Below are 238349 nucleotides of genomic sequence, written 5' to 3'. Positions count from 1 at the left end.
CTGTGCACCTCCCATGGTCTGTTCTGGACATGGGGATTGTAAAAAGACCTCTGGTGGCATGTCTTGTGGGAGTGTCTGAGCTGTGTGCTAGTAGTTTAAACAGACACCTCGGTGCATTCAGCTTGTCAACACCTCTAACAAAAACTAGTAGTGACGAAGTCAATCTCTCCTCTTTTTCTCCCCAGTTTTGTGGTATCCAATTGGTAATTACAGTCTTGTCTCGTCGCTGCAAGTCCCGTACAGACCCGGGAGAGGCGAAGGTCGAGAGCCGCGCGTCCTCCGAAACATAACCCAACCAAGCCGCACTGCTTCTTGACACAATGCCCACTTAACCCGGAAGCCAGTGTGTCGGAGAAAACATCGTACAGCTGGCAACTGTGTACTGTGTCCAGTCCGCCACAGGAGTCGCTATTGCGCGATGGGACAAGGACATCCCTGCCGGCCATACCCTCCCTTAACCAGGACGACACTGGGCCAATTGTACACCGCCCCATGGATCTCCCGGTCGCGGCCAGCTGTGACAGAGCCTGGACTCGAACCCAGAATCCCGAGTGGCACAGACCACTGTGCCACTCGGGAGGCCCTCTCCTCCACTTTGAGCCATGAGAGATTGACATGCATATCATTAATGTTAGCTCTCCATGTACATTTAAGGGCCAGCCGCGCTGCCCTGTTCTGAGACAATTGCTTTTTCCTAAGTCCCTCTTTATGGCACCTGACCACATGACTGAACAGTAGTCCAGGTGTGACAAAACTAGGGGCTGTAGGACCTGCCTTGTTGACAGTGTTTTAAAAAAAGTAGAGTAGCGCTTTATTAAGGACAGACTTCTCCCCATTTTAGCTACTGTTGTATCAACATGTTTTGACCATGACAGTTACAATCCAGGGTTGCTCCATGCAGTTTAATCTCTTCAACTTGCTCAATTTCCACATTATTCATTACAAGATTTAGTGGAGGTTTAGGGTTTATTGAATGATTTATCCCAAATACAATGCCTTTAGTTTTTGAAATATTTAAGATGAACTTATTTCTTGCCACCCATTCTGAAACTAACTGCAGCTCTTTGTTGAGTGTTGCAGTAATTTCAGTCGTTGTCGTAGCTGACATGTCCTTTCCTTGAGTCATCAAATTAAGGGGCCTAAATAGCTGCCCTGGGGAATTCCTGATTCTACCTGGATGTTGGAGAGGCTTCCAAGAACACCCTATCTGTTCTGTTAGACAGGCAACTCTTTCTTGACAACATAGCAGGGGGTGTAAAGCCAAAACACATATGTGTTTCCTGCAGCAGACTATGATCAATAATGTCAAAAACTGTCCCCACAATCTTTTCATCATCAATATCTCTCAGCCATCAGTCATTTGTGTAAGTGCTGTGCTTGTTGATTGTCCTTCCCTTTTAGTGCACTGAAAGTCTGTTGTCAATTTGTTTACTATAAAATAGCATTGTATCTCGTCAAACACAATTTTTTCCAAAAGTTTACTACGGGTTGGTAACAGGCTGATTGGTCTGCTATTTCAGCCAGTAAAGGGGGCTTTACTATTATTATTATTTTTTAATTTTCTTTATTGTACCTTTATTTAACAAGGCAAGTCAGTTATGAAAATTTTTTTTTATTTACAATGACGGCCTACCCCGGCCAAACCCTAACGACACAGGGCTCTATGGAACTCCCAATCACGGGCCGGTTGTGATGCAGCCTGGAATCGAACCAGCGTCTGTAGTGACACCTCTACCACTGAGATGCAGTGCCTTAGACCACTGCACCACTCTGGAGCAAAAACTGTTCTTAAGTAGCGGAATTACTTTTGCTTCCCTTCCGGCCTGAGGGCACACACTTTCTAGTTGGCTAAATTGAAGACATGGCAAGTAGGAGTGGCAATATCAACCACTATTATCCTCATTACTTTTGCTTCCCTCCAGACTTGGCACATTAACTAATGGACAATATCTGAACAGGATTTCCTATCACAGCTGTGAGAGATAGACACCAATAGAAACTATTCTATTTTCATCACTAAGATACAATGAAAGACAATGTCTGATAGCCTAAGGAATTTGCTGTTATTGATCCACTGCTAACGGACTGGGGATCCATACAGGTGATGAGCACTTGCAGGTCTAGACAAAGACCAAAATGATACATGGCATCTACAGTATGTGTACTTGGACAGTCGCTGTTGCCCTCCCAGCTACCCTACTATCTCGGTATAAAGATCTGTGTGCAAACACACTCTCCCATGGACCAGCTCTTAGATATCTCTATTTGCAGAGCACACAGAGACAGATATCTCAAATGTATGCCCATACATCCTGTACTTAATATCAGTGTGTTGAGAGATAAATAGTAGTTCTTTGAAGAAACATATTAACTAGATAACCATCTAAAACTACAGCCTGACAGACGCTCCCTCCCTCAGCCCCTTCTTAGTGTGCACTGACTGGACCATTTTTCCCGGCCTTAAATTGGAATGTTTGTTGTGTGGATAGATCTTGTTTAGACTACCAGGCGCATTATCGGGCCAATCCGTTACACAGTCAGTCACAATATGTACCAAGACCCCAGACAGGAAGCCACACTAGGGAGGAGAAGAGATAAGATAGGAGAGAAAAGTAGAGAAGAGAAGAGAGAAGAGGGGAGATAAAATGAGAGAAGAGAAGAGAGAAGATAGGAGAGAAAAGAAGACATATCAGGTCATTTCCTTGCCCTAACTGTGGTCTGACAGGTGGAGCTGTTCAAAGAGACAGTGGTGTGTGATGAAAAGCCTTAAAACGCACAGCCACTGAGAGTAACTGTTCTTAAAAAAGTATATCTGTTCCGTTTGGCTGAGTAAGCAAACCTGGGAGGGGAGAGTGAAGGCTCATACTAACCCTGACCATTGGAGAGAGGACCCCAACCAGCACATTCCTCTACACAGATTACATTCAAAGGACAAGACGTATGTGTGTGTATGTGGTTACAGTATATGTAAGAGATGGATATATCAACACTGCCCTACCATGCAAAAAGGCAGTAACTGCTAATTTGTTAAAAAATGAGTTAATATCATTTTTGCAACATTAAATACATCCTTAATCATGTGGACAAGTATCCTGCCTCCATTGTATTATTTTGGAGAAAATGGGGGTCATGTTAGCAGTAACTGCATAAAGTTACTGTGAAACCAAGGTAAATAAAAGCCATTTTTCTCAGTTCCACACTATGAGCAGTTACTGCCTTTTTGCTTGGTAAGGCAATACATGCTTCCCAGTTTGCAGGTTCATTCCACAGGTCTTGTCTTACGATAGCATTTCAACTCAATAAAGGATTCAGCTTCTCCCTTGTGGACAACATGTAAGTGTTTACCAGGGCCTGGTAAACCATTCTTCCACAAAAATGAAATGAGACGTTATTAAATGTACTTGCAAGCACAAAGCATATAGTAATTCTCCATTAGCCCATCAAACAACCCACAGACTGGCCAAGGGGCAATGAAGTCAATTGACCCTCAGAGAGAGCATCCTAATTTATAGTGAGGATGAGCATGTGATGATTATACTCCCTCCCATATGGTTGCATTTCACCTAGCAACCTTGTGACGGTCACCAGCCAATGTGTCCTATCTACACAAGGCTTTCCTGTTGTCTGTAATATGCGTGTAATAAGCACATGTTAGTCACTTTCCCTTGGCCTTCTTTGCTTAGTTGCTCATACTGGAGGGCAGTGCATTGCTCTGACTGTAACACATAACCCTGGGGAAGTGAGGATGAAAGTACACTGCTGCATGGTCCTCTGTCCTTGTTCAACTCTCTCCCTACATCATCCTCTGCTAGGCCCCTGGCCAACACGAAAAATGTCATGCCACATCTCTGGCATATGGACTTACCAGAGTTAGCATGTTATGGCCAGGGGAGTTGTCCCTGGCTTTATGCATTAGTTGGCCAAGGCTTGGTCGACCTTGTATCATTGACCTGATAGCCCACGGGTGACCACAGTTCCCATGTGACGCAAAAGTAGAGTCAACAGTCACAGACAGTCTACAAACAGAACACTGTCAGTAGTCTGCAGGTCTCTGCAACAGTAGCTTCAGTGGCTGTGGAATGGACTGTTTTCAGTTGCAGTGTTGTTAATGCTGGTCCTCTGGAAACAAACTGACCTCGCACCTCCTCACTATTTTTGACTTGAAAATCCATTGAATGAATGGCATGTAAGAACCAAACACTTATCTAAAGCAACTAACACCTCATTATCATTCTATAAAGCAGTTAACATAGGAGACAAAATGCCTTGAATAAGCAATCAGTGTCTAAATAATTACAACGGAGGCCTAATAAGGAAACTCAAAGCACTTTAACATGAACACTTGTTTCACTATGACAGATATGACGAGTGAGAAAAATAGACTCAATGGGAGAGGTCTATTTTAGCAGTAATCTAACAGGCTGTGTGAGCCTCTGACCCGACATCCTAGGCTGAACCCTGACCCTGTCATCGTAAATCACCCTCCTGTTTGTATTTGTTTCAAACTGTCTGGCCTTAAAAGCAGCTGCATCCCTTTTTTAAGATCTCACATAGCTGTGCGTGAACTTCCTTTTTTTCTGAGGCATCAAGAGTAAACCGCCGGGGGAAAAAAACTCAAGAGACCACAAAATAACTCTAGATGACAATAAATTACAAAACTGATGAGTAGGAATGTAACGATAGTGAGTTACAAGAAAGTTTAGATGTGGTCAGTACTGAGGTAAAGGGAGGCATTAGGCAATTTTCACTCACAACATCCAGCTGAAATGCCTAATATAACGTCCTTTTATCTAAGCAGGGGTTACTGGTGGATGAAGACTCCATGTTGCATTAGAGGACAATTCACCTCAGGGTAACCTTGAGTCGTCAGTGTCTGTCCTTCAGGCTAATTCACACGGAGCCTTGTCCTTGACTCATACATGTTCTCCAGAGTATCTCTAAAGATGCCCTCTCTACTATTAATCACCCATAGACAAGCCAATCTCATTTTAACTGGAGAATCTGTTGGTGATAAGCCATCACTTTGACCCCAACCCACCTCATACCCTGAAACTAAATCTAATATGACCCTTTTCATGGATAATATAGACTGCCAAGCCTACTGGTGGTCTCTTCCCCGCGCACATTCAGTCTGGCTCTCCCAGCATGTTCTCCCTGGAGCCTGCCAGGGACAAGTCTACTCCCTGACTCACACAGGCCCCTCCACCTCCTCCACTCCTCCTTTCCACCGCAGCTCCCCCATAGCTGTTCTCCTCCTTTTCTATTAGAACGATTGGACTGAAAGTGTGCAGCTGCTTAAACAACACAACGGCTGAATGTCTTGCTGCTGCTGGGATGCACTCCTTGGGTCCTTATTTATAACCTGCTGCACAGGGGCAGTCCTAGTGGAGAGATACAGACAGCAACAGCTGGCAAGGAACAGAGAAAGTGGTATAGTGGGATATTGGGAAACACTGGAGGGAAGGAAGAAATAGAAAGAAAATGGAAAGGAAGAATTGAATCATATTTCAACTCACTAATTGTCTCATACCTGAAAAGTTCTGGTGTTAGTTGTAATGGATTATAGGGAAATTGTAGCTCCCTCTACTGGGCTTCTGATGAATATAAGACCTAGTATTACTCGATATTCTGGTGGGGGATAGCAAGAGATTCAATTATACATTATTTATGTAAATAATGATTAAAAAGGATCGAGTGACCAACAAATGGTGTGAATAGTATAGTGTTAAATACCAATGCCAGAGGGTCCCCACTGGGCACACACTGGTTGAATCAAGGTTGTCATTTCAATGGAATTACGTTAAACCAACGTGGAATAGACGTTGACGTTGAGCACCAACATGTTCATAGGAGCATGTCAAATTGGGTGTCAAATGAAAGCTAAGAGTCTATATTTTTTAGATATGAAGGCATATATAGATTTTTAAATCATTTTCTGTAAAGAAAATGTGGAATAAGCAAAGGCTTTGATAACCGGTCAAACAGATGGAAAGGGGGGATTCAACAATATCTATCAGAAAAGTCTTAAAAGGTAGAAATACATCAAAACACAACAATGCTGAAGTAAAGACCCCTGCCAACTAATATCAATGCATATTTAGTTGTTGGGAAATGATTTGCCTTCTGTAAGTTTAAGTAACATTACCTTGGGCCTTGAAATTCTGTTATCAAAATTCTACATATCTTTAAGATAATTAATAATAATAATAATGAAAGTTCACAGAAGTAACAAGTATAGGTAGACCTATCAATTAGTTATAGTGTTTTTACTGATATAAAGTTTGTTTATGAATTATTAAGTGATTAAAACGAACAGAATTTCTGAAAAATCGGTAACGGAATTTCTGCAATTGAATTGACTACAGTGGGAAATCATAGTATTCACAAACCATAGCTGGGTCCACAAATTTGGAAAGCACAGTACAGTACAGAAAAGTTTAGTTCAGTACACAGTAGAGCACACTGTAATGTATTGTACTGCGCTGCACTCTACAGTACTGAACTACACTATACTGTTACATGCTGTGCTGTGCTCTAGTTTTCTGTACTTTGATGTTCAAACATGTGAAACATAGATGTCTATGATTGGTTCAGATAATTAAATAGTGTTTGTTCATTTCTACAGTAATCATTATTAAACATGTCCTAACCTGAAATATGAACTCACAACCTCTTTATTAATGGCATTCAGATGTCTGTGTCAGTTATCAGTTAATTACTATTCTCTCATCATAAATTTGATTGACTTATTTCAGTAATTTGGGGGGCTTCTGTATAGTTGTCTTATGCTGGTGGGGCATATTACTGTTTTAATGTTATTCCTTAATCACTATGATCAATGAAATAGTTTTTCTTGAGTGCACTTCTAACAGAGCTGAGTTTTCCTTTGTGTAAAGTGTAGCAATAGTGGCATAGCAGGAAGATTGGAATGCTGTGAACCAAGAGGTTGTGAGGTCAAATCTCAGGTGAGGACATGTTGAATACTAATTACTGTATGCATGCACAATGTAATCATGTTTGTGAGATATGTTACTTTAAAACATTGTATGTTAAAAGCACTGTGTAACTTGATCTAATGCCTTTTTTTCTGTGTAAAATAATAATTTGTAATTGAATGAACTTATGAAACAAATTGAGCAAACGCGTAATTTTTTTATTGACTGCATTTTGTCCTAGATTTTCTCATGTTGGAGCCAGTTTGGGCCAACTAAAAATATTAAATTAAGGTAACACTTTGACCAAACAGTTGAGTAAACAAACAAAAAAAGCAGTGGAACCAGTTACTTAATAATAGTTAGTTGCAACATCTAGCCTTTTTTACAGTGCACAATGAAAAGTGTGTGGGCAAGACCAAGACACATGGGATGGACTAACATAATATTCTATGTACCATAGCCTATTCCATAGGCCAATGTAAAGGTGATGATCATTAATATGCTTTAGTCTTGAGACATGGATGTGATGCTGAATGTGTCTAGAAAACGAAATGATGGCCATTTCTGTACCCTTTTACAAAGGAGACATGGGATTTGTAGAGTAGACTATTTGTACACGAGTCAATTTTAAACCTGAGAAAATTAAATAAGGGTCCTTGTGTTCAATGTAACTCCTTTACGTGACAAGCAAACATGCCTTTATTCGCCGCTGTGCGAATCTCAAACAGTAAACATTGAAGTCAGCAGACTCTGTCCCGAGTAGGCTATATCCTACAGCTCCTGCTTGCAACTGATCTTCATTCTCACAAAAACTTTGCCAAACAAAATTCAACCACATACAAAACCTTTTCTGGACCAGTAGCCTGCAATAGGTTTGAGTAATTTAGTCCTATAATAGCACATTAGCACAGTATTTATAAACCCTACACTGATATATGATTTTATTGACCTGACTAACGTTTTGAATGAATGCATGATCAATTCTGAAGAAAATTGTGTAAGCAAAATGTCAAGAGTGAAACACTTACCAGCCCTTAACGTGTCTATGTCGCTCTTCATTTCATATTCATCAAGTTCCATGAGCGGTCGACAGACGAATAATCAATCCCAGAGGCTTGATTTGGAAGATAACCTTGCTGCAACCTAATCGACAGGTAGACAAATCTCTGTTGCTGCTCAGTAGGCTACAGACCCGAAGTAGCCCTGTGTGCCTCCATCTGCGCCGCGGGAATGCTTGCAGTCACAGCAGCAAGTGTGAAAGGTCATCGAGGCTCTTCAATTATGTCTGGCTGACAGGCCCTGTTGTTCAGGTCACGATTGGTGCCCAGCCGTCTGGTGCCATGGTGTCTCCGTCTTTTTCGAGGTGCATGGAACGGTTTTGTGAGATCATCGTACTAGAGCTGATCTGTTGAAACGTACAGCTGTTGAATGTGACTTGTGTCCTTCTGCTGAATTTACAGCTTTTCAAATATAACTGAAAATGCTTATAGTCATGGCAACGTGCATAGCATGAGTGAGTCTAAGTTATTAATGGAACAGGATATGAGTGTGGGAATTGAGTGGTTCAGAATGTTGCAGTTTTTTCTTCAAAAAGATTATGTTTCTGAACACAGGTCACTCCATTCCAAACAAGGGCATTCTGTTCTGTCTCTCCCCTAAATAAACAATGCACTGCCAAACATGGATCGGTTAGTATTCCTAATTAACTATACATTATCTCTCTTCTCTTGAAGCTCTCCCTTCCTTTGCCTGGCTTTATTGGTTCAGTTTGTATTGGTCTACAATGTTCTAAAATATGTTATTGTAACGACGTTCGTCTGTAGAAGGAGAAGCGGACCAAAAAGCAGCGTGGTGGTTACTCATGTTTCTTTAATGGAAAATTAACGATACATGAAATAACTTAAATCTACAAAACAACAAACGGAACGTGAAAAACCTATACAGCCTATCCTGTGACAACAAACACAGGGACAGGACCAATCACCCACAAACACACAGTGAAACCCAGGCTACCTAAGTATGATTCTCAATCAGAGACAACCAATGACACCTGCCTCTGATTGAGAACCATACTAGGCCGAAACATAGAAAAGCCCCAAAACATAGAAAAACAAACATAGACTGCCCACCCAACTCACGCCCTGACCATACTAAATAAATACAAAACAACGGAAAGGTCAGAACGTGACAGTTATCATCTTATACAAAACATAGGATATGATTAAGGACAATGACAGATTATCTCAGATCCGTGAAGGATCCCAAAAATGACATTTTTTTCTGTAGATCAGCATGTCCAAAGCTTAAGCAAACATGATTTGTTGATTTCATAATTTCTATTGCCTTTGTGTATTATTTTAAGTTACATGCAGCATAGTTTCCCCTCATGTACAGTATGATGATGCTTCACATTCCAACACTGTTTATATCAGTCAAGCCTTTCTCGTGGGAACAAAAACATTTGATTAGAGATAACATTTTCTCATAACATAGGTTAGTCATCAACATACAGTAACTGAGGGAGATCTATTACGCTGGCCCGGGTTGAATCGGCCAATGGCCCGTCACGTCATAGGGAGATAGCGGGGAGGGAAGAGCACCCTTCTCAAATCAAACAGTCATCTGCGACGCTCGGTCATGTTGTCAACAGGGCAACATGGTTGATCGTCCAGAAACATAAAACGTCTCTTTTCCATAAAATAAAGGTTAGAATTTACTAACTACTTTTCATTGGGAAGGCAGATAAAGTGTTTTTATCAAAAGCAATCACTTTTGCATGCAAACCGTTTTTACCTGCAGACCTGCTCATTCAAGGGTTTTTCTTTATTTGTACTACATTTCTACATTGTAGAATAATAGTGAAGACGTCAAAACTATGAAATAACACAAAAAAGTGACTTGATACAGCTTTGTACACTTTTGGCATTTTCTCAACCAGCTTCACCTGGAATGCTTTTCCGACAGTCTTGAAAGAGTTCCTACATATGCTGAGCACTTTTTTGGCAGATTTTCCTTCTCTCTGCAGTCCAACTCATCCCAAATCATCTCAATTGGGTTGAGGTTGGGTGATTGTGGAACTATCATTTGTTTTTCAACAGGACAATGACCCAACACACCTCCAGGCTGTGTAAGGGCTATTTGACCAAGAAGTAGAGTGATGGAGAGCTGCATCAGATGACCTGGCCTCCACAATACCCCGACCTCAACTAAACTAAGATGGTTTGGGATGAGTCGGACTGCAGAGTGAAGGAAAAGCAGCCAACAAGTGCTCAGCATATTTGGGAACTCCTTCAAGCATTCCAGGTGAAGCTTGTTGAGAGAATGCCAAGAGTGTGCAAAGCTGTCATCAAGGCAAAGCACACAAAATGGAAAGTGCATTGTTGTGTGGCAACAATAAAAATACTTTTCTGTAATCTTTGATTTTGTTCTTGCCGGACATCCCTGTGGTCCTTCACACATCCCTGAATCAGTACATAGTGTTTAGTAGAGGTCATCCAGACCTTTTCCATTTTTCAGTAACCTTTAAATTATTGGATTTGCCAGTTAAATTATTTCTCTAAATTAAAATATCTACATTGCCCTAAAGTACAGGTATAATGATCTGGTCTTATAGATTAAAAATGATACCTGCTGCAAACCCCAATATAATACAATATAATACTGCAATTTATTTATCCCAATGTCCCTCAAATTGTCCCAAATATAACTGTTTCTCAAACTGTGTGTTGCAGTCCTATATAAAAACAGCAGATGGCAATATAAGGTTGTATGTCTGGTCTAAATTGAATGAAATACACAGACTATGCTGCAATTGTTGGTTACTTTGGTTACCCAATAAAATGTGGAATGAGCTTTTTTTAAGAGATGACAATGCAGTTTGGCTATCTTCCTTCCTGCACCTGCATGAAGGGGAGAAGACAGGTTAAATGAGGATTGTTAAGTCTTGAGACAATTGAGACATGGATTGTGTGTGTGTGCAATTAAGTGGGGCAAGACAAAAGACTGAAGCGCCTTTGAACGGGTTATGGAAGTAGGTGCCAGGCGCACTGATATGAGTGTCAAGAACTGCAACACAGTTTTCCGTGTCTATCAAGAATGGTCCACCACCCAAAGGACATCCAACTTGACACAACTGTGGGAAGCATTGGCGTCAACATGGGCCAGAATCCCTGTGGAACGCTTTCGACCTCTTGTAGAGTCCATGACCCCAACGAATTGAGGCTGTTCTGACGGCAAAAGAGGGAGCAATAATTAGTAGTATAAACATCCCTCGGCCTAACAGGTGTGTAGGCCAAACTGAGGGACCTTATCGCAGGTCTTGAATGCTTTTATGACAGTTGTATTACATAGTCACTGATCCTGCAAAACTTTTGTAAACCTGTTATGGATGCTACAGTTTTTCCTCACCTTGACTTTCTGTGACTACAGTCTAAAAAATGGACAATTATTGAATCCTTGGCTTTGTGACATTTATCCTGTGACTCAACTCATGACTGTGTTGTCAAACTTTCACCTCTGGCCTGAGACAGACACACATACAGCATTCTTCTTCATCCTCCAATTCTAAAGAATGACCAAGAGATAAAGAAGAAAGATAGTAGAGAGCTGACAGAACTATGATTTGCTGTGTAGAGGCAACAGCCAATATTGAGGCCAGCATGTAGCCATGTGGTAAATTTCTCCATACCGTGTCTGTAGATTGATTGAAAACGATAAAAACATAAAATGAGAGCATAATATGTCCATTTGTGAAATTTTTCATCCAAAATGTATTTTAAGCGGAAGAGCAGTATGGTGATGTTTCTGGCAATAGCAAACTCACTAGATGTCATTTTACTGAGTTAGAATTCACAACTATCCAATTAATAAATTGATAGACTGGATGCAGTCTATCACAGTGCCATCCGTTTTGTCACCAAAGCCCCATACACTACCCACTATTGCGACCTGTACGCTCTCGTTGGTTGGCCCTCGCTTCATACTTGTCGCCAAACCCACTGGCTACAGGTTATCTACAAGTCTCTGATAGGTAAAGCCCCGCCTTATCTCAGCTCACTGGTCACCATTGCAGCACCCACTCGTAGCACGCGCTCCAGCAGGTATATCTCACTGGTCATCCCCAAAGCCAATTCCTCCTTTGGTCGTCTTTCCTTCCAGTTCTCTGCCGCCAGTGACTGGAACAAACTGCAAAAATCTCTGAAGCTGGAGACTCATATCTCCCTCACCAGCGTTAAGCACCAGTTGTCAGAGCAGCTCACAGTTCACTGCACCTGTACGTAGCCCGTCTGTAAACAGCCCATCTATCTACCTACCTCATCCCCATACAGTATTTATCTTGCTCCTTTGCACCCCAGTATCTCTACTTGCACATTCATCTTCTGCACATCTACCGTTCCAGTGTTTAATTGCTATATTTTAATTACTTCGCCACCATGGCCTATTTATTTCCTTAACTTACCTCATTTGCACTCACTGTATATAGACTTTTTGTTTTCTTTTGTTCTACTGTATTATTGACTGTATGTTTTGTTTATTCCATGTGTAACTCTGTGTTGTTGTACGTGTCGAATTGCTATGCTTTATCTTGGCCAGGGCGCAGTTGCAAATGAGAACTTGTTCTCAACTAGCCTACCTGGATAAATAAAGGTGAAATATTTTTTTTTTAAATTGACCAATCATCCAACAGAGTATTGCAATCATTTCTGTGTGACATGTTCCAGAATATTTTGCTGAAAAGGAATGTTTTCTTCATGCAGCAGAGCTTGAAAATGAGAAAAATCTGTCTCCCTATGACAACTGACATTTACAGTATATCGTCAACGTTTGGCCTCGAAATATGGATACAAAAGTTTTCACAGAAAACACACACTACACTAATCACAACATAACTCAATCAAACACAATTCATTAAAAATAGCTTTTTCAGGACATCATTGAAAGAGAACTTGATATTACAGTTTTTCTCAATTGCTAAAACACTAAAACCCATTGGCTGAACAAATTTCTCAGTTGCCTGGACTCATTTAGCTAATTATGCAGTCTGTTGTCAATACCTTAAACCATTTCACATGGTAAAACACAATTTGCAGATCTCACTTAGACTTTTCAGAAAAACTCTAAACACATTCTCATTCTCAAAACACATTCTGCACTCTAATGCACATGTCATCCATACTGGTAAACACAAGTGGCAACAATCAAATACAAATAGAGAACATATGTCATTGATTGAACCCAACCACTCAACATTGATTTAACCTGTTTCAAATGATGCGACACAACCAATATAAGCCAGTTCAGAGAGCAAACAGGTTGTTGAAGGTGGGAAGGAGAAAGTTTGAGAATGGATACTGTAGTACAGTGCATTGTAGGCTGTATACTGTACAATGGACACATTGTATGGCCCTGAACATTGTGCTTTCCATTTATTACAGTTTTTCTCAGTCGCTTTGGTGCATTTTTCACATCATCCCTAACATCTGCAAAATAATAAGTGCATTTCTCAGAACAATTTGTACAAACTGCAATATACAATAGATATGTTTCTAAAGCTAGGCAGTCAGTAAAAATAGTACATCTCTCAAAAGTAAATATTCATGCCAATGATCATGTCAGTGTCATCAGAATGATAAGTCATTGTTCACGAAGAAGGTTGTCAAAATATTTAGGCATGTTGTCAATGTAACTGTGTACTTTGACAGTATTACCTGATGCAAACTTAGGCTACAGTTTGGATGACAGTTACTGTATTGAAAATGCACAAGGCTGCACTTCTATGGCATATATCAATTTTAACAGTACTATTTACATATTACTGTATGTGTGTTATTGATTGAAAGAGACTGGACAACCCAAGGGGCACAAATGAAAAAAAACTAAATTAGAAAGAAACACAGGAAACCTCCCCTAAGGCACAACTTTGCCCGCAGCGCTGTTGTGCTGTCTCTACACATCCAGACGTTCCTGTCTGTCGGCCCACATATTCTCATCCACATCACACCGGATATTTTCCCTTCCAATGCAACGTGGAAAGAATCTTTTGGAATGCCTTATCCATCCTCTGCAGGCGTCTACTGTGATGTCCTCACATGCTGCATCCATTGCAGCCAGCAGGGTCATCTGTGTGTGTGGCTGACGATCGTACACCTTCCACCTCCATGCTGAAAAGAACTCCTCAATTGGTTTAAGGAATGGTGAATAAGGTGGGAGGAATTCTATGAGCATCTTCGAGTGGGTCACAAACCATTTCCTTATGATGTTTGATCTCACATTATCACAAATGACCACATACTTTGGCAAATCCTCTCTAAACAGACTCCTCTCATCATCAGGGATGAGAGCCCTGTAGAGTTTAAAAAGTTGAGTAGATGCTGGGTGTTGTATGGCCCTATAAGGGGGATATGGGTTAGGACACCATGCTCCGAAATAGCAGCACACATGGTGATATTTCCTCCCCGTTGGCCTGGCAAATCCACAGTAGCTCTGTGACCGATGATATTCCGACCCCGCCTTCTGCATTTGGTCAGGTTGAAGCCAGCCTCATCCACATATACAAAGTTGTGAGAGGGTTCACTTGATTCCAACTCCATTATACTCTATATCCCAGAACACACAGTTGAATTTGTTTTGGTAAGAAAGAGTGACATAAAATGTACATATATTGCATGTTCCTTCCACAGCAATGGAAATGTGTGCAGTTTATGCTTACTGTACTATGTATCACTATAAAATGTTGCTGTAAAGTAGTTACATAGATATATGTTTTACCTGTACATACTGGTACCGTAGCTCCTTAACTCTGTCCTCATTCCTTTGGAATGGTACACGGTACAGCTGTTTCATACTCATCTGGTTTCTATGCAGCACCCTGTCGATGGTTGAGATGCTAACCGTATGGATGTTTTCAAAGACATTGTTGTCTTCTATAATGGTCCTTTGTATTTCCCTGTCTCATGGCATTGTTTGCTCGAACCATGGTGCAAATAGCCTCCTCCTGTTGAGGTGTGAAAAGGCGTCCTCTGCCACCGGTTTGAGGTAATCTTGCAGTCCTATGTGGGGAAAAATGCAGTGATGCATTGCACACTTTCACATAGACAAAAACTATGCGAACACACATTTTACTGTAAAACATACAGGTGGGTGCATGTAAGGTGCAGTATGTATCTGTATAGAGTATATTTCTGTATACTGTGAAATACAAGTGGACTACTGTAATATGAAGCATTGTAGGAAGTATACAGTATACTGCTTATATACAGTAACAGTGCACTGTACATTGGTGGACATACCTGTTCTCTCTTGGAAACGTTTGAACTATTGAGGACACGGTTGATCTCCCAATATTCGGCTGCACCCTTCGACCCGCCTCAGCCATTGTAAGGCCATGATTGACAAAATGGTCTACAATAGCGGACCTTATGTCATCAGATATGCGCCTATGTCCTCTTCTGCCTCTTCCTCTGTTTTGCCTTCCACCACGCATCCTTGCTCCTCTTCTTCCTCCTCTTGGCTGTTGACCCTGTTCGTTTCCTGGTCCATCCATTATTGGAAAATTGCAACTCTGTGTTGTGGTCTGTCTACATACAGTATGCTTGCCAATTGATTCTTCATGAGATGCACCTTTGAGCAATTTAGACAACTGGTTGATTATTGGTTGAACTAACACTTTACATTCCTTCATGAGTGAGGGTCAATTTCACCTGCACGATTCATCAATTCACGTTTTTGCACAAAAGGTCTAATAGAAACTAATGCCTAGATGTTTTGAGGGGTAAGACTATTCAACAGAGAACCATCTACTATATTTTGATCAACATGACATGAGCAATTGATAATGTGGAAAAAGCTGACACTTGTACATTATCAATTGCAATTTGTTCAAAGGAATAAGAAATTGCTTTAATGATGTGCACAAGTGACTAGACGATTTGGAAGTTGTTCAAGTAGTATCAATAATTGTACTTTTGCTCTAAGAAATGCACCAAAGCGACTGAGAAACTGTAGCAGTACTGACTGCTCAATAGATTTTGACTGGTTGCAAGTTCATATCAACAAAGAACAAGAATTACAGTATCACAGAGACAAAGGACACGTTTGTGAGATGCAGGGTACAGTACTGTAAAAATAGGGGTACAAGGAGGAGGAAGAACAAAAAATAAAATTGCAAAGAGCAAAGCAGAGTAGAATTTTCTGATCAATTTTGAGCTACTATGATAGAACATGTTTTCGTTCATCAAAGACAATTACGGAAAAATATGAATATTTTTTTAGATAAAAAATGTACTTCTCCCTGAGAATTGTATGTTCTGAACAATGTGTTTTCTATTTTTCGGTGTATTGTTTACTGACCGCTTGAGAGTGTATATCATTTTGATCACTTTGTTTATGATTTGAGAGCAGTGTTTGATTTTGAACACAGGTAAAACTGTTTTGAGGCAAATGTTTCATTTTGCAAGAGGAGTCAGAGGTTATGTAAATAGTGCTTGAAGATGAGGTTTTGTGTTTAATGTTTTCAGGAAATGGAGCAAGGTTTCAGAAATTGTGTTTTAGCAATTGAGAAAAACTGTGAAAGGCCGTTTTAAACACTGCTCAGTTCTGCATGTACAGTTGAAGTCGGAAGTTAACAGACACTTACGTTGGAGTCATTAAAACTTGTTTTTCAAGTACACCACCAATTTCTTGTTAACAAACTATAGTTTTGGCAAGTCGGTTAGGACATCTACGTTGTGCATGAAACAAGTAATTTTTCCAACAATTTTTTACAGACATATTATTTCACTTATAATTCACTGTATCACAATTCCAGTGGGTCAGAAGTTTACATACACTAAGTTGACTGTGTCTTTAAACAGCTTGGAAAATTCCAGAAAATTATGTTATGGCTTTAGAAGCTTCTGATAGGCTAATTGACATCATTTGAGTCAATTGGAGGTGTACCTGTGGATGTATTTCAAGGCCTACCTTCAAATTCAGTGCCTCTTTGCTTGACATCATGGGAAAATCAAAAGAAATCAGCCAAGATCTCAGAAAAATAATTGTAGACCTCCAAAATGCTGGTTCATCCTTGGGAGCAATTTCCAAACGCCTGTAGGAACCACATTCATCTGTAAAAACAATAGTACGCAAGTAAAAACACCATGGGACCACGCAGCCATCATACCGCTCAGGAAGGAGACGCATTCTGTCTCCTAGAGATGAACGTACTTTGGTGAGAAAAGTGCAAATCAATCCCAGAACAACAGCAAAGGACATAGTGAAGATGCTGGAGGAAACAAGTACAAAAGTATCTATAGCCACAGTAAAACGAGTCCTATATCAACATAACCTGAAAGGCCGCTCAGCAAGGAAGAAGCCACTGCTCCAAAACTGCCATTAAAAAGCCAGACTATGGTTTGTAACAGCACATGGGGACAAAGATCGTACTTTTTGGAGAAATGTCCTCTGGTCTGATGATTCAAAAATAGAACTGTTTGGCCATAATGAACATTGTTATGTTTGGACGAAAAAAGAGGATGCTTGCAAGCCGAAGAACACCATCCCAACCGTGAAGCACGGGGGTGACAGCATCATGTTGTGGGGGTGCTTGCTGCAGGAAGGACTGGTGTACTTCCCAAAAATAGATGGCATCATGAGGTAGGAAAATTCTGTGGATATTTTGAAGCAACATCTCAAGACATCAGTCAGGAAGTGAAAGCTCGATCGCAAATGGGTCTTCCAAATGGACAATGACCCCAAGCATAGTTCCAAATTTGTGGCAAAATGGCTTAAGGACAACAAAGTCAAGGTATTGGAGTGGCCATCACAAAGCCCTGACCTCAATCCCATAGAAGATTTGTGGGCAGAACTGAAAAAGCGTGTGCGAGCAAGGATACCTACGAACCTGACTCAGTTACACCAGCTCTGTCAGGAGGAATGGGCCAAAATTCACCCAACTTATTATGGGAAGCTTGTGGAAGGCTACCCGAAACGTTTGACACAAGTTAAACAATTTAAAGGCAATGCTACCAAATACTAATTGAGTGTATGTAAACTTCTGACCCACTGGGAGTCTGATGAAAGAAAGAAAAGCTGAAATAAATCATTCTCTCTACTATTATTCGGACATTTCACATTCTCAAAGTAAAGTGGTGATTCTAACTGACCTAAGACAGGGAATTTTTACTTGAATTATATGTCAGGAATTGTGAAAAAAGGAGTTTGAATATCTTTGGCTGAGGTGTATGTAAACTTACAACTTCAACTGTATGTGTAATATTAACCTATGACATGTTACGTTAGCAATATAATGCCATTACATGTATTACGTGAGGAATTACAATTATATAGTATTAAACAATGTTATGTAATGCATGTACTGTAGCTAGTGAGTATGGTGCATGAGCCAAATATTTCCAGATGTTTTCACCATTAAACTCAGCCAATGGATTATGCAGGGAGCAGGCTCAGTGAAATGACAGTTGATTAACAGCCAATGAAGGTAATTGTCAGAGAAACGGATGAGAATATCTGTGTATGCACACACACGCATGCACACACACAAATGCGAGCACACACACACATCCAATGCATTCTGCAGGACAGCCTTATGATAACTACTAAAACCAGAACGGGCGACTGCACGTAATGCTGCATTTCAATAATGAGGTTCTCTGCAGTAATGTGTCCTTCTCTGAAATGGGCACCATTAAATTCCATTTCTCACCCATTGTCTATATCTTCCTGCTCCCAATGGGCACAAATAGGTGCAAAGAACCACAAGAGGAAGAAATAAGGCAAGGGATCGGAAATTCAGCGCTTCTTCCCCGCTGTCTCGACAGGAGCTAGCATCACTCGAAGATCAGGCCCACCCACCACGGCTGTGATGTCTCTCCCAGGGGAGCCGGTTGGTTGGGCTGCGATTGCTCAGCAATCCTCTCCTCCCCTTTCCTAACCTCTCCTTTCCCGTGTTAGGTACTGTAGCTGCAGGTTAACTGTTTGTGGTTATCTACAGTATACACAGTATGAAGGGCTCAAAGAAGAGAGAGGAGAATGGGAGATTGAGTCATATCACTACCAAATAACAAAGCACAGAATATTGTTAACTGGGACAAGACTAGAGAATCATCTTGCAGTCCTGCTGAGCTACTGTACACATTTTGCTATAGATTTTCCTCTCTCAATACATGGGAATCAATGTTCAAATGATTTGACTCTGCCTCCCGAGTGGCGCAGATGTCTAAGGCACTGCATCGCAGTGCTGAAGGCATCATTACAGACCCGGGTTTGATCCCAGGCTGTGTCGCAGCTGGCTACGCCCGGGAAATCCATGAGGCGGCACACATTTGGCCCAGCGTCGTCCGGGGTAGGGAAGGGTTTGACCAGCCGGGATGTCCTTGTCCCATCGCGCTCTAGAAACGCCTGTCCGGAGTCCGTACGGGAGTTGCAGCGATGGGAAAAGACTGTACTACCAATTGGATATCACAAAATTGGGGTGAAAAAAGGGCAAAAACTACCAACAATTTTACTCTCAATATATGGGATCGAACGTTGAAATGCATTGAAACGTCAGTCACATACATTTAAATAGTGTAGAACAGATTAAGGGGTTGAGTAATGAGGTATATTTCTATCTATATCCTGCCTTTTATATGGTGAGGATAGAGAGCCTCTTCAGAGGCTGCCTTTGATGGCAATAGTCTTTAGGGAAGATTTAGCCCATTGATTTAGCCCATCATGCCAATAGGCAAAATGAAACAATTGGTTGGGGTTTAATTGACAAAAGCTTGCCTGACAAAGACCAGCTATGATTGACATTGTGAAGAAAATTCAACTTCACCATTGTTAGGAACATCAATAAGTGTGTGTGTTCTTTCCAGTGTTTCGGTACCCTGTGTCCTTTTCACCAAGCAAGGCTGGAAACAATGGGAGGTTTGGACAACAAACTAGACACAGGAAAATACATGTATATCTAATCCAAACTAAAAAGTTTCCACAATGAGGTCAATACTTGACCTCCTGATGCAAAATGAACCAACTCCAGTCCCCTCACTTAGACGGAATAATCATAAAAGGCTACCGTCTCGGTCACTCACTATCTGATTGATGACTTTACTTTTTACGATGGATTACTTTGTTTTTTGTTTAGGCTGTTGATGTTGAGCTGTTTGGTCAGATGATTGATGCGGTAATTAATGTAATGAATTGTGTGTAAAGTTTTGTATATCAGGTAGGATTAAGGGTGATGTGAATGAGGAGAGAACATAAATAACAACAAAGCAAAACCCAACTCTGACCTCCCCCACCACATGCTCATTAGCCTACTCTGATACACATCATATTGCAGAGCAACCATTATATTAGCTAACAGACAGAGTAGCCTTTTCTGCATTTTTCTGTATCTGGTACAAGATAAACTCTAAAATAAACATGCTAAAGCCATAGCTAATCTTGCACATGCCTAATCTGTAGAAAAGGTGCTGGTCAGAAATACAACAGTCCATGAAGGACTAGCTAGGTGTCTCAGAAAGACTCATGTCTGGATCATGATCTAAAAGCTGTTTCATGGATCTAAAACCCCTCAATTCAATTATGATTTAATATCATCTTGTTATAGCGTTTCTTTCCCTTTATTTTTTTCAACATGAATTAGATATTGGAGCTGGCTTCACAGAGCTATCTGTGTTACTGGCTCAGTGGTGCCAGGATAACAGAACTGATGTTGTTTTTGAGACAGAACCATTGGCTGCTGCGTCAACCCCAAACTGAAACAGACCAGCTCTAGGTACTTATTGTAACTACTGAGAGCACACAGGTCAGCCCCAACATAAAGGAGTCCATAAGGACAGATGGAAAAGAGGTGGAAAAAGGAATTTCTGAGAAAAAAATGAAAATGCACTATAGTATTTTTTTTTATTTTAAACACTGATCCTTGCAGACATAGCAAGACTATATTTCTAGGGCTAAGTGTGGTAAGTTGAGCCACTTTTTACATTCAGCATCACTCTGTCAAGGGAAATAGCCTTATTTCTGAGATATCTACATATATCTCAGGATGTTGTGTATCCCTGGAAATAATCAGAATCCATGTAAACAGTACAGCTTTGAAAATATTGCTTGTCCAAAGAAAGTGGTATCTTGGCACAATTTACACCTGGTATGGGGTAAGTTGAGCCGCAGGACAGGGTAAGTTAAGCCACCTACACATTTCTGTACTAAATGAAACATTAGCACTACTGTAACGGCTGTCGTCAGTGGAAAAAGGAGAGGACCAAAGCGCAGCGTGGTTAGTGTTCATCTTTTAAATAAGAAACTAAACACTTCAAAAATTCAAAACAACAAAGTGACAACCGAAACAGTTCTATCTGGTGCAGACACACAAAGACTGAAAATAACCACCCACAAAACACAAAGGAAACCAGGCTACCTAAATATGGTTCTCAATCAGGGACAACAATAGACAGCTGCCTCTGATTGAGAACCATATCAGGCCAAACACAGAAATAGAAAATATAGAAAAACTAACATAGACTGCCCACCCCAACTCACGCCCTGACCATACTAAATAAAGACAAAACAAAGAAATAAAGATCAGAAAGTGACAGTACCCCCTCCCCCCCCAAAGGTGAGGACTCCGGCCGCAAAACCTGAACCTATAGGGGAGGGTCTGGGTGGGTGTCTGTCCGCGGTGGCGGCTCTGGCGCGGGACGTGGGCCACACTTCACCTCAGTTTTTGTCCGCCTCCTCAACTGCCCCCGTGGCCTCTTACGAGCGGCGACCCTCGCCGCCGACCTCCGACTGGGGACCCTAGCCATGGGTCCCGAATGGACGGGAGACTCCGTCAGCGCCGGACAGGTGGGAGACTCCGGCAGCACCGGAGTGAAGAACGACTCCAGCAGCGCCGGACAGGCGGGAGACTCCGGCAGCGCCGGACAGGCGGTAGGCTCTGGCAGCGCCGGACAGGCGGGAAACTCCGGCAGCTCCGGAGTGAAGGGCGATTCCGGCATCGCCGGCGTGACAGGTGGCTCTGGCGGCTCCTGGCTGCCTGACGGCTCTGGCGGGTCCTGGCTGACTGGCGGCTCTGGCGGCTCAGGACAGACTGGCGACTCTGGCGGCTCAGGACAGACTGGCGACTCTGGCGGCTCAGGACAGACTGGCGACTCTGGCGGCTCAGGACAGACTGGCGACTCTGGCGGCTCAGGACAGACTGGCGACTCTGGCGGCTCAGGACAGACTGGCGACTCTGGCGGCTCAGGACAGACTGGCGACTCTGGCGGCTCAGGACAGACTGGCGACTCTGGCGGCTCAGGACAGACTGGCGACTCTGGCGACTCAGGACAGACTGGCGACTCTGGCGGCTCAGGACAGACTGGCGACTCTGGCGGCTCAGGACAGACTGGCGACTCTGGCGGCTCAGGACAGACTGGCGACTCTGGCGGCTCAGGACAGACTGGCGACTCTGGCGGCTCAGGACAGACTGGCGACTCTGGCGGCTCAGGACAGACTGGCGACTCTGGCGGCTCAGGACATACTGGCGACTCTGGCGGCTCAGGACAGACGGGAGACTCTGGCGGCTCAGGACTGACGGGAGACTCTGGCGGCTTCTGGGTTCTGTAAGGCATTCCTCCTCCTCTTCTGAGGAGGAGAAGCGAGAAGGATCGGAGGACCAATGCGCAGCGTGGTAAGTGTCCATAACTTTTGTTTTAAGAAATAAACTGAACACTATGAAAATACACAACAATAACCGTGAACATGAACGAAACCGAAACAGTACCGTGTGGCAACAAACACACACACGGAAAACAAACACCCACAACTCAAAAGTGAAACCCAGGCTACCTAAGTATGATTCTCAATCAGAGACAACTAACGACACCTGCCTCTGATTGAGAACCATACTAGGCTGAACTCAAAACCCCAACATAGAAAAACACAACATAGAAAAACTGCCCACCCCAACTTACGCCCTGACCATACTAAATAAAGACAAAAGGCCAGAACGTGACAACTACCTTTTAAAATCATGTCTATCTTTCTTTCCCAAACACAATTTGACACAATCACAATCACTTTTTGTATTGTAATAATATACTGTATATATTTTTTAACACAGGTTTAACACCTAACACACTTGTTAAACACATTTAACATTTATGGCCCTGTTGTTACCTAATATCCCAGTAATAATGCCTTGCCTTATGCCTGGGAAGAAAACACTTTGCTCAACTTGCTATTGGCTCAACTTACCCCATGTTTAACCCACAAAGCTGCAAGGATGAACATTCATGGTAGGTTTAGGACCTCCTGTTGAAGCTGATAGAGAACCCAACTGATGTACAGAACAATGTTAAAACAATCTACTTTGGTTTAGATACAAGCATCATCAAACCTCTAACACAAATGAATTTGACATGGTCAAATTTTTACCTAACTTGCTTACCACTTTTCCCATGTGGTTTCTTTCTTCACAGACCTTTTCCTAAATATCTGGTCAAATGGTTCATTTTGTTTCTTTCTTGTGACCTTTTCCTAAATATCTGGTCAAGTGGTTCATTTTGTTTTCCTAGAAACAAGGGTGTCTCAATTTACCCCTTTGGCTCAACTTTACCCACTCTTCCCTATCGTAGTTCCTTGGAAGGATTGTTCATTTTTTGTGGATACTCATTATCTCTTTATGACCGTCAAAGACGGAATAACTTGTACTTTTGTGAGCTGGAAAGTGTGTCTGTCTATCTCAGTTACAATGCCTTACTACCCATGACTGTCCCTGGTGGTCATCATGAAACATGAGGCCTGTTTAATTAGGTTAAAATAGTCCCACTCTGATATGAAGAGTAATCAGTGAAAGCCAGATTATAGAGTCGGTCAGGACCTGTATGTTGTGTGCTCCGGGCTCCCCAGCCTGGCCAAATGCTCAATGGCCTCTTTCCCTCTATTATTTGTGTCTCCTCCTGTCGACCAATCTTTTACATAATCATCTGTTCACTTTAATCTCTTTCCCTTTCTCCCTAGGATTCTGGCTCCCCTATCCACTGCACTCTTTCCCCTGCAGCCTTCTCTAGTTTCCTTTCTTCTCCTTCACTGCTTTTCTCTGACACGCCAACTGACTCTCTCACTCCTCTCCAGTCCTCTTGTCCTTGTCTTTCCTTCACCGTTGAGAGGTCATTACATTGGAATCCATGGAAAAATGTAACTTGCCTACCTAACATCCTCGTCAGCTGCTCCTGGCATACCACTGCTTCCCATTTCTACCTATTAGTCAAGCATTTTACTTTGTCTAATGTTCCGGTGGGTTGTATAATCTAGCTGTGACCCTGTTACCCATCTTAGTATGCTCCTGTCTTAAAGTTGAATTTAGGGGATCATATATTGTGGCAAGTGTAACATAAACTATCGTGCTATCAACCATAAAACCGCAGCTTTCATAGTTTGGGGTTAATGAGCTACTCCAGGTCTCAGGTAAAGGGATGTCACTGTGGAAGGGTACAGAATGTTGCTACGACATGCTTAGCTCCAGTACAGGTACAGTCAACTGAGGAAATGTCAAATTTGCCCACTGGCAGAGGAGTGGGAGGCTTGATATTTGGCAGAGCCTTGAGTAGGTGGTAAAAGATCTCTGAGACTGGCCTAAATGGAGCAGCAGTGAAGCTCACAACCACGGTGTGACTGATGTAGGACTCTGCAGGGGTGAGAATGGAAGAAATAAGTTGTGGTTCACGTGGGCTGTGATGTCACAATGACCATGCTATGGATCTGGTACGCTGACCCTGCATGACCCACAGCGACAGGTGACACGTGGCCCGCCTATCTGTCCACTCAGGAGCAGGAGAGAATACTTCCTGTGACTTCCTGCTTTTATTTTAAGAAAAGCTTGTACAAATAGGCTGCTCCCACAGAGACAAATAATTGGCGTGACATCTTGGGGGCACTTGCATGAGGAGCATTCTGCATTTTAATGCCAACCCTCCACAGGAAAAACTGAGTTATACACGCCAACAGGCACACTCTCAGGACTGTGTTTAGAGAAACACTAACTTGAGTCAGGACTGAACTCAAAATAATGGGCAGTAGGCTGGAATCAATGTTTCAGATTTACAGGAATATATTTGGACTAATAATTGAACAAGAAAATATTTGGCTGTTCATTTTTCACACAAAGCCGACAAACTGGTCTAATATTTAAGTGTACACCGTACTAGCTTCAGTATCGTATGTCAACCCTGAAAACAAATTGCAAATCTGTAGACAAACATAATTCGACAAATCTCTATATTGCCTGGAAAATTCTGACTGCATGTGGATTTTCCAGGTGACAGTACAACCTGCAGCCATGAGAATGGAGCCATGTATATTTCATCACAATAAAAACATTCTCAACTATCAAAACTGGCATGGCAAGCTCCTCGCGTCTGTTGTAAATCCGAGTGCTTCACATCTAGCTGAATCAAGGCTCTGATGTACATTTTTAAACATGACAACCATGGAACTATAATTGAGTGTTGGGTTAGCTATTAAAGAAAAACTGAGCAACAGTGTTATCATATTTCCAGGATAGAGTGATAAATATCTATATGTCTTACTGTGGACTGATGAACATCAAGGCTTTTAGAGATACTTTTGTAACCCTTTCCAGCTTTATGCAAGTCAACAATTCTTAATCTTAGGTCTTCTGAGATCTCTTCTTTTCGAGGCATGGTTCACAACAGGCAATGCTTCTTGTGAATAGCAAACTCAAATTTTGTGAGTGTTTTTATATTGCAGGGCAGCTCTAACCAACATCTCCAATCTCGTCTCATTGATTGGACTCTGGGTTAGCCGACTCCTGACTCCAATTAGCTTTTGGAGAAGTCATTAGCTTAGAGGTTCACATACTTTTTCCAACCTACACTGTGAATGTTTAAATTAAGTATTCAATATAGACAAGAAAAATACAATAATTTGTGTTATTAGTTGAAGCACACTGTGTTTGTCTATTGTTGTGATTTAGAGGAAGATCCGATCACATTTTCTTAACCAATTTAGGTAGAAATCAAGGTAATTCCAAAGGGTTCACATACTTTTTCTTGCTACTGTATGCCTAGTGTGGGTGCCCATATGGAAAAGTAATAAATGGCAATAGATATATTACTTAAAGATATATTACTTATATGGGCCTATATTGTATGGTGGAAACATATGTGCCCATATATGCTTATACAGTGCCTTCGGAAAGTATTCAGAACCCTTGACTTTTTCCACATTTTGTTACGGCTTATTCTAAAATGGATCTAATTTTTTTATCCTCCTCAGCAAACTACACACAATACTCCATAATCACAAAGTGAAAAAAAACAAATACCTTATTTACATAAGTATGCAGACCATTTGCTATGAAACTCGAAATTGAGCTCAGTGTGCATCCTTTTCCCGTTGATCATCCTTGAGGTGTTAATACAACTTGATTGTAGTCCACCTGTGGTAAATTCAATAGATTGGACATGATTTGGAAAGGCACACACCTGTCTATATAAGGTCCCACAGTTGACAATGCATGTCAGAGCAAAAAACAAGGCATGAGATCGAAGGAATTGTCCGTAGAGCTCCAAGACAGAATTGTGTTGAGGCACAGATCTGGGGAAGGGTACCAACACGTTTCTGGTGCATTGAAAGTGGTCTAAGGCACTGCATCGCAGTACTAGCTGTGCCAACAGAGAATCTGGGTTTGAGCCCAGGCTCTGTCGCAGCCGGCCGCGACCGGGAGGTCCATTGGGCGACGCGCAATTATCCCAGCGTTGTCTGGATTAGTGAGGGTTTGGCCGGCAGGGATATCCTTGTCTCATCGCGCACTAGTGACTCCTGTGGCGGGCCAGGCGCAGTGCACGCTGACCAGGTCGCCAGGTGTACAGTGTTTCCTCCGACACATTGGTGCGTCTGGCTTCCGGGTTGGATGTGCATTGTGTCAAGAAGCCGTGTGGTTAGGTTGGGTTGTGTTTCGGAGGACGCATGGCTCTCGACCTTCGCCTCTCCCGAGTCCGTACGGGAGTTGCAGCGATGAGACAAGACTGTAACTACTACCAATTGGATACCACGAAATGGTGGAGAAAAAAAGGGGTAAAAAAAGGAAAGTCCCCAAGAACACTGTGGCCTCTAACATTCTTTAATTGAAGAAGATTGGAAACACCAAGACTCTTCTAGAACTGAACAATCGGGGGAGAAGGACCTTGGTCAGGGAGGTGGCCAAGAACCCGATGGTCACTCTGACAGAGCTCCAGAGTTCCTCTGTGGAGATGGGAGAACCTTCCAGACGGATAACCATCTCTGTACTACTCTACCAATCAGGCCTTTATGGGGCGGCAGGGTAGCCTAGTGGTTAGAGCGTTGGACTAGAAACCGGAAGGTTGCAAGTTCAAACCCCCAAGCTGACAAGGTACAAATCTGTCGTTCTGCCCCTGAACAGTTAACCCACTGTTCCTAGGCCGTCATTGAAAATAAGAATTTGTTCTTAACTGACTTGCCTAGTTAAATAAAGGTAAAAAAAAAAAAAAAAAAAAAAAAAATGGTAGAGTAGCCAGACGGAAGCCACTCCTCAGTAAAAGGTACTTGACAGCCCACTAGGAGTTTGCCAAAAGGCACCTAAAGACTCTCAGACCATGAGAAACAAGATTCTCTGGTCTGATGAAACCAAGATGGAACTCTTTGGCCTGAACGCCAAGCGTAACATCTGGAGGAAACCTGGCACCATCCCTACGGTGAAGCATGGTGGCAGCATCATGCTGGGGGGATGCTTTTCAGCGACAGGGACTGGGAGACTAGTCAGGATCGAAGGAAAGATGAACAGAGCAAAGTACATAGAGATCCTGCTCCAGAGCGCTCAGGACCTCAGTCTGGGGCAAACCTTCCAACTGGAGCAGGTTTTCATCAAGGATCTCTATGTACTTTGCTCCGTTCATCTTTCCTTCGATCCTGACTAGTCTCCCAGTCCCTGTCGCTGAAAAGCATCCCCCCAGCATGATGCTAAGCAAACAGCCTAGACATCGCAGGAGTGGCTTTGGGACAAGTCTCCAGCCAGACTCCGGACTTTAACCCAATCGAACATCTCCTGGAGAGACCTGAAATATTTTGTTTTACACTCACCGGACAGTTTATTAGGTACACCTTTCTAGTACGGGGTCGGACCCCCCTTTGCCTCCAGAACAGCATTAATTATTCTGGGCATTATTCAAGATGTCAGAAACGTTCCACAGGGACGTCCATGCTGACATGATGGCATCATGCATTTGCTGCATATTGGATGGTGGTACATTCATTCTGTGAACAGCCCATTCCATCTCATCCCAAAGATGCTCTAAATCCCAGGATGGCAGCCATTTCTAAGATACACCTGGCACCGACGATCATGCTCAAGTTGCTTAGGTCACTCGTTTTGCCCAAATTAAAGTTCAATCAAACAGTAACTGAATGATTTTATGCCTGTCTGCCTGCTTTCTATAGCAAGTCACAGCCAGGTGACTCGTTGTCTGTAGGAGCGATCCATTTTGGTGAACGGGGTGGTGTACCTAATAAACCTCCGCGTGAGTGTATGTTACAGGAGCGTTATTTCAGTGATACTTGTAGCCATGGTAATAAAACATCAGAATTAAAATGACATAACACAAAAAACACAATTTTCTTTTTTTTGCTTCTCAATTTGGCCATTTTACTCTTTTATGCCATTCCTACTTGTCCCTTTGTTGCAACCGGGAAGTGCTATTGATGGCATCTGTGGGGTGAAAGCAACAAATAGAAGACAAGGGGCACATAGAACAGTTTGGGGTTGGGGTAAATTCATGCAATTCATGAATTTATTTAATAAAGTAAATAAACTTTTTACATCATTTAAAAAAAATCTGATTCAGTTTAATAAGAACTTTGTCTCATTGCCCACCTCACTCCCATAGTTTTGTCTAATTGCCCCTATCACACCCGTGTGTCAATCTAAGTAACATATTAAAAGAAATCCACGCCAAAATCTGTCAGTTTAAGCTAGAGATATCTTGTTTTTGCATGGGTTGCATCGCAATTCGACTCATCCGTCGATGTCGGCCTAGGCTGTAGGCTGTGTAAGGGCTATTTTACCAAGACGGAGAGTGATGGAGTGCTGCATCAGATGACCTGGCCTGCACAATCCAGCGACCCTAACCAAATTGAAGTGGTTTGGGATGAGTTGGACCGCAGAGTGAGGGAAAAGCAGCCAACAAGTACTCAGCATATGTGGGAAATCCTTCAAGATTGTTGGAAAAGCCTTCCAGGTGAAGCTGGTTGAGAATGCCAAGAGTGTGCAAAGCTGTCATCGAAGTAAAGGTTGGCTATTTAAAGAATGTAAAATATGTTAAAATATTTTGGGATTTGTTTAACAATTATTTGCTTACTACAGTAAATTATGCCGTGTGTTATTTCATAGTTTTGATGTTTTCACTATTATTCTACATCTAGAAATAAGTAGAAATAGAGAAAAACCCTTGAATGAGAAGGTGTTCTAAAACTTTTGACTGGTAGTGTACGTATATATATATTTAGTACTGTGCAAAAGTTTTAGGTAGGTGTGAAAAAATGCTGTAAAGTAAGAATGCCTTCAAAAATAGACATGTTAATAGATTATATTTATCAATTAACTAAATGCAAAGTGAGTGAACAGAAGAAACATCTAAATCAAATCCATATTTGGTGTGACCACACTTTGCCTTCAAAACAGCATCAATTCTTGTAGGTACACTTGCACAAAGTCAGGGATTTTGCAGGCTGTCACGTTCTGACCATAGTTCTTGTGTGTTTTCCTTGTTTTAGTGATGGTCAGGACGTGAGCTGGGTGGGCGTTCTATGTTGTGTGTCTAGTTTGTCTGTTTCCTTGTTTGGCCTGATATGGTTCTCAATCAGAGACAGGTGTTAGTCATTGTCTCTGATTGGGAACCATATTTAGGTAGCCTGTTTTGTGTTGGGTTTTGGTGGGTGATTATTTCCGTGTCTGTGTTTGTTTCACCACACAGGACTGTTTTCGGTTTTCACATTTATTGTTTTGTATATTTGTAGTGTTTTCTCGGTATTCGTCTTTATTAAAGATGTTTAACCCTAACCACGCTGCGTTTTGGTCTGCCTCTCTTTCTCAGGAAGAAAGCCGCTACACAGGCATAGTCAGGTGTATGATTAAACAATTATTCCAAACAGGTGCTAATGATCATCAATTCAATGTGTAGGTTGAAACACAATCATAAACTGAAACAGAAACAGCTGTGTAGGAGGAATAAAACTGGTTGAGGAACAGCCAAACTCAGCTAACCAGGTTATTTTGCTGAAGACAGTTTACTGTCAAAAGTCATACACCATGGCAAGACTGAGCCCAGCAACAAGACACAAGGTAGTTATACTGCATCAGCAAGGTCTCTCCCTGGCAGACATTTCAAGGCAAACAGGGGTTTCCAGATGTGCTGTCAAAGCGCTTTTGAAGATGCACAAAGAAACGGGCAGCATTGAGGACCGTAGACGCAGTGGTCGGCCAAGAAAACTAACTGCAGCAGATGAAAGACACATCGTGCTTACTTCCCTTCACAATCAGAAGATGTCCAGCAGTGCCATCAGCTCAGAATTGGCAGAAAGGAGTGGGACCCTGGTATACCCATCTACTGTCTGGAGAAGTCTGGTCAGATGTGGCCTTCATGGAAGACTTGTGGCCAAAAAGCCATACCTCCGACTTGGAAACAAGGCCAAGCGACTCAGCTATGCACTAAAATACAGGAACTGGGTGCAGAAAAATGGCAGTAGGTGCTCTGGACTGATGAGTCATAATATTTGAAATATTTGGGTGTAGCAGAAGACAGTTTGTTTGCCGAAGGGCTGGAGGGCGGTACACGAATGAGTGTCTGCAGGCAACAGTGAAGCATTGTGGAGGTTCCTTGCAAGTTTGGGGCTGCATTTCTGCAAATTGAGTTGGGGATTTGGTCAGAAGGAATGGTCTCCTCAATGCTGAGAAGTACAGGCAGATGCTTATCCATCATGCAGTACCATCAGGGAGGCATCTGATTGGCCCCAAAGGTATTCTGCAGCATGACAATGACCCCAAACATACAGCGAAAGTCCTTAAGAACTGCCTTCCGTGTAAAGAAGAACAAAGAGTCCTGGAAGTGATGGTATGGCCCCCACAGAGCCCTGATCTCAACATCATTGAGTCTAATCTGGGATTACATGAAGAGAGAGAAGCACATGAGGCTGCCTAAATCTGCAGAAGAACTGTGGTTAGTTCTCCAAGATGTTTGGGCCAACCTACCATCTGAGTTCCTTCAAAAAGTGTACCGAGAAGAATTTATGCTGTTTTGAAGACAAATCTTGGTCACACCAAATATGGATTTGATGTAGATTTTTCTTCTGTTCACTCACTTTGCATGTTGTTAAATGATAAATATAAACTATTAACATGTCCATTTTTGAAAGCATTATTACTTTACAGCATTTTTCCACACCTGCCTAAAGCTTTTGCACAGTACTGTATTTCCTGAGATTTCTTAAAAAAAAAGGGGTAAAATATGTGTCCATTTAAAAAATACATTTTCTGAGCTTTCTTATATTTCCTAGATATATGATAGACACTTCAAAACCTTATTCCTTATGCTGTATTTTGGACTGTCTTTTTTGCCATTTATGAATGTGTTATTCAATGTGATTCTATGGACTATAGTAGTAAAGGCCAAATTCAATATTTGATCAATTATAAAACATACAATTAAAATTAGGCCTAAAAGGGTCCTAAAATTTAAAATCAAGTAGCTAAATGATGCATGGTATGACCATCTTAAAACAATTCCATGTGTTAGCTTAGTAGAATTGTGTTGCCATTGTAAAGAAGTGCAGCATTTTTTCCAGTTCAAAATAGTTTAACTAAATTCTTTACTCGTCAGATTGTGCTGCTTTCCCCTCTTCTTGTAATAATTGCTGAATGAGTCTGTGAATTTTTTGGGTTGTACCCAATGCTGGAATTGCAATGAATTACTATACTTCCTTACCCATCCATGAACATAATTATGCTGAACTGCAAAGATTTATGTACAATTACTGAGCAAATGTGTTAGTAAGGCCTGGCAAGAAAAACACAATGACTCATTTACTTTGCAAATACCTGAGTCTACCAAAGTATGACTATATTTTGACATACACAGGCTGTTGGCACTAAACTAATTAGCCAAGGTCTGCTTGTCTCTTGATAGGCATGTCAGGACCACACTGGCTGCATACAGCAGTACAACTCCTACTGGAAGGAGAGCTTCCTGGAATCAGTGCAAAAAACGATTTCTCTATTTCCTTTCACAATATCTCACTCAAATGCGTTGAGTTTTGTGCTCAACGTAAGGTCTTTATAAAGCAGCCTAGCAGTCTTGCTTCCGTGTGTGAACCATTGTGATAACTGTAGGTGATTTACCACTAAGGTTAGTTCATCTTTAGTCGGTATTTGGAGGTAGGTAGCCGACAGTTGTACGCTGCTAATGATGTCATACACTGCGGCATATAACAATTTAATTCCACATGAATTGTGGATGTGTGTCATGCCAGTGTTCAGTGAACCAGTGCCACAGCAGTCAGAGGAGAAACAGTATCAGCTAACAGATAAACAGCACAGCCTTGGATAAAAAATCAATACGATCCTTTGCAAAGCCAACTACCTATTTGTATATCCACTAGAATAGATTGTGAAAGGGAATTGGTCTATCTCACAAGTCCAAGGTATCAAAATCAGGGTTTCTGCACATGCCCCAGTGCACACAAATTGGGAAAATAAAGAAGTGGAGAGAAATGGGGAAGACAAGTCTGATTACCCGATATCTTGTCAATTGTCAACCATTTTTTTGTTTCCAATCCAATCAGCACAGAGCAATGATGTTTGTACTAGATGCTGAAACCTTACAGAGCACCGTCTCTCCCTCCCTTCCGACCCTACTCTGTAATCCTTGCAGCACTTTGAAATGTTAACTGCATTACTGTACAGCAGAGATGGGCAGCTGGGGGCCCACCTTCTGTAGGCTGTGGATAAATATCCCCCCTCCCCCCAATAAAAAACAACAACATTTGTTGAGTTTTTAGGAACTCAGTCAGGGTCTCAACTTACTGTTGAGAGAAAGAATAGTACATTACACAAGGTGCAATTTGAAATGTGGTTGTGTATCAGCAGTTTTTCTCTTGTTATGTCAGTCACTGACAGTCACTCAATTATCCCATGTCAGCTAAAACATTTTGGATTGGTAAATTAGTATAGACAACTATCTAAACTTAATCATGGTTGAATTACCGACTGGGGGCCCCCCATTGATTTTGTGAGTCACTCTCACTCAGATATCATACTAAAAACTGCAAACATTTCTCTCCACTTTATGGCAAAAAATGTATGACATTATTTTGCTTATGGTCCCCAAAAGGCTAGAGCCTTCAGATTTTCTGTGGCCCCCACCCCATCAAAGTTGCCCATCCCTGCTGTACTGTATGATGTACAGGCTGTACATCTACATTTTCTGGACTCAAGCCGAGACTATGTAGCAATAACCAGATCTGTGACCAGAGACATGATGTGGCTGACACAATCATGCATCCTGCTACAGCTGTGCTTGTGTGTGTCTACCTCTCCACCTCTCTGCAACAATTCTTCTTCAGCTAAGCTGAAAGGGAGAACTAATTTTGTGTCTTTGTAAGGGACGTGACAAAACATTGTCTAATCACCCTTTAGTTTATAACTCACCGATTGGCTGCTACTTGGTCAATTTACATATTTACCCTCAGACTAGATGCCAAGATGTTAGTCATGGTCTTATCAAATCAAGCATCCTTAATGGTCCGCCGATAGGGCATTTATCAGGAGAGGATAGATCGTCGTTGTTTGTCAGTTCAATTTCAAACTGGGAATGAATCACACTGCAGGCGAATGGTGCAAGCTAACACTGTCCAACCGTGTGTGTCAGGATTTGGATTGTGTCAGGATTCATAAATAAAGTTAAAATCGTAGAAAATTCAATCACATAAAGAACCATGAGATAGTATTTCACCGACACAGTATTTTTTACATTGCATTCCCCAGGGTTACAAAAAAGCAAGATGCCTGACAAAAACGACACAAACTACCTGCTTATACAAGTAAATAAGTATTTGTATACAGGCCATTGGAAGGTAAAGTTTATAGACTTAGAATAGAGGGCAAATAAAAAGTTATTATGGTAAAAAGAATGGCCCATTGTGTAAGGGAGTGCGTAACTGGCGGCAGGGAAGTCAGGTGCAGGAGAGCAAACTGGGTAATCAACAGAGCAGTTTCATTCATAAAACCACCGGAAACCAGAACAACAAACAAATGGGTACAAAACCCGCACCAGAGAAAACGTGCACATGCACTTACAATAAAAAATCCCACACGAAGACATGGGGGGGGGAACAGAGGGTTAAATATACAACAAGTAATTGAGGGAATTGAAACCAGGTGTGAGGAAAAACAAGACAAAACATATGGAAAATGAAAAGTGGATCGATGATGGCTTGAAGACCGGTGACGCCGAGCGCCGAGCGCCGCCCGAACAAGGAGAGGACCCGACTTCGGCGGAAGTCGTGACACATAGAGACGGTCATTGAGTTGGAAACGACAACAAATGTTTGTATGACTAGGGTTAGCGTTGAGGCTAGTGTTAGGGTTGAACGTGGATGTGGACATGAAGCCAGGGTTAGAGTTATGGTTGAGGGTTAGGGTGAAATCGGGATGTGAAAATGAAGCTAGGATTAGGGTTAAGGCAAGCCTGCTGTTGCTCTTTGAAATTAGCCATTTAAATGATCACCACATAATCAAATCAATATTTAATCATTTTAAGCCCTTCATCTCGCAAAGTCTATATTTGCTGCTGCTTCAAGGAGAAATTACATTATTGCTGAGCTATACACTATATATACAAAAGTATGTGGACACCCCTTGCAATCAGTGACTTTCAACGTGGCACCATCATAGGATGCCACCTTTCCAACAAGTGAGTTTGTAAAATTTCTGCCCTGCTAGAGCTGCCCCAGTCAACTGTAAGTGCTGTTATTGTGAAGTGGAAATGTCTAGGACCAAGAACAGCTCAGCAGCAAAGTGGTAGGCCACACAAGCTCATAGAACGGGACCTGCGAGTGCTGAAGCGCATAAAAATAGTCTGTCCTCGGTTACAACACTCACTACCGAGTTCCAAACGGCGCTGGAAGCAACGTCAGCACAATAACTGTTCATCGGGAGCTTCATGAAATGGGTTTCCATGACCAAGCAGCCGCACACACGCATATGATCACCATGAGAAATGCCAAGCGTCGGCTGGAGTGGTGTAAAGCTCATCACTATTGGCCTCCGGAGCAGTGGAAATGCATTATCTGGAGTGAGGAATCACGCTTCACCATCTGGCAATCCGATGGACGAATCTGGGTTTGGCATTTTCTTTTAAATGTTTTACATTTTATTTCACCTTTTTTAACCAGGTAGGCTAGTTGAGAACAAGTTCTCATTTGCAACTGCGACCTGGCCAAGATAAAGCAAAGCAGTTCAACACATACAACAACACAGAGTTACACATGGAATAAACAAACAGACAATCAATAATAAATACAGTAGAAAAATCTATATACAGCATGTGCAAATGAGGTAGGATAAGAGAGGTAAGGCAATAAATAGGCCATTGTGGCAAAGTAATTACAATATAGCAATTAAACACTGGAACGGTAGGATGTGCAGAAGATGAATGTGCAAGTTGAGATACTGGGGTACAAAGGAGCAAGATAAATAAATAAATAAATACAGTATAGGGATGAGGTAGATTGGATGGGCTGTTTACAGATGAGCTATGTATTTTATGGTAATGCAACATGATGAAAGTGGTTAGACCAGGGCAAACACCGTTTATGATTTTTTTTAATGGATATGTGACTTGAGGATGGTATTAAAGAACTAGTAGTAATAAATATAAAATATGGTTTATCTTTCAGGACCTGGAATGCCCCTGCCCATCCAAAATGTATCATCACTGAATATTTATAATGTTTTTAGTAAGTAAAACCAAACACACACACATGCACATACTTCTAAGTGTGCTTTTGCTCAAATAAACCCTAACAAGGCAGATCATTTTAATCTAAGGGTCATACCTTCTATTCACATTATAAATTGAGAATGTTCAGAAAATGACATCCACCTCACTATATTTTATGTTGTTGTACATGCTAAGTAAACATATATGCAGTATTTTGTTTCACGATTGATTGCCATGACTGTCGTGTCAAATGCAGATTCTTGTTGTAAAGGACAGCTTGCTATTAACTGAGCTGATAGTGATTCTTTAAATGCTCTGTTTCAGGGCCCTGTGTTGCCCACTGCCCCCACCCCCACCTCTAATCCCATGTCTGCACGGACCAAACGACCAGCGCAGCAGCAGCATCACCAACTGCCACAGAACTGCATCTCCAATGCAAACGTCAATGAGCCTCTGTGCTGCATTTACCACCGTGAGCCGGCGAGCTCCAATTTAGCGTCGTTTATCCTTCGACACGCAGTGGGGCAATACGGCGGGCACCAGAAAACATTGTTGATTCGATTCGAATGAGAAGGACCGCCAATCTAACCTGCGTGATATTTTAGACCAGTACCTTTTTCCTTCTCATCACTCATATTGCAGATAAAACGGAATTACAGAATATCAAATCTTGTGCGACCGACACCCATCTAACAGTCAACGATGAAATAAGGTAGGCTATTGAGTGTTTGGCCGACTCTGTGAGGAATGTTGTGAGATATCCGAATTGTGTTACAATTTTGCAGTCGAGATACAGGGATAGGCTGACAGACTGCGGGTGATCTCATGTTAAATTAAGTTGGCTACATTTCACATAACTTTACGTACGGTGATCGAATAATGTATGTAACAATAATATATGTACAATAAAGTAGCCTATGGATATTTGCACGTCTCTACAGTATGTGCAGTTAATTAGTATTGTAGCTAATACCATCCAATTTAACAGTGACGTTTTGATTATTGATATTGGACAAAGTATAATTAAGCAATAAGGCCCGAGGGGTTGTGGTATACGGCCAATAAATCACAGCTCTGGGCTGTTTTTAGTCACAACACAATGCAGAATGACTGGATACAGCGCTTAGCCGTGGTATATTGGCCATATACCACAACCCCCGAGGTGCTTTATTGCTATTATAAACTGGTTACCAACATTATTAGAACAGTAAAAGTATTGTTTAGCCATTCCCCTGGTATACGCCGTTGAGCCAATCAACATTCAGGGCTCAAACCACCTGTTTTATAATGCGCATTAATAGAGGTGATTGAGACTTGGATGGTGATGGTATTCACCTTTGATTTAAATGTATGGTGCTTGTACTGTATAGTGTATATACCACACCATCTTGTCAAACTCAAGAGCATCATTTACTCAGGGAAATCAATAGAATGTCCAAATTTGTGTGGATATAGGGAATGTATCCCTATGTACCCAGAAGTTTTCCATGATGTCAGTTTGTCTCTAAGCCTATAGCCTGTTCATTATGCTATAATTTCCCCTAATTACTGTCAGGTAATCCAAATCCTCAAAAGCAATGTAAATAGGTTCAGTAATACTCCAATTGATCGAGTAGTTGAATTGGTTCTGTTTTTATAAGAGACAAATCCTTGCACTCCAGCTCAATTACCTGAGGTTTACTGTTATTGACATTTTGCAAATGGAATAACACAAAAGCTTTCGGGCAAATCCCAATTGTGGGTGAAGCATGGCATAACATTCGAGAAACAGTAGCAGTAGCCTGTATGAGATCTAACACGACAACACACAGACCTATTGAGACAGTATAGAAGGACTGCAGGACAGCCTTCCCCTTGGTAGATGTCTTAATGTAATCTGGCTCACTCACCTCAGTCAGAGGAGGCCAGGGGAAGTCAGGGTAGATCGATGGGATGAGTTTGCGTTGGTCGAGGCCTGAGCCATTGTTGTTGCCCGACAGGACTTCCCGAATTAAAAGCCCATTTTGTCATTGAAAGAATGAATAATAAGTCATCCGCAAATCGAGTCGGCAACAAATCCTCACAGAGCATATTGAGGGATGTCACAGTGTGGCAGCTTGGTGGTGCTCTACTCTGATGCCCACCACAGCTGCTGCTGCAGGCAGGCCTTCAGTGAGCTCTGGGCAGCTGTGCAGAGGTGTAGGCAGAAATTCCCGTGTGGCTGGGAATGAGTTAAAGTTACTGGGCCAACCATTTCCAGAAAAAGACAGCAAACATACCCAGACATATTAAAGTGAAAATTTGTGCGATCACATTGCATCATTTAACACATAACACAAGATAACTGTGACTAAGAAACACCACAATTTTTCCTTGGCAAACAAGCCGTTACTAGGCCGGTTGTTAAGTAGCAACTACACAAGTTACAACCGCTTACAACAACACCGCTGACAAAACAGGAAGACTGTAAACAAACATAATGAAATACACATCATAGGTGGGGAAGCAGCTCAGCCCCAGCTAGAGGAACATTGTTTAGGAGGATCTGGGGAAAAAATGTGCCTTTTATAAACACATTTTGTGCAATTCTATGACACTTTACATTTCTGGAGATATTATCAGAATCTTTAATAATAGGCTATATGCATACTTCAAAAATGAAACTGTAGACCTACTCTGCCGACACTGACAACCTGAGATCAATAAAAACAACCTTGTCTTGAATGCAACCATGCAATCTAGGCCTACGAAAAGGGGAAATAAATATTGTACAATATTATTTGTATTTTTTTATTTTATTTTAGTATTTTTCTCCCCAATTTCAATCTTGTCTCATCGCTGCAACTCCTCAACTGGCTCGGGAGGCAAAGTTCGGGTCATGCATCCTCCAAAACCTGATCTGCCTAACCACGCTTCGTAATGTGTCGGAGGAAATACTGTTCAACTGATGACCAAGGTCAGCCTGCAGGCATCCAGCCCACCACAAGGAGTCGCTAGAGCGTGATGAGCCAAGTAAATTCCCCCGGCTAAACCCTCCCCTAACCCAGAACGACACGGGGCCAATTGTGCGGCCACTCTATGGGACTCCCGATCAAGACCGGTTGTGATACAGCCCGGGATCAAATCCGGGTCTATAGTGACGCCGCTAGCACTGCAGTGCCTTAGACCACTGTGCCACTCGGGAGGCTCAAAATATTTAATTTAAAAAATGTTGTTACATATATTAAGCCAGCCTGATTGCGTGGGCCAGTGTTCAATTTGGCAAGGCCCTGCCGTGGCGTCACCTCTGCAGCTGTGAACTGTGATAGCCCTGCGACTGCTAAGCGGATGTCCGCTCTATGACATTTCAGAAGGAATCGCTGCTTATGCATGTTTTAACCCTGTGAAATATTGCTGCCATCCTCGCAGATTTATGTTTGAATAAATTGTTGTGTTGAATTTGCTGTGAATAGGTCATAGCATGTCTGTATGTTAGACCTTTTTCTGTAAAAATGCTATCTAAATTACTTAAACATAAATAAAAAATGTGCTGAACATTTCCATTCAAATTTTATACCTGCGGGTTCAGGCAAATGTAACATACAAGCTCCCCCCACCATGCACATACAGTACAATACTGTACGTTGAGGAGCCACTCTGGAGGTTTGATGGCTTCTACTCCATCAGGCTGAAGTGACTAATTAAAACACCCCTCTCTGCTGAAGGTTCTCTCGCTGCTTAGTCACTGGGTTGCCAATGTTCTACAGCATCTACTGACAGCAGGGCATCAACAGCAATGATGCTACTGCTAGTGAGCTTTAACTAAGGAAAATGGAGCTAGCTTAAGTCCAGAATGGTGGTTGTTTTGCAAGCAGTTGTCTTAGTCAAGCTGAGTACAGCGAAACACAGTCATTCCATATCATGACTTCAGGGACCAATGTTTTATTAGTAATTGCTCGAAGTGACAATATTTTCTTCTGCGATATGAGATCCATGGGCTTTGTTTTGACTCTCCCCCTTTCCATGGTTATAGAGTGTTCATTGTAAGATGCATTTAATCAGGTTTCATGAGCCTCAGTGGCGTGTAACCTCTGATTGGCCCTTATGTAGAAATGGCAAGACATCTCAGTAAGGACACTATACAATTATGAATAATAATTGATGGCATTTCTATAGTTCTTTTCATAGAATCTCAAAGCGCTTCATGAGCAAAACAACTAAAGCAATAGGCCTATATCATGACAGGTCAACCAACAGAGGCTTAGTCTTTGGAAGCTGCATCCTCTGAAGATAGAGAGGGTCAGTTCATGGCTTGAGCGAAGGGAGCTGGACAGGGGATGGTAGATGATGGTGATGATCTTGAAGAGTCTTATAGCCACTGGACTTCTCCTCTTCCACTCTGTGTAGCAGCCACTTGGGTGGTTCCTCAGCAGCACCAGAAAGCTCACCACACAAAGTTTATCATAGTAGCCAGTCGTCCTCATTACGAGCCCTCTGCCTCGGCATTGCTGTATTCCTCTATATCCCATTCCTCTCACGCTTCAGGCGACTCCTCAAATTATGTTCTCAAAAGATCTGGAATTGGCAGATGAAACTAAATAGATGGTACTGTGACCAGATGCATTTTTTTAAACTAGCTATCCAAGCCACAAAGTGTTAACCTGTCAGTCAATCTGCAAATTCATGGCTCAAAAACGGCAGATATATACAATAACAACCAGATGTTATCAAAACAAAAGAGCTGATTAAAAAACAACAATTGAAAACACCTAAAAATAACTAAATATGTACAAATTTACAGGAGCTCTGTGCTTAGGCTGCTACCAGGGCGCTATGGCAACTGGTTGATGTACCAGGATTTCATCACATTTGAAGAGAAGAGACAAAAACATTGCTGCGATGGACTATTGCTATCAATTTTCCAAGATGAACCGCCAAGTAAAGTCAGTCAATGGTAAGGTGAAAAACACTTGTGTAAGCAAATTATGCATGAAAAGATGGCTTGGCTGATTTAGGTTCCACTGTGCTGCTCATAGGGGGAGGAGGAAAACAGAATATGAATAATTGACATTCACCAACCTCAGTCTCACCAATGCAAAGACTAAGTCCCAGTTGCATAAAACATCTTAAGTTAATTTCCCCCTCATCTTTTCCCTTAAAGCTTCCTTAATTTTTCCTCCCAAGTGGCACAGCACTTGAGGCGTCACTACAGACCTCGGTTCGATCCCAGGCTGTGCCACAACTGGCTGTGACCAGGAGTCTCACAATTGGCCCCGTGTCATTCGGGTTAGAACAGGTATTTTCTACTTGGATCATCACACTCTAGCGACTCCTTGTGGCGGCCGGGCGCCTGCAGGCTGACTTCGGTCGTCAGTTGAAGGGTATTTCCTCCGACACATTGGTGCAGCTGGCTTCTGGGTTAAGCGGACGGGTGTTAAGGAGCGCGGACTGGTGGGTCATGTTTCGGAGGATGCATGACTCGACCTTCGCCTTTCCAGAGCCCGTTGGGGAGTTGCAGAAAGTAGGAATAGAAACAAATTGAGAAAAAAATGTAAAAATTTGTTTTATTATATTATGAATCAATTTGTTTCTCCTGTCTTGAATGTAGAAGTTCTATTTTGCGATCTCCCCAAATAAGTGCAATCTCTTTGACTAGAAGTTCAGTCAGTGAATTGGGTAATCTCCATGGTAACCATTTTTCTCACCCTAGCAGAGCTAGTTAGGCTTTTTTCATGTTATCCAGAGCGTTGGTGACTGTAACTGTGCTGCTGGCAACAATTTAATTATACTTTTTTCCTCAGATGAGAGTGCTCTGAAATCAGAGTAGATAGCCAGAGCGAATTTACGAATGTTATTGTCATCTCTCTCTGTGACATAATCAGTGACTGTTACTGATAAGCTGCTGGGAAACCTAATGCGGACTTTGCACATTCCAAGCTCGAACGTTTCAAGTCCTCTTCATATCCAAGTCCTCTTCGTATCGTGGGAGCCGTTTCCGATGCGTTGTCAGGCATTGGCAACAGGGAGGAGATGTTAAATGTGAATTCAATTGTTTAAAATTACAAAATTAAATTCACAGAATTTAAAAGCTACAGCAATGCGTGTGTTAGCAACATTTAAGAACATTTGAAAATGATTGTTTCAACATAGTAGAACCACTACAAAGATGATGCTACTGTAGCTAGCTAGTCTCTTCCATAGACTTGACTGGTTATCTAGCTAACATCAGAGCCTTCTGGCTAATATCGTAGACTCGATCTAACATTGTATTTACAGAGAAATAGGTCTATGTACTTGCCATATTAGTTGAAGCCAATATTAGTTTACAAAAGTATTGTTTGCTAAGGTGTATATTTGGTTGGCTTTGCTATCTAGCAAGCTGAGAACTCATTGCTCAAGTTGATCCAATGTTTTGAAAACAGCTTGCTAGCTCTGTCCAGTACATAGCATATGTATCTACTATCTAATGTTATCCAAATAATTGTTATTTCTCTGCACCACTTTTGTCATTGATAGGCTCTACATTTACCTGCTTATTCCCTGACGTTGGCCATGTCTTTTACAGATGCCCTCTGTTTGTACATCCATTAACAGATTACTCATTTATTCTCCCTTCCTCCAATGTATTCCATATTGCCTACTTCCTCACCAGACAGTAGCAAAAATTGAATAGAAACAGTGAAATTAGAAATTAAGCTATTGATTATAGACCTAATTAAGTTCAGGTTTCCTCTCTCCTCCATTTCCTAGACAATAAGGCAAGGGCTGTTTTCTCATCTCCTCATTCTGCTGCTGCCTCCGTGGCATTGTTCTCAACACCAATATCCTGGTTAACTTTGCTATTGCGCACATAGCAACATAGCAAGTCTAGGAAAAGGCACCAATTCAACAGCGCACTGATGTGTTTCAGAACCTTGGCCAGCGAAAGCTATCCGACGAGGGAGAAAGCACATTTGTTATAAAATAATAAATTGTTTATTAGTGTTGCACCATTGTTCTTATGTAATATAACCATATATACTTTCAGTAGCACATGTCTTAGACTTATAGACTGTGACATCCCCACTGCCTCCACAATGGATCAGTCCAATCCGCGTGAATCAGACGGGTCTTGGGTACATCATGATATATATATATATATATATATATATATATATATATATATATATATATATATATATATATATATATATATATGCTACTGCTCGACTAAAGAAATCTCAGTCGACCAACAGCGTATCAACCAAACTATCGACCAGTTGACTAAATGGGGTCATCCCTACTGTACACTCTACTGCATGATTGTAGTGGGTTTACTAACACGTTAGTTATAGTAGCTATGTTGACTATGACGTTAGCTAATATGGTGACAATAATGTAGGCTGTGTGTAACGGTTAGCGATTATGGTAGGTTTGGCTTGGAAAAGTCCATAAGCGAAGGGAAAAGGTCAGAGGTGGAGAGATGTACATGCAAGAAGGAATTATACAACGAGTGATCATGCTGTTTGTATGTGGCTGCTATTAAAGTGAACTGTGTGTGCGGGTGATCAGGGGTGTATACATTCTGCCAATTCTGTTGAAAAACGTTTCTTAAGCCGAATAAAACGAGAAATAAACTACTGAATTTGTAACTGTTTAGACTAATTATTTCACCTTAAATCAGTTAGATGCAGGCAAGTGTATGCAAGGCGGTATTGAATGTGTCACTGTCTGAATGTGTCACTGTCTATGCTGTAATAGAAATAAGACCATTGCCTGCCCCCTCCCCCCCCCCCCCCCCCCCCCCCCCAAAAAAGCGACCTCCCTAATTTTAAACGCCACCGATTGCCACTGTACTGGTGGTAGAGCTGATGGCAGAGCTGCATGTTGCATCCACCTGCTTCAGGATGTCTTTCTCTCTGTGGTGTCTGGCCAGAAGCCCATCAACAGCAGCTCTCATGGGCACTGTCCATCATGGTCAGCACAGGGAGAACCTGTCAGAAGCAGAGATGTGCTTGGCAGATCTGAAAGAGAGGCACAATGTTATTTTAATGAGAGTTTAGTACACTTGACAATTCAAGATCAATCAAATTTCAACCAAATGTATTTATAAAGCCCTTTTTACATCAGCCGATGTCACAAAGTGCTAAGAGAATTCAATAGTCATGCTGATGATCTGTACAACATGAGACAGACAGCAATACAGTACAAATAGTTTAAAACATAATATGGAATATAATACAGATACAGATCATGTGCATGTGGTGGTTTCAAATAACAATGTTACTTCTACTAGCTTGCTCTATCCCTTCTTTTCCTGAAAATGTCTCTGATATATAACGGGGGCACAACGGGAGCCTAGCGGTTAAGAGCTTGGACCAATAACCAAAAAGTCGCTGGTTTGAATCTCCGAGCTGAATAGGCAATAAATCTGATGTGCCCTTGAGCAAGGCACTCAACCCTATTTCCTCTCAATAAGAGCGTCTGCTAAATGACTAAAATGTCAATGTAACATGTTCTATAGCAGTGGTCCCCAACCTTTTTTGAGTCAAGATCACTTTTGCAGTCAAAAAACAAGCTGAGATCTATTGCTCAGATTTTTTTTTACATGACTTAAAAAATGTAACATTAACCTAACAAAAACAATTCTGTAGGAATGAGTAGTAGGTAGTAGGCCAATACATTATCACAGCATATTGGCTATATGCCTGGCCTGCCAATATTGTTATTCTCAGACCATATTATACCGAACAAAAACATAAGCACAACATGCAACAATTTCATAGATTTTACTTAGTTACAGTTCATATGAGGAAAACAGTCAATTGAAATACATTTATTTGGCCCTGATCTATTGATTTCACAAGACTGGGAATACAGATGTTGGTCACAGATACCTTAGAAAAATAGGCCTCACAAAGGGCCTTAGGATCTGTTTACGGGAGTTTTGTGCATTCAATTTGCCATCGATAAAATGCAATTGTGTTCGTTGTCTGTAGTTTAATCCTGCCCATACCATAACCCCACCCCCACCATAGCGCACTCTGTTCATAATATCAGCAAACCTCTCTCCCACACGACACCATACACATGGTCTGCAGTTGTGAGGCAGGTTGGACGTACTGCCACATTCTCTAAAACAACATTGGAGGTGGCTTATGGTAGAGAAATTAACACTCATGTCTCTGGCAACAGCTCTGGTGGACTTTCCTGCAGTCAACATTCCAATTTCACGCTCCCTCAAAACTTGAGACATCGGTGGCATTGTGTCGTGTGAGAAAACTGCACATTTTAGAGTATACTTTTATTATCCCCAGCACATCCACCTGTCTAATGATCATGCTGTTTAATTAGCTTCTTCATATGCCACACCTGTCAGGTGGATGAATTATTTTGGTAAAGGAGAGATGCTCACTAGCAGGGATGAAAGCAGATTTGTGCACCAAATCTGAGAAAAGTATGCTTTTTATGCGTATACATTTTTGGGGGATCTTTTATTTCAGGTCATGAAACATGTTGCATTTATATTTTTGTTCATTGTATATAAAATTCTAATAAAAAGACTGCATGGGGGCTTTAAATTACCTGACCATTAAAGAGACACAACAATTATGACGGTGACACACACAAACACACACTCCACTCCGGACAGCCATTGTCAGCGGTGGGTCATTTCACAAGGCTAAGTGTTACTCTTGACTCAAAATTAGCCAGTATCAAGTGTGCTTGGCTCACTCTCCTTATCAACCCCAGTGCCATTGTATTATATTTTTAAAAGGAACAAAAACAACCTAGTAGGTATTCAGAGATCTCCTATGTAAGTATATCCCATACTTTCCATTGCCTTAGCAGGCCCAGCTTGTTCCACTCTCAAGCAGCAGGACCTGCAGAGAAGCAGCTTCAGTGACAGCCTATGAATATAATCTCCCAGTCTCCCAGAGGTATCCCACCTATAACTCAAAAAATGTACATGAATCAAAGGCCCATAAACCAGTGAGATGTAAATGCACCCGGGAACACTTTGCTGAGCTGCCGTCACTATTCCGAACAGCTCATTCTGCCACTTCCTTCCTGCCTTCCATCAAAGTTATGATGTTCATGGAAATGTTATAACTTTTGCATTGACTTTCAGTTCACTACGTAAGACCCTGGCATTATTCAAAGGCAGGATTAAGTCAGATTGAAGCCTTGGTGTGATTTTCAAACCTCGAATTTAGCTTAATTTAATCTAGTGGTTCAGATAGGGGAAGAGGATTCCTTGACTCCTAGTCAGAAAATCCTCCACTGGGTTCAACCCTTACGCTTCTCTAACTGAGCTGTGTGTGTGTAAAATAGGCTTTTCCTTCCATTTTTAATTACACTAGGAATCTGTGCAAAGCAGCTTCCAGTTCGATGGACTTTGGGATTAGGGATGAGAAGAGAAAATCAAAGAGAAACCATACCCATGTTCCCTAGCAGGTTATTAAAGTGATCTCTGTTGAGTATAATTATTGTAACATATAATGTGTTATCAGTAGAACCAATAACATATTAGAGTATATGTTAAATTAAATAGGCAACCAACATAAAGAATGGCCATGGAAACCAATCTTCTCATTATTAATTGCACTAGTGTCACTTCTGACTGTAGTCTAACGAGCCTAAAGCTAATCGAACAGTATCCCTGTTAGAGATTGTGTGTTTGACAACATGAGGTTGCTACTTGGCACTGATGTCAGCCCTAAAGGTGCAATCTGGTGTTATCTGAGCACGGAGCCACAAGGTTGGCATCCCGCAGTGTTCATCTGACATCAGAGGACTCATCTCTGCTCACTGACATTCAATATGTCCCTGCCACTGTCTGTAAAAAGTATTTGTGATGAGACACCTACAGAGTACTATCTCAGGTGACAAATCAAGCCAAATCTTTAAAATGTCACATGAAGTAATCGTTTGTGGTGGCATTTGGAATATTCCAAATCAATTTAAATGTTTATGTGTAGGTGAGTCATCACACATCACATTCACACATCAAATTCTGCTTGACTCCCATTGACATCTTGATCTCATATTGTTGTCCAATGAAATGAGAGAACTGGCTTGGTGGTTTCTGCTTACAGTTTCTAAAGATGACCTTGCTGCTTGAACAGTAGCCACTGAGTGGGATATTCTTCTATGATGAACAGAAGAAATCTCACAGAAATATGTTGGGGGAGCATATGGCTCGTCCTCTTGACATTTTCCACATTTTGTTACGTTACAGCTTTATTCTAAATTTGATTAAATCGTTTTTTTCCCTCATCAATACACACACAATACCTCAAAATGACAAAGCAAAAACTTTTTGGGGGGGAATTTGACCAAATCTATTTAAAAAAAGAATGAAATATCACATTTACATAATTATTCAGACCCTTTACTCAGTACTTTGTTGAAGCACCTTTGGCAGCGATTACAGCCTTGAGTGTTCTTGGGTTTGACGCTAGAAGCTTAGCACACCAGTTTCTCCCATTCTTCTCGATATATCCTCTTAAGCTCTGTCAGATTGGATGGGGATTGTTGCTGCACAGCTATTTTCAGGTCTCTCCAGAGATGTTTGATCGGGTTCAATTCTGAGCTCTGGTTGGGCCACTCAAGGACATTCTGAGATTTCACTCCTGAACTCACTCCTGCATTGTCTTGGCTTCGCCCAAGTCTGAAGTCCTGAGGGCTTTGGAACAGGTTTTCATCAAGGATCTGTACTTTGCTCCGTCTGGTTTCCCCACGATCCTGACTAATATCCCAGTTCCTGCCGCTAAAAAACATCCCCACAGAATGATGCTGCAACCACCATGCTTCACCGTAGGGATGGTGCCAGGTTTCTTGCAGACGCTTGGTTCAATCTTGGTTTCATCAGACCAGAGAATCTTGTTTCTCATGGTCTGAGAGTCCTTTAGCTGCCTTTTGGCAAACTCCAAGCGGGCTGTCATGTGCCTTTTTACTGAGGAGTGGCTTCTGTCTGGCCACTCTACCATAAAGGCCTGATTGGTGGAGTGCTGCAGAGATGGTTGTCCTTCTGGAAGGTTCTCTCATCTCCACAGAGGAACTCTGGAGCTCTGTAAAAGTGTAAAATGGTATAGAATCAGCTTGATCCCCTCTGTCAAAGACAATTTGATCTTCTTTTTTAAAATATTTTCAGTGGTATTGTTAACAAACACGCCCCGATAAAGAAAATTAGAATTAAAAACAGCCCCTTCAGCCCCTGGTTTGACCGTGATCTTGCGGAGTTACTCCACCTCAAGAATTGCATTTGGCGAAAGGCTCGGCACACGCATACTCAGGCTGACTGGCTATCGTTTAGGCAAATGAGAAATAAGTTCCGGATATCCGGAAGGCCAAAGTTACTTACTTTAAGGAGCAGTTCTCTCTCTGTGGGTCTAACCCCAAGAAGTTCTGGAAAATGGTTAAAGACCTGGAGAATAAACCATCCTCCTCACAACTGCCCATGTTCCTTAATGTTGATGTGATTCCTATTTGACTCAGCCATGCCTCCTTATCTCCCACCCCTTCTAATGCGACTATCCCCGATGCTTCTCCTTCTTTTTCCCCTGCCCCGCTGCAAAGTTTCTCCCTGCAGGCCGTCACTGAGTCCAAGGTGCTAAAGGAGCACACACTTGAACCCCAAAAACCATCTGGGTCAGATAGTTTAGACCCTTTCTTCTTTAAGGGTGCTCACCCTATCATTGCCAAGCCTACCTCCAGCCTGTCTCTCCTTTCTGGGGAGGTTCCCATTGCTTGGAAGGCAGCCAAGTTCGTCCTTTATTTAAAGGGGGAGATCAAGCTGATCCTAACTGTTATAGGTCTATTTCTTTTTTGCCCTGTTTATCTAAAGTGTTGGAAAAACTTGTCAATAATCAACTGACTGGCTTTCTTGATGTCTATAGTATACTCTTGGGTATGTAATCTGGTTTCCGCTCAGGTTATGGATGTGTCACTGCAACCTTAAAGGTCCTAAATGATGTCACCATTGCCCTTGATTCTAAGCAATATTGTGCTGCTATTTTTATTGACTTGGCCAAAGCTTTTGATACGGTAGACCATTCCATTCTTGTGGGTCGGCTAAGGAGTATTGATGTCTCTGAGGGGTCTTTGGGCTGGTTTGTTACCTACCTCTCTCAAAGAGTGCAGTGTATAAAGTCAGAAAATATGCTGTCTCAGCCACTGACTGTCACCAAGGGAGTACACCAAGGCTCGATCCTAGGTCCCACGCTCTTCTCAATTTACATCAACAACATAGCTTAGGCAGTAGGAAGCTCTCTCATCCATTTATATGCAGATGATAAGGTCTTACACTCAGCTGGCCTCTCCCCGGATTTTGTGTTAAATGCTCTACAACAAAGCTTTCTTAGTGTCCAACAAACTTTCTCTGTCCTTAACCTTGTTCTGAACACCTCCAAAAAAAGCTAATGTGGTTTGATAAGAAGAATGGCCCTCTCCCCACTGGTGTGATTACTACCTATGAGGGTTTAGAGCTTGAGGTAGTCACCTCATACAAGTAATTAGGGGTATGGCTTGATGGTGCACTGTCCTTCTCTCAGCACATATCAAAGCTGCAAGCTGAAGTTAAATCTAGACTTGGTTTCCTATATCGTAATCTTTTCTCTTTCACCCCAGCTGCTAAACTAACCCTGATTCAGATGACCATCCTACCCATGCTAGATTACTGAGACATAATTTATAGATTGGCAGGTTAAGATTCTCTCGAGCGGCAAGATGTTCTTTACCATTCAGCCTTCAGATTTGCCACCAATGCTCCTTATAGGACACATCACTGCACTTTATACTCCTCTGTAAACTGGTCATCAATGTATACCCGTCGCAAGACCCACTGGTTGATACTTATTTATAAAACCCTCTTATTGTTGTCTCTACCTTCTTGCCCTTTGTGCTGTTATCTATAACTCTAGCCCAATAATGTTTGTACCATGTTTTATGCTTCTACCATGTTGTGTTGCTACCATGTTGTTATGTTGTGTTGCTACCATGCTGTCATGTGTTGCTGCCTTGCTATGCTGTTGTCTTAGGTCTCTCTTTATGTAGTGTTGTGTTGTCTCTCATGTTGTGATGTATTTTGTCCTATATTTATATTATATATATTTTTTAAATAATCCCAGGCCCCTATCCCCGCAGGAGGCCTTTTTCCTTTTGGTTGGCCGTCATTGTAAATAGGAATTTGTTCTTAACTGACTTGCCTAGTTAAATAAAGGTTAAATAAAACATGTAATCAAATAAAAGTGACCATCGGGTTCTTTGTCACTTCCCTGACCAAGGCCATTGTCCCCCGATGGCTCAGTCTGGCCGGGTGGCCAGCTCTAGAAAGAGTCTTGGTGGTTCTAAACTTCTTCCATTTAAGAATGAAAGAATGATGGAGGCCACTGTGTTCTTGGGGACATTCAATGCTGCAGACATTTTTTGGTAACCTTCCCCACATCTGTGCCTTGACACAATCCTGTCTCGGAGCTCTACAGACAATTCCTTCAACCTCATGGCTTGGTTTTTGCTCTGACATACACTGTCAACTGTGGGACCTTATATTGACAGGTGTGTGCCTTTCCAAATCATGTCCAATCAATTGAATTTACCACAGGTGGACTCCAATCAAGTTGAAGAAACATCTCAAGGATAATCAATGGAAGCAGGATGCACCTGAGATCAATTTCAAGTCTCATAGCAAAGGCTCTGAATACTTATGTAAATAAGGTATTTTTGTTTTGTTTCTTTAGTAAATTAGCAAACATTTCTAAAAACCTGTTTTTGCTTTGTCATTATGGGGTATTATGTGTAGATTGATGAGGAAAAAAATGTAATCGAGGAGTATGAATACTTGCTGAGACACGCTTACTTGCCGAGACACGCTTATAAGATTCTGACAAGTTATAACAAGTTACATATCTTCCTCAGATTCTCATCACATCGTCCGAGAATCCTCCAAGGTAACTAACTAGCTAGCTTGTAATCCTGGAAGTTTACCTAAAGTACAGTAACGTTACGCTAGCTAAATCTGGCTGGGGATGTCATTGAGGTCAAGAGAGAACATTTAGGTGTCCTCGCATGCTAAACTCCCTGCCAATGCTTGTGTTGTTGCTCCTCCAGGTTCAATAATAATGTCTCTCTCCTACCCTTGAGCCCACTCTCTCAAACATCTGGATAGAGTGGACTCAAAATGGCCCAAATAAACGTTGTCATTTCATCTCGGAGAGGACTGCCATCCTCATTCTATGTAGTTTCCTCTGCGATATGATAATATATGCCATTTAGCATATGATGACCTTCCTCTCCATACATCCCCTATTAGAGCTGATGAAGTGGATGGAGGTGGTTGCTAAGTGCTGGGCTGCTGGCTTCATTGACACTGAAGCACCATGTCATTGACTCAGCAGAAAACAGCACAGCTCCTGCCAGCATGTTAGTGGATTGTACAACAATCGTCTTGTCCCTCTGCGTTCTGTTCTCTCTCCAGTGATCTCTCCATAAAAATAAATGTTGGAAATAGCTGTCCTATGTTCCTGATGGACTGTGTGTTAGCTGTTATCTCCGACCACGCGTGTCGTGTCTGTTTCCAGTATGTCCCTGCCTCCCCACTCTCACTGAAAGGATCCTCTGACACAGATTAGCATGTTAAATTGAACGTCACTCACAAGGGACGATTAATGAGCAGCACAGCAGTTAATGAGTGTGTCCCTAGGTGATTAATTTACATTTCCTGCGTCCAACACAGGGAAGAAGCTGGACCAGCTGTTTGTTCCATTTAGTGAGCTTTTTTTCTGGCGTTCTGTTATAATGAATGAATTAAGGGAAAAAATGATGTCTAATCGCCAGTTGGCAACCCATCCCTTATGGGATTAATTGACACATAAACAAACATTACAATAATTCACTGTGATAAATCAGTGGTAATTCTTATTCCGGTGTTCTCTGCAGTGCACATAAAGAGTGAAACAATTATAGATAAAAATAAATACATATTATTAAATAAGCTTTTATTATATTTGTATTTACTCAACTTTGAGGAGAAAAATTGTCTGTAATTGTGGCATGAGTTATGGTGCGTTCTGAGGCAATTCCATCATAAAAGTGTAGCTTCAAGCAGGCTCTTTTTTTATTTAACTGAAAATGAAACAGCCAGTTATTTGTGCTCTGGTACTGAAAAATGTCCTACCCTGTTATAGTTAACTTACAGGGAGACATAACAGAAAGTCTTCAGGGTAAATAATATACAGTTACAGCACTGTTAAGGAAAGAAAAAGAATCGGAGAGAAAGCCCTCTAAGCAGTTAATTACATTAGCAAGAAGATAAGTTGTTTGTTAGGAAGAGGAGGCTGCGATGGTGGGAGAAAAATGCATGTATACTGCAGTGGAATACTGCAGGGCTGTACACTACATTCAATGCAGAGAGACACTTTGTTTGGTGACTACAAAGCAATTTCTGTTATTCTCTTTGCCGTTTCAGGGGCATTGCTGGGTGATTTTGTGTCTGTGGGTGTTCTGCATATACAATGTATTTGTTGAAGGCTGAGACACACACACAGACATACACACACACATACTTGTGCACACACATAATGACCACACCAATGTTTCCCTACGTTTTTTTGTTCAGCGGTGGTGGCAGAGAAAGTCACTTTTTTAAAGGAAATTCTACTTGAAAATTGATTAATTTAATTATGTTATCTTCCTTTGAAAGTCATCTGAAAATTGAGGACACCTAAATGTTCTCTCTTGACCTCAACACAAGCATTGGCAGGGAGTTTAGCATGGCCAAGGATTTGTGATATCTGGTGTACAGTAAATTGAGTTTCCCACTAGGATATCGACTCAAACAAACCATAAAATCAAGTGAATGAAATGCACAAATGGAATTAAGTAAGATACTGGGTTAACACTGGCATACATCTAAATAAAGACAGGATCTTAGTTGAGTATGTCCTGATCATCTGCTCCCTCCCTCCACACTGTGGTGCATATATCAGCCTAATACATGGCCATCAACAGGGAGCTTTTCACACTCTGCCTCTCGCTGATCTCCTCTCTGCATTCTCTCAATCTGCCTCAAATCCAAGCCTTGTTTCTATGGAGAATAAAACGGATATGAAAATAAGCTGTCGGTCAAGAGTCTACAAATACACCCCCACTCAATGACAAAATTTGACGCATTTCAGAATGTCCTCTCCTTCCTTGCTGAATATATTTTGTTACCTACAGTACTATGAATTGTGAGAGCAAAATTACAAGATTATGTTATAATACTGTTATTGCATCAAATGGTTGTTTTATGGAATAGAATAGGGTTCTTAGAGCACTCTCATCTGTGTGTGTTCTTCTGAATTGGGCCTTTGGGGCTTAATTCTGACAGTGGATTTACGATGCCTTTGGTGATAAAACCTAAAGGCCGCATTCCATAGCATGAGTTGGTGTTTGTGTACTGCGGGGTACCAGGGAGGAGATGGCTCAGGTATGGATAATGATGAGAGGAAACTCGTTTTGGGGGCCAAACCCTGGTTTCCACACAATAAGAACAGTTGTTTACAGCAGATACTGTCTTCTGTGAATTATTCATTTCTTTCATACAAATCCTAACCTTGTGACCCATTCCACACATCTGTTGTTTGTCATGTAGACTAAGGGGATGTATCTTTGCTATAAAATATCTTTGTATCCTTTGTGTCGGGGCGCTCAATGAATCATCTAAGGGTGGTTCGTCGACCAGCCATCGTTATTGCAGAGCACTCACATCATTCAATTGTGTGCATGTGTGTGTGACATGCTTTCCTTATTTATAAGTGAATAAAGATTTAGTTTAAGTATAACTCTGACTTGTGTGATACGTTTGTCTCTCCTCATTTGATAATACAGAAATTAACCCCACAGAATACATTATATTATACAGGGCCACTCTGAGCTGCATGTGTTCTGGACTAGGGATTCATATTTTCCTGAAAGTCTACTAAATTTCCATACCGCAAAAATTGGAAGTACCCATTTAAAGTGTTTAAAACCATGATATGGTCAATAGGCCAGAGTTCTCCCCAAATAAAAGTGGAGTTGCGCCAGCTTATCTGCTTGGCTGCACCACTATGTAAAGATTTCAGAGCAAATTGAACTGATATTTAGGGCTCTATTCAATCTGCATCATGGAAGTTCAGCTTTACAGAGTGATTGAAATTTAAAGGCAATGTTCCCGCTTTAGCGGAGACTGCATTCACGGCAAACGCTGCATATGTCGGCTCAATCTGAAATTACTGTTAAATGTATACTGCTTCAGCGTTACAGATTGAATAGTGCCCTCTGTAATGATAGTTACTCTGTAATGATAGTTATCTTTGATTGCCAATGACTTTGTTGTGAATGGTGAAACAGGCCATTCATAAATTCAGAGCGTTGTCATGTTCCTCAGTGCATTTTAGCAGTAGGCTATCTCAACACAAGAGCCGCTTAGGATGCACAGAGACACCCCGAGTAGGGCCATAGCATTGTTGAATCATTGTTGAACCTGGTCTCAGACTAGATGTTTTCATAGTAAATTCGGGACACTCCAATTAGCATGATATGTTACATTTGGTATGGTTACATAAGACAGATGGTTACTTAAGGCAAAAACTAAAGTAAGGTTGGTGGTTGGGGTGGATGTATAACGCGAACGTCTAGCAACCCAAAGGTTGCGAGTTTGAATCTCATCACAGACAACTTTAGCATTTGAGCTAATTAGCTACTTTTCAGTGACTTACTACTTTTTAGCTACTTTGGAACTACTTAGCATGCTAGCTAACCCAAACCCAAACCGTTTTAGCTAACCCTTCCACTAACCCTAACCTTAACCATTTTAGCTAATCCTTCCCCTAACCCTAACCCTGTTACCTAACTCCTAAACTTAACCCTAACCCCTAGCTAACGTTAGCCAGCTAGCTAACGTTAGCCAGCTAGCTAATGGGGCGGCAAGGTAGCCTAGTGGTTAGAGCATTGGACTAGTAACCGGAAGGTTGCAAGTTCAAACCCCCCAGCTGACAAGGTACAAATCTGTCGTTCTGCCCCTGAACAGGCAGTTAACTCTCTGTTTCTAGGCCGTCATTGAAAATAAGAATTTGTTCTTAACTGACTTGCCTAGTTAAATAAAGGTAACCTAATAATATTGTACGTTTAGCAAGTTCGTAACATATCATACGAAATGGGTGAAGGACATCCACAAATTAATACATAACATACGAATTGTAACATATCATACTAAATGGAGTGTCACGGATTTACATACAGAATAATACAAAATGCTCTGAGACCAGTTGGCAGCCAAATTAAAGTCAAATGACAAATGACAAATGACAAAATATAACCAATATTTTGCTAAATAGAGTTGATGATTATGCAGATTTTAATTTGTTTTAATTGAACCTTTATTTAACTAGACAAGTCAGTGAAGAACAAATTCTTATTTACAATCACGGCCTACACAGGCCAAACCTGGGCGACTCTGGGCAAATTGTGCGCCACCCTATGGGACTCCCAATCCCGGCCGGTTGTGATACAGCCTGAAATGCACTGAGATGCAGGGACAGGGACCAACTCTGTTTTAAAAATATCCATATCTATCTCTCATACAGTTTGTTGATCACACATTCTCTACCGAAGCTTTCATATCGGCAGAAAGTACAAAACCATGCAGAAAAACAGGGGAAATATTATAGAGAGCTGTATTTTGTATAGGCGAGAGCGTAGGCAAGAGAGACGTGCTTTGATAATGCAACCTATGGATTACAGAATAAAGTTAGTCATTTTCATGCGAGACAGGAGTCAGGATTTTTGGGGGTGGTCAGTGGGATTGGGACTGGATAGGAAAATAGCCTATGTTTATGACAGGAGTGTAACGGCCGTTGGTGGAAGAAGGTGAGGACCAAAGCACAGCGTGGTAATTGTTTGTCATGTTTATTCGAAACTGAACACTAAAATACAAAACAATAGAAGAACAACCGAAACAGCTCTGTCAGGTGCAACACACAGTAAACCGAAATGAACTACCCACACCACACAGGTGGGAAAAGGCTACCTAAGTATGGTTCTCAATCAGAGACAACGATAGACAGCTGCCTCTGATTGAGAACCACACCCGGCCAAACACAGAAATCCAAAACATAGAAAATTAACATAGAATGCCCACCCTAGTCACACCCTGGCCTAACCAAAATATAGAATAAAAACCTCTCTATGGCCAGGGCGTGACAAGGAGAGGACAACATTTTCCCTCGTGCCTCTCTGAATTGTTAACAGACTTCATGTCTGTAATAGAGATGCTTATATAGAGAATTGTGCATATGCATGTCAAATATGTGACTGTATGAAGAGTCACAATGACAGCTCAAAGAGGCGCACGTTCTTTTATAAACTATAGTGTAGGGGTTTCCTGTAGGGTTTATTAACTACATTCAGGTTGTGTGTGCAGTCCAGCAGTGTCAATCATGTGTGTGCTTTGAATTTATGGTGACTTTGTGTGAAGTAAATACGCTAGGCTAAAGGCTTCCATGTGATAATGTGATGTTGATAATGTGCTATTTTATTTTTTGCTAATCTGATGCTGCTCATGTTATGTATTTTGTGGAATTGCATTGTTGCTGACATTGAACAATTTTGTTCCGGGAGCCCAGTTACTCATGTTAATCCCTATTCTGGACATGGTACACTAGACAAGGCAGACATGAATAGGCACTTTGATTTTTATGTCATCTTTTCACCTCCAAATGCACCCAAAATGTTAGAAATTGTGGTGGCGCAATGACACAGGCTAGCGTGGGTTTTTGACAAAGTGAGCTTTATGCTTCAGTGTGCATAACACGCAGGCAATTTGGCAATCTGTGTCCTCACAAGTGTCACACAACATGGTTACTACGGTGCACTCCAACGCAGTGTAATGTAGCCAGTGGTGCATGGGGCTGGCTGGTGGAGAGAGCCACTGTAATGTAATTGCCTTGCAGTGTACCACCATCTGACCTACACCCACTACTGTACTGTAATGCGGAGAGCAGTCAGAAAGGTAGCTAGGGAGAGGGAAAGAATACAAAAAGTATTCAATTCAATGTGAACAAATTCAGTGCTTGAAGACACAAGGTTTATACAGTATTTGCTGCAAATTCCATCTGTTTTTACTTAGATGTTTAGAATAATGGTAGCCGCTTGCTTATACATATGTAGCTAATAGTCTTGGTTATAGGAGAAATAAGAGAAGTGTAGAGAAGAGATGGAATGGGGAAAGATGACCATATAAAATCTACTAGATGACCATTTACAGCTCAAGGCAAAATGCATCGTCGTGACATCGTTGCTCTGTCTCCCGTCATAATACAATACGGTCAATGCATTCTAAGCACCTCCCACATTCCATTCCTCTTCATACCAGGGGTTTAATTTCCGTTTGACTTTGGTTTGACTTCCAGCCCGTCGCGATGCTTTGCTAACTCAGGGAAGAAGGCGATGTTGCTAAATATGGATCAAATTAGTTGAAATTACTAAATGACATTCACAGAATTTGTAAGCTACAGCAAGGCGTTGGTGAGAAATTGAAGTATTTTTTTTAATGAGTGTTTCCACAGCATTGTCGCTACAAAGATTATTTTTAATTTAAATAACATGGCTGGTTAGCTAGCTAGCATTTGAGCCTCCTGGCTAGCCTGTAACATATGGTTGTTATTATGTTGTGTAACAGAGCAAAAGGTCTATCTATGTACAGTACTTGTCATTTGGTTGAAGTTGGCAAGCTAGCGTAAACTCACCCCATTCCGTACAAATGTGCGCAACCACAACATTCAAAAGAGGCTACAAAGAAAACTAATGGGACTGTAGCGACTGTGTCAAAATCGGGGGTGTGAACTAGGTTTCTATTCAAGCGTTGATCGACATGGTAATGGCTCTATAGTATTGGAGAAAAGTTGAAAAACTGACCCTCCGTTACTTCTAGACGTGTTATGTCGTAACGTACAGCACGCATAAAGCTACTATTTCTGTCTTACTATCTCTCTCCACCAGGTGTAGCACTTCTATCATCCTTTAAAAACAAGAAATGGACAGTGACGGGGTAAGAGGGGATACCTAGTCATTTTTTTCATCATCATTGCATGTGATCATCATTCTCAAAGCTGCTGTTTACTTCAAAGATCACTTTTGCACAATTCGACACTTCAAATAGGTATGTAATGACACATTATATAAACTCTTTATAGTATTTTATCTTAATTTTAGGGGCGATAAGTTGGACAGATCGAGTGAAAAAAACAACACACAACATCTCTCCTTCTCACTATCACGCATTAGTTTCGCTTCCCCACCCGCCATTTAAAAAAATAATGGTAATGGTTTGAGGAGAACAAGTTAAATGAGCTGCTTTTCCAATAAATGTCTATGATAAATCTAGCTAGTTGTTGTTCTAATGCAATGACCATGAAATGTTACAGCCACAACATCACAATCAAGTATCAAGCATCTGCAGACCAGTGAGGAGGAAAGACCTATAGAACAGTGGTCGCCATCACTGTACGTCTAATATATATTTACAATAATTTTTTTCTTTGAGCCACCTTTTGTCATTGAAATGCTTATCCTGATCGTGTTGTCATGTTGATACACATTTTTATATATTTAGATGCACAGCCCTGATTGTTGGATATAATCATCTAGCCTCTAGAGCAGTGGCCACCAACCGGTCGATCTTCAAGGTATTCCTAGTCGATCACCAAATATTTCTGTCGAAAAGCCAATGTTAAAGGCTAAATCGAGTGCACCTACTGCGTTGGCCAATCGGATTGCTCAAAACGCTGTGCCTACAGAGCTTCCACAACCCCGGCCAAAACTAAATTTGATACTAGCCTATGTAAGATTTATTAACTTTTAAAACCATGACCACAGAGAGACCGTCAAAGAATACAGCAAATAACTGCTCTTTTTAGGAGTGAGTTAATGTTTAAAGTTTTTATTCAGCACTGTCAACACTGTTTTTATTCAACACTATTACGAAACATAAAACGCGCTTCTCCATACTTCCACTCATGCTGCATCTGCAATGAATGAGTAGCCAAGTGTATCTATATCCCTTTGTTTTTATTATTATTAGCAGCAACTCGTCATATATATTTTCATATCAAGGAATATTTCACTTTCTCTGGTCATAGGAACAACATTTGTGTATGAGGCAGATGCGGTGCGACTTGAGTTTCGCCATCGGAAGACAGTGTCCCCTCTCTCTGGTCAGTGTCCCCTCTCTCTGGTCAGTGTCCCCTCTCTCTGGTCAGTGTCCCCTCTCTCTGGTCAGTGTCACCAGAGGAAAGGAAGGAGAAAGCAGGGACCTCGAGAGGTGGATCGTCTGCTGCTCTCGACCCCCCTCCGCTGAGACTAATGCCGTGTTCAAAACAACTGGGAACTTGGAAATTTCTGACTTCAGTGTGTTCAAGCCAACTGGGGGGGTTGGAAAAAATGAGATCCGATTGGGAAAAATGGTTTTAAACGTTCTTCCAAGTCGGATTTCCAAGTTGGAAACTGGCATCTTTCTACAGCTCCGACTTTCTGACCTGAAGATCACTGATGTCATGATTTGACCTAGTTTATTTTTTAAAGAAAGTTCCCAGTTTTATTGACAGCATCATGACCATCAAATCAAATCAAATTTTATTTGTCACATACACATGGTTAGCAGATGTTAATGCGAGTGTAGCGAAATGCTTGTGCTTCTAGTTCCGACAATGCAGTAATAATCAACAAGTAATCTAGCTAACAATTCCAAAACTACTACCTTATAGACACAAGTGTAAGGGGATAAAGAATATGTACATAAAGATATATGAATGAGTGATGGTACAGAGCGGCATAGGCAAGATACAGTAGATGGTATTGAGTGCAGTATATACATATGAGATGAGTATGTAAACAAAGTGGCATAGTTAAAGTGGCTAGTGATACATGTATTACATAAAGATGCAGTAGATGATATAGAGTACAGTATATACATATACATATGAGATTAATAATGTAGGGTATGTAAACATTATATTAGGTAGCATTGTTTAAAGTGGCTAGTGATATATTTTACATCATTTCCCATCAATTCCCATTATTAAAGTGGCTGGAGTTGAGTCAGTGTGTTGGCAGCAGCCACTCAATGTTAGTGGTGGCTGTTTAACAGTCTGATGGCCTTGAGATAGAAGCTGTTTTTCAGTCTCTCGGTCCCAGCTTTGATGCACCTGTACTGACCTCGCCTTCTGGATGATAGCGGGGTGAACAGGCAGTGGCTCGGGTGGTTGTTGTCCTTGATGATCTTTATGGCCTTCCTGTGACATCGGGTGGTGTAGGTGTCCTGGAGGGCAGGTAGTTTGCCCCCGGTGATGCGTTGTGCAGACCTCACTACCCTCTGGAGAGCCTTACGGTTGTGGGCGGAGCAGTTGCCGTACCAGGCGGTGATACAGCCCGACAGGATGCTCTCGATTGTGCATCTGTAGAAGTTTGAGTGCTTTTGGTGACAAGCCAAATTTCTTCAGCCTCCTGAGGTTGAAGAGGCGCTGCTGCGCCTTCTTCACGATGCTGTCTGTGTGGGTGGACCAATTCAGTTTGTCTGTGATGTGTACGCCGAGGAACTTAAAACTTACTACCCTTTCCACTACTGTTCCATCAATGTGGATAGGGGGGTGTTCCCTCTGCTGTTTCCTGAAGTCCACAATCATCTCCTTAGTTTTGTTGACGTTGAGTGTGAGGTTATTTTCCTGACACCACACTCCGAGGGCCCTCACCTCCTCCCTGTAGGCCGTCTCGTCGTTGTTGGTAATCAAGCCTACCACTGTTGTGTCATCCGCAAACTTGATGATTGAGTTGGAGGCGTGCCACGCAGTTGTGGGTGAACAGGGAGTACAGGAGAGGGCTCAGAACGCACCCTTGTGGGGCCCCAGTGTTGAGGATCAGCGGGGTGGAAATGTTGTTGCCTACTCTCACCACCTGGGGGCGGCCCGTCAGGAAGTCCAGTACCCAGTTGCACAGGGCGGGGTCGAGACCCAGGGTCTCGAGCTTGATGATGAGCTTGGAGGGCACTATGGTGTTAAATGCCGAGCTGTAGTCGATGAACAGCATTCTCACATAGGTATTCCTCTTGTCCAGATGGGTTAGGGCAGTGTGCAGTGTGGTTGAGATTGCATCGTCTGTGGACCTATTTGGGCGGTAAGCAAATTGGAGTGGGTCTAGGGTGTCAGGTAGGGTGGAGGTGATATGGTCCTTGACTAGTCTCTCAAAGCACTTCATGATGACGGAAGTGAGTGCTACGGGGCGGTAGTCGTTTAGCTCAGTTACCTTAGCTTTCTTGGGAACAGGAACAATGGTGGCCCTCTTGAAGCATGTGGGAACAACAGACTGGGATAGGGATTGATTGAATATGTCCGTAAACACACCAGCCAGCTGGTCTGCGCATGCTCTGAGGGTGCGGCTGGGGATGCCGTCTGGGCCTGCAGCCTTGCGAGGGTTGACACGTTTAAATGTTTTCCTCACGTCGGCTGCAGTGAAGGAGAGTCCGCATGTTTCAGTTGCGGTCCGTGTCAGTGGCACTGTATTGTCCTCAAAGCGGGCACAAAAGTTATTTAGTCTGCCTGTGAGCAAGACATCCTGGTCCGTGACGGGGCCGGTTTTCTTTTTGTAATCCGTGATTGACTGTAGACCCTGCCACATACCTCTTGTGTCTGAGCCGTTGAATTGAGATTCTACTTTGTCTCTATACTGACGCTTAGCTTGTTTGATTGCCTTGCGGAGGGAATAGCTTCACTGTTTGTATTCGGTCATGTTTCCGGTCACCTTGCCCTGATTAAAATCAGTGGTTCGGGCTTTCAGTTTCACGCGAATGCTGCCATCAATCCACGGTTTCTGGTTTGGGAATGTTTTAATCGTTGCTATGGGAACGACATCTTCAACGCACGTTCTAATGAACTCACTCACCGAATCAGCGTATTCGTCAATGTTGTTGTCTGACGCAATACGAAACATATCCCAGTCCACGTGATGGAAGCAGTCTTGGAGTGTGGAGTCAGATTGGTCGGACCAGCGTTGAACAGACCTCAGCGCGGGAGCTTCTTGTTTTAGTTTCTGTCTGTAGGCAGGGATCAACAAAATGGAGTCGTGGTCAGCTTTTCCGAAAGGAGGGCGGGGCAGGGCCTTATATGCGTCGCGGAAGTTCGAATAGCAGTGATCCAAGGTTTTTCCAGCCCTGGTTGCGCAATCGATATGCTGATAAAATTTAGGGAGTCTTGTTTTCAGATTAGCCTTGTTAAAATCCCCAGCTACAATGAATGCAGCCTCCGAATAAATGGATTCCAGTTTGCACAGAGTCAAATAAAGTTTGTTCAGAGCCATCGATGTGTCTGCTTGGTTAGGAATATATACGGCTGTGATTATAATCGAAGAGAATTCCCTTGGTAGATAATGCGGTCGACATTTGATTGTGAGGAATTCTAAATCAGGTGAACAGAAGGACTTGAGTACCTGTATGTTGTTATGATCACACCACGTCACGTTAACCATGAAGCATACGCCCCCGCCCCTCTTCTTACCAGAAAGATGTTTGTTTCTGTCTGCGCGATGCGTGGAGAAACCAGCTGGCTGCACCGACTCCGATAGCATCTCTCCAGTGAGCCATGTTTCCGTGAAGCAAAGAACGTTACAGTCTCTGATGTCCCTCTGGAATGCTACCCTTGCTCGGATTTCATCAACCTTGTTGTCAAGAGACTGGACATTGGCGAGAAGAATGCTAGGGAGTGGTGCACGATGTGCCCGTCTCCGGAGTCTGACCAGAAGACCGCTCCGTTTCCCCCTTTTACGAAGTCGTTTTTTTGGGTCGCCGGCTGGGATCCATTCCGTTGTCCTGGGTGAAAGGCAGAACACAGGATCCGCTTCGGGAAAGTCATATTCTTGGTCGTACTGATGGTGAGTTGACGCTGCTCTTATATTCAGTAGTTCTTCTCGACTGTATGTAATGAAACCCAAGATGACCTGGGGTACCAATGTAAGAAATAACACGTAAACTGCATAGTTTCCTAGGAACGCGAAGCGAGGCGGCCATCTCTGTCGGCGCCGGAAGTACAGGCACCATCAGTCCAGTAAAATAAAAAAGCAAATTATTTACCTTTTTGCTCCGCAGTACCTCGCAAGTGTTGAACCAACTAATCTATTTTGTTATCAAAGCTTGAGTTTTGAAATATAATATGGTCTATAATATGGTCTGAGAAGAACAATATTGGCAGGCCAGACATATAGCCAATATGCTGTGATAATGTTTTACTACTGCCCAACCTCATTCGTACATAACTGTTTTTGTTAGGTTAATGTTACATTTTTTAAAGTGATTTTAAAAGAAATATCTGAGGGATAGATCTCGGCTTGCTTTTTGACTGCGAAAGGTTGGTGACCACTGCTGTAGAACAATTTCAACTAGCTAGTTATTATTTTATATTGACATTTTAGTAATTTAGCAGACGCTCTTATCCAGAGAAAATAGGGTTGAGTGCCTTGCTCAAGGGCACATCAGATTTATCGCCTATTCAGCTCGGATATTCAAACCAGCGACCTTTTGGTTATTGGTCCAAGTTCTTAACCGCTAGGCTCCCGTTGTGCACCCGTTATATATCAGAGACATTTTCAGGAAAAGCAGGGATAGAGCAAGCTAGTAGAAGTAACATTGTTATTTGAAACCACCACATGATCTGTATCTGCATTATATTCCATATTATGTTTTAAACTATTTGTACTGTATTGCTGTCTGTCTCATGTTGTACAGATCATCAGCATGAATATTAAAGTCTCAAGTGGACTAAACTCTCATTAAAATAACATTGTGCCTCTGTTTCTTGGTGACCACTCTGTAGCCTACCCCGTGTACCCCTTCAAAGTAGAAGGATATAGTACATATGCAAATAAAAGGGGACTGGTCATTGGTCAGAATAATGAGATCAGATTGTGATGTCATGCTGTGGATCAAAAACTCCATCCCACCTGAACAGACTGACATTCCAGGCGTAAAAAAAAGGAAAAAACGTGCATTATCATCCTTTTCACAATTTCAGAGTGTTATTTCAACCTTAGTGTGGAAAATAACTTTTTTTGACTGCACTGCCCCTTTAAAGGCTGTCTCTTTTCTCACAGAGAGAACTGTGTGTGTGTATGTGTATGTATGTGTACACTTAGAAAGTGCTATCTAGAACAAAAAAGGGTTCTTCGGCTGTCCCCATGGCAGAACCCTTTTATTAACCATTTTTGGGTCCATGTAGAACCATTTTGATTACAGGTAGAACCCTTTCCAAAGATGGTTCTACATGGAACGGAAAATAGTTAACCCTGGAACTAAAACGGGTTCTCCTATGGGGATAGCCAAATTACCCTTTTGGAACCATTTTTTCTAAGAGTGTATGTGTGTGCCTATGCACACAAGTGTGTGTGTGTGTGTGCGTTAAATGTCTCCCAGGACTCCTAGCACAATCACTTTGTGTCCATCCCCTGTTGTGACCTTGATATAAGACGTATTACAATCCCCCTTCGGGCATGTTCCAAATCCACGCTGCTGTTTTTTCAATTGGCATTATAATGGTGGGGTTTCCTTTTTCCCCTGTCATCCTCAGGACACAGGGTCCCTCTCAACAGCTCTTCCTGCTGATTCGATCATTGCAGGAACTTTTAGTTGCAGCCAAAGTGACTTTTATATAGGATGATTATAATACATAGCCTAAAGAGGAATTACAGTAGACCACAACTAACATTGATGTCTAATAATTGAAACCATAAAATGCTGTAGAAGTAGGAAGTTATGTGATATATGATAATGCTGGATAATGTGAATAGACTGCGCAACATTTTAAAAACAGTTTAGCTCACAATACATGAATCGTGTAGATAGTTTATCATTTAGTAGCACTTACAAACTCTCCCCGAGGATACCCCGAAATGTCTATTCTCCTCTCAGTTATCTCTGTTGTTGTTATCACTTTAGTATTCTGTGAAAATGCCCCACTAGGGGCTGAAAAATAGTAGGCCTTTCTCTGATCATGTACACAGGCAGCTCTGTTTGGGAGAAGTTATTCTCCTTCCTGGAAGCTGTCAAATCCCTGAGGTAGAAATCTTCATGAAACGAAGCAGACGGTCACAGCCCCAGCCTAGCCCCTCTCGCCTCATTAATCGAGTCTAAGGATTCAGAGTTATTTGCATGACAATATGGCTCTGTCTTCACACTCATAATGTTAATAACGGCATTAGTGCATATACGGTAATTGCTCCCCCTGCTTTAATGATATGCTACTCCACATTCATTGTCTGTTCTGCCTTTATAAAAATATGTACGAGTGCACACACGTACTCATGCATGCAGTATTGAAACACAAAGAAGCACTCAAAGTCATACAAGGCATACCAGGCACAGGCTTCTGAACAACTCATCTGAACAATTCATACGATTGTGCGCAGTCTATCATTTAGCACCATTGCAAAGATAGACTGTTTGGAGATGGGATGGAATAACTCTGTAAATTTTTTTAGACTTCACTAAAAGCTAAGTAAGCCATTCTCTTTGAATACATACACTACACACACATATACATATATACACATATACATATATATATATATATATATATATATATATATACACAGTATGAAGTCGGAAGTTTACATACACATAGGTTGGAGTCATTAAAACTCGTTTTTCAACCACTCCACAAATTTCTTGTTAACAACTATAGTTTTGGCAAGTCGGTTAGGACATCTACTTTGTGCATGACACAAGTAATTTTTCCAACAATTGTTTACAGACAGATTATTTCACTTATAAATCAGGTTTTGCAACAGCACATGGGGACAAAGATTGTACTTTTTGTAGAAATGTCCTCTGGTCTGATGAAACAAATATAGAACTGTTTGGCCATAATGACCATCGTTATGTTTGGAGGTAAAATGGGGAGGCTTGCAAGCCGAAGAACACCATCCCAACCGTGAAGCACGGGGGTGGCAGCATCATGTTGTGGGGGTGCTTTGCTGCAGGAGGGACTGGTGCACTTCACAAAATAGATGGCATCATGAGGTAGGAAAATGATGTTGATATATTGAAGCAACATCTCAAGACATCAGTCATGAAGTTAAAGCTTGGTCGCAAATGGGTCTTCCAAATGGACAATGACCCCAAGCACACTTCCAAAGTTATGGCAAAATGGCTTAAGGACAACAAAGTCAAGGTATTGGGCCATCACAAAGCCCTGACCTCAATCCCATAGAACATTTGTGGGCAGAACTGAAAAAGGGTGTGCGAGAAAGGAGGCCTACTAACTTGACTCAATTACACCAGCTCTGTCAGGAGGAATGGGCCAGAATTCACCCAACTTATTGTGGGAAGCTTGTGGAAGGCTACCTGAAACGTTTTAGCCAAGTTAAACAATTTAAAGGCAATGCTACCAAATACTAATTGAGTGTATGTAAACTTCTGACCCACTGGGAATGTGATGAAAGAAATAAAAGCTGAAATAAATCATTCTCTCTACTATTATTCTATTATTCTGACATTTCACATTCTTAAAAAAAGTGGTGATCCTAACTAACCTAAGACAAGGATTTTTTACTAAGATTAAATGTTAGGAATTGTGAAAAACTGAGTTTAAATGTATTTGGCTGAGGTGTATGTAAACTTCAGACTTCAACTCTATACACACACACACACACACAACAGTATGTGGACTCCTCTTCAAATTAGTACATTTGGCTATTTCAACCACACCCGTTGCTGACAGGTATATAAAATTGTGCACATAGCCATGCAATCTCCATAAAACATTGTCAGTAGAATGGCCTTACAGAAGAGCTCAGTGACTTTCACTGACTCTGTCTTAGGATGCCACCTTTTCAACAAGTTTCTGCCCTGCTAGAGCTGCCCCGGTCAACTGTAAGTGCAGTTATTGTGAAGTGGAAACATCTTGAAGCAAATATGGCTCAGCTGTGAAGTGGTAGGCCACACAAGCTCACAGAGTGGGACCACCGACTACTGAAGCGAATAGTGTGTAAAAATCATCTGTCCTTGCATCTGTCCTTGCAACACTCACTATCGAGTTTTAAATTGCGTCTGGAAGCAACGTCTGTTCATTGGGAGCTGGAGTGGTGTAAAGCTTGCCACCATTGGACTGAATGGAAACGCGTTCTCTAGGGGGATGAGTCCCGCTTCACCATCTGGCAGAGCAATGGACAAATCTGGGTTTGGCAGTAGCCAGGAGAACTTTACCTGCCCGAAAGCATAGTGCCAACTGTAAAGTTTGGTGAAGTAGGAATAATGGCCTGGGGCTATTTTTCATGGTTCGGCCTAGGCCCCTTAGTTCCAGTGAAGGGAAATCTTAAAGCTACAGCATACAATGACATTCTAGACGATTCTGTGCTTCCAACTTTGTGGCAACAGTTTGGGGAAGGACCTTTCCTGTTTCAGCATGACAATGCCCCCGTGCACAGAGCGAGGTCTATACAGAAATGGTTTGTTGAGATCAGGATTGAAGAACTTGACTAGCCTGCACAGAGCCCTGACCTTAACCCCATCATACACCTTTGGGATGAATTGTAACGCTGACAGCGAGCCAGGCCTAATCTCCCAACATCAGTACCTGACCTCACTAATGCTCTTCTAGCTGAATGGAATCAAGTCCCCATAGTAATGTTCCAACATCTAGTGGAAAGCCTTCCCAGAAGAGTGGAGGCTGTTTACGCAGCAAAGGGGGGACCCACTCCATATTAATGCCCATAATTTTGGAATGAAATTTTCGGCGAGCACATACATACATACTTTTGGTCATGTAGTGTAACTTACAGGTGGGGATCACTAATTCACTTATGGTGTTATGCTATTCGCCATTCATTAGCATGTGGTAACTGTAACACAACTGTTTGTGGGATTTATAGAGAAGGGAATGATGTAATACACCAACTCATCTACGACAAGGAATTCTGTTCTCCTCTTGCTACAGAAGGATGGTTTGGATTGGCACTGATAGACATGCACGTACACACATACAAATACACACACACACACCCACACACACCATCTTGTCTTGTCCTGATGTGTCCTCCTCAGACCTCCTCTTGTGGCTTTGTGACTTTAAGGTCAGTGTGAGTTGTCTGTTTGACATCCCTACCTATGGCAGAACAAGACAGCCCAGACCCAGCCTTCCTTCGGGGTTAGGTGTCTTTGTTTGTGTTTACCCAAGCACTGCACTTGTATTGTGAACAGAAACATTGCTGTTGCATAATTCACATTAGGAAGGTAGCTGCTGCCTCAAGAGAGGCAGGTAATGGGGCAGCATAATGGGGCTCTCGCCAGCAGCATAGCACAGTTTATTATTTTTTGGGTAGAGAGGACAACTGCAGTTTTATAGCTAATGTCCTGCTATTCTACACATTTTGCCATGAGGCTGAGCGAAAATGTTGCAGTTTTAAAGCCCATTTCCTGTAGTAATAATAATAATAACATGTATGGCTGATGACGTGTTCATATGCTATCTGGGGGGCCGACCTCCGGGGGTGTTTGCTACGCCAGTGGCTTTCGCTGCACTGGAGCCCGGGAGGCAGACTGACGGTTTGGCTTGGAGCATGCAGTGCAAAAAGTACACAGTCGACACACCCACCCCATGCCAGTGTCGTCAAATGTATTTCCTTTTTTTGCTGGCCCTTGTACTGGAGCTACTGCCTTTCTGCTATAAGATGATACAATATATAAAACTGTCCCAGACTCTTTATGCATAGGTCTTCAAATGTATTTTTACCCGGGGGAGGCACAGACTAGAATCAGGAGTTGACATTAATAAGTGAGCCAATGTCAGTCGATCATTGGCTGCCTCCCTGAATGGAAAGCATCTGTCTGTCATCATAAGGCAATGCTGCTCTTTATGAAACCGTTGGGGTTTGTAAGGAATTTCTTCTGGAGGTTTTCAAGGGCTCTCGAAGGTTGCTGACTGACTCACCTATTTGCATTTGTCAATCACACACGCGCGCACGTACACACAGACACACACACACGCTGATAATTAATCAACTGCCCAAATGAGGACATAGTCAGTTCTGTCAGTGCTAGTCACTCAGGATATTGTCATTAAGGTTCAGGCATAAGCCAGATACAGTAGCTAGCTATAAGAGGATCCAGTTTCAAACACATTACCTTTGGATCTCTGCGTCAGTGTGAACATCAATGAGGTTTAGGGGCATGCTTTTATGAAAGCTCGGAGCACAGTAGTAGATCTATGGAAATGTGTCAATACAGTTGTAGGATCTTACTTTGATTACTCTTTTGTTGCTAAGAATGTTCCTGCACGGCAGGTAGTGTTAGGGCGGTATCAAGATATCCATATCGTCAAACCGTCCTTCTCTCACCTCAAGATATACGGTATTACCGATTTAGTACACAAGGGGGTGCCAAATAAACACAAAAAAGCCCATTGGGCGTCAATTACCAGAATGCTAACATCATTTAAAAAAAAATATGAATTGCAAAGACAGGCTATCCAGCTCATAAAGTTAAACATATATAGGTAGGAGCTACCAAATGTTATTTTCAACATTTACAAGCGAATGTGAATGAGTGGCATTGTGCAAATGAAAAGCATGCAGTATTGGAGCTTCAGCAGTGTACACCCTGTGTCTGTGTGGAGTCTGTAGTCGCTAGGGCAATGGGCCTGTCCGCTCTGCTTGGAGAAGAAGGGGGAGGAGCAAGGAAATCAAGATGGAAGTGGCAGCTGTGCAAATAACTCATCCAAAGGGCTTTGCATTCTCAAACACAGCAGAAAGCTAACACAATATGATGCCCAGTCACCTTATTAATTCAACCACTTACTTAGATGGCAAGTTAAACTAGGGGTTGTGTTAAAGGCATATTTCTGATTTTTTTATGCAGGAAAAATAGATAAAACGCTTAAGAATGATCTTACAGTGTTTTGTAAACACAGATCTGAAAGGCTTCTTATTGTAATTTCTGCTCAGCACCAGACTAATTTTATGCTTCAGTTGCACTTCTAAACTTTGATGAGAATTCACCAACGGGCATTCTATCAGCAGACAGCGCTCTGACTAATGTGTAGCTACTTTTCTCTGGTTCTTGTCTCAGGAGTAGCAAGCCTATTTTTCTCTGGTAAAATGCAAGATTAACTTTAAGCAAAACATTATGAAATGTTGCCGGCTACATTATTTCCATAATAGGCGTAAACATCAGAACTTTGATGGCCATGCATCGTTTTTGCCTTTTCATTGTAAGCTCATTTACTTGTGTGGCTGCCAGCCAAATAGCGTTGCATTTCTGTTATCATCTGATGAAAATGAAGCTATTTTCTGCCGAATGTGTTGCACTAATGTATGTTCTGGTCACTCTACGTCCCTGATCACTCTATTCAAGAAAAAAAACACTTGACTTTCAATACAAAAACGACCCCTGTCAATACACAGCTGGACTCACCTGCTTCGACTTTCTCGTGTTGTGCCATTTACTATCAAACACGTGACTGGCTCAACTGTGCTGGGGAACCAAATAAGCTTCATAATGTAAAATAATGTGACAGGTGAAATAAGAACACAATCTGCTTTATCTCCTAACGTTATTGCACAAGTTGACTGTAGGTATTATAAAAATGTATTGAAAAACTTGAAATAAATCGTTTTAAACGGTATTTACGGAATTGAAAAAACATTCCTGGTTATTTCCAAATACCCCGGTATACGGTATATATGGTATACCGCCCAAGTCTAACAGCAGGAAGTGTACACTTGTCGTGTATTCAATGTTTAAAAGGGCTTCTAAGGTTAGTCATTTCCACTTTAAAATATCATACTTGATTTGCCCTGACAAAAATGGGTCAACCCCTAATTATAATCCACATAATAATTCACATGTCCTTTTACTGCAGGATTATTTTCCTGCTGTAGCAAACTGGCTCAAATGAAGATCCTACATCTGTACAGTGGTTTAAGAAACTGATAGAAGTAGCAGAGAAACTAGCTTTTTCTGAATGGGTACAAGGGGGGACTCCATTGTGAGATAATAGCTTTCTCGTGGAGATGTGATTGTCTCTGCTGTTGTTTCCTCCTGCATGCTAGGCGGTCGTTCAGTGACTGCTTAGTGTAGTCTCATTAATATGGGTGTCACTGCCTTCCCTCTCTTTCAGCTAAACCTGCCTGCCATGCCAGACCCTGTTACTGTAATGGAGCTGCTGCTGCTATTGCCGCATTGTCCCCGGATGGCCGAAGTGCAGATCCCCTGTTTGTCATTTCCCAAGGATACGATCATTTGAGAATGTGTGTGTGTGCATGTATTGAGTGTGGAGAGATACAAGTTTAAATCTCCTTTCCTTCCTCCAGCTGGTGATGAAATGCTTCAATATTTAAAGGAGCTCATTAAGCTTTGTGGCATTAGTTAATAACATAATATGTGTGGCACCATGTTCCTAATGTTGATCCCTCTGTCCGTCTACCAGCAATTAGTGTGTTTGACTAGAAGTGACAGACCACCATCTGGTACATCTGTTATATAGACTGTGGACTGGTAGGCATCTTCTTTCGGGGGTCTTTGTATGCATCCCAAATGGCACCCTATTTACCCTATTTCTTACGGGTCCTGGTCAAAAGTAGTGCACTAAATAGGGAATACTACTTTGTGAAGTACAGTGAAACATTGTGCAGCCATTCAGACTTCAGTGCCATGGTCAGACACCTGGCAGTGTGGTACCAGGACAACAACCTCTCCCTCAACGTCAGCAAGACAATGCTTTGTAAGTAGGAAAACCTGCAAACCGGCAGTGTATCAAATACTTGTTCTCTCCACTGTATGTACATATTCACCTCAATTACCTCATACCTCTGCACATCGACTCAATGCTGGTACCCCTTATATACAGTGGTGGAAAAAGTACCCAATTGTCATACTTGAGTAAAAGTAAAGATACCTTCATAGAAAATGACTCAAGCAAAAGTCACCCAGAAAAATACTACTTGAGTGAAAGTCTAGAAGCATTTGGTTTGAAATATACTTAAGTATCAAAAGTAAAAGGATAAATCATTTCAAATTGCTTATAGTAAGCAAATAGGACAGCACCATTTTCATTATTGTTATGGATCGCCAGGGGCACACTACAACACGCATACATCATTTACAAACGAAGCATTCGTGTTTAGTGAGTCCACCAGATCAAAGGCAGTAGGGATGACCAGGGATGTTCTCTTGATAAGTGAGTGAAATGGACCATTTTCCTGTCCTGCTAAGCATTGACAATGTAATGAGTAATTTTGGGTGTCAGAGAAAATGTATGGAGTAAAAAGTACACCAATTCTTAAGGAATATAGTAAAGGTAAAGTAGTGCAAAATATAAATAGCCAAGTAAATTAAAGATACTTAAAAAAAAACTACTTAAGTAGTACTTAAGTATTTTTACTTAAGTACTTTACACCACTGCTTGTAAATAACCAAGTCATCGTTACTCATTGTGTATTTATTATTACGTGCTCTACTTTTCTATTATTTCTCTATTTCCTTTCTCTGCATTGTTGGGAAGGGCCCGTAAGCATTTCGCTGTTCGTAAAACAACAGGTGTGGACTAAGCATGTTACGAATAAAAAATATTTGATTTGATTTGCTACCTCTGTTGGCAGTGGATCAAGCCCCAGGGTAGAGGGAGTTTGCCAGTGATTTTACTGTAATGCACAATATAACTGCTTTTGGGAGGAGGAAGGGAGGTGCACTGCACACAATTCTCATAACATAAAGCAACCAAATCTGAGGGCAAACTGCCAATGGTCACTGAGTGATTTGTGAGTGTGCGTGTGTAGTTCTGCAATCATTCTTAGATTTCAACTCATTTCTTGCTGTGTTACTGTATATGTTGCCTTCCTCCAGGATTTGTTGCATAAGATACAGAAATAGAAAAGCTTCAACATGACAATAAGACAGCTGGCACGTCTTTGATCATGCTCTTCATTGACACCTCGGTATCAGACATGATGACATAGTCCTTCTGCTTAAATCTAATTGCCTTTCAAGCACTTCTTGTTTGTGGACCCATTACTTTCACATTCCTAAAGGTATTCGCAGCACAGTAGGTCATCTAATGAAAGAAAATATATGAATGGATGGATGAATCACCTGGGTAAAGTTAGTGAGTGAAAAAAGTATGGTGTGTTCCATCTTTGTGAGCAGCCTGATCATCTCTCTGTGTCTTGCCAAGGCTAGAGGATAACTCTCTCTCCATCCATCCCTCCTTCTCTCTCCGTCTTTCCCTCCCTCTCTCTCGCTGCCTATTTCCTCATACATGGCATCGCTTCAATCAGCTTTTGTCTCCATGACGATCGGATGAGGTTCCACTGTATTTACAATGTCACCTCAGTACAGCAGCAGTGTCTAATGTAAGCAGTTTTTAACAGTGGTGGATATTAATGTTTTGGCCTATGCATAAATAATAAACAGAGAGTAGCAGCAGCACAAAAGAGGGGTCTGGGTAGCCCTTTTATTAGTCTTAGGCTTGGGGGTAGAAGCTGCTAAGAAGCCTTTTGGACCTACACTTGACGCTCCGGTACCGCTTGCCGTGCGATAGCAGGGAGAACAGTCCATGACTAGGGTGGCTGGAGTCTATGACAATTTGTAGGGCCTTCCTCTGACACCGCCTGGTATAGAGGTCCTGGATGGCAGGAAGCTTGGCTCCAGTGATGTACTGGGCCGTACGCACTACCCTCTGTAGTGCCTTGCAGTCGGAGGCCGAGCAGTTGCAGTGATGCAACTCGTCAGAATGCTCTCAATGGTGCAGCTATAGAACCCTTTGAGGATCTGAGGACCCACCCCAAATCTTTTCAGTCTCCTGAGGGGGAATAGGCTTTGTCGTGCCCTATTCACGTCTGTCTTGGTGTGCTTGGACCATGTTAGTTTGTTGGTGATGTGGACACCAAGGAACTTGAAGCTCTCAACCAGCTCCACTTGCAGCCCAGTCGATGAGAATGGGGCATGCTCGGTCTTTTCCTGTAGTCCACAATCATCTCCTTTGTCTTGACCACGTTGAGGGAGAGGTCGTTGTCCTGGCACCACAAAGCCAGGTCTCTGACCACCTCCCTGTTAGCTGTCTCATCGTTGTTGGTGATCAGGCCTACCACTGTAGTGTCATCTGCAAACATAATGATGGTGTTGGAGTCGTGCCTGACCATGCAGTCATGAGTGAACAGGGAGTACAGGATGGGACTGAGGACGTACCCGAGGGGCCCCCGTGTTGAGGATCAGCATGGCAGATGTTTAGTTACCCTCCCTTACCAGCTGGGGGTGGCCCGTCAGGTAGTCCAGGATCCAGTTGCAGAGGGAGGTGTCCCAGGGTCCTTAGCTTAGTGATGAGCTTTGAGGGCACTATGGTGTTGAACGCTGAGCTGTAGTCAATGAATAGCATTCTCACATAGCTTTTCCTTTTGTCCTGGTGGGAAAGGGCAGTGTTGAGTGCAATAGAGATTGCATCATCTGTGGGTATGCAAATTGGAGTGAGTCTAGAGTTTCTGGGATAATGGTGTTCATGTGAGCCATGACCAGCCTTTCAAAGCACTTCATGGCTACAGACGTGAGTGCTACAGGTCGGGTCGTTAGTCATTTAGGTTACTTTAGTGTTCTTGGGCACAGGGACTATGTTGGTCTGCTTGAAACATGTTGGTATTACAGACTATTTCAGGGACAGGTTGAAAATGTCAGTGAAGACACTTGCCAGTTGGACAGCGCATGCTCGGAGTACACGTCCTGGTAATCCTGCGGCCTTGTGAATGTTGACCTGTTTAAAGGTCTAACTCACATCGGCTACGGAGAGCGTGATCACATAGTCGTCCAGAACAGCTGATTCTCTCATGCATGCTTCAGTGTTACTTGCCTCGAAGCGAGCATAGAAGTTATTTAGCTCATCTGGTAGGCTCGTGTCACTGGGCAGATTGCCGTGCTTCCCTTTGTAGTCTGTAATAGTGTGCAAGCCCTGCCACATCCGACGAGCGTCGGAGCCGGTGTAGTACGATTCAATCTTAGTCCTGTATTGACGCTTTGCCTGTTTGATGGTTCGTCAGAGGGCATAGCGGGATTTCTTATAAGCTTCTGTGTTAGAGTCCCGTTCCTTCAAAGCGGCATCTCTACCCTTTAGCTCAGTGCGGATGTTGCCTGTAATGCATGGATTCTGGTTGGGGTATGTAGGGCTCCTGAGTGGTGCAGCGGTCTAAGGCACAGAATCTCAGTGCTCGAATCCAGGCTGTATCACAACTGGCCGTGATTGGGAGTCCCACAGGGTGGCGCACAATTGGCCCAGCGCAGTCCGAGTTTGGCTGGTGTAGACCGTCATTGTAAATAAGAATTTGTTCTTAACTGACTTGCCTAGATAAATGAAGGTTAAATAATGTTTTATTAAATGTATGTACAGTCACTGTGTGGATGATGTCATCGATGCACTTAATGATGAAGCCAGTGACGGATGTGGTGTACTCCTCAATGCCTTTGGAAGAATCCCTGAACATATTCCAGTCTACACTAGCGAAAAGCAGTACTGTAGCTTATCATCTGCTTCATCTGACCACTTTCTTATTAAGAGGGAATAAGCAGGAAATGCAGAATCCCTCATTGTCATGCTTTCATTTCTATCTCACTATATAACATGCACAATGAAGGTGTTTGCCGAGAACGTCACGAAAACGATGCACCCTTCAATGGGGCAGAAGGCCGTGTCTTGTTATGATTGTGGATGGACAGATAGCTAGCAACAATGACAAGAAAATGCCATGTGGTGAATTGTAAGTGGCCTGTTTCAGCTACTTGTATCCTGTTCTTGATACCATGTTTTGTTTTGAGGTGTTTTAACTGATTTCACATCGATGCTAACATGGCTAAAATTAGGTATCTAACCAACCAACAACTGTAATGTGCAACAAGTGCTCATTGTGCAACTTTATTTGTGTTCAATAAACATTGGAGACCAAATATAGTTTACATGAAGTCAACAATCTATGCCAACCATGTCCGTTTTGCCCCATAGTTGCGCACTCGTTGGTTTTGTTGCTAAACAACCAATCCGTCTTCAGTCACTGGAGCGAGGGCAAAACAGCCACCACAAGGCAAGCATCACTAACCATGACTAAGGGAGACACCATCACACCATCACTATTTATCATGTCCCCACCATAAGATGCATTGACACACTGTCTTGGTGTTTTTTATCATGCTTTTGGTCTTCTGAGATAAGATGGCTGGCTATACATCACCAGCTGACAGGTCTGTGGAACAAGGCCCTCACCTCATCACACTTTCGTTCATCGTGCACCACTGTCTCTGTCTATCTCTCCTTCTCGGTTTGCCCTCTCTGTCTCTCCTTCTTCTCAGTCCATTTTCTACGGTCTCTTCTGGTTTCTCTTTCTCTCACATTCTTCTATTCTATTATGTCTCTCTCCTTGTCTGTCTATTACTGTCTACTTCTCTTTCTCTGATACACTATTACTATAGTCTACTCTCTGTCTCTCTCTCTCAATTCAATGTCAGGGTTTTATTGGCATGGGAAACATATGTTTACATTGCCAAAGCAAGTGAAACAGATAATAAACAAAAAATGAACTGTAAACATTACACTTACAAAAATTGCAAAAGACATTTCAAATGTCATATTGTTGTAATGATGTGCAAATAGTTCAAGTACAAAAGGGAAAATAAATGAACATAAATATAGGTTGTATTTACAATGGTGTTTGTTCTTCACTGGTTGCTCTTTTCTTGTGGCAACAGGTCACACATATTGCTGCTATGATTGCACACTGTGGTATTTCACCCAATAGATATGGGAGTATATCAAAATTGGATATGTTTTTCGAATTCTTTGTGGGTCTGTGTAATCTGAGGGATATATATATATATACAGTATAAAGTCGGAAGTTTACATACACTTAAGTTGGAGTCATTAAAACTCGTTTTTCAACCACTCCACAAATTTCTTGTTAACAAACTATAGTTTTGGCAAGTTGGTTAGGACATCTACTTTGTGCATGACACAAGTAATTTTTCCAACAATTGTTAACAGACAGATTATTTCACTTATAATTCACTGTATCACAATTCCAGTGGGTCAGAAGTTTACATACACTAAGTTGACTGTGCCTTTAAACAGCTTGGAAAATTGCAGAAAATGATGTCATGGCTCTAGAAGCTTCTGATAGGCTAATTGACATAATTTGTGTCAATTAGAGGTGTACCTGTGGATGTATTTCAAGGCCTACTTTCAAACTCAATTTGCTTGACGTCATGGGAAAATCAAAAGAAATCAGCCAAGAAAATGTGTAGACCTCCACAAGTCTCGTTCATCCTTGGGAGCAATTTCCAAACGCCTGAAGGTACCACGTTCACCTGTACAAACAATAGTATGCAAGTATTAACACCATAGGATGACACAGCTGTCATACCACTCAGGAAGGAGACGCGTTCTGTCTCCTAGAGACAGTACTTTGTTATGAAAAGTGCAAATCAGTCCCAGAACAACAGCAAAGGACCTTGTAAAGATTCTGAAGGAAACGGGTACAAAAGTATCTATATCCAGAGTAAAACGAGTCCTCTGTCAACATAACCTGAAAGGCCGCTCAGCAAGGAAGAAGCCCCTGCTTCAAAACTGCCATAAAAAAGCCAGACTTTGTTTGCAACTGCATATGGGGACAAAGATCGTAAAAGATTGTCCTCTGGTCTGATGAGATTGTCATCAGACCAGATTGTCCTCTGGTCTGATGAAACAAAAATAGAACGGTTTGGCCATAATGACCATCGTTATGTTTGGAGGAAAAAGGGGGAGGCTTGCAAGCCGAAGAACACCATCCCAACCATGAAGCACGGGGGTGGCAGCATCATGTTGTGGGGGTGCTTTGCTGCAGGAGGGACTGGGGCACTTCACAAAATAGATGACATCATGAGGTAGGAAAATGATGTGGATATATTGAAGCAAGAACTCAAGACATCAGTCAGGAAGTTAAAGCTTGGTTGCAAATGACTCCAAACATACTTCCAAAGTTGTGGCAAAATGGCTTAAGGACATCAAAGTCAAGGTAAGCCCTGATGTCAATCCTATAGAAACTTTGTGGGCAGAACTGAAAAAGCGTGTGCGAGCAAGGAGGCCTACAAAGCTGACTCAGTTACTCCAGCTCTGTCAGGAGGAATGGGCCAGAATTCACCCAACTTATGGTGGGAAGCTTGTGGAAGGCTACCCGAAATGTTTGACCCAAGTTAAACAATATAAAGGCAATGCTACCAAATACTAATTGAGTGTATGTTAACTTCTGACCCACTGGGAATGTGATGAAAGAAACAAAAGCTGAAATAAATGATTCTCTACTATTATTCTGACATTGCACATTCTTACAATAAAGTGGTGATCCTAACTGACCTAAGACAGGGAATTTTTACGACGATTAAATGTCAGGAATTGTGAAAAACTGAGTTAAAATGTAATTGGTGAAGGTGTATGTAAACTTCCGACTTCAACTGTATGCCTCTCTAATATGGTCATACATTTGGCAGGAGGTTAGGAAGTGCAGCTCAGTTTCCACCTCATTTTGTGGGCAGTGTGCACATAGCCTGTATTCTCTTGAGAGCCAGGTCTGCCTTCGGCGGCCTTTCTCAATAGCAATGCTATGCACACTGAGTCTGTACATAGTACAAGATTTCCTTAACTTTGGGTCAGTCACTGTGGTCAGGTATTCTGCCACTGTGTACTCTGTGTAGGGCCAAATAGCATCTTAGTTTGCTCTGTTGTTTGGTCAATTCTTTCAATGTGTCAAGTAATTATCTTTTTGTTTTCTCATGATTTGGTTCTCTCTCTCAACTTTGTTGAGACCAACATGTCCTTCTGCTCAATCCTTCCTTGTTCCCCCTCGCTGCTGTTGCATGGTACCCAGGGAGGGATTAGAATGTATGGTTCAGTTAGTTGGTGGGGACAGTCTCCTCTCCAGGGGCCAGGCTTGGCAACAACGGCGCAAGAGTCAGGTGCTCGGGTCCTGGGAGGCAGGCAAATAGAATGGGGGAGGATGATATAGTGGAGCTGGACAGGGATGGAGGAGGAGATAGTGAAGGAGGAAAATTAGGAGGAGGGCAGACTGCAGAGTATGGCAGACCACAGAGGAAGCCTCTGTGGGAGTCATCATGATGAGGATGGAGAATCAGGCCTGTGCAAGGTTATTTCAGGCCAAGTTTATTCTGCTCTTGTCTTGTACTGACTTAAACCGGTCTACTCTGAGACGTTTACTTACTTCACTTAATTAATCCACGTCATCTAATTTGGGCCATAAGGCAACAACGAGATCCCTTCACTTTTTCTTGTCCTTCTACTACTAGGTTATTCTATCACATTGTTGTACAAAGTTTGAAGCGCATAAAGGGAGGTGAGAAAAGGTGAGAGGAGATTGATGTATTGGACTGTAACTCATTAGCCACAGTTCTTTTCCTGGCGTTTGATCCACGGACATGGACACCACTATTGACTGTACCTGGCCACTTTGTTCCACTGATCAAGGCCTGGCACTCAACTTGTGGTCAGAATTGACATACCCTGTTCCATTATCAAAGCCTTTTGAAGGGCGAGGGCACACTGGCACCAAAAAGTGCTGATCTCTCCCTCTGACTGATCTAGACTTGAAAGAGGAAGTGTAACCTCTACATTATTTATGTGCTCAGGCCCCGATTCCGACCCGAGTTAAAATCCTCAAGAGTTTATTGACGTACCCATGCGTCAATCTAAGTAAAATAATTTAAAAATCCCCATCAAAATCTGTCAGTTTAACGAGACATATCTCGTTTTTGCATGGGCTGCGTCTCAACAGCATCTGCCTATGTCGGCCTTCCGCAGGCTACAGACAATCTACAGTGGTGTTTGTCAGACCATGAGACCTCACGAAAACGTCTGTAACAGCCCGAACAGTTTGGCCTAGAAACTAATATGTCCACTCTATGGGGAGATTTTCACGAACACAATGGTGTTTGCGGTTTGGCTCTAAGACCCCCATAAGTGTCACGGGACTCGTCTGATGGTAACCAATATAAAATAAAGGAGATATGGAGGTAGTGTTGTGCCAACAAAAATAAGGGGTTAAATATGCCTAAAAAAGAAAATGTCTTAACCAATCATAGATATAGGACAGACACTTCAAAACCTTACTCCTAATTATACATTTTTTGACTGTCTTTTTGCCATTTATGAATGTGTTATTCAATACATTTCTATGGACTCTAGTAGTAAAGGCCGAATTCAATATTTTATCAAAAAATTTTGAATATATTTTTTTATATCCATGGTATGACCATCCTAAAACAATTCCAACAACAATATGTTAGCCAAACCCTCCCCTAACCTGGGCAACACTGGGCCAATAGTGCGCCGCCTCATGGGTCTCCCAGTCACAGCTGGCTGCGACACAGCCCGGGCAAGAACCCGGATCTATAGTAATGCCTCTAGCACTGCGATACAGTGCCTTAGACCGCTGCGCCACTCAGGAGGCTCAAACCTGGGTTCATTGCCTGAAAGCTCTTTATTGTCTACATGGATCAATGGAGGTTATGTCAGCAGCTTATGAATTTGCTGCTTATTTCATTCAATTGTCTGAGTGACCATTACTTATTACAGCCAACTCTATTTTAATGTATCACATCACTCTATCTGAACTGATTATGCTCGATTTACAAAAGATGACAATTCAAACACGCAAAGAAAACTGATCCCTATACTCAATGCACCATTATGTTGTTGCAGGATATCCTTTTAAGGACATGATCACAACTCCTCCAGAATCTACCTGTGCCATTCCATCTCTGTGTGTAGCATTGGCCCATGACATGTAAAGAACATCTTGAGGTAGGTTGAGGGCAATTCCACAGTATCTGTATTGCGGTGGCTCAGATTTTTACTTAAAATGTATGCCAAACCATATACTTCTATCCACAATAACCAATCTTAACAATTTACACAACATTTTTCAGAAGCATATTTACTGGAAGAACTGTGCTGACAATTATTTTTATGTGACCACGTTTTCAAAAATTTTTGTAAAATATCTGGTCTAAATTAAGATTCAACAATGTCTGCAAAAAGAATGGGGTGTCAGCTATGACATGACACCTTGAGTTTGAAAATATCTATTTTGGTTATTGAACTACAGTAAGTGAAGTGGATTTATCTCCTGTAACAGAATTGCATCATGGGTCCCTGATCTGTACTATACAGAAATGCATAATTATCTTAACCAATCATAGATGTCTATATTTCAAAAGTATGGACATCAAAGTACAGAATGGCAGAGTAGAATATAGTCAAGTTGAGTACAGTTTAGTACAATACAGTGCAGCAGAGTTCAGTACAGTACATTATCGTGTACTCAACTCTAGTGTGCTCTACTGTGTACTGTACTGAACTTTACTCCACTTCATGCTACTCCACTGTACAGTACTGCACTCTACTCTGCTCTACTGCACTGTCATTTACTATAGGCCTACTGTACTGAACTATACTCTACTTTCCTTTACTGTACTGTGCTCTAATGCAGTGGTTCCCAAACTGTGGGAGAGTAAGTTTCCAAACTTACTCTTGAAAGTTGTAATAGTAGAATGGACAAGGTGAAATGTCTAAATTGGGTAGTGCATCATCAGCTCCTCTTGTCATGTTAGTCATTACATACCTTAGAGAACTATTTATAACTTGTCAGAAATGTCCAGATCAACTAGCCCATGTCAGCTAACATTTTTTTAATTGAGTTTTTTTAGCCCATAGATAGTTGTCCTTTTTTTGTCATTCATATCACATGACTACACATTAGACATGGCAAAATGTATAGAATTGCAAGAAAATGTGCTTTAAAACGGCACAATTTTCTTTTCACCCCATGACAAAATGTGTAGAATTGTAGGAAATAAGCTTTAAACCTGCAAAATCCTCTGCACCAACGAGGGGTGTGAACAGTGTGTTCAGGGGTGCTCAGTGGGTGAAGATGCTGGTTACAGTAAATAGAAAGAGAGGGGGCTCATGGGTACAGATCTAGGATCTTCATGTGATCATTCTTTCTATTCTGGTTAGAGACAGTTTGTGCTGTTCTGTGACGGGAGTAGTGCACAGTGTTGTACGAGATCTTCAGTTTCTTGGCAATTTCTCGCATGGAATAGCCCTCATTTCTTAGAGCAATAATAGAGGATAGTTTCAGAGGAAATATCTTTGTTTCTTGCCATTTTGAGCCTGTAATTGAACCAACAAATGTTGATGCTCCAAATACTCAACTAGTCTAAAGAAGGCCAGTTTTATTGCTTCTTTAAATCAGCACAACAGTTTTCAGCTGTGCTAACATAATTGCAAAAGGGTTTTCTAATGATCAATTAGCCTTTTAAAATGATAAACTTGGATTAGCTAACACAATGTGCCATTGAAACACAGGAGTGATGGTTGCTGATAATGGGCCTCTGTACGCCTGTGTAGATATTCCATTAAAAAATGGCTGTTTCCAGCTACAATAGTCAATTACAACATTAACAATGTCTAAACTGTATTTCTGATAAATTTGATGTTTTAATTGACAAAAAAGTAGCTTTTCTTTCAACAACAAGGACATTTCTAAGTGATCCCAAACTTTTGAACTGTAGTGTGTGTTTTTCATATACTGTAGATGAATGGGTGTGTCATTGTAATGATATATGTTCCTCTATAGCTCTCTCTCTCAGGTTGATATGCATTATGAAAAGCAGTGTAAGTCTGGAAGTGTGGGGTGGGATGTGACGTGTGTCCTTGTGGAGATGTGTGTCATGGTGCAAGTTGACATTGGTTTGATGGCTGTGTGTGATGGAGTGCTGGCAGGCAGCAGCAGCCTGACCAGAGTAATGAGAAGGGCACAGCAGCAGTTGATACTCCTGGGTTGCGTTCCAAATGGCACCCTATTCCCTATATAGTGCACTACTTTTGCCCAAAGTAGTACACTATCTACGGTACGTGTAGGGAATAGGGTGCCATTTGGGACACACATAGACATGACGTCTCTTTGTTTCCTCCTACATACAATAAAGTAAGGGATTTGAAGGGTGCACCCGTAACATTTCATGTATCAAGCTTCTTTGAAAACCATGTCACAGTGAATAAGATTTATTGTGTGATGTGTTATGGTCGAATGACACAAACCGCTTTTATTGTCAACAATATTGACCAATGTTTCAGAAAACAGGGAGCAGTAACAAATTCACGATTTTAAGATGATTGCACATACAAGTGATATTGTATATTCCCCCCGTTGTCTCTCTGTCTATTGGTCTACTGTTGACTGCTTGAGGTTGTAAAGGACATGGGGTCCTATCCTCACACTGGCTCTGAGGTCCATACAATTAGGCGTTTTACCTTGGGGTCTGGGAGTACTAAGGTCTTGATCTAGCTGTCACATCAATAGGGAAGACAAGTCTTAATTCCAAGATATTTAATTGAGAGTCCCCTGAGTGGTATTTCTTTGAAACCCTTGTGGAAGACATTTTGTTCAGATGCATCTGTCTTCGTTACAATCCCAGATACTAGTAGCAAAAAATATCTGAGATTGGGATCCAGCTGAACTAGTGTAAAAGAATAGCCATATCAAGGTTTAGATTTCCTGATAGTCATCTTTCAAACCATGACATCTTATGTGTCCTGGACCAGATTTTTTCTGAGTTCAACTGATTTAATTCAATGATATTGACTCCATATTATCAAAATATGTTATTAACTCCACAGCACTGGAAATGCTGCTGCATTGCGGCCCTATACCGCCTACTCAGATGATAGACGCCTTACGCCTTAACCACACCGACAGCGTCATTGTGCAAAATAGGATGCAGCATCATCTGGATTCAACTTCTGCTACCATTTCTGTCAAGCCGTCTACGCAATGCAGTTTGATGCATACGTTTGATGTATGCACCACACAGAATGCACTGCAACTACCTCTGCAACGCAATGCTGCAAGACAAACGCAGCTTTCCATTGTAAATGAATGTACTTCTGGTGTACCGAAATTAAATGATGCTTTTGGTGTGATCGAGGCTTAAGAAAGCTTTCATGTTTCATGCAATTAAAATAGAAAAAAAATGTATGGTTGTTATTGTGGTTAACCTTTCTTTGATTCTCACACACACACACACACACACACCGACTGAGGTGAGCATGAGGTTTAAACACCCTCCTTACCTCAGCGGGCTGCTTGGTTTCCTTGACAACATGCGAGGCAAACAGTTGTGCTCAGTTCCTTGGGAGCATTGGGATCATGTTCGATTCAATCACCAATAAACTCGATTTATCCCTGTTTTCTCTGCGGTGCTGGAAACTCACTGCATTACAAATTCCACTAGCAAAATTCTAGCATCCCTTCCAAGGCCTGGAGGGCATGCAGGTTTCAGAAATTCATTATTTTACTCTCCTAAATATCCTGTTTGTTGATTGATTGGTGGTCTTAAGAGCATCATCCAGTATTATAGTATTCTTATAAGAGGCATTATCAGGCAAAGCTGGCTGTATAATTATGTGATGATTGTAATGACATCATTCAAGCAGTAACTTAGGTCTAGAACAAAGTGTCTATTTCATGATCTAATTTCTTCCATTTTAGGATGAAGAAAAATATCAACAATATTGCGCTACAGAACCTATGTGAAAGGGTCTTAACCGAAGTCCTGCAGTGCGCTATTATAGACGCAATGATAGTCACGTCTATTATACAGTGCATTCGGAAAGTATTCAAAACCCTTGACTTTGTCCACATTTTGTTACGTTACAGCTTATTCTAAAATGGATTAAATAGTTTTCCCCCCTCATCAATCGACACACAATTACCCACAATGACAAAGCAACATTCTGAAAATATATACAGGACCAGTCAAAAGTTTGGACACACCTACTCATTCCAGGGTTTTTCTTTATTTCTACTATTTTCTGCATTGTAGAATAATAGTGAAGACATCAAAACTATGAAATCACATATGGAATCATGTAGTAACCAAAAAAGTGTTAAACAAATCTAAATGTATTTTAAATGTGAGATTCTTCAAAGTAGCCCCCTTTGCCTTGATGACAGCTTTGCACACTCATGTGTGAACTGCTGATCTAGACACGTGTAATCGAAGCCCAAACAAATATGCATACATAAACTAGCAAACTTTCTTGGCTGCTATGATAGCCAATTAACTTTAGCTAGCTAAGTAACCTTACTTAATGTAAGACTAACATTAGCTAATGTGTATGGCTAGTTCATACACAATATATCATACTTTCTTAGTTACTTTAAGAAAAAAAACACCACATTTTGGGGAAACGGCCACACTAATCAGTGTGGCCGTTTTAAAGACATATTATTTCACTTATAATTCACTGTATCACAATTCCATTGGGTCAGAAGTTTACATACACTAAGTTGACTGTGCCTTTAAACAGCTAGGAAAATTCCAGAAAATTATGTCATGGCTTTAGAAGCTTCTGATAGGCTAATTGACGTAATTTGAGTCAATTGTAGGTGTACCTGTGGATGTATTTCAAGGCCTCCCTTCAAACTCAGTGCCTTTGCTTGACATCATGGGAAAATCAAAAGAAATCAGCCAAGACCTCAGAAAAACAATTGTAGACCTCCACAAGTCTGGTTCATCCTTGGGAGCAATTTCCAAATGCCTGAAGGTACCACGTTCATCTGTACAAACAATAGTACGCAAGTATAAAAGCCATGGGACCACGCAGCCATCATACCGCTCAGGAAGGAGATGCATTCTTCTGTCTGCTAGAGATGAACGTACTTTGGTGTGAAAAGTGCAAATCAATCCCAGAACAACAGCAAAGGACCTTGTAAAGATGCTGGAAGAAACAGTAAAACAAGTCCTATATCGACATCACCTAAAAGGCCCACTCAGCAAGGAAGATGCCACTGCTCCAAACCGCCATAAAAAAGCCAGACTACGGTTTGCAACTGCACATGGGGACAAATATCGTACTTTTTGGAGAAATGTCCTCTGGTCTGATGATTCAAAAATAGAACTGTTTGGCCATAATGACCATCGTTATGTTTGGAGGAAAAAGGAGGAGGCTTGCAAGCCGAAGAACACCATCCCAACCGTGAAGCACGGGGGTGGCAGCATCATGTTGTGGTGGTGCTTTGCTGCAGGAGGGACTTGTGCACTTCACAAAATAGATGGCATCATGAGGAGGGAAAATTATGTGGATATATTGAAGCAACATCTCAAGACATCAGCCAGGAAGTTAAAGCTTTCAAATGGACAATCCCAAGTACACTTCCAAAGTTGTGGCAAAATGGCTTAAGGGCAACAAAGTCAAGGTATTGGAGTGGCCATTACAAAGCCCTGACCACAATCCTATAGAAAATGTGTGGGCAGAACTGAAAAAGTGTGTGTGAGCAACCTTCCTGCTAGCCATGATTGGCTGAGATAATGAGTGGGCTGAACATGCCGAGAGATGAGTTCGGATTGGTCTGCCATATAGCACGCTTCTGTGTATTTGAGCTAGTCAGTATCTATAGATAATCCTGTATAACGCAGCTTTTTTATTTGCTGCGTAGTAGAACTGTATAAGTGTTGCTCTCCACTTTCTGGAGGACTGAATTTTGAAATAAGTGGAATTCGACTATGATAGCTAAGGAGATGGAGAAAACACCTGTCTCCGGATTACATCTTCAAACTAAGGAAAACCATGGCATCTGTGACAGGGAGAAGCATCCATCTATGATGTATACAGGTAAGATAGTCTATCTAGCTACATTTTCAGATGTTACACATTTAAAAATAAAAAAAATTATGAATTTGTTTTTGTATTTTTCTCCCCTTTTTTCTCCCCAATTTCATGGTATCTTTACAGTCTTGTCTCATCACTGCAACTCCTGTACGGACTCAAGAGAGGCGAAGGTCGAGAGCCATGCGTCCTCCGAAACACAACCCAACCGCACTGGTTCTTGACACAATGCCCATCCAACCCGGAAGCCAGCCGCACCAATGTGTCGGTGGAAACACCGTACACCTGGCGACCGTGTCAGCGTGCACTGCACCCGGCCCGCCACAAGAGTCCCTAGTGCACGATGAGACAAGGATATATCCCTGCCGGCCAAACCCTCCCTAACCCGGACGACGCTGGGCCAATTGTACGCCGCCCTATGTGCCTCTCGGTCGCGGCCGGCTGCGACAGAGCACATTTCAAATTTTGACAGAAAATGTTTTCACTTGAAGTTAAAGTGTACTGTTAGCTAGCTAATGTTAGCTGGCTGGCTTGCTAACTGATGTTACAAATAATAAGATTATACACGTATCTCAGAGCCATTTGCTTTGCTAGTTATAGCCTAATGTTAGCTAGCTAACATGAACCTGGTTGGTTACCTACCTGCCGATTCATGCAGGGTAGTAACGTCATGAGTTGGGATTATGATTCATTGTTTACCTAGTTAGCTAGCTGAATGTTTTAACAAAATACTCCACTATGCAAGTAACCATTTCAATAGAATGTCACTGCGACAACTGTTGATACACGTAGCTGGTAAGTTAGCTCTATCTACTCCGAATTCAGAGCACTCTCGTCTGAGTGAGCCAGAGCTCAGAATAACTGACGAATTTACGAACACTCAACACCTTTTGAATATGGCCGGTGTCAGTAAACATTGGCAAAAAAGTGTAAATTGTTGCCAGCAGCACAGTTGCAGTCACCAACTCTCTGGATAACATAAAAACAGCCGAAACCAGCTTTGCTAGGGCGGGTAAAATGGTCAGTGAGCTGTTCTCTCATTTGTGTCTGGAAGTAGCTAGCAAGCTAGCTAATGTTAGCCAGTTAGCTTGGGTGCTTGACTGTTGTTGTTAGGACAGAACGCTCGGATCAACCCTTATTAAAGAGATGGGTTGGGCTAAAGCTTAAGAGGATGTGAACAAGGCTGAATCGGTGTAGACAAAGAAGAGCTCTCCAGTTGGTACCATAACATTCAAAGGCCATTTTATCAAAAGGTAGGTTACAGGTTTATCAACTTTCAGAATTACTTTCCCATTGTTTCTCATATGCAGTGTATGACATACCATTTCTTAGCTCTGTGTCTCTGCTTTTATCCAATCTAAAAAACACCATTGGAAAAGTTGCTACTTAAGACCGAACCAAAGCGGTCGGTCACATTTATAATCCAAATATGTGCTGACTGATCAACACAGTGTCAAATTACTTTTTTTTCTACTTTTTTTTTTTTCCATAAAATCTGAAATCGCCATCCACAAGTAACAACATAGTCAGGGGGCTCCACACGCTGCTCCAGGTTAAAACCACATCAGAATCATTGCTTGTTCATGCAACTTGCTGTGAGCCTGCCTGGTTTCATAGACTAGACATAACATAGTAAATATAAATGAGTATGAGATGGTACGTTTGGTATGGTTACATAAGACAGAAGGTTACTTAAAGGAGAATTTTCTTAAAGTAAATCTAACTGTTTATGTAAATAGAATGTTATAGAAGGGTCCAGACACTTTTTTGTGAAGAAACTTACCACTGCTGCGAATCACTTCCTCATTGCTTGTTGTGCAGTATCAGGGCACACAGAAGATGTAAACAAAAGCTCCAAAAAACACCCAAATATGTATTTTTAGAAACAGACACGCTGTCAGTATAGCAATGTAAGTCTTTAGATGTTTTACACGTGTTTCTGTCGGCCGAGAGTTAGCTAAATAGAGTTAGCTTTTGTTACATCAAGTTTGGAAAACCCTGCCCTACGTTACTGCCCAGGGACACAGTGATTTATGGCAGAGTGGCGGATTGTGGGAATGCACCTGTCATGAAGAAATGCAAACACCAGATGGTTGACAGAGAGCCGGGCCATCTCTATGTGGTTGTTGATGTCTTCCTCCCACTGTAACATCCAACTCCTCCACTGTGTGATGTCAGAGTAGTCCACCGTCCCGGGGAACATTCGGATGACTACCTCCAAATCAGCTCGCATCTGACGCACCAGGGCTGTCCCCTTTCTATTTCCCAAGTTGTTTCCACCGAGGTGTGTAGGCAGGTTGCTTAGGATTCAAACCTTCTCAAACAGCCTATGTTATACTCTGAGGGATAATGGACTTTACAGTGTCCTGTTATTACAATTATGTATACAAGATAGATAGTTAGATATAGTACCAGCCAAAAGTTTGGACACACCCACTCATTCAAGGGTTTTAAATCTTTTATATTTTCTATATTGTAGAATAACAGTGAAGACATCAAAACTATGAAATAACACATGGAATCATGTAGTAACCAAAAAAAAGTGTAAAACATATTTTACATTCTTCAAAGTAGCCACCCTTTGCATTGACAGCTTTGTAAACTTTGCAATCTCTTGACAGCTTTGCACACTTTGCAATCTCTCAACCAGCTTCACCTGGATTGCTTTTCCAACTGTCTTGAAGGAGTTCTCACATATACTGAGAACTTGTTGGCTGTTTTTCCTTCCCTCTGCGGTCCAACTCATCCCAAACCATGTCAATTGGGTTGAGGTCGGGTGATTGTGGAGGCTAAGTCATCTGATGCAGCACTCCATCACTCTCCTTCTTGGTCAAATAGCCCTTACACAGCCTGGAGGTGTGTTGGGTCATTGTCCTGTTGAAGAACAAATGATAGTCCCACTAAGTGCAAACCAGATGGGATGGTGTACCGCTGCAGAATGCTGATGTAGCCATGCTGGTTAAGTGTATCTAGAATATAGCAAAGCACTCCCACACCATCACACCACCTCCTCCATGCATCACGGTGGGAACCACACATACGGGGATAATCCATTCACCTACTGTGCGTCTCACAAAGACACGGCGCTTGTAACCAAAAATCGCAAATTTGGCCTCATCAGACTAAAGGACAGATTTGCACCGGTCTAATGTCCATTGCTCAAGTCTCTTCTTATTGGTGTCCTTTAGTAGTGGTTTCTTTACAGCAATTCAACCATGAAGGCCTGATTTACTCAGTCTCCTCTGAACAGTTGATGTGGAAATGTCTGTTACTTGAACTCTGTGAAGCATTTACTTGGCCTGCAATCTGAGGTGCAATTAACAATAATAAACTTATCCTCTGCAGTAGAGGTAATTCTGTGTCTTCCTTTCTTGTGGTGGCCCTCGTGAGAGCCAGTTTCATCATAGCGCTTGATGGTTTTTGCAACTGCATTTGAAGAAACTTTCAAAGTTCTTTAAATGTTCTGTATTTTCTGACCTTCATGTCTTAAAGTAATGATGGACTGTCTTTTCTCTTTGCTTATTTGAGCTGTTCTTGCCATAGTATATCATTTTGCCATATGTAGCAAAATGTTAAATAGTGTTTTTAACATTTGATAAATGCAGACACACAGAGCTACAAAATGGTATATCATGCACACATGGAAAAAAGTGTTAAACAAATCAAAATATATTTTAGATTTTAGATTATTCAAAGTAGTCACCCTTTGCCCTTGATGACAGCTTTGCACACTCTGCAATCTCTCAACCAGCTTCACCTGGATTACGTTTAACATCTTAAAATGTAGCTCGACTATCTTACCTTTATACATCATGGATGGATGCGTCCCCCTGTCACGGATGCCATGGTTGCCCTTTGAAGACATCCAGAGAAAGGTGTTTTCTCCATCTCCTTAGCTATCATACTCTAATTCCACTGATTTCAAAACTCTTTCTGGAGGACCGAGTGTCGCTTCGACAACTGGCATTTTGATAAAACATTTATTTTTTATTTTTTATGTTTACGTTCAAACTGCTCTCCTGTGAGGTAGTGACCAGCGGCATATGCCTAGTTTCCTGAAACAAGTCACATATGGACTTGATATTATACCTACTAGGGCTATCTTCTGTATACCACCCCTACCTTGCCCCAACGCAACTGATTGGCTCAAACGCATTAAGAAGAAAATATATTCCACAAATGTACTTTTAACAAGGCACACCTGTTAATTGAAATGGGTTCCAGGTAACTACCTCATGAAGCTGGTTGAGAGAATGTCAAGAGTGTGCAAAGCTGTCATCAATGCAAAGGGTGGCTACTTTGAAGAACCTGAAATATATTTTGATTTGTTTAACACTTTTGGTTACTACATGATTCCATGTTTCATAGTTTTGATGTCTTCACTATTATTCTACAATGTAGAAAATAGTGAAAATAGATAACCCTTGAATGAGTAGGTGTGTCCAAACCTTTGACTGGTACTGTACATCAAATTCCTCAAAGAAATTGTCAATTGATCCCAAAATCAACATTTTGCAATGGCCATCTCAGTCCCCGGACTTGAATCGCATTGAAAACCTGTGTTCTGAATTGAAGGCGATCCCTATCTTCTTGAGAATTGTTTTTTATCACATTAAACAAAATATATTGCTCTGAGCAATTGTATTAGTACAAATATATATATATATATATATATATAAATAAAATATTATTCAGTATTTGAATGATTAATTTTATACAGTCAAGTGTGTCAATTTCAGACCTGGCTTTATGTCCTGCCTGATTTAGAGATTTAAAAATAATAGAAGCAGGGACATAACACATGAGGCTGTGTCATAGTCAAATGTGTTTACAATACAAGCTTCCAATAACACTAAATATTCATCACAGACTTATTTACTATAAAGAGATGCATTTTTAAGATGCTTTTGACAGTTGGGTATTGTCATCCATATTTACTGCACATTAAACACTTATCACAAAACATTAGGCAAAATTTCTCTGTACACCTCCAACCCCAAGCCCTCTCCAGCACTACAGCTCTGTAGCTCTTCTCACGTCTCCAACCAAGAATGAATGATTTATATCAGTTGTGATAAGGGATTTTGTAAAAGAAGCAGAACACAAATCTCTAAGCAAAGCCTATGAATAGTTCAACATAAAGCTAAGGGAGAGAGGAGGAGATGGGGCTATAACTATAGCCTACTTCTGTGTATTAAAAGTAGCTTTTCAGTATTGCAGTAAAATGAGCACAGCCACTGGCGTACCACACTCCCCCGCAGCTCCCGCAGGAATTAAGAATTAGAATGGACATGAACCTACATATGATTGGATAAAGGTTGGCCACTTTTGGTCAGGGAGTTGGTCAATCATGGTTTGCCAGTGCTGTGATAAATTGTGTCAAATAATGAATTTGAAGAATTTATCTGCACTGTATGTTTGTTAGCTAATGTAGCTAGCCAGTTTTATAGTTATGATTCCATAAATCTTTCAAATGAACTGCCAAGATGGCAATATCCCATTCAAACAATGCAGTCAATCCACAGCCATATACTGGCTGAAATCAGTTGATGATAGGAATTAGACAAGTTGTAAATGCAACAGGTACTGATATTTTAGCACTCTTTTATATTTTAGCACTCTCAGCTTTCCAATATATATTTTTTAGACATTTATGGTCTGTTTACACATATTTTAGAGGCTATTTATACAGAAAATTGGTATAAAACCTGTATAAAGTGTATTTATGATTATATGACAATATTTTAGGTTGACCATAATTCTATTACACCATTTCTGATATATCATCTGCCTTTGTTTAATTTCCTGCATAAATCAAATCAGGATTATGCCTCTGTCATGCCTCTAGCTAAAAAGTAGTAAATTGTTGCTAATTAGTTAAAATGCTTAAGTTGTCCATGATGAGATTCGAACTGGCAATATGTGTAGACTTGCAGGAAATTTGCTTTAAATGTGCCAAATTCTCTACGCCTCATTGCAAACTGTATAGAACAACATGATATTAACTAATACAACTGCACATTTTCCTTTCTGCCCTATGGCAATATGTGTAAAATTGCAGGAAATTAGCGTTAATGCTAGAACTGCCAAGATGGTCAATCTGACCATTTTAAATTTTGTAATTTCAATAACTTAATTTAAATAAAAACCTAGAACCCAGCTGTCCCTGACTTTTCCTAAACTGGTATTTATTTATCCATTATTTTACCAGGTAAGTTGATTGAGAACACTTTCTCATTTGCAGCAACAACCTGGGGAATAGTTACAGGGGAGAGGAGGGGGATGAATGAGCCAATTGTAAACTGGGGATTATTAGGTGACCGTGATGGTTTGAGGTCCAGATTAGGAATTTAGCCAGGACACTGGGGTTAACACCCTTACTCTTACGATAAGTGCCATGGGATCTTTAATGACCTCAGAGAGTCAGGATACCCGTTTAACATCCCCCTACACAGGGCAGTGTCCCCAATCACTGCCCTGGGGCATTGGGATATTTTTTTAGACCAGAGGAAAGAGTGCCTCCTACTGGCGCTCCAACACCACTTCCAGCAGCATCTGGTCTCCCATCCAGGAACTGACCAGGACCAACCCTGCTTAGCTTCAAAGCAAGCCAGCAGTGGTATGCAGGGTGATATGCTGCTGGTATATTTTACACGCTAGCAATACTTTCAGACAAATATTATAAAAGACAAAAACTTTTGGAGCATTTCATGCTCAAATCAAATTGACATTATGCATATTTATCAGTAGAATAGCCAGGCCTCGCCGAGTACCAATAGCCACCATTTAACTAGAAAAGTCTGGCCTAATTGGACACGATGACATGTCATTTGGTTGTGTTTATGAAGGTGTTAGGTAACATTAGAATAGGCCTAGAAAATGTACATATTTGAAAGAAAATAAATGTTCATTAGTTTGTTACTGTAGGATATGTAAAATGAAAAACCACAAAAAACAGAATTTCAAGTGTAAATATATATTGTATTAGAGGAGTGCCTTTTTTACAACTATGGAACAAAATGCGTGTGCTTCGAACAGTAAACACATATTTTTATAATGACAAAGCAAATACTCAAACTGCAAGACAGACAGTCAATAAAGAAAATATCAGTAGCCTAAACATCATTGTATAGGTGCCAAGCATGCTTGTGAATAGTGAAAATCAGAGCAAAAGCAATAATGGCATCACAATTAATGTAAGTGTTGATATGACAGTTATTGGACACGTTATTTGTGGCTTCGCTCGTGTTTACAGTCTACACGCAACAGTTGGATCGCATTTAGCTGTTATCCTAACAGTCATCACAAATCTTGGTCACTTTCACTTGATTGCAACACTTCCCACTAACAAGTAGCTTACATCTGGCGCAATGGCTCGTGTGGAATCTTTGCTGCTGCCTTGGATATCGTATGTCTCTCACGTAGCTTGTGTGCCAGACTCATGACGAAGTCTCTGCTGCTCATCAACCTGGTTTCAGAGTATTTCATATTATTCTGTATGTTAATCCGAGACACTCCATTTATTATGATACAGTGCCTTGCGAAAGTATTTGGCCCCCTTGAACTTTGCGACCTTTTGCCACATTTCAGGCTTCAAACATAAAGATATAAAACTGTATTTTTTTGTGAAGAATCAACAACAAGTGGGACACAATCATAAAGTGGAACGACATTTATTGGATATTTCAAACTTTTTTAACAAATCAAAAACTGAAAAATTGGGTGTGCAAAATTATTCAGCCCCCTTAAGTTAATACTTTGTAGCGCCACCTTTTGCTGCGATTACAGCTGTAAGTCGCTTGGGGTAAGTCTCTATCAGTTTTGCACATCGAGAGACTGAAATTTTTTCCCATTCCTCCTTGCAAAACAGCTCGAGCTCAGTGAGGTTGGATGGAGAGCATTTGTGAACAGCAGTTTTCAGTTCTTTCCACAGATTCTCGATTGGATTCAGGTCTGGACTTTGACTTGGCCATTCTAACACCTGGATATGTTTATTTTTGAACCATTCCATTGTATATTTTGTTTTATGTTTTGGATCATTGTCTTGTTGGAAGACAAATCTCCGTCCCAGTCTCAGGTCTTTTGCAGACTCCATCAGGTTTTCTTCCAGAATGGTCCTGTATTTGGCTCCATCCACCTTCCCATCAATTTTAACCATCTTCCCTGTCCCTGCTGAAGAAAAGCAGGCCCAAACCATGATGCTGCCACCACCATGTTTGACAGTGGGGATGGTGTGTTCAGGGTGATGAGCTGTGTTGCTTTTACGCCAAACATGTTTTGCATTGTTGCCAAAAAGTTCAATTTTGGTTTCATCTGACCAGAGCACCTTCTTCCACATGTTTGGTGTGTCTCCCAGGTGGCTTGTGGCAAACTTTAAACAACACTTTTTATGGATATCTTTAAGAAATGGCTTTCTTCTTGCCACTCTTCCATAAAGGCCAGATTTGTGCAATATACGACTGATTGTTGTCCTATGGACAGAGTCTCCCACCTCAGCTGTAGATCTCTGCAGTTCATCCAGAGTGATCATGGGCCTCTTGGCTGCATCTCTGATCAGTCTTCTCCTTGTATGAGCTGAAAGTTTAGAGGGACGGCCAGGTCTTGGTAGATTTGCAGTGGTCTGATACTCCTTCCATTTCAATATTATCGCTTGCACAGTGCTCCTTGGGATGTTTAAAGCTTGGGAAATATTTTTGTATCCAAATCCGGCTTTAAACTTCTTCACAACAGTATCTCGGACCTGCCTGGTGTGTTCCTTGTTCTTCATGATGCTCTCTGCGCTTTTAACGGACCTCTGAGACTATCACAGTGCAGGTGCATTTATACGGAGACTTGATTACACACAGGTGGATTGTATTTATCATCATTAGTCATTTAGGTCAACATTGGATCATTCAGAGATCCTCACTGAACTTCTGGAGAGAGTTTGCTGCACTTGAAGTAAAGGGGCTGAATAATTTTGCACGCCCAATTTTTCAGTATTTGATTTGTTAAAAAAGTTTGAAATATCCAATAAATGTCGTTCCACTTCATGATTGTGTCCCACTTGTTGTTTATTCTTCACAAAAAAATACAGTTTTATATCTTTATGTTTGAAGCCTGAAATGTGGCAAAAGGTCTCAAAGTTCAAGGGGGCCGAATACTTTCGCAAGGCACTGTATGTTACGTTTCGTATGGTGAGTGAGAGATCTTCAAAGGCCTGAATGAAATGAAGGCCATTCTCATTTGAGAAGTTTTTAAAGAACCGATCTGGGCAACTCATGAAGGGTATTTAAACTACCAGCTCTCACACTCTCATGTCAGAATTAGACGTTCATACATGTTTCTCAAACGTCAAATTTCAATGTGTTTAAGTTTGACTCCACATTGTTAAGGTTCGGGTTAAGTTCAGGTATTAACTCCAAAATCTTAAATTTAGGCATTAACTCAGAATGGTTAAGGTAAGGGTTAATCTTTCTTATAGGCTTAAAACAAAAATATAAAAACAACTTTCTATCACTGGATTCAAACATGCAACCTTTTGAATCAGAGGCAGATGCTTACTCCCCTCCACCATCCCCGTTGACAATGCCCTAGCAAAACCGAAACCCCCCTGAAGGTAGCAGCACTCACTGTTGCCCCTAGTGGCAGCTTTCCACGTCATCTCCCGACATCCTCAGGCATGGATGGACGTCAAATACTGACTTGTATCACAGGTGACCTGGTTGGATTTAAAAGTGACTTTTTCTCTAGAATTGAGTAAAGTTAAAATGATCAATTTCATGGACAGGTGGAGGGAAGAACCTGGAAAAATAACAGATTGTGACTAATATAGCAGGTCAGTGGGGTCACACCATAAAAGCAGCTCAGTAACTGCAGCAGTTAGCCTAATCATAAAGGATCATTGTTGCAAGGAAGAGACAGTAGGTTAAACCATCATGTCTCAGAGTTTGGTGATAATAAGGTAAGGCACCCAATAACAGAAAAACGTGGGAGGAGAACCGACAGACAAAAGAAGCATGATTGCATTGAATCATAACTGATCAGTGAGTGGGATGGTGATGCAATCTGTTGGTTATGCATGAGTCTGCAAAACCCAAATAAATGATCTATAAACACTAGGGAGCCTTGTCAGAAACAAATATCAAATCATTTGTTTCCATCCAACCTGTATTTTATTTAGCCTTTACAATAGTTTCAGTACAGGTCAGAGGAACTGATGCTATTATCCTGCATAATCATTTATTTTAACAATCACTCAGTCTATCTGACATACAGTAACCAGGTGAACACTGACCCAGGGTGACCAGTTAACTAGAGCATGGCAGGTGTTGAAGTGTCAGTGCATACATCAAATCTTAAAGAGTGTGAGTGCTGCTGAGCCAGAGAAAGCTTGCTTTCCAAATCCCCCACCACCTCCTCTATGCTCTGTGAGTGGCACACTGACAGAGAAAGTGGTAGTGGTAGGAACTGTGGGTAATTGAATGACAGTACGGCTGGCTGGGTAAAAAGCAGAGTACAGACATCTGGGAAACGTTGCGCTGCTCTCTTGCCTGTTAGAGACTCAACTCAGCACTGTCGTACATGCCGTCATGTGTCCTCTCTTGACATTGATCAACCACTACTGCTGGTACTACCAACATTGATACAGCTGCTACAGTTATAAGTAGGATGGTGGTAATAATAATATGATTTTTTTGTAATCTTCATACAGCATGACCACCACTGTCTAGTTAGAGTTCCAGAACCCTGATGGCAACCCCGTGTGTTGCATGGCCAGAGGTCACTGTCAAACAGCCCAGGCTGACCGCTAGTGAGAGGTGGAGGATCTGTGTGAATGGAGATCTGGCCTGACATACTGGCCCTGATGTATGGTGGGCATGAGGTGGCTGGGCTGTGTGGACATGGTGTGGACAGTGTCAGGCCTGGCAGGTCAGAGCCAGAGATGGGCCTCATCAATTAGATCCTATTATAATTATAGGGCCAGGGGCAGTGGTGCCAGATCCCTCTGTTATGACATGTGTGCTGTAGCAGAGGGCACACTGAACACCGCTGTACAGATTGACATCGTTAATCTGACCCAGTGTGCACAGAAAACAGCAACAGAGAGGGAGAAACATTGTAGTAAAATATGCTGTGATAATCCCTTGCTCCATGGACTTTTCAGCCTAGCAATGTTGAGACTATTTCTGTTGTCTGGCAAACTAAGCCATCCTCAGTCTGTAATCCATAATTCAGTGGATGGGCTTTCTCGTTACGTTATGTTTGTTTCCATGAATGATGGCAGTCTGGAAGATTGGCCTGAGAGGAAAACTGAATCAGAGTGGTGAGAGTCACAACACAGGGCACAGCACACATCACTGAGGTACATTTGGCCTCAGAGTGCCTTTCCATGGGCTTTGCATCATTATTGTTTTATCTTGGCCTGCTGAAAAGGGACATCTTTGAACTTCCAAAAAGGGTCTGCTTTAGTCTCCCAAAATTCCCCAAGGGGTAACATCTAGTCTACAGGACAATGAATATGGTTCCAAAAAGGCCACAATGTTCACTTAAATTGTCAGCATCCAGAAATATATTAGTTTTGACTAGGGAGTGGACCATGTAAGGGCTGGTGGGTAAGACTCCCACGTGACTGGGGACCATGTAAGGGCTGCTGGGTAAGACTCCCACGTGACTGGGGACCATGTAAGGGCTGGTGGGTAAGACTCCCACGTGACTGGGGACCATGTAAGGGCTGGTGGGTTAGACTCCCACGTGACTTGGGACCATGTAAGGGCTGGTGGGTAAGACTCTCACGTGACTGGGGACCATGTAAGGGCTGGTGGGTTAGACTCCAGCGTGACTGGGGACCATGTAAGGGCTGGTGGGTAGACTCTCACGTGACTGGGGACCATGAAAGGGCTGGTGGGTTAGTTTCTCACGTGACTGGGGACCATGTAAGGGCTGGTGGGTTAGATTCCCGCGTGACTGGGGACCATGTAAGGGCTGATGGGTAGACCCTCATGTGACTGGTGTTGTGTCTTTGGCTATGCCGGATTAAGTGATATGACATGCTATTCTATAAAATTGTTTCTCTGTAATTAATATTACCTGATTGAGCTAATCATGTAAATGTAATTAACTAGAAAGTCGGGGCATGTAACGCTCTGGGCGTGTGGGTGCGAAGTCAGGCGCAGGAAGCAGAGAGTACAGGGAAGTGCTTTTAATTGCACACACGGCGAACATAAGCCACCCCACGAAACACAGGGTGCACACAAAACAAATGCCCCAAACACGGGGACTCAAACAGTCCGGAGAAAAGCCCACGGACGAAAACAAGTCAACCTCAAACGTGCACAGTAGCAACACAAAACAATCCCGCACAAAGAGCAGGTGGGCCTACTGGCTAACATAGCCCGACTAATCAGCCTACATACAAAACAGGTGAAACCAATAAACAGAAAGGGGAAAAGGGATCAGTGGCAGCTAGTAGGCCGGTGACGACGACCGCCGAGCGCCATCCGAACAGGAAGGGGAGCCACCTTCGGTAGGAGTCACCACAAAATAATATTAATAGAGCAGTTATCTTCCGAATAAACTCTTAAAGACCTAGTAATATTTTGTATCAATAGCAGTCAATATTAATCGTGACCTTATTTCAGTCTCATATGAAAGTTGTAAATTCTTCACGAACCTTAGCTAACAAGTTGAATCAGCAATACAAAATTGGGTTTAATTATGTATTTACTAAATACCTAACTAATCACACAGAATTACATATACACAGAATGAATCATACCTTGATTACAAATTACGTCATAAAGGAAAACTTCCCTAGCGGGAGGAACAGATATGACAGCTGGTTACACAAAGAAAAGGGGATGGGTTTGAGCGAAAGAGCGGGAAGACTGTGGAACAAAGGGAGAAGCGATGTCTCTATCGTAAATACAGTGTCTTATGCATTCTAAATTACTACCCATTTGGAAAAGGAAAATGCAATAAATATTTGCTCTGGGCTGCGCTTCGGTAGGTTGGTGGTAGATGGAAGGCCGTGTTGCCCAATCGAGTCCTTTGAAGAATGTCTCTGGTGGTAAATTGGATACGTTAGGATACTCTGTCTGTTCTTTCCTAGCCCACGTTTGCAGCTGCTGTTGCTAACTCAACGGCTAGGAGGTATCACTTCTGTAGTGAATAAGAGTTCAAAGTTCAAACCATTCGCAACTAAAGCTCACGCTGAGGTTGGCTTCGTTCTGTAGTTATTATCTGAACCATTCTGACATCGGACCATCGTCCTCACATCCTCGGAACAGGAGGTTACATTTTCGTCATGGCTTTATATAGTGGAGCGAGAAGGGTGTGTTTGAAAAGTTGTATAACCCATGTCTCTTCACAGGGGCGGGCCACTGATTGAGCAGAGCCAAAACCTTATGAAAACCCAAATCTCTTATTTGGAAGCTAAAATTAAATTTAGTATTTTCACCAATAATTTTATATTCAAACATTTAAATTGAACAACAATTCCATGTGAATCCGATAACTACAATGTCTGCACATGTCTGCACAATGTCTGCACTTTCCACTGTAGAGTTTATGTCATCCTATCATTGATGAGAATGTCTCAGATGACAACCGAACTGACATCATATTCATTAAGTACCACCTCATATGTTCAATTGGTCGGGTTACCAGAATATAGTTCATTTCCCCCACCTTCTGATGTTCCCAGAATCTCTGTTAACCAAAGGATTTTCAAATGTCACATCAGTAGGGTAGAGAGAGGAAAAAGGGGGGAGAGGTATTTATGACTGTCATAAACCAACGTCATGACACTGGGGACCATGTAAGGGCTGGTGGGTTAGTCTCCCACATTTTTGTGGGACTCATAGCAAAGATGACCTGCCTTCTTGAATGTTGTGAGTAAACAAACAACCCACCTGCTGGAATAATGGATGCATCAGTAACTCAGGACCATCAGTGTGATCATGGTGAATTAACACTGCAGAAACCAGCCCCAACATCTACTGGGCTGATGCATAGATACGGTAGGCAGAGAGGGAGCTGTGTTTCTGGGTAATTGGAGCTTTGAGGTTGAGATGTGTGTCCTGCAGTGTGAGTTGAATGCTCACAGGAGTGGAAGTCCTCCCTCCACTGTCTGTCTGACTCTTATATAGTTCTACTGTTTGGCCTGCCCCATCTGTCGCTTTGATGCTCAACCTGTTCTGCTCGTAAGCACCGAATCAAATGTCACTTCCCTTTAGATTTCTATCAATCTTAGAACATCCCACTTCGAGAGTTTCTAAGAGAAACACTAGCATTATACGGTGCCTTCGTAAACTATTCAGACCCCTTGACTTTTTCCACATTTTGTTACAATACAGCTTTATTCTAGAATTGATTCAATATATTTTTTCCACTCATCAATCTACACACAGTACCCCATAATGACAAAGGAAAAAAAGGTTTTTAGAAATGTATGATCTTTTTTTTTTTTTTATGTAAAAAAATGAAATATCACATTTACATAAGTATTCAGACCCTTTACTTAGTACTTTGTTGAAGCATCTTTGGCAGCGATTACAGCATAGAGTCTTTTTTTATATGACGCTACAAGCTTGGCACACCTGTATTTGGAGAGTTTCTCCCATTCTTCTCTGCAGATCCTCTCAGGCTCTGTCAGGTTGGATGGGGAGCGTTGCTGCACAGTTATTTTCAGGTCTCTCCAGAGATGTGAGATCGGGTTCAAGTCTGGGCTTAGGTGCCTTTAGGCAAACTCCAAGCGGGCTGTCATGTGCCTTTTACTGAGGAGTGGCTTCCGTCTGGCCACTCTACCATAAAGGCCTGATTGGTGGAGTGCTGCAGAGATGGTTGTCCTTCTGGAAGGTTCTCCTATCTCCACAGAGGAACTCTGGAGCTCTCTCAGAGTGACCATCGGGTTCTTGGTCACCTTCCTGACCAAGGCCCTTCTCCACCCAATTGCTCAGTTTGGCCGGGAGGCCAGCTCTAGTTAGAGTGGTTTTGGTTTGGTGGTTCCAAACTTCTTCCATTTAAGAATGATGGAGGCCACTGTGTTCTTGGGGCCCTTCAATGCTGCAGAAATGTTGTGGTACCCTTCCCGAGATCTGTGCCTAGACACAATCCTGTCTCGGAGCTCTGCAGTCAATTCCTTCGACCTCATGGCTTGGTTTTTGCTCTGACATTCAATGTCAACTGTGGGACCTTACATAGAGAGGTACGTGCCTTTCCAAATAATGTCCAATCAATTGAATTTACCACAGGTGGACTCCAATCAAGTTGTAGAAACATCTCAAGGATGATCAATGTTAATATCAATATTATTATTATTTTTTTAATCCATTTTAGAATAAGGCTGTAACGTAACAAAATGTTGAAAAAGTCAAGGGGTCAGAAAACTTTCCGAAGGCACTGTATGAAACAATAACAGCTTAGGTATCTCTCTCAAATAGGTTCAAACCAGTCAAAGTGAACTGTTCAAACTGAACAGATGTAAATAATGGTTTCATTGAGGGGGGGTGACCATATAAATGACACTGCAACATGGGGGTCCAGAGATGAGGAGGAAAGTAGATGTGATTAGATGTAATCACGTACAATGAGGAATGTGGAGATTGCAGCAGCGGTTTCATGTGGGGAAAATGTTTTCTGTCAGCTTTTGCCACACTTCTACGTGTTTGTTTGCATGCTACTGATGCTAGTGAGAGAGACGTGTTAGGATGATCTGCATGAGTAGAAATAAAGAGGGCTGCAACACACATTAACACTGCTACACACACACACACACACACACATTAACACTGCTACACACACACACACACACACACACACACACACATTACCACTGCTACACACACACACACATACATTAACACTGCTACACACACACACACACATACATTAACACTGCCACACACACACACACACTGCCACACTGCCACACACACACACACTAACACTGCTACACACACACACACACACATTAACACTGCTACACACACACACATTAACACTGCTACACACACACACGCATTAACACTGCCACACACACACATTAACACTGCCACACACACACACACACACACACACACACACACACACACATTAACACTGCCACACACACACACACACATTAACACTGCTACACACACACACACATTAACACTGCTACACACACACACATTAACACTGCTACACACACACACATTAACACTGCTACACACACACACACATTAACACTGCTACACACACACACACACGCACACATTAACACTGCTACACACACACACACACGCATTAACACTGCCACACACACACACACACACACACATTAACACTGCTACACACACACACACACATTAACACTGCTACACACACACATTAACACTGCTACACACACACACACACACTAACACTGCTACACACACACACACACACACACACATTAACACTGCTACACACACACACACACACATTAACACTGCTACACACACACAAACATTACCACTGCTACACACACACACACACACACACACACACACATCAACACTGCTACACACACACACACACACACACATCAACACTGCTACACACACACACATTAACACTGCTACACACACACATTAACACTGCTACACACACACACACAAACATTACCACTGCTACACACACACACACACACACATTAACACTGCTACACACACATACACACACACATTAACACTGCTACACACACACACACATTAACACTGCCACACACACACACACACACACATTAACACTGCTACACACACACACACACACACATTAACACTGCTACACACACACACATTAACACTGCTACACACACACACACACACACACACACACACTAACACTGCTACACACACACATTAACACTGCTACACACACACAAACACATACACACACACATTAACACTGCTACACACACACACACACATTAACACTGCCACACACACACACACACACACACACATTAACACTGCTACACACACACACACACACACATTAACACTGCTACACACACACACATTAACACTGCTACACACACACACACACACACACACACACACACACTAACACTGCTACACACACACACACATCAACACTGCTACACACACACACACACACATCAACACTGCTACACACACACACACACACACACACACACACATTAACACTGCTACACACACACATTAACACTGCTACACACACACACACAAACATTACCACTGCTACACACACACACACATTAACACTGCTACACACACACACACATTAACACTGCTACACACACACACACACACATTAACACTGCTACACACACACACACACACACACACACACACATTAACATTGCTACACACACACACGCATTAACACTGCCACATACACACACACACACACATTAACACTGCTACACACACACACACAAACATTACCACTGCTACACACACACAACTGAATTGGTCCACCCACACAGACAGCGTGGTGAAGAAGGCGCAGCAGCTTCTCTTCAAGCTCAGGAGGCTGAAGAAATTCGGCTTGTCACCAAAAACACTCAAACTTTTACAGATGTACAATCAAGAGCATCCTGTCGGGCTGTGTCACCATCTGGTACGGCAACTGCTCCGCCCACAACCGTAAGTCTCTCCAGAGGGTAGTGAGGTCTGCACAACGTATCACCAGGGGCAAACTACCTGCCCTCCAGGACACCTACACCACCCGATGTCACAGGAAGGTCATAAAGATCATCAAGGACAACAACCACCCGAGCCACTGCCTGTTCACCCCGCTATCATCCAGAAGGCAAGGTCAGTACAGGTGCATCAAAGCAGGGACAGAGAGACTGAAAAACAGCTTCTTTCTCAAGACCATCAGACTGTTAAACAGCCACCACTAACATTGAGTGGCTGCTGCCAACATACTGACTCAACTCCAGCCACTTTAATAATGTAAAAATGTATGTAAAAAATGTATCACTAGCCACTTTAAACAATGCCACTTCATATGTTTACATACCCTACATTACATTACATATGTGTATACTGTACTCTATACCATCTACTGCATCTTGCCTATGCCATTCTGTACCATCACTCCTTCATATATTTTTATGTACATATTCTTCATCCCTTTACACTTGTGTGTGTATAAGGTAGTTTTTGTGAAATTGTTAGGTTAGATTACTCGTACACACACACATTAACACTGCTACACACACACACGTTAACACTGCTACACACACACGATAACACTGCTACACACACACACACACACACTGCTACACACACACACACTGCTACACACACACATTAACACTGCTACACAGACACGCACATTAACACTGCTACACACACACACACACATTAACACTGCTACACACACACACACACACACACACATTAACACTGCTACACACACACACACACACACACACACAGCTACACACACACACACACACACACACTTTAACACACACATTAACACTTCCACACACACACACAAATTAACACTGCTACACACACACACACACACACATTAACACTGCTACACACACTGCTGCAGACACACACACACACTGCTACACACACACAGACACACAGCTACACAAACACACACACACAAACACAGCTACACACACACACACAAACACAGCTACACACACACAGACACTGCTACACACACACATACACACATTAACACTGCTACACACAGCTACACACACACACACACACACACTGCTACACACACACACACACTCACTCATACACTCTTTCTTTCTTCCTATCTCTCTCGTTTGCTTTCCCTCGCTGCCTTTCTTTCTAAGTCAATCGCAAAATGAAAGAAATTGCTGACTGAGAAAGGGAGGACATAGTGAGAAAAGCTGATCTATCTAAATTAAAAGTAGTCTTGTGTATCGTCTGAATAATTCATGAAGCGGGTAAATTGTAGCTCTGCTTGTTGCTGCTTAGGCAGGAATACAGCTCTCTGCATTTTGTACTACAGACAGCTTCATTTCACTTGCTAAGTTGTTCACTCATAACTACTGAAATATAGGCCACTCATAAACACATCTTAGATTGGATTAAATGTGATGTTGTGGTTACGTGAGACATAGGCTAATGTAAGCTTTGCCAAAAATATCACAGAATTAGACAAGATGTACGCATTGTGTCATATTTTGTTGTTGTTGCAAATGCCAGAAAATTAAGACCAAGACCTCAATATACAAGCAAGCTAGGACAGGTTACATTAAAGACATTATGTTAATACATTTTAGACAGCTTCTCCACAAATGGCATATGTCATATTCTGTTAATAGACTCCTTGAAATGGGTCACTGAACTTATATCCTCTCATACATTGTAGATGTAAAGGTTACATATTACAGGCACTGTGTCAGAAATCACATGCTTAAAGCTAGCAAGAACCTCCCTCTTTTTACGCAGCCGCTACTCTCTGTTTATCATATATGCATAGTCATTTTAACCATACATTCATGTACATACTACCTCAATTGGGCAGACCAACCAGTGCTCCCGCACATTGGCTAACCGGGCTGTATGCATTGTGTCCCACCCACCACCCGCCAACCCCTCTTTTACGCTACTGCTACTCTCTGTTCATCATATATGCATAGTCACTTTAACCATATCTACATGTACATACTACCTCAAACAGCCTGACTAACCGGTGTCTGTATGTAGCCTCACTACTTTTATAGCCTCGCTACTGTATATAGCCTGTCTTTATACTGTTGTTTTATTTACTTACCTATTATTCACCTAATACCCTTTTTGCACTATTGGTTAGAGCCTGTAAGTAAACATTTCACTGTAAGGTGTACCTGTTGTATTCAGTGCACGTGACAAATAAACTCTGATTTGATTTGATTTGCATAAGTAGTGAGTGGCAAGAGAGAGAGAAGGAGAGCAGAGAGATACACTTCTGCACCTGACACAATGATGCATTTCCTTCACCTCTGAGTTACAATGTGAAAGACTGAGTGCTGTGCCGCAGTTTGAATGTGGGGGCCGTATTTTTATCAGTCCTCCTGCTGAGCCTCATCCACTTCATGAGAGTCACGTCTTCACTTAGATAATGAATTATGGATCCCAGCCTGCCTAGTGATATTCAATATTAGATGAACTGCACATTCCCATTTGGTGACAGCACTTCTGCTGCCATGAGGGACAATCCTCTTCCTCTTCTCAACAGTAGCCCATGTACCCAGTGATACAGAGGAAAAGCTCATTACCATCTATATTCATGGTGGGGACGTGTGTAGCGCATGTGGGTGTGTGTGTGCGTGTGTGCGTGTGTGCGTGTGTGTGTGTGTGAGTACTTAAATGTGCTGCTTAGTGTGCATTAATAAGTCAGCCACTCTGCAGCGTGCATGTCTGCCATTAGATTTATTGATGTGTGCATGAATATGTGTATTTTCTTAAGCGTGCGTGTGTGTATGAGCTGTATGTGTGTGACATGAATGCATGTGTGTGTGTCTGCATTCATGATGAATTGTTGATTTGGCTCCTCTGTGGACAGGCCTGTTAATACTGCATAGTATTTATAAATGGAGAGAGAAGGATTAAAGTCACTACAGTACATAACGCACTAGGCTGGCGTTCCTTCTGCCTGAATACACTTGAGTGGCGAGACTGATCTTTCCCCTGGTCTCCCTGCGGTGTAAGAAAAGACCGACAGTACACACACGCTACACACAAACAAGCGTAAAGTAGTCCACTTAAAACAGCATGGACCGACAGACCATCTCAAAGTTCAGTGGTGCGTTACATTAGACAAGTACAGACAAATGCATAGTGACGGTCCAATCTCTTTAAACCAATGACAGTCTGGGAAAAAGCTCATCCTGTCAGTAGAGGCTGGTTGCTCTTTAAAAGTGCTTTCCTCGCCGTCTTAAATAAGCACGTCCCATTCAAAAAATGTAGAACAGATTGTTTCACCCCAGGCTTGACTCCCGTACGGACTCGAGAGAGGCGAAGCTCGAGAGCTATGCGTACTCTGAAACACAACCCAACCAAGCCGCACTGCTTCTTGACACAACTCACATCCAACCCCGAAGCCAGCCGCACCAATGTGTCGGAGGAAACACCATACACCTAGAGACCTGGTCAGCGTGCACTGCGCCCGGCCCGCCACAGGAGTCGCTAGTTTGTGATGAGACATGGCCCGGCCAAACCCAAACGACACTGGGCCAATTGTGCACCACCCCATGGGCCTCCTGGTCACGGCCGGCTGCGGCAGAGCCTGGGCTCGAACCCAGAATCTCTGGTGGCACAGCCAGACTTAGACCACTGCGCCACCCGGGAGGCCCCAAGGCTAACTGTTTCAAACAGAAATTTGCATCCTGTCAAGTCCATGAAGAATAAGAACACCTCCTCCCAGCTGCCCACTGCACTGAGGATAGGAAACATTGTCACCACCGTTAAACGATCATAAATAAACAATCATTTCAAAAAGCATTTTTCTACGGCTAGCCATGCTTTCTACCTGGCTACCCCTACCCCGGCCAACATCTCAGCACCCCCTGCAGCAACTTGCCCAAGCCCCCCCTGCTTCTCCTCCACCCAAATCCAGATAGCTTATGTTTTGTAAGAGCTGCAAAATCTGGACCCCTACTAATTAACTGGGCTAGACAATCTGGACCTTCTCTTTCTAAAATTATCTGCCAAAATTGTTGCAACCCCTATTACTAGCCTATTTAACCTCTCTTTCGTATTGTCTGATATCCCTAAAGATTGGAAAGCCGCCGCGGTCATCCCCCTCTTCAAAGGGGGTGACACTCTAGACCCAAACTGTTACAGACCTACTGTATATCCATCCTGCCCTGCCTTTCTAAAGTCTTCGAAAGCCAAGTTAACAAACAGATCACCGACCAGTTCGAATCCCACCGTACCTTCTCCACTATGCAATCTGTTTTCCGAGCTGGTCATGGGTGCACCTCAGCCACGCTCAAGGTCCTAAACAATATCATAACCGCCATTGATAAAAGACAGTACTGTGCAGCCGTCTTCATCGATCTGACCAAGGCTTTCGACTCTGTCAATCACTGCATTCTTATCGGCAGACTCAATAGCCTTGGCTTCTCAAATGACTGCCTCGCCTGGCTCACCAACTACATCTCAGATAGAGTTCAGTGTGTCAAATTGGAGGGCCTGTTGTCCAGACGTCTGGCAGTCTCTACGGGGGTGCCACAGGGTTCAATTCTCGGGCCGACTCCGTTCTCTTTATATATCAATGATGTTGCTCTTGCTGCTGGTGATTCTCTGATCCAACTCTACGCAAACGACACCATTCTGTATACATCTGGCCATTCTTTGGAACCTGTGCTAACAAACCTCCAAGCGAGCTTCAATGTCATACAACACTCCTTCTGAGGCCTCCAACTGCTCTTAAATGCTAGTAAAACTAAGTGCATGCTCTTCAACTGATTGCTGCCCGCACCCTCCTGTCCGACTAGCATCACTACTCTGGACAGTTCTGACTTAGAATATGTGGACAACTACAAATACCTAGGTGACTGGTTAAACTGTAAACTCTCCTTCCAGACTCAGAGCCAAACATACCTTCGTAAAACTGACTATCCTACTGAACCTTGACTTTGGCGATGTCTTTTACAAAATAGCCTCCAACACTCAAACTCCAACACGCAAACTGGATGTAGTCTATCACAGTGCCATCCATTTTGTCACCAAAGCCCCATATACTACCCACCACTGCAACCTGCATGCTCTCGTTGGCTGGCCCTCACTACATATTCGTCGCCGAACCCACTGGCTCCAGGTCACCTATAAGTCTATGCTAGGTAAAGCCCCGCCTTACCTCAGCTCACTGGTCACCATAGCAACACCCACCCATAGCACGCACTCCAGCAGGTATATTTCACTGGTCATCCCCAAAGCCAACACTTCCTTTGGCAGCCTTTCCTTCCAGTTGTCTGCTGCCGATGACTGGAACAAATTGCAAAAATTGCTGAAGCTGGAGTCTTATATCTACCTCTCTAATTGTAAGCATCAGCTGTCAGAGCAGTTTACCGATTACTGTACCTGTACACAATCTGTAAATAGCACACCCAACTACCTCATTTCCATATTGTTATTTATCCTCTTGCTCTTTTGTACCCCAGTATCTCTACTTACACATCATCATCTGCACATCTATCACTACAGTGTTAATGCTAAATTGTAATTATTTCACCTCTATGGCCTATTTATTGCCTTACCTCCCTACTCTTCTACATTTGCACACACTGTACATAGATTTTTCTATTGTGTTATTGACTGTACGTTTGTTTATGTGTAACTTTGTGTTGTTTTTGTCGCATTGCTTTGCTTTATCTTGGCCAGGTTGCAGTTGTAAATGAGAACTTGTTCTCAACTGGCCTACTTGGTTGGTGAAATAAAAATAAAAAAATAAAACAATCTCAACTCAGGCAAATCATAATTTTAGCTAATAATGGTATTTTTCATTTTGTAGTTGAAAATACCAATGGTACCTTCCATAAGCAGCATCATTTGCTTGCTGAACTGTAAAATGTTGCTCTGAAAATAAAATTGTCCAATCTTGAAGATGCGACTAAAAAATATTCATATCAGGTGATCAAAGCTACACAAAATAAGCTTCATAATTCGCTTAGTAAGACGGGAACTTTGAAAACTCCAGTTGGACAAATCAGAGAAACTAACCGAACGTAACAGGTGTAAAAGAAACGCCCTGAAACTAGGTCTCCTACATACTAGTCTTGCCGAGAAGAAAATTAAATGTTGGGTGAGGTTCTCTTCTGCACTGTTCAAGTAATCCAGTAAATGTTGAGGAGTTGTGGCTTTTGGTTTCTCTCCCTAAAAAAACAGAAATAAATTATTCTAAATAACAAACAGGCTTTATTTACAAATTAGTGAGAATGTCTCACCCCATGTTCAAGAATGGCCTTTTACTTGCTGACTCTATGTTAAATGAAAACTACATATCCAAAATATTGTTTTTTTTAACAAAGCAATTATTATTACTATTATTATTATAGAATTATATAAAAGCCCCTTAGATATTCTCACAGATCAGATTTGCCCTAACGAAACATTTTGAATCCTCCAATCCTCTTATGCTCTTAGTACTGTAGCTTACAGCTCACCTTGTACAGTGCCATATTTTCCGTTCCATCCTAATGGAAACCCTGAGGGTTTAGTTTTTCTTGGAATAGAAACACCATAATAATAATCAGACTAACTAAACTAAAGTTCTTTAAAGCAATCCCGTATACTATGGTCTTACAAAAAAGGTTTTAAATTCTCTAGTAATGCCAATATTGAAGACTATCAAATGCTTCTCAAAGATGCCCTTCTGGGGGTCAAACTAGCACTAACTCGCATTAATGGTAAGAATGGCTGACAATTAAACAACGTGCCATAGAATTCTGCAGCAGCCCGCAAGGTGTGCTGCAGTATGACAACTTTTAAAGGAGGAACCACTAAGATGGAGTGTCGCTTTGTTAATATCAGAAAGTGGACGTCATGTCACAGGCTCTTTCCATTTCCCCAGAAAACCGGAGCATCCGGTTATTGGGGACTCGGCAGAGGCTAGGGAAAAAAATAAACCCTGGCTTTGAGAAGAATGTGCAGTCATCTAGAAGTGAATTATTGCACTGCTTTGCATTTAATAATTAAAAGGCCCAGTGCAGTCAAAGACGTGATAAAAATATATATTTCCACATTATGAGGTTGGAATAATACTGTGAAATTAGGAAAATTATGACAATGCCCTTTCAGTGTTAGCGCTATTTGAAAAGTAAAAATGTCTGCCTGTTGTGGTGGAAGGGAATTAATAGACCAATAAAAAAGTGAGTTCAAAACCTCTTTGTCCATAGCAGCTAGTTTTCCTCTCCTGTTAGGTGTGTATATGGGAGGCGAAGTCAAGTGCAGGAGAGCGGATTATAGTAAACAGGCGCAATTTTATACCGGTCAACAACTACAGCACATAAAACATACTAGTGCCAAAAACACGGTACATAACAAAAGTACAGCGCCTGACAAAAATCCACATAACAATAAACAATTACACACAAAAACATGGAGGGGAACATAGGACTTAATACAAGCAGGTTGATTATGGAATGAAAACCAGGTGTGTATGAAACAAGACAAAACAAATGGATATATGAGAAATGGAGTGGCGATGGCTAGAAAGCCGGGGACGTCGATCGCCGGACAAGGAGAGGAGCGGAAGTTGTGACACCTCCCCACTCAGACCACTCCCAGACAGGCCTAATAAAATTATTGCTTGAGAAAAGACTGGAGACATTTTCCTGTCATTAGTCATGATTTTGTGTGTCCAGTTGTTCACTTATTAAGTTAATAGCATAAAAATAACATAATAAAGACAAAACGTCCTTCTAGTTGCTTCAAGGGGTATGGCATGGCAAAGCTTGTCCAGGCATGATGTCCCAGGACTGAAAGTGTGGGTTGATAGTTTTGTTATGATCTTACAGTCTCGTTGGGCCTGAAAGATTTGATCAATGTTATCAAATTCCTCTTGCGTGCTGCTTGTGCTTGAAGGACAGTAATGTGTCCTACAGTCAGAGAAAGAGAAACTGCTGAACTCCTATGTGGATTTAGTAGTTAAGGAATCAGGGTATGTACTGCTAAATGCCAAATGAAGATTTTGAACAACCAGCTATAACTATATGCATATTCACTTTAAACGTGATGGGAGGTCCAGATTAAGCACACTGTCTTTCCGTAAGAAATTCCTGAGGCTGAAGAGACCATCTTTGAGACCTACTTTTACAGTATATCTAAGGACTTCATATCACTATGTAATGCTGTACAGGCTCACAGTATAGATTCGATCCAGTAACAAAGCATTGCATGGTCAGGCAAACAGTACTTTGCCGCAATGGATTTCCAAAGAACAGCCTTGCTGTCATACTGCAGCAGCAAGGACTGCTCAGCTCGTTATCTTGTGTCATGTGGCAGCAGCAGCATCTCTGAATCATTTGGCCCTAGGAGCTGAACAGAGAGGGTGAGACACATAGCCAGGCACCACTAAACGCAGACGACAGGGAGAGGGAGATGAAAATGTCCTTGTCCTTTGTGGATTGCGCAAGAAATGTCACTGGTGTCAATCATGTAATAATAGACGATGGGGTTGAAACCCTGCCAATGTAATAACCTTAGAAATGTAAGTGCATTTGTTTGTTTGTACTCTTGGTGTGTGTGCGCGTGGGCGCCATTCATTAAGTCTCCATTTGAATTCAACTGTAGCACGGCAGAAGCACTGTCATGTTTTCTCTCTTTTGGCTGATAGCTCCAGTGAAATACTCTCAAAATGTAGGTTTTTCCAAAAGTATGAATCAAACAGAGTCTTGATGCGTCAGTATAGGGAGAGAATCTCAGCAAACTCTCTTGGCATGGACTACAGAAGCAACTACGCAGCTTGTGTCCACACACAAGTCTACCGCTCCTGAAGATAATGCTGGGTGATCAAACTAAGTTATACAAATCAATCCACTGGTAAAAATGTAAATTCTTGCAACAGTTCAATGACTTTTCATCTTTCTCTCTCCTTGACGTAGTAGTCAGCCTGAGGCAGGGTTGAGTCACAGATTGTGGTGTGGCATAGAGATCTGCGAGTCTCTCTGTGTCAGACAGCAGCCAGAGAAACAGGAGCACATGACAGCAGACTCCAGACAGCTTAGGAACATCAAGGCTCTTCACACATCTAATGCAGCATTCACGTCTGGACACTAATGCAAGGCTTGAACTTACAGCAAACCATGTTACAGACAGACAGAATCAGGAAACACTGACTACAGCTGCTGAATGTCTGGCATGAATTCATAATCTCAAATAATATATGTACTAGCAGGCTATACAGTGAATCAGCAAATACCATTACTTCAAAGAACACAAACTTAGTTACAGTCTGTGTTATTAGAGGTCATCATGACGCATGAGGGTTAGAAATACAGCCATTAGTAAAATTACATTTGAATTATTAATAACAACAAAAAGTTTTAAGTGAGAATAGGCATTGGTCTCAAGCCGAAAAATAAAGGAAATTCACAAACACCACAATGCAAATTACACCTATGCTTTCCCAAGGTTTTCCAGACCTACCACAGTAGCTATGTTGGTATAGTACTTCAAAGTACTCAACAGTATGTGGAGACCCCTTCAAATTAGTGGATTCGGCTATTTCAGCCACACCCATTGTTGACAGGTGTATAAAATCAAGCACACAGCCATGTAATCTCCATAAACAAACATTGTCAGTAGAATGATCTTACTGAAGAGCTCAGTCACTTTCAACGTGGCACCGTCATAGGATGCCACCTTTCCAACAAGTCAGTTCGTTATATTTATGCCCTGCTAGAGCTGCCCCGGTCAACTGTAAGTGCCTTTATTGTGAAGTGGAAACGTCTAGGAGCAACAACTGCTCAGCCGTGAAGTGGTAGGCAACACAAGCTCACAGAACGGGATCGCGGGGTGCTGAGAAATTGTCTGTTCTAACAATCACTAAAGAGTACCAAACTGCCTCTGGAAGCAACATCAACACAATAACTGTTCGTTGGGAGCTTCATTAAATTGGTTTCCATGACCGAGCAAGCCTAAGATCACCATGCATAATGCCAAGTGGCGGCTGGAACTCGCCACCATTGGACTCTGGGGCAGTGGAAACACATTCTCTGGAGTGATGAATCACGCTTCCCCATCTGTCAGTCCAACAGAGAAATCTGGGTTTGGTGGATGCCAGAAGAACGCTACCTGCACCAATGCATAGTGCCAACTGTAAAGTTTGGTGGAGGAGGAATAATGGTCTGGGGCTATTTTTCATGGTTTGGGCTAGGCACCTTAGTTTCAGTGAAGGGAAATCGTAACGCTACAGCATATAATGGCATTCCAGAGGATTCTGTGCTTCCAACTTTGTGGCAACAGTTTGGAGAAGGCCCCTTCCTGTTTCAGCATGACAATGCCCCCGTGCACAAAGCAAGGTCCTTACAGAAATGGTCTGCACAGAATACTGACCTCTATGAATTAACACATATGGAATCATGTATTAACCAAAAAAGTGTTAAACAGAGATTCTTCAAAGTAGCCAGCCTTTGCCTTGATGACAGCTTTGCACACTTTTGGCATTCTCTCAACCAGCTTCATGAGGTGTGCCTTGTTAAAAAGGTTAAATTCTGGAATATCTTTTCTTCTAAATGCGTTTGAGCCAATCAGTTGTAGGTATGGTATACAGAAGATAGCCCTATTTGGTAAAAGACCAAGTCCATATTATGGCAAGAACAGCTCAAATAAGCAAAGAGAAACGACAGTCCATCATTACTTAAAGACATGAAGGTCAGTCAAGTCGAAAAACTTTCTAGAACTTTGAACGTTTCTTCAAGTGCTGCAAAAACCATCAAGAGTTATGATGAAACTGGCTCTCATGAGAACCGGCACAGGAAAGGAAGACCCAGTGTTACCTCTGCTGCAGAGGATAAGTTCATTAGAGTTACCAGCCTCGGTAATTGCAGCTCAAGTAAATGCTTTACAGAGTTCAAGTAACAGACAAGTCAACATCAACTGTTCAGAGGAGACTGCGTGAATCAGGCCTTCATGGTTGAATTGCTGCAAAGAAACCACAACTAAAGGACACCAATAAGAAGAAGAGACTTGCTTGGGCCAAGAAACAAGAGCAATGGACATTAGACCGGTGGAAATCTGTCCTTTGGTCTGATGAGTCCAAATTTGAGATTTGTGGTTCCAACTGCCGTGTCGTTGTGAGACGCAGAGTAGGTGAACGGATTATTTCTACATGTGTAGTTCCCACCGTGATGCTTTGCTGGTGACACTGTCAGCGATTTATTTAGAATTCAAGACACACTTAACCAGCATGGCTACCACAGCATTCTGCAGCGATACGCCATCCCATCTGGTTTGCACTTAGTGGGACTATCATTTGTTTTTCATCAAGTCAATGACCCAACACGCTTCTAGGCTGTGGAAAAGGCAATTTGACTAAGAAGGAGAGTAATGAGTGCTGTATCAGGTGACCTGGCCTCCACAATCCCCTGATCTCAAACAAATGTAGATGGTTTGTGATGAGTTGGACCGCAGAGGGATGGAAAAACAGCCAACAAGTGCTCAGCATATGTGGGAACTCCTTCAAGACTGTTGGAAAAGCATTCCAGGTGAAGCTGGTTGAGAGAATGCAAAGAGTGTGCAGGGCTGTCATCAAGTCAAAGGGTGGCTAATTTGAAGAACCTGAAATATATTTTGATTTGCTTAACAATTTTTTGGTTACTACATGATTACGTAAGTCTTTCATAGGTTTGATGTCTTCACTATTATTCTATAATGTAGAAAATAGTAAAAAAAATAAAGAAAAACCCTTGAATGAGTAGGTGTGTCCAAAATCTTGACTAGTACTGTATGCTTTGGGTTTTAGTCTTGCTGGGATACCCAGTTGCAACCAAGTGGGGCGGCAGGTAGCCTAGTGGTTAGAGTGTTGGGCCAGTAACTGAAAGGTTGCTAGATCAAATCCCTGAGCTGACAAGGTAAAAATCTGTTGTTCTGCCCCTGAACAAGGCAGTTAACCACCTGTTCCTAGGCTGTCATTGTAAATAAGAATGTGTTCTTAGCTGACTTGCCAAGAAAAAAGAAAAGGGTTAGCTTCCTTGCAGAGGCAACCAGGTTTTTAGCTAAAATGTCATGGTAGAGTTAATTATGCCATTGACCTTAAAAAAAAGGCTCCGGGACCAGTGGAAGCGAAATAGCCACATACTATAACATCAAAGATCCACAACCATATTTTACAGTAGGCATGGGGTTGTTTTCTACTTATCACATTCTTCTTTCAACGCCACACCCACCACTGGTATGTGTGGCCAAAGAGCTATATTTTCATGTCATCTGATCATAGCACCGCTTCCAAGTGCCTATGCCATTTAGCAAACTCCAGGAGTTTACATTTGTTGGATGACCTGAAAATAGAGCTTTTTGGTCAAGCCCACCAGTGGTGAGTTTGACGTTGAAAGAAGAATGTTTGGCCAGGTCAAGTTGGCTACATGGCTGACGAGAAGGAACCATGTCAGAGGTAGGGTGGCACCTGACCCTGTTTTAGTGTTTGGAGGGATGGTCTCTGGTTTCAGGGAGGCTGTCTGTACAGCTGTGCTGGACGGGTGGAATGTACACATGGATTGTGTATTACATTGTACTGTGTTGTTGTGTACTGTGTAATGTGATTGTGTTGAGGTTGGGGTGTTTTTAGTATAGTACGGATGTCTAATTAAAGTAAGACAACAAGTCGAAGCCTCTCTCACCTCTCTGTTGTCTTGAAGATAATCATTCCACACCATACTGAGATCTTTTGGCATTAAAGTAAGAGTGGCGATGGGGTCCTTTGTGGAGTTATTTATGAGGTGTTAATGACAGGATGTCCACGGTGACCAATAACCTCCATTTTTTGATCAATGTCTGTTGGTTTGAAAACCATTAAACTGAAGAGTCATATGATCAATATATGGTACACTGTATGTCTTACAGTACAGTATATCTTACAGTAAGGAACCACAATAAACAGCCAAGCTTGTACTATACACTCTACTGTATATCATATATATCGCTCTGGATAACTGTTGTGGAAGTATACAGATGTAGAATCTTCCTTTGAGCCGGTTTGCTACAGCAGGAAAATTCACATTTCCTGCAGCAACAGGAAATGTGAATTATTATGTGGATTATAATTAATGGGCATTTTTGGAGGGGTTGATACATTTTTCGTAAGGGGAAAATAAAGTCTGAAATTTCAAAGTGGAAATTACAAACTTCAAAAGTCTTTTTACATCTGAAATACACTGCACATTTAAAATGTCCTGCATTGCAGAACATTTCTCCTGCAACAGGGTGATCAAATTAAGATCCTGCATCTGTAGAAATACAACAAGAGGTGCTTACCATGCCAGTCATTTTATCTGGTGAACAATCATTTCAAGAGCTGCGCAAGGATTTATCACCGACCCCTAACTGTTGTTACAACAAATATGGCAATTCAGAGCACAAATCTCATCACAAGGAAAGCTTGTTGTTTATCACATAGAGTAGTATCATAAGGAGCGTGGCCCTCATTATTGAATGCCTTTTCTGTGCAGTATAAGGATCCCATTAGTTCATTAGCCAAATCAATAAACTTATTATGCATTAGTGAATCTATTTAAATAGATAATGGACTCTGAGTGGACACAATGTACTTCCCTTGTTGGTCCTCTGGATCTGATAGTCTAAGGCAGATTCAGATTGAGCAGTAGTCTATTCAGAGCACTGTCCAATAGACAGCTGCTCAATAGACAGCTGGGATCTCTTTGTTCTCTCTGTGCTGCTTACAGCCTGGTGTTATGGTTCTAGGTCAATGGCTCGGCTCGAACTACTTCTCTTTTTTGGGCTCAAAGTATTTCTGGAAATGAAAATTCATTTGAGGCGGGGGGTAAAGGAAAGGAAGAGCGAGTAAGTCATGGAAGAGGGGAGATGCTGTGCTACAGTACAGATAGAGAGGAGAGAATGGGAAAAGAGAGGGGAGGAGAAGAGAGGAGATCTCCTCCCTGGAGAGCAAGCAATCTATTAATCAGAAAGCCATTTGTGATGCTGCATTAAACCCGAGTATGTCTAAAACTTGATAAATTATGATTACCAGGGAAAAATCGATGACGATCGCCTCACTATTAATGGTCACACTGCAGCAGGAGCATCCGTTGACATACAGGTCTGGCAAGATAGCCTCACCGGTGGGATACTAGGGCTAATTTAGGGCTAACCTAGCGTCCGATGATTCACTTACAATTGAAGTCTAAAGTTTTTCACAATTCCTGACACTTAATCCTAGTAAAAGTTCCCTGTTTTAGGTCAGTTAGGATCACCACTTTATTATAAGAATGTGAAATGTCAGAAAAATAGTAGAGAGAATGACTTAGTTCAGCTTTTTTTTTATTTCATCACATTCCCAGTAGGTCAGAAGTTTGCATACACTCAATTTGTATTTAGTAACATTGCCTTTAAAATGTTTAACTTGGGTCAAACGTTTCGGGTAACCTTCCCACAATAAGTTGGGTGAATTTTGGCCCATTCCTCCTGACAGTGCTGGTGTAACTGAGTCAGGTTTGTAGGCCTCCTTGCTCTCACACGCTTTTTCAGTTCACACATTTTCTAGAGGATTGAGGTCAGGGCTTTGTGATGGCCACTCTAATACCTTGACTTTGTTGTCCTTAAGCCATTTTGCCACAACTGGAAGTATGCTTGGGGTCATTGTCCATTTGGAAGACCCATTTGCGAGCCAAGCTTTAACTGATGTCTTGAGATGTTGCTTCAATATATCCACATAATTTTCCACCCTTATGATGCCATCTATTTTATGAAATGCACCAGTCCCTACTGCAGCAAAGCACCCCCACTACATGATGCTGCCACCCCGTGCTTCACGGTTGGGATGGTGTTCTTCGGCTTGCAAGCCTCCCCCTTTTTCCTCCAAACATAACGATGGTCATTACGGCCAAACAGATCTCTTTTTGTTTCATCAGACCAGAGGATATTTCTCCAAAAAGTACAATATTTGTCCCCATGTGCAGTTGCAAACCGTAGTCTGGCTTTTTTTATGGCGGTTTTAGAGCATTGGCATCTTCCTTGCTGAGCAACCTTTCAGGTTACAGTGGGGCAAAAAAGTATTTAGTCAGCCACCAATTGTGCAAGTTCTCCCACTTAAAAAGATGAGAGAGGCCTGTAATTTTCATCATAGGTACACTTCAACTATGACAGACAAAATGAGAAAAAAAATCCAGAAAATCACATTGTAGGATTTTTAATGAATTTATTTGCAAATTATGGTGGAAAATAAGTATTTGGTCAATAACAAAAGTTTATCTCAATACTTTGTTATATACCCTTTGTTGGCAATGACAGAGGTCAAACGTTTTCTGTAAGTCTTCACAAGGTTTTCACACACTGTTGCTGGTATTTTGGCCCATTCCTCCATTCAGATCTTCTCTAGAGCAGTGATGTTTTGAGGCTGTTGCTGGGCAACAAGGACTTTCAACTCCCTCCAAAGATTTTCTATGGGTTTGAGATCTGGAGACTGGCTAGGCCACTCCAGGACCTTGAAATGCTTCTTACGAAGCCACTCCTTCGTTGCCCGGGCGGTGTGTTTGGGATAATTGTCATGCTGAAAGACCTAGCCACGTTTCATCTTCAATGCCAATGCTGATGGAAGGAGGTTTTCACTCAAAATCTCACAATACATGTCCCCATTCATTCTTTCCTTTACACAAATCAGTCGTCCTGGTCCCTTTGCAGAAAAACAGCCCCAAAGCATGATGTTTCCACCCCCATGCTTCACAGTAGGTATGGTGTTCTTTGGATGCAACTCAGCATTCTTTGTCCTCCAAACACGACGAGTTGAGTTTTTACCAAATGTTCTATTTTGGTTTCATCTGATCATATGACATTCTACCAATCTTCTTCTGGATCATCCAAATGCTCTCTAGCAAACTTCAGACGGGCCTGGACATGTACTGGGTTAAGCAGGGGGACACGTCTGGCACTGCAGGATTTGAGTCCCTGGTGGCGTAGTGTGTTACTGATGGTAGGCTTTGTTACTTTGGTCCCAGCTCTCTGCAGGTCATTCACTAGGTCCCCCCATGTGGTTCTGGGATTTTTGCTCACCGTTCTTGTGATCATTTTGACCCCACGGGGTGAGATCTTGCGTGGAGCCCCAGATCGAGGGAGATTATCAGTGGTCTTGTATGTCTTCCATTTCCTAATAATTGCTCCCACAGTTGAATTCTTCAAACCAAGCTGCTTACCTATTGCAGATTCAGTCTTACCAGCCTGGTGCAGGTCTACAATTTTGTTTCTGGTGTCCTTTGACAACTCTTTGGTCTTGGCCATAGTGGAGTTTGGAGTGTGACTGTTTGAGGTTGTGGACAGGTGTCTTTTATACTGATAACAAGTTCAAACAGGTGCCATTAATACAGGTAACGAGTGGAGGACAGAGGAGCCTCTTAAAGAAGAAGTTACAGGTCTGTGAGAGCCAGAAATATTGCTTGTTTGTAGGTGACCAAATACTTATTTTCCACCATAATTTGCAAATAAATTAATTAAAAATCCTACAATGTGATTTTCTGGATTTTTCCCCCTCATTTTGTCTGTCATAGTTGAAGTGTACCTATGATGAAAATTACAGGCCTCTCTCATCTTTTTACGTGGGAGAACTTGCACAATTGGTGGCTGACTAATACTTTTTTGCCTCACTGTATGTTGATATAGGCCTCATTTTACTGTGGATATACAGTGCCTTGCAAAAGTATTCGGCCCCCTTGAACTTTGCGACCTTTTGCCACATTTCAGGCTTCAAACATAAAGATATAAAACTGTATTTTTTTGTGAAAAATCAACAACAAGTGGGACACAATCATGAAGTGGAACGACATTTATTGGATATTTCAAACTTTTTTAACAAATCAAAAACTGAAAAATTGGGCGTGCAAAATTATTCAGCCCCCTTAAGTTAATAATTTGTAGCGCCACCTTTTGCTGCGATTACAGCTGTAAGTCGCTTGGGGTATGTCTCTATCAGTTTTGCACATCGAGAGACTGACATTTTTTCCCATTCCTCCTTGCAAAACAGCTCGAGCTCAGTGAGGTTGGATGGAGAGCATTTGTGAACAGCAGTTTTCAGTTCTTTCCACAGATTCTTGATTGGATTCAGGTCTGGACTTTAACTTGGCCATTATAACACCTGGATATGTTTATTTTTGAACCATTCCATTGTAGATTTTGCTTTATGTTTTGGATCATTGTCTTGTTGGAAGACAAATCTCCGTCCCAGTCTCAGGTCTTTTGCAGACTCCATCAGGTTTTCTTCCAGAATGGTCCTGTATTTGGCTCCATCCATCTTCCCATCAATTTTAACCATCTTCCCTGTCCCTGCTGAAGAAAAGCAGGCCCAAACCATGATGCTGCCACCACCATGTTTGACAGTGGGGATGGTGTGTTCAGGGTGATGAGCTGTGTTGCTTTTACGCCAAACATAACGTTTTGCATTGTTGCCAAAAAGTTCAATTTTGGTTTCATCTGACCAGAGCACCTTCTTCCACATGTTTGGTGTGTCTCCCAGGTGGCTTGTGGCAAACTTTAAACAACACTTTTTTATGGATATCTTTAGGAAATGGCTTTCTTCTTGCCACTCTTCCATAAAGGCCAGATTTGTGCAATATACGACTGATTGTTGTCCTATGGACAGAGTCTCCCACCTCAGCTGTAGATCTCTGCAGTTCATCCAGAGTGATCATGGGCCTCTTGGCTGCTTCTCTGATCAGTCTTCTCCTTGTATGAGCTGAAAGTTTAGAGGGACGGCCAGGTCTTGGTAGATTTGCAGTGGTCTGATACTCCTTCCATTTCAATATTATCGCTTGCACAGTGCTCCTTGGGATGTTTAAAGCTTGGGAAATCTTTTTGTATCCAAATCCGGCTTTAAACTTCTTCACAACAGTATCTCGGACCTGCCTGGTGTGTTCCTTGTTCTTCATGATGCTCTCTGCGCTTTTAACGGACCTCTGAGACTATCACAGTGCAGGTGCATTTATACGGAGACTTGATTACACACAGGTGGATTGTATTTATCCTCATTAGTCATTTAGGTCAACATTGGATCATTCAGAGATCCTCACTGAACTTCTGGAGAGAGTTTGCTGCACTGAAAGTAAAGGGGCTGAATAATTTTGCACGCCCAATTTTTCAGTATTTGATTTGTTAAAAAAGTTTGAAATATCCAATAAATGTCGTTCCACTTCATGATTGTGTCCCACTTGTTGTTGATTCTTCACAAAAAAATACAGTTTTATATCTTTATGTTTGAAGCCTGAAATGTGGCAAAAGGTTGCAAAGTTCAAGGGGGCCGAATACTTTCGCAAGGCACTCTAGATACTTTTGTACCCGTTTCCTCCAGAATCTTCACACGGTCCTTTGCTGTTGTTCTGGGATTGATTTGCATTTTTCGCACCAAAGTACGTTTATCTCTAGGAGACAGAACACATCTCCTTTCTGAGCGGTATGACGGCTGCATGGTCCCATGGTGTTTATACTTGTGTACTATTGTTTGTACAGATGAACGTGGTACCTTCAGGCATTTGGAAATTGCTCCCAAGGATGAACCAGACTTGTGGAGGTCTACAATTGTTTTTCTGAGATCTTGGCTGATCTCTTTAGATTTTCCCATGATATCAATCAAAGAGGCACTGAGTTTGAAGGTAGGCCTTGAAATACATCCACAGGTACACCTCCAATTGACACAAATTATGTCAATTAGCATATCAGAAGCTTCTAAAGCCATGACATAATTTTCTGGAATTTTCCAAGCTGTTTAAAGGCACAGTCAACTTAGTGTATGTAAACTTCTGACCCACTGGAATTGTGATAGTGAATTATAAGTGAAATAATCTGTCTGTAAACAATTGTTGGAAAAAATGACTTGTGTCATGCACAAAGTAGATGGCCTAACCGACTTGCCAAAACTATAGTTTGTTAACAAGAAATTTGTGGAGTGGTTGAAAAAGTAGTTTTAATGACTCCAACCTAAGTGTATGTAAACTTACGACTTCAACTGTACATTTAATCACCAGGGAGGGGAAAAAGTTCAAAGCAGCCTTTTTATAATTGTTTATTTGGCATGACGCTCCTGTCTGTTCCGTTTTGTATGTCAGACACGACAATACTGTAACTGACATTAACAAGCAGCTAGTCCAATCATACATTATTGCATCATACAGTGTGAGTGGTTGATGAGTCAACCTGCCCTACATACAGTGCTCTAGAGAGAGACCTACATATTACATTACATGTAATTATACTACATGGATACTGTATGAGACCCAGCCCATGAGGTCAACATTATATTCGTCTGTCACCTCTCACTCTTAGCCCTGACACCCCCAAAAGGTCGAGGCAATGAGCTCCATGGCATTGACTGCCAACTCACTGGCAGCCATGTGCTTTCTCGCCTCTCACCACTTACATCTCCTGGGGATTAAAAGCATATGTCACTGTCAATTTACTGTATGTTCAGTTGCTGGTGGCATTCCCACATGAATAAGTCATCGTGTGTGTGCACACTGCTTAGTGTGTGTGTGTGTGTGTGTGTGTGTGTGTGTGTGTGTGTGTGTGTGTGTGTGTGTGAGAGAGAGATCAGGTGCCGCAGCACAACACCCAGAAGGTGGTCTTTAATTATGCATGGGGTGACAAAATTCCAGCTGATCTCTGTTTTGATTTTCGCTGCAGAGAGCGTTCTCACTGCCTGATGAAAGGGCTGTTTGAATTGAAAACATTTGTATGCATGAATTTACAGTTGAAGTCGGAAGTTTACATACACTTAGGTTGAAGTCATTAAAACTCGTTTTTCAACCACTCCACACATTTCTTGTTAACAAACTATAGTTTTGGCAAGTCGGTTAGGACATCTACTTTGTGAATGACACAAGTAATTTTTCCAATAATTGTTCACAGACAGATTATTTCACTTATAATTCACTGCATCACAATTCCAGTGGGTCAGAAGTTTACATACACTAAGTTGACTGTGCCTTTAAAAAGCTTGGAAAATTACCGAAAATCCACAGATGCACCTCCAATTGACTCAAATGATGTCAATTGGCTTTAGAAGCTTCTGATAGGTAATGACATCATTTGAGTCAATTGGAGGTGCACCTGTGGATGTATCTCAAGGCCTACCTTCAAACTCACTGCCTCTTTGCTTGACATCATGGGAAAATCAAAAGATATCAGCCAATACCTCAGAAAAACAATTGTAGACCTCCACAAGTCTGGTTCATCCTTGGGAGCAATTTCCAAATGCCTGAAGGTACCACGTTCATCTGTACAAACGATAGTACACAAGTATAAACACCATGGGACCACGCAGCCATCATACCGCTCAGGAAGGAAATGTGTTCTCTCCTAGAGATGAATGTACTTTGGTGTGAAAAGTGCAAATCAATCCCAGAACAACAGCAAAGGACTTTGTGAAGATGCTGGAGGAAACAAATTATCTAGATCCACAGTCAAACGAGTCCTATATCGACATAACCTGAAAGGCCGCTCAGCAAAGAAGAAACCACAGCGAAGCGAAGCTTTGGAACCTTGTTAGTTTTTCAATCATTTTTTCTTCATGACATAGTCAAATAGCTCAAGCATAGATTGTTTGGCACACAAAAACTAGAGGCCATGAGTAACTTGATCCCCAAAAAATTGCAACGATTAGCCTATAGGTGGCAATGTTATAAGTATTCTCACTTAACCTCTAAAAGTCTACGCTAACATATGGACTGTTTTTAGATGGTCATACTTGTCACGCCCTGACTTTAGAGAGCCTTTTTATGTCTCTATTTTGGTCTGGTCAGGGTGTGATTTGGGTGGGCATTCTATGTTCTTTATTTCTTTGTTTCTGGCCGAGTGTGGTTCCCAATCAGAGGCAGCTGTCTATCATTGTCTCTGATTGGGGATCATACTTAGGCAGCCCTTTCCCTCTTTCTGTGTGGGATCTTGTTCTTTGTTTGTGTGCAGGTAGTTTGCACAACGAAGCTGTTCGGTCGTTGTATTCGTTATTGTTTTGTCTTTTCTAAAGTTTCACTTCGTTATTAAATTATGCGGAACTCAAAGAACGCTGTGCCCTGGTCTCATCCTTCCAACGACACCCGTTACAATACTATGGATCAATTAGCTATTTGATTTAGAATTGTAGGACCCTTTTAGGTATACAAAAATATATATACACAAAAATATATATACACATCATTTATCTGATTAAATATTGAATTTGGCCTTTACTACTATAGCCCATAGAAACACATTGAATAAAACATTCATAAATGGCAAAAAAAGACAGTAAAAAAATAAATCATAAGGAATAAGGTTTTGAAGTGTCTATCATATATCTAGGAGATGCACTATATATACACACAAAGGTATTTGGACACCCCTTCAAATGAGTGGATTTAGCTATTTCAGGCACACCCATTGCTGACAGGTGTATAAAATCCAGCACACAGTCACGCAATCTCCATAGACAAACATTGGCAGTAGAATGGCCTTATTGAAGAGCACAGTGATTTTCAAAGTGGCACAGTCATAGGATGCTGCCACCTTTCCAACGAGTCAGTTAGTCAAATTTCTCCCCTGCCAGAGCTGCCCCAGTCAACTGTAAGTTATGTTATTGTGAAGTGGAAATCGTCTGTCCTCAGTTGCAACACTCACTACTGAGTTCCAAACTGCCTCCGGAAGCAACCTCAGCACAATAACTATTAGTCGGGAGAGCAGCCACACCATCAAGGCTAAGATCACCATGCGTATTGCCAAGCGCCGGCTGGAGTGGTGTTAAGCTCACCGCAATTGGACTCTGGAGCAGTGGAAACGCATTCTCTGGAGTGATTAATCATGCTTCACCTTCTGGCAGTCCGACGGACTAATCTGGGTTTGGCGGATGCCAGGAGAATGCTACTTGCCCGAATGCATAGTGCCAACTGTAAAGTTTTGTGGAGGAGGAATAATGGTCTGGGGCTGTTTTTCATTGTTTGGGCTAGGTTTCTTAGTTCCAGTGAAGGGAAATCTTAACGCTATAGCATACAGTGACATTCTAGACGATTCTGAGCTTCCAACTTTGTGGCAACAGTTTGGGGAAGGCCCTTTCCTGTTTCAGCATGACAATGCCCCGTGCACAAAGCAAGGTCCATACACAAATGGTTGGTCGAGATCAGTGTGGAAGAACTTGACTGGCCTGCACAGAGCCCTGACCTCAACTCCATCGAATACCTTTGGGATGAATTGGAACGCCGTCTGCTAGCCAGGCCTAATCACCCAACATCAGTGCACGACCTCACTAATGCTCTTCTGGCTGAATGGGGTCCCGCAGCAATCTAGTGGAAAGGCTCCCCAGAAGAGTGGAGGCTGTTATAGCATATTAATGGCTATGATTTTGGAATGAGATGTCCACATAGTGTCCACATACTTTTGGTCATGTAGTATATCAAATCAAATCAAATTTTATTGGTCACAAACACATGCTCAGCAGAAGTTAATGCGAGTGTAGCAAAAAATGTGCTTCTAGTTCCGACCATGCAGTAATATCTAACAAGTAATCTAACAATTTCACAACAACTACCTTATACACAAGTGTAAAGGAATAGATAAGAATATGTACATGTAAATATATGAATGAGCGATGGCCGTGCAGCATAGGCAAGATGCAGTAGATGGTCTAGAGTACAGTATATACATATGAGATGAGTAATGTAGGGTATACGTTATATAAAGTGGCACTGTTTAAAGTTACATTTATTACATCCAGTTTTTTATTATTAAAGTGGCTAGAGATTGAGTCAGTATGTTGGCAGCAGCCACTCAATGTTAGTGATGGCTGTTTAACAGTCTGATGGAGATAGAAGCTGTTTTTCAGTCTCTGTCCCAGCTTTGATGCACCTGTACTGACCTCGCCTTCTGGATGATAGCAGGGTGAACAGGCAGTGGCTCAGGTGGTTGTTGTCCTTGATGATCTTTTTGGCCTTCCTGTGACATCGGGTGGTGTAGGTGTCGGTAGGTGCAGGTAGTTTGCCCCCGGTGATGTGTTGTGGAGACCTCACTACTCTCTGGAGAGCCTTACGGTTGCGGGCGGAGCAGTTGCCGTACTAGGCGGTGATACAGCCCGACAGAATGCTCTCGATTGTGCATCTGTAAAAGTTTGTGAACGTTTTCAGTGACATGCCAAATTTCTTCAGCCTCCTGAGGCTCCGTTGCGCCTTCTTCACCACACTGTCTGTGTGGTTGGACCATTTCAGTTTGTCTGTGATGTGTACGCCGAGGAACTTAAAACTTTCCACCTTCTCCAATATTGAGATGGTCGCTTTGCGACTCCGACAACATATCCTGAAAGAGCCATGTTTCCATGAAACAGAGAATGTTACAATCTAGGCAACCCTTGCTCTAATTTCGTCAAGAGACTGGTGAGTAGTATACTCGGAAGCGGTGGGTGGTGTACACGCCTACAGAGCCTGACCAGGAGACCACACCATCTGCCTCTTCTGCGGCGACGTTGTTTTGGGTTGGCTTCTGGGATTAGATCCACTGTCCTGGGTGGTGGTCCGAAAAAAGGATCCGCTTCGGGAAAGTCATATTCCTGGTCGTAATGTTGGTAAGTTGACGTTGCTCTTATATCCAATAGTTCTTCCCAGCTGTATGTAATAACACTTAAGATTTTCTGGGGTAACAAAGTAAGAAATAATACATCAAAAATAAATTAAATACTGCATGGTTTCCAAAGGACTCGAAGCGAGGCGACCATCTCCACTACTGTCCCTTCAATGTGGATAGGGGGGCGAACATCTCTGTCAGCGCCATCTTAATCTCGCGATCTTACCTCATGAAGCTGGTTGAGAGAATGCCAAGAGTGTGCGAAACGGTCATCAAGGCAAAGTGTGGCTATTTTGAAAAATCTCAAATATATTTAGATTTTTTTCATACTTTTTTGGTTACTACATGACTCCATGTGTTATTTCATAGTTTTGATGTCTTCACCATGTAGAAAATAGTAAAAAAAAATAAAGAAAAACCCTTGAATGAGTAGGTGTGTCCAAATGTTTGATGGCTACTGTATTTCTCCCCTTTCATCTTACTGGCTAGCTAGATCTTCAGTCAGCATGGGGGAAAAAGGGGGGGGGGGGTGGTTGGGTCGCTAAAACTGACATAGTTTTATGACAACACATCCATCAGTGCTGCTGTGAACCGCGTCACAAGTGACATGTCAAACGGGAGATTTATAAAAAAATTACACGTGATGTTTCCATTCACAGTTTTTATGCGAGTAAAGTACATTTTATAAATGCCAACAGATAATTTAATCGTTCGACATGGTGGGATCTTTTTGTGCTGGTAAAATAAATTGTGCAAGAAATGGCAGTGGAAACGCTTATATGCAAATATGAATACAATAACAATTATATCGAAGTAAACTTGGAGTCACGGTGGGTGGAAACCATGCAATTTATTAGGCTACAGATTAAATAAGTTCTGATGAACTTCACAGGGTGGTGAAAGTGCAGTGTGATCTTGATGCTCCTTTCCAATAAATATTGAGGCTCTTATTCTGGTGACATGATGATCGATGCCGTTTGACAAATAAAAATATTTTCACTCTTATCCATAACAATCTCATGTAGACCAGGAGTATTCGACACTTACCCTTCGAGGTCCAGAGCCTGCTGGTTTTCTGTTCCACCTGATCATTAATGGCACCCACCTGGTGTCCCTGATTAGAGGAGGAACAATGAAAAAAATGCAGTGGTTTCGAGGGTCCAAAGTTGAGTTTGAGGGATGTAAACTATACCCGCACAGCCCATCTGCACTGTATCTGCGAGCTGTTGGCTAGAGTGCACTTGTCAAAACCAGAGTAGGCACATTTGCTATTCAATGCAACAGTTTGTGTGCATGAAATTTTTATTTGGTACATGAAAACAAAAAACAGTGCATGTTTTGTGCACTACGTCATCACACACAATTATGTGGAAATGCACATATTTCTTTATGTAGATTATAGAGTATTCAAATGAAAATCTGTTACCAATTGGATGGAAACTTAGCTAGTGATGCAATTTCAATGTTGTTTGAGTTGCTTTGTGTTTCACCAAATTAGCTTGAGATGATTTTACTGCAACACTGCATCAAAGTTTCTTGACATAGGCATTTCAAAAGAGCTGTCAGTCAAGGCGAGCTCATGAATATAAGCTCCCTGCCTATTCAGCCTGTCTTTTCAAACTTCCTGGTAGTTAGCTATGAGAGAAAATGTACATTTCTTTATGCATTTCTATCCCCCCAAAATATTATGGGTGATATTTTAGTCACTCAAAAGGCTATTTTACTTCGGAATCAGAATAACTGTTCGGGACCTTTTAAAATTCTTCTTCTCATGAACCATAAGTTAGATTGACTGAATATTTGGTATATAGACTCAATGAATTTGAATTTGAGACTGATTATTTGCTGGATTCAAAGTTGGCCACACTACACCACTAGATGGCATCAGATCACTCCAGGGCTAGAAGAACTGAACTGACGGACATGGGACCATAACATTTGGTATGTAAACCTTATATGTATGTCCTTAAAAGCTGTTTGCATATGAAGTCACTGCAACTGTAGATGGCTGCACCAGACCAGTTGGTGGCACCAGTAGCACAATAGGATACTAGAGCAATAATTATTGATCAAGCGGACTTTGTCTCATGCAAATTAATGCTAATTTAAATATATGCAGATGACCAATATGAAAGTGAAAATACAGCAAAAAAAATATTTCACAAATCTTAACATAAACAGTTAGTTTAATTGATGCTATAATTTGTATATTAACTCAATACATTAAGTAATAACGATTACAAAACCTGCTGCATTCGAAGATAATAAACCTACAGCACTAGACTGAAATTCACTTGCGTCATCTTTGTGGTATTGAGAGATAAACATGGTAATGCTTTCACTGATTCCACATAAAAGAAGATAGTTCCTACACGATAGAGTGCTTGCTTTGTTATCCAACTGATCTTGCATCCTTTGTCATCCTGTGAACCCCGTTCATTGCTGTTTTTTTTTCAATTATATTTGAAATGTCTAACTGCCCCTAGCAGTGGTGTGCATGTCCCATCTTGAGATGGTTTGCTTGCTTGCTGATGAGCAAGGCTCAGTGCCTGTGCCTAAACATGAGGGGGATGGGTGCAGGGCCAACCGTGCATTTGAAAGCAATCACAAGCCTTACCTCATGGGAGAGAGAGAAGAGACAGTCAGAGAGAGAAGAGACAGTCAGAGAGAAAGAGAGGAGACAGAAGGGGTGGCAGGCTATAAAGCGCCCCATCAATCTGGTAAATGAGTGTCCTTTTCTAGCAGAGGGTACTCTGGGAAACGCTTCATGCTCCACATTCATCATCGAGGGTTCTGTTGTACTCATCCGGTCTGTCCATCTCCTCTTCCCTTCACTTCGTTATCCCAGGATGGAGTTAGACATTTACTGTAGGTCCTTCTGTCAATTAGTCCCACTTTACTTATTCAAAGTGCTGGTTCACATTACACTTTGTGAATAATTATGTTTCTATATGAGGCTGAAAGATAGATCTTTTGCAGAACCAGTCAAATGTGGTTTTGAGGAAAACAATGGTTTGGGATTTGAAAATCTTTGAAAAGGAAAAAACACGTTTATATTTCTTGTGTGATAATGTCAAAGCGAAGTGAGCCTAGAGATTTATTTGTTGTGATAAAGTATTACGGCTTTGTTACACTAACACAATCACATTGTTATTAAGTGGTTGGGTTTGGATAACAATTGACATTGAATTTATTAAATTAATGTGCCTTGCTTCACCCTGTCAATCCGCACAATAGATGCTCAATGACAGGATAATGGATATGTGGATATTTGTTCACCATGGATGGGAGCTATCAGTCTCATGTCAGCAGGTGCCCCAAAACAATTTCTCATTAAACAGGAGATGGAATAGTACTAACATTATGGCAGTTAGTACTGATTGACAACGCCTAACCCTTTATGGACTTCAGTATAATAATATGTTAGCTTGGGTAAGAGGTGATCAGCGTGTATGATGGAATGCTGCAATGTTGAAGAGCTGATGTGACAGTTTACGCTGTGACCTTTTCGAAGACATGTTTTGGGATGACTGGTCATGGTGAGCAATCACATGGTGTTCTTTGTCTAAAATAGATGGTACAGTGATAGTGCTTGCTCTTTGGGTGAGCGAGGGGGGGGGGGCAGAGAGAGATGCTCTACACATAGCTGTTGTACTAAAGTGTCCGGGTTTGAAAAGAAAGAACACTCGACACTGTAAAATCTTGAAAATATCTTACATTTCCTTTCGTAGAACCATGAGCAGTTATTTGTGGCCATTCAGAGTTGTGTTATTGATTATTGTGCCATAAAATGAAATCGTTTTTGACATCACTGTCTACCGTACAGAAGTCAATGTAATTTCCCCCTCATATATCAGCAGTCATGGCAGTTTCCTCGTTACATTTCACCAATTAGATACAGTAGGCTGAAAATATGGTGCTCTCTCTGCCCCAAAGGGCAATATGGCCATGTCAGATTGAGGAAAGGAAGTCAATTTTAAAGAAAATCCTTGAATGTGATACACATGTAGTTCACATCTATTCCTTCCTTCCCATTACCAGTATTCTTACTGTAGTCATTAGCAGCAGAAGAAATTCTGCTTTGTGATGTTGCCACAAGTCAGCTCTATGCTATAACAGACGCTGCACTGCCACAGATGAAGCAGTTCTCTGCCAGTGTGTGTAGTCTACCTAGCTACTGTATAATGTCTCTGTAGCTTACCGTTGCAATCAGGATGGCAAGTCAGATAAGCGTCTCTGCGACCGGCTTAACTTTGCGACGTGTGTAACTACAGTGTAATGTACAGCACCACGGGGACTGCCTCTCTTTCGCTCTCTCTCTCTCTCTGAGCTGTGTTCCTCGAAAGTCTGGCTGGCCAGACGGAAGGAGGACAAAGTACACGTTCCCCTCTGAGGTCACGTCAGAGTTCCTACAGTGTCTGTTGGAGAGAACAGAAGTTGTCATTAGCAGCCAGTAGCACCATAGTGACTCTTAGTTCCCCAAGTGACTAATGCGCTCTCAAGTGCAAGGGAGACCTCAGTAGGAGATAGATATCAACTTTATTATTCATTACATTTTGACAGAGCTGAACTATAATAGGGCTGTTTCAGGTCATTTAAAAGATTTGCTAAGTGTTTCAGATGCCTCAACATTAAACATCACACAGTATTGGTAGATTGAATCGTTGTTTGCCGTTTATTTACAGAGGTCCCCCCTCTTGTGAAAAATGATGCAAATCCTCTACTGTACCCTAAGTGTGCTATGTTGGCAGACACATTGTGACTTTAATGGGGATAGAAGAGGAGTCAATCTGCTGTATTATTAGGGAATGCTTTGGTACAGTAGAACGAAGCATGTTAATTGTGTGTGTGGGAATTACTAGTGGTGAGGATTATGTTTGCAGGCAGGCTCTGCTCACTGCTGGTGCTGCATGTCTGCATGTCTCATCTTATATCTAACGAGAGTAAGAAGTTGTCATACTGTAGTCATAGCCACATGAAGTAGGGGTGCCAAAATTATTTATATTACTCCAGTCTGAACAGACAAATAAAATCATTCAATTTACTGCACCAGAGAGCATAATTTAGCCACAAAGGAACATTAGCTTCTAAAAAATGTCTGTGGATAAGTTATCACAAGAACGTACAGTCGTGAAATATAGAAGGACTTGTTGCAAAAAGTACCAGTCAAACTTTTGAATGGTACTGCATGTATGTATGTATGTATGTATACACACACACACACACACACACACACACACACACACACACACACACACACCCCTATTCCAGGGTTTTTCTTTATATTTACTATTTTCTACATTGTTCAAAACTATGAATTAACACATGGAATCATGTAGTTACCAAAAAAGTATTAAACAAATAAAAAAAATATATATTTGAGATTCTTCAAAGTAGCCACACTTTTGGCATTCTCTCAACCAGCTTCATAAGATATTCACCTGGAATGCATTTAAATTAACAGATGTGCCTTGATAAAAGTACATTTTTAAGTACATTAGAGTTACCAGCCTCAGAAATAAGCAATTAACTGCACCTCAGATTGCAACTCACAGAGTTCAAGTAAGACACATCAACATCAACTGTTCAGAGGAGACTGTGTGAATCAGGCCTTCATGGTCGAATTGCTGCAAAGAAACCACTACTAAAGGACACTTAAAAGAAGAAGAGACTTGCTTGGGTCAAGAAACACGACCAATGGACGTTAGACCTGTGAAAATCTGTCCTTTGGTCTGATGAGTCCAAATATGAGATTTTTGGTTCTAACCGCTCTCTTTGTGAGATGCAGAGTAGGTGAACGGATGATCTCCGCATGCATGGTTCCCACCGTGAAGCATGGAGGAGGAGATGTGATGGTGTGGAGGTGCTTTGCTGGTGACACTGTCTGTGATTTATTGAGAATTCAAGGCACACTTAACCAGCATGGCTACCACAGCATTCTGCAGCGATACGCCATCCCATCTGGTTTGCGCTTAGTTAGTTTTGGTGTCTTCACTATTATTCCACAATGTAGAAAATAGTAAAAAATTATGAAAAACGCTTAAATGAGTAAGTGTGTCCAAACTTTTGACTGGTACTGTACACATGCACCAATTTAATTCCACTAAATGATGCAAATTAACCCATAGATCGCATTCCCGGTCAAATCTTTACATCAACCAATGAATAGGTTCAAAATAATTATTTCGTAATGGGATTTTTTTTTTTTTCCAGACAATTGGCCGGTGCCAATTTTATTTATCAGTTTTATTTTTATTTGGCCAAAAGCCAGCTATTCGCGGCTAACGGAAACCCTGCATTGGACAAGTGATCAGGAAATGTTTTATTTATTGGACATTTGAGAATTTACCAGTTGGTGGTTACCATTCTGCATTGACCAAAACGAAAGCTTCAAATAGCTGCAAAAATATATTTTTTGTTTGTTATTGAAAATATATTTCACAGCAATTCAAATGGTATGATGATTTCCTACACTATTCAGGGCTTGTTTTATCACAAACTGAAATTGAGCAAAGTGTAGAATTTTAGCATCCAGAAAATGTGTTATTTCCACTTGATAACACAGCCAAAGTCAGAATGTGTAGCACCTTTAAAAAATGCAATATAAAAGGAAGAGAAGCTTAGGCCTAGCCCCAGAGAGAGAGAGAGATACCGGTGGGAAGCTATGACACCAACATGCATTTATTTATCCTTGTCAGATGGGCTACTGCGTTTGCTATACAGATATAGGCGTACAGATCGAGGCTAATTTGTTAATTTTCGATCCAAATATAATTTATAAAGATAAGCATTGTATTGTTTGATTGTAGGAGTAACTCTGATAGGCCTGAAACATTCTTCCTCACCTCAAGTTCAACTGTCGGAATCAGTTGGCGCACCGGTGCGTACTGTCTTCATATAATAGGCCTACAGTATAATAGACTAATAGCCAAACCATACCAAACCTTCACAAACGTTTTTAAACTTTATTAAGGTAATATCAAAGTCAAGACATTGTTTATTATGTCACAGCAAACACAACATTACAGTTGGAACTTCATTGTAGCCGGGGATTTTAACAAGGCTAATCTGAAAACAAGACTCCCTAAATTGTATTAGCATAACAATTGCGCAACCAGGGCTGGTAAAACCTTGGATCATTGGGCCCTCCCCGCCCTCCTTTTGGAAAAGCTGACCACGACTCCATTTTGTTGCTTCCAACCTACAGACAGAAGCTAAAACAAGAGGCTCCCGCGCTCAGGTCTGTTCAACGCTGGTCCGACGAATCTGATTCCACGCTTCAAGACTGCTTCGATCACGCGGACTGGGATATGTTCCACATTGCGTCCAACAACAACATTGACGAATACGCTGATTCGGTGAGTGAGTTCATTAGAAAGTGCATTGATGATGCCGTTCCCATAGCAACGATTAAAACATTCCCAAACAGAAACTGTGGATTGATGGCAGCATTCGCTTGAAACTGAAAGCGCGAACCACTGCTTTTAACCAGGGAAAGGTGACCGGAAACATGACCGAATACAAACAGTGTAGCTATTCCCTTCGCAAGGCAATCAAACAAGCTAAGCATCAGTATAGAGACAAAGTAGAGTCACAATTCAATGGCTCAGACACAAGAGGTGGCAGGGTCTACAGTCAATCACGGATTACAAAAAGAAAACCAGCCCCGTCACGGACCAGGATGTCTTGCTCCCAGGCAGACGAAATAACTTTTTTGCCCGCTTTGAGGACAATATAGTGCTACTGACACGGCCAGCAACCAAAACCTGAGGACTCTCCTTCACTGCAGCTGACGTGAGGAAAACATTTAAACGTGTTAACCCTTGCAAGGCTGCAGGCCCAGACGGCATCCCCAGCCGCGTCCTAAGAGCATGCGCAGACCAGGGTCTCGACCCCGCCCTGTGCAACTGGGTACTGGACTTCCTGACGGGCCACCCCCAGGTGGTGAGGGTAGGGAACAACATCTCCACCCCGCTGATCCTCAACACTGGGGCCCCACAAGGGTGCGTTCTGAGCCCTCTCCTGTACTCCCTGTTCACCCATGACTGCGTGGCCATGCACGCCTCCAACTCAATCAGCAAGTTTGCGGACGACACTACAGTGGCAGGCTTGATTGCCAACAACAAGGAGACGGCCTACAGGGAGGAGGTGAGGGCCCTCGGAGTGTGGTGTCAGGAAAATAACCTCACACTCAACGTCAACAAAACAAAGGAGATGATTGTGGACTTCAGGAAACAGCAGAGGGAGCACCCCCCTATCCACATCGACGGGACAGTAGTGGAGAGGGTAGTAAGTTTTAAGTTCCTCGGCGTACACATCACGGACAAACTAAATTGGTCCACCCACACAGACAGCGTCGTGAAGAAGGCGCAGCAGCGCCTCTTCAACCTCAGGAGGCTGAAGAAATTTGGCTTGTCACCAAAAGCACTCACAAACTTCTACAGATGCACAATCGAGAGCATACTGTCGGGCTGAATCACCGCCTGGTACGGCAACTGCTCCGCCCACAACCGTAAGGCTCTCCAGAGGGTAGTGAGGTCTGCACAACGCATCACCGGGGGCAAACTACCTGCCTTCCAGGATACCTACACCACCCGATGTCACAGGAAGGCCATAAAGATCATCAAGGACAACAACCACCCGAGCCACTGCCTGTTCACCCCGCTATCATCCAGAAGGCGAGGTCAGTACAGGTGCATCAAAGCAGGGGCCGAGAAACTGAAAAACAGCTTCTATCTCAAGGTCATCAGACTGTTAAACAGCCACCACTAACATTGAGTGGCTGCTGCCAACACACTGACTCAACTCCAGCCACTTTAATAATGGGAATTGATGGAAATTGATCAAGAATATATCACTAGCCACTTTAAACAATGCTATTTAATATAATGTTTACATACCCTACATTACTCATCTCATATATATATGTATATACTGTACTCGATACCATCTACTGCATCTTGCCTATGCCGTTCTGTACCATCACTCATTCATATATCTTTATGTAAATGTTCTTTATCCCTTTACACTTGTGTGTATAAGGTAGTAGTTTTGGAATTGTTAGGTTAGATTACTCGTTGGTTATTACTGTATTGTCGGAACTAGAAGCACAAGCATTTCGCTACACTTGCATTAACATCTGCTAACATCTGCATACCATGTGTATGTGACAAATAAATTTGATTTGATTTGGCCAAAGAAAATAGCTCAACAGAATGAAACAAAACACAAATTTGTTTAAAGTAAACCTTCAAAAAAGTTTTGAGCAGGCTATATTGCAGCTATTACCAAGAAAGTGCCTATCACAACCAGCAAAAGACAGCAATAGGCTAATTATGTTTATTTTACAACAGGCCTACCTACAGTATAACCTTACTAAATACAGAACACACAATTTAAAAGACAGATCCAACTTAATTTAGCCAATGAAGATATCTTAACAGAATGAAACAAAACACGTTTTGCATCGGCTATTTTGCATAGGCTACTGGTTTAGGCCTACAGTAATAACAATGATATACAATAATAATAATAATATAATAAAACTAATTATTTTAAATAAGAACAAAATAATTAAGTTCCAAAATTGCATCCTACCCGAATAGCGTGTTGCACAGTAGCCTGCAAGGATTTGTGCTGTCTTCTATCACGTAAATTACATAGAATTGTCACGACTTCCGCCGAAGTCGGATCCTCTCCTTGTTCGGGCGGCGTTCGGCGGTCGACGTCACCGGCTTTCTAGCCATTGCCGATCCACCTTTTCATTTTTCCATTTGTCTTGTCTTGTTTTCCTACACATCTGGTTTCAATTCCCTCAGTATTAGACCTGGTTATAACCCCCTGTTCCCCCCCAATCAGGTCAGCGAAGAAGTACCCTAAATTGTTTGGCAAAATGGGTTAGGGATGCAGAGGGATAGGGCATTGTGTCAGGGCATGGTGACAGAGTTAGACAACAGCAGATGAAACCAAACCTATTGTTAGAGAAAACATTTTTGCTTTGCCCTTTGCTTCCTCTGGGTACTGTTCTATGTCCTGCTTACTCCTTTTTCATCCTCCCTTTTCTTCTACTGTGTGGAATTGTTTGTTGTTTCGTGTCCACGCTAGACAGGTTTGCGCTGGGTTATGTCAACCCATATTGTGTTTAGTGTTCTTAGTGCCGTGGGTTTTGTTCTCCGAAATAAAAGGCTCCTTTGTCTCCCCAACTTCTGCTCTCCTGCGCCTGACTCCCTTACAGCCAGTTACGCATACCTAACATGAATGCACGAAATGTGTTTATAAAAAGGCACAACAAAAAATCTACACCTTGCTAGAAAATGTCCCCTATGTGTGAAAATCCTGAAAATGCGTCTGCTCAACTGTACGCATACAGCACCCCCAACTCAAAACATCTTCACTCAGCTAAGACCGAAAACCATGGGACACCAGTACTGTCATATATGCTGGGTTACAACAATCTCTGAATCCAGGCTCTGAAACCCAGCAAAGTGCTTTCAGTTACCAGTCCTTTTCACTGCATCATGTTCTGTATAGAAAGGCTTCTGGTGGCCTCTAAAGGCTATTCTCTTCCTTTCAGCCCAGCTGCTCTTTTCATCCCTGCCTGCTCCAGCTCCATCATTGATCTAAATCTCTGAGCTTTATTTACACTCAAGTCTGCTGTGAGCTCACACCACTCGTGTTTCACCAGCTGTGTACAATTTCTACTAACAGACTGTTAAATTCAGGTGTTGAAACATTCTGGTCCCCCTGCTTTGGTATACAGTGATGTGCCTGTGCACTTTGCCATGCAGCTTTTGTTTCATTGTCACTAAGCAGCAGCAAGTAATCTCTTCATTACAGACAGGATATGAAATTGGTCAATTACAGACACTGTATGTGGTGCAATGTAATTTGGTATTATACATCATGTTACAAATACTTTCGGTGTGTAATCATCTCAGAGCGTCTTCAAGGTTCTGTCACAACAAGAGGCTTAGACTGAACACACAGACAGGCAAGACAACCACCACACCACCCTGTTGATGCTGCCCCTCTGTCTGACCAGCTTCTACTGATGGGCATTTCTGTCAGAGTGGACCCTGCCCCCTCCCTGCCTGGATACACATATGAGACTATAATCTATTTACAAAAGGGGGAAGCAAAATGCCTTATTCATTTAATCTGGTTTCTGACCTGTGTTCCTCTGGGATTTACAGAGGGCTCGTCAGGCTGCTACTGCTGCTACTGCTGGGAAATCACTTAATATGAGACCCTTGACAAAGAAAGCTCGGTTATTACGCTGTACAGAGCTCCCTCAGGATGGAAAGCCTTTAATTAGCAATAGCATAGAGGTGCTTATTGGTTGGACTTGGACCTAAGGGCTAATTATCCTATTTCAGTCTTCTAAGTAAATGGTGTGCCAATGGTCATATTCACCTTGCTAATGAGACAGAGGGATAGAATAGGGACAATGAACCAGGTTGATTGGGATTTGTGTTTGCGGTGCAGTGCGTGTGTGGTGGGCCATCTGATTACAGAACTGAAGGTCATTGCTTTCTTCCAACTTGGAGGAAGTCTAATCCAGAGAGAAGGGTCAGAATTGGACGAGATAAGACAGGAATAGCATCACAATCAAATGGACAAATTTAAAATCAGGTCAGCGAAGAAGTACCCTAAATTGTTTGGCAAAATGGGTTAGGGATGCAGAGGGATAGGGCATTGTTGTGTCAGGGCATGGTGACAGAGTTAGACAACAGCAGATGAAACCAAACCTATTGTTAGAGAAAACATTTTTGCTTTGCCCTTTGCTTCCTCTGTGTACTGTTCTATGTCCTGCTTACTCCTTTTTCATCCTCCCTTTTCTTCTACTTCCAGAGGCAAATGAACCTTTTCTTCACTGTAAGCTCCAGCCCCAGGGACTCTTAAACTCCAAAGCTCTGACAGCATTTTAAATGGATGCTGGAGGAGGATTTGCCTTGCCAGCTACTAGCCAATAGCATTGAATAGCTCCCCTGGGCTCACAGGCCAGGCAGGCATCACCATAAGGCTATTGTTTCCGAGCTGAAGACAGTTAGCAGTGTTGCTTAACATGCCTCTCACACCACAGCAGCATATGACTCCATGGGTTAATGCTTGTGGCTTTTTCATTCAACAATGTGAGTCTCGTTTTGTCTTGAGACCATTACAGTGTCAAAAGTAATTTAGCCACAAAGTGGTGTTCCTTGTTCAAAGCTCTGGTTTTCTTTCAACAATCTTAGTCAATGTTGCCTTGTCTGCTCTGCTGTTGGTCCACACCATGACAGATCAAATCTATCTGTTAGTACTGTAAACTTTGATCTCTGGTGATTGATTGATTGATACAATCTTTGTCCCTGCATGGCATTCATATCGTTGTAATATGAAGCCTCGGTACTCGGCCTGGCCTCAAGCCTTAAAGATTCCCATCTCGTTCTGGTCCTCTTTTCTTTTTTCCCCATAATTCATGTAATAGTACAGTATGTGCAAATGCAATCTCAAGATTGGATCTTTGTTGTCAGGCAATGTTCAGAAGCTGGAATGAGACATTACAGAATTAAAACAGTAATGAAAAAGAAGCCAGAACCAGTATACTTGAGGATTTTGCAAGTAAATTGCCAAGGGGGAATTTTCAGCCTTTCCCCTAATTATACTTCAGAGCCTGCAGTGCTAAATGAGGGAGAGGGGAGAGCTGCATGGGGATTGCTTTAATGGGCAAAGCGTTGATGAGCGTTCTATAAACACCAAATGTTACTCGCTCTGAATATTTCAACAGGGCTTAGCATTTTAGAACGTCTCCCAAGCTGTAACAATGAGAGCCGTTGGCCCTGGAGAGAGACGTGCGTGCCACCACACAGTCCCAACAGATCCTGTGCAGGCAACTCAAAGCCAGGGTTGAATGACTATAGTGCTTGCTATAACCCATACCATGAGTAGTTTGCCCTGGCTGGCTATCTTTAAACCAGGCCTTCTGTCATTCTCTAACTGCCTCTCTATCTATCCATGATGCCCAATCAAAATGGGCCCTGAAACCTTTTAACACTCACTTTATACAATACATTAACTGCCATTGTCTTCATGGAACATCTGTACCATATGGTTAATGTTCTGATCTACCCGCCTTACAGGGGAAATCATTATATTTATAGAAGTTTCCATTAGGCTATGTTGTATGTACCATCTTAAATAAGCATGCTCCATTCAACAAATGTAGAACTAGGAATAGATATAGCCCTTGTTTCACTCCAGACCTGTCTGCCCTTGACCAGCACAAAAACATCCTGTGGCGTTCTGCATTAGCATCGAATAGCCCCCGTGATATGCACTTTTTCAGGGAAGATAGGAACCAATATACACAGGCAGTTAGGAAAGCTAAGGCTAGCTTTTTCAAACAGAAATTTGCATCCTGTAATACTAACTCAAAAAAGTTATCAGACACTGTAAAGTCCATGGAGAATAAGAGCACCTCCTCCCAGTTGCCCACTGCACTGAGGCTAGGAAACACTGTCACTACCAATAAATCCACAATAATTGAGATCTTCAATAAGCATTTTTCTACGGCTGGCCATGCTTTCCACCTGGCTACCCCTACCCCGGTCAACAGCCCTGCGCTCCCCACAGCAACTCGCCCAAACCTCCCCCACTTCTCCTTCACCCAAATCCAGATAGCTGATGTTCTGAAAGAGCTGCAAAATCTGGACCCCTACAAATCAGCCGGGCTAGACAATCTGGACCCTCTCTAAATTTATCTGCCGAAATTATTGCAACCCCTATTACTAGCCTGTTTAACCTCTCTTTATTATCGTCTGAGATTCCCATAGATTGGAAAGCTGCCGCGGTCATCCCCCTATTCAAAGGGGGAGACACTCGACCCAAACTGCTATAGACCTATATCTATTCTAACCTGCCTTTCTAAGGTATTTGATAGCCAAGTTAACAAACAGATTAACGACCATTTTAAATCTCACCGTACCTTCTCCGCTACGCAATCCCCTCTCGCTGCTGATGATTCTTTGATCCACCTCTACGCAGACGACACCATTCTGTATAACTCTGGCCCTACTTTGGACACTGTGTAAACTAACCTTCAATGCCGTACAACTCTCCTTTTGTGGCCTCCAACTGCAAGTAAAACTAAATGCATGCTCTTCAACCGATCGCTGCCCGCACCTGCCAGCCCATACAGCATCACTACTCTGGACGGTTCTGACTTAGAATATGTGGACAACTACAAATACCTAGGTGTCTGGCTAGACTGTAAACTCTCCTTCCAGACTGACATTAAGCATCTCCAATACAAAATGACATCTAGAATCAGCTTCCTATTTCACAACAAAGCATCCTTCACTCGTGCTGCCAACATACCCTCGTAAAACTGACTATCCTACCGATCCTCGACTTCGGCGATGTCATTTACAAAATAGCCTCCAACACTCTACTCAACAAATTGGATGCAGTCTATCACAGTGCCATCCGTTTTGTTACCAATGCCCCATATACTACCTACCACTGCGTCCTGTATGCTCTCGTTGGCTGGCTTCATACTCGTCGCCAAACCCACTGGCTCAAGGTCATCTACAAGTCTCTGCTAGGTAAAGCCCCGCCTTATCTCAGCTCACTGGTCACCATAGCAGCACCCACCCGTAGCACGCGGTCCAGAAGGTATTTCTCACTGGTCACCCCCAAAGCCAATTATTCCTTTGGCCGCCTCTCCTTCCAGTTCTCTGCTGCCAATGACTGGAACGAACTGCAAAAATCTCTGAAGCTGGAGTCTCTTACCTCCCTCACTAGCTTTAAGCACCAGCTGTCAGAGCAGCTCACAGATCACTGCACCTGTACATAGCTCATCTGTAAATAGCCCATCCAATCTACCTCATCCCCATACTGTATTTATTTATTTATTTTGCTCCTTTGCACCCCAGTATCTCAACATGCACATTAATCTTCTGCATATCCTACCATTCCAGTGTTTAATTGCTATATTGTAATTCATTTGCCACCATAGCCTATTTATTGCCTTTACCTCTCTTATCCTACCTCATTTGCACATGCTGTTTATAGATTTTACTACTGTATTATTGATTGTATGTTTTTTTATTCCATGTGTAACTCTGTGTTGTTGTTGTGTGTGTCGAACTGCTTTGCTTTATCTTGGCCAGGTCGCAGTTGCAAATGAGAACTTGTTCTCAACTAGCCTACCTGGTTAAAAAAGGTGAAATAAAATTAAATAAATAAAGATAAATGTTTGGGCAATAGAGTGCTATGCTGGGTAAGGCAGGCATGCAGCATTAGGCTGTCATACAACGATGCTCTCACTACAATCACCTTGTCAGAGCCAGACTGCGTCAACTTTGTGACCCTTTTTATTTTCGATTAGTCACTTCAACCTGTACATAGCTCTCTCTCAGTGGTGGTTAAGATGTCGGTGAAACACAACACAATGCTTGTTTAGGACACAATGCTTCCTGAGGGTGGAAACGGGATGTTGTTATATAACTCAGTGTCGTTATGTGCCATTTCCATCACCAGCAGCAGCCAGCGACCCTCCCCACGGCCCATTCTGTGACACACAAACAAAAAGAGGCAGACCCTGTGGAATATAGTCTAATCTTGCTTGTTTACAACTTCAATCTCAGATTTGTCCTTTTCTAACCCTAATCATATATGAGCTAGAAATGGGGCTCTTGGATTAAGAACACAATGTTAATGGTTCGCCTCTTATTAGCCCTGTCATCCTCAGCCTTATCTGGGTCTCTGCCAGTCCCAGTGCATACAGCTGGGACTGGCTCTAGCAAAAGGAGGCAGTTGTGACATAATGTTTTTACAGAAACAAGTGACTGGTAGCTAATTGCCTAACAATGGGACTAATGGCGTGTGTGCTCATATGTAAAGTGTCAATCCTGTGTGAATCGGGGTTTAGTTCATTTTGGAAGGATTATGGATTTTGAGGTGAAATGTGAATGTGTTAATATATTAATGTGTGAATGTGTTAATCCTTCTGATTTTCTTTCTTAGAGATCTAAACCTTGCCAAGAATCTTACAATCTATTACTGATTCACTTGACATTAACAACAATTAGACCTCACAATCACAATCCATTAGACCACACGTGACACAATTCCAAAGCATCTGGGTGATTTATATACAAACTTGAAGCCAAGGTCTGAGTGAGAGGGAGCGGACAAGAGTGAGAGAAGGAAAGAGAAAGGGAGGTGATTATTTTGGGAGTGTTTTCTAAAGCTGATGCCCAGCAGGCAGCTGTATATTCACCTCTGAACAAGGAGCTGTTGCTGGATCAATACCTCTGTCCTCACCAAAGACTGAAAGGGAAGTGCACTGCCACTGAGCAAATTCATTAAAGGCCTGGTTAGTGGCACAGCACAGTGGGGTTTGGCTGGGTAGCCAGTCTCCCCTGGCTGACAGGTTCAGGTCTGGAAAATGAAGTTCCCTTTAGACAAATATACTGCTTTGAAAGGATTTGTGTAGATTGAACTGTGTACTGTATGAATTTGAATAAAACTTGAGCAAGATTACATCTTCTCAATGATTAATAAGATAAAAATTCCATGATCCTTTTAGTCTGTCACGAGATGTAAGGACCCAATAAGAACTCCAAGGAGAGCAGTCTCCACACAGTCAAAACCAGTCCAATGGCCAGTTAGCAGTCTGCTAACCCTGAAGAGCTGGTTCTGTTGTTCAATGCCTACCTTTTATTAGCATCTCGCTAATAGGCCTAGTTAGTGTGCCTTTTTTACAGAGGTAAACTAAGCAGGCTGCTCTGCTGCTGGAAGAATAAACCCACTCTGACTCTTTTGTACTTCTCAGATCAGACGCTTTATCAAACAAGTCCTACGCTTAGTTTGTTCATTTTTCGCCAACCGGTTCCCGTTCTTTCATCTTATTTGCACCTACTGAACTCAGTGTGATGCATATTAAAGCTCTTTAAGGCCACGCAGAGAGGCAGTCGGCAAAAAATGTGCTTCCAAACTAAGCCTTTACAGAATATATGTTGTGTGCTGCAAAGCTTGAATTGTGTAGTGATCAGGCTCAGATTGGGTTTGAAAAGACAGTGTTTGTGTGTGTGTGAGTGTGTGTGTGTGTGTGTGTGTGTGTGTGTGTGTGTGTGTGTGATGCGTCAATGCGTGTGTCAATGTGTGCTTGTGGCCTTCTCTTAAAATAATCTCCTCCATTGGCTGTCTGTCTATGATTAGTAACAGTCACACTGTTCTCAGCCTGCTGAAGGACTAAAGTCACTTGAAATCCAGTGGTCAGAGTTAGAATCTTTTGGACAAAGGAAATCATTTTAAATCTTGTGTGCCTCTGCCTCGTGATCATTAGACTCTAAAATTGCAATGTTGGAATCCATATCAATTCCTATGGACTACATTTCTACCAGATTATAATTGTTCATCAAAGAGTAAATAATAATAATGAAAATCCTGATCAGTAACAGGTTTCCTACCTTCTCATGTGTGCAACGTGATTCTGTCAGAGATGGTGGTGGGCAGACTATCAAAGGCCCCTCTGATTGAACTGTCACTTTGACCTGGTTCAATAATTATCGAGCACGGTGCGTCAATGTCCAACTTCAAACAGTGTTAGGCTATATGCAGGAATGTGAATAAAAAGAGATCTCTGTCTCTTTGATTTCATATGTCTCTGTCGATGACGTGGGAGCACACTGCACAGCAGTAATATCATGTCTGAACGCTTTCTACAGTACATCATATCAATTTGTTATGCCCTTGGCTTACACCACACACTAGTAGTTCACAAACCTGCTGAATTTCAGTCTCCAAACAACCATAAATGAACCATTACACAATGCATCGACTCCGTGTTATACACCAAGAGAAAATATTACATTCTCAGGTGTATCCACTGATGCCGCATAGTACTACAGCATGTAGAAGCTTAGTTCAAACTCTTGTCATGACACCATAGAAGGTAGACATAAGCAGAAGTGTGATGTTCTCTCAGGGTAGAATGGTAAAAACAGTGGCTGACACTGGGGGTTCACTAACGAAAATAAATGTCAGCCAGGTGTAGGTAAAAGGCTGCTGATTACGCTTTGTACTGTCTCTGTGCTCTATTCATCATTGGAAACCGCACCAATGAATAGGGCTACATAGGGCTGTATACTGACTGAATAGTGATACTTCCCCTACCAATCATTTTCCTCCTCACACACAAGCAGATCACGTAGTACACTAACAAATATACATGTTTACATATGCACACACACACACACACACACACACACACACACACACACACACACACACACACACACACACACACACACACACACACACACACACACAGGTGAACAGCTTGCTGCTGAAATAGACCCAGCAGTCCTGTCACTCAGGGGAAGTGTTACATCTCTTTTACCGTTGCAGGCAGGCCACAGCTCCCATGACACTTTCGCTAAGCCTGTGCTTCCCCACTGTGTGTGAGAACTGGTGATGGGCGTTTAAAGCAGCCTGAGCCCAGGGGGATCTTCCATCTACTTGATAATTATCTCTGTGCCTGTGGTCCAGGTTCCATACACAGCCAGCCTGACCCTGGGACGGAGATGCACGGGGCTGCAGCACTTCTCACCATCTTTCCATAGAGCCTAGAGTGCTGTGATGCGTGCACATGCTTGTGTGGGTCTGTGTGTGTGTGCCTGTGCATCCGCGTGGCTAAGGCAGATGAATTACAGCAGCCTACAGTATATTGCTGTGAAGCCGGCTGTATTTGTCTCGCCGTTGTTCTGCTTCAGCCAATGAGACAGACTGAGATAAGTGAGAGCTCTCATACAGCAGAGGGGGTATGAGGTTAGATAAAGGAAACAAACCCCAAACTAATGTTGTGGTAATTAAATGTGAGCGGTACATGCTCAACTCCCAGGCAGGATTTCCAACTGTGCTGTCAGAGGGAGATGCTGAATGACCATGCAGTGAAGCTGTGTTCAATGACACAATTCCCACTGGGCACACACTGGTTGAATCAATGTTTCAACATCATTTCAATGAAATTACGCTGAACTAACTTGGAATAGACGTTGAATTGATGTCTGTGCCCAGTGGGTTCCTACTCCTCCACGCAGCAGCTTGCTTGATAAGCATTAATCTCACATAAATATGGTATTTTTATACTTTTTAATGTCATGTTTACAGATCGTGAAGAATGAACAGGTTAATCTGAGCTACTAGAAAAAAATGACACCAAAAGCTCAGGCTACAACTAGTTTTCCTGTGCCCACAAAACAGTTCCATCATCAATTTCCTCAGCATGATTTAGGCTTCCAGCTGCATGCGCGTGAGTCATTATGCCAGAGCCTTGTTTGCCAGGTAGATCTGTGACGTCAGACGCATCAGGAAGAGAGAACCAATAAACAGACAGACTTGTCTAGACCGACTAGCCTAGCCAGCACTGACTGTTGCTGTGGAAACCGCTATCCGTATTGACAGACAATTCCATGGCAGGAGAATACGGCCATCATTCATCAGAGCTTTAGGATCCCCTGTCTCCTGTCTCAGAGAGGTGATGTCACAACAGCCAACCAGCAGAGAGAGAGGATCCATCAGCTCTGCTTTACACTAATCCCTGATTCCCTGAGCGCTCTACTATCACCTCTGTCTATGGTCAGGTTACGACAGCCAGAAGAGATGACTGAGGTCAGGATACAGAATATCACATCTGCTCCTCAGTTCGTCCCCATTTAAGACACTGTAATAGCTTTGAAGTACTTCAATGGGGTGACAACCTGTCTCTGCCTTATGTCAGTGTTTGTTCTATTCCCCATGTTAACCTCTGTGAGTCTCTGATTCTACTTGTAGTTCACCTTAAATTAGTATAAGGTGCTTGTGGCAGCAGAGGCCTATGCACCAAACCCAGTACATCTGGGTAGACAGCCTACATAGTGGAATACAGGGTTGCACTCTCTGCAGTAAAATGCACAGTTTATATTTGCATTGCTAAATAACCTTAATAAAATCATAAGTTAATAGCCTTTAAAGTTCAATCAGACAGTCCTTTGGTGCTTTAATATGCAGTGACCTTTAAAAGACATACAAGATTAAGCACAGATGGTCAATTTACATTTCTCACTTCATTTAGTCATATAAAGAGAATCATGTAATTTTGATGAGCAGAGCATATACCAGTGTGTACTAAATAATTCTACACCCTGAGCTCAGTTGGGAAGCACTGATGCTTTCAAATCTCTGGCCTAGCCTGTATGCCATTGGCCTGTTCTGTAGCTCTCCCTGGTGGTTAGTTGGAAAACCGTGCGGACATGGTGATGTGGGTTACAGGAGAAGATCAGTTATGGTGCCCTTCATCTGCTGGTAGAGGGCAACTCCTCTGTCTTTTGCAGTGCAGTTTGGTCTAGCTATATCAATAACGTCGCTGTAGAAGTGCTGTGTGACACACAATGTATTTTTAGTTAGTGCTTCACAACAGTACTTAAAAGATCTAAGGACACATTGAAAATACTTGATGAGCTCCAGCTCTGTGTTCATTTGCTTACAGTGCCTTCAGAAAGTATTCACACTCCTAGACTTTTTCCACATTTTGTTGTTTTACAAGGTGGAATTAAGATGGATTTAACTGTTGTTGTTTTTGTCAACGATCTACACAAAACTCTGTACTGTGAAAGTGGAAGAAATATTCTAAAATTTGTAAAAAATATATTGAAAAATAAAGCACTAATATATCTTTATTAGATAAGTATTCATTCCCCTGAGTCAATACAAGTGGCGGTCGGTTCCAGATGAGGGAGGACAAGAAAATGTTTTAATAGCATGGCCTTATTTCCATTACAGGATATTGGATGACTGTCATTCATATTCCATTCACCCAGCTCAATGTAACGGTGATAGGTTTAGGCTACTTACTACATGATACTCAAATTTTCCCTATACCCAACATGAGGTTGCTGCAACCTAGCCTATGAATGAAAGTTTACAACGTAGGTGCACAGGTCGAGATACATTTCAGTAATCAAGGTGACAGACATTGATTGACACGTTCCACCTTGCACAATCTTGCCTGCATCTAGCTCATCTAGGGTGCAATCATTAGTCCAACAGTTGCAAAGGATAGTTTCTATTGGACAAATTCAGGCATGTTTGTTTTTCAACAGAATCAGTGGAACGAATACACCCCTATCACATGCAAACAGTTCACTTTCATAGCAGCCAGATCGTTGTATAATTCCTTCTTGCATCTACGTGCATCTTACCTTTTTCCCTTCGCTTGTGGACAGTGCACAACACATCAGCAGTCAGTGTCCAGGCAAAATAACCTTTCCAAGCCAAACACACAGCCTACATCATTGTCACCATATTATCTAATGTCAAGTCAACAACATAGCTAATAGAACTAACGCGTTAGTAAACCCACTACAATCATGCAGTACAGTTAGCAAGCAGTTTAGCAGTTACGGTGGCAATAAATTAATCAAATGCTTACCTTGACTTGGAAGAGTTCCAGTGTTGAATAGCCAGAGCCAGCTAGGTAACATAGCATCCCTCTCTGTTTGAGCCGGGTGTTTGAGTAATCTAAACTAGCTAGCTAGCTGCATTTGCTAGCTAAGTAAGTGAAACAAAACATTTTTTTTACGAAATATAGCTAGCACTCTCTCTCTCGCGCGCGCGTCTCCTTCATTTTTGAAGAAATTAATTTGTTCAAAACGGTTCAACTATTGTCTCTCTCTCTTTGAGTTAACTACACACCTCATTTTATGCACTGCAGTGCTAGCTAGCTGTAGCTTATGCTTTCAGTACTAGATTAATTTTCTTATCCTTTGATTGGGTGGACAACATATTAGTTCATGCTGCAATAGCTCTGATTGGTTGGAGGATGTTCTCCAGAACTTGCCATAATTACTATGTAAGTCTATGGAAGGGAGTGAGATCCACGAGTCAATGTGCCCAGAGGAAGATGTAAACAAGCTGCTGATGCTACTGTAGACCTTCATTGCAAAACAACGTGTTTTAATCAATTATTTGGTGACGTGAATATATTTAATATAGTTTTATCTAAAAATAGACACAATTAATGTTTCACTATTTTTATGAAATTCACCAAGGAGGATGGTCCTCGCCTGCCTCCTCTGGGGAGGAGTTAGAATCACCTTCGGCAGCGATTACAGCTGTGAGTAATGCCACACCTGGAGCTTTCCACACCTGGATTGTGCAACATTTGCCCATTATTCTTTTCAAAATTCAAAAGCTCTGTCAAATTGGTTGTTGATCACTACTTGACAACCATTTTGTGGTTTTGCCATATATTTTAAAGCAGATTTAAGTCAAAATTGTAACTCGGCCACTCAGGAACATTCACTGTCTTCTTGGTAACCAACTCCAGTGTAGATTTGGCCGTGTGTTATTGTTTGGTGAAAAGCAGACTGAACCAGTTTTTCTTACCTTATAGATAATTGTATTTTATGGAGGTACAGAGATGAGGTAGTCATTTAAAAATCATGTTAAACACTATTATTGCAGAGTCCATGCAACATATGTGACTTGTTAAGCACAGTTCTACTCCTGAGGCTTGCCATAAAAATGGGGTTGAATACTTATTGACTCAACACATTTCAACTTTTCATTTTGTATTAATTTGTAAATAAAAAATAAAAATACATAATTCCACTTTGACATTATGGGGGTTTTGTGTGTAGGCCAGTGACAAAACATCTCAATTTAATCCATTTTAAAGAGAAGCAATAAAACTCTTATAAAACTCTTACGTTAACTATCGCCTCCTCTTTCTCATACTGTATATTCTAAAATATATCATATTCTCTGTTCCAGGATGAGCCCTCCAGGGCTGTAGACGCGCCCCAGCTGGAGACATGTTCTAAGGGCAGCAGGAGACCTGCGCTGTGACAACCATGAAAGGGTTAGGAGCCAATCGCAGCCGTCACCTGTCGGACTCCTGTGAGCCATCGGGGGCCCCAAAGAAGCCCCTGTACCCCTTGACCTCTGACGCCCACGGCCCCTTCCTTCTGAGCCCCACCATGAACCACTACGGCACCCTGGACCCCCACCAACTCTACCAGGGCCCCAACCCCCAATCCCTGCCTTCGGAGTGCCTGCTGCCCCTCAACCAGATGTCCAACAGCAGCACCTTCCCCCGCCTCAAATTCACCTCCCAACAAGAGCAGGCTGACTACTCCCCGGACTACTCCCAGGGCTACATGGTCCCTGCCGGGGGTGGGCCTGTGGGCAGCCGGGCGGGCACCCTGTCCACCTCCATGTCCATGGGCCTGGGTCTTAGAGGGGCTCCCATGATCACCAGTGGATCAGTTACCATCTCCTCTGCAGCAGCAGCCAAGATGAACCGGCTGCCATCTAACCTGTTGGACCAGCTGGAGAAGCACCTACCTCTGCAAAGGGATGGCTTCAGTACCCTCCAGTTCCACCGGGGCAGGGTGGCCAAGCAGCGCAGCGAGAGTCCCGGACGCATCCGTCACATCATGCACTCTGTCCAGAAGCTCTTCAACAAGTCCCAGTCGCTGGAGGGCTCGGTGGTCAAGGGCATCATGAACAGCACTACAGGGGGAGGTGAGGAGGGGACTAGGCAGACCCGCAGGAGTAAGAGTAAAGACAGGGCTAAGACTGAGACGCTGAAGCAGCAACCTAGCAGGCAGAATGCACTGGGGCTCTGGCGCTCAGACAATGCCCTGGACAGTGACACAACCGCCAAAGCTGGCACTATCGCTGTGGGCTACCGTAACCCACTTAGCATGATGACACTGGGCAGGGCGGTGTCAGACAGCCAGGCTCCTCCCAGGCACCTCCCACAGGGCTACAACACCATCTCTGCTCACACACTCAAGGCCTCCAAGAGCAGCAGCGACCTCAAGTACCTGGCCTGCCCGCAAGCGCTGGTAGGGACCAGGGGAGGGGAGCTGGTGGGAGGAGGAGGCAGGGAGAGCACCCTGGTGAAGAGAGGCTCCTGGTCCACACTGACCCTCAGCCAGGCCAGGCAGGTGCTCCAGAAGGGCTCAGCCACAGTCAACAGGAAGCTGCTCAAAACCAAGTCGTGTCACCAGGACCTGACCTGTCAGTACCTCCAGGTAGGAGGCCCAGTGAGTATTATTCAGGCACTAGCATCCACTGCACCCCCTAATTCCCCTCACAGCTTTACTGTTCCCTGAAATGAGGAGATTTGTTTTCAAACCTAATTCATTTGAATCATTTTTTAACTACTGCAGCAGTATCTTCACATTTACAGTCTATAATCCCATTATTCAAATACTTTCATTTCAAATACACACACAGTACATTCACATGAAATGACCCATTCAAGGTCTCTCTCATTAAGCTAGTTAAAAGATTGTCTGATTTAGTGGAGTTGAAGGTTTGGTGACTCATTGTGGCCCAATGCTGTCTGTAGATTCCCCTGGGGGACTGGAGCGCTACGCTGGGGGGCCGGGGCCGGCCCGGGGGTCTGGAGATCCCCTGCCGGAGGATGCGTAGTGGCAGCTACGTCAAGGCCATGGGGGACGTGGACCAGGACAGCGAGGAGTCGGAGGGAAGCCCCAAACCCTCACCCAAAACAGCTGCCCGCCGCCAGAGCTACTTGAAGGCCACCCATCAGTCCCTGAGCGAGCAGCAGCCTCCACCACCACTGCACAAGTGAGTGAAACAGCCTCAAGAGGAAATATGCATATAGATCATACTGTAGTTAATACTGTTTAGAAATGTCTCAGAAGAGGGGCTTGTTTCTCATTATCAATCTATGTCATGACAGAACAAATAACATGGGATGTCCGAGGGAACGTATTATTTTATAGAGAAGTAGCTACAGACACCCTGCATGGAAACCTGCCTGCTCTAAAAGAGAGTTGAATATAGCAATGCAATTCAATTAAAGTGGCCACCACAAATGGACAGCAGGGGGCAGAATCCTGACACTGATGTGGAACAGTTTCTACACTATATGCAAGGTAAAACCTGCAGGCTGCAACAGACCCTTGTTCATTAGGAGTACATATCAGCTTAACATGTTCTTAGGGGATGTTCATTTATAGGAAAAGGAAATCACCTACCAGCAACAGGTAACCAAAAGTTTCCATTTGAGGTCAAAAAGGTGAAATGTTTTGTCATGTTCCCCACCACCCAAACCGGCAGGCCTCGCTGCTACGCTCTCATGCTGAAGGATAATGGGGTACTGTGGTCTCCGCTACAGAGTGCATGCTCAATGCAGCATTTGGCCAGGTCAGTGTCTTATGGAGGGGGGCAGCACGGCCCTCCATTCACACATGCCCACCGCTGCTGCCGCTTCTCTCTAACCACCACAGTGCTTTGTGTCGTGCTCCTTCCCACACCCCATCTATTACCAAGTGCTCCGAGTGGTGTGTTAGTATCCCAGCCACAGCCAATCCAGTCATGTCTCTCATTATAAACCACTGATTCCCCATACAAACCCCTTCCACCCTCACCCCGGCACACACATTCCCACTAACAGGTGCCTTCTTGACAGACAAGTCAGAACAGAGGAAACAATCTATCCGTCTCAGCAGATTCCATTAATGATTACAAAGCAAAAAAATAACTCACATTTCCTCCCTTTTGTTTTGATGTTTACTGATGACTCAATGTTTCCTCTGTGCTGTCATTTTGATACCCAGCTACACCCCAATATCCTCTCATGTCACTGGTATTTAATCTCACAAAATCACAAGAGGTTTGGGGAAGGTTCAAGCATCCACTGAAAATGGATGCTCCAGCACCAGCGGTTCTCATCAACCCAAGACGTCACGTTTCCTCCCCACCCTTCATCCAAGTTTTTTCCTTACTGTTGAGGGGTAATTTCAGCAGCTAATTCTCCCCCCTTTCCCTGTAGCTGTCTCCCCTCCCTGAGAGAGCTCTCCACCAATCGGAGCCTGGACAACCTGGACTGCTTGGTGAGCCCAGGAGAGCCCCCGATGGCCATGCGGCACTGGGATGATGGCAAAGACTTCCACCAGAGCTACTCTACCCTGGGCAGGGGCATGATGAGCAGTGGGCAGGTATGTAAGTCCACTCTCTCTATTACTCAGGACCCTCTTCATCAGGGTCTAAAACAGGCCTATCAGTTTGTGTGGGAATAATACCCCCATACAACAAATACAACAGAAGTGTGACAGATGTAGGTACTACTGAATGAAATGAATTATTCATGCCCTCAGTCAGTGCAAAGACCTTCAGTGTGGACAAGCCTCAAGCCTGAAACAACAACCAGAAATTAATAGGATGTTGACAGCATGGTCAGCTTGCGTGCTAAAATTATAGACCGTAAAGATGGTTTCAAGATGGTAATAATCATTCCAAAACCATGGTTAAAAGTATTGCAAGATTCTAATGGATCAAATAACAGATAAGCAGCAACCAAGGAAAAAGCTCTTATTTGTAAATATCATGAAATGGTGTGAAGTTTCATCATTTGATTTGAATGAAGTTTTAAAATGTATTTTGAATACTGAGCATCCCTGTTACATCTCCTTTCTTTCTTGGGGGATACAATGATGACCATGAGCCAACTCTGGCACCAGCATCCTCCTCACACTGCAATGAAAAGCAGGACGAACAAGCAGAGACTCCACCTGCTACCAACATCATTAAAACCTTGAACATCACAGCAGCCTGGTATAGAAGACTGGGCGTAATAGGCTATCATTGTTCCTCCTCCTCTACTCTGGCACTATTTGAACAGTGAAACGAGCCCTTATCGCAGGGTGGACAGGTGAAGTTGACTCAGCTGGCCGGTCTCTCTACAATACTTACTTCCTGTCCATCCTATACAGTTGTATTATGATATATTTCTGCTGGTGAATCTGCTGTTGTGGAAAAGTGTCATGTTGTCAACACCAGAGCCTGTAAATGTGCTACACCAATAAACAAGTCCTGTAGATCAATAGAGTCGCTGAGCTGAGCAAAATCAGACACCACCACAACCACTACGACTATGATGTGGAGAGAGTGGACAGCTTGTAGTGGGAGGCTGTTGATGCCTCAGTCACAGTGATTGCATTAGCTCCAGGGATGAGGAAAGGGAAATCTGACACCACTGGCTTGTCATCACTGATTAAACATTCTATGTGGTATTTCACAGATAGAATCTGTGTACTCACTGTATTGTATCAGTGAACACAAAGCTCAAACAGAATATTGATATAATGAGATATCTTCAACATGGTTATTGAAGTAGCTTACTTTTAATCAATCCGTTACATTAAGTACAATTTGGACTGTGCATGATAACTCCTGTACCCATTTTCCTCAGTGCATGAGATTCTTTGGTAAATCTAACAGTCCTTTTGATTGGGCTCTTGTGACCTGAGGGAAACAGGATCCTTCCCACACTCTCACCATACACCACTACCTTACTCCAGAAGCATGCCCTGCCACCCGAGACTTGCACTGCTTTCGCCTCACAGGCGGTGGCGGGCTAGCTGTCGCCTAAGTCCCCGCCCCCAACGTGTCAACCTGCACGTGTCCTTTCAGGTGTGTGGGCAGGGCTGCGGGCGCTCGCTGTACTGCGAGGGGGAGTCCCAGGCAGTGGAGGCTCTGAACCTGCCCACACCGACGTGCTTTCGCTCCCGCAGCCACAGCTACCTGCGGGCCATCCAGGCCGGCTGCTCCCAGGATGAGGACACCGCCTCAGTGGACTCTGATTCACCTCCACCCACCACCACCGGCTGCACCTACACCTCCAGCCCCAGTGAGTGTACTGTAATGCTTAGTATGGGGGGAGGGGGGGGGGGGGGGGGGGGGGGGGGGGGGGGGGGCTGGGCCCTGGGCTCAGGAAAGAGGTGGGCTGGGCCCTGGGCGTAGGAGGGGGATGGGCCCTGGGCTCAATTCATTAATAATTTAGTATCTGCAAGATAAGGACTATTATGTAAGATTCCCACATGCATTGATGTATATTTTCAAATCCAGCAGAAGGGAAATTAATATGAAGGGTGTGAGGGACTGTACTTCTTCCGTTGTAAAGTGTATGTACTCAGTGACGCATGCACTTACACACAAACAGGGTGAGACAGATTCGGTCTCTGGCTGGTGGCTCTGAATGGCCTACCAGCACAGTGTGGAAGTAGACTGCAGCAAGACTGAACTGGTGCCAACTAACTCATCCATACCCATTACACAACAGTGAGCAGGGGAGATATGATGTCTGGTGATCATGGTGGGTTTGATGACCTGGGTCACACACACATATAGTACACACTACACACGCACTGGCGCTGCTGCTGTCTTCCATGCATGAGCACAACATTTCTCCTCTCTAGCCATCCTTATCAAAAGATCACTCCACATCAAGCCAATTCAAAGTTTTAGAGGAATTACTTACATGACATGAAGCAATTCATCCAGTGCAGCTGTGGATGGTCTCAGATAGGGGTCTGTCGACTGCTGGAGCCTGTAAACATAAGAACAGATCAAAACATTATTTGATCTCTCAAAAACATGAAGCCCAAAGCACGACAATCATGTGTTGAGTATGAATAAAAACACATCAAGGTCTACTTTTCATTGCAATTGTTTCCTCCAAACAATTTCTGTTTACATTCCTGAATCTGATGTATTTCTGTGGCTCAGCTCAGGGCCTTTGATGTATGTTACCACATCAAGGCCTATGAAAAGGGCACTCAGACAGAGCTTACAGGGGGTGAAAAGTTTATCGGGGTAGAGTCTGAACAGCATGGAAATCAATGTGCCATGTGAATGCAGTCTCTTTGCAGCACAACAGCGACGCTTGCCCAGATGAACTTTGCCTCAGGGCAGACTGTAGTGGGCTTAGAGCAGGGACAGTAAAGTCTGTCTAGCTAGGCCTGCTTTGTGCTCTCTTGCTGAATCATCTTGGGTATTTGAAACAGATGCCGAAGCAAGGCCTTTACAAGGGCAGGGCACCCCATAATTGACATGTTAGAGACTATTGCTGTTTCCATTACATTTTTGGGGTACAGACTTAGCTATAGCCCAATTTGAAAATGCAAAAGTGTCAATCTGAACATTTAGACCATAGTGTATAATTTGACTCATAGTTTTCAGCCAATCGAAGTAACATGTTCCATCAAACATACTGTATCTTGCACTCTTGACACATTTGTCTTTTCTTACAAGCACTGATTTGACTGATTTATTGAGGAAAGTTTTACTTGCAATGACCGTGTGAAATGTGGTTGTCTTACCTAAACACTGAGGCTGCATTCACACAGCCAGCCCAATTCTGATCTTTTTTCCACTAGTTGGTCATTTTGACCAGTCACATCTTTTTCACAGAGACGATTGGTCAAAAGACCAATTAGTGAAAAAAAAGATCCGAATTGGTCTACCTGTCTATGGCTGCACAGGCAGACAAATTCTGATATTTTTACACAGGCAGCCAAAATATCTGATATGATTATTCAAAAGACCAATTAGTGGGGAAAAGATCAGAATTGCGCAGCCTAAATGCAGCCTGACTGCCCTGGATATTGCTGCATTCATAACCAAGTGTGAAGGTGGCAATTATCAGTTGTGAAGTTGTAAATATCAGTTGAATGCATGCATTCATTCACATGCTTTGAACTCATTGAGAAACCCCGATTGGCCAATGGCCAACAATCTGCTTCAACCATAAACTAAAAGTACAGATATTCTGCCTGTAAACAAATTATAGTAATAAAAAAACATATTAATATATAGATTGCTTTTAATAAATAATGTTTTGTTACGTTTAACTGCTTAAAATGCTGTTGTTGAGGTCATTTCCTTAGTAGGTGACATCAGAGGTCAGCATGTGGGAGAAGTCAGAGCTCAGGGATTATAGATGAGTTGAGTTTTCCACTAGTAATTACCAGTTGCAAATACCATTTCCGTAAATAACAAGTGTAGACTAAGAGTGAAATGCTTACTTAGAGTTTTTTTCCCCCAACAAAGCAATGTCAAGGATGAAGATAAAAAATAAACATACAAAAAATAAACATAAAAATAGTGACACAAGGAATAAATACACAAAGAATAACGAATAACAATAAAGAGTAAAAAATAATATGGCTATATACTGGGAGTACTAGTAATTGAGGTAGCTGTCTACATATAGCAGGGCCGGGGGTAAAGTGAGTAGGCAACATGATCGATAATAGTCAGTAGCAGCGTTTGTGTGTTTGGCGTCAGTATGCATGTGTGTATGGACGTATTGTGTACGTGTGTTTGGGTGACTGTGAATGTGTGGGTAGAGTCCAGTGTGTGTGCATAGGGACTTTCAAGTCGATTTTTCCCAGTCATATGTGGTAAATATAACATCTTCCCAATTGGTTATGAATGCAGGGCAGTTTTTCATTCACCTGATGATAAGTAAGACAAGATGTGAAAAATCGTTTTTTTTTTTTTTTTTGTTAAAGTATGATTGGGGTCCATGGGAGGGGGTCCATGGGCAAGAAAAGCTTGCCTGTGCGAAAAAATGATAAAAATGTACATTTAGAGGCAGGAACCTACGCTACCAGGGCGGGGAAAAAACGTACCCACAAAAATAGACAGAGATGATCTAATGGGCGTTTAGAAATCATCTGTCGTATACCAAAACGTTGGAAAAACGTGACGCACTTACTGAACCAATCCTGTTCGTCTACGCTAAGATTGATGACCATCGACATCCAATGGTGTTGTAGTGTGTTTGTCTTAAAAAGTGGACTCCAAGCCCCATCTTCAAGGGCGTGTCTTATTCGATTCCCTTCTTTAAGGAAAGTACGTTGTGAACAATCAAATGCTACGGTAGCGTATGCCTCTCTCACTATTAAAACAACTATGAATGAATGAACAGAAAATACGGATTTATTGACTCACCTTTATCAAAGTAAGAATCTGTATTTTATAACGTACTCCTGCATGCACAGAGTTTTGAACCGATTGGTATTAAACGTCGTTAGCTAGTTTGAAGCCTAGCTAGCTAACGTTACCTTGCTGGTTAACGTGGATGAATCGCCCTGATTCTGGTAACCACGTAGCTAGCCAGCTTGCTAGTAATGGTAGCAAGGCAGCTACATCGCACGAGTCGTACAGATGCTTGTTTCATTCCACTGCTAACGTAACTGGCAGTCATTTGTCACGCTAATACGTGAGCTATTATTAATAGGTGACAGTTTGGGGCGAATATTGTCTAGCTAGCTAGCAGCAATGCATTTATTGTTCTTTAGCTCGTGTAGCTAGCCAATGTTAGCGATGCCTGCGAAAGCAACCGTATTGTTAACCAGCTAGCTGCCAGCACGCCATCGGTAACTAGCTAACGTTAGCTATCAACGCTGACAACCACTGGTTGAATTATGAAATTATCAAACCAGTTAACCAGATTCCTATTTTGGTGAGTTTGAAGTGAGACTGGTAAAATTCAATGACTAGTTCCATGTCATACATTTTCCCACCATGACATTGACCATATGATCCAGCTAACGTTAGATCCCGTTGCTAGATCATCCAGCCAAGTTAGGTAAAAAGCTTGTTTGACATTCTTGTGTTATTGTGTATTCTGCTTAGTCTTAGTTGCACATTAAAAGGTGTGCGTGTGGTAAGTTAGGTAGTAAGGCTACCTCCTTGCCAAATGCTTTAATAATGCATTCATTTGTTTGGTTTTACTGCTATGATCAAAGAGCAAATGGCTAGCTGACGATTTGTGAACTAAACAGAAATTAAGCAAGTATGGATTGCTGACTATACTTTACTATTTCAAAACATTCTGTTATGAATTTATCACTCCGGTCAACTGATTTTCGTAGGAGTTTATCTTGCTTAAGTCAGTTGAAGGCCAGTAACTATTTCAGTAGCAATGCCCTGTCGCTTGCCTTTGTATTGCCTTATAGCCAAAGGCCTTTAATAGTCTGATTAGAGAGTACTGCATATACAATCAATAATTGAGCAGCTTCTGGCACCGTGCTCACTGAAGTGCTTTGCAGTTAGACAGCTGGGCCTTTTCAGAGGGGATTTGATCAGTGCTCTGTGTACCAGGGACCAGCGTAGAATCCTTGACTCAAAGTTTTAGCCTGAAAGTTGTTGTAGGGCTGGGATCAGATGGCCATTCATTCATAGGCTTCAGATAACATGAATACACAGACATTGAGTTGCATGCTCTGGCTATACAGCTACACGGACTACAGACATACTCATTGGTGAGTCAGTGGGTGGTGTGAGGAGTCACTTTTGTTGCCTGAAATATGGTACATTTCAGATCAACCCAATGGGTAGAGTAGTAAAATTACTCATTGGTGGGTTGTGCTAGAGAAATGACTCAAAGTAGCACAATGATGCAATCCCGGCCAGGGAGTCTGCAAGCCTCTCCTATTAGGTTTGTCTGAATCCCTGTCCAATTGAAGTGACCAATCTGTCAGAATTGGGTCACAAGGAGGATTTCCTGCATCCATGGTGTCATAATTCAATCTCAAAGGCTCAGTCTGAGGAAGTGGGACGGTGTACTGCTTGTGTAGCTGGTCACTACACACACTGCTCTAAAAAGAGGGTCGCCCAATCCTACATCCCTGTCCAGCTTGTCTGCCGTTTTCTCTCATCAGCCCTTTCCGTCCCCTCTGGGTTTGGGCAACCAGCCTAGTTCTCCAGCAGACAGCCAGTCTGCATGTCCCCCTGCCACTATAATGCCGTTAATCTGGGGCTAATCCAACCTCCGGCCGTGCCTTGTGCAGATTGGGAACACTCACAGGAGCACCAATTAAAGGTTTCCCAGGCAGCACTAGTCCAACACACAGTGGGGGCATGGATGTTTAGTGTTGCAGACAGGAAGGATTGCAGGAATCAGCTCTGGAGTCACCAGACCACCAAGGTCCCATCCAATGGGTTGCAATGGCAGACATGTTGTAGAATGTTCAGAGAGAACATACATTCTGCTTTTTCTATCTGCAGCGTTTAGAACTGTGTTCCCTCAAGGTTAGGAAAACAACTAAATCAGCACTGTCTCCATCTCTCCCAGCTGAGGCTAGTTTGAGTAATTAAAACACATCTCAATTGGCAGGATGAGGAGTGCACAAAAATAAGCCCAACAGTAATTAAACCGTCAAAATCCCACAGCAATCTCCAGACACTTGACACCCTAAGAGAGCAGAGAACTAGGGCTGTCCCCGACAATAATTATTGGTTGACTAGGAGTCAGTCGTCCTTAGTTCTTTCGACTAATCTATTGGTATAAATGTTCAATGTGTATTTTTCCATATATAGTCAAGCTATGCGTCCCACCTCGCCAACAGCCAGTGAAAGTGCAGGGCGACAAATTTAAAAAATAAATCTCATAATTAAAATTCCTCAACCATAGAAGTATTTTACACCATTTTAAAGATACACTTCTCGTTAATCCAACCATAGTGTCCGATTTCAAAAAGGCTTTTCGTCGAAAGCAGAACATATCATTATGTTAGGTCAGCAACTAGTCACACAAAGCATTCAGCCATTTTCCAACCAAAGAGAGGTGTCACAAAAAGCAGAAATATAGATAAAATGAATCACTACCCTTTGACGATCTTCATCAGATGACACTCCCAGGACTCAATGTTACACAATACATGTAGGTTTTGTTCGATCAAGTTCATATTTATATCCAAAAACCTCAGTACATTGGCGATATGTTCAGAAATGCCTCAAACATCCGGAGAAATTGCAGAGAGCCACATCAAATAACATAAATAACTCATCATAAACTTTGATGTAAGATACATGTTTTACATAGAATTAAAGATAAACTTGTTCTTAATGCAACCACTGTGTCAGATAGCGTATTCATTACAGAGGAAAAAGAAGGCACGGCGTGACCACGCAGTAAACAACTGATTGGCCACAGCCAAGTCCACTTGTTGAAACATCTCTTATTCGATCCCCTTCCACAATAGAGCCTCACAACTTTCTAATGACTGTTGACATCTGCTGGAAGCCTTGAAGTGCAATCTGGCCCCATAGACACAGCATATTGGATAGGCAATCACTTAAATGAAATACACACAGGCATCATTCAAACTGTTTTAGAAACTTGAGTGTTTTCTATCCAATACTACTAATAATATGCAAATATTAGCATCTGGGACATAGTAGTAGGCAGTTTACTCTGGGCACCTTATTCATCTAAGCTACTCAATACTGCCGCCCTGTCACCAAGAAGTTAAGCACACTGTTTGATGGAATAATTAAGACACAAATGGTTAGAGGCAGTCGGATTGCAATTGATTTGATTGTGCCAGACTGGCTTAGACTTATTGCGCGGTGTTTAAAAAAATGACAGTGACACTGACTTGCACCCGTTGTCTCTCTCCTCCCTGCTGCAGCGACCACCATAGAACATGTTTATCACGCTGTCCGTGTTGCTGAAGCTGCAATATAATTACAGCCATTTCTGACCAAAAAAGTTATCAAAATCCCTAATTTGTTTAGGAAAAACATTCCCTATTCCCTCAACCCTTGCTCTCTTTACGTATGCATCGCATGCATGTGACCAATAGGGCCTGCCCTATAGCATATCATAATCACGTCAATAAATTGGCTATAACAAACTCTGAACACAATAACAGCTAAATGGATGCAGAGGACATGGTAAACTCGAAATGGGAATGTTTACTGGTTGCTCAGGAGGTAAAGGGGATGTCAGATGTGTGGAATAAATTTGACTAGTTGCGGAAAATCCTGGAGATCGAGAAAAAGGTAAAGGAGCAAGCGCTGCATGTACATTATGTCTGCCAAGCAGGTGCTGTTAGGTGCTGATAGCAAAATATGACTGTTTGGAATAATGTAAACAACACTAAATAAGTGTACCAGAAAGTGTTGTAATGTTTTATTACGCCTTTATTACAGCAAAGACTAAAAACAGTCACAGTCATTGGTGAATGCAATTTCCAAAATTGAATGGTTTTATTGTTTTTGCTAATTATTCAAGATACGCTTTATTTTAAAACTAAAATGCTTGATTGCGTTCCAAATCATGAATGACTCCTATACTGTGTGGTGACATGAATAAATGATTGACTGACACAGTAGCCTTTATAAGTATTGAAATATAATTATGGTTAGTTATGGTATTAAGAGTAAACAGCATGCGCTCTTAGGCCTACAGCTCAATGGTGGTTATACAAGGCTGCTATACGAAGCCTTCTACTGATAAAGACATTACTTATTATTATGATGATAATGAGATCAAGAAAAAGAGGGGTTATGATTTTTCGGACAATTTGGAACAGTGTAAACAACAGTAAATTAATAATATATAATACGAGATACCTAATTAAGTTGGTTTCCTCTCACTTTTCTTAGACAAGTCAAGGGCTGTTTTCTCGTCTCATTCTGCTGCTGCCTCCGCCGCATTGTTCTCAACACCATTATGCTGACTAACTTTGCTATTATGCACATAGCAACATGGTCTAGGGAAAGGCGCCAATTCAACACCGCACTGATGTGTTTCAGAACTGCGGATAGCGACCACTATCCAATGAGGAAGAAAGTGCATTTTTATTAATGTTGCACCATTGTTCTTACATTATAGAATTTCAGTAGCACGTCTCAGAGTGATGGACTGTGCCATCCCCACGGCCTCCACAATGGATTAGTCCACTCAGACAGGCGTGAATCAGATGGTTGTCTTATGGTGTCTTGCTACTGCTCGACTAAAGAAATCTTGGTCGACCAAAAGCCTATCGACTAAACAATCGATCGGTCGACTAAATGGGGTCAGCCCTACAGAGAACAGAACGGATTTTAAATCTACGATGAGTACAGAGGGCGAAATGACTGGGTCATGTCAGTGTCATTTATCTGGTCTTAGTTTAACTGTCTGCCGGTCCGTTACTGGATATCAGATACGTCTCTCACACGTGCTGGTAGAGATAGTATTTCCTGGAGCCTTAACTGCAGTGCTTTTAACAAGCAATCCAATTTCGGTTAACTAAAATCACCAATTTGTGATGATCACCAACATGTTGACAGTGCTGTTATGGATGTTAAGTGCTTTCCGAGCAGGAGAAACCCCATGAGCCCCACAGAGAAACAGCCTTTTGCCTACTCTCCTAACACCTTTCCCTTTGATCAGTGCATGATAGACCGCTCCCCATCAGATCAAATTCCAGTTCTGTAATCAACTCATGCCTTGTGTATGAGCATACAGTAGCTTGGGCAAGACAGGTTTAGCCTTGAATGCAAAGTAAAGGTGTGATTCGCCGACGCATTCGCTACTCATGTTATCAGATATCCAAGTGCTCTGTGTTTTTGGAGGTGAACAGGGTACATGTTTTTCCCTACTAGTATCAGATACTTAGGGCTGGCATTATCTGTGGAACCAGTGGTTGAGTAGTAACTTAACTGGTTGGCACTGCCCCCACAGGAGCAGAGGTTCAAGGCAGCTTAGTTTATCTACCCCATAATCACCTCTGGGCGGACAGCCCATGATCATGGAGTAGAAGAGGGCAGGGCAAGTGTTGTACAAATCACAGCAGGACTGGCCAGAGAGCATTTCTGTCATCAGTAATATGTTGTACTACAGCTTTAGTGAGTGCTTATTTCTGTCATTATTGTTACTCATGTCATAGGAAGAAAGTAATATTCCATTTGTTTGAGGGTGTAGGCTCTCTGTCAGTCTGGGCATTGTACTGTGTATGGTCCACACTAGCCTCAGACATGGGTATCAAGAGGCTTGTGGTACTTAGAACGTGACAACACGGAACACGTTCCATTAATTCACCCGTTTTAGTCTTGTGGGTCTATGCTGGGCATTTGAGGAATGTGTCTCGTTCTCAGGGAGTAAATGTCCCTTTGTCCTCGACTGGCGCTGGGCCCAGAGCCGAGGCTGTTGCTGCTATTACAGCAATGTGTCAGACAGCGTTTCTCTCTGTGGCCACTGGATTCCACAGCCCTGTTTGTGTGCATTGGTGACATTTTAATGAGGGATTAAATGGAGCAGGCTGGCGTTTGTTGATGACAGATCTCATGTCTACACTACCCTGTTGATTTAAACAAAGGATATTGAAGGAAGTTTGGTCACAGCCTATATAGGACAGGCGTTTCCCTTTGTAACAGTGAATCGACTGTGAAACAGGACTAGGCAAACCCATTTAATTACCCTGCCCTTGTTTAATAATTTTTTTAACCTTTATTTAACTACGCAAGTCAGTTCAGAACAAATTCAGGCCAAACCCTAATCCGGACAACGCTGGGCCAATTGTGCGCCTCCCTATGGCACTCCCAATCACGACTGGTTGTGATACAGCCTGGAATCGAACCTGGGTCTGTAGTGATGCCTCTAGCACTGAGATGCAGTGCCTTAGACCACTGTACCACTCGGGAGCCCTTGTAGTAGTCAAGTATGTAGGTTATTCCCTACCGTTACCGGTAATAGTGCTACCAACTTTGTTTTCATTCAGCCTGTGACTGTGTATGTGTGGGAGTAGACTTGGAGCCCATATGACTTGGTGAATGTGGTAACTGGACTAGAGGTCAACCGATTATGATTTTTCAACACCGATAGCGATTTATTGCAGGACCAAAAAAAAGCCGATAACGATTAATCATCTTTTTTTCTTTCTTTTTTATACAGTTGAAGTCGGAAGTTTACATACACTTAGGTTGGAGTCATTAACTTGTTTTTCAACCACTCCACACATTTCTTGTTAACAAACTGTAGTTTTTGCAAGTTGGTTAGGACATACTTTGACAATGACCCCAAGCATACTTCCAAAATTGTGGCAAAATGGCTTAAAGACAACAAGGTCAAGGTATTGAAGTGGCCATCACAAAGTCCTGACATCAATCCTATAGAAAATTTGTGGGCAGAACTGAAAAAGTGTGTGAGCAAGGAGACCTACAAACCTGACTCGGGTTCACCAGCTCTGTCAGGAGGAATGGGACAAAATTCACACAACTTATCGTGGGAAGCTTGTTAAAGGCTACCCGACGCGTTTGACCCAAGTTAAACAATTTAAAGGCAATGCTACCAAATACTAATTGAGTGTATGTAAACTTCTGACCCACTGGGAATGTGATGAAAGAAATAAAATCTGAATTAAATAGTTCTCTCTACTATTATTCTGACATTTCACGTTCTTAAAATAAAGTGGTGATCCTAACTGACCTAAGACAGGGAGTTTTTACTCTGATTAAATGTCAGGAATTGTGAAACTAAGTTTAAATGTAGTTGGCCAAGGTGTATGTAAACTTCTGAATTCAAATGTATATTGTAATAATGACAATTAACACAATACTGAATGAACAATGAACACTTTTAACTTAATATAATACATAAATCTATTTAGTCTCAAATAAAGAATGAAATATGCTCAATTTGGTTTAAATAATGCGAAACAGTGTTGGAGAAAAAAGTTAAAGTGCAATATGTGCCATGTTAAAAAGCTAACGTTTAATTTCCTTGCTCAGAACATATGAAAGCTGGTGGTTCAATATTCCCAGTTAAGATGTTTTAGTTTGTAGTTATTTTAGGAATTATGACACGTCAGAGTGTTTTCTATACAAATATACTAATCATATGCATATATTAGCAACTGGGACTGAGTAGCAGGCAGTTTACTCTGGGCACCTTATTCATCCAACTACTCAATACTGCCCCCAGCCATAAGAAGTTAATATTGCCTGCCAACATGAATTTCTTAACTAAATATGCAGGTTTAAAAATATATACTACTGTGTATTGATTTTAAGAAAGGCATTGATGTTTATGGTTAGGTACATTTGTGCAAAGATTGTGCTTTTTTTCAGCAATGTGCTTTTGTTAAATCATCACCCGTTTGGCGAAGTTGACGTAGGCTGTGATTCGATGATAAATTAACTTTGATTATATGCAATGCAGGACAAGCTAGTTAACCTAGTAATATCATAAACCATGTGTAGTTAACTAGTGATTATGTGAAGATTGTTTTTTTTACAAGATAAGTTTAATGCTAGCTAGCAACTTACCTTGGCTCCTTGCTGCACTCGCGTAACAGGTGGTCAGCCTGCCACGCAGTTTCCTCGTGGATTGCGATGTAATCGGCCATAATCGCTGTCCAAAAACTTGAAATCGGCCCTATTTAATCGGCCTTGCCGATTAATCAGATCCCACTCAAACAGGTGTTTAAATAGCTAGCCACCTTTTGGTGAACATTTTATTATTATTTTTTAACAGCATGATCATTACACAGGTGCACCTTTTGCTGGGGACAACAAGAGGCCACTCTAAAATGTGCAGGTGTGTCACGCAACACAATGCCAGAGATGTCTCAGGTCTTTGAAGGAGTGTGCAATTGGCAAGCTGACTGTAGGAATACCAACCAGCACTGTTTCCAGATAATCAAATGTTCAATTCAGTACTAAAAGCCACCTCCAATGTCATTTTAGAGAATTTGGCCATTTGTCCAACTGGCCTCACAACAGCAGACCACGTGTAACCATGTCATCCCAGGACCTCCACATCCGGCTTCTTCACCTGTGGGATTGTCAGAAGGGGGAGGGCGGGGTGCTGAGAAGTATTTGTCTGTAATAAAGGCCTTTTGTGGGGAAAAACTCATTTAGATTGGCTGGGCCTGGCTCCCCAGTGGGTGGGCCTATGCCCTCAAAGGCTCATCTATGGCTGCGCTCCTGCACAGTAATGTGAAATACATATATTTAGGGCCAACTGAATTTATTTAAATTGACTGATTTTTCAGTAAAATCTTAGAAATTGTTACATGTTGCGTTCTACTTTTTGTTCAGTGTAGTAAAATACAGTATATCGCCCAGCCCTAAATGCTCATTGTTCATATGTATTTATTTTCAAAAAACATTTTGATAAAAAATATGGTTTACATGTAAGCCAACCCTGTCTGTTTTGTTGCTAAACAACCACCCCGTCTATACTCCCATGAGAATTAACATTATTTGGTAACTAGGCAGGTAAGGGACTCCCATAGGTATAGACTGACGTCAATGGAACTGAAACCGCAGGATGACAGGAAACATGGAGGTGTGTGTGTTAGGCATAGGAAAATATGTTTAGGAAAATTGGGAATGTTTTTTAGTGTTTTTTTATAACTTTTGAGCGTGCTGCTCTTTTTGCAGTGATTTGATTTCAGCGACAATCCTCTACTCAGGACGCCTTTCTTTTACAGCTCCATTTAGCTGGTGTGGTGGCTCAGTTGGCACTACTGGAACTTCCTGCTTTGTCCTGGTTCAGGTTTCACAGAATGGTCCTTCTGTCCCTTCTCTTCCCAGCACTGCCGACGTGTGTAAACAGCTCCTGTAAGAAGGCTCCCCCGCCGGTCCCTCCGCGCACTACCTCCAAGCCCTACATCTCTGTGACCGTGCAGAGCAGCACTGAGTCGGCCCAGGACACATACCTGGACCAACAGGACCACCGTGGCGAGGCCAACAGCCAATCAGGACGCAGCAGCAACTCTTCCGACAGCCTCTGCAGCCTGCGTACAGGCAGCCTGGCCAAGGGCTCAAAGCCCCCAGCCCCCGTCGCTGCCCCTGTCCCTGCCCCGAGGGACTCCCACCCACCACCCTCCTCCACCACCACCCCGTCTTTGCCCCAGGTCCAGCCCCAGAATGACACCCTAAACCCAGGCCCCAGCCTCACCCCAGACCAGTCCCTGACCTTACCAGAGCCTGTTCCCACCAAAAGGAAGCTCTCGTCTATCGGCATCCAGGTGAGCCCAGGAATCAATTTTCTAAATTGGCAAGACCGGGGTGTTCGGTTTGAATGTCTGACTTACATGTAATGTGCTGCTACACAGAGGATGTGTAGAATGACTCATTCATTGTAGTGGTTGACTTGTAGGTGGATTGCGTTCAGCCAATCCAGAGAGAGGATCAACCGCCTCCCTCGACCAAGTTCCAGTCTATTGGAGTGCAGGTGGAGAACGGCAGGCCGTAAGTCAAAACCTTATCAACACAAGATTGTTGCTGTTTAGCTATTATCTCAATCTGCTGTTCAGAGCCACTTGTGTAGTCATCTTAATTTTCTCACGTGCTCTCTCTCACACGTCTTGCCGTTTCTGCGTTTACTGGAAAGGCAAAGAGACGGGCAATGTGCTTTCAGCTCCTCTCATTTTTATTTAGTTTATTTAACTAGGCAAGTCAGTTAAGAACAAATTCATATTTACAATGACAACCCACTGTTCCCCGGTAGGCCAGGGGCAGAACAACAGCTCGGGGATTCCTTCGGTTACTGGCCCAACGCTCTAACCACTAGGCTACCTGTTGCCCCTCATGTCCTATACCTGTCAGTCAAACTCCCCTTCATAATGATGGCTTACTGTGTATGCCTGTCATTGGGAGAGGAAGTCTGACCTAGGTATTGGCTTCATAACTGTCCTTTGTCTATTTATTTGGGATACAGAGTAGAGGTCGGCCGATTATGATTTTTCAACGCCGATACCGATTATTGGAGGACCATAAAAGCCGATACCGATTGATCGGACGATTTTTTTACATTTTATTTATTTATTTGTAATAATGACAATTACAACAATACTGAATGAACAGTTACTTTAACTTAATATAATACATCAATAAAATCAATTTAGCCTCAAGTAAATAATGAAACATGTTCAATTTGGTTTAAATAATGCAAAAATAAAGTGTTGGAGAAGAAAGTAAAAGTGCAATATGTGCCATGTAAGAAAGCTAACGTTTCAGTTCCTTGCTCAGAACATGAGAACATATGAAAGCTGGTGGTTCCTTTTATTAACATGAGTCTTCAATATTCCCAGGTAAGAAGTTTTAGGTTGTAGTTATTATAGGACTATTTCCCTCTATACCATTTGTATTTCATTAACCTTTGACTATTGGATGTTCTTATAGGCACTTTAGTATTGCCAGTGTAACAGTATAGCTTCCGTCCCTCTCCTCGCTCCTCCCTGGGCTCGAACCAGGAACACATCGACAATTAGTGCGCGCTAACTAGCTAGCCATTTCACTTCAGTTACACAAGCCTCATCTCGGGAGTTGATAGGCTTGAAGTCATAAACAAAGCAATGCTTGACGCACAACGAAGAGCTGCTGGCAAAACGCACAAAGGTGCTGTTTGAATGAATGTTTACGCGCCTGCTTCTGCCTACCACCGCTCAGTCAGATTATATGTAATGCAGGACACGCCAGATAATATCTAGTAATATCATCAACCATGTGTAGTTAACTAGTGATTATGACGGATGTTTTTTTATAAGATAAGTTTAATGCTAGCTAGCAACTTACCTTGGCTTACTGTATTCGCGTAACTCCTTGTGGAATGCAACTAGAGAGAGGCAGGTCGTTATTGCGTTGGACTAGTTAAGGTTGCAAGATTGGATCCCCCGAGCTGACAAGGTGAAAATCTGTCAATCTGCCCCTGAACAAGGCAGTTAACCCACTGTTCCTAAGCCATCATTGAAAAGAAGAATGTTCTTAACTGACTTGCTTAGTTAAATAAAGATTAAATAAAGGTGTAAAAAAAACGGCAAATCGGCGCCCAAAAATACAGATTTCCGATTATTATGAAAACTTGAAATCGGCCCTAATTAAGCCATTGCGATTAATCGGTCGACCTCTAATACAGAGGAACAGCCTGTTAAATTGTGTGCGTGTGTGACTGAGACCTAGATTCAATGACATCAAGCATTAACAGGCGATAGCCGGCACCCGCATGGCTGATGTTTTGGCGTTGTCGGAGGTGTAACTCTCAATTCAACGGCTCAGACACAAGAGGCATGTGGCAGGGTCTACAGTCAATCACGGACTACAGGAAGAAATCCAGCCCAGTCACGGACCAGGATGTCTTGCTCCCAGGCAGACTAAATAACTTTTTTGCCCGCTTTGAGGACAATACAGTGCCACTGACACGGCCTGCAACGAAAACATGCGGGACTCTCCTTCACTGCAGCCGAGGTGAGTAAGACATTTAAACGTGTTAACCCTCGCAGGGCTGCAGGCCCAGGCGGCATCCCCAGCCGCGCCCTCAGAGCATGCGCAGACCAGCTGGCCGGTGTGTTTACGGACATATTCAATCAATCCCTATACCAGTCTGCTGTTCCCACATGCTTCAAGAGGGCCACCATTGTTCCTGTTCCCAAGAAAGCTAAGGTAACTGAGCTAAACGACTACCGCCCCGTAGCACTCACATCCGTCATCATGAAGTGCTTTGAGAGACTAGTCAAGGACCATATCACCTCCACCCTACCTGACACCCTAGACCCACTCCAATTTGCTTACCGCCCAAATAGGTCCATAGACGATGCAATCTCAACCACACTGCACACTGCCCTAACCCATCTGGACAAGAGGAATACCTATGTGAGAATGCTGTTCATCGACTACAGCTCGGCATTCAACACCATAGTACCCTCCAAGCTCGTCATCAAGCTCGAGACCCTGGGTCTCGACCCCGCCCTGTGCAACTGGGTACTGGACTTCCTGACGGGCCGCCCCCAGGTGGTGAGGGTAGGCAACAACATCTCCTCCCCGCTGATCCTCAACACTGGGGCCCCACAAGGGTGCGTTCTGAGCCCTCTCCTGTACTCCCTGTTCACCCACAACTGCGTGGCCACGCACGCCTCCAACTCAATCATCAAGTTTGCGGACGACACAACAGTGGTAGGCTTGATTACCAACAACGACGAGACGGCCTACAGGGAGGAGGTGAGGGCCCTCGGAGTGTGGTGTCAGGAAAATAACCTCACACTCAACGTCAACAAAACTAAGGAGATGATTGTGGACTTCAGGAAACAGCAGAGGGAACACCCCCCTATCCACATCGATGGAACAGTAGTGGAGAGGGCAGTAAGTTTTAAGTTCCTCGGCATACACATCACAGACAAACTGAATTGGTCCACTCACACAGACAGCATCGTGAAGAAGGCGCAGCAGCGCCTCTTCAACCTCAGGAGGCTGAAGAAATTTGGCTTGTCACCAAAAGCACTCACAAACTTCTACAGATGCACAATCGAGAGCATCCTGGCGGGCTGTATCACCGCCTGGTATGGCAACTGCACCGCCCTCAACCGTAAGGCTCTCCAGAGGGTAGTGAGGTCTGCACAACGCATCACCGGGGGCAAACTACCTGCCCTCCAGGACACCTACACCACCCGATGTCACAGGAAGGCCATAAAGATCATCAAGGACATCAACCACCCGAGCCACTGCCTGTTCACCCCGCTATCATCCAGAAGGCGAGGTCAGTACAGGTGCATCAAAGCTGGGACCGAGAGACTGAAAAACAGCTTCTATCTCAAGGCCATCAGACTGTTAAACAGCCACCACTAACACTGAGTGGCTGCTGCCAACACACTGACACTGACTCAACTCCAGCCACTTTAATAATGGGAATTGATGGGAAATGATGTAAATATATCACTAGCCACTTTAAACAATGCTACCTTATATAATGTTACTTACCCTACATTATTCATCTCATATGCATACGTATATACTGTACTCTATATCATCGACTGTATCCTTATGTAATACATGTATCACTAGCCACTTTAAACTATGCCACTTTGTTTACATACTCATCTCATTTGTACATACTGTACTCGATACCATCTACTGTATCTTGCCTATGCTGCTCTGTACCATCACTCATTCATATATCCTTATGTACATATTCTTTATCCCCTTACACTGTGTACAAGACAGTAGTTTTGGAATTGTTAGTTAGATTACTTGTTATTACTGCATTGTCGGAACTAGAAGCACAAGCATTTCGCTACACTCGCATTAACATCTGCTAACCATGTGTATGTGACAAATAAAATTTGATTTGATTGGAGCTGTCAAATTGACGAGCAGCTGCTCTTGTGATCATTGTCACGAAGCCACGCCCAGTAAGAAGTTCAGAAGCAGAAAGTGTAGGCTACATAGAAATATAGTTCCACCTCAGACACCAGCAAAACAACCACTATGCCAATGTCGGCTAGTGCGGATCTAGTAGAATCAAGCCCTCAGTGTTCCTGTATTCTCTGGAACACCGTGCGGTCGGAGGTGCCGCAGTGATGTGTTGGTCGTCAGTCCCCAAGGTGGACCTTTTCTACATCCACAGTAAATGATCTCCGACTTGCACCAATACTAATCCGTGTGTGTCCGTCCAGACTCAGCCGGGCCAGCAGCATGGCCTCCAGACAGGAGACCGAGACAGAGCATCAAGACTCTGAACAAGATGTCCCTACCTCAGAAAACAACAGTACAGTCCACTGCAACAGCCAGCCACTAGACCCCGACCCCACTGCTTCCAACGGTAAGGAGTACGCGGTGGTGCGGCAGCCCCCTAAACATCCCCCTTTCCCGGCTAGAGCATCCGCCTCCCTCCCAGAGAGCCTGGACCCGACCTTGGATCCCTCCTTCCTGCCTCCTCCAGACCCCAGCTTGGTGGGTGGAAACGGCAGTGCCCAGGGAGATGCAGCGGCACCCAGCACCTGCCTCCGGGACGGCAACTGGTTTCTCAAACTTCTACAGGCTGAGACGGCACGCATGGAAGGCTGGTGTCAACAGATGGAGCAGGAGACCAAAGACAAGGACATCTCAGAGGAGGGTACGAAACACACAGTACACCATACTCTTAACTAGCTAAAGGTATGAGACACATACTATACTCACTCTGATAGGAATACATGGGCTTTCAGAGTAAGAGACAGTCAATCATACACACTGTATACAGTAGACCAAATCAGTTCAATAGTAGTATTTGACTAAACAAAATTAGAGAATCTATCAGTTCTCTAACATGGATTTGGCATTGAAAATATGTCCTCCTCGTCTCTGAAACCCTAAGACAACAGACAGTCCTTATCAGCTCCTGTCTGCTGTTAGCGATTGGAGATGCCAGAGCAGGGCATGCTAATGGTTAGCAGCTACCGCTGCTCATTATCTAGTGGATCGGAGCTTCCCTTCAGTCTTCTAGAGCTACTGTAGACATGAATTGAATCTCTTTGATCTTCCTATGATCTGTCTCAGGCAGGCAGATAATATTCCTCCACCTGTATTGCGTGTATTTAATGATTGTGTAATGAACACGATTGACTCCCACATCAGATTGTTCATCAGCTATTTTCTCACTGGACCTGTACTGTATAGTCGTGGCCAAATGTTTTGAGAATGACGCATATTAATTTTCACAAAGTCTGCTGCCTCAGTGTCTTTAGATTTTTTTTGTCAGATGTTACTATGGAATACTGACGTATAATTACAAGCATTTCATAAGTGTCAAAGGCTTTTATTGACAATTACATGAAGTTGATGCAGAGTCAATATTTGCAGTGTTGACCCTTCTTTTTCAAGATCTCTGCAATCCGCCCTGGAATGCTGTCAATTAACTTCTGGGCCACATCCTGACTTATGGCAACCCATTCTTGCATAATCAATGCTTGGAGTTTGTCAGAATTTGTGGGTTTTTGTTTGTCCACACGCCTCTTGAGGATTGACCACAAGTTCTCAATGTCTGGGGAGTTTCCTGACCATGTACCAAAAATATTTATGTTTTGTTCCCCGAGCCACTTAGTTATCACTTTTGCCTCATGGCAAGGTGCTCCATCATGCTGGAAAAGGCATTGTTCGTCACCAAACTGTTCCTGGATGGTTGGGAGAAGTTGCTCTCGGAGGATGTGTTGGTACCATTCTTTATTCATGGCTGTGTTCTTAGGAAACATTGTGAGTGAGCCCACTCCCTTGGCTGAGAAGCAACCCCACACATGAATGGTCTCAGGACGCTTTACTGTTGGCATGACACAGGACTGATGGTAGCGCTCACCTTGTCTTCTCCGGACAAGCTTTTTTCCGGATGCCCCAAACAATAGGAGAGGGGATTCATCAGAGAATTACTTTACCCCAGTCCTCAGCAGTCCAATCCCTGTACCTTTTGCAGAATATCATTCTGTCCCTGATGTTTTTCCTGGAGAGAAGTGGCTTCTTTGCTGCCCTTCTTGACACCAGGCTATCCTCCAAAAGTCTTCTCACTGTGCGTGCAGCTGCACTCACACCTGCCTGCTGCCGTTCCTGAGCAAGCTCTGTACTGGTGGTGCCCTGAATCAATTTTAGAAGGCGGTCCAGGCGCTTGCTGGACTTTCTTGGGCGTCCTAAAGCATTCTTCACAACAATTGAACCGCTCTCCTTGAAGTTCTTGATGATCCGATAAATGGTTGATTTCGTTGCTATCCTACTGGCAGCAATATCCGTGCCTTTTTGTGCAAAGCAATGATGACGGCACGTGTTTCCTTGCAGGCAACCATGATTGACAGAGGAAGAACAATGATTCCAAGCACCACCCTCCTTTTCAAGCTTCCAGTTTGTTATTTGAACTCAATCAGCTTAACAGAGTGATCTCCAGCCTTGTCCTCGTCAACACTCACACCTATGTTAACGAGAGAATCACTGACATGATGTCAGCTGGTCCTTTTGTGGCAGGGCTGAAATGCAGTGGAAATGTTTTTTGGGGATTCAGTTCATTTGCATGGCAAACAGGGACTTTGCAACATTCTGGAGTATATGCAAATTGCCATCATACAAACTGAGGCAGCAGACTTTGTGAAAATTAATATTTGTGTCATTCTCAAAACTTTTACGACTGTATAGACTTACTTTATTATGCAAATGTTAAGAATGAAGTTTAACAGTGTATAAGGTCCTTTAAAAAAGGATAATGTCACCAGCAATGTAAATTCCACACTGAATTGAAAACGGTAGCTGAGGACCAGTATTCATGTCAAATGAAGGTCACATAACCATACCATTTTCCTTATCCTCATAAACTAGATGAATTCACTAAATATTGGTGTCTGTGCCCATTTGAATAATGTTTAACTAACTGCATGTTGTTGAGGTTGTGATTGCTGACTGGCTGTTATCTGTGTAGTGATGGGCACGGTCCGCAGTGCAGTGGGCAGTGCCCAACTCCTCATAGCCCAGAAGTTCCAGCAGTTCAGAGGACTCTGTGACGAGAACCTTGTGAGTGGCACTAACCCTTTCAAAATCCCTGTTAATCTGGTATATTTCAATACGCTGTTTTGAGTCTCGGCATGCAGAGGTTGAGTTTAATAGCTCCCCCTGGCAATGAGGCAACACACCCATCTCTGTAACAAATTACTCATTGGTGCTAAATCTTCCAGAAAGTGAATAATGTTATAATTCATTTTATATGATTTATTTAAGTGTCATACACCTACTGGTGCCGAGCCCACGTGCTTGCAAGACACTACTAAACAACATACCATTTTCCTTGTACTCAAAATATATATTTTTACAAATGATAAGCACATACAATAATTATGGAAAGTACAGGTACCATCTAGCCACACTACACCAGCTGTACATTTATCCTGTTATGTAATGTCACTGTGTCTAGACAAGCCAATCAGCCCTTCAAATCAAATCAAATTTATTTATATAGCCCTTCGTACATCAGCTGATATCTCAAAGTGCTGTACAGAAACCCAGCCTAAAACCCCAAACAGCAAGCAATGCAGGTGTAGAAGCACGGTGGCTAGGAAAAACTCCCTAGAAAGGCCAAAACCTAGGAAGAAACCTAGAGAGGAACCAGGCTATGTGGGGTGGCCAGTCCTCTTCTGGCTGTGCCGGGTGGAGATTATAACAAAACATGGTCAAGATGTTCAAATGTTCATAAATGACCAGCATGGTTGAATAATAATAAGGCAGAATAGTTGAAACTGGAGCAGCAGCACAGTCAGGTGGACTGGGGACAGCAAGGAGTCATCATGTCAGGTATTCCTGGGGCATGGTCCTAGGGCTCAGGTCCTCCGAGAGAGAGAAAGAAAGAGAGAATTAGAGAGAGCATATGTGGGATGGCCAGTCCTCTTCTGGCTGTGCCGGGTGGAGATTATAACAGAACATGGCCAAGACATTTCACATTTTAAACCTGTGCTGTTCTTCTTCCTGTCGGTTAGAATGTGAATGCCAACCCTCAGCCCACAGCTCAGGACCTGGCAGGGTTCTGGGACCTCCTGCAGCTCTCTGTAGAGGACATCAGTGTCAAGTTTGATGAGCTCTGGCAACTCAAGGCCAACAACTGGCAGCTGCCGGAGAAGGTATTGGAATCACACAACATATCACCTCAATAGATCCTGTTTACATCCTAACAGATATTCTTAATGGGTTTGCTTTGCAACATCTCTTCATCCTAATCTCTCTCGTCGTCAGGAAGAGAAGAAGCCTGCACCCCCCGTTGTGCCAAAGAAGACATCCAAGCCCAAGCTGAGCCCTGGGAAGGACCGGAGCATAGATTCGGTGGTGGACAAGCAGCGGCAGGAGGCCAGGAAACGCCTGATGGCGGCCAAACGTGCGGCGTCCGTACGACAGAACTCTGCCACGGAAAGCTCAGACAGCATTGAGATCTACGTCCCCGAGGCCCAGACACGCCTCTGAGAACGGACCACCATTGGCACCCTGCTCCCCCCACATTAAGGAACAGCCACATATACACACACACACTAGTGAACACACACACACCTTGCTCCCCATGAAGGAACAGCCTCAAACACAGTAGAGAAACACCCAGAGGCGCAGAGGTTGGTCCCCTAATTGCAGCGCAGCGTCCGATAGGACGAGAGCACAGGACCGCAAAAAATGCAGAACAATGCAAAACTTTTTCCTTCCTGGCTGCCATGGAGACAGAGACCTGAACAGACATTTAGTACTATTGTTATTAATATTATATTAAATATTGTTTTCTCCTAAAATATATAAAGAAGAATCTTGGATAAAAGGACATTCTTGTTCCTTGTGAGCTTAAGAATCTTGGTATCCCAGAAGTTTACTCTCTTCTCACCCCCTCACTGCTTCTGAGTCTGCGAGCTGGGCTGGGCTCTCTCGTTTACGAGCTACGGACCACCACACTCAGGATACACACAGGTGTACTCACTCACGGTCCACACACAGTCTTCCTCTTCTCACTTTGTATTAGGCTGCCACTGCATTGGTTGTGGACGGTAAGCTTTACTGTGTATGGAATCAAATCTATATGAGATGATGGGGTTGTCGTGTACAGAGTTAGAACACAGTCAGAAGACCAGAGGAAGACCGTAGCATTAGATCTATCTCACACTCTGGCTATTAGTAGGATGGGTCTTTTTTTAAATGTTCTTTACCAGATTGTTTGTTAGACAAGGTCCAGTGTTCAGTACTAAGTTATTTTTTTTATAGAACAGGTACATGTACTGTCATGATGATATTTGCACATGATGCAATCATTAACTCTCACTCATAAACACACACTGTGCTGTCTGTCAGCGTCTGTGCAGACTCATGTTTGGTCTTATATGCCCTTTTAGGGAAGAAGAGAGATTACTATGGCCAGTTGATGTGTGCTACAGTAGGAATGTAAAATGCATCGAAAATAACTTGATGACTGCACCTTCCACTCCAACTGTTTACCCCAGATCAAGTCAGCGCCCTTCTGTTTCCCTGTTTATTCTGGCTACTTTTTTGGTGCAGGGGACCATGTGTATCTCTATTTATTACATTCCCAGTTTCACACTCAACCTCCTTTACAGGGACTCCCAAGCAGCATTGCTTCAATTTGAATCAGAAAGGGGAATTGACTATAAGCTCCCTGTCTTCCCTGATTACAAAGACTGATTTATTTTCACCTGCATAAGCCAGAGCTCTGCAAATGGTTTCGGGAGACAACTAGTATAAGTTAAATTGGACATTTGAGATGGCAACGTAAAAATGATTCTGATGTCCAGTCAAAAAAAACAACCCCTAGCCTATAAACGTTCCGTTTTTTTTTTCACGTCTGAAGCGATAGGTAATAGCCAAACGATATGTAATGAGTGTACCTAGTCATGCAATTCACGATACTGCTTCCTCCAGTCTAATTCTTAGACTAGGGGTTGTTTTCTGACTGGGCTGAGTTTTCTCAGGGTGAGCACTCAGTCACTTAACACACCAACAGTCAAACCAACAGCACTTTGGTCATCATACCCCATTAATAACCACCACTTGATTGGTCAAAGCCTTAACTCAAACTGTCTGAAATGAATAATGATCCAAAAGAATGAATACATACCATACATTATAAATAAATGTATTTGCGTAAGTATCACCCATCTGTGCATTCAAAAGGTCCGAATCAAAGTATTGGTGTCTGGTCAAGTACTATTCCTGTTTTGTTGACGTGTTTCAGACTATGCTCCAGCTGAATTATTGTAGTCATATTAGTGTCTGGCAGCTTGACCTTTCATTCCTTTATACAGAAAAATGCACATTGAGGAGATTCAGGGACTAGGGTACATTATTTTTAAGCATTTTATTTTGTATGAGACATTTCATGTGACCTGTTTTGAATTTGTTTGACCTGTGCTACAATGGTTATTGGTACTTTTCTGGGTTTGGAGAGTTGATGGTGCTGCACAGGATTGACCATTGTACTGAGATGGTGTGGAATTAAATGCCTTTTCAAGAGAAACATTTCACCATCACTGAAACAGGCTTATTCCCACTATCGCAGGACTATAACATGCATGTAAATGAGCTTTCAGCTTTGCATTTCTCGTAACATGAAAGTTAATTTTCGCAAATGAATCTTAACGTTCCACTCATTCTCTGAATTCCAAATCAAGCCCCTAGCCAAGGCACTTCTGTAGATCTGAAACTATAGGACAGGTTGTAGGCCGTCATTGTAAATAAGAATTTGTTCTTAGCTGACTTGCCTAGTTAAATAAAGCACTATGGTGCAAGAAATTCCACCCAGTCTAACCGAAGCAAATAACCTCTGATCAAAGGTAATGTGACGTTATGCATACACCTATGTGAGGGATTGATTTGGAATTTAGAAATGGATCATCTGCAATTTCAGGATCTCAGTACTACTTGTCCCCTTGAAGAGCTGGCTCTCCCCCCTAAATGGTCAACACCTTTGTCACATGGCTGCTCCCAATGTGCTGACCTGATCCACAGTCAGTTTTGTATTTTTATCTCATAATGTCAAAAAATAGAGAGAATTAGAAGAACTGGGAAAGCAGCTGATGCAGTACCAGGATGTTAATTATTTTGTTTATTTGTAATACATCAACTACAGACATGTACATTTCATTGTCCAAAGAAATCATTAAACATCCCTTTGTTACAGTACATTTCCTTGTCACCATCATTATACTGTTCTATTATACTAATTTCTATATGTAATATTAGCTCAGATGCTAATATTACAGATGATCGCTGTCGTCAACAATAGTTAGCTATATGTTATACCCTAAACGCATGAACCATATCTCTTTGAATGGCCATCCTCATAGCTCAGAGTCATGCAAAGATCCTATTGAGATCATAGTACCAATCACAAGCTGTTTTCTGTCGGGATTGAGATGGCTATATTATGTCTTGTGTCATTCAGGGTTGGTGAATTGGTCTTAGTCAATTGCAAAGATCCTTTTAACACATTTCACTATATTGACTGAAGATATAAGTGGAAGGGAAATCAGACTAAGATTTCGTTTTATCATCACAGTGAAATGTGTTAAAGACAGATCTTTGCAATGCACTGGCACAGCATAGGCTCCAGAATTTAGATCTTGTTTCTAGATTAGATTCCTTCAGAATCAGGAGCCTGGAAGGATCGAACCCTTTAGTCCCACACTACTTCAAGAGAACATGGCCTGATTAGGGATCGTCAGGCAGTTTGTATACTACTTGAGATATAAAGGGCTATAATGGACACAGGAAGGGCCAACCCCTGATGGCATATATCCTGTTGAGAATGGACGATGCAAAACTCTTCAGTCATCTGGCTTGGATTGTTAGAACTGATGATCTTGATTGTATCCTTAACGTCAATAACATTTTCCCTTGAATCTCTTTCAGGGTAATGATGGGACAGTAACAAAATCCCCTACTATACCATCTATTCTACATAGATTAACTTTTCTATGGACAGATGCACTTTATAATCTCATTTACCTGACTGTAGCTATACCTCCTTAGACTTGTCACTGGTGATTACACTATTCCCATTAACCAACTCCTCTTTGAGAGATGCAAATAGTGAAACATACATAAATAAATTAGACAAAGAGGACCATTTAGATACTACTGGTCATTATTTACAAATCAAGCACATTCTATTCTATTGATAAGGGGTTGTTCATATGGTATACTAGTTAGACACTGTGAGGTTTGTTTATTTTGAAAGAATAAAGAATTGTGATTACTATTAAAATATGTGGATATTTATTTTCAGTGTGTAAATGCAGAGTAGCAAAATGTATCATAGAGCACCCCCTACTGGCATCTAGATGGTAGGCCTATTGACCTCAGACAAACAAACCAATACTGCGTTCAAGTCATGTCGGAAATTCAGGACCCCCAAGATAAAGTGAGCATATCAATTGCATTCTCCTTGCCACCTTCTCAAAACCCATTGGATGCGAAAGCCAAAGGTATCTCCCTGCTGACCTTCTCCGATAGGTGTTGTGAAGGAGACAAGGAGAGAGGACGCGAGCAGTGTGCTAATTGAGATCCTCCCAAAATGAACGTAAGTTATTTGGTAGAGCTTCCTATTGGTTGATTCTGATACGGATTCACATACTCGTGGGAAATAGGAAACTGGGAAGTGGTAAGTCCCACATGATTGTGTTCAAGTGCTTTTGAAGTAGGAACAATTATTCAACCAATAAACCTGAAGAATATGGTCGGAATACCTACATTATCCATATTGTTAAGGTTGTAATTATTAAAAAACTATTTGTTGAAAAGGCAAAAGGTCAGTGGTGAAATGACAACTCGAGTAACAACATTTTCTTTGAGTTTGTCACTTGTAATTCTAACTTGGAGGGTCAATCAAATTAAATTTGATTACATTTTTTAAGTTAAACTAGGGGCTTCCGATAACTCAGATAGCACTTGAAGGTGGCATCATCTTTCTACAACAAGTAAGTAAGTAGAACATTTTCCAACATGACGTTAGCGCACAACACCAATTTTAGATATACGAATAAATGAATGTGTGACATATAAAACAGGGCGTTAAGCCTAATTTCTAAATAGAGACCATATAACTCTCTCTCTCCCTCTCTCCATTATTGTGATCCTCATCTCTCATCTCTCCCCCGCTCTCTCTCACACATGTACACATTCACGCACACAGCTAGCATGACAACGTTGACATGACAATGTTTTCTAAAGTTATTGTGATCATATCATATCTCTCACACACACACACTTATTGTCATTAACTAAATAGATATCAAAATGTTAGCAAGATAGCTACAACTAACGGCTACAACAGGTAAAAATTAGGATTAGCCAGAGAGCTAACATTAGCTATCTTAAATTAGCCAGCTAAGTTTGCTAACGTTAGCTAGCAAGCAAATCTTTTCTTGAAGTTCTTCTCCCCAACAAACACCGTTTTACTTACAAAAGTAAAACAAGAATGCAAGGGAACAGGGACCACCACTAAAACGGGAGTTGTTTTCCAGCTGTGTTGGTTCGTAGCCTACTGGGCACTCTGTCCCAACTGCCATATGGAATGTTGATCGATGTGCTTCAGCAAGCAGGCTGCCTGCCGGTAGAGACATATTGCTACGCATGAAGCACAGATTCAAATCAAAGTTTTAGCTGTAACTGATATGCCTACCTCCTTATTTAGGTACTGAAATTAAAATACAATTACGGCATGCATTATGTTAATTGCTTTAAAGTGGCAATCAGCAGTAGAAACAATAACAAAGCGGTCGCCCCAACCACCAATTCGGTAAAAAGATGAGGAATGGGGCTGGAGAAATGTAACCTCTTTCAAATTCATAGACAGAGCTATGAATTAAATATTTACAGTTTTACCCATGTTTTGAGGCTATATAGTGTTTGTTTACATTTTATGTTTATGAACATTAGAGTAAAACAAGCTTATATTTCGGGTTCTTATGTGGAAAGACAGTTGAACTAATTTCATGAGGCATTTATAAGTTATATTTTTCAAGAATCAATGGCTACATATTCATTTATAAGTCCAAAAATGGATGTAGCAACTGCTGATTGCCACTTTAAGGGAAAATATAATTTTGTACAAATTATTGATGGAAATAAAACCGATGAAAAATAGGGTTTTGTAAATCCTGGTGGATTGTAGTAGGATAAATATGCAGGAGATTTGACATATGTGTTATTTGCTCAATTGTGAAAACAAAATGAGTTAGTCATAAAAGAACACCAAAACATCATTCAGTGCAACATAAAAACAATCTGCAGCACAATAAACAGTGCAATTAACTAACACAAAAGATTACCATTACAAGCCAACACACACAGCAAGCTACCGGATACCATTAATTAAACAACCATTATTTCACTGTACTGCAGTTTTACTGCATTTAACTGCAGTGAATTGTTGTAAGGGTATCCTGTATTATTGTGCATGTTTATCTAGCCTAGAAAAAAATGTTATGGAAGTGAATGTGCACTTTTAAATTGGATGGACAACAATTACGAAAAACACTGCCTTTGGTAAACGCAAAAGCATTTATAGCATCAGAGATTCTCTAAATTAGGGACCATCTATGACAGCTATATGACCACAGAGACTGTCACAAATTAGAGCTTTTAATGCCCTAGCAAATTTGATGACGTGGAGGTGAAATACAGGGCCATCAGAAAGTATTCACCCCCCCTTGACTTTTTCCACATTTTGTTGTGTGACAGCCTGAATATAAAATTTATGAAATTTAGATTGTGTCTCTGGTCTACACATACAGTTGAAGTCAGAAGTTTACATACACCTTAGCCAAATACATTTAAACTCAGTTTTCACAATTCCTGACATGTAATCCTAGTAAAAATGTGCTGTTTTAGGTCAGTTAGGATCACCACTTTATTTTAAGAATGTGAAATGTCAGAGTAATAGTAGAGAGTGATTTATTTCAGCTTTTATTTCTTTCATCACATTTCCAGTGGGTCAGAAGTTGAACAAGCTATTAATAGTGGTTGCAACAATTTTGGCAGATCATTTTAGAAAGAGAGGGTCCAGATTGTCTAGCCTGGCTGATTTGTAGGGGTCCAGATTTTGCAGCTCTTTCAGAACATCAGCTATCTGGATTTGAGTGAAAGGGAAATGGTTGAGGCTTGGGCGATTTGCTGTGGGGGGTGCAGGGCTGTTTACCGGGGTAGGGGTAGCCAGGTGGAAAGCATCGCCAGCCGTAGAAAAATGCTTATTGAAATTCTCAATTATAGTGGATTTATCGGTGGTGACAGTGTTTCCTAGCCTCAGTGCTTTCCTAACTGCCTGTGTATATTGGTTTCTAACTTCCCTGAAAAATTGCATATCACGGGGGCTATTTGATGCTAATGCAGAACGCCACAGGATGTTTTTTTGCTGTTCAGGGGCAGTCAGGTCTGAACCAAGGGCTGTATCTGTTCCTGGTTTTAAATCTTTTGAATGTGGTGTGCTTATTTAAGATTGTGAGGAAGGGGGCCTCCCGGGTTGCACAGTGGTCTAAGGCACTGCATCGCAGTGCTAGCTGTGCAACCAGAGATTCTAGGTTCGAGCCCAGACTCTGTCTCAGCCAGCCTTGACCGGGAAGCACATGGGGCAGCGCACAATTGGCTCAGCGTTGTCCGGGTTAGGGAGGGTTTTGCCGGCAGGGATATCCTTGTCTCATCGCGCACTAGCAACTCCTGTGGCAGGCCGGGCGCAGTGCATGCTGACCAGGTCGCTAGGTGTTTCCTCCGACACATTGGTGCGGCTGGCTTCCGGGTTGGATGTGCATTGTGTCAAGAAGCAGTGCGGCTTTGTTGGGTTGTGTTTCGGAGGACGCATGACTCTCAACCTTCGCCTCTCCCGAGTCCATACGGGAGTTGCAGTGATGAGACAAGAAAGTAACTACTAAATTATTTTTTTTGAATAAATAAACATTTAAAAAAGTAACCACTGACGGGATGAGGTCAATATCCTTCTAGGATACCCGGGCCAGTTCGATTAGAAAGGCCTGCTCGCTGAAGTGTTTTAGGGAGCGTTTGACCGTTTGATGTGAGTAGGATGTGAGTACATTGGAGGTAAACCAAGGTATTAAGTAATGATGAGAGAGATATTGTCTCTAGAGACATTTAGACATGATGTCACCGCATATGTAGGAGGTGGAACTAAATGGTAGGTTAAGGCATATTGAGCAGGGCTAGAGGCTCTACAGTGAAATAAGACAAATAATCACTAACCAGGACAACTAATGGACAAGGCATATTAGGGAGAGGCATGCGTAGCCGAGTGATCATAGGCATTTGTTTCAAGTACAGAGGAAATTCAGGGAGGACGGCAGGAAGGGACAAAGGAGAGGAGGCTCTTTTTACAAATTAAGGGTGGGACACAGCCGATTGAATAATACTTTCATGTTATAGGAAAGCATCCAATAGGAAAGTGTGATTATTGCCAGGAAACAGAAACAGCGGAGTGTGTATTGATACAGTGTGGGCAGTAAGAGAGGAAAAGAGAGGCTGAGATTTAGTATGAGGGAGAAGGGGATACGGGAAATTAGTTTAAAGAGTATATCGTCTAGAAGGTCATTAGATACATTCTCACAATTTTTTAAAGAGAAACGGGGCTCACAGGTAGGATTTAGTTTGTCCTTCTCTGGCCCACACTCCAGTACAGTAGGTGGGGGTAATGCGGATGCCAACCGCAGACAAACCCCACCGAAGAAGATTACCAGCAAAGATGTTTATAACTAAACTAAGATGGACCACAGACTGTCGTTTCCAATGGGAACATATGAGTCATAGTGGGCAGAACAAGCAAAGAGGTGGGCAGAGCCAAGCACGAGCTAGTGATATTATATTAGCCCGTTCTAGCATATATCTGCATATTTCCGCTAGAGAACGTCTACTCTGTGAAGTGCGTGTGTGCAATAACTCAATTCGCCTTTGCACTTCCTCTAAACAACGCGCTTTTTTTTACAACTTTGGCAAAGAGTAATGTCTACAAAACCTAGTTCATTCTGTTCATAACAGATTGTAGTTTTGGGAACAGAAAACTGAATTGAGATCAAATGTTCCATCGATGAGAACTTGCAGAATTTCGGTCAAAATCCATCTTCTCCCACTGCTGGCCACTGAGCTTCCTCTTACTACCAATGTCAGGCGGTTGCTTCACATTTATTTAGATTTTTTGTTATTATTTTTACTTTTTTTTCATACTTCACATTCATACATCCGATGAAATATCTGTCTCATTGTTCTATCTGTGTTACCGGTGTGTCCATCGTTAGTCAGTGCGCAGGTTGATTTCCTTCCCGCAGTGTCCGGGGGGCGGAGCCAAACAATAGAATACCTCGGAGCTCGACAGCAGACAGATGAAATAGCTACTGTACTGAGTGGTTACTAAGTGACTCACCAAAGCGATACATTGTGTCTGTCGACTCACTTGTTGTCATTTTGGTAAGTGCTTCTGTAAACTATCCGTCGTGCTGAGGATAATCTGTTTTTGTTGCATAGTATGACGTTGCAGTAAAAATCATGCTAAAGTTGTAGCTGAACCGGGTTTATGTCTTCACGTTGTTTTAGATAGAACAAGCGTGTCATATGAATGTGTGAAAAAATAAACCAACCGGTCACTTTCTTCAGATGTAAAGGGGATGTATTATGCTTAGCTAGCTAGACATATTTTGCACTGTAACAATAGCTATGCGTATTTATTGGCTAACTAGATAAACTAATTGTGAAAAATATTTACTCAGCTTGAAAGTAAACAATTTAAGCAATCTGGGAAGATGGACTAAACAACTATGTTATCTGCAGAATCCTCTGCAGAGATGACCTCACTTAGCTAGTGTCCTGACCTCTCAGTCCCAGAGAGAGTCCCCAGCCAGGCTACCCTGCCGTGAAAGGACCAGTCATTGGACAGTATAGTGACAGTGTGCTGTGTCTACTATAATCATGGCTGCCAGCCAGCAGAAAGGCACTGCAGTTCTGGAAAGTTCAGCAGAGGGAAAGAGAACGGAACTCAGGGCTAATGAAGTACTGAAGAAATGCTGTAAGTACTTGTGTCTTGTCTGCTAGCCTCATATACTCCCGTCTATTCTGGTCCCTTTCCTCTATTAACCCAATTAGGTTAAATGTCAACCTGATCTTTGAGTATTCATTGCAAGCTGTTGCATAAACAATGTTCCTCACGACAATAGGCAATTACATTGATTAAATTAAATTGAATTTGGCAATGCAGAATCTAACATTTAGAAATTTAGATATTAACACAAAATGCCCTTTTTTGTAAGTAATCAGCCCTATTTTTTTGCCTCGCTGGCAAACTTTGCTTTCCTCTCATGCAAAGTGAAACTAGGCATATTTTGTCTCCCTACCTGCATACAGCATGTGAAAGGTGCTCTGATAGTTTACTATAGGCATAGCGCCTTTTTTCACACTTCAGTTCAAACTAGATTAGATGTGATGTGTGCAGTCATCAGTGCATGCTTTTTTGCGATCACCCCCAGTTAAATAAGTCTATCATTAAAGGCACAGTACAGTCAAAACTAGATGTTGGTGTGTCTTATATATATTTCCACACTATGAGGTTACTGTGAAATTATGATAATGCCCTTTTAGTGTAAGAGCTGTTTGAAAAGACCACCTAAAATCTCTGCCTGTTTTGGTGGGATGGAGTTTCGACCTTCCATGGTGACATCACCATGTGGGAAAACGTGTTAAATACCAATAAGAAAGAGTTCCAAACTCTCTGCCAATAACGTCATTTTCAGTGTTCCCACTCAGATCACACAGACAGTCCTAGTAAAATTCATGCTTGAGAGATCGCCCTTTTTCAAAGACGCCCTTTTTGTTTATTTTTGACAATCACAGTGTTACCAAGAAATGATTGAATTTTGAGATAAAAGTAGCTGCATTGGACCTTTAACGAGCCAGTCCAGTCCACTCTGAGGAATCTGTAATCGGGAACTGGAGATGGTTCCAAGATATCCCAAACACACTCATATCTCAAACTCACATTCACACACACAAATCTTTTGCGGGTGGCTGCTTGGTAACCACTGAATTTTTAAGCCACAGGGCTGGTTTAAGGAATGTGTAGCATGTAAATGTAATGCCTGGTCTTGTTAAGAATAGCAAGGGTTTGTGTGCAAAGGACTGAGGATGGGTGTTGGTGAATCTTCTATCTGCAGTAACAGACTAAAGAAGAGAGAGCGACAATAACAATAACCCTCAGAACACCAGACTTCATTTTACATTTCTGGGCATGGACTTAACAGTGTCTGTGGACAGTCAGTAGCTAAGCAGCTGCTGTTTGAAAAACATTAACCACCATTAGTGAGAAGATCTGGATGAAAAAATAAACCTAAAGGAATAATTGACATGTTATTATATTGGCCTTTTTTTAAAAACAATAATAAAATATAAGTGAGTGACTGTGTCATGGTAAAATACTTAGCCTACATTCTATTGAAATTTCAAAGTAAGTTGTTTGGTTGTGATTGATGTTTCTCTGTGTGAACAGCATGGGCCTCTTACATGACCAACTCCCCCACTGTGATTGTGATGATTGGTCTTCCTGCCAGAGGGAAAACCTACATGTCCAAGAAGCTAACCCGCTACCTCAACTGGATAGGAGTGCCAACCAAGGGTTAGTTTAGAGGTCTTACTGTATGTACTATACTGTATTTCCATTAACAAAACTTACAGACCCACACTGCCGGAAGATAAACATTGAAGCCACACTTTCCTCATTATTCATGTTATTGTATTGTTGTTATTGTTATACGACGTGTAAATTCATTCCTTTGTGCAGACTAGCAATCATAGGGATCTTTTTGTATTGATATATTTACAATATAGAGAATTATGTAATTGAACTGCGATGCTGCATAACCCATGACTTCCTTCCACAGTTCAGTAAGCTGTCACATGACATTCTACTGATTACAAGAACATGTTGTGCATTTCATCACCTGTATTGTGTTGCAGTATTCAACCTGGGGGTCTACAGGCGAGAGGCTGTGAAAGCCTACAAGTCCTATGACTTCTTCAGACACGACAACGAGGAGGCCATGGAAATCAGGAAGTGAGTGCTCCCTTCATAGTATTTTTGGACCTGTAGGAGAAGAATGAGGTTGTTTTGATGAGTTATACAGTATTACAGTAGCCCTTTTATTTCTAGACTATGCCCTCCATGTTTTCCCAAGCAGGTGTTATCTGTATTGAAAACCTTGCTGAGGTTTATAAGGCCTCCTACTGGATTTAGAGAAATCATGTCATTTGTTTTTTAGTGAGCAACTCAATGGTAGTGAGTCACCTGGCCGCCCGCCCACCATTTTCCTTTTTCTCGGTTTAATGCTAGCTGCTAGACCAACAGGTATAATACTTGTTATAAGCATTATATAAACCCTATAATCTATTATTATAAGGCTTGTAATATATTGTGTATTTCTATGCTATAATTCTTCAACAGATTGAACATACATATTACTAAGACATAATGGGGTCGTCATACATGGTCGTACAATGCATTATAGCAACATAATGCATTATGTCTGTCAGATTTAAGTGAGTTGTCACTGATTTTTCATTTCAATTGTTATTGATTTGGGTCACTGTGTCCCTACAGGCAGTGTGCTCTGGTGGCTCTGCAGGACGTCAAAGCGTATCTGACTGAAGAGGGGGGTCAAATCGCTGTGAGTTTCTACTCTCTGCTCTCTCTGCTGTTTTGAGTAATTGGAGACAAAATAGTGATATCAAATTGGAAAGACAAGCTTAATTTTAGCTATCAGTGAGACGTGATTATGTCTTTCAGGTCTTTGATGCCACAAACACCACCCGAGAGAGGAGAGAATTACTCCTTAGTTTTGCAAAGGAACATGCTTACAAGGTCAGTGTTATTATTTGTTTCTATACCTAACAATGGTTAGGTTTAGAAACTATTCTTAATTATTGGTGTTAAAATGGTTTGGTAAAGTATGTCTTCAAAGATTGGTCTCTTTCGCAGGTGTTTTTTGTGGAGTCATTGTGTGACGACCCTGATGTCATTGCTGCTAATATTATGGTAAATTAACTTACATGTTTAAAAACTTAATTACATTATGAGTTTTACTTCTCATTAAAACATTCTATGATTATCTTCTTAAGGATTTCCACACTTTAAGTCTTGTGCACCTCCCTCTCTCCTCCCCAGGATGTGAAGGTGTCCAGCCCAGACTACCCAGAAAGAGACAGAGAGAGTGTGATGGAGGACTTCCTGAAGAGAATAGAATGTTATAAAGTCATGTACCAACCATTAGACCCAGATGAACACGACAAGTAAGACATCCTCTATTTTAAATGGTTAATGCTGCATTATGTACATTTTTGTATTTGTTTTAATGTTCAAAAGCTCTGAGTCGCTAGTGGTCCCAATGTGCTTCAACCGTAGCAATATTGCGCCTCCAGCCTGCCTGAAAACCACTGTATTCGATACCATTATTACGGAGAATAAAACTAATTATGCTACCCTCTGCCTATTAGCTTCTTAGCTTATTCAAGCTGGTCTCAAAATACATCACTGCCTCTTTAAGACAAAAAAATGTTATATGTGAACAGGTCGGTACATGTAGCTCTCGCTTTGATATCAAAACAAGTGCATCTAATCATGACTGCTGATGCTGTAAAAACAGTCCAGTTCGAAGTGAACGGCACAGATTCGTATATGGCAATGGGTATATTTGCATATAGGCCTACTGCAGCTCTGATTGGTTATGGCGCACTGCTCTGTGTAGAGTATGTGCCTGTCAATGCAATTGAATCCTACTCCGATGCATTCTGCCTACACTAAAATCTCTTGTATTATTAGTTTTGCATAGTTCGTTTTGTTTTGGTACGTTGCATTGAAAGTGGCTAATATTGTGTTGATTCAATCACAATTCCCACAGTAAAGGGAAACGTTGATAGTGTTAACTAATGGGTAAAACTCTAGAAAGTTGAGTGAAGTTCAATCTGGTGCTTTTCTGTGCCTTCTGATATTTCTTCTGCGCGGCAGTCCCGGGGAGCTGCACGCCCGTATTCAGTTTAGAGTTAACATTGTCGCGATAACTATTCAGTGAGAATAAGCCCTTAGTCTAGTGCTGTAGGTTGGTTATCTTTGAATGCAGCAGGTAATCATTCTTAAGGTCATTACTTAATGTATTGACTTTATATAACAACTCTGGGGTCAATTTGACTAATGGTTAGCGTTAGTGTATTGGTATATTGTGGTCATCTTTGAATTCTGGTACTTTATGTTGTTTAAATATGTTTGTGTAAATTATTTAATCTCAGTTGGTACACTCCACATTAGTTTTCCAAAATACTTCAATACACTCTCACAGCTGTAAAATGCAGACTGCGCAAGCAGCAGAACTTCTGGTTTCAAATTTTCATAAATAAAATATTGATAGAGGAATTAAATTCCTATATGTTTATTACCCAATTCAATTAATACACTAAGCCCATTTCTCAGGATTTGTAAGAAACTTATTTGCATAAAATGGGCGGAGACCAGTCTCAATCAAGCAATAGCGTTTATTCTCGAGAGTACTGAACATGATACAACAGGTATATAAACTGAAAATGACGTCATTAGGTTTCAAACGGTCCCGTCCCTCCTCCACTCCGGTACGATGGCAGTATAGTTCTCAAGCCTTCCTACATCCTCCTCCACCATGCAGATAATTTATGACTAGGCCAAGGCCTCCCTGTGTAGATAAGCATTCTAGCCAGCCTGACGATAAGTTCATTTGTTTCTACCAAGGAACAGACAGTAATTGTTCTAATTCTTGATTATAATTACACACATTATATTCAGTACTAGGATTAAAATAAAATTCATACATCTATACAGTAACATAATAGTATTCTGATTAGTCAGTCCTGATTGAAATGTATACATAATTAGTCAATATTGATAAAAAAAATCCCTTAACAAATATCCAGTTTTCACTAGTTCAGACCACATAATAGGGCACCAATATGTGATTATACAGATATACTAATCAGGATATTTCACATTGTTCATCTGCATAATTTAAACCTAGCATTCATTTGCATGAGACAAAGTTCACTTGATCAGTAGATATGTTCTATTATCCTATGGTGCCAATGACATCGATTGTGCCACCAACTTGTCTGGTGCAGCCATCAGGGTTAAAGGGGTTTTATATTCACACAGCTTCTAAGGACATATTCATAAGGTTTACATACCAAATTTCATGGCCCCATGTCCATCGGTTCAGTTCTTCTAGTCCTGGAGTGATGTGGTACCATCTAGTGCTGTAGCGTGGCCAACATTGAATGCAGCATCTAATCATTCTCAAATTCATTGGAGGCTAATTCATTGAGTCTATACAGTGTACCAAAACTGGAGTGAATCTGAATTATAGTTCATGACAAGGAGATAAAAAATGAGCATATGTGCTAACGTGCATCTATAGGTACAGTGCGGCCATATTTGAATGCAGCAACAATTTTTTTTCGCAAAACCATTAAAGATTTATGTACTGAGTCTAAATACAAAATCTGGAGAAAATCTGACATGGTTCATCAGGAGCATATGATTTTGAGCATTAACATTACATATGCAAATAATTAGTTTCCTTGTTTTTTTTTAGATATATCAAATTTAGTGTGGATCATCTTAGGGGCGGTCAAAGATACTGTTGACTAATTTTAAATTGATAGGCCACTGTAGAGTGGATTTACAGCGGTTAAAATAGACTAAATCTGATTGGTCAAAAGATGGTTGAGTTATTGACAAATCTCAGCTTTTCTCAATATTTTTTTGTGATTATTTAAGCATTAGTGTTACATAGTCAAAAAAGTAAATTGTTAATAGTTTCCTTATTTTTTATCAATGCCAAACTTGACATGGTTCATCATTGTAATGTCTTTCATGATCCTATCTAAGTTGAAAGGCCATTGTGGGGTAGATTTACAGTGGGGTAAAAAAAAGTATTTAGTCAGCCACCAATTGTGTGTCCAAACTTTTGACTGGTACTGTACATAGTACTCGGAAGTCTTTACCAAGTTAGCTATCTTCAGATTGCCTGGTAAAATATTTGATCGCTGAGACATTCATGTTAGTTATAACATTTTTACAATGTACCCATAACTGCAGGAAGTAGGGGTGTTGAAGGTGCTGCAACACCCCGTGATAAATCACCCATAAAAAATAATTAATATATTTAAAAATTCATTTTTGGGAAAATTTTGTTTTTCTACCAAATTAATGCGCTAGGCCTTTATGACTCATATGAGCTGAGAAAAATACTTGTCAACAGAGCAGGGAGAAATCGGACTATACTCTGTATGGAGAGGATGTCATTCTAGCGACCGCCGATGAGAGCGGGGTTTCTATGGAATTGTGTTGAACTTTTTACTTTTTTTTTTTCATTCTTGCCAGAGGGGTCTCCAAAAACAGCAGTACATAAAAAGTTCCACAATGTAGCTTTAATTGACACCATTTGTATTTACAAACCTTCATCAAGAGTTCCATAGTTTGTCCAGTAGTTGGAGACAACACACAAGATTGACAAAGTTATTTTTTCAGATTATAGCCTGCTTTGTCACCATGTTGACTCCTCATCATAACATCATTGGTCTGATTTCCAATTCTAAATCTCCTGACAGAAAAACGTTTTTGGTTCGTTGGTCATTATTCCTAATTCACCATAGTATTATTAGATGTAGTCCCTCTAAGCCTTATAAAACAACACACTGATTTTACACTGTTTATCTTCAAGAAATGTACAAATTACAATCTTATTTCAAGCCTGAGCTCTCCTAAAACCTGGGCCTCCAAGTCATATCAGCAAATTCCTCTGGACATTGTCCCAGTTAGAGAAGAGGAACAGTTGCTTCCCCTCTTACTGACCCAGCCAGGGCCTTGCGAAAGCTTTTGTTTTCAACAGTTCGGGCCATTTAATACCTACAGAAAGCAGGTGCTGAATAGCTATTAAAAGTGTTATTTTATTATTAGAAGTTCTTGTCAATTTCTTAGATTTCTCAAAACTATTGTACTGAGAATTAATTTAGCTAATGAGTAGATCTTCATGATGTTCATTATTAGCGTCTTTAGCAATGAGTCTGTATAGGATCAAGACACTAGAAGGTCACTGATAAATTCCATCTTGACCTCCATCCTAACCTCTGACCCCTAGGGACCTGTCCTTCATCCAGGTCATCAACGTGGGCCGGAGCTTCCTGGTAAACAAGGTGCAGGACTACATCCAGAGCAAGATCGTGTACTACCTGATGAACATCCACGTGCACTCTCACTCTATCTACCTGTGTCGGCACGGAGAGAGCGAACACAACGTGGAGGGACGCATCGGGGGTGATGGAATGCTGTCTGTTCAAGGGAAAAAGGTATACCTCGACTTCTCCTTTAGTAAAGTACAGAAACTACTGCGCCGCTTCATGCTATGTTGCTCTGTGTTCTATATATATTAATCTTGCACACACAATCACTGTATGACACCATCTTTCTTACATTCTGTATACAAATAAACCTACTATGCCTATTCTAATCCTCTTAGTTTTCTGGAGCGCTGAAGGGTTTTGTGGAGCAGCATGGTCTGACAGACCTCAAGGTGTGGACCAGCCAGCTGGGACGGACTATCCAGACTGCTGAAGAGCTTGGGGTGCCCTACGAGCAGTGGAAGATACTCAACGAGATCGATGCCGTTAGTACCACAGCACCATGGTTCAATAGTGACCCACAGACAACATGGTAGGGGTTACATTTAATAATGATCGTCTATAAAAATAAAAAACGTATTTATGATTCTCAGGGTGTGTGTGAGGAGATGACCTATGAGATGATTGAGGAAACCTTCCCTGCGGAGTTTGCCTTAAGAGATCAGGACAAGTACCACTACCGCTACCCAGGAGGAGAGGTACAGTTACTCCTTATCTCTCTACAGAGATCTGTCCCATTCATCTGAAGCACTGAGCTCAGTTTGTCCCTCTCCTCTCTCCGTAGTCCTACCAGGACCTGGTGCAGAGGTTAGAGCCGGTCATCATGGAGCTGGAAAGACAAGGCAACGTGCTGGTCATCTGTCACCAGGCTGTCATGCGCTGCCTGCTCGCTTACTTCCTGGATAAGAGTGCTGGTACAAACACACAAACTCACTTAGTGCCTTTGGAAAGTATTCAGCCCCTTGACTTTTTCCACATTTTGTTACATTACAGCCTTATTCTAAAATTGGTTAAATAAGAACTTTTCCTCAGCAATCTATACACAATAACCCATAATAATGTTGCTAATTTATTAAAATTTAAAAACAGAAATACCTTACTTACATAAGTATTCAGACCCTTTGCTATGAGACTCGAAATTGAGCTCAGATGCATCCTGTTTCCATTGATCATCCTTGATATTTCTACAACTTGATTTGAGTCCGCCTGTGGTAAATTCAATTGATTGGACATGATTTGGAAAGGCACACACCTGTCTATTTAAGGTCCCACAGTTGACAGTTGGAAAGGCCTTGGTCAGGGAGGTGACCAAGAACCCGATGGTCACTCTGACAGAGCTCTAGAGTTCCTTTGTAGAGATGGGAGAACCTTCCAGAAGGACGACCATCTCTGCAGCACTCTACCAATCAGGCCTTTATGGTAGAGTGGCCAGAGGGAAGCCACTCTTCAGTAAAAGGTACATGACAGCCCGCTTGGAGTTTGCCAAAAGGCACCAAAAGACTACCAGACCATGAGAAACAAGATTCTCTGGTCTGATGAAACCAAGATGAAAATTTTTGGCCTGAATACCAAGCGTCACGTCTGGAGGACACCTGGCACATCGTGGTGGCAGCATCATGCTGTGGGGACTGCAAGACTAGTCAGGATCGAGAGAAAGATGAATGGAGCAAAGTACAGAGAGATCCTTGCTGAAAACCTGCTCAGGACATTAGACTGGGGCGAAGGTTCACATTCCAACAGGACAACGACCCTAAGCAGACAGCCAAGACAACGCAGGAGTGGCTTCGGGACAAGTCTCTGAATGTCCTTGAGTGGCCCAGCCAGAGCCAGGACTTGAAACCGATCTAACATCTCTGGAGAGACCTGAAAATAGCTGTACAACGATACTCCCCATCCAACCTGACGGAGCTTGAGAGGATCTGCAGAGAAGAATGGGAGAAACTCCCCAAATACAGGTGTGCCAAGCTTGTAGCGTCATACCCAAGAAGACTTGAGGCTGTAATCTCTGCCAAAGTTGCTTCAACAAAGTAAAGTACTGAGTAAAGGGTCTGAATACTTATGTAAATGTGATATTTCTTTCAAAAATGTGTAGATGTGTAGATTCATGAGGGAGTAAAACAATTTAATCAATTTTAGAATAAGGCTGTAACGTAACAAATTGTGGAAAAAGTCAAGGTGTCTGAATACTTTCTCTGTATACAGACAAGCACATTCACAGATACACACAGCACCTCGTTAGGAAACTAAATTAGTTTAGGCAGGATACAAGCACACAAACACACACATCTTGACCTCTGTTTTGAGTGAAAAATATGCCTTTGCTCATGTTCATCCTGGATGAAGGACAGAAATAGATGTTGAGGTTAAAAATAATGTCACATGGCCCTCTTAAGGTCTGCCAATTCAGTTGCGAAAATAGTTTGTGCCTTAAGGGGCATTTTAAAGGCTAGTAAAGCCACCCACACTGTGACTGTGCAGTGGGCACCTCTGACTGTCACTGCCAGATGTCAGGAAAGAGAAGTGATGAAGTCTATTGACTAATTATATTGGCTAATCTAAATATAATCCCTAAAAATATATGAATGTATTGTTAACTCTATCACGTGTCATTAACGGCATGAGGTTGAGTCCTTTTGAGATGCCATGTTGATCTCACATGCAATGTTCTAAATAAAGTCATTGTGTCTTTGTTTCTGTTGACACAGATGACCTGCCCTACTTGAAGTGTCCCCTCCACACAGTTCTAAAGCTCACCCCTGTGGCTTACGGTAGGATATCTCATCCAAGACTACCCTGTGTCAGTCTCAGACACATCTTTCTCTCTCATTCCTCTCTCTCAGGTTAACATTGACTGTTATTTTTTTCTCGGCCAGGTTGTAAAGTGGACATGTTTGACCTTAAAGTGGAGGCTGTGAACACTCACCGGGACAGGCCATTAGTGAGTTGTTCTCCTTGACAAATCTCTGTTCAATCTACTGTTCTACTTAATTTCATTGGTTCGTATACTGTATCCCTCTTTTAACAGGTGTGGCCAGTTCTGACCACTGATCCAACAACTTTCTCCCAAGAGTCAGATGGATGATTAACTACAATAAATAGTCGAGTAATAACAAACTGGCTGATCAGGGAAGTTGCAGTTTGAAGAGTTCTAGGTAGTAGTGAGTCAATCCTCAGAATATGCAGTTATATAAAATAGTGTGAGAAATTGCAACAACGAAAAACAGACCAGCTGAGTCATAACAAACTGGCTGATCTGGGAAGTTGTAGTTTGAAGAGTTCTAGATAGTAGTGAGACAATCCTCAGAATATGCAGTTATCTACAAAATAGTGTGAGAAATTGCACACACAAAAAGACCAGAGTACAGTTTCCACCCTCAAACATACAAAGGGCCTATTTTATGTCATTTCTCCTAATTTGGAGATCTGCTCTGCTTATACAGTACAGTATGTAGTTCTGGAATCAACAGGCCACACTGTCTCAGTGCTGTCCCCGGTACAGTGTGTTTACCAGATGTTCCATGTGGTGTGGGCGTTACACTCAAAAACATGACCAGTGGCCACACTGCCTTTTACTGAGTGTAGCCCTGCTAACATGTCTGGGAAAGGAACCGCAACACCTCTTCAATATTCTGTTGTTTGTTTCAGCTGTAATGTTTTCACAAGATGTGTAGCATGCAAGACACGCGCGCACACACAGTGAAACTTCTGATGCTCCATCCTCTCTCACCAGGATAAAGTCCGTAATGACGTCGTTCCCACCACATTCCTCCGGAGGAACAGTTTCACCCCGCTGTCCAGTCACGACCAGGTGAAGCGACCGCGCCTCTACAGCGCCGGCAACCCACCTCAATCTCGACGGCCCCTGGCCCCCTTTATACCCAGCATGCAGTCCTTCGAGGACCCTGAGGGAGCAGAGTTGACACGAAGCCAAGTTAGTTGTCTTTCTGCATGAATGATGTCTCTCTTCACGTGTTTTTATGATGTTACTGATGTCCTTAAACTACAGTAAACTTATTTTAAAAACTAGGGATGCACTATATATCGATGAGCATATCAGAATTGGACGATATTAGTTAAAAATGCCAACATTGGCATCAGCCCGATGTCTAGTTTAACGCCGATGTGCAAAACCGATGTCAAAGCTGACGTGCATACCTACATAAACGTAGGTAGATGACGTCCATACCTATATAACGTCGGTAGATGACGTCCATACCTATATAAACGTAGGTAGATGACGTGCATACCTATATAACGTCGGTAGATGACGTGCATACCTATATAACGTCGGTAGATGACGTACCATACCTATATAACGTCGGTAGATGACGTGCATACCTATATAACGTCGGTAGATGACGTGCATACCTATATAACGTCGGTAGATGACGTACCATACCTATATAAACGTAGGTAGATGACGTGCATACCTATATAACGTCGGTAAATGACGTGCATACCTATATAACGTAGGTAGATGACGTGCATACCTATATAACGTCGGTAGATGACGTACCATACCTATATAACGTAGGTAGATGACGTGCATACCTATATAACGTAGGTAGATGACGTGCATACCTATATAACGTCGGTAGATGACGTGCATACCTATATAACGTAGGTAGATGACGTGCATACCTATAACGTAGGTAGATGACGTTCCATACCTATATAACGTAGGTAGATGACGTACCATACCTATATAACGTAGGTAGATGACGTGCATACCTATATAACGTAAGAAGATGACGTGCATACCTATACAACGTCGGTAGATGACGTAATGACACCACTAAAAATACAGCGCTACACAGAACAAAAGCAGAAAAATACTAAGCCAACAACTAAACAAGTTCAAGTTGAGCAGTAATTTGAAAGAGTAAGAACATTTCAGAGAGACAACTCAAAAGGTGAAATCCATTAACACCAAGATAATGGAATTCATTATGCTACTTGCTGTGGGCGTCACGACCAACATTTGGACCAGCGATGTCAGCCCTTTGAGCATGCTGAGTCTGACAGCACAGTGGGTCGACGAGGATTTTGTACTGAGGAAAGCCATATTGCATGCTCAAGAATGTGCTGGTTCTCATACCGCTGGTGCCATTTCAATGGCATTTGAGAACATGTTTTGAAACTTGGAAACATGAACACACTCCTAGCGCTATTCGAACAACTGACTGGAGAAATAAGCCAATCAACTGTGTCTGCAGCAGACGTGATACCCTCTGTCATGGCATTGAAACGCCTACTCAACAAAACTGCCGACATAGACCGTGGGGTTAAACAAGCAATTCGGTGGTATACTATCGGAGCCTCTTTACTGTGTCGCCACCATGCTCGATGCTAGGTACAAGGACCGCTACTTCGATGCAGACAATAAACAGGGTTTATGTGAAATGTTACATACACAGCTGGACAAGATGGAAATGGACAGTGACTGCGCACCGAGGAAGAGAGGCCACGGATAGACAGAACAGAAACACTGCTTGACATGTATGATGAAATCCTGGTTGAGAATGAAACGACTGAACAAATGAACAACGAAACAGCACAGCAAGTAAGTGAAATAAATAGGTTTTGATTATGTTTTACTGGTAATGGGGACATACGTAAATGCCAACAAAATAACTTTTTGGTCAATGTGGTGTGTGTGTGTTTAACCTTTATTTAACTAGGTAAGTTAGATAAGAACGAATTCTTATTTACAATGACAGCCAAACCCAGACGATGCTGGGCCAACTGTGAGCCGCCCTATGGGACTCCCAATCGCGGCCGGATGTGATACGACCTGGATTCGAACCAGTGCCTTAGACCGCTGCATCCGTGTGTGTGTGTGTGTTAACTATTTAACTGTACTAGAATGCTTAAAAGGACGCAACATTTTTTAAATATTGGTTATCGGCATCAGTGTCGTGCTTCCCTAAAAAAAACAGCAAGTTGTGTCTTGTGATTGACCTTACCCTTCTCTTTCTGAGCTCAAGTGTAGCAGAGACCAGTCAAAACAAATTGTATGATGACGCCGCCCAGCCTTGGCACAGCTTAGCATGTGAGATAACGCTGTCTCTCCCTCCTTCTGCCTCCTAAAGGAGTCTCTCAACTGCTTCAGCCCAGGGGACTCAGAAGATGCTGTTCGCAGTTGAAGAGGACAGAGACTGGGGTCTCCACTCCCCAACATCCTCTCTGCCATCAGACCTGGGTTCAAATACTATTTTAAATGTTTGTACATAGCTTGAATGTTTGCTTTAGCCTGCCAGGAGTGCCAGATGGGCAGTGTTTGCACTTTGGGGGCTTTTCTATTGATTTCATTTCAACATGCAAGCACAGCTGAAGTATTTGACATGATTTCAAATAGTATTTCAACACAGGTGCCCTCTGTATGTACCTACTGTACCGCTCAGGCCTGCTACATACCATGCCAGCCTTACCAGTTTGATTGTCAAGCAGTGGTTCAAGCACAACACCTCAGCCACAAATGGTCACAGCGTGTGGTTGTTGTAGTGGCCAGAATTTGTTCTACAGCTGTTTAGTTTCTGTTGACATCTGTTAGATAGATATTGTGGTTGTGTGAGGGTGAAGAGCGAGATGATTTGAGAAAAACATGGCCTTGCTTGCACACACACTTATCAACATTCAAAGTTGAATTTACTCTAAACAGAACTTTGGGATGTTTAAATAGAGGATATCTTTGAGGAAATCTGTCTTAGTGTAAAATAAATTGTATAAATCTACTAAGTCCCTTATGGAAGGGGTTGCCACATGGTAACACTGAACATTTTATAAAAAACAAAGCACTTACTAGAAACACTGTCTTATCCTTTGTCTATAATGTATAATTACTTAAGCTCTTATGAATAATATATGTACCTCTTAAATTGGATAGTTGAATATCATTGTTTTTGAACAGCCTTGTGACCAACTGTTATTCCTCCGTTAGGCTGAAAGACCACCATACAGGATTTAACATTTCAGCTCAGGGATTCATGTTATTGGTTAGTCACATGTTACTGTCACAGGTTACATTTCTGTGTGTGTATAGTTCACATTTTACTCTGCAATTCGGTTACATATTTATCGTCATGTTATGAAATACCAATTTATTTGCATTATAGATGCATCCATTACACGTCTTCAGCTAAAATGGCAACTACTACTGTAGTTCCAGTTAATGCCAGCATTTATTCTTACATTTGTTAAAAGGACATTGTGTTTTTACTTTTCCTAACGTTATCTGCATGATTTTGAATTCTGGAAAAGCACAGCATAAGGAAAGATACTGTAGGTACGTTCATACTTAAACTTCACTGATCTTGCCCAGCTATGTGTATCTTATTGTTAATTACTGCTATAATTATATATGTTAAATGTGATGCTGCTCTAAAGTGCCTCTGTGACTGTGTTTAGTAGCATTACTTTTGTGGCTCTTGCAAGGCTATGTTATTATATAAATAGGCAGAAAACCGTAGCCTGTAAGACTACAGTATACTGATCTGTATACTAGCACTATGCTGTAAAAGGATTTAAATCACTGGAATATTAGTCTTATGAGTGTAAACGATTCAATAAATGAATGTATCTGTCAGAATGTCTTGCTCATGGCAGTTAGACTTGACTTTGTCCTCTGGTACACAGTGTGGGCATGGGCAGATTTAGTGAGCTCCATTGGGTGGTACCTATCTGTTTCGATGTTTACAGCAATTCTTCCTGCCTTATCTAAAGCCAGGGCAAGCCTCTGGCAGAACCCTGGATATAGGGCAAGATTCTGAGGGATGCTTCCTGGGAATAATAACCTACGGTGCATTTGGAAAGTATTCAGACCCCTTTTTATGCTTTGTCATTAAGGTGTATTGTGTGTGGATTGATGAGTAAAAAAAAAAAAAAATCTAGTCAATTTTAGAATAAGGCTGTAATTGAACCATTTGGAAAAAGGGAAGGGGTCTGAATACTTTCCGAATGTACTGTATGTCCAATAAATCACTCAACCTTCTTATATTAAACCTAGGTTATGACCTGTGACACATCTAGGACTAATATAAGTAGCATCTGTCAAAGACGTAAAGGACAGGTGGCGGGGATTGGGACCTTTTAACTGATTGCAACCATAAACTTTTTTTCCGGACTGGCCTGTCATAGGGGAAATGGGTTGGGTCAATGGGGTGGGTATGACACCTACTGTTTACCGTCTGCCCTGGCCTGTTTCCCCCTGTTTGGTACAGATATCCCCACCTCTCTCTCCCGAGCTTGTGCTCGCCTCCAGCACACACACACTGTTGGGGAGAGTGACTGAACTTACAATGGCTAGCCCCAAGTCGTTATATTTTTCTCTTGTGCTTTATGCTATTTGCCTCATGACTCCTGCGTTCTTTGTTCCTACACTCGGGACTCTGACTCTATTGGTTACACGGACTCTTGGCCTCCCATCCTATTCTAACCACCTCTTGCTGGCTGATGAAATTGCTGTACAATATGATATTGTTGCCATTTAATGCACATTCAAATGTTATAAATCAACACTGCAGAGCTCCCCATGTCCTATGCCGTGCCCTGATTGTTTTACTGCTGATTATATATGGAAATGTGCATGTAATGTACAATCTGGCCCATCAACTGTTGCTAGCCCCAGTTCTGTTTTGTGCTCTGACATTTGCTTCACTGATTTCTGCTCTTGTAAAAGCCTGGGTTTTCTGCACGTTAACAATAGAAGCGTATTACCTAAAATGGATCAATTGAAAGAGTGGGTTCACAGCTCCAATCCAGATGTGTTGGTCATTACTGAGACGTGGTTAAGAAAGTGTTTTGAACACTGATAACATATCTGGTTATAATCTTTTTCGGCAAGACCAATCTTCCAAAGGTGGTGGAGTGGCAATCTTTACCAAGGAACACCTTCAATGCTTGGTTGTCTCCACCAAGTCTGTCCCAAAACAATTTGATTTGCTGGTTTTATGCATTAAACTTTCAAATAACTCATTGTTGACTGTTGCTGGGTGTTATCGGCCACCATCAGCACCGGCCTGTATCCTACATGCCCGACGCTCTCTCCTGGCCCCTTACACCAAGTCTGAATTTGTCTTGCTAGGTGAGCTAAACTGGGACATGATTAAATCACCTGACCAAGTCCTAAAGCAATGAGTCTCCCTAAATCTTTCTCAGATTATTACCAATCCTACAAGATATGACTCCAAACACCTAGAAAATGTTACTCTCCTTGATGTTATCCGTACAAATAATCCTCATATAGGTAACAGTCTGGTGTTTTCTGTGTTTGATCTAAGTGATCAGTGTTTTAGAACATGTGTTCGTAATGGCTGCTCAGTGAAACGACCTGTCTTGATTTGTCATATACGCTTGCTAAAAAAACTTTAATGAGCAAGCCCTCCTTCATGACTGGGCCTCTATAAATCGGTATATAGTCATGGCCAAAAGTTTTGAGAATGACACAAATATTCATTTTCACAAAGTCTGCTGCCTCAGTTTGTATGATGGCAATTTGCATATACTCCAGAATGTTATGAAGAGTGATCAGATAAATTGCAATTAAATGCTAAGTCCCTATTTGCCATGCAAATGAACTGAATCCCCCCAAAAACATTTCCACTGAATTTCAGCCCTGCCACAAAAGGACCAGCTGACATCATGTCAGTGATTCTCTCATTAACGCGGGTGTGAGTGTTGACGAGGACAAGGCTGGAGATCACTCTGAAATGCTGATTGAGTTCGAATAACAGACTGGAAGCTTCAAAAGGAGGGTGGTGCTTGGAATCATTGTTCTTCCTCTGTCAACCATGGCTACCTGCAAGGAAACACATGCCGTCATCATTGCTTATCACAAAAAGGGCATCACAGGCAAGGAAAAGCTTGTCCGGAGAAGACAAGGTGAGCGCTACCATCAGTCCTGTGTCATGCCAACAGTAAAGCATCCTGAGACAATTCATGTGTGGGGTTGCTTCTCAGTCAAGGGAGTGGGCTCACTCACAATGTTGCCTAAGAACACAGCCATGAATAAAGAATGGTACCAACAAATCCTCCGAGAGCAACTTCTCCCAACCATCCAGGAACAGTTCGGTGATGAACAATGCCTTTTTCAGCATGATGGAGCACCTTGCCATAAGGCAAAAGCGATAACTAAGTGGCTCGGGGAACAAAACATTGATATTTTTGGTCCATGGCCAGGAAACTCCCCAGACCTTAATCCTATTGAGAACTTGTGGTCAATCCTCAAGAGGCGAGTGGACAAACAAAAACCCACAAATTCTGACAAACTCCAAGCATTGATTGTGCAAGAATGCCATCAGTCAGGATGTGGCCCAGAGGTTAATTGACAGTATGCCAGGGCGGATTGCAAAGGTCTTGACTCTATTGACTCTGCATCAACTTAATGTAATTGTCAATAAAAGCCTTTGACACTTATGAAATGCTTGTAATTATACTTCAGTATTCCATAGTAACATCTGACAAAAATATCTAAAGACACTGAAGCAGCAAACTTTGTGGAAATTAATATTTGTGTCATTCTCAAAACTTTTGGGTACGACTGTAGAATCAGCTTGGTCCCTCTGTCGAAGATTATATTTTGATTTTGATATTTTCATTGGTATCGTTAACAAATACGCACCCATAAAGAAAATGAGATCTGGCAGAGTTACTCCACTTCAATAATTCCATTTGGTAAATCGCTTGGCACACGCATACTCAGGCTGACACTCTCATTCAGGCAAATTAGAAATAAGTGTACTCAGGCTATCTGGAAGGCTTAAGTTACTTTAAGGAGCAGTTCTCTCTCTGTGGGTCTAACCCCAAGAAGTTCTGGAAAATGTTTAAAGACCTGGAGAATAAACCCTCCTCACAGCTGCCCATGTTCCTTAATGTTGATGATGTGGATCCTTTATTTAAAGGGGTAGATAAAGCTGATCCTAACTGTTATAGGCCTATTTATATTTTGCCCTGTTTATCAAAAGTGTTGGAAAAACAATTCAATGATCAACTGACTGGCTTTCTTGACGTCTATAGTATTCTCTCGGGTATGCAATCTGGTTTCTGCTCAGGTTATGAATGTGTCACTGCAACCTTAAAGGTCCTCAATGATGTCACCATTGCTCTTGATTCCAAGCAATGTTGTGTTGCTATTTTTATTGACTTGGCCAAAGCTTTTGATACGGTAGACCATTCCATTCTTGTGGGCCGTCTAAGGAGTATTGGTGTCTCTGAGGGGTCTTTGGCCTGGTTTGCTAACTACCTCAAAGAGTGCAGTGTATAAAGTAGGGCTGGGCGATATGGCAAATAAATTATCACGATATCTATATATTTTTTTCATTTGGTAACGATAATTATCACGATATTAATCCAATAATGTTTAAAAGGTGCATATCTGCTTCAAACTCAAGAATGCCTTAACAAACTGTGGTTAGGGCGTTGGGCCAGTAACCGAAAGGTTGCTAGATTGAATCCCCAAGCTGACAAGGTAAAACTCTGTCGTTCTACCCCTGGACAAGGCAGTTAACCCACTGTTCCCCGATAGGCAGTCATTGTAAATAAGAAGTAAAACTGACTTGCCTAGTTAAATAAAGGTTACATTTTTTTATTTAATATGTGAGCTACACACAATTATACTTGAATGAAAAGTGTTTGCCGCCAGGGAGCACGTACCTGGGGGTCAATTAACTTGATAAGCCTCTTGAAACCTTCCTTTTCGACTGTGCTAATTGGTCCTTAGCAATGCATAATAGCATTTGTGATTGTCTTTTTGATGTTTGCTTGTAGGGCATAAACGCTGTCAGTGTTGACTGCTTTGGGCAAACATCACTAGATTGGCTGGTGCTTGAGGGGTGTTAATCAATACTGTGGCGCAAACTCAAACTTCCTGCATGTTCCAAAGAGTGATTTTGCTTCAGATTTTGAAAAAGGTTTGTGGTATTACCAGACTTCGTAGCCAGCTGTCTACGGCACAATTTGCACCAAACATTGCTCTGCTCTTTGTCGGACTTCAAAAAGCCAAACCACTTCCAAATTACTGAAACAGTTCAACCCTTTTTATCAATCATTTCTTTGTTGGAAGCTGCTCCTTCTCCATAGCTATCACTGCCACTGTTTTCGCCTACATCACTCATTTTTCGTGGTTAATAGTGTCTACTCCATCACTTGAGTTGCTAAGTGGTTTTTAGTGGGCGTATACCTCTCCACGTGCATATTGTCACTTCTCCGCACGTTCCTGCTGCGTCACAGAGGTGAAATGGACTGCTGTACCTAACTATTCTATATCGACATTATCAAAAATGAATCTAAACGTTTTTATATCGTTATTGAGGGAAGTAATTACCTCTAATTATTGATTTAGCCCTAGTATAAAGTCAGAACATCTGTTATCTCAGCCACTGCCTGTCACTAAGGGAGTACCCCAAGGCTTGATCCTAGGCCCCACACTCTTCTCAACAACATGGCTCAAGCAGTAGGAAGCTCTCTCATCCATTTATATGCAGATAGTCTTATAGTCAACTGAACCCTCCCCGGATTTAGTGTTAAACGCTCTTAGTGTCCAATAAGCGTTCTCTGCCCTTTACCTTGTTCTGAACACCTCCAAAACAAAGATCATGTGGTTTGGTAAGAAGAATGCCCCTCTCCCCACCGGTGTGATTACTACCTATCAAGGTTTAGAGCTTGAGGTAGTCGCCTCATACAAGTACGTGGGAGTATGGCTAAATGGTACACTGTCCTTCTCTCAGCACATATCACAGCTGCAGGCTAAGGTTAAATCTATGTTTTGTCTATTGTAATCGCTCCACTTTCAGCCCAGCTGCCAAACTAACCCTGATTCAGATGACCATCCTACCCATGCTAGACTATGGAGATGTAATTTATGGATTGGCAGGTAAGGGTGCTCTTGAGTGGCTAGATGTGCTTAACCGTTTGGCCATCAGACTTGCCACCAATGCTCCTTGTAGGACACATCACTGCACTCTATACTACTCTGTAGTATACTGGTTGATGCTTATTTATAAAACCCTCTTAGATCTCAATCTGAGATACCTACTGCAGCCCTCATCCTCCACCTGTTCTGCCAGTCACATTCTGTTAAAGGTCCCAAAAGCACACACATCCCTGGGTCGATGTTCTTTTCAGTTCGCTGCAGCTAGTGACTGGAACGAGCTGTAGAAAACACTCAAATCTCTTCATTCGAAGACTCAATCAGGAAACACTTTTACTGACAGTTGTGGCTGCTTCGAGTGATGTATTGTCTCTACCTTCTTGCCCTTTGCACTGTTTTCTGTGCCCAATAATGTTTTTACCATGTTGTGCTGCTGCCATGTTGTTTTGCTACCATGTTGTCATGTTGTGTTGCTACCATGCTATGTTGTCTTAGGTCTCTCTTTATGTAGCGTTTTGGTCTCTCTTGTTTTGATGTGTATTTTGTCCTATATTTGTTTTTTAATCTCTAATCCCAGCCCCCGCCCCCGCAGGAGGCATTTTGCCTTTTGGTAGGCCGTCATTGTAAATAAGAATTTGCTCTTTACTGACTTGCCTATTTAAATAAAGGTTAAATAAATAAATATAGATATATTTTAAGTGCCCTTGTACAGTAAACAAAGTCATTCTTAGAAATATTTAATTGGTTCAGCCAGCTAGGGGTTTCTAACAATGCTTTGATATAATGTATTACTGATTCTCATTTGAATAGGTACAGCCAGTGAAGAGAGAACCACTAAAGGCTGACATTAAAGTAGCTGTTTTGTGGTGCACTGTAACATAGTTGTCATGCTATACCCACCCCTTTCACACCCTTGTTGTTGTTTGTGTATCAGTGTAGGAATATTCCACAAGACTGTAAAATACTTAATTGTACAGGAGCTACCCTTTATCTAAAGTCCTAAACCAACAACACTTTAAGGTGTGGAGAAGGTGTTGTGCAATGTCATGAGTCGCATAGAAACTTGTATTACTCTATTTGTAATTTAGGAAAATTCTGATTCTCATTTTTGAATAGTGAAAGTACAAAATGTTGTGTTTTCTTAATAGTGATAGTGTAGTTAGTAGATGAAATTGTGAGTTAAATACTGATCAAATGCTGATACGGGCATGGCTCCATGAGGGGGCTACAGAAGGCTTAGCCCCCTCAGTTCAAACTTTAGCCCCCTCAGTTTTAGTTGTATGTCCCTATATAAAAATAGCAAAAAAGTTAAAATAACTGAGTGACAGGTTGGTGCAAAACAAATCTGTATCTCCCCTGCGCACAATGGACAGGGCGTGCTGCTGTGTTTTTAAGGGGGCTATGGAAAGTCACTGGGCAGTTAGGTATGAGTCGTATGACTCCTTTGGGTTTCCATAAAAAGTGGGAAAAATCACTTCTCATCTCTGTGGTAGGCTATGTGAATAACATGAGCTGTAATATATTTGATTTTGAATTGTAAGGGCAGGGTCAAGTTTACAGTTGAAGCTGTTTCATTCTTAGCTATCTACAGTTGAAGTTGGAGGTTTACATACACCTTAGCCAAATATATTTAAACTCAGTTTTTCACAATTCCTGACATTTAATCCTAGTTAAAATTACCTGTCTTAGGTCAGTTAGAATCACCACTATATTTTAAGAATGTGAAAATAATAGTTGAGAGAATTACTTATTTCAGCTTTTATTTATTTCATCACATTCCCAGTGGGTCAGAAGTTTACATACACTCAATTAGTATTTGGTAGCATTTCCTTTAAATTGTTGGTTCAAACGTTTTGGGTTGCCTTCCACAAGCTTCCAGCAATAAGTTGGGTGAATTTTGGCCCATTCCTCCTGACAGAGCTGGTGTAACTGAGTCAGGTTTGTAGGCCTCCTTGCTCACACACAGTTTTTCAGTTCTGCCCACAAATCTTCTCTATGATTGAGGTCAGGGCTTTGTGATAGCCACACCAATACCTTGACTTTGTTGTCCTTAAGCCATTTTGCCACAACTTTGGAAGTATGCTTGGGGTATTGTCCATTTGGAAGACCCATTTGCAACCAAGTTTTAACTTCCTGACTAATGTCTTGAGATGTTGCTTCAATATATCCACATAATTTTCCTTCCTCGTGATGCCATCCATTTTGTGAAGTGCGCCAGTCTCTTCTGCAGCACCTCCACAACACGATGCTTTCACCCACGTGCTTCACAGTTGGATGGTGTTCTTCGGCTTGCAAGTCTCCCCTTTTTCCTCCAAACATAATAATGGTCATTATGGCCAAACAGTTCTACATTTCTCCAAAAAGTATGATCTTTGTCCCCATGTGCAGTTGCAAACCGTAGTCTGGCTTTTTTATGGCGGTTTTGGAGCAATGGCTTCCTTGCTGAGCAGCCTTTCAGGTTACGTCGATATAGGACTTGTTTTACTGTGGATATAGATACTTTTGTACCTGTTTCCTCCAGCATCTTCACAAGGTCCTTTGCTGTTGATCTGGGATTGATTTACACTTTTCTCACCAGAGTATGTTCATCTCTAGGAGACAGAACGCGACTCCTTCCTGAGCGGTATGACGGCTGCGTGGTCCCATGGTGTTTATACTTGCATACTATTGTTTGTACAGATGAACGTGGTACCTTCAGGCATTTGGAATTTGCTCCCACGGATGAACCAGACTTATGGAGGTCCACAACTTGGCTGATTTCTTTTGATTTTCCCATGATGTCAATCTAGAGGCAATGAGTTTGAAGGTAGGCCTTGAAATACATCCATGGGTACACCTCCAATGGATTCAAATGATGTCAATTAGCCTATCAGAAGCTTCTAAAGCCATTACATCCTTTTCTGGAATTGTCCAAGCTGTTTAAAGGCACAGTCAACTTAGTGTATGTAAATGTCTGACCCACTGGAATTGTGATACAGTGAATTATAAATTAAATAATCTGTCTGTAAACAATTGTTGGAAAAATTACTTGCATCATGCACAAGGTAAATTACCTAACTGACTTGCCAATACTATAGTTTGTTAGCAAGACATTTGTGGAGTGGTTGAAAAACGAGTTTTAATGACTCCAACCTAAGTGTATGTAAACTTCCGACTTCATCTGTAGCTGTAAAAAGCATTAGTGTTATTAGCCTTGGCATATTATCTGGTTCAAGCTAGCTAAATAGGCTAAGATTGGCTTTGCCAAAGTACCCAAACAAAGGAGAGCGATGAGCAGCAGGAGCATTAAACCACTGAGGCTGTCGCCAAGACAACAGCGATGATGCTGCTAAACTCGAGCAAGCTTGGTGTTCAGAGCCCCACCCTTCCACAAGCGCTGCCAGGATAATGGCTCCACAGCCGCCTCCACCTTCGACTGTTCCTGATGATCTTGGAACAGAAGACCCAGCCCAGTTTAGTCTAGATTCCTACCCTAAAATTGTTTTATTTAATAGCAACTGGTTCATAGGAAGAGAGTGGCTGGAATACTTGGTTACTGCAGATGCTGTTATGGGGTTGTAAAACATACAACACACTCAGAACAGATGTAAATTCTATGTCTAGTTTTGATTTACATTTGAATTCAATGTGAAGTAAACACATTTAAAAAAGAATATCCACCATGTCATTTGATTTAGGTAAAACGTTGGGTGAAAAAAAATACAACATGTCTTTCACATTGATTACTTTTTGCAAATCCAATTAGTTTTCCACATTGATTCAACATCATCAAGTAGATTTTGGTGGTTGAAATGACTTGGTAATAATGTTGTTTCAACCATTTTTTGACCAGTGGTGAAGAAAGTTCACACTTGTCATGGTTGAGTAAAAGTAAAGATACCTTCAAATAAAATTACTCAAGTGAAAGTGAGTCACCCAGTAAAATATAACTTGAGTTAAAGTCTAAAAGTATTTAGTTTTCAATATACTTGACTATCAAAAGTTAATGTAATTGCTAAAATATACTTAAGTATCAAAAGTAAAAGTATAAGTAATTTCAAATTCCTTATATTAAGCAAACCAGACAGCACCATTTTTTTACGGATAGCCAGGGGCACACTTCCACACTTAAGACATAATTTACAAACGATGCATTTGTGTTTAGTGAGTCCACCAGATCTCTTGATAACTGAATTGCACCCTTTTCCTGTCCTGCTAATCGTTCAAAATGTAAATGAGTACTTTTTGTTTGTCAGGGAAAATGTATGGAGTAAAACTACATTATTTTCTTTAGAAATGTAGTGGAGTAAACGTAAAAGTTGTCAAATATAAATAGTAATGTGTATATATACCACAAAAAAATACTTAAGTAGCACTTTAAAGTTTTTTACTTTATACCACTGTTTTTTGCCCCGTGGGAAACTTTGACCCACTCCTATGTTGGAGTGTTTCTTGAACCACTTATCTATCATACATGGTTCCAAATTAGGAGTGAGTCTAAGTATTACCAATGGAAAAACTCAGATTACTTGACGTAAATAAATCTGAATAGCCTAGCTACGTAGGCCTACAAAGCTACTCGTCATTTTACGTTACCTCCCCTCCAACTACAAAATATAACCCAGTCGACAGACTATTTCATTAAACTCAATAACGTTTAAACGGGTGAGCGTACAGATCCGAATGCACATGAAACGATGAATCTGGTGTATAATGTCGTGTTCTTCTTATCACTTGCCCTACATGCCTCAGGTAAGATTGTTGTTTTCATAAAATTAACATTGCACTGTCCACTTTAACACTGACAATGTCATTTGTAGCACGTTTACATATTTATCGGATAAACGCAGTGATTTGAATTGCCACTGTTGCTGATGTGGCTCATTTGTTTCTAAACAGCTCAAGTTCCATCGAAATGTGGTGCGCCGCCGTCCTATCCACACACGCAAATCGAGGACATGAAAAAGGGTATATTCAGCCATGTACAAAAAGTCCTCTACAGATGCGCCGAGGGCTACACTCAGAACAGTGGCATTCGCTCTATCAAGTGTCAAGCTGGAAAATGGACACAGTTAACCATGACGTGTGAAAGTAAGTAAATGCCTACAGCTAAGCATTTAGATAAGTATATATTGTTGTTGTGCATAACACTGGTTCAATGAATATCATACCATCATATCATTATGGTTATAACTGTCTCTGGGATGAGGTTGTTGTGGCAAGTAAATGTCATTTGACACTTACATTTACTGGGGCCCTCTGGTGGTTGCAAAGAGAACATTTGGGAATAACATTTATATTCAGTTCAGTCCTTGAGGACTGCAGTGTGCCTGTTTTAGCGCTGTTTGGCACAAACAGTTCCCTGTGGTTATTTATGTTGAGTTTGGCACAGTATCTTACCCTGGATTCATTCCCTGACTGCCCTGCTGTTTTCTAATGTGTCCCATCCTCTCTTCAGAGAAGAACTGTGGGTCTGCTGGGGAGTTATTCAATGGATACTTTCACTATATGGGGGCTTTTTTCGGGGACAAAGCAAATGCAGTGTGCAATGAGGGGTAAGTGTCTTGAATGTAATGAAATAGGCCTATAGCCTGGGCCTTTTCTTAATCTCTGTGATATTTGCACAGGTTTACACTGAAGGGGATGGAATACAGAATATGTAAGGACTCTGGCTGGAGTGGAGAGATTCCCACGTGTGAAGGTATGCACCATTCAATGATCAATCGTAAAGTAAAATGCAGCAATCAGGCCCGTTCCTTTCTAAGTAGGACATATAACATGCATCCTAATCAATTTAGTAGGTTCTGCTGTATGAAATACCAGACTGGCATGCCCTGTACTTGTCTAGTTGATTGTTGGCATGACACACCAAGATCCTGTTGTTGAGACTTGACCATGTTGGCCTTGGACATTCAGTCCGTAATTGTCCCATTGTTACAAAAGCATTAGAATATCATGTAAACAAATGTTCCTTTAGGCTACCACAGCATGGGTAATAATGGCCTAGCTAATGTCCTGTAAGGATGATTCCTCGCCAGACTAGAACAAAAAAAAAGACCATGATTTTTTTTCATTTTTTTTCTTCACAAAAGTGAATCCACTGAAGGTTCCTTTGGAGGAAGGATTGTTGACATATTTGCCATTTGTATCTTAAAGCATAATTGACAAATAATCAATTGAAGTTGGACTATTTGTGACATTTTGGCCTAACCCATGTCTCATTTAAAGGGGAAATCTGCTGCTACATACATTTTTTTGACTTACAAATTAATTATATATACCCAGTGATTCTTATAGAATATAACTTAGAAATGCCGCATAGGCTTAGTTCAACTCTAGTGCCCCATCAGAACCCAAAATATAAGCTTGTTTTACTCCAATGTTTGTAAACAAAGTAAATGTAAACAAACACTATGTAGCCTTATTACATGGTTAAAACTATATATCTTGGATGGTCAGTCCATGCATCCATAGCACTGTCCATGAATTTGAGTGCTTCCATTTCTCCTGCCCCACCCTTCAGCTTTTTACCAAAACAGGGGCGGGAAAACCGCTTTGTTATTGCTTCAACTGCTTATTGCCGCTTTAAGACTCCACAATGTTTTATCTGTAGGTGCTACAAAGCAAACAATGGTGTCATATGAATATCTTAATATTGTTGAACATAATATACTCTATGGGCATATTGAAGTTTAAAGTGGGATCTCTGCTACTTATGTTATGATCAAGGGGCCAGGGCTCTTGTCTAGAAGCACGGTTTCGACTGCTCCTACAGTTTTGCTTCGGTACCGCAGTTTAACTGACACCTGGCCCAGAAAGAGAGTTTCTATAGACGGCCACATAGAGAAGTCAGATTTGAAAATTCCTAATAAGACACTTTAGTCATCACCTTTGTGCACAAAAAAATCAATTTAATTATTCAAATAATTTTCACTAAAGCAGAATTTTTTAAATATATTATTTGCATCACTCATAGATGTAGATATTAACATTTTATATTCATCCAACGTCTGCTATGTTTCTGGATGATGTGATGATGTCGCCTGTGCTCACTAAGTGCTGGTGCGCATGTGATGTTGGTCTGTATAAACCAGATGTTACTCGGAAATAGACAGTTCATGAATTGGAACTTGAGTAGATTTCCTTGAAAAAACAGTCGGAACATCAGTTCTTATTATACCTCAGTGGTTATGATCCAATTTGTAAGCATTACCAACATTGTGAAATTGGATTCAAAATGGTTGCCCTCTGCTGGTAATTTACAGGATTTGCAGTGATGCAAGTAAAACGAGGGCTTCAATTGGTTACATTGCCTAATATACCAATTTCTCTCTATAAAATGGACCTTAACTTTCAAACTAGCAGAGATCCCACTCTGAAACTTTGATAAGCCTGTAGAGTATATTATGTTCAACAATATGAAACAAATGTAGCCAAATCAAAAATGGTATATCTTCAATATGTATGTTTATATTTAAAAAACAAATGAATGCATGGAAATTATTATTGAAATGAAGTTACTACTCATATTACAGAGCGAACAGTAAAGTTTCTTATGACATCAATTTCTAGCATTTACAGATGGAACATTTGTGAGTTTTTGGCCTTACCCAGACCTCCTTTAAGATTCCATAATGTTTCAACTTCAAGGATTTATTTATCAATTATGCTTTAAGATAAAAATGTGGAATATATGTCAACAATCCTTACTCCAAAGGACCTGATTTGTTGTTTGTTTTGTTATGGATGACATTTTGTGAAAATCGACCAAATCACAGGCACCCATAATGTTGATGTGCTGTTTACCAAAGCATGAGGTCGTTGTCTCGATGGAGGCATCTGTTTTTCCTCTTAATCTCCAAGACGAGGCACATATTTTGTTTGTCATTATAGATACAAGAATGAATTAAACAAAACCACAATAGCATTTTAAATGTCATCATTCTAGAGGGAGGTGAACCACAAGTGGTTCCAGCAGAAGTGACCTGCCCTGCTCCTTCAGTGGCCAACAGTGTGAAGCTCAGTGAGACTGTCTCAGTGTACAGGGTCAGAGACTCAGTGACCTTGGTCTGCTCCGAGGGCTTCCTCCTGACTGGAGCCCAGCAGCTCACCTGTGGACCAGACGGCCAGTGGCAGCCCGAGCTCCCACTTTGTCTGCCCTCTGTCAGAGGTGAGGTCCATCCTGGTTTGAATAACACATTGACTCAGTAGGGGTGCCCAACATCACTTAAGGGTGCCCAAAGTTGAAATCTTTTCACTTTTTTGGGGTGTCTGGCCCATCCATATTCATTGCTTTGGAGCCTTGATTTGTTATGGCGGTGCCTAGCTCCTGTAATTCCAACTCCCACTCTTTGGAGACATTGCTGTGTCTGTTCTGTTGTTTTTGAAACTCTAATTATCATTCTTCAGTGATGATTTGTTAGGAGTGCTCTGTAATGATAGGGCATGGCCATCTGCCACAGAGAGACACCAAACTTCTATGAGCTATTTTCTGCTTATTTTTTTCTAGAGATCACTTGCAATGCCCCCAATGCAAAGGGGAAGAGGTTGATCAATGGGTTGAAGCAAGTTTATAGATCTGGAGATTCTTTGTCCTTTTCCTGCAAGGACCTTTATTATTTGGATGGATCGAACACTGTCACATGTGGGGTTGACGGAAAATGGACTCCTTCTCTTGCACAGTGCATACGTAAGTATCCTGACATGATTAAGACAACTGCTATACAGACTCTGTGTCAAATGTGTTGTAGTTTTGTTTTAACCTGCTTCTGCTTCTTTTTTTTTTTACTCATGTAGAGATTAAGTGCCCTATATTAAACATAACAAATGGTAGGCCATCCATCAAGCAAAGAAGATTTGGATCAGATGTAACCATTTCCTGCTTTAAAGGAAACCTGCTAAAAGGTGCTGCCCGCATAAAATGTTCAAGATCTGGGGAATGGAAGGAAAAGATTCCACAATGTGTGCCAGGTAAAGGATCTCTTGTTTTCAAAGGATTGAATGTACTGTAAGCCTAGTCTCAATGTTGTGCTTTTTACCAAAGTACGAGGTCATTTTTCCTCTTATCTCCAAGATGAGGCACACTTTTGTTTATGTCATTATAGATGCAAGAATGAATTAAACAAAACCACAATAGCATTTTAAATGTCATCATTCTAGAGGGAGGTGAACCACAAGTGGTTCCAGCAGAAGTGACCTGCCCTGCTCCTTCAGTGGCCAACAGTGTGAAGCTGAGTGAGACTGTCTCAGTGTACAGGGTCAGAGACTCAGTGACCTTGGTCTGCTCCGAGGGCTTCCTCCTGACTGGAGCCCAGCAGCTCACCTGTGGACCAGACGGCCAGTGGCAGCCCAAGCTCCCACTTTGTCTGCCCTTTAATGATATAATTAAAAGCCCCAAGCCTGATGGTAAACACAAACACCAGCCAATATCTGTTACTTTGAGCATTGCAATATATAATACATGTTATGATGCATTGGTTTTATAACAGATGTGATTTCTATCTATCTCCCTTTCCTGTAGGCAGATGTGGAGTGCCACCGTACCTCTCCAACGCACACCTTTCTGACTGCTGTAGAGCACAGGTAGATTTTGGTCCTGGTCACCGGGTCAGGTACAGTTGTGCCTTGGGATACATGAGAGTAAGAGGCACTTACTATAGTACCTGCGTCAGTGGGAGGTGGACACCAGTAACTCTGAGATGTGAACGTAAGTAACCATATGAAATGATGTGCCTGAATAGATGAAAGTACAGTACCAATCAAAAGTTTGGACACACCTACCTATTCAAGTTTTTTTTAATATTTTTTTTACTATTTTCTACATTGTAGAATAATAATGAAGACATCAAAACTATGAAATAACACACATGGAATCATGTAGTAACCAAAAAAAGTATTAAACAAATCAAAATATATTTTATATTTGAGGTTCTTCAAAGGAGCAAACCCTTTGCATTGGTGACGGATTTGCACACTCTTGGCATTCTCTCAACCAGCTTCATGTGGTAGTCATCTGGAATGCATTTCAATTAACAGTTAATTTGTGGAATTGATTTCCTTCTTAATGCGTTTGAGCCAATCAGTTGTTGTGACAAGGTAGGGGTGGTTTACAGAAGATAGACCTTTTTGCTAAAATACCAAGTCCATATTATGGCAAGAACAGCTCAAATAAGCAAAGAGAAATGACAGTCCATCATGACTTTACAGTCAATACGGAACATTTCAAGAACTTTGAAAGTTTCTTCAAGTGCAGTTGTAAAAACCATCAAGCGCTATGATGAAACTGGCTCTCATGAGGACCGCCACAGGAAAGGAAGACCCAGAGTTACCTCTGCTGCAGAAGATAAGTTCATTTGAGTTACCAGCCCAAATAAATGCTTCACAGAATTCAAGTAGCTGACACATCTCAACATCAACTGTTCAGAGGAGACTGCGTGAATCAGGCCTTCATTTTCGAGTTACTGCAAAGAAACCACTACTAAAGAACACCAATAAGAAGAAGAGACTTGCTTGGGCCAAGAAACATGAGCAATGGACATTAGACCGGTGGAAATCTGTCCTTTGGTCTGATGAGTCCAACTGCGAGATTTTTGTTTCCAACCGATGTGTCTTTGTGAGACGCAGAGTAGGTGATCGGATTATCTCCGCATGTGGGGTTCCCACCGTGAAGCATGGAGATGGTGTGGGGGGGCTTAGCTGGTGACAGTCAGTGATTTATTTAGAATTCAAGGCACACTTAACCAACATGGCTCCCACAGCATTCTGCAGCGATACGCCATCCCATCTGGTTTGGGCTTAGTGGGACTGTCATTTGTTTTTCAACAGGACAGTGACGCAACACAAATCCAGGCTGTGTAAGGGCTATTTGACCAGGAAGCAGAGTGACGGAGTGCTGCATCAGATGACCTGGCCTCCACAATCACCCGACCTCAACCCAATTGATATGGTTTGGGATGATTTGGACCGCAGAGTGAAGGAAAAGCAGCCAACGAGTGCTCAGAATATGTGGGAACTCATTCAAGACTGTTGAAAAAGCATACCGGTGAAGCTGTTTGAGAGAATGCCAAGAGTGTGCAAAGCTGTCATCAAGGCAAAGGGTGGCTACTAATATATTTAGATTTGTTTCACACTTTTTTGGTTACTACATGATTACATATGTGCTATTTCATAGTTTTGATGTCTTCACTATTATTCTACAATGTAGATTTTTTTTTTTTTTTACTTGAATGGGTAGGTGTGTCCAAACTTTAGACAGGTACTGTATATGTACAGTTAGTTACTCTACATATACTTTTCATATACTCTGACACATCATTAATACTTCTTCCTCCTATGTACTACAGTATATAAAGAACATTATTCTCTTGTTTAAGCATTAGGTGGCAGCAGAGCCATAGGTGGTCTAGAATATATCACTCTGTGGTAGTTAATGTTTGTCTGTTTTGTGGCTTCTGAAAAATGTAATTTAATGACATTTTCTTGTCCAAAGGCAAATCATGTGGCTCAGCTGGAGAGATGTCTTTTGGTCATTTCGTCTATACCGGTGCACAGTTTGGAGATACAGCCACAGGGGTTTGTAATGAGGGGTACGTTCTATTCTGCAAATATGTCTTTTTGCTCTTAAGGCTTCTCTCATAATTGTTGCAGTGTACAAATAAAATTATGCGTTGTCATATTAAATCACTTTTTGTACCCATTATTACACCAGGTATCAGCTGGTTGGACAGAATGTAAGAAATTGCATGAATGATGGCTGGGATGGGCGTGTTCCTGTATGTGAAGGTGTCACATTTATTTTTTAGATGGTCTACTGCACCACACAGTTTTACACCTGGGTCATAGTTCAATTGCTTTTGGTAACTTTGCTTTAGTTTAGAACATCCCTGAACTTCAGTTCTGTCACCCATAATCTTTAAAAAAAGGTCATGTAAATGTACATTGTGTTTGTGACTTTCAGCGGTGCAGTGTGCTAAACTTCCTGAGGTGGTAAATGGAGAGATAAATGGCCATTTGGAACCACCTTACGTTTACAGCACTGTGATTGGCTATCGGTGTCGCGTAGGGAAACTGATTGGAACGAGTGAGCTCTACTGTACCAAAGATGGGACATGGAGTGCGCCACCTCCAGAGTGCAAAGGTGCCATTTTCTGTTCAACTCTATAGCTTCTATAGCTGCACTATTTTTGCTATGTTTTTTTCCCTTTAGCAAACTAGGAACATCCCTTAAGTGTTGAGAACTTGGCCCTGAGAGTAATATTAAGGAACCAACCCCTTTAAAACCAATAAAGTAAAAGCTTATGTTGACTCTTTCATCTCTGTTCACAGATATTAAATGTCCCTATCCCAAAGTACAATATGCCCAAATGACAAGAGGAATTAGAATGCCACTTGAGTTTGGGGACTCTGTGACATTTGTCTGCTTTAGGGGCATGGTGATGAATGGACCAGGCACCGTCACATGCAGCCTGGATGGGACATGGACTCCTGCCCTTCCCACATGTCAATGTGAGTCATTCTGAAGGGTCTATTTACTGACAATATAACCTTTTGTAGGCTGATACATAACTAAAGTGCATTGTATAAAATGTTCCCTTTTTTTCTTTTTTTCCAGATCGGCGGTACTGAAGGTCTAATACCATTGATCATGATACTGAATGTCTTCAACTCAACCATTTTACCATAACTTTTACCATAATAATCAAACTCAATGCATTTTATTATAATACATTAATCTCCTAATGACTGTTGTCTTTAAATACCCCTTCTGTCTTCTGGAATCATGTTATTGTGAATTTTACAGCACTTTTGGTACATATACCCCTATTTTAGGGGACCAAAAGTATTGGGGAAATATTCACTTGTGTACTAAAGTACTCAAAGTTAATTATTTGGTCCCATATTCATAGCACACAATGACTGCATCAAACGTGTGACTCTACAAATGTGTTAGATGCATTTGCTGTTTGCTTTGTTTGTTTCTGATTTATTTTGTTTACAATAAAAATGTATGTTAAATTCTGCGTTGTCATTTTGGAGTCACTTTTATTGTAAGAATAGAATATGTTTCTAAACACTTCTACAGATGCAAAAATATCAGTATCATAGTGTTCTGTGTAGCTTAGTTGGTAGAGCATGGCGGTTGCAATGCCAGGGCTGTGGGTTCAATTCCTGCAACCGGTATGGAAACTTTTTTTTTTAAATTAAAATGTATTCACCCACCATTGTAAATTGCTCTGGATAAGAACGTCTACTAAATGACAAATAAAATTATCATACCAAATACAGTGGGGCAAAAAAGTATTTAATCAGCCACCAATTGTGCAAGTTCTCCCACTTAAAAAGATGAGAAGCCTGTCATTTTCATCATAGGTACACTTCAACTATGACAGACAAAATGAGAAAAAAATCCAGAAAATCACTTTTTAGGATTTTTAATGAATTTATTTGCAAATTATGGTGCACATACCACCTCAATCAGCCCGACTAATCGGTGCCTGTATATAGCCTTATGACTGTTATAGCCTTGCTACTGTATATAGCCTCGCTACTGTTATATTCCATTGTCTTTTTACTGTTGTTTTTATTCCTTTACTTACCTATTGTTCACCTTTTTTGCACTGTTGGTGTAAGTAAGCATTTCACTGTAAGGTCTACACCTCTTGTATTCGGCGCACGTGACAAATACACTTTGATTTGATTTGATGCCATTGATTATCATTGACATGTTTCTACAACTTGATTGGAGTCCACCTGTGGTAAATTCAATTGATTGTAAATGATTTGGAAAGGCACACACCTGTCTATATAAGGTCCCACAGATGACAGTGCATGTCAGAGCAAAACCCAAGCCATGAGGACGAAGGAATTGGCCGTAGAGCTCCGAAATAGGATTGTGGCGGGGCAGAGCTCTGGGGAAGAGTACCAAAACATTTCTGCAGCTTTGAAGGTCCCCAAGAACACAGTGGCCTCCATCATCATTAAATGGAAGAAGTTTGGAACCCCCAAGACTCTTCCTAGAGCTGGCCGCCCGGCCAAACTAAGCAATTGGTGGAGAAAGGCCTTGGTCAGGGAGGTGAACAAGAACCCGATGGTCACCCTGAGAGAACTCCAGAGTTCCTCTGTGGAGATGGGAGATCCTTCCAGAAGGATAACCATCTTTGCAGCACTCCACCAATCAGGCTTTTATGGTGGAATGGCCAGACAGAAGCCATTCCTCAGTTAAAGGCACATGACAGCCCGCTTGGAGTTTGCCAAAATGTACCTAAAGGACCCAAATACCATGAGGAACAAGATTCTCTGGTCTGATGAAACCAAGATGGAACTATTTGGCCTGAATGCCAAGCATCACGTCTGGAGGAAACCTGGCACCATTCCTACAGTGAAGCATGGTGGTGGCAGCATCATGCTGTGGGGATGTTTTTCAGTGGCAAGGACTAGGAGACTAGTCAGGATCTAGGGAAAGATGAACGGAGCAAAGTACACAGCGATTCTTGATGAAAACCTGCTCCAGAGCACACAGGACCTCACACTGGGGCGAAGGTTCACCTTCCAACAGGACAATGACCCTAAGCACACAGCCAAGACAATGCATGAGTGGCTTCGTGACAAGTCTCTGAATGTCCTGGAGTGGCCCAGCCAGAGCCCAGACTTGAACCCAATCGAACATCTCTTAAGAGACCTGAAAATAGCTTTGCAGCGACGCTCCCCATCCAACCTGACAGAGCTTGAGAGAATCTGCAGAGTATAATGGGAAAAACTTCCCAAATACAGGTGTGCAAAGCTTGTAGCGTCACACCCAAGAAGACTCAAGGCTGTAATAGTAGCCAAAGGTACTTCAACAAAGCACTGAGTAAAGGGTATCAATACTTATGGAAAATGTCAAGGCGTCTGAATACTTTCCGAATGCACTGTATGTAAGATGAGCCTTGACTAGAGTACACTATATACTGTACATATGAAGTGGGTAAAACAGTATGTAAACTTTTTTTTTTTACTTTGTGGAGTGACGGGTAACGATGCCTCGTGGGTGTCAGTTGTTGATGTGTGGCGAGGGTCCCTGGTTCGAGCCCAGGTAGGGGAGTGGAGAGGGAAAGAAGCAAAACTGTTACATATGTCCATAGGGCAGCAATCTCTAAGGTGAAGGGTATCGTACCGGCTAGTAACTATGACTAATTTCAGGGCAGAGTACTGGGTGGAGGCCAGCTGTTGGTGACTATTTAACAGTCTGATTGCCTTGGGATAGAAGTTATTTTTCAGTCTCTCAGTCCCAGCTTTGATGCTCAGTGGTGGAAAAATACCTTAATAGAAAATGACTCAAGTAAAAGTGCAAGTCACCAAGCAGAATGCTACTTGAGTAAAATTCTAAAAGTATTCGGATTGAAATGTAGGTATCAAAAGGCAATGTTATTGCTAAAATATAGAACAAGTATTTGATACACTGCCGATTTTGCAGGTTTTCCTACTTACAAAGCATGTAGAGGTCTGTAATTTGTATCATAGGTACACTTCAACTATGAGAGGCGGAATCTAAAAAATCCAGAAAATCACATTGTATGATTTTTAAGTAAATAATTAGCATTTTATTGCATGACATAAGTATTTGATCACCTACCAACCAGTAAGAATTCCGGCTCTCACAGATCTGTTAGTTTTACTTTAAGAAACCCTCCTGTTCTCCACTCATTACCTGTATTAACTGCACCTGTTTGAACTCGTTACCTGTATAAAAGACACCTGTCCACACACTCAATCAAACAGACTCCAACCTCTCCACAATGGCCAAGACCAGAGAGGGTGTAAGGACATCAGTGATAAAATTGCAGACCTGCACATGGCTGGGATGGGCTACAGGACAATAGTTAAGCAGCTTGGTGAGAAGGCAACAACTGTTGGCGCAATTATTAGAAAATGGAAGAAGTTCAAGACGACGGTCAATCACCCTCGGTCTGGGGCTCCATGCAAGATCTCACCTCGTGGGGCATCAATGATCATGAGGAAGGTGAGGGATCAGCGCAGAACTACATGGCAGGACCTGGTCAATGACCTGAAGAGAACTGGGACCACAGTCTCAAAGACAACCATTAGTAACACACTACGCCATCATGGATTAAAATCCTGCAGCGCACGCAAGGTCCCCCTGCTCAAGCCAGCGCATGTCCAAGCCCGTCTGAAGTTTGCCAATGACCATCTGGATGATCCAGAGGAGGAATGGGAGAAGGTCATGTGGTCTGATGAGACAAAAATAGAGCTTTTTGGTCAAGACTCCACTCGCCGTGTTTGGAGGAAGAAGAAGGATGAGTACAACCCCAAGAAAACCATCCCATCCGTGAAGCAGTGAGGTGGAAACATCATTCTTTGGGGATGCTTTTCTGCAACGGTGACAGGACGACTGCACCGTATTGAGGGGAGGATGGATGGGGCCATGTATCGCGAGATCTTGGCCAACAACCTCCTTCCCTCAGTAAGAGCATTGAAGATGGGTCGTGGCTGGGTCTTCCAGCATGACAACGATCCGAAACACACAGCCAGGGCAACTAAGGAGTGGCTTCATAAGAAGCATCTAAAGGTCTTGGAGTGGCCTAGCCAGTCTCCAGACCTGAACCCAATAGAAAATCTTTGGAGGGAGCTGAAAGTCCGGATTACCCAGCGACAGCCCCGAAACCTGAAGGATCTGGAGAAGGTCTGTATGGAGGAGTGGGACAAAATCCCTGCTGCAGTGTTTGCAAACCTGGTCAAGAACTACAGGAAACGTATGATCTCTGTAATTGCAAACAAAGGTTTCTGTACCAAATATTAAGTTCTGCTTTTCTGATGTATCAAATACTTATGTCATGCAATAAAATGCAAATGAATTACTTAAAAATCATACAATGTGATTTTCTGGATTTTTCTTTAAGATACCATCTCTCACAGTTGAAGTGTACCTATGATAAAAATTACAGACCTCTACATGCTTTGTAAGTAGGAAAACCTGCTAAATCGGCAGTGTTTCAAATACTTGTTCTCCCCACTGTAAATCATTTCACATTCCTTATATTAATCAAACCAGATTTTCTAGTTTTTATTTTATTTACGGCTAGCCAGGGGCTGGCCCACTCCAACACTCTGACTTAATTTACAAACAAAGCATTTGTGTTTAGTGAGTCCGCCAGATCAGAGGCAGTAGGCATGAGCAAGGATGTTCTCTTGATAAGTTTGTGAATTAGACTATTTTCCTGTCCTGCTAAGCATTCAAAATGTAACGACTACTTTGGGTGTCAGGGAAAATGTATGAAGTACACTGTTTAACTTGGGTCAAATGCTTCAGGTAGACTGATGTCTCTAGATGTTCAATATATCCACATTATTTTCCTCCCTCATGATGCCATCTATTTTGTGAAGTGCACCAGTCCCTCCTGCAGCAAAGCACCCCCACAACATGATGCTGCACCCCCATGCTTCACGATTGGGATGGTGTTCTTCTGCTTGCAAGCCTCCCCCTTTTTCCTCCAAACTGTGTGGGTGGACCATTTCAGGCTGTCAGTGATGTGCACACTGAAGAACTTGAAGATTTTCACCCTCTCCACTGAGACCCCTTTATGTTTTTATTTATTTTACTAGACAAGTCAGTTCAGAACAAATTCTTATTTACAATTAAGGCCTACCCCGGCCAAACCCTAACCCGGACAACACTTGGCCAATTGTGTGCCGCCCTATTCGACTCCCAATCACGGCCGGTTGAGATTCAGCTTGGAATCGAACCAGGGTCTGTAGTGACACCTCTAGCACTGAGATGCAGTGCCTTAGACCGCTGCGCCACTCGGGAGCTGAATGGGGATGGGGGCATGCTCTGTCTGCTGTCTCCGGAAGTCCACGTTCAGCTCTTTTGTTTTGTTGATATTTCTGAAGAGGTTATTTTCGGCGGAGTTGTTGCTAATAAATCAAATCATATTGTATTGGCCATATACAAGTGATAAACAGATGTTATTGCGGGTGTAGCAAAATGCTTGTGCTTCTAGCTCTGACAGTGCAGTAATATCTATCAAGTAATATCTCACAAATTACACAACATATACCCAATACCCACAAAAGTAGGAATGAATTAAGACTTTATACATATGGACGAGCGATGTCAGTGCGGAACAGACTATGATACAGTAGAATAGTATAGAAAACAGTATATACAGTTGAAGTCGGAAGTTTACATACACCTCAGCCAAATACATTTAAACTCATTTTTTTTCATTCACAATTCCTGACATTTAATCCTGGTAAAAAAATCCCTGTCTTAGGTCAGTTAGGATCACCACTTTATTTTAAGAATGTGAAATGTCAGAATAATAGTAGAATAATAGTATAATAGAGAATAATAGTAGTAGAGAATGATTTATTTCAGCTTTAATTTCTTTCATCACATTTCCAGTGGGTCAGAAGTTTACATACACTCAATTAGTATTTGGTAGCACTGCCTTTAAATTATTTACCTTGGGTTTGCCCTCGGTAATGCGTTGAGCAGACCGCACCACCCTCTGGAGAGCCTTGCGGTTGCGGGCCGTGCAGTTGCCATACCAGGCAATGATACAGCTCGACAGAATGCTTTCAATTGTGCATCTGTAAAAATTTGTGATGGTTTTAGGTGACAAGACCAATTTCTTTATCCTCCTGAGGTTGAAGAAGCTCTTTTGCACCTTCTTCATCACACTGTCTGTGTTTGTGGTCCATTTCAGTTTGTCAGTGATTTGTACACCAAGGAACTTGAAGCTTTCCACCTTCTCCACTGTGGTCCCGTCGATGTAGATAAGGGGGTGCACCCTCTCGTGTTTCGTGAAATCCACGATCATCTCCTTTGTTTTGTTGACGTTGAGTGAGAGGTTGTTTTGTAGCCACCACACTCCCAGAGCCCTCACCTCCTCCCTGTAGGCTGTCTCGTCATCGTTGGTAATCAAGCCTACTATTGTTGTGTCGTCTGCAAACTTGATGATTGAGTTAGAGGCGTGCTTGGCCACACAGTAATGGGTGAACAGGGAGTACAGGAGGGGGCTGAGCATGCACCCTTGTGGGGCCCCAGTGTTGAGAATGAGCGGAGTGGAGGTGATGTTTCCTACCTTCACCACCTGGGGACGGCCAGTCAGGAAGTCCAGGACCCAGTTGTACAGGGTGGGGTTCAGACCCAGGGCCTCAAGCTTAATGATGAGCTTGGAGGGTACTATGGTGTTGAATGCTGAGCTATAGTCAATACACAGAATTCTTACATAGGTATTCCTCTTGTCCAGATGGGATAGGGCAGTGTGCAAAGTGAAACCTATTGCATTGTCTGTGGATCTATCGGGGCGGTAAGCAAATTGAAGCTGGTCAATTTGGCCTACCACTGTTGTGTTGTCAGCAAACTCGATGATTTAGTTGGAGACATGCGTGGCCACGCAGTCATGGGTGAACAGGGAGTACAGGAGGGGGGCGACTACGTCATCTGTGGATCTGTTAAGGTAATATGCAAATTGTAGTGGGTCTAGGGTGTCAGGTAAGAGGGAGGTGATATGATCCTTAACTAGCCTCTCAAAGCACTTCATGATTATAAGGGAGGGCTATGGGGTGATAGTCATTTAGTTAAGTTACCTTCACTTTCCTGTGTACACGAACAATGGTGGACATCTTGAAGCAAGTGGGGACAACAGACTGGGATAGGGAAGGTAACTTAACTAAATGAATAAGTCCCTGAAAAACTCCAGCAAGCTGGTTTGCACCGGTTTCTGTCAAGGACTGCAATGCGGCTGGGTTTTTCACGCTGAACAGTTTCCCATGTGTATCAAGAATGGTTCACCACCTAAAGGACATCCAGCCAACTTGACACAACTGTGGGAATGCTTTCAACACCTTGTAGAGTCCATGCCCTGATGAATTTAGGCTGTTCTGAGGGGAAAAAGGGGGGTGGGTGCTACTTAATATTAGGAAAGTGTTCTTAATATTTTGTACACTCAGTGTATAAATTCATAAGGTATCAGTGTTTATCATTTGTTTGACATGTTTTCTAAATGGCTACTGCGATTGAGAGAGCCAATGAGAAGAGCACTGACATTTGTCATAGGGCATGTTCAGCAGGATGCAACATTTTGGAACGTTCAGATAGAAATATACTATCAATGTAGAATATGCGTCTCTGACATGTAGAAGGAATCACGTCGGCTCTATTTGTGGTATTTCTATCTGCAACATTCAAGAACTTTTAGCAGTGAACATGACCATAAACAAGTGGTCAACCTTCAGAGCTTGTGTGAGCACAATGTTGCCACTAGAGGGCAGTCCAGGGTTGTGCTGGATAGATGTGTAGTTAGGCAGGTGTCTGCGTGAGCTGATGCAGACTTGTCTCTCCTCACAGCTGCTGTGTATGCAGACAGGCAGAGTGAGAGACTACAGAGCAGTGTAGTAATTGCAGTCATGATTGAGGCTGTAACCCATTGTTCTACTTTTTGATTATTATTTGTGTACTTGGTCAGAGAATTCATTTTTCCCTCGATGATAGCAAGCTGTCCAGGCCCTGAGGCAACAAAGCAGCCCCAAACACGATGCTCCATCCACAATACTTTACAGTTGGGATGAGGTTGATGTTGGTGTGCTGTGCCTTTTTTTCTCCACACAGTGTTGTGTGTTCCTTCCAAACAACTCAACTGTAGTTTCATCTGTCCACAGAATATTTTGCCAGTAGCGCTGTGGAACATCCAGGTGCACTTTTGCAAACTTCAGACTTGCAGCAATGTTTTTTTTTTTTGACAGCAGTTGCTTCTTCCTTGGTGTCCTCCCATGAACACTATTCTTGTTTAGTATCCTAGAGTTCCCAGAGATTTCTGGAAGTCTTTAGCTGACACTCTATGATTCTTCTTAACCTCATTGAGCATTCTGCACTGTGCTCTTGCGGTCATCTTTGCAGTGCGGCCACACCTAGGGAGAGTAGCAAAGTGCTGAACTTTCTCCAATTATAGACAATTTGTCTTACCGTGGACTGATGAACACCCTTTCCAGCTTTATGCAAGTAGACAATTCTTAATCTTAGGTCTTCTGAGATCTCTTTTATTCGAGACATGGTTCACATCAGGCAATGCTTCTTGTGAATAGCAAACTCAAATTATGTGAGTTTTTTTTATAGGGCAAGGCAGCACTAACCAACATCTCCAATCTCGTCTCATTGATTGGACTCCAGGTTAGTTGACTCCTGACTCCAATTAGCTTTTGGAGAAGTCATTAGCCTAGGGGTTCACATACTTTTTCCAACCTACACTGTGAATGTTTAAATGATGTATTCAATATAGACAAGAAAAATACAATACTTTGTGTGTTATTAGTTTAAGCACACTATGTTTGTCTATTGTTGTGACTTAGATGAAAATCAGATCACATTTGATGACCAATTTTATGCAGAAATCCAGGTAATTCCAAAGGGCTCACATACTTTTTCTTGCCACTGTATGTTTCCTCAGCCCTATGTTCCCTCAACCTATGTTTACATTGCCCTATGATCCCTGGGCCCTATGTTCCCTCAACCTATGTTTACATTTCCCTATGATCCCTGGGCCCTATGTTCCCTCAACCTATGTTTACATTTCCCTATGATCCCTGGGCCCTATGTTCCCTCAACCTATGTTTACATTTCCCTATGATCCCTGGGCCCTATGTTCCCTCAACCTATGTTTACATTTCCCTATGATCCCTGGGCCCTATGTTCCCTCAACCTATGTTTACATTTCCCTATGATCCCTGGGCCCTATGTTCCCTCAACCTATGTTTACATTTCCCTATGATCCCTGGGCCCTATGTTCCCTCAACCTATGTTTACATTGCCCTATGATCCCTGGGCCCTATGTTCCCTCAACCTATGTTTACATTTCCCTATGATCCCTGGGCCCTATGGTCCATTAACATATGTTCCCTCGGCCCTATGTTCCCTTGGCCCTATGTTCCCTCAGCCCTATGTTCCCTCAACCAATGTTGCCTCAGCCCTATGTGCACTCTGCCTTATGTTCCATTAACCTTATATTTGTCTGCTATAAGTGTCTGCTAAATTACGAAAATATTATGTGAAAATTAACTCTTTCAAAGCATACTGGGTATAATTTGAATATTCTCTGTCCACAAAAAAGGACACATTTGATTACAATACAAATTATTTGGACAATAAGCAGTTGTGCCAATTTTGACTGAAATGTATTAAGTTGATACTGAGGGAACATAGGGCCCAGGGAACATAGTGCCCAGGGAACATAGGGCCCAGGGAATAAAGGTCCCAGGGAACATAGTGCCCAGGGAACATAGGGCCCAGGGAACAAAGGTCCCAGGGAACATAGTGCCCAGGGAACATAGTGCCCAGGGAACATAGGGCCCAGGGAATAAAGGTCCCAGGGAACATAGGGCCCAGGGAACATAGGGCCCATGGAACAAAGGTCCCAGGGAACATAGGGCCCAGGGAACATAGGACCCAGGGAACATAGGGCCCAGGGAACATAAGGTGGAACCCCGTTTAGCTACCTGTTGTCATCTGTATTACTTTTAGGCAGGCAGCCCAAACAGACTTCTAAACAAACTGATGGGCTTTACCGTCATCCTCTTTCATAACCCCCTGTAAGATGTTCATAATGACCTAATTGCTTCGTTTCAGACAGGATTATGCTGCATATGGTGTGGATTTAATGAGGATTTATTTTTGTAGTTTCTATTGTTGCCAAGGAATGACGTGATGTGAGCACCTTCATCCAAAAACAAAAACTACAGGAGGAGAAACAGTCTGCAACGCTGCTCTCTCATAGGAAAGAATGCTCCTAGTTAGTGTCAGACTTATATTTATATAATATCATTAGAATTCTCCGTTCGCGAGAGGGAAACAATTACGTTTTAACAGCTTTCTCTTTGGCGATAACACAGAGCAATAAATGAGCAATGAATGAATGACTAATGCAGACTAATGCAATTTCCATTTTGTGTTTTATGTATTTCATATTCCATACCGTTCATCATGAGCCATTAAGTCACTCATTTTGTACAAAATGTTGGTAATTTGTAACTCACTAATAAGAGGAATTGCCTCCAGTTAACAGTGTGAATTTTGAACTGTTGAATTGTGTTTTCTTCCCCTTGTATCAAATTGAACCTTCTTCCACTGGAGGTTTGAAATGAAGTATTTTGCTTGGGCCCTGGCAACAGTGCAGCGAGGCAGGCTGGATAACAATAAGCAATTTGTTTTGCCCTGAAAAGTGTAACCTTGGCTGACCCAGGGTGACCCAGAGGGTTCAGAGTGGCGTGGTCGTTTTGATCTCTTTCAGAGGAAATCATTTCTTTTCTCCAGAGTAAAAGAAAAAGGGCTAGGACTGGTCCTGGCCTGTGGCACTTAGTCTGAATGTTTTGTAAACTATTACTCAACAAAGCATCAACTGTGCAGTCATCTTTGATCTAGTCTGTTTGCTTGTCAAGGTACATTTATAGGAATCAGACATAGATTTATTTTCACGTAACATTTCTTAAAAGGATCGAACACGTTTCTAGTCTACAAGTTCTATGTTAATCTATCACAAGTATCCTTTTCTACTTTGTGAAAATACAAACCTCCAGATTTATGACGCTCCTCTAGACCTTGTCAGATGCTGACTGGGATAGAGGCATAAACCATGTTCGGCTACACATTGAGGTCATGGTCTTCTATGTTGGTTGCTGTCTTGGGCGGTCAGTCGTCCTTTGACTATATCTGTGTGGGAGGTTGCCAGATCTCATCTTCTGACTCTACCTGTGCGGGAGGTTGCCTGATCTCATCTTCTGACTGTACCTGTGTGGGAGGTTGCCAGGTCTGTCTCAGGCTGAATCTTAGATGATCATAGGGGGATTAGTGCAGATGCTCTGTACATTAAAGCCACTGCTGAGTGTGCAGCTACCCAGCCCAGTTAACTCATTCAAACAGGTCACCATCTGAACATGTGGGAGGCATCTCCATTATCCTACCTGCCTAGTCATCTACAGACTTGTGATTGTATGTGCGCAGACAGATAATAGTTAAGCACACCCGTAAAAGTTGATGACATAATGGCATGATATGACGATAATGGCTTTAGTAATGTGAGCACTCATACATTTAAGAAGGATTTAGCAGGATTAGGCATATCCTTTGGTTTTCCTGTCTGCAGTTACCTGTCCCTTATTGCGCATGCACACACACACACACACACACACACACACACACACACACACACACACACACACACACACACACACACGTCAATCCTGACATCTTATCCACCCCTCCCCTCCACTCTCATCTACATGATAAGACTCACACACTATCTACTCTGCACTGGAAAACCAGAACCTCATCAACCATAGCCTTAGAGCACAGTAATTCCATTCACTCATGTTAACGTTCCAACTCATCTAACCCTCTAACCCAAATCAAATCTCATTTTATTTGTCACATACACATGGTTAGCAGATGTTCATGCGAGTGTAGCGAAATGCTTGTGCTTCTAGTTCCGACAATGCAGTAATAACCAACGAGTAATCTAACTAACAATTCCACAACAACTACCTTATACACACAAGTGTAAAGGGATGAAGAATATGTACAGAATGATGGTACAGAACGGCATAGGCAAGATGCAGTAGCTGGTATAGAGTACAGTATATACATATGAGATGGGTAATGTAGTGTTTGTAAACATATAAAAGTGGCATTGTTTAAAGTGGCTAGTGATACATGTATTACATAAAGATGGCAAGATGCAGTAGATAATATAGAGTACAGTATATACATATGAGATGAGTAATGTAGGGTATGTAAACATTATATTAAGTGGCAACCCTCATCTAACACACATCTCTGAGAAAACAACAGGAGTGTGTTTTATTTCAGCGAGTCTCATAATGATCCTTAGATTAGAACCATTCACATTCATGCATGCATAGTAATACTGTATCCTTGCCTATCTGCTGACCAACCAGAGAAGGTCGGTCTCTCTCTCTTTCTCTCTCTCTCTCTCGTGGTGCTAGCGCCTGGGGCTGTGGTCAGGTGAATTCCTGGGGCCAGCCCACAATGTTCTCCGGGTTGCCAGTGCTGAAATGTGGTGTAAAACTCCCCCATCTGATCCCCTGTGGAGTTGGCATGGTCAATGCCCAGAGACCCTGCTGGGCCTGTGGTGGTGACTGAAACCTAGCCGGTGTTGCCTGGAGGGGAAAAGAGGGGGAATGAGCTGGGCACCAACTCGGTCCTGTGTGGCTCAAGCACTTGCAACATCAGGTTTGTGGGTTCGTTTTCCACTGGGGCCACCCACACGAAATGGATGTTGCTTTGGATACATGTAAAATGGTGTGGTAGAGTCCCATTGCCGAAGTATATGATGCCATTTGGTTGCATAGTGGGGCTGTGTGCTTATCTAATAGGAGAAGCCTGTATTGCAGCCTGCAGCTGTATTTTCTCACTCTCTTTCTTTACCCTTTCCTTTTCCTCCGGATTCACAGTTTAACTGAAGTCCTTTCATGACGACTAGGGTCATAAATTAAACATTACCTGGGCTTCCCCTATGTGTCTGTTCAAGTAAAAATAGCCCTGTTTGTGTGTAGAGTGATGCCCATGCACACCGCTAGGCCCTTAATGAAGTAAGTGTTACTGCCGTACCCATTTGAAAAACTATGCTGATGCTTATGCATCACTTACAGCTCCCAGGCTCCCCTGACACGGTGGCCTGACTTTCTCTGGCTCCCCAGTGACTCTCAGTTCGTCTGGTTGTATAAGGGCTCACAATTACCTGGAGATTTGGGTTTGGGACATTTCCATATTTCTTCTGAAGGATGTTATTATAATTACACAGACCAGGCTGACAGACTTCATCATTTGGATCTGAATGGTCATTACTATGAATCCTTTCAAATGATGTCTGTTACAAGCCAGGAGGGATTTCTTTTAAAGGGCATTTTTATACTTTGTCTGATTATTCCTGGTTATAAATACAACTCTAGAGAAACCATTAAGATTCATGAAATGAAGGTTCACGACAAAAGAGTAGTGCCCATGGTGATTCTTAATTCTAAATGAGATGAAATTCCAACACATCCTCAGATGTAAGAAAAAGTGGATGATCAGGCTTCATTTTACCGCCCAAATGTTAATAAGGAGCATTAGACATTCCCAGAAAGTGGCTTCCTCCCTGCAAGGTAAATACACTTCATAGATTAAACCTGGGTAAACCTCTGTTTCTCTGTACCTTTGAACTCTTGAAGGTTTCAATTCTATCAGCCACAGAGATACCCATCTTTACGGATGAGCTTTTATCAGATTGCCTTCTAAATGTTCATCATTATCTTACTTAGCCTGTAGTAGAATGATTTGGAGATAACAATTCAATCTTAATGCGAGACCATAATTGCACTTTTGATTGAAAAGAAATAACACAGAGGAGCTATGGAACATAATTATAGAGCATTATCTGTCTCAAAACATACATCTAAACATAAATGCATCAGCACAGTAGATTCAATCCTAGAGGAAAGAGAATATAAGACGCATTTCTTCTGTCTGATACTGATGCCGTGCTGAATCTAATCCCCATGTTCCAAAAGCCGAGGTGTGAAAAAGTGGCTCAGTTTTTAGGCTTTTGTTCCAGGTAACGTGGGAAGGAAGAACAGATAGATGGTGCTTTGATTCAAGCACATTTCAAGTCTCATTCCCAGTAGGCCCTCACTGCTAATGGTGTATAAAGCACATGATCAGTGATACAGTGTTCTGGAGGAGAGTGGAAAAGCAAACTGTCTTCCTTACCCTCTTTCAAGTTGAAAAGCAGCCTTGGTATAATGAAAGAACAGGAACATGCTGATTCTTGTTTGTGTTTCCTTTTGTTCAGCTTTTATTGATTCTTGAAAAGAGAAAAGGAGGAAGTAGAGGCTGTAACACAAATACATATTAAATATGGGACAATATCCTCTGGAGGAGGAAAACAATAGTCCTGCTGTGAATTGAAAGTAAATGTATCGTTTGAGGGATGTTACAGGCAGGTGACGTGAAGTTCAGACTCCTTGGAGATATCCCTTGCTGTCTCTCAGAAGATGTGAAAACCCTTTTGTGAGCTGTGGCCAGGGCAATTCATATTTTTACTGTGTCTATTCCTTGTGTACTTCGGCTGTCCCCATAGGAGAACCCTTTTCGGTTCCAGGTAGAACCCTTTTTGATCCAGGTAGAACTCTTTTGGGTTCCATGCAGAACTCTCTGGGGAAAATGATCTACATGGAACCCAATAGGGTTCAACTTGGAACCCTATGGGTTCTAAATGGAACTAAAATGGTTCTTCAAAGGGTTATCCTATGAGGACAGCCGAAGAACCCTTTAGGGTTCCAGATAGCACGTTTTTTTCTAAGATTGTACACATGGGTATAGCAATAGGCACATCCAGGCAGTCGTGCAGACAAATTGGACAGGGTACAAACTCGTTTCAAAAAGGAGTATGTATAGGCTTTAATATGTAGATCAGAAATGTCATGATAATAGCGATAATGTTACACCAGACCTGTGGGGGCACAAAGATATGGGGAAGATGTGACAAATAAACTGAATTTTCTAAAGGCTGTTGCTCAATAGGTGTTTGCAAAGCAGTGTGCTGTGATTGCTCTCTGGATCTCTTAGAATGTGATTGGCTCATGGCTTTTTCTTTGGAGTTTGTGTTGGATTGACAGCCTACAACAACTCCATTGAGCTATTAGATATCATCAAATCAAATTTTGATGACTGCTGGAGAAAATAATAGTTCCGAATAATTGACTAGGCAAAAAGGATGATACTTTAGTAGACCTATGAGAGCCAATCATGGAAGACGGTGCAAGCGCAGTGGCTACAAGTCGCTATAACGAACCTATTTATTGTACAGTGGCTACAACCTGTGCAATGTGAATGGGGTGCTACAGTATCAACTGCACTCCTTTATTTGTAAATCACTGTATCTGTCTCTTGGACGTTTAGAGTATTTTTCCCTCGCGCAACGCTCATTTCCCTTGTCAATGAATGAGAAAACGGGTCTACTTGATGGTGGTGGTGTGGCGCGCAGTCCATTGTTTGCACATGGTCCCCGAGTCTGACCTCTCAACCGCGGAAGCCGTCTCCATGGCAACCCGACTACGGTCCAACCAGCAGCTGATTGTAAATTCCTGCAGAATAAGAAATCCTTGCAAGTAGTTGGAGAAAGAGAGAGAGCGCGTGAGGGAGAGCAGGAGCAATGCGCGGATCGTAATCTCTCCTCCCCCTTCTCCTCTCCGCTCCGCTCCATCTCTCTCAACCCTCTCTCTCCCTCTCTCTTATATTGAAATTGGCCAGGGTAGAACATGATCACAGAACACCGCTTCAGTATTGCTGCACATTGTCGGGCATTTCGCAAAACCCGATCACTTGAAACAGAATAAGCAGACATTAAGGAAAGGACTTCAGAGTCCCACATTATATTTTTAAAGGTGGACCAACACTTTTAAAAAAAAGACCGTCCGATTGCGCGTGTTGAGCGTTGCAATCTAGCTAGGTGTTTAATAACTACAACAGTCTAACTACAGTATCAAGTAGCTATGCATATGCACGTTATAATGCGCGCGAGCATTGGATTAGTCGGTTTCTGTCTGGTCGCCTTTGTCCAACAGCCAGCTCGCGCTTCAGGAAGCAAATCCACTCAAGGTACGTTTTCCCATCAAAATACCTTTATTCCTTCAAGCTTTATTTTTCTGGAGCGTAGTAGCCTAACCCTAGTCTATGCTATGGTGATTTAGTGCAGATATCACTACCTCAATTTGCAGTTCATGGTGAATATGTATGCTTATACCTGACCAATTTCTAATGAAGTTACACATGAGATAGCCGTTAAAGATTACACACACACCAATAACTTCAACATCAAATAAATAAGCATGGCTCATTAATCCTACTCAAAATGATATAAAGGTTATAATTTAAAAGAAGAGGCACACTGGTGAAGAACATTTAGAACTCTTTTAGTAGGCTAATGCAAAAAAAAAAAGTGTATTCTAAGTTCTACCAAGGAAATTCCACTCTGTTTAAATATTGTTTTTGCACTGGCATTTGTCAATGCTGTTCAGAGATATAAAGTATTCTGGGAATTTCACCAACTACAGTACTCAATTATTCTCACATTGCATGCCCAGACTATATTTGTCTCTCCACAATGGTTAAGCTACTGCTGCACTTTTCTGAGACTTTGGCACAACATTGTCAAATGAACCTGTTTTATAGGTCTGATTTAAAACTGTTAATAAATGTCTAAATCCCCCTGACACTCCCATTCTCTAACCATGAAGAATAACTGGGGACACTTCAAACCGCAACAACAACAACAGTGTGAACAGAACAGGTTTGTTGTGAACTTCATGAGCAGAGTAGTGGTTCATGAAAGAAAGAGCATCATGAGGTATTTGACACTACTGTGTAACACTCACAGGGAGCGACAGGGCTCGCGCAAAGCCTCCACTGAGCTAGGCTACCGTACTGCACCTGGTTTGGTTCCATGGACTTGCCTTCTCTTTCTGATTTATCACACACCGTGCCTGAGGAGTTTAAGGTGATACAACTCTGAATCCGCATCGAGTGTTCAGACTCCAAATATGACGATGGTTATCAGGATTAGGGCATTGAAAAGCCAATGAAAATGCATGCGTGATGCATGTCATTGGACAGCGTTTTACTTGCAGTAATAAAAGTCATCCGTTCATACAATAAAAGGCCTTGAATATGTTGCTGCCTGGGTGCCGTTTTCTTATCCATGTACTCCTTCCCCTATTCTGCCTGTTTCTGTCTTGAAAAAATAACAATAATAAGGGCAATAAGTTTATGTCAATCTGTATCAACATTTTGTAACGTACATCCTTATTATAAAATGGATTAAATACAACATTTTCCTCTTCAATCTACACACAATACCCCATAATGACGAAGCAAAAACAGGTTTAGATCTTTTTTAAATGTATTACAAATAAAAACAGAAATACCTAATTTACATAAGTATTCAGACCCTTTGCTATGAGACTCGAAATTGAGCTCAGGTGCATCCTGTTTCCATTGATCATCCTTGAGATGTTTCTAAAACTTGATTGGAGTCGACCTGTGTGAAATTCAATTGATTGGACATGATTTGAAAAGGCACACACCTGTCTATATAAGGTCCCACAGTTGACAGTGCATGTCAGAGCAAAAACCAAGCCATGAGGTTGATGGAATTGTCCATAGAGCTCCAAGACCGGATTGTGTCAAGGCACAGGTCTGGGGAAGTGCATCAAAAATATGCTGCAGCATTGAATGTCCCCAAGAACACAGTGGCCTCCATCATTTTAAAAGTTTGGAACCACTCTTCCAAGAGCTGGCCTCCCGACCAAACTGAGCAATCGGGGGAGGTGGTCCTTGGTCAGGGAGGTGACCAAGAACCCAATAGTCACATAGCTCCAGAGTTCCTCTGTGGAGATAGGACAACCTTCCAGAAGGACAACCATCTCTGCAGCACTCGATAAATCAGGTCTTTATGGTAAAGTGGCCGTAAGAAAGCCACTCCTCAGTAAAAGGCACATGACAGCCCGCTTGGAGTTTGCCAAAAGGCACGAAAAGGACTCTCAGACCATGAGAAACAAGATTCTCTGGTCTGATGAAACCAAGATTGAACTATTTGTTCTGAATGAAAAGTGTCACATCTGGAGGAAACCTGGCACCATCCCTATGGTGAAGCATGGTTGTGGCAGCAACATACTGTGGGAATGTTTTTCAGTGGTAGGGACTGGATGAATAGTCAGGATCGAAGGAAAGATGAACGGAGCAAAGTACAGAGAGATCCTTGATGAAAACCTGCTCCAGAGCGCTCAGGACCTGAAGGTTCACCTTCCAAAAGGACAATGACACTAAGCACACAGCCAAGACAACGCATGAGAAGCTTCGGGACAAGCCAGAGCCCAGACTTGAACCCGATCGAACATCTCTGGAGAGACCTGAAAATAGCTGTGCAGCGACACTCCCCATCCAACCTGACAGAGCTTGAGAGGATCTGCAGAGAAGAATGGGAGAAACTCCCCAAATACAAGTGTGCTAAGCTTGTAGCATCATACCCAAGAAGACTTGAGGCTGTAATTGTTGTCAAAGGTGCTTCAACAAAGTACTTAGTAAAGGGTCTGAATACTTATGTAAATATGATATTTCACTTTTTTAAATTTTTAATACATTTGCAAACATTTCTAAAAACCTGTTTTTGTTTTGTCATGATGGGGTATTGTATGTAGATTGATGAGGGGAAAAAACAATTGAATCCATTTTTAGAATAAGGCTGTAACGTAACAAAATGTGTAAAAGTCAAGGGGTCTGAATACTTTCCAAATGCACTGTATATATGCAAGAGACAGAGCACAGCACAGTGTGTGTGGGCAAGCCTCAGCAGCTTTGATTGTTTTTGGTGATGTTTCACACACGGAGAGACACAAAAAGATAGGCAAGGAGTGAAGGAGGAGGGGGGAGGGGGAGTGACTATTTTGCATCCTGGGTGGTCTGCCCCCACTTGTGGGAAAGCCCAATATTTACATTTTGCAATTAGAATGACTTTTTCCTCACTTAATTTTCCACAACATCGATTACACACTCCCTTATTTTG

At 42.0% G+C, this 238349-nt stretch overlaps 4 protein-coding genes across 9 annotated transcripts in view; all 4 read left to right on the top strand.

The window, feature by feature from the left end:
* The first annotated feature begins 36479 nt into the window (after window positions 1-36479).
* Window positions 36480-179837, top strand: LOC139368622 (disks large-associated protein 4-like). Its single transcript, XM_071107715.1, has 12 exons — window positions 36480-36644; window positions 150624-151891; window positions 152212-152453; window positions 152949-153035; window positions 153664-153829; window positions 155304-155520; window positions 167991-168427; window positions 168559-168650; window positions 172847-173286; window positions 175603-175694; window positions 176651-176791; window positions 176904-179837. Exons 2-12 carry the CDS (start codon window positions 150704-150706, stop codon window positions 177126-177128), a joined length of 3327 nt encoding a protein of 1108 aa, XP_070963816.1. The 5' UTR covers window positions 36480-36644; window positions 150624-150703; the 3' UTR covers window positions 177129-179837.
* Window positions 179838-185981: 6144 nt separating this feature from the next.
* LOC139368621 (6-phosphofructo-2-kinase/fructose-2,6-bisphosphatase 2-like) lies at window positions 185982-201491 on the top strand. The gene is made up of 16 exons (XM_071107714.1): window positions 185982-186122; window positions 186483-186717; window positions 188191-188316; window positions 188658-188754; window positions 189298-189364; window positions 189484-189558; window positions 189676-189732; window positions 189862-189986; window positions 193856-194063; window positions 194234-194380; window positions 194489-194593; window positions 194680-194809; window positions 196601-196663; window positions 196769-196833; window positions 197626-197826; window positions 199988-201491. The coding sequence occupies exons 2-16, from the start codon at window positions 186621-186623 to the stop codon at window positions 200039-200041; spliced, it is 1617 nt and encodes a 538-aa protein (XP_070963815.1). The 5' UTR covers window positions 185982-186122; window positions 186483-186620; the 3' UTR covers window positions 200042-201491.
* A 9779-nt stretch (window positions 201492-211270) lies between these two features.
* Window positions 211271-219758, top strand: LOC139368620 (complement receptor type 2-like). Of its 3 annotated transcripts, none has more exons than XM_071107712.1 (14): window positions 211271-211491; window positions 211639-211830; window positions 212198-212294; window positions 212367-212440; window positions 214688-214909; window positions 215249-215428; window positions 215536-215709; window positions 215899-216144; window positions 216260-216445; window positions 218228-218324; window positions 218447-218520; window positions 218696-218875; window positions 219064-219243; window positions 219350-219758. In XM_071107712.1, exons 1-14 carry the CDS (start codon window positions 211437-211439, stop codon window positions 219361-219363), a joined length of 1971 nt encoding a protein of 656 aa, XP_070963813.1. In that variant the 5' UTR covers window positions 211271-211436; the 3' UTR covers window positions 219364-219758. The 3 variants fall into 3 exon arrangements, 2 of the variants coding, with proteins under 2 accessions (XP_070963813.1, XP_070963814.1); XR_011627001.1 differs by having other exon boundaries at window positions 211310-211491; window positions 219164-219243; XM_071107713.1 differs by lacking the exon at window positions 214688-214909 and having other exon boundaries at window positions 211310-211491.
* A 15264-nt stretch (window positions 219759-235022) lies between these two features.
* Window positions 235023-238349, top strand: part of LOC139368619 (signal peptide, CUB and EGF-like domain-containing protein 3) — a 105189-nt gene continuing 101862 nt past the window's right edge. The window contains exon 1 of one of the 4 annotated variants that reach the window (XM_071107707.1): window positions 235023-235387. In XM_071107707.1, the coding sequence (XP_070963808.1) occupies window positions 235282-235387 (106 nt within the window). In that variant the 5' untranslated portion in view covers window positions 235023-235281. The remainder of the gene's footprint in view (window positions 235388-238349) is intronic. The other 3 variants (XM_071107709.1, XM_071107710.1, XM_071107711.1) reach the window with 3 other exon arrangements.

Source organism: Oncorhynchus clarkii, chromosome 16 (genome assembly GCF_045791955.1).
Source record: "Oncorhynchus clarkii lewisi isolate Uvic-CL-2024 chromosome 16, UVic_Ocla_1.0, whole genome shotgun sequence".
NCBI lineage: Eukaryota > Metazoa > Chordata > Actinopteri > Salmoniformes > Salmonidae > Oncorhynchus > Oncorhynchus clarkii.
Note: the sequence above shows the minus strand (reverse complement) of the source record. Positions and strands in the feature narration are given on the sequence as shown.

Excerpts from the sequence above, each read along its gene's own strand:
- LOC139368622 (XM_071107715.1), top strand. The coding sequence starts at position 150,704 with ATGAAAGGGTTAGGAGCCAATCGCAGCCGTCACCTGTCGGACTCCTGT. Across the intron at positions 168,428-168,558 it reads TCTCGTCTATCGGCATCCAG|GTGGATTGCGTTCAGCCAAT; the intron begins GTGAGCCCAGGA and ends GTTGACTTGTAG. Across the intron at positions 176,792-176,903 it reads ACTGGCAGCTGCCGGAGAAG|GAAGAGAAGAAGCCTGCACC; the intron begins GTATTGGAATCA and ends TCTCGTCGTCAG.
- LOC139368621 (XM_071107714.1), top strand. The coding sequence starts at position 186,621 with ATGGCTGCCAGCCAGCAGAAAGGCACTGCAGTTCTGGAAAGTTCAGCA. Across the intron at positions 196,664-196,768 it reads GCTCACCCCTGTGGCTTACG|GTTGTAAAGTGGACATGTTT; the intron begins GTAGGATATCTC and ends TTTCTCGGCCAG. Across the intron at positions 197,827-199,987 it reads CAGAGTTGACACGAAGCCAA|GAGTCTCTCAACTGCTTCAG; the intron begins GTTAGTTGTCTT and ends TGCCTCCTAAAG.
- LOC139368620 (XM_071107712.1), top strand. The coding sequence starts at position 211,437 with ATGAATCTGGTGTATAATGTCGTGTTCTTCTTATCACTTGCCCTACAT. Across the intron at positions 211,492-211,638 it reads ACTTGCCCTACATGCCTCAG|CTCAAGTTCCATCGAAATGT; the intron begins GTAAGATTGTTG and ends GTTTCTAAACAG. Across the intron at positions 214,910-215,248 it reads TTGTCTGCCCTCTGTCAGAG|AGATCACTTGCAATGCCCCC; the intron begins GTGAGGTCCATC and ends ATTTTTTTCTAG.